Genomic DNA, 288,358 nt, shown 5'->3' on the forward strand with positions numbered 1-288,358 from the left:
GAACTTGTCTGTCGGCCTTGCATTAAAGAACATAATTGGTTAAAGAAAACTGTGATAAATAAAAAAGTATACCAATTTCATTTAAGGACCAAAGGATTGACAGCCATCCCATATACAGTGGGGAAAAAAGTATTTAGTCAGCCACCAATTGTGCAAGTTCTCCCACTTAAAAAGATGAGAGATGCCTGTAATTCTCATCATAGGTACACGTCAACTATGACAGACAAAATGAGGAAAAAAAATCCAGAAAATCACATTGTAGGATTTTTAATTTATTTATTTGCAAATTATGGTGGAAAATAAGTATTTGGTCAATAACAAAAGTTTCTCAATACTTTGTTATATACCCTTTGTTGGCAATGACACAGGTCAAACGTTTTCTGTAAGTCTTCACAAGGTTTTCACACACTGTTGCTGGTATTTTGGCCCATTCCTCCATGCAGATCTCCTCTAGAGCAGTGATGTTTTGGGGCTGTCGCTGGGCAACACAGACTTTCAACTCCCCTCCAAAGATTTTCTATGGGGTTGAGATCTGGAGACAGGCTAGGCCACTCCAGGACCTTGAAATGCTTCTTACGAAGCCACTCCTTCGTTGCCCGGGCGGTGTGTTTGGGATCATTGTCATGCTGAAAGACCCAGCCACGTTTCATCTTCAATGCCCTTGCTGATGGAAGGAGGTTTTCACTCAAAATCTCACGATACATGGCCCCATTCATTCTTTCCTTTACACGGATCAGTCGTCCTGGTCCCTTTGCAGAAAAACAACCCCAAAGCATGATGTTTCCACCCCCATGCTTCACAGTAGGTATGGTGTTCTTTGGATGCAACTCAGCATTCTTTGTCCTCCAAACACGACAAGTTGAGTTTTTACAAAAAAGTTATATTTTGGTTTCATCTGACCATATGACATTCTCCCAATCCTCTTCTGGATCATCCAAAGGCACTCTAGCAAACTTCAGACGGGCCTGGACATGTACTGGCTTAAGCAGGGGGACTGCAGGATTTGAGTCCCTGGCGGCGTAGTGTGTTACTGATGGTAGGCTTTGTTACTTTGGTCCCAGCTCTCTGCAGGTCATTCACTAGGTCCCCCATGTGGTTCTGGGATTTTTGCTCACCGTTCTTGTGATCATTTTGACCCCACGGGGTGAGCTCTTGCGTGGAGCCCCAGATCGAGGGAGATTATCAGTGGTCTTGTATGTCTTCCATTTCCTAATAATTGCTCCCACAGTTGATTTCTTCAAACCAAGCTGCTTACCTATTGCAGATTCAGTCTTCCCAGCCTGGTGCAGGTCTACAATTTTGTTTCTGGTGTCCTTTGACAGCTCTTTGGTCTTGGCCATAGTGGAGTTTGGAGTGTGACTGTTTGAGGTTGTGGACAGGTGTCTTTTATACGGATAACAAGTTCAAACAGGTGCCATTAATACAGGTAACGAGTGGAGGACAGAGGAGCCTCTTAAAGAAGAAGTTACAGGTCTGTGAGAGCCAGAAATCTTGCTTGTTTGTAGGTGACCAAATACTTATTTTCCACCATAATTTGCAAATAAATTCATAAAAAATCCTACAATGTGATTTTCTGGAAAAAAAAATCTCAATTTGTCTGTCATAGTTGACGTGTACCTATGATGAAAATTACAGGCCTCTCTCATCTTTTTAAGTGGGAGAACTTGCACAATTGGTGGCTGACTAAATACTTTTTTTCCCCACTGTAGATTGCAAAATAGTTGGGAAGAGATTTTTGACGTACCGATCCCATGGCATAGTGTTTATGAACTGATACGCAAAATGACACCGGATTCAAAACTTAGAATCTTTCAATTTAAATTATTATATACAATTCTTGCTACCAATATAATGTTATTTATATGGGGAATACAATCTTCCCAGCACTGCAGATTTTGCTGCGAAGAGACAGAATCATTAGATCATTTTGTTTTGGTACTGTCCATTTGCAGCTTGTTTTTGGACACAGGTCCAGGAATGGCTAAAGGATTGCAATATTTACCTGGAGCTAACCTTGCAGATAGCATTACTGGGTGATCTGAAAAGTCATAGTCAATCGATCAATAATACAATAATACTTTTAGCAAAAATGTTTATTTTCAATTTACAATCTGTAGAAACAATGAGAATAGAAAGGTTCAGAACTTTTGTAAAACATCACAGTACAGTTGAAAAATATATGGCAAATAGAAATCCTATATGGATGGTGTTAAGCGATAGATGGGAGGTGTTGAATGGAGTTGAAGGATGGGACTAATAACAACTAACAACAACTAATAACAAGATAACTAATAATGTAAAGCATACTGTGTCCATAATAAGTATATAGGTTGTAGGTTGGGAGCTTTTGTGAAAGAGCACAGTTAGAAAGATATGGCATATAGAAGCAAACCAGATACACATCATGAAAATGATCGGAGAGGTTGAGAGTAGAAGAAGTTCAGCAGAAAAAACAAACAAAATATAATTATTGTAAAATTGACTGTGTCCATAAAATGTATATAGTAAGTATAAGCTGGAAGTAGAGGCCTAAGCATTGTTGTTCACTAGTATACTCCAATTAGGGAAAGGGTGGTGGGGTTGGAAAGTAATAAAGGGGAATATATATATTTTTTAAGAATATGTATGTGTATGTATGTATATGTAGGTATGTATGTATGTATGTATGTATGTATATATATATGTAAATGAATAGACATGAACTGCAGGTGTGACAGGTTAAAGGACATATTCATAGCCTGTTATACACTAAAAAGTATTAGTAAGTTCATGGTATGTAAGGATCTTAAAATATCTAAGGTTAAAAAGATTATGCATCCAGTACTAGTTCATAGAGATTGATAAAATGCATAAATGTGTTTAAAATCCGTCAAGAGTCAAAGGGTTAATATTGTAAGAGGAATGTGTAAATGTTATATTGACTACTTTATTTTGTGGTGCCTAATTTAAGGGTAAAAGTGTTCATCTGTGATCTACTAAATGCTCTTAATCTATGAGCCTGAGATCGATTGCTCTGGTCTCCACCCAACTTCCTGGGGAATCGCGGTCTTTTTCTCATTACACTAAATTTGTCAGTGAGGAAACATAACTGCGTCACGTTCGTGATTATTTCTTCCCTTTTTCAGGGGTGTAACATTTTGGAGGCTCCGCTGAGATTGCTGCTCAGATGTCCGGCTTCCACATCCTGGTCGCTGAATTCCGAGCCAGCTAAATCCCTACATAACAACCCAGGCAGGCTGCAGTGAGGAAAGTGTTGCTGTTCGAGGGAGCTGGAAGTTGGGGGTTAAGTACGTGTCAACTGAGGCCGTTGAGAGACCATCAGAGACAGTAAGGACCATCTAATTCAGAGTCAACTCCTGCACAGTAAAGGTTCCTCCTGTCCTGTCAACATGACAACCGCCTTGGAAGAACTACAGGAAGAGGTAGTAGGAGAATTGCACACCCTGACTAAAGACAAGTTACTAGACGTATGTGATTTCCTTGACATATCAGGCGAACAGAGAAGAGATGTTCAAGACAAATCCCGCATATCACTGATGACTCACATTATGATGTTCCTTGAAAGAGAGGAAGTTGCAGAGTTAGAAGATGGCGGCATGTCGGAATTATTGTTACTTAAAGACAAAATGACAGAGATGATCAGTGGCATAGATAGCAAGACAGGGCAAACTGACCATGATATTGAAACAGCCAGAACACATCACAGAATAGAGGGACTGAGAACTGTAACCCCACAACAAGGGGTGGGAACTGAGCAGAGTACTGCAGACCAAGCCAGTGATTCTCTGCGCCAGCCCCAACCCCCTGCCCATCTTCAGAGGAGCATGCAGCTCTCACCCAGTGCACAGCCCGGCTCATACTGGCGCAAAGAGTTAAAAATGTCTGGTCAGATAGGTGAACCGGGCCAGAAAGATAAACTGACTTTTTCCAGCCTTGCCCATCAGATTGAGAATGGACTTAACAGAGGCTATCCTGAGGTAGAAATAGTAGACGCAGTAATCAGGGCTATTTCTCCAGGCTCACAGCTACGCAGCTACTTGGAAGGTAAACCCCAGCTAACTCTTCCCACACTTAGATGCATCCTGCGTTCCCACTTCCAAGAGAAGAGTGCAACAGAGCTTTACAAACAGCTAGCTTCAGAAGCACAGCATAGCAAGGAGACCCCTCAAAGCTTCCTGATGCGCGTCTTAGATTTGAGGCAGAAAGTACTATTTGCGTCCCAGGAGTCAGAATCAGGGCTTAAGTATGACCCTGCCCTAGTCCAGCGCATGTGTTTACACACAGTCCTTACAGGTCTCCAGAGTGACAGTATCAGGATAGACATGCAGCCTCTCCTGCTTGATAGCGAAACATCAGATGAGGTTTTGCTATAGAAGCTTAACATTGCTTGTGCTAATGAGTTAGAAAGACGAAACAAAAAGCGTTTTAATGCCCCACAGCCTGCTACAACTGTAAGTGTAGTCCAGTTAGAAGATACGCCATCTGCAAAGTGTCCTGTGAAGGAAGCCAAAGCTAAGATACCCGCAGAACTGTTAACAGAGTTAGCTGAACTTAAGACAGGTGTAGCTTCCCTAAAAGGTCTCAGTGCAGAGATTGCTCAGATTAAGGAGACATTACAGCAGCCTATGTTTCAGTCATCGCCTTATGCCCATGCCCCACTTCCAGTTAGGAGGCCAGATAGGGAACCCCAGCCACCTGTTTCCCAGCAGCAGTATTACAGCAACTACAGTCAGCCCCATGCACCTGACCCTGCGCAGTATCAATATGCACCTAACCTGTATACCAACCGCTCTGCTCAAGCTCCAAGGAGGTGTTTTGTCTGCCAGCAGGCCAGAACAGATGCACGCTGCACACACTGCTTCCGATGTGGGAGTGGAGAACATTTTCAAGCTGGATGTAAAATCCGGGGAGTCAGACCATCCAAAGAGGCCCCTTTAAACGGGGAAGGGTTACCGCTGAGGGACAAGTGTTAACCGTAGCTACCAAAAAGTCCCAGAAATGTGCAAATTGTGCCAGAGAAGATTCATTTGAGAACCTGAAACAATGTTCATCATGTAAAGAGACACTGTACTGTTCCAAAGGATGTCAAAACCAACATTGGACTAAACATAAGGAAAAATGCACTCACCTGAAAATGGACTCTACCTGTGAAAAGCTTTCCTGTACAGAAGAAAATGCCCACTCTTTACCATCCCTAGCTCAAGGTTGCCACCCCCACAAGGTCACCTCGCTAGTCGGTAGACAGTGCCTTGTTGAGTGTCACCTGAATCGCCACCACCTCCAAGCTCTATGGGACACAGGCTCTCAGGTATCGGTCATTGATGAACGATGGAAAGCGGAATCTCTCCCAAACGCAAGGCTGAGGGATGTTTCAGAAATTCTGGACTCACCTGATGATCTAAGATTGACGGCAGCAAATGGGACTGAAATGCCGTACCTGGGATGGATTGAAACAACTTTTCGGCTAGCCTCTGAAACTGACCAAACGAAGGAACTGATCATCCCAGTGCTGGTAATGAAAGGCTGTCACCTATCTCATCCCATCATAGGTTTCAATGTTATTGAGCACATCCTGACAATGACCGAAAAGACTAAACGGTACAGTACAGTGAAAAAAGCTTTCCCAAGCCTCAAAAGAAATAAGGTGAGGGCTTTTATACAGGCTGTTAGCGCAGAACAGACAGATGAATACGCAGTGAAGACCAAGAAAGAGAAGGTTGCTGTACCAAAACACAGTAGCATTCAGATTGAGTGCCGGGTAGCTTCCCAGCCTTTCAAAGATGACATGACAATGCTTTTCCAGCCAGACCTGAACCCGCAGTGGCCAGATGAACTTGAGTTCTTTGACACACTAGTCAGAGTTAAGAAAGGTGTTTTTCCAGTTGTCATGCTTGATGTCTCTAACCCCACTGACCACGACATTGCCCTGCTAGGACGCACCATAATCGGTACAGTACAAACCATTATGACTGTGTTACCTGCCCAAGTCTTTGAAAAAGCTGTCACCCCAGCCACAGTGAATCACACTAGTGTTCAAACTCCATGTACTGCTACTGAACAGTGGGATCCACCAGTAGGTTTAAGTCACCTAACCGAAGAACAGAGAGAGGTTGTTAGGAAAATGCTTAGAGAAGAGTGTCACTCCTTCTCCAGATCAGACAATGACATTGGCTGCATTGAACGATTGAAAATGACTATTTCTCTAAAGGACTCTGAACCAGTCAAGCGCACATACATGTCAGTGCCCAGGCCACTGTATCAGGAGATGAAGGGTTACCTTCATGACCTCATAGCCCAGGGTTGGGTTAGGAAGTCAAACTCTTCATATTCTTCACCTGTCGTGTGCGTTAGGAAGAAGGACGGGACCCTCCGGTTGTGTATAGATTACAGAGACCTGAACAGAAAGACACATCCCGACCGCCAGCCCATCCCTCGGGTCCAGGACATCATGGACAGTTTAGGTGGTAATTCCTGGTTCTCCCTTTTAGATCAGGGAAAAGCATATCACCAAGGGTTCATCTCTGAAGAAAGCAGATCACTGACAGCATTTGTGACCCCATGGGGACTATATGAGTGGATACGTATGCCATTCGGCCTCATGAACGCTCCTGCAGCTTTTCAGCGTTGTATGGAGGAATGTTTGGAAGGGCTCCGGGGACAACATCTGCATTCCTTATCTGGACGACACGCTAGTTTTCAGTAAAACTTTCGACAGCCATGTGAATGATGTGCAAAAGGTTTTGCAGCGTCTCAGAGAGTATGGCATCAAACTCAAGCCAAGTAAGTGTGATCTCTTTAAACCCCAGGTCCGTTATTTGGGCAGAATAGTGTCTGCAGACGGCAGCAAAGTTGACCCAGACGATTTTTAAGCAGTAAGAGCATTGAAAGAGATCAGACCACAGACTGTGGGCCAGCTCAGAAAAATGCTTGGTTTACTCACTTACTACAGACAGTACATCAAAGACTTTTCTAGGAGGGCCAGCTGTCTGTATGACCTCCTGAAAGCAGATTCAGAGAAATTACCTGACCACCCACGGAAAGCAAAAACAAAGAAAGTAAGTCATGTGGTGCCCTCAAACAAGCCAATCCTGTGGACTGACCAGCATCAACAGGCACTTGAACAGCTGATTGAGTGTCTGCTTCACCCACCAGTCTTAGGTTTCCCTGACTTCACTCAGCCATTTGTTGTACACACTGATGCGTCACACCAAGGCTTGGGAGCAGTTCTTTATCAAGAGCAAGATGGGAAGCTTAGGGTCATTGCTTATGGCTCTCGAACCTTAACAGCAGCTGAGAAGAACTATCACTACCACTCTGGCAAGCTAGAATTTCTAGCTCTAAAATGGGCAATCACTGATAAGTTCCATGATTATTTGTACTATGCTCCGACCTTCACTGTATACAGTGATAACAACCCGCTGAGCTACATTCTGTCTACTGCAAAACTGAATGCAACCACTTCCAGGTGGGTTGCAGAATTGGCTGATTTCCACTTTACAATAAAGTACAGGCCAGGCAGAGAGAACGGTGATGCAGATGCTTTGTCAAGGATGCCACTGGATGTAGAGTCACTGATGAGAGAATGTTCTGAGGAGCTTCCACCAGACACCATTGCCGCCACTATACAAGCAGTAGAGGTACAGAAAGAGCCTTTTGTGCCTTGGTCAATTTCAGCTGCATCTATGTCAGTATCAGCTGAAGGTGAGACAACTACAGCAACAATCAGCTCGATCCCAAAAGAGGGGGATAAGAGAGGCACAAGAGTCTGATCCGGTCATCCGTCCTGTGCTCGATTTCAAGCTGTCTGGTTCCAAACCGCCAGTTAAAGAGCAAAAGGAATTCAGTCCAAAGACAAAATGCCTATTCAGAGAATGGGACAAATTGACAATCGACAGTGATGGTATTCTTTACAGAATCACTACAGCCCGCAAGCAGTTAGTTCTACCAGAGCAGTACAAAGGTAAAGTGATGGAAGAGTTGCACAATAACATGGGACACCAAGGTACTGACCGCACTGTATCACTAGTACGTGACCGCTTCTTCTGGCCTTATATGCAATCTGACATTGAGCACTATGTGACTAAAACTTGTAGCTGTGTCAAGCAGAAAAAGCCAGGCCATGAAACAAGAGCTCCTCTGACAAACATTGTGACAACACAGCCATTTGAACTGGTATGTATAGATTTCCTCCATCTCGACAGATGCAAAGGGGGATATGAGTACATCCTCGTGATTGTTGATCATTTTACACGTTACACTCAAGCCTACGCCACCACATCAAAGTCAGGAAAAACTGCTGCAAATCTCATCTTCAATGACTTTGCCCTGAAGTTTGGGTTCCCCTCCCGCATCCACCATGACCAAGGGGGAGAATTCGAAAATCAGTTGTTCCATCAGTTAAAGAAACTCAGTGGCATGGCGGGGTCCAGAACAACACCCTACCACCCGATGGGGAACGGTCAAGTGGAACGAATGAACAGAACATTGTTGCAAATGCTAAAGACACTAACTGAGACACAAAAGTCAAACTGGAAGGAGTCTCTAAACAAACTGGTTTATGCCTATAACTGCACCCGTTGCGAAGTGACTGGCTATTCACCATTTTATCTTCTGTTTGGGAGATCACCCAGGCTTCCAGTTGATATGTTCTTTGGATTGTGCACAGAGGCAGGTTCCAGTAACCAGCGAGACTACGTGGAGAACTGGAAACGAGGAATGGAAGAAGCATACGCCATTGCAAATGAAAATGCTCAGAAAGCTGCTGAAAGAAGTAAAAAGTACTATGACACTAAAGTTAGGAGTTCAGTGCTACAGCCTGGCGAGCGAGTTCTGATTAAAAACCTGACACCAAGAGGAGGACCAGGCAAACTCCGTAACTATTGGGAAGATCAAATTCACACAGTAGTGAGACAAATGGGTTCAGACCTGCCGATTTATGAGTTGAGACCAGAAAAGGGTAGGGGACGCTCCCGGGTCCTGCACAGAAACCTGCTCATGTCCTGTGACCACTTACCTTTTGAGAGACAACCAGAAATGACTAAAGATTACAAAAGTAAGAAAAAGAGACATCAGCCTGGATCACAGCCTCTAGATTCTGATGAAGACAGCGGGGATGAATATGACCTTCATCATGAGCCGCTACAGGTCCCCACATTTCCTACAGTACCTGAGAGGTATGCTGAACCAGCGAGAGAGTCGGAAAACAGGCCCCCACCAGTGAAACAAACAGTTGCGGTGCCAGTTCCTGATACGCTACCAGCACAGCCTCTTGTTGAAAATCAGCTGGAGGAGAAAACAACAGTTAAAGAACTGCCTGCTGAGGAGATGAACTTGCCTGCTGAAAATGTGCTGGATGATCGTCCACTAAGTGCCTTTCCTTCATTAACTGCTGCTGCTGAACCTGAGGAACCAGCTTACCAGCTGCCACAAAGAGAGAGACACCCTCCAAGACGTATCACCTATGATCAGCTTGGTATCCCTTCCTGCTACAGTATACAGCCACAGCCACAGTTGTTCCCTGTCTACCCTGCACCAGGACTGGTTCCATGGCTGCCATCACTACAGGGATATTACCTTCAGCCACCCTACATGTATGGACTTCAGCAAACTTGAGGCCACAGACAGAGTTGACATGTTTGACCATGGACTACTGACTGATTTCACAGACTTTCACAAGACAATTAGCAGACTATGCATATAGATCATTAAAACTGATGGACTGTTGACAATAGTATGAGAAAAGACTGCTTATGGACTGTTTATACAGCTGGTCAACAGATATGGACTGTGAATATAACTTCTTGGTTCTATTTGAACTGTGAACTTTGACCTCTGCTCAAGGACTATCTTACAGAAGAGGATTTTCTACGTCCAGTGCTTATAGACTGTTTAAGAAGACAATGTTGGTAATGTTGGGACAACATTTATTTTGTCGGGGAGAGTGTGACAGGTTAAAGGACATATTCATAGCCTGTTATACACTAAAAAGTATTAGTAAGTTCATGGTATGTAAGGATCTTAAAATATCTAAGGTTAAAAATATTATGCATCCAGTACTAGTTCATAGAGATTGATAAAATGCATAAATGTGTTTAAAATCCGTCAAGAGTCAAAGGGTTAATATTGTAAGAGGAATGTGTAAATGTTATATTGACTACTTTATTTTGTGGTGCCTAATTTAAGGGTAAAAGTGTTCATCTGTGATCTACTAAATGCTCTTAATCTATGAGCCTGAGATCGATTGCTCTGGTCTCCACCCAACTTCCTGGGGGAATCGCGGTCTTTTTCTCATTACACTAAATTTGTCAGTGAGGAAACATAACTGCGTCACGTTCGTGATTATTTCTTCCCTTTTTCAGGGGTGTAACACAGGCAGCATACACAAACAGACAAGCAGTAGTAATGGGCACCCAACCCAACTTGACCTCCACACAGCTTCACATTCAATCCTGCAACAGTGGCAGAGCCCAACGTTTTGTCCCAAATGGCACCCTATTCCCTATATAGTGTACTCCTTTTGACCAGGGCCCTGGTCAAAAGTAGTGCAGACTATAGTAGCTAGGGTGCAATTTGAGACACAGCCCAGGAGTTCCACATCACAGCTGCTTCAGCCTGTGATGTGGACAACAGACTATCTCCCTCCTTGGGCTTCTCTCTCTCTCTCTCTCTCTCTCTCTCTCTCTCTCTCTCTCTCTCTCTCTCTCTCTCTCTCTCCCCCTCTCTCTCTCTCTCTCTCTCTCTCTCTCTCTCTCTCTCTCTCTCTCTCTCTCTCTCTCTCTCTCTCTCTCTCTCTCTCTCTCTCTCTCTCTCTCTCTCTCTCTCTCTCTCTCTCTCTCTCTCTCTCTCTCTCTCTCTCTCTCTCTCTCTCTCTCTCTCTCTCTCTCTCTCTCTCTCTCTCTCTCTCTCTCTCTCTCTCTCTCTCTCTCTCTCTCTCTCTCTCTCTCTCTCTCTCTCTCTCTCTCTCTCTCTCTCTCTCTCTCTCTCTCACACTCTCTCTCTCCAAAACTTGAGGTCAGTCAAGCAGCACTAGCTCCAACACACATAGCTAACAAATGGACTTGCATGAATATTTAAGAAGCCATCTGTGTTCTCCTCCTGCTGTGGTCTAACTCTGCTCGCGTCCCGCTGCCCATCTACAGTGACAGTAGGTTTAACACTACACACCCACAAACAACGCTAACACTGCTCCCGCAGAGACACTACGCTAGCACAGAGATAGGGTTGCTAAATTCCTGTAATTTCCCTACATTTTCCACGTTTTTTAGAAATCCAGTTTGGAAAAGTCGTGGAATCAGGAGGCAATAAGCAGGAAATCCAGTGTCCTCCAACCAGGATTTCTGGAAAAACTGGACATTTTGAGAGTTACTGGAATTTTGTAACCTTACACAGAGAGGAAGGCTGAGTGGAGAAGTGAAGAAGTGGAGACAGAGGGATGCATCAGAAAGGAAGGAGCAGCTCTCAGCAAAGTGTGAATAAATACAGCCCTACTGAAGTCCTACACACTGTGAATAAATACAGCCCTACTGAAGTCCTACACACTGTGAATAAATACAGCCCTACTGAAATCCTACACACTATGAATAAATACAGCCCTACTGAAGTCCTACACACTGTGAATAAATACAGCCCTACTGAAATCCTACACACTGTGAATAAATACAGCCCTACTGAAGTCCTACACACTGTGAATAAATACAGCCCTACTGAAATCCTACACACTGTGAATAAATACAGCCCTACTGAAATCCTACACACTGTGAATAAATACAGCCCTACTGAAATCCTACACACTATGAATAAATACAGCCCTACTGAAGTCCTACACACTGTGAATAAATACAGCCCTACTGAAATCCTACACACTGTGAATAAATACAGCCCTACTGAAGTCCTACACACTGTGAATAAATACAGCCCTACTGAAATCCTACACACTGTGAATAAATACAGCCCTACTGAAGTCCTACACACTGTGAATAAATACAGCCCTACTGAAATCCTACACACTGTGAATAAATACAGCCCTACTGAAATCCTACACACTGTGAATAAATACAGCCCTACTGAAATCCTACACACTGTGAATAAATACAGCCATGCTGAAATCCTACAAAGTGTGCATAAATACAACATCGCACACGATAAGCACATATACTGTACTGTACAGATGATTTCAAACATATTGGATATTATTGTACTAGATTTTATTTTTTTTACACCAAAAAAACAGTCTATTTGAATGAGTATGGATGGACCTAGTGTACAGTTCAGTGTTGTACTGTACTGACAGGCCTATCGCAACTTGAGGATACAGCACTGAGTGTCCCACATGTTTAGCTGTGAAATGCACATTGTTGAAGGACCGAGTCAATAAATTATACTGTAATTATACTGTAATACTGCTGGTAAGCTATTACTGATGAGGGCACCCACCAGGTTGGAGGTACCAGTAATGAACAGGGGTGATGGATGGAGAATAGAGGTAGGAACAAACACTCTGCTCCCTGCTTTCCCCTTTACATACCACACCTGGATTAAAATACTATTTGAAATCTTTCAAATACTTTTAGCATTTGCTTTAGACTGCCTTGAGTGACAGATGGGCAGGGTTTGCAGTTTTGCAACTATTCTATTGGTTTCATTGCACTAGGCAAGCTCTTTCAAGCAAAGCTCAAGTATTTTAAATGATTTCCAATAGAGTTTTAACTCAGGTCTGTTATACTGTAGTAGTGTCCAACATGAACAGAGCAAACATCCCTTCACTGCAATCTGGGGGACTGAGGCTACAGTATATGGGGGGAACATGAGAAACTCCCATAGCACCCTATGCAGCCTAATCTCTCATATGGGCCATTATAAAAGAAGGATAGCTTTATTTACAGCAACTCGTATAATAAAATAATTTAATACATATAAAGTGGTGTGTGTGTATGTTGGAGGGTAGGGTACAGTAGCAGCAATGACATGCCTCTGCTCTGCGACTCCCTCTCCCTGCCTGCCATGTTCACGCTGGAGATTGAATTAATCAGACCCTACTCAGCTTCACAGCAGGATAATAAGCACACTGTGTCATTGAAAACTCCAAAACAGACTTCCCTATGAAATGAAAACAGTATTGGAAAGAGGACAGTGATGGAAAGCGGGGCTGAATCCACATAGGCTGTGTATTTTACACAGACACAGTCCATGAAACACTTTCATGCTAAGCTCTTTGCTTCATATATCTTTGCTTCGTAAATTATCTTTACCTACAGGCAATCATGATTGCATTGCAGAGGAAAACTAGAAATAAGAGCAGAATTATTTGTCGATACTACTGGTTGTTTATTAATGCAGCATAATAGAAGTCAATGAGGTGAGGCGGAGGGACGCTGCAGTTAGGTTTAACAGGGCCAGGTGAGGTAGAGGGACGATGCAGTTATAACCTCACCAGGTCCCTGAGGTAGAGGGACGATGCAGTTATAACCTCACCAGGTCCCTGAGGCAGAGGGAAGCTGAAGTTATAACCTCACCAGGTCCCTGAGGTAGAGGGAAGCTGAAGTTATAACCTCACCAGGTCCCTGAGGTAGAGGGAAGCTGAAGTTATAACCTCACCAGGTCCCTGAGGTAGAGGGAAGCTGAAGTTATAACCTCACCAGGTCCCTGAGGTAGAGGGAAGCTGAAGTTATAACCTCACCAGGTCCCTGAGGTAGAGGGAAGCTGAAGTTATAACCTCACCAGGTCCCTGAGGTAGAGGGAAGCTGAAGTTATAACCTCACCAGGTCCCCGAGGTAGAGGGAAGCTGAAGTTATAACCTCACCAGGTCCCTGAGGAAGAGGGAAGCTGAAGTTATAACCTCACCAGGTCCCTGAGGTAGAGGGAAGCTGAAGTTATAACCTCACCAGGTCCCTGAGGTAGAGGGAAGCTGAAGTTATAACCTCACCAGGTCCCTGAGGTAGAGGGAAGCTGAAGTTTTAACCTCACCAGGTCCCTGAGGTAGAGGGAAGATGAAGTTATAACCTCACCAGGTCCCTGAGGCTGTAACAACTGTTGGTCTTATTGAAGTAGCATGTCTCTCTCTCAAACACATACCGAACACACTGACAAATGCACACATACAAGCACACACTTACGCACACATATACACTACCAGTCAAAAGTTTGGACACACCTACTCATTCAAGGGTTTTTCTTTATTTATACTATTTTTTACATTGTAGAATAATAGTGAAGACATCAAAACTATGAAATAACACATATGGAATCATGAAGTAACCAAAAAAGTGTTAAACAAATCAAAATATATTATTTATTTGAGATTCTTCAAATAGCCACCCTTTGCCTTGATGACAGCTTTGCACACTCTTGGCATTCTCTCAACCAACTTCACCTGGATTGCTTTTCCAACAGTCTTGAAGGAGTTCCCACATATGCTGAGCACTTGTTGGCTGTCATTGTCCTGTTGAAAAACAAATGATAGTCCCACTGAGCCCAAACCAGATGGGATTTGTTTAACACTTTTTTGGTTACTACACGATTCCGTATATGTTATTTCATAGTTTTGATGTCTTCACTATTATTCTACAATGTAGAAAATAGTAAAAATAAAGAAAAACCCTTGAATGAGTAGGTGTGTCCAAACTTTTGACTGGTGCTGTACACACACACTTAAACATACTTGGCTGCACAAAATCTTGTCTAACCTTGAATCCCTTCTCTGCCCACTATGGTAATTACACATATTTTCACATTGCATAGCTGTCGTTTGATCTACACATTGAAGCAGGGTTACATTATTGCTCATTACTGTTCCGACCTTGCTCAAGGATACAGCAAGATACCCATAATTCACCAGCAGGGATGTTATGAGAATCAATTTAAATATGACCTTGGAGAGCCAACTGACAATACAAACATTCAGCTGATGGATTGGCCGCCAATGAGATGACAGACCTGGTGAGATAGTTAGTTGCTCTTTAATGATCATGGGGAGATATTGGATGGTGAGCAGGTGCAGGACAGGAAGAGGAGGAGTGCTGGAAAAGGAGAGAGAGGGCTGGAGGAGAAGCGGTATGGAGAAGGAGGTGCAGGATGATGAGGAGGAGAAGAAAGGGATGGAGGAGGATGGAGCAGGAGGAAAGGAAGAGGAGGATGAGGAAAAGGGATGGAAGAGAGCGAAGGAGGAGAGATAAGTAGGGAAAAAGACATGCGCGTTGGAGCAACGAAGGAGAGTCAGTAGACAGATGGAGAGGAGAGAGAGGAGAGATGAACAGATGCAGCGGAGGAGATAGAGAGGGAGGGATGAGAGGAGGTAGAGAGGGCGCATCAGTATCATTAGGTGGCGTTTGGCAGCATTGGTTGTGTTGCGTTGGAGGGTCAGACAGTGAGTAGGCTGCAGATCATGTGTAGGCAGTTAATTTGATTGCTGGAATGGCTAATTGGATCAACCTTCTGTCACGCTGAAGAGTCACTGAGCCATCAATGTCAACACTCAGACAACTACTCCCAAATCAACCTCACTACTTGGGATGCAGACATCTGTAGACTTACACTACCGGTCAAAAGTTTTAGAACACCTACTCATTCAAGTTTTATTTTATTTTACTATTTTCTACATTGTAGAATAATAGTGAATACATTAAAACTATGAAATAACACATATGGAATCATGTAGTAACCAAAAAAGTGCTAAACAAATCAAAATATATTATATACAGTGGGGGAAAAAGTATTTAGTCAGCCACCAATTGTGCAAGTTCTCCCACTTAAAAAGATGAGAGAGGCCTGTAATTTTCGTCATAGGTACACGTTAACTATGACAGACAAATGAGGAAAAAAAATCCAGAAAAACACATTGTAGGATTTTTTATGAATTTATTTGCAAATTATGGTGGAAAGTAAGTATTTGGTCACCTACAAACAAGCAAGATTTCTGGCTCTCACAGACCTGTAACTTCTTCTTTAAGAGGCTCCTCTGTCCTCCACTCGTTACCTGTATTAATGGCACCTGTTTGAACTTGTTATCAGTATAAAAGACACCTGTCCACAACCTCAAACAGTCACACTCCAAACTCCACTATGGCCAAGACCAAAGAGCTGTCAAATGACACCAGAAACAAAATTGTAGACCTGCACCAGGCTGGGAAGACTGAATCTGCAATAGGTAAGCAGCTTGGTTTGAAGAAATCAACTGTGGGAGCAATTATTAGGAAATGGAAGACATACAAGACCACTGATAATCTCCCTCGATCTGGGGCTCCACGCAAGATCTCACCCCGTGGGGTCAAAATGATCACAAGAACGGTGAGCAAAAATCCCAGAACCACACGGGGGGACCTAGTGAATGACCTGCAGAGAGCTGGGACCAAAGTAACAAAGCCTACCATCAGTAACACACTACGCCTCCAGGGACTCAAATCCTGCAGTGCGAGACGTGTCCCCCTGCTTAAGCCAGTACATGTCCAGGCCCATCTGAAGTTTGCTAGAGTGCATTTGGATGATCCAGAATAGGATTGGGAGAATGTCATATGGTCAGATGAAACCAAAATATAACTTTTTTGTAAAAACTCAACTCGTCGTGTTTGGAGGACAAAGAATGCTGAGTTGCATCCAAAGAACACCATACCTACTGTGAAGCATGGGGGTGGAAACATCATGCTTTGGGGCTGTTTTTCTGCAAAGGGACCAGGACGACTGATCCGTGTAAAGGAAAGAATGAATGGGGCCATGTATCGTGAGATTTTGAGTGAAAACCTCCTTCCATCAGCAAGGGCATTGAAGATGAAACGTGGCTGGGTCTTTCAGCATGACAATGATCCCAAACACACCGCCCGGGCAATGAAGGAGTGGCTTCGTAAGAAGCATTTCAAGGTCCTGGAGTGGCCTAGCCAGTCTCCAGATCTCAACCCCATAGAAAATCTTTGGAGGGAGTTGAAAGTCTGTGTTGCCCAACGACAGCCCCAAAACATCACTGCTCTAGAGGAGATCTGCATGGAGGAATGGGCCAAAATACCAGCAACAGTGTGTGAAAACCTTGTGAAGACTTACAGAAAACGTTTGATCTGTGTCATTGCCAACAAAGGGTATATAACAAAGTATTGAGAAACTTTTGTTATTGACCAAATACTTATTTTCCACCATAATTTGCAAATAAATTCATTAAAATGTCATAGTTGACGTGTACCTATGATGAAAATTACAGGCCTCTCTCATATTTTTAAGTGGGAGAACTTGCACAAATGGTGGCTGACTAAATACTTTTTTTCCCCACTGTATTTGAGATTCTTCAAATAGCCACCCTTTGCCTTGATGACAGCTTTGCACACTCTTGGCTTTCCCTCAACCAGTATCACCTGGAATGCTTTTCCAACAGTCTTGAAGGAGTTCCCACATATTCTGAGCACTTGTTGGCTGCTTTTCCTTCACTGCGGTCCGACTCAACCCAAACCATCTCAATTTGGTTGAGGTCGGGGGATTGTGGAGGCCAGGTCATCTGATGCAGCACTCCATCACTCTCCTTCTTGGTAAAATAGCCCTTACACTGCTTGGAGTTGTGTTGGGTCATTGTCCTGTTTAAAAACAAATGATAGTCCCACTAAGCCCAAACCAGATGGGATGGCGTATCGCTGCAGAATGCTGTGGTAGCCATGCTGGATAAGTGCGCCTTGAATTCTAAATAAATCACAGACAGTGTCACCAGCAAAGCACCCCCACACCATAACACCTCCTCCTCCATGTGGTGGGAAATGCACATGTGGAGATCATCCGTTCACCCACACCGCATCTCACAAAGGCACAGCGGTTGGAACCAATCTCCAATGTGGACTCCAGACCAAAGGACATATTTCCACCAGTCTAATGTCAATTGCTCGTGTTTCTTGGCCCAAGCAAGTCTCTTCTTCTTATTGGTGTCCTTTAGTAGGGGTTTCTTTGCAGCAATTCGACCATGAAGGCCTGATTCACACAGTCTCCTCTGAACAGTTGATGTTGAGATGTGTCTGTTACTTGAACTCTGTGAAGCATTATTTGGGCTGCAATTTCTGAGGCTGGTAACTCTAATGAACTTATTCTCTGCAGCAGAGATAACTCTGGGTCTTCCATTCCTGTGGCAGTCCTCATGAGAGCCAGTTTCATCATAGCGCTTGATGTTTTTTGCGACTGCACTTGAGGAAACTTTCAAAGTTCTTGAAATGTTCCGTATTGACTGACCTTCATGTCTTAAAGTAATGATGGACTGTCGTTTCTCGTTGCTTATTTGAGCTGTTCTTGCCATAATATGGACTTGGTCTTTTACCAAATAGGGCTATCTTCTGTATACACCCCCTACCTTGTCACAACACAACTGATTGGCTCAAACGCATTAAGAAGGAAAGAAATTCCACAAATTAACTTTTAAGAAGGCACACCTGTTAATTGAAATGCATTCCAGGTGACTATCTCGTGAAGCTGGTTGAGAGAATGCCAAGAGTGTGCAAAGCTGTCATCAAGTCAAAGGTTGGCTATTTGAAGAATCTCAAATATACAATATATTTTGATTTTACACTTTTTTGGTTACTACATGATTCCATGTGTGTTATTTCATAGTTTTGATGTCTTCACTATTATTCTACAATGTAAAAATAAATAAAAACCCTTGAATGAGTAGCTGTGTTCAAACTTTTGACTGGTACTGTATATCCCATATCTGTTCAAAATTGAAAGCTCTCTCTGTCACAACTCTTGCTCGCAGACACAAATGGGCTCTGGCATAAGAAGGCACACCTGTTAATTGAAATGCATTCCAGGTGACTACCTCATTAAGCTGGTTGAGCGAATGCCAAGAGTGTGCAAAGCTGTCATCAAGGCAAAGGGATCTCAAATAGAAAATATATTTTTCTTTGTTTAACACTTTTTTGGTTACTACATGATTCCATATGTGTTAATTCATAGTTTTGATGTAGTTAGAATGTAGAAAATATAAAAAATAAACAAAAATCGTTGAATGAGTAGGTGTTCTAAAACTTGTGACTGGTAGTGTATATTGAATTCTAACAGAATAATAATTAATTTCTATGAGACATTGAAGAGAGGTCTGTCTCATATGTGTTTAAATGCACATTTAAAGTCATAAAGTCTCACAGTCTTCTGCAACGACAGAGGCGAAAGGCAAACAAAAGTCATTCAGGTAAAATGTACAATAACCACAAAATGATTGTTATCATCATCACCTTTCAATTCAAATTCAAGTGAGCCATGAAGTGAGAGAGAGAAAGGGAGTCCAAAAGTTCAACCTTTGAATAACTGAGACGCAGTTGTGATTACATTATGATTATTACACATTCTCCATTTTTCAATTACAGCATATGAGGCGGCAGGAATGACACAGGCTACCATTTATTTTTCTCCACAAAACATAAACCTTGAGAGTGACAGGGAAGTGTGGAAACGTGGAAAGTACGTAGGAGGTGGAAAAGAGAGAGAATATCAGTGATTTGTGGAAGAAGGACACACTGCAAATCAGTGTGAGGGGGAGAAGGTGAGAAAGAAGGAGAGAGGAGGAGAAGAACATGATGTTGGCTTTTTGAACTCCATCAAAACCCACTGCAATGAATGTAGAAACAAACTAGCCACTTATGTTGAGATTTCTAAATGTCATGGACAGCGTCTCAAATGTCACCCTATTCCTTATATAGTGCACTAATTTTGACCAGAGCCCATAAAGTACTGCAATATGCAAGGAACAGGGCGCAACTTCTGACGCATCCATGTAGAAATGTGAAGAAAAAACGACTGCAGGGTGCAATGAGGAGGAAGAGGATCCCTTCTGGTGTACAGCGCAGATGGTCTAGAATATGTACTATACTAATCGATATGAGCACGAGTGTTCAGTCATGTGTTGACCATACGGTCCAGTGGGTATATCACATCCTCTCCCCATTATTAAGCACCAAGCACCTTGAGAGCACCACTGTGACATGTGCCATCATAGGGCCGAATCTCTCTAACTAGAATCACACACAAACATACCCACTGGGCCGCCATCACAGGGCAGAACGATCCCTCTAACTATACAATAACAGAATTGATCAAACCAACCTTTCCAAACCATTCATTACTCAAGCTGGGAGATACACTACATAACCAAAAGTATGTGGACACCTGATTGTCAAACAGCTCTTTCCAAAATCATGGGCATTAATATGGAGTTGGTCCCCCCTTTAATGCTATAACAGTCTCCTCTTCTGGGAACGCTTTCCACTAGATGTTGGAACATTGCTCTAGGGACTTGCTTCCATTCAGCCACAAGAGCATTAGTGAGGTCGGGCACTGATGTTGAGTGATTAGGCCTGTCTCGCAGTCAGCGTTCCAGTTCATCCTAAAGGTGTTAGATGGAGTTGAGGTCAGGGCTCTGGGAAGGCCAGTCAAGTTCTTCCACACCGATCTGAACAAACCATTTCTGTATGGACCTCGCTTTGTGCACAGGGGGGCATTGTCATGCTGAAACAGGAAAGGCCCTTCCCCAAACTGTTGCCACAAAGTTGAAAGCACAGAATCATCTAGAATGTAATTGTATGCTGTAGCATTAAGATTTCCCTTCACTGGAACTATGGGTCTTTGCCCGAACCATGAAAAACAGCCTCCACCGAACTTTACAGTCGGCACTATGCATTTGGGCAGGTAGCGTTCTACTGGCATCCGCCAAACCCAGATTAGTCTGTCGGACTGCTAGATGCTGAAGCATGATTCATCACTGCAGATAACGTGTTTCCACTGCTCCAGAGTCCAAGGGTGGTGAGCTTTACACCAATCCAGCCAATGCTTGGCAGGATAATAAGCACACTGTGTCATGGAAAACTCCAAAACAGACTTCCCTATGAAATGAAAACAGTATTGGAAAGAGGACAGTGATGGAAAGCGGGGCTGAATCCACATAGGCTGTGTATTTTACACAGACACAGTCCATGAAACACTTTCATGCTAAGCTCTTTGCTTCATATATCTTTGCTTCATAAATTATCTTTACCTACAGGCAATCATGATTGCATTGCAGAGGACAACTAGAAATAAGAGCAGAATTATTTGTCGATACTACTGGTTGTTTATTAATGCAGCATAATAGAAGTCAATGAGGTGAGGCGGAGGGACGCTGCAGTTAGGTTTAACAGGGCCAGGTGAGGTAGAGGGACGATGCAGTTATAACCTCACCAAGTCCCTGAGGTAGAGGGACGATGCAGTTATAACCTCACCAGGTCCCTGAGGCAGAGGGAAGCTGAAGTTATAACCTCACCAGGTCCCTGAGGTAGAGGGACGATGCAGTTATAACCTCACCAGGTCCCTGAGGTAGAGGGACGATGCAGTTATAACCTCACCAGGTCCCTGAGGCAGAGGGAAGCTGAAGTTATAACCTCACCAGGTCCCTGAGGTAGAGGGAAGCTGAAGTTATAACCTCACCAGGTCCCTGAGGTAGAGGGAAGCTGAAGTTATAACCTCACCAGGTCCCTGAGGTAGAGGGAAGCTGAAGTTATAACCTCACCAGGTCCCCGAGGTAGAGGGAAGCTGAAGTTATAACCTCACCAGGTCCCTGAGGAAGAGGGAAGCTGAAGTTATAACCTCACCCAGGTCCCTGAGGTAGAGGGAAGCTGAAGTTATAACCTCACCAGGTCCCCTGAGGTAGAGGGAAGCTGAAGTTATAACCTCACCAGGTCCCTGAGGTAGAGGGAAGCTGAAGTTTTAACCTCACCAGGTCCCTGAGGTAGAGGGAAGCTGAAGTTATAACCTCACCAGGTCCCTGAGGCTGTAACAACTGTTGGTCTTATTGAAGTAGCATGTCTCTCTCTCAAACACATACCGAACACACTGACAAATGCACACATACAAGCACACACTTACGCACACATATACACTACCAGTCAAAAGTTTGGACACACCTACTCATTCAAGGGTTTTTCTTTATTTATACTATTTTTTACATTGTAGAATAATAGTGAAGACATCAAAACTATGAAATAACACATATGGAATCATGTAGTAACCAAAAAAGTGTTAAACAAATCAAAATATATTATTTATTTGAGATTCTTCAAATAGCCACCCTTTGCCTTGATGACAGCTTTGCACACTCTTGGCATTCTCTCAACCAACTTCACCTGGATTGCTTTTCCAACAGTCTTGAAGGAGTTCCCACATATGCTGAGCACTTGTTGGCTGTCATTGTCCTGTTTAAAAACAAATGATAGTCCCACTGAGCACAAACCAAATGGGATTTGTTTAACACTTTTTTGGTTACTACACGATTCCGTATATGTTATTTCATAGTTTTGATGTCTTCACTATTATTCTACAATGTAGAAAATAGTAAAAATAAAGAAAAACCCTTGAATGAGTAGGTGTGTCCAAACTTTTGACTGGTGCTGTACACACACACTTAAACATACTTGGCTGCACAAAATCTTGTCTAACCTTGAATCCCTTCTCTGCCCACTATGGTAATTACACATATTTTCACATTGCATAGCTGTCGTTTGATCTACACATTGAAGCAGGGTTACATTATTGCTCATTACTGTTCCGACCTTGCTCAAGGATACAGCAAGATACCCATAATTCACCAGCAGGGATGTTATGAGAATCAATTTAAATATGACCTTGGAGAGCCAACTGACAATACAAACATTCAGCTGATGGATTGGCCGCCAATGAGATGACAGACCTGGTGAGATAGTTAGTTGCTCTTTAATGATCATGGGGAGATATTGGATGGTGAGCAGGTGCAGGACAGGAAGAGGAGGAGTGCTGGAAAAGGAGAGGAGGGCTGGAGGAGAAGCGGTATGGAGAAGGAGGTGCAGGATGATGAGGAGGAGAAGAAAGGGATGGAGGAGGATGGAGCAGGAGGAAAGGAAGAGGAGGATGAGGAAAAGGGATGGAAGAGAGCGAAGGAGGAGAGATAAGTAGGGAAAAAGACATGCGCGTTGGAGCAACGAAGGAGAGTCAGTAGACAGATGGAGAGGAGAGAGAGGAGAGATGGACAGATGCAGCGGAGGAGATAGAGAGAGGGAGGGATGAGAGGAGGTAGAGAGGGCGCATCAGTATCATTAGGTGGCGTTTGGCAGCATTGGTTGTGTTGCGTTGGAGGGTCAGACAGTGAGTAGGCTGCAGATCATGTGTAGGCAGTTAATTTGATTGCTGGAATGGCTAATTGGATCAACCTTCTGTCACGCTGAAGAGTCACTGAGCCATCAATGTCAACACTCAGACAACTACTCCCAAATCAACCTCACTACTTGGGATGCAGACATCTGTAGACTTACACTACCGGTCAAAAGTTTTAGAACACCTACTCATTCAAGTTTTATTTTATTTTACTGTTTTCTACATTGTAGAATAATAGTGAAGACATTAAAACTATGAAATAACACATATGGAATCATGTAGTAACCAAAAAAGTGCTAAACAAATCAAAATATATTATATACAGTGGGGGAAAAAGTATTTAGTCAGCCACCAATTGTGCAAGTTCTCCCACTTAAAAAGATGAGAGAGGCCTGTCATTTTCATCATAGGTACACGTCAACTATGACAGAAAAATTGAGGAAAAAAAGCCAGAAAATCACATTGTAGGATTTTTTATGAATTGTTTTTGCAAATTATGGTGGAAAGTAAGTATTTGGTCACCTACAAACAAGCAAGATTTCTGGCTCTCACAAACCTGTAACTTCTTCTTTAAGAGGCTCCTCTGTCCTCCACTCGTTACCTGTATTAATGGCACCTGTTTGAACTTGTTATCAGTAAAAATTGTAGACCTGCACCAGGCTGGGAAGACTGAATCTGCAATAGGTAAGCAGCTTGGTTTGAAGAAATCAACTGTGGGAGCAATTATTAGGAAATGGAAGACATACAAGACCACTGATAATCTCCCTCGATCTGGGGCTCCACGCAAGATCTCACCCCGTGGGGTCAAAATGATCACAAGAACGGTGAGCAAAAATCCAAGAACCACACGGGGGGACCTAGTGAATGACCTGCAGAGAGCTGGGACCAAAGTAACAAAGCCTACCATCAGTAACACACTACGCCTCCAGGGACTCAAATCCTGCAGTGCCAGACGTGTCCCCCTGCTTAAGCCAGTACATGTCCAGGCCCATCTGAAGTTTGCTAGAGTGCATTTGGATGATCCAGAATAGGATTGGGAGAATGTCATATGGTCAGATGAAACCAAAATAGAACTTTTTTGTAAAAACTCAACTCGTCGTGTTTGGAGGACAAAGAATGCTGAGTTGCATCCAAATAACACCATACCTACTGTGAAGCATGGGGGTGGAAACATCATGCTTTGGGGCTGTTTTTCTGCAAAGGGACCAGGACGACTGATCCGTGTAAAGGAAAGAATGAATGGGGCCATGTATCGTGAGATTTTGAGTGAAAACCTCCTTCCATCAGTAAGGGCATTGAAGATGAAACGTGGCTGGGTCTTTCAGCATGACAATGATCCCAAACACACCGCCCGGCAACGAAGGAGTGGCTTCGTAAGAAGCATTTCAAGGTCCTGGAGTGGCCTAGCCAGTCTCCAGATCTCAACCCCATAGAAAATCTTTGGAGGAAGTTGAAAGTCTGTGTTGCCCAGCGACAGCCCCAAAACATCACTGCTCTAGAGGAGATCTGCATGGAGGAATGGGACAAAATACCAGCAACAGTGTGTGAAAACCTTGTGAAGACTTACAGAAAACGTTTGACCTGTGTCATTGCCAACAAAGGGTATATAACAAAGTATTGAGAAACTTTTGTTATTGACCAAATACTTATTTTCCACCATAATTTGCAAATAAATTCATTAAAATGTCATAGTTGACGTGTACCTATGATGAAAATTACAGGCCTCTCTCATATTTTTAAGTGGGAGAACTTGCACAAATGGTGGCTGACTAAATACTTTTTTCCCCTACTGTATTTGAGATTCTTCAAATAGCCACCCTTTGCCTTGATGACAGCTTTGCACACTCTTGGCATTCCCTCAACCAGTATCACCTGGAATGCTTTTCCAACAGTCTTGAAGGAGTTCCCACATATTCTGAGCACTTGTTGGCTGCTTTTCCTTCACTGCGGTCCGACTCAACCCAAACCATCTCAATTTGGTTGAGGTCGGGGGATTGTGGAGGCCAGGTCATCTGATGCAGCACTCCATCACTCTCCTTCTTGGTAAAATAGCCCTTACACTGCTTGGAGTTGTGTTGGGTCATTGTCCTGTTTAAAAATAAATGATAGTCCCACTAAGCCCAAACCAGATGGGATGGCGTATCGCTGCAGAATGCTGCGGTAGCCATGCTGGATAAGTGCACCTTGAATTCTAAATAAATCACAGACAGTGTCACCAGCAAAGCACCCCCACACCATAACACCTCCTCCTCCATGTGGTGGGAAATGCACATGTGGAGATCATCCGTTCACCCACACCGCATCTCACAAAGGCACAGCGGTTGGAACCAATCTCCAATGTGGACTCCAGAACAAAGGACATATTTCCACCAGTCTAATGTCCATTGCTCGTGTTTCTTGGCCCAAGCAAGTCTCTTCTTCTTATTGGTGTCCTTTAGTAGGGGTTTCTTTGCAGCAATTCGACCATGAAGGCCTGATTCACACAGTCTCCTCTGAACAGTTGATGTTGAGATGTGTCTGTTACTTGAACTCTGTGAAGCATTATTTGGGCTGCAATTTCTGAGGCTGGTAACTCTAATGAACTTATGCTCTGCAGCAGAGATAACTCTGGGTCTTCCATTCCTGTGGCGGTCCTCATGAGAGCCAGTTTCATCATAGCGCTTGATGTTTTTTGCGACTGCACTTGAGGAAACTTTCAAAGTTCTTGAAATGTTCCGTATTGACTGACCTTCATGTCTTAAAGTAATGATGGACTGTCGTTTCTCGTTGCTTATTTGAGCTGTTCTTGCCATAATATGGACTTGGTCTTTTACCAAATAGGGCTATCTTCTGTATACACCCCCTACCTTGTCACAATACAACTGATTGGCTCAAATGCATTAAGAAGGAAAGAAATTCCACAAATTAACTTTTAAGAAGGCACACCTGTTAATTGAAATGCATTCCAGGTGACTACCTCGTGAAGCTGGTTGAGAGAATGCCAAGAGTGTGCATAGCTGTCATCAAGTCAAAGGTTGGCTATTTGAAGAATCTCAAATATACAATATATTTTGATTTTACACTTTTTTGGTTACTACATCATTCCATGTGTGTTATTTCATAGTTTTGATGTCTTCACTTTATTCTACAATGTAAAAATAAATAAAAACCCTTGAATGAGTAGCTGTGTTCAAACTTTTGACTGGTACTGTATATCCCATATCTGTTCAAAATTGAAAGCTCTCTCTGTCACAACTCTTGCTCGCAGACACAAATGGGCTCTGGCATAAGAAGGCACACCTGTTAATTGAAATGCATTCCAGGTGACTACCTCATTAAGCTGGTTGAGCGAATGCCAAGAGTGTGCAAAGCTGTCATCAAGGCAAAGGGATCTCAAATAGAAAATATATTTTTCTTTGTTTAACACTTTTTGGGTTACTACATGATTCCATGTGTGTTAATTCATAGTTTTGATGTAGTTAGAATGTAGAAAATATAAAAAAAATAAACAAAAACCGTTGAATGAGTAGGTGTTCTAAAACTTGTGACTGGTAGTGTATATTGAATTCTAACAGAATAATAATTAATTTCTATGAGACATTGAAGAGAGGTCTGTCTCATATGTGTTTAAATGCACATTTAAAGTCATAAAGTCTCACAGTCTTCTGCAACGACAGAGGCGAAAGGCAAACAAAAGTCATTCAGGTAAAATGTACAATAACCACAAAATGATTGTTATCATCATCACCTTTCAATTCAAATTCAAGTGAGCCATGAAGTGAGAGAGAGAAAGGGAGTCCAAAAGTTCAACCTTTGAATAACTGAGACGCAGTTGTGATTACATTATGATTATTACACATTCTCCATTTTTCAATTACAGCATATGAGGCGGCAGGAATGACACAGGCTACCATTTATTTTTCTACACAAAACATAAACCTTGAGAGTGACAGGGAAGTGTGGAAACGTGGAAAGTACGTAGGAGGTGGAAAAGAGAGAGAATGTCAGCGATTTGTGGAAGAAGGACACACTGCAAGTCAGTGTGAGGGGGAGAAGGTGAGAAAGAAGGAGAGAGGAGGAGAAGAACATGATGTTGGCTTTTTGAACTCCATCAAAACCCACTGCAATGAATGTAGAAACAAACTAGCCACTTATGTTGAGATTTCTAAATGTCATGGACAGCGTCTCAAATGTCACCCTATTCCTTATATAGTGCACTACTTTTGACCAGAGCCCATAAAGTACTGCAATATGTAAGGAACAGGGCGCAACTTCTGACGCATCCATGTAGAAATGTGAAGAAAAAACGACTGCAGGGTGCAATGAGGAGGAAGAGGATCCCTTCTGGTGTACAGCGCAGATGGTCTAGAATATGTACTATACTAATCGATATGAGCACGAGTGTTCAGTCATGTGTTGACCATACGGTCCAGTGGGTATATCACATCCTCTCCCCATTATTAAGCACCAAGCACCTTGAGAGCACCACTGTGACATGTGCCATCACAGGGCCGAATCTCTCTAACCAGAATCACACACAAACATATCCACTGGGCCGCCATCACAGGGCAGAACGATCCCTCTAACTATACAATAACAGAATTTATCAAACCAACCTTTCCAAACCATTCATCACTCAAGCTGGGAGATACACTACATAACCAAAAGTATGTGGACACCTGATTGTCAAACAGCTCTTTCCAAAATCATTGGCATTAATATGGAGTTGGTCCCTCCTTTAATGCTATAACAGTCTCCTCTTCTGGGAAGGCTTTCCACTAGATGTTGGAACATTGCTGCAGGGACTTGCTTCCATTCAGCCACAAGAGCATTAGTGAGGTCGGGCACTGATGTTGAGTGATTAGGCCTGTCTCGCAGTCAGCGTTCCAGTTCATCCTAAAGGTTGTGACGTCACGAGAGGCTACACAGCTTTCAGCGGGATTGCTCAAGTAGTGCAAGGAGACAAGGTTCAAACAAAACAAGGATTTTATTATAGGTCTTGGGAAATTAACGAAAATATAACAAAATTCTGTTCTCTTGTGGCTCTTTAAGGGTTAACAGTTCAGGGATGTCTCTTCCACATCCAAAATCATAATTCTCACTCGCTCAGATAACTTTTCCCCAGCCTTACTGTAGTCCACGTTGCAGCTAGTGGCCAACCCAGCAAAAAGTCCTTCCAAATGTCTCTCACGTATTTCCACAGGTGCATGTATCCAAAGGTGAGTATGTCCCAAAGGTAAGTATCTCCAAATCCTTATATTCCTCATGGAAGTGGACGTGCAGCACTCTTGTCCTCCAGAGAGCCCAGGTTGGAGACTGTGTCTCTTCCCTTCCCAAACCTTCAGCTCATCAGCTCCTCATTTGTTTCAGCTGCGTGGGAAGATTGGCCATAGAGGGGTGGAGTTCCCGACCATACCAGCAGATGGAGCCATAGCTGTCTGGGTTTGCAGCCACCTCAGGGGGATGTAACGTCCCTCCAGGACACAGCCTCTCGTGACATCACAAGGTGTTAGATGGAGTTGAGGTCAGGGCTCTGGGAAGGCCAGTCAAGTTCTTCCACACCGATCTCGACAAACCATTTCTGTATGGACCTCGCTTTGTGCACAGGGGGGCATTGTCATGCTGAAACAGGAAAGGCCCTTCCCCAAACTGTTGCCACAAAGTTGAAAGCACAGAATCATCTAGAATGTAATTGTATGCTGTAGCATTAAGATTTCCCTTCACTGGAACTATGGGTCCTTGCCCGAACCATGAAAAACAGCCTCCACCGAACTTTACAGTCGGCACTATGCATTTGGGCAGGTAGCGTTCTACTGGCATCCGCCAAACCCAGATTAGTCTGTCGGACTGCTAGATGCTGAAGCATGATTCATCACTGCAGATAACGTGTTTCCACTGCTCCAGAGTCCAAGGGTTGTGAGCTTTACACCAATCCAGCCAATGCTTGGCATTGCACATGGTGATCTTAGGCATGTGTGCGGCTGCTCGGCCATGGAAACCCATTTCATGAAGCTCTCGACGAACAGTTCTCGTGCTGACGTTGCTTCCAGAGGCAGTTTGGAACTCGGTAGTGAGTGTTGCAACTGATGACAGACGATTTTTACATGCTACACACTTCAGCACTCGGCGATCCCGTTCTGTGAGCTTGTGTGGCCTACCACTTCGCGGCTGAGCCGTTGTCGCTCCTAGACATTTCCACTTCACAATAACAGCACTTATAGTTGACCAGGGCAGCTTTAGCAGGGCAGAAATGTGATGAACTGACTTGTTGGAAAGGTGGCATCCTATGACGATGCCACGTTGAAAGTCACTGAGCTCTTCAGTAAGGACATTCTACTGCCAATGTTTGTCTATGGAGATTGCATGTCTGTGTTCTCGATTTTATACACCTGTCAGCAACGGGTGTGGCTGAAATAGCCGAATTTACTAATTTGAAGGGGTGTCCACATACTTTTGTATATACAGTGCATTCGGAAAGTATTCAGACTCGTTGACTTTTCCACATTTTGTTACTTTACAGTCTTTTTTTCCCTCATCAATCTACACATAATACCCCATAATGACAAAGCAACAACACGTTTTTAGAAAAAAATCTAAATGATAAAAATGAATTTAAAAAACCCGGAAATATCACATTTACATAAGTATTCAGACCCTTTACTCAGTACTTTGTTGAAGCACCTTTAGCAGCGATTACAGCCTCGAATCTTCTTGGGTATGACGCTACAAGCTTGGCACACCTGTATTTGGGGAGTTTTTCCCATTCTTCTCTGCAGATTCTCTCAAGCTCTGTCAGGTTGGATGGGGAGCGTCGCCGCACAACTATTTTCAGGCCTCTCTAGAGATGTTCGATCGGGTTCATGTCCGGGCTCTGGCTGGGCCACTCAAGGACATTCAGAGACTTGTCCCGAAGCCACTCCTGCGTTGTCATGGCTGTGTGCTTAGGGTCTTTGTCCTGTTGGAAGGTGAACCTTCGCCTAAGTCTGAGGTCCTGAGCGCTCCGGAGCAGGTTTTCATCAAGGATCTGTACATTGCTCCGTTCATCTTTCCCTCGATCCTGACTAGTCTCCCAGTCCCTGTTACTGAAAATCATCTCCACAGCATGATGTTGCCACCACCATGCTTCACCGTAGGGGTGGTGCCAGGTTTCCTCCAGACATGACGCTTGGCATTCAGGCCAAAGAGTTCAATCTTGGTTTCATCAGCCCAGAGAATCTTGTTTCTCATGGTCTGAGAGTCCTTTAGGTGCCACAGAGGAACTGGAGCTCTGTCAGAGTGACCATCGGGTTCTTGGTCACCTCCCTGACCAAGGCCCTTCTCCCCCGATTGCTCAGTTTGGCTGGGCAGCCAGCTCTAGGAAGAGGCTACCCGGACTATTTGCATTGTCCCCCCACCCCACCCCCTCTTTTACGCTGCTGCTACTCTCTGTTTATTATCTATGCATAGTCACTTTAACGCTACCCACATGTACACATTACCTCAATTGCCTCGACTAACCTGTGCCCTCGCACATTGACTCTGTACTGGTACCCCCTGTATATAGCCTCTCTACTGTTATTTTATTTTACTGCTGCTCTTTTATTATAATTTTTTACTTATCTATTTCTTTACTTAACACTTATTTTTCTTAACATTTCATTGTTGGTTAAGGGCTTGTAAGTAAGCATTTCACTGTAAGGTCTACACCGGTTGTATTCGTCGCATGTGGCAAATAAAATTTGCCAATCCTGTCTCGGAGCTCTACAGACAATTCCTTCGACCTCATGGCCTGGTTTTTGCTCTGACATGCATTGTCAACTGTGGGACCTTATATAGACAGGTGTGTGCCTTTCCAAATCATGTCCAATCAATTGAATTTACCACAGGTGGACTCCAATCAAGTTGTAGAAACATCTCAAGGATGATCAATGGAAACAGGATGCACCTGAGCTCAATTTCGAATCTCATATCAAAGGGTCTGAATATCAAAGGGTCTGAAAATAAGGTATTTCTGTTTTTTATTTGTAATATAAATTTGCAAACATTTCTACAAACCTGTTTTTGCATTGTCATTATGGGGTATTGTGTGTAGATTGATGAGGAACATTTTTATTTAATCAATTTTAGAACAAGGCTGTAACGTAACAAAATGTGGAAAAGGGAAGCGGTCTGAATAATTTCCGAATGCACTGTATAGTGTATTTCAAAACCCATTCTGTTACATACTAGTCTCTCGTGAAAGATGTGAGATTTGGTACTGGGTTGCTGAGATTAATGACATGGCAATCCCATATGGACCTTTTCTCTGAATTTAGCACACATATTAGACGTGTTAGCCTAGGTGTTCCATCATAATTAGCTGGTCTGTTGTGCGGTAGTAAGCACATTGCTCACATATTTTACATGGCTGGTAGGGGTGTGAAGCTTGGTACCTTGGTAGTGTGGTCATGTGGGTCTTCTCGTGCATCGAGCAAGAGCTGTTTTTAGAAGCTTCACTGGTGCCTGACGCACATCAGAGGCACACTAGCATCCTACCCTCCCACTGAGCAAACAGCAGCAGGCAGAATAGCTGCACAACGGGACTCAGGATGCCTCCCAATTGGCACCCTATTCCCAACATAGCGCACTACTTTTGACCAGAAGCAGTGCACTATATAGGGACTAGGGTGCCATTCGGGGAGCACCCTCAGTAGGTGCTATTCTTACCTGCAGGTCCCTCTATCATCACTCCCTATTACTGGACCAATCAGACCAGCTTCCTCACTGTCAACAGGAGGCCTCTGCCAAGTCTGGGGTCCCAAGTGGCACCCTATTCCCTAGTGCACTAGTGTTGGCCAGGGACCTTAGTATGTGGTGCACTAGGGAATAGGTTGCCATTTCAGATCCAGCCTGTCTGGATCTAATTATAGTTAGACCCATCAGCACCTGACAAAATAGCATAGCTGCCATAGCATTCCAGCTGTACTGTACAAGCTCAGTGTAAACACTGAAAAGCTTTAGCTCCATAACTTAAAAATCTGCCATTCATATTCAGGTAATTAGTGTGTGAGGGATTGAATTCTAAATTTGGACACTTAATTTAAGAATGAATCTCTATGAATATATGTATTTATTTGATTGATGTGCAAAATGCTAGATCAAAATGGATAAGCGACCCCTTTGGTCATTACTAGTTACCACAGCCACAAAGTCAAAAGGCCTCCCCAAAAAAGTACATTTTTGTGAACATTTCTGTGAAACTGTGTACATAAACTCAAGATGTGTCAATTTGTTTATCTACATACCATTTTAAAAACAATGCAGATATTGGAGTAAACCTAGTTTCGGTTAAGACAAGTAACTAAGAGTAAGGGCAAACATCATGATAAGCTTGCATGCTGAGTTTGAATAATAATATATAATATAATATGCCATTTAGCAGACGCTTTTATCCAAAGCGACTTACAGTCATGCGTGCATACATTTTTGTGTATGGGTGGTCCCGGGGATCGAACCCACTACCTTGGCGTTACAAGCGCCGTGCTCTACCAGCTGAGCTACAGAGGACCACATAAGACATCCGATTAACACGTTGGATTTATAACGGTTGGTTTTACTATATTTAATAAACCACCAAATCATTGACGGATCAATAGATAAAACAAATGAATGTCTCTCATCTGCCCCTGCAAGCCGGTAGGCATTCGTGTCATCGCATTCCCTCATCTGATTGGTCGTTTCCCACGAACCGTAAACCGGCATACGCGTCATCACATTCCCTCATCTGATTGGTCAAGAAGGCGGGCTCTTCTGCCGTTGTGGCAGTGGTAACCAGTGACGACCACTGCGGTTGCTTCCTATTCCCCAAGTCAAATCCAATCATATATATTTTAGATTGATGTTGTCCTTGAACTCCTTAGAGAATCTTGAAACCACTGTGCTCAGAACTGGTGAGTTGACCAAAAGCAAAACATAAGATTAAGTGTAGAAGGTATGCACTTCAAAAATAGAGTCTTAAAAGGTCCCTGAACTCTGTCAAATGAAAACGTAATGGCAGCTGAAAGAGGTTGCTGTCCTAAAGTCCCTGACTTGTTTCAGTAGTTCTAAAGCACAGCGACTTTCTTGAAGGGTGTCCTTGCCATTTCCTCCCTGGATGTCACTAAGAATCATTATGAGCAGCTTCGAAACATAAAACTGCCCTTAAGTAGGACATAAAAACTTAAGCTGACTCAATCATAACTGAAATGTGTAATTGTTTTTCATGTTTAAATAACCAATAAGATCGAAAATAAAATCTCATTTAGTTCACCCAAAAAACGTCAAACTTCCAACTTTGCCAATTTACACACTAATTAACCAAACACATGAATTATTCAATTAACAGCAGACATAATTCATAAAATAATATATAAACCTCTCCCACATCTTTATTACATTATGCAAAATAGGCAATCTGGGATTTCTGGGATAAAACAAATAAAAAAAGTAGTTGTTTTTTAACAAAACATAGTTTGATTGTTTGATCTTGACATCTTCACTCATCAAAAACACACTAGAGAGAGTTAAATAATGATTAATCAGAAGTCAATCAAGGTCCTCTGCCAATTGTCTAATATTCCACCTGTCAATCAACCAACCTGTGCACCCGGGTGAACTGTCAGTCCCTTGTCTCAGCAGTGTCTAGCCCATTACTATGTAAATCCTCTTCATTATCATAGATTCCCTCTTCCCCACTGTCTCCTTCTGACTCAAAACAACAACAGACTTCTACACTTTCTGCAATGGCTCTATATTAAAATGTAAAGAGACTGTAAAAGAGAAGCCCTACATTGCTGTGGGAAACACTATTTTCACGCCACTTTGATACCGCAGTTACTTTTCCTAGCAGGTTAGGAGAACTTATGCAGCAGGTTAGGAGAATTAACGTAGCAGGTTAGGAGACTGAGGTTAAGGTTAGGAAAATGCTCTCCTGACCTGCAATGAAAATAACTATGTATCGAAGTGGTGTGAAAAGAGTGTTTCATACATTGCTGTCTTTACACTATCCAATATCCATAGTAAACGGTATTACTCTTCTTTTCAAATACACTATATATAAAAAAGTATGTGGACAACCCCTTCAAATTAGTGGATTCGGCTATTTCAGCCACACCCATTGCTGACAGGTATATAAAATCAAGCACACCGCCATGCAATCTCCATAGACAAACAGTGGCAGTAGAATGGCCTTACTAACGAGCTCAGTGACTTTCAACGTGGCATCATCATAGGATGCCACCTTTCCAACAAGTCAGTTTGTCACATTTGTAAGTGCTGTTATTGTGAAGTGGAAATGTCTAGGAGCAACAACGGCTCAGCTGCGAAGTGGTAGGCCACACAAGCTCACAGAACGGGACCGCCGAGTGCTGAAGCGCGTAGCGCATAAAAATCATCTGTCCTCGGTTGCAACACTCACTACTGAGTTCCCTAACTGCCTCTGGAAGCAACGTCAGCACGAGAACTGTTCGTCGGGAGCTTCATGAAATGGGTTTCCATGGCCGAGCAGACGCACACAAGCCTAAGATCACCATGTGCAATGCCAAGCGTCGGCTGGATTGGTGTAAAGCTCACCACCCTTGGACTCTGGAGCAGTGGAAACACGTTATCTGCAGTGATGAATCATGCTTCAGCATCTAGCAGTCCGACGGACTAATCTGGGTTTGGCGGATGCCAGGAGAACGCTACCTGCCCAAATGCATAGTGCCAACTGTAAAGTTTGGTGGAGGAAGAATAATGGTCTGGGGCTGTATTTCATGGTTCGGGCTAGGCCCCTTAGTTCCAGTGAAGGGAAATCTTAATGCTACAGCATAAAATTACATTCTAGACCATTCTGTGCTTCCAACTTTGTGGCAACAGTTTGGGGAAGGCCCTTTCCTGTTTCAGCATGACAATGCCCCCTGTGCACAAAGTGAGGTCCATACAGAAATGGTTTGTCGAGATCGGTGTGGAAGAACTTGACTGGCCTGCACAGAGCCCTGACCTCAACCCCATCGAACACCTTTGGGATGAATTGGAACACAGACTGCGAGCCAGGCCTAATCGCCCAACATCAGTGCCCGACCTCACTAATGCTCTTGCGGCTGAATGGAAGCAAGTCCCCGCAGCAATGTTCCAACATCTAGTGGAAAGCCTTCCCAGAAGAGTGGAGGCTTTTATAGCAGCAAAGGGGGTACCAACTCCATATTAATGCCCATGATTCGAAGAGCAGGTGTCCACATACCTTTGGTCATGTAGTGTATCTAATGTTTTACTCATTTTGTGGTGGGGTCACCACTTTGTTTTAGTTTGAATCCCAGATTGCCCCTGTAAATTAATTGCCTCTCACTTTGTCAGCCCATACTGTATATCAGCTAGGTCAGGGGAACTCCAGCACGAAACCTATAGGAGAATGAGAGAGAGAGGGACAGAACACATAACCAGATCTGGCTACCAGGCTGTAGAAAGTACAGGCATCCATAAAGAAAATTAAATGTAGCTCCTCAATCATTCTCGCTTTTATCCAACAAAATGCCACCTGAAGTCATCTCTCTGTGTGTGTGTGTGTGTGTGTGTGTGTGTGTGTGTGTCACTGTCAGGGTGGCACGCTCGGCTGTCTCTCACTCTAACCTGCTGTCAGTGGGTTTCTCTCCTCGTCAACGAGGCTTAATTACTGTACTGTCCCCTAACCGTCTGGGGATAGGGCCCGAATCCAGGTGGATATCATTATCATTACCCATAGACAGTGACGCACACACATAGTCCTACTGTATCCTCCTCCAAATCGCTTGCCTGACTACCCAGACTCCTTGCTGTGGCCAAACGCTACACAACGCAATGAGTCTGGATCCGCAATGAGTCTGGATCTGAGTACCCCCCCCGACCCTTCACTGAATGCGGACACATACGGGGCCATCTGATTGGTCCAGAAACCGATGGGTTGGGCCAGAGCCAGAACACACATGGTAAAGAGGCAGTTTGAACATTTGTCATTGGCTTTGATACTCTGATTGGTTAGAGACGATCCAATCACTGATGACTTTGTTTTGTACAACGCCCCTCGTCACCACAAACAATTTCAATGATGGCAGTCACAGAGTAAAGTATGTAGTGAATGACAGAGCAGCGGAATAATTTAGTGTGAGTCGTCAGGCTACCAAATCGCACAGAAGACTTTCCCACTAAGCATTTACTGATGGCGACTTCTTTTGTATGTCTTTTTTGGGGGTATTTTTTGGGTGCAGTCTGGACCAGCCTTGATTTCAACGTCCAAGTACGTAGATTTTTGGTCCGGTCCGGCCGTCTATGTTTGGTTCAGATTTTGTCCGGTCTGGACCGGCTTTGATTTGGCCCAAACATAGACATCTATAATTGGTTCAGATTTGGTCCGGACCGGACCAAATCTGAACCAATCATAGACATCTATGTTTTACAAGTTTGGACAACACAGTACAGTAGAGCACAGAAGAGTACAGTACATTACAGTATAGTACACAGTACAGTAAAGAAAAGTAGAATATAGTACAGTTCAGTAGAGTACAGTACAATACAGTAGAGTAGAGTACATTACAGTAGAGTAGAGTACAGTATAGTGTACTGTATTGTACACTACTTTACTCTAATATACTCTACTGAACTAAACTGTACTGTATTAAACGATACTGTAATGCACTCAATTAAACTGTACTGTACTCTACTATACTCAAGTGAATTAAACTCTACTGTCCTGTACCATACTGAGCACTACTGTGTTCTACTGTACAAAACTGTGATGTTCAAACTTGTGAAACATAGCCTAGATGCCTATGACTCGTTCAGATTTGGATCTGGTCCGCACCAATCAAATGTGTAATGTTTAGGGGCGATGCTCATTAGAATAATACCCAATATGCTTCACAAGTGTTTGTTTTTTTACATTTACATTTTGGTCATTCAGCAGACTATCTTATCCAGAGCGACTAACAGTCAGTGCATTCCAAAATGTTTTAACCGTTACTGAGAATGTTATTGTAGTTGAAGTGGTTTGTTGGTTTATTCTGTAGGTTGGACTTCTTTGAATGTCATCGCTGCCAGTTTTAAATCTTCTGAAAAAGCTAACATAAGTGCATGTGACAAATGGGAAGCAATAACAAATATGCTGTTGCAATCTTCAGTTGGCTCCTCTTTCCTATATTAAGAGGCTATTATTGTGACATACTGCTTACTTAATTGAGAATGTATGTGGAGTTGAAATTTGGCCATAAAATCAATTACCGAAAAATACATATTTTCAACATCTGTAAATTACATATTTTCAATGTCCGGAAAATATGTGTTTTTGACATCCGGAAAATACATATTTTCACCTTTCATTCAGCACCTAAAATACACCTGACGTCAACTTCTATATGTATTTTCAACATAATTTTGCTTACTGGGTTACCAACTAGAGTAGGGAGAAGACTGTCTCATACCTGAGAAAGCCAACCCTGAGGAATTACGTTTTACTGCGGGAATGCGTCCCAAATGGCACCCTATTTCCTATGTAGTGCACAACTTTTGACCAGGGCCCAAAGAGCACTGCTCAAAAGAAGTGCACTATAGCAAATAAGGTACCCTTTGAGACTCAGCCTGCATGATTCATACAGTATCTGACACATTTTGGCAACTTTATGTGTGACACGGTATTAGTCAGTTCAGAGAAGTGAGAGAATCTGTAATGCTGCACACTGAGTCAGGTCTCCAGTGTTCATCTCATCTTTCAGACAAGCATTTTGAAGAAGAAACACATAGATCAGCATTCATTACATCTATGATTTGATGAGCCTTAGCCTTGAAACATGTCAAGGTCATTCTCCTGACATGACTGTAGGAAGGAGAGAGAGCGAGAGAGAGCGAGAGCGAGAGCGAGAGCGAGAGCGAGAGAGAGAGAGAGAGAGAGAGAGAGAGAGAGAGAGAGAGAGAGAGAGAGAGAGAGAGAGAGAGAGAGAGAGAGAGAGAGAGAGAGAGAGAGAGAGAGAGAGAGAGAGAGAGAGAGAGAGAGAGAGAGAGAGAGAGAGAGAGAGAGAGAGAGAGAGAGAGAGAGAGAGAGAGAGAGAGAGAGAGAGAGAGAGAGAGAGAGAGAGAGAGAGAGGGGCTATATTAATGTTGATAAATTGATAATGTAGGAGATAACAAGAAGATTACTTTAGTCGGGACATTTCTTGCAAACTCAGATACTACTGTATTTATAACTGGCCAATTTGATGTGTACCATACAATATACTGCATCATACAATAAAATCACAGCAATACTATTTTTAAAGACAGAAATCATGGCAAAGATAAACTATGTCAGTACTGTATACCGTATGTAAAATGGTAGGCGTAAGAATGTTTTAAACTGTACCTATATAGGAATATTTGGGAATTAAATATTCCCATATACTGTAGTTAGCTTAAAACATTCTCACACCTACCTCAAACTCCTGATGTTAAAGTTTAAACACTGAGATAAACACTAATGCTCAGGCACTATTTAAAAAGGAAAGAAAAATATGTAGAACCCTTCTCGCCTTCCAAAGAATAATCAAATAACCCTTTCTTCCAAAAACAGCTCTTAGTTGTAAAACGTGTAGTGTGGTAGAGGTTTAAAAGGCTTCTGAAGAATGTAATATCCACTTTAAAATGTCAGACTTAATTTTCCCTCACGAAACATTTAGCAACCCCTACAAACATTTATATTTATATAATAATTCACATTTCCTGTTCCTGCAGGATTACTTTCCTGCGGTAGCAAACTGACTGAAATTAAGATCCTTTATCTGTAGGATGAAAAGGGTTCTAGGTAGAACACTTTGCCTTTCAAAGAACCTTCGTCTTTCAAAAAAAATGAAAAAGGGTTATTCAGATGAAAACAGTTCTTGGTAGAACCCTATCCCTCTGCAAATAACCCTGTTGGAACCCATTTGATCTAAGAATATGTAGGGAATAGGTTGGCAGTTTAAGACACACACAGGATGTTTTCTGAGCACACTTGGCTCATTGATTTGGTTGTGTAGCCTGACTGACTGAGCAACGTGCCAGCGTCGTCACCACATGCTAATTACTCAGGGAGCCAATGTGTGCTGCATGTATCGCATGTGAGCCGTAGGGGCTTTCGGACTGGAGCTGCCTGCCGCTGGGCTGTGACCCACTTACCTGCCTCGCTGCCTGAGGGACCTGCTTTGTTTTCCCCTTCAAAATGGATGATATCGGAAGCTGGGATCTGGAGGAGAAGGAGGAGGAGGAGGAGGAGGAGGGCGGGGTGGGGGGGATAGAGGAGGAGGAGGAAGGGGGTGGAAGAGGAGGAGGAAGATGGGGGAAGAGGAGGAGAAGGAGGGGGAGGAAGAGGAGGAGAAGGAAAAGGATGGGGGGAGGAGGAGAAGGAGGAGGAGGAGGAGGGCGAGGTGGGGGGGAAGGAGAAGGAGGAGAGTTCTGTGCTGAGGATTTTCAAATCAGATAAAGTATGATTTGAAAATGGGAGGAAGACGGGGCACCAAAACAGATTAAATCAATACTGCCCTTAGGGTTTTAGCCATATTGCTAGCTGTCGCTATCGCTCTCTACATTTTTATTTTCAACTTTCTCTACCAGGTGGCTCTGCATGGGCTTTATAGTCTTTATGATCTAGTGTGGTTTATTTCTTCCAAAGGCTGATAAATACACTACATGACCAAAGGTATGTGGACACCTGCTCGTCAAACATCTCATTCCAAAATCATGGGCATTAATATGGAGTTGGTCCCCCCTTTTCTGCTATAACTGCCGCCACTCTTCTGGGAAGGCTTTCCACTAGATGTTGGAACATTGCTGCGGGGACTTCCTTCCATTCAGCCACAAGAGCATTAGTGAGGTCAGGCACTGATGTTGGGCGATTAGGCCTGGCTCGCAGTTGGAGTTCCAATTCATCCCAAAGTTGTTCAATGGGGTTGAGGTCAGGGCTCTGTGCAGGCCAGTCAAGTTCTTCCACACCAATCTCGACAAACCATTTCTGTATGGACCTCGCTTTGTGCACGGGGGCATTGTCATGCTGAAACAGGAAAGGGCCTTCCCCAAACTGTTGCCACAAAGTTGGAAGCACAGAATCGTCTAGAATGTCATTGTATGCTGTAGTGTTAAGATTTCCTTTCACTGGAACTAAGGGGCCTAGCCCGAACCATGAAAAACAGCCCCAGACAATTATTTATTCCTCCTCCACCAAACTGTACAGTTGGCACAGATGGTGAAGCGTGATTCATCACTCCATAGAAAGCTCCAGAGTCCAATGGCGGCAAGCTTAACACCACTCCAGCCGACGCTTGGCATTGCGCATGGTGATCTTAGGCATGTGTGCGGCTGCTCGGCCATTTCATGAAGCTCCTGACGAACAGTTATTGTGCTGACGTTGCTTCCAGAGGCAGTTTGGAACTCAGTAGTGAGTGTTGCAACCAAGGACAGACGATTTTTACGCGCATCAGCACTCGGCGGTCCCGTTCTGTGAGCTTGTGTGGCCTACCACTTCACGGCTAAGCTGTTGTTGCTCCTAGACTTTTCCACTTCACAATAACAACACTTACAGTTGACCGGGGAAGCTCTAGCAGGGCAAAAATATGACGAACTGACTTGTTGGAAAGGTGGCATGCTATGACGGTGCCACGTTGAAAGTCACTGAGCTCTTCAGTAAGGCCATTCTACTGCCAATGTTTGTCTATGGAGATTGCATGGCTGTGTGCTCAATTTTATACACCTGTCAGCAATGGGTGTGGTTGAAATAGCCAAATCCAATTTGAAGGGGTGGCCACATACTTTTCTATATATAGTGTATCTCTGTTAAGATGCATCCCAATTGGCACCCTATTCACTATAGAGTGCACTACTTTTGAACAGTTTGGTTAGTTCCAGTTGTAGACACAGCAGCTCCCTAGTCTCTGTGTCACCTGCCTCAGCCTGTATGTCTCATATTGATCTGCTCCTTGTATGACCCAGTTACACATCCGTATTATATTACTGTATATTGATAACTTTTTCTCAGTCACATGACAATTAATGTGTCCATCTGTCTGTATGTATATTCCTGAGGGGGAAATCCTTCTCTCTCTCTCTCATTTCCATATCCCCCTGTCTGTCTTACACGCTCAACACTTCCAAATGTTATGCACAATGCCACCACCTAATGGTTAATGAGAGAGGTGCAGTATCACAATCCAGCTCAGTGGGTCTCCACTCTCCATGGTTTGAGTATGTCCCAGATTATGTATTTTATGAATTGTCAAGGTATGCAGAGGATGGCAAAAAAAACAAATTAGTTGTTTGTTAGACCTTACTCTAAGCTCCCTGATTTTTGACCCTGACCAAATCCTTAAAGTGGAACTGACAGCGTTTTAACTACTTTGCAGACATTAAATAAACAGACAATCATAATATACACTGCTCAATAAAATAAAGGGAACACTTAAACAACACAATGTAACTCCAAGTCAATCACACTTCTGTGAAATCAAACTGTCCACTTAGGAAGCAACACTGATTGACAATACATTTCGCATGCTGTTGTGCAAATGGAATAGACAACAGGTGGAAATTATAGGCAATTAGCAAGACACCCCCAATAAAGGACTGGTTTTGCAGGTGGTGACCACAGACCACTTCTCATTTCCTATGCTTCCTGGCTGATGTTTTGGTCACTTTTGAATGCTGGCGGTGCTTTCACTCTAGTGGTAGCATGAGACGGAGTCTACAACCCACACAAGTGGCTCAGGTAGTGCAGCTCATCCAGGATGGCACATCAATGCGAGCTGTGGCAAGAAGGTTTGCTGTGTCTGTCAGCGTAGTGTCCAGAGCATGGAGGCGCTACCAGGAGACAGGCCAGTACATCAGGAGACATGGAGGAGGCCGTAGGAGGGCAACAACCCAGCAGCAGGACTGCTACCTCCGCCTTTGTGCAAGGAGGAGCAGGAGGAGCACTGCCAGAGCCCTGCAAAATGACCTCCAGCAGGCCACAAATGTGCATGTGTCTGCTCAAACGGTCAGAAACAGACTCCATGAGGGTGGTATTAGGGCCCGACGTCCACAGGTGGGGGTTGTGCTTACAGCCCAACACCGTGCAGGACGTTTGGCATTTGCCAGAGAACACCAAGATTGGCAAATTCGCCACTGGTGCCCTGTGCTCTTCACAGATGAAAGCAGGTTCACACTGAGCACATGTGACAGACGTGACAGAGTCTGGAGACGCCGTGGAGAACGTTCTGCTGCTTGCAACATCCTCCAGCATGACCGGTTTGGCGGTGGGTCAGTCATGGTGTGGGGTGGCATTTCTTTGGGGGGCCGCACAGCCCTCCATGTGCTCGCCAGAGGTAGCCTGACTGCCATTAGGTACCGAGATGAGATCCTCAGACCCCTTGTGAGACCATATGCTGGTGCGGTTGGCCCTGGGTTCCTCCTAATGCAAGACAATGCTAGACCTCATGTGGCTGGAGTGTGTCAGCAGTTCCTGCAAGAGGAAGGCATTGATGCTATGGACTGGCCCGCCCGTTCCCCAGACCTGAATCCAATTGAGCACATCTGGGACATCATGTCTCGCTCCATCCACCAACGCCACGTTGCACCACAGACTGTCCAGGAGTTGGCGGATGCTTTAGTCCAGGTCTGGGAGGAGATCCCTCAGGAGACCATCCGCCACCTCATCAGGAGCATGCCCAGGCGTTGTAGGGAGGTCATACAGGCACGTGGAGGCCACACACACTACTGAGCCTCATTTTGACTTGTTTTAAGGACATTACATCAAAGTTGGATCAGCCTGTAGTGTGATTTTCCACTTTAATTTTGAGGGTGACTCCAAATCCAGACCTCCATGGGTTGATAAATTTGATTTCCATTGATCATTTTTGTGTGATTTTGTTGTCAGCACATTCAACTATGTAAAGAAAAAAGTATTTAATAAGATTATTTCATTCATTCAGATCTAGGATGTGTTATTTTAGTGTTCCCTTTATTTCTTTGAGCAGTGTATGTAAAAAATATCAAACTCCCAGTATATACTTCAAAACCAAGTTTATAAGAGGTTTTAAAAATAGGTTATATTTGACTCAAAATTCCATGACGTAGAGTAAGGCATTGTTGGCAGAATAGATGGATGCAGTTCAATGCATGATTAATATAATTCACCAATACATTTATTGGTAGTCCAAAATAATCTTGCTATCAGGTTGTAAATCACAGCTGGCATGGTACATTATTTGCTGCCTCCACCCATTTGGGATGCACTGTTTCAGTTTCAATGACTTTGAACAAAAAATAACGACTGTAACTAAGGCTGGGAATGTCAATACAATTAAACTAGCAAGGGCAATGATCACAAGTCAGTCATAACATGGCTAATATGCTAGCGCACATGTGTCAGACACAAGGCCCGCGGGCTGAATAGGACACACAAGCGAGTATAAATGAGTCAACAGTTGAGTCATCTACTTTATGAAATTACAGCCTGATGCGCTAGCATCGGTTAATTCAATTGTGCTGCTTTCGTGTGTCCCGTTGACAGCGCGCAGCGGAGGGAAAGTGTACGGACACATGCCACAGTCTTGCTAGGCTACTAAAATGTTGCAGTCTGGCTTCGGTTTTTAAAGCTTGACAATTAATAACCAAAATACTAAAACTGTAAAAAAAAAACACCATGCAAAAGAGAAACATGAAGGCCTATTACAGCAACATTTGAGCAGTAGCTTAGGCTGATTACTTAACTACAATACATTTTGAGTGCGCCATACAGCAATGCTGCATTCATCCGCACCGGTGATCCAAGCAGTGCAAAACATTTTTTAAACATGTTTTAAGTTTAAGGGTGGGTTGCACCAACATGGATGAACTCTTAAACTGGGTTAAATCAAGCTTTATCTATTAATCTTGTTGCACCAAATTTTAAACCTAGGTTTTAAATTAATCCTAGTTAAATTAAATCATTCCTCTAATCTAAGTTTAGTTTTCACTTTAAATCAAGATTAATTTTAAACCTGTTGCTCATTAAAAAAAATAAAAAAAATAAAAATTTAGATTGGAGATTCATTCTAAACTGCCACTTGAGGTGGTTTAACTGATAAAATGGCAGCATATCTACTGTGGAGAGACCAAAACGACAGAGTTCCTCAGAGAATAATTAGAGACAGGTTAAATTCTGTTGAATTGTATGATAATGATGAGTTTAAGGCAATACCACTTCTCAAGGACTCTGTAATGCAACTGTAAAGAAAGGTTGAACCAACCATTAAGCATGGGAGTGATAGGAACGTGGCTGTACCCCCAGTACTTCAGCTCTTGGTGACCCTATGGTTCTACGCAACTGGATGTTTCCAGATGGTGGATGGGGACCTTTTTGGACTCCACAAGTCAACCGTCTGCAGGATTGTAGTCAGAGTGTCCAGTGCTATCGCCAGTCTGAAGAATCAGTACATAAGGTTCAAGCCTAAAGAGGAAACAGCATCTGGATTTTACAGGAGAGCTAGATTCCCATGTGTACTAGGGGCAATAGACTGCACACACATTCCTATCCTCAACCCTGGTGGTGAGAATGGATAATCAGAAAGGTTACTGCTCCATCAACGTGCAGGCTGCCTGTGATGACAAAGGTCAGCTCACCAGCATCGTAGCTAGATGGCCAGGATCCACCCATGACAGCAGAATCTGACAATAGTCTGTGTGCAATGCTGGAAGGGGGGGGGGGCATATGAAGGCCACCTACTAGGTGACAATGGATATGCCTGTCGTGGGTACCTTATGACTCCTCTTTTAAACCCCCAGACACCTGAAGAGAGAGAATACAACACCTCTCATATCCTGGCAAGAGGTCTCATAGAGAGAGTTTTTGGAGTGTGGAAAAAAAGATTCCCATGCCTAAAGGAGGGGCTCCGCACGAAGATGGACAATACACTGACAATCATTATTGCAGTGGCAGTTCTGTATAACTTTGGCAAGAGACAAGGAGACGAGCTACCTGAGGAGGCTGAGGAGGTCCTACCTGAGGAGAATGCAGAAGATGGCCAGGTGCAACATGCTGCCAATGCAAATGGGAATGCTGTGAGGAGAACCTTGATTGAGAACCATTTTGCAGCCTAAGGTGTATATAATGTAACATTAGTAACATGTAAAACGCAATTATATATTTTGATCGACACAAACAATTCCAATTTTGGCTATCTGTATTCAAATGTATTATTTAGACTTTGTTATTCTCAATACCATACAGGGTGGAACTAGAAGCACCAGAACTCAAGAGTGGGGACAAGACTGGAGGAAACCAAATTGCTTGGGAAATCATTGTTGCTTATATAAAGAATTGCTTAAATAAATAAAAAGATCAACATTCTTTACACAGTGGGCATTTGTTTCCCTGAAGTAGTAGCAAGAGCTCTTTCTGTAAATTCAGGACCTCAATCTGCAGTAGATTTTTCTCTCTCCAGCTCCAAAACATCCATATGAGCTTGGTTCATGTCAGTTCTGGGGCGTTTGCTTGGCCTGTCTGGTGTTTTTGCTGCTGGTGCAAGATCCAGTCACTGCTGTTTCTCCATGGTACAGGGTGTCAGCTCAACTAAAGGAAAGGAAAGACAGAAAATTAACTCATTATTAGTAGGCTATTTACGTACAACAATTGAATTGGGGCTTATGATATGCCCAGCCTTGGTACGAATGATGATGTTATGCAACATGCTGTAATGGGCCTGATAATGGTAACATTGTAGTGAAGTAGCATTTACGTTAGTTTTAACGTGCATTATAGTCATTGATATTTACCAGTTATTTATGCTTACTAAATATTGGTGGGTCGAGTTGTCCGTCGTCATCATAGGGGTTAAGGAGAGGGGCAAACTGCTGGGGAATCATCTCGCATATCTTCTGGGAGAGAGGATCAGTTCCCTTGAACGGAGGCCCCCCTCCGGTCTGAAATTGCCCCCGCCTCTCCTCTGCCGCATCCTTTTTGGCTTTTACATTTTTCCAGCACGCCTTCATCCGATTTGGGTCCCTCTTCTCTTTAATCCGTGTTGATCAATTAAATCTGTCGCATAAAATGGTCCAGGTGTCTTCCTTCTATTTGACAGTCGTGTTGTCTGTCTTTTTATCCTCCAGTACCTTACTAATTTCCTCCATCAGCTCCTACAAGAGGTTATTTTCATAAGCAGAGAAATTTGAACTTTTTGACATGCCATGATCAGGTGGCTAGCGGACAAATAATAAATGGCTAAATAACATTAAGTAATGACAATAAATTATATTTTATGCTAGCTAGCTTGGTTTATAAACTAGCTAACTACAGTAGCTAACGTTAGCTAACAAATTAATTTTCTGTCTAGTACTGATAAATAACAGATTTTATTTCAAATCAGCCAACCCATGAGAACCTTTCACGATGGAGTTGCAGTAGTTCTAACATTGCATTGTTATTATTTTATCAAGGCACAGCAACTTTGTGGCCTCATTTGTCAAGTAGGCTAGCTACTTCGTTTCAACTCACGAAATACCTCATATATTGGTGTAACATGTCACTAATCATAGTTTAAAACCGTTAATCATAGATTTACTGATCCAGATTTAAAATTAAGTGGTGCAACACATCTCTGCTTAATTATAAACCTAGATTTACAAAACCTAGATTAGCTCTAATCCTAGATCATTTAAACCATGTTGGTGCAACCCACCCTAAATGTTACAGCAACCTATAGCCATGTTTTTGTTATTTGGAGTTGTTAAATACTTTTTGATTAGGGTCGCAGCATATTATGTACATCTGCAAGCATAGCAGCAAAGGCTGGACAAATATTATTTATCTCTTTTGTTTTAATATGTTAAAATGCTATACACAGCATCCTATAAATGGACATTATAAAAGGTGCATATTTATTTTGAATAAAACAAATGGCCAGTTTGCTTCAGAGTTGCACGTTTTTTTGTAAAAACAAATAGGCTATGTCTGGCTTGCAAATTCGTAGTGTTTTTTTCAATATGGTCCGTCCGCTGATTGAGTTTGACACCCCTGGGCTAGCGTATATATCTATGTAGCTAGCTATTTATTTCGCAAGCTAAAAACACAGAGCCTAATGTTATCTAGCTAGCTAGTTGCTGGGAGGATGTCATGTCATTGGAGGAGGGGGTGAGTGACCGACTCCACTCATATCGTGTTTTGATGGCTACAGCTAGAGATGCAGGTGTCATTTGGTTAGCTAGCAAGAAATGTGAATCACTTTGCTAGCTAGCTAGCTATGCTGAACTTAAACGACTGTTATGCACAATTAGCATATCTCTTAGTTGTCAATCAAATGTATTTGGCATCGATCAAATGGGCGGGCAGGCAGGCATGTTCCTATTCAGTTGTCAAAACGTGGGTTGGGACAAGCATGCATTGGCAGGCAAGATGCAGAAGGACGAGCAAGCTACTATTCCCCATCGTTTCAGTGCAATTTTGATGGCCAACTAGTTTAAAAAGTTTGAGAGGGTTCATCTAATGTTCCCTCGTTAGATTTTAGCTTATCTCGCTCTGGCTAGCATTAGTTGTTGTTGATGTGCATAGGCAACTGAGGGAGAGATAGCCTACCTTTTCATGGTTGTTTGATCAATAGGACTGTGAAGTTCCCAAATGTAAGAGGACTCCTGTGGTACTTACAAATTTGCAGAAATCCATTCAGGTGTATTTAGTGGCTTTTGGCGAATGCGTTCTAATGATCTAATGTCACGCTGTTGCTACTGCCTGTAAACACACAGTCCAGTTTAAAGTGTATGATGGCAGGCCCATGTGGCAAATGGCTTATTTGCATATAGGCCTACTGTAGCTCTGATTGGCTATGGCACACTGGTCTGCACAGACTCCGGTCCTGGACAAGACAGATGTTTTTATTAGGTTTTATTTACTGCAGTGTCTATTAATTGTCCAAATACAGTGGGGGAAAAAAGTATTTAGTCAGCCACCAATTGTGCAAGTTCTCCCACTTAAAAAGATGAGAGGCCTGTAATTTTCATCATAGGTACACGTCAACTATGACAGACAAAATGAGGAAAGAAAATCCAGAAAATCACATTGTAGGATTTTTAATGAATTTATTTGCAAATTATGGTGGAAAATAAGTATTTGGTCAATAACAAAAGTTTCTCAATACTTTGTTATATACCCTTTGTTGGCAATGACACAGGTCAAACGTTTTCTGTAAGTCTTCACAAGGTTTTCACACACTGTTGCTGGTATTTTGGCCCATTCCTCCATGCAGATCTCCTCTAGAGCAGTGCCCGGGCGGTGTTTTTGGGATCATTGTCATGCTGAAAGACCCAGCCACGTTTCATCTTCAATGCCCTTGCTGATGGAAGGAGGTTTTCACTCAAAATCTCACGATACATGGCCCCATTCATTCTTTCCTTTACACGGATCAGTCGTCCTGGTCCCTTTGCAGAAAAACAGCCCCAAAGCATGATGTTTCCACCCCCATGCTTCACAGTAGGTATGGTGTTCTTTGGATGCAACTCAGCATTCTTTGTCCTCCAAACACGACGAGTTGAGTTTTTACCAAAAAGTTATATTTTGGTTTCATCTGACCATATGACATTCTCCCAATCCTCTTCTGGATCATCCAAATGCACTCTAGCAAACTTCAGACGGGCCTGGACATGTACTGGCTTAAGCAGGGGGACACGTCTGGCACTGCAGGATTTGAGTCCCTGGCGGCGTAGTGTGTTACTGATGGTAGGCTTTGTTACTTTGGTCCCAGCTCTCTGCAGGTCATTCACTAGGTCCCCCCGTGTGGTTCTGGGATTTTTGCTCACCGTTCTTGTGATCATTTTGACCCCACGGGGTGAGATCTTGCGTGGAGCCCCAGATCGAGGGAGATTATCAGTGGTCTTGTATGTCTTCCATTTCCTAATAATTGCTCCCACAGTTGATTTCTTCAAACCAAGCTGCTTACCTATTGCAGATTCAGTCTTCCCAGCCTGGTGCAGGTCTACAATTTTGTTTCTGGTGTTATTTGACAGCTCTTTGGTCTTGGCCATAGTGGAGTTTGGAGTGTGACTGTTTGAGGTTGTGGACAGGTGTCTTTTATACTGATAACAAGTTCAAACAGGTGCTATTAATACAGGTAACGAGTGGAGGACAGAGGAGCCTCTTAAAGAAGAAGTTACAGGTCTGTGAGAGCCAGAAATCTTGCTTGTTTGTAGGTGACCAAATACTTATTTTCCACCATAATTTGCAAATAAATTCATAAAAAATCCTACAATGTGATTTTCTGGATTTTTTTTCTCAATTTGTCTGTCATAGTTGACGTGTACCTATGATGAAAATTACAGGCCTCTCTCATCTTTTTAAGTGGGAGAACTTGCACAATTGGTGGCTGACTAAATACTATTTTTCCCCACTGTAGATGGCCGCTTTCCCACTCTATATTGCTATAGAATTTTCATAAATGCCTTACTATACGTCATTCCCAAATATTCTATAAATTTATGAAAATGACCATATCTAAGTGCTCGCTTGTCAAAAATGTGAACAGATTTTAATAGGATTTCATGTTGCTAAAATGCTGTCAGTTCCACTTTAATCATAGCAGTAACAAACTCAGGTATAAAGTAGACAACAAAGAAAGTAAAATCATACTATGAGCCTGTTTATTATTTCCTCAGGCTTACTCCCTGTAGGATGTAGAGGGCCACAGCTGTCTGGTCCTTCTCTCTGGAGCTTGTCTCTAGATTTTCTTGGTGCACCTCTGGGCTTTCTTCTTGGGCTGGTGCACCTCGATCAGCTGGATGCTGCGACGCTTGATATCCTTGCGGGACAGGGAGCAGTCCTTCTCCTGACTGCGGAACTGGAATGTGTCTGAGCGGGAGGAAAGGAGCAGAAAGGAGCAGTGAGGAGCAGGTGCAACAGGAGGTGTTACACACAACAATCAAACACCATTAGCCAAGCACTCAACAGCCATTATGGAAATGTAAGGAATGGCTTCCTGTTGTTAATAAGATGTTGTTTACAATATACAGAAAAACCATGCATAACCATATACCCAAGAAAAAGCATACCTTCTGAGGTACTGTCATACACAGGGCTGCTGGCCCTCTTGTAGTTCCTTGGCTCCATCATGGTGCTCTGCTCCAGAAAGCTCCACACCTGAGGGGAGAGCGGTGAGATCAGAAGGGAAAGAGGTGAGACAAGAAGAAGTGAAAACTCAAACTTTGAGAGGAGAGTTGAGAGATTCAGGCTCAGAGAAAAGAGGTAGACAGAGATGAGAGCTAAGGAAAGAAAGTAAACCAGAGTTTCACCTTCTCATGGTCAGCTGTATTTTCCTCAGTCTTCTCTGAAGCTGTGGTCTGCAGTGTGGGCAGACGGGCATCGATTTCCCTCAGCTTCTCTATGGCATCCAGACCTCCCAACTCCCTGGGAGAGTCCTACAACAAGACAGAGACATTTCGATTAGAATCCTTTCTATTCCTGAATAACATCACCAAGGGCTAGCATGTATAATGAGAACAGTAGTGGTCCAAGAACACAGCCTTGAGGAACACCGAAACAACATTTTCTGGCTGATAGGTGACCAAGAAAGGGCCAGATGAGACTGAACTGTCCATCTATATAAAGAAAGGGATAAAATGGCTACCTTCACTTGTACGCAGCTCATCCTGAAGAACAGGTTGTTGACACCCTTCTCCACCCTGTGCAGCACTGATTGGGCCTTTCCAAGCTTGTCCTCCCAATGGCTGCAACGCTCCTCTTCCTGCTCAAGCTCCGCCTGCATTTCCTCCTTCAGCCGCTCAAACCTTAAGACAGAGGGTGAATCTCAATTGTATTTCCTCTCTCGTCGTCTTCACAAGTTCTGAGGCCCGAGATCTGAAGTACCTTCAGATCTTTTCTCCTTTTTTCTATGGATGACACAGGAGTACTACTTTTCTGTGTAGCTCTACTGTACCTGTCAGAGCCGGGCCCAGCGCTGAACTTGAGCTGGGCGTACTGGAGCTCCAGGGCAGCCAGGGTCTCCATGCTCTGCCTGACCAGCTCCTCACACTGGGTCATCTGGGTTTGCAGCTGCTCCCTGATGGCCTTCTGAGAGACCAGCCGTGTTTCCAGCTCCTACACAGTGGACAGACAGACAGGTGAAGAGGTGGACATATACTCAGCTCAAAGAGACTACCAGCACCTGACTGCCATGTTGACAATATGCCCGACTCAAGTTCGGCAGCTGACGAAGACCCAGTTTGGGGGCGAAACGTTGTCCTGTTAAACACTTTTGAAGCATTATACCAGTGTGTGGATTAATGTTTTGTTCAGAGACTATCAAGCCAAGTACCAGGCTTGGTGTTTGTTTTACTACCTTTGCTTTTTTCTGCAATGCCAAGTTTTCTAATACAGTGGGGAAAAAAAGTATTTAGTCAGCCACCAATTGTGCAAGTTCTCCCACTTAAAAAGATGAGAGAGGCCTGTAATTTTCATCATAGGTACACGTCAACTATGACAGACAAAATCAGAAAAGAAAATCCAGAAAATAACAATGTGGGATTTTTTATGAATTTATTTGCAAATTATGGTGGAAAATAAGTATTTGGTCAATAACAAAAGTTTCTCAATACTTTGTTATATACACTTTGTTGGCAATGACACAGGTCAAACGTTTTCTGTAAGTCTTCACAAGGTTTTCACACACTGTTGCTGGTATTTTGGCCCATTCCTCCATGCAGATCTCCTCTGGAGCAGTGATGTTTTGGGGCTGTCGCTGGGCAACACGGACTTTCAACTCCCTCCAAAGATTTTCTATGGGGTTGAGATCTGGAGACTGGCTAGGCCACTCCAGGACCTTGAAATGCTTCTTACGAAGCCACTCCTTCATTGCCCGGGTGGTGTGTTTGGGATCATTGTCATGCTGAAAGACCCAGCCACGTTTCATCTTCAATGCCCTTGCTGATGGAAGGAGGTTTTCACTCAAAATCTCACGATACATGGCCCCATTCATTCTTTCCTTTACACGGATCAGTCGTCCTGGTCCCTTTGCAGAAAAACAGCCCCAAAGCATGATGTTTCCACCCCAATGCTTCACAGTAGGTATGGTGTTCTTTGGATGCAACTCAGCATTCTTTGTCCTCCAAACACGACGAGTTGAGTTTTTACCAAAAAGTTCTATTTTGGTTTCATCTGACCATATGACATTCTCCCAATCCTCTTCTGGATCATCCAAATGCACTCTAGCAAACTTCAGACGGGCCTGGACATGTACTGGCTTAAGCAGGGGGGACACATCTGGCACTGCAGGATTTGAGTCCCTGGCGGCGTAGTGTGTTACTGATGGTAGGCTTTGTTACTTTGGTCCCAGCTCTCTGCAGGTCATTCACTAGGTCCCCCCGTGTGGTTCTGGGATTTTTGCTCACCGTTCTTGTGATCATTTTGACCCCACGGGGTGAGATCTTGCGTGGAGCCCCAGATCGAGGGAGATTATCAGTGGTCTTGTATGTCTTACATTTCCTAATAATTGCTCCCACAGTTGATTTCTTCAAACCAAGCTGCTTACCTATTGCATATTCAGTCTTCCCAGCCTGGTGCAGGTCTACAATTTTGTTTCTGGTGTCCTTTGACAGCTCTTTGGTCTTGGCCATAGTGGAGTTTGGAGTGTGACTGTTTGAGGTTGTGGACAGGTGTCTTTTATACTGATAACAAGTTCAAACAGGTGCCATTAATACAGGTAACGAGTGGAGGACAGAGGAGCCTCTTAAAGAAGAAGTTACAGGTCTGTGAGAGCCAGAAATCTTGCTTGTTTGTAGGTGACCAAATACTTATTTTCCACCATAATTTGCAAATAAATTCATTAAAAATCCTACAATGTGATTTTCTGGAATTTTTTTTCTCAATTTGTCTGTCATAGTTGACGTGTACCTATGATGAAAATTACAGGCCTCTCATATTTTTAAGTGGGAGAACTTGCACAATTGGTGGCTGACTAAATACTTTTTTTCCCCACTGTATGTTCAATGTAATCAGAGCTACCACACCCCAGTGTGGTTAGATAGTACTACAATCTGTGGTGGCTGGTGGCACTTTAAATGTGGAGGAAGGCTCATAGTAATAACTGGAACGGAATAAATGTATTGGTCTCCTTTACAGAAAAACCACATGGTTTCACATGTGGAAAATCACACAATTTCACATGAAATTTCACATTTGAAGTCATGTGTTTTTGGAACGATTAAAATCAAATGTATTTATAATGTCCTTTTTGCATCAGCAGATGTCACACAGTGCTTATACAGAACCCAGCCTAAAACCCCAAAGAGTAAGCAATGCAGATGTAGAAGCATTATACCAGTGTGTGGATTACATTTTTGTTCAGAGACTATCAGGCCAGGTACCAGGCTTGGGGTTTGTTTTAGTACCTTTGCTTTTTTTGTAACATGTGATCACGTTTTCATGTGTAGTTTCATGCTATCACATGTTGCTTTACATGTTGTCATGTTATCACATTAACTTCACATAAGATCACATGTGATCACATGAAAACGTGTATGTGAAATTCATGTGGTTTTCACATAAGGGCTCAAACACATCAAACACCTGGTTTCCATGTGTTTAATACCATTCCATTCACTCCATTCCATTAATTTTTATGAGCCGTCCGTCCCTCACTAGGCTCCTCTGACTGCAATATAACTAAACAAAATGAAACAACTACATCAATGTGTCACTGGAAATAAAAAAGTGCTGTTTGCAACAGTGGCTTACATAAAAATGGAAGATTAATAATAGGCAATGTGTTGCTTATTAGACAGTGCATATAATAGGGCTAAATGATCCACGTGGGCCACCATACCTGCAGATCAGTGCAGCTGAGAGCTTCTCTCAGAGCATTGATATTCTCCACCAGTTTGACTATGGACTTGGGAGTAGTGGAGACTGGGGCGGTCTGCTGGGCTGCAGGAGGAGAACACAACATAGACACACATCATTTCATCTCCATGCTGAAAATTGGGGGGAAAAAAGTTGAGCACACAAAAACCAGCAGTATGTACGTATATTGCCTTTTCTCATGCAAATTATGTATGATTCAGAATATTATTGCCTTCAAGCCAGAGTACTATTTGGACATGGGTGATCTGATGCTTAGTATTCACTGTATTTATTTGAATACATAAGTGTCTGTGGTTTAAGATCCTCTGACATAGTACCTCTGATATGAGCTGTATCTTCAGCCAGTCCCTCTCTGATAGTCCCTATTCGACCCTACAAAACAACAACGCTCATTGACTGCAATATACATTTAAGTGTCCTTCTTGACCAGAGATGGGCAAGTTTTGTAAGCCTGCAGATCAATTCCTAAAAACATTTTAATTTAAATTGTTTTACTCAGTCGAAGTCTCAACTTACTGTTGAGAGTTAGAATAGTAGAATACACACGTTGCAATTTAGAAAATTGGTTGTGCATCAGAAGTTTTTCTCGTTATGCCAGTCACTGACAGTCACTCAAGTAGCCCATGTCAGCAAAAAAAATTTTGTTTGGTAAGTTAGTCTAGCGGCCAGTAGTAACCATGGTCAAATTACCGACCGGGGGCCTCCATTGATTTTGTTAGCCACTCACTCAGAAATTATAATAAAAACTGAAACTTTTTCTCTGCGCCACATGGCAAAATGTTACTAAGGGCCGGCTCTGACAGCATGAGTGGGTATGGATGTGGGTACGCAGACACGTGAGTCACTGTGGCCCCTCATGAGATTTATTGTGGCCCCATCAAAGTTGCCCATTCCTGCTCTTGACTAATGTGTTCTTTCACTTTCAATCTACCCTTTCAGTCGCTCTTTCTTTTTTTAGCTCTCTGTTCCCCACAGGTCCATCCCTCTCTCAATTCAACTTCCATTTCAATTTAAGGGCTTTATTGGCATGGGAAACATATGTTAACATTGCCAAAGCAAGTGAAGTAGATAGTAAACAAAAGTGAAATAAAAAAGAAATATTAACAGTAAACACTACACTCAGAAGTTCCAAAAGAATAAAGACATTTCAAATGTCATATTATGTATATATACAGTGTTGTAACAATGTGCAAATAGTTAAAGTACAAATGGGAAAATAAATCAACATAAATATGGGTTGTAATTGATTTACAATGGTGTTTGTTCTTCACTGGTTGCCTTTTTCTTGTGGCAACAGCTCACAAATCTTGCTGCTGTGATGGCACATTGTGGTATTTCACCCAGTAGATATGGGAGTTTATCAGAATTGGGTTTGTTTTCAAATTCTTTGTGGATCTGTGTAATCTGAGGGAAATATGTGTCTCTAATATGGTCATACATTTGGCAGGAGGTTAGGAAGTGCAGCTCAGTATCCACCTCATTTTGTGGGCAGTGTGCACATAGCCTGTCTTCTCTTGAGAGCCAGGTCTGCCTACGGCGTCCTTTCTCAATAGCAAGGCTATGCTCATTGAGTCTGTACATAGTCAACGCTTTCCTTAGGTTTGGGTAAGTCACAGTGGTCAGGTATTCTGCCACTGTGTACTCTCTGTTTAGGGCCAAATAGCATTCTAGTTTGCTTTGTTTTTTTGTTAATTCTTTCCAATGTGTCAAGTAATTCTCTTTTTGTTTTCTCATGATTTGGTTGGGTCTACATGTCCTGGGGCTCTGTGGGGTCTGTTTGTGTTTGTGAACAGAGCCCCAGGACCAGCTTGCTTAGGGGACTCTTCTCCAAGTTCATCTCTCTGTAGGTGATGGCTTTGTTATGGAAGGGCAATGGGTTCTATAACACATTTTTAGCCAGATCCTAATTGGTATGTCAAATTTTATGTTCCTTTTGATGGCATAGAAGGCCCTTCTTGCCTTGTCTCTCAGATCGTTCACAGCTTTGTGGAAGTTACCTGTGGCGCTGATGTTTAGGCCGAGGTATGTATAGTTTTTTGTGTGCTATAGGGCAACGGTGTCTAGATGGAATTTGTATTTGTGGTCCTGGCAACTGGACCTTTTTTGGAACACCATTATTTTTGTCTTACTGAGATTTACTCTCAGGGCCCAGGTTTGACAGAATATGTGCAGAAGATCTAGGTGCTGCTGTAGGCCCTCCTTGGTTGGTGACAGAAGCACCAGATCATCAGCAAACAGTAGACATTTTCTCTCTCTCCCTCCCTCTCGTTCTCTCTGTTCTCCACAGATCCATCCCTCCCTCCCTCCCTGGGCTCCCGAGTGGCACAGCGGTCTAAGGCACTGCATTTCAGTGCTATAGGCATCACTACAGACCCTGGTTCGATTCCAGGCTGTATGGAGTCCCATAGGGCGGCGCATAATTGGCCCAGCGTCGTCCGGGTTTGACCGGGGTAGGCTGTCATTGTAAATAAGAATTTGTTCTTAACTGACTTGCCTAGTTAAATAAAGGTAAAATAAAAATTAAAATAAATCCCTCTTTCTCTCTCTTCCCCACAGGTCCATCCCTCCGTCTCCCTTTTTCTCTCTCACTCACTGCTCTTTCAACTTCTGATCTCTCTGTTCCCCACAGTTCCATCCCTCTCCCTCTCTCTCGCTCTCTATTCCCCACAGGTCCATCCCTCTCTTTCTCCCTCTCTCGCACCCTCTCTTTCTCTCTGTTCCCCACAGGCCCATCCCTCTCTCTCTCCCTATTTCTCCCTCTCCCTCTCTATTCTCCACAGGTCCAGCCCCCTCCCTCCCTCCCTCAACTTCTGATCTCTCTGTTCCCCACAGTTCCATCCCTCTCCCTCTCTCTCTCCCTCTGTCTCTTTCTCGCTCTCTGTTCCCCACAGGTCCATCCCTCTCACTCTCTTACCCTCTCTTTCTCTCTGTTCCCCACAGGTCCATCCCTCTCTCTCTCTTACCCTCTTTCTCTCTGTTCCACACAGGTCCACCCCCCCCCTCTCTCTCTCTCTCTCTCTTACCCTCTCTTTCTCTCTGTTCCCCACAAGCCCATCCCTCTCTCTCTCCCTATTTCTCCCTCTCCCTCTCTATTCCCCACAAGCCCATCCCTCTCTCTCTCCCTATTTCTTCCTCTCCCTCTCTATTCCCCACAGGTCCAGCCCCCTCCCTCCCTCCCTCCCTCCCTCCCTCCCTCCCTCCCTCCCTCCCTCCCTCCCTCCCTCCCTCCCTCCGTCTCTTTCTCTCTCACCTGCTCTTTCAACTTCTGAGCTCCTTTGCTGCTTCGCCGCTCTCCCTCCCTCTCTCTCTCCAGCCGACCCTCCACCTCCTTCTCTTTCTCTCCCCTCCTTTCACTCAACTCCTTCTCCATCATCCTGCGTTCCACCATTAGTTGCCTCTCCATCTGAACCAGCTGACTCGTGGTGAAAGACATACAGACATCCTACTATTGTAGTGGGAAAAGACATACAGACATCCTACTATTGTAGTGGGAAAAGACATACAGACATCCTACTATTGTAGTGGGAAAAGACATACAGACATCCTTCTATTGTAGTGGGAAAAGACATACAGACATCCTACTATTGTAGTCGGAAAAGACATACAGACATCCTTCTATTGTAGTGGGAAAAGACATACAGACATCCTTCTATTGTAGTGGGAAAAGACATACAGACATCCTTCTATTGTAGTGGGAAAAGACATACAGACATCCTTCTATTGTAGTGGGAAAAGACATACAGACATCTTTCTATTGTAGTGGGAAAAGACATACAGACATCCTTCTATTGTAGTGGGAAAAGACATACAGACATCCTTCTATTGTAGTGGGAAAAGACATACAGACATCCTTTTATTGTAGTGGGAAAAGACATACAGACATCCTTTTATTGTAGTGGGAAAAGACACACACATTATGGCTGGTATTCAGACGAGCCTGACCTTTTTTCACTTCTTTTTTACCAATCATACTAAGATATGTATCCAAGGTAATGTTATGTAATACCATTGATAGCACTTACAAGTAAAAATCCCACAATAGGCAAGCGGTGGCTAAAAGTTACTGGTCCACCCGATTTGCCTTACCTTAGTGCAGTCCACAGCAGCCACTGCGGTATGAGACATGTGGGCCACCTTTCCTAGCTCTGTCTGCCCGCCGACCACTGAGTTCTGCAGCTGATCCAGAGCCATTGGCATCACACGCACCTCCTGAACCAGGAACAAACAACCCAACCCCAGGTTACATTGGAGCTAGATTGGTCTGCGTCCCGAATGGCACCTATTCCCTACATTTATTTAGAGAGTTAGGCCAACTTTTAGAATTTAGAATATTGTTCTAATTCTAGACATTAATTTGTAGCGTTGTTTAAATATTCCCTATGTAATGTTAATGGGGAGCTAACATGGCTGCCATAGAACATTGAAGTGTCATGTAAATGCATCATAATCCAAAAACCGCATTGGCCCAACAATCTAAATAGATGGCTCTGTAGTGCACTACTTTCGACCAGGGCCCATAGGCCTTTTGTCAAGAGCAGTGCCCTGTATAGGGAATAGTGTGCCATTTGAGCCACGTTGCCAGTACTACCTAGTCACACTGGTCTGTTGATCGAGATTACACTGACTGGAGTATATCTCCCAAGGGAGACTTGAATTCAATGTTGACAATTTAATTTAATTCAATGTCCACAAAGAAAGGCTGATATCTGTGAATGTGATAGTGTTACTGACCCGATGTAGGTGGTCGCAGACTCGCAGGTAGGTTTTTTGGATCCTCTCAGCCTCTGTGATTTTGATGGTCATCTTTTCTAGACTGTTCTCCAGCTCTCTCACACGCTGCCAAGGAAGACAGAAATGTCAACAATAAAAAACACATCAAGCCAATGACTGAGCAGCGTAAATGCTTGGATCCTAGACATCCTAGACTTGGGTCTCTTAACAAGACATGGTCACTCAATGTCAACTTGGACAAGGCCATTCACACACCAACTCCACAGCGCCTCTCCTTTTTCTAAAGATGTCATTAAATTGTACTGTATATAAGAATATGAATATGTACAGTGAGGGAAAAAAGTATTTGATCCCCTGCTGATTTTGTACGTTTGCCCACTGACAAAGAAATGATCAGTCTATATGCTAGGTTTATTTGAACAGTGAGAGACAGAATAACAACAAAAAAATCCAGAAAAACGCATGTCAAAAATGTTATAAATTGATTTGCATTTTAATGAGGGAAATAAGTATTTGACCCCCTCTCAATCAGAAAGATTTCTGGCTCCCATGTGTCTTTTATACAGGTAACGAGCTGAGATTAGGAGCACACTCTTAAAGGGAGTGCTCCTAATCTCAGCTTGTTACCTGTATAAAAGACACCTGTCCACAGAATAAATCAATCAATCAGATTCCAAACTCTCCACCATGGCCAAGCCCAAAGAGTTCTCCAAGGATGTCAGGGATAAGATTGTAGACCTACACAAGGCTGGAATGGGCTACAAGACCATCGCCAAGCAGCTTGGTGAGAAGGTGACAACAGTTGGTGCGATTATTCGCAAATGGAAGAAACACAAAAGAACTGTCAATCTCCCTCGGCCTGGGGCTCCATGCAAGATCTCACCACGTGGAGTTGCAATGATCATGATAACGTTGAGGAATCAGCCCAGAACTACATCTTGCAAATGATCTCAAGGCAGCTGGGACCATAGTCACCAAGAAAACAATTGGTAACACACTTTGCCGTGAAGGACTGAAATCCTGCAGCGCCCACAAGGTCCCCCTGCTCAAGAAAGCACATATACAGGCCCATCTGAAGTTTGCCAATGAACATTTGAATGATTCAGAGGAGAACTGGGTGAAAGTGTTGTGGTCAGATGAGACCAAAATCGAGCTCTTTGGCATCATCTCAACTCGCCGTGTTTGGAGGAGGAGGAATGCTGCCTATGACCCCAAGAACACCATCCCCACCGTCAAACATGGAGGTGGAAACATTATGCTTTGGGGGTGTTTTTCTGCTAAGGGGACAGGACAACTTCACCGCATCAAAGGGACGATGGACGGGGCCATGTACCGACAAATCTTGGGTGAGAACCTCCTTCCCTCAGCCAGGGCATTGAAAATGGGTCGTGGATGGGTATTCCAGCATGAAAATGACCCAAAACACATGGCCAAGGCAACAAAGGAGTGGCTCAAGAAGCACATTAAGGTCCTGGAGTGGCCTAGCCAGTCTCTAGACCTTAATCCCATAGAAAATCTGTGGAGGGAGCTGGAGGTTTGAGTTGCCAAACGTCAGCCTCGAAACCTTAATGAGTTGGAGAAGATCTGCAAAGAGGAGTGGAACAAAATCCCTCCTGAGATGTGTGCAAACCTGGTGGCCAACTACAAGAAACATCTGACCTCTGTGATTGCCAACAAGGGTTTTGCCACCAAGTACTAAGTCATGTTTTGCAGAGGGGTCAAATACTTATTTCCCTCATTAAAATGCAAATCAATTTATAACATTTTTGACATGCGTTTTTCTGGATTTTTTTGTTGTTATTCTGTCTCTCACTGTTCAAATAAACCTAGCATATAGACTGATCATTTCTTTGTCAGTGGGCAAACGTACAAAATCAGCAGGGGATCAAATACTTCTTTCACTCACTGTATATATACAGTGGGGAAAAAAAGTATTTAGTCAGCCACCAATTGTGCATGTTCTCCCACTTAAAAAGATGAGAGAGGCCTGTAATTTTCATCATAGGTACATGTCAACTATGACAGACAAATTGAGAAAAAAAATTCCAGAACATCACATTGTAGGATTTTTAATGAATTTATTTGCAAATTATGGTGGAAAATAAGTATTTGGTCACCTACAAACAAGCAAGATTTCTGGCTCTCACAGACCTGTAACTTCTTCTTTAAGAGGCTCCTCTGTCCTCCACTCGTTACCTGTATTAATGGCACCTGTTTGAACTTGTTATCAGTATAAAAGACACCTGTCCACAACCTCAAACAGTCACACTGCAAACTCCACTATGGCCAAGACCAAAGAGCTGTCAAAGGACACCAGAAACAAAATTGTAGACCTGCACCAGGCTGGGAAGACTGAATCTGCAATAGGTAAGCAGCTTGGTTTGAAGAAATCAACTGTGGGAGCAATTATTAGGAAATGGAAGACATACAAGACCACTGATAATCTCCCTCGATCTGGGGCTCCACGCAAGATCTCACCCCGTGGGGTCAAAATGATCACAAGAACGGTGAGCAAAAATCCCAGAACCACACGGGGGGACCTAGTGAATGACCTGCAGAGAGCTGGGACCAAAGTAACAAAGCCTACCATCAGTAACACACTACGCCGCCAGGGAATCAAATCCTGCAGTGCCAGACGTGTCCCCCTGCTTAAGCCAGTACATGTCCAGGCCTGTCTGAAGTTTGCTAGAGTGCATTTGGATGATCCAGAAGAGGATTGGGGAGAATGTCATATGGTCAGATGAAACCAAAATAGAACTTTTTTGGTAAAAACTCAACTCGTCGTGTTTGGAGGACAAAGAATGCTGAGTTGCATCCAAAGAACACCATACCTACTGTGAAGCATGGGGGTGGAAACATCATGCTTTGGGGCTGTTTTTCTGCAAAGGGACCAGGACGACTGATCCGTGTAAAGGAAAGAATGAATGGGGCCATGTATCGTGAGATTTTGAGTGAAAACCTCCTTCCATCAGCAAGGGCATTGAAGATGAAACGTGGCTGGGTCTTTCAGCATGACAATGATCCCAAACACACCGCCCGGGCAACGAAGGAGTGGCTTCGTAAGAAGCATTTCAAGGTCCTGGAGTGGCCTAGCCAGTCTCCAGATCTCAACCCCATAGAAAATATTTGGAGGGGAGTTGAAAGTCCGTGTTGCCCAGCGACAGCCCCAAAACATCACTGCTCTAGAGGAGATCTGCATGGAGGAATGGGCCAAAATACCAGCAACAGTGTGTGAAAACCTTGTGAAGACTTACAGAAAACGTTTGACATGTGTCATTGCCAACAAAGGGTATATAACAAAGTATTGAGAAACTTTTGTTATTGACCAAATACTTATTTTCCACCATAATTTGCAAATAAATTCATAAAAAATCCTACAATGTGATTTTCTGGATTTTTTTTCCTCATTTTGTCTGTCATAGTTGACGTGTACCTATGATGAAAATTACAGGCCTCTCTCATCTTTTTAAGTGGGAGAACTTGCACAATTGGTGGCTGACTAAATACTTTTTTTCCCCACTGTATGAATAGTGTGTAAATACTATTTTTGTTGTCTCTTGGTGTCTTTCCTATATATAACTGTTATTTGAATTTTATTTTTTGTTGTCTATTACTGTTCTGTACTTTGTCATGTATTTGTATGTTTTATGTGGACCCCAGGAAGAGTAACTACTGCATGTGCAGTAGCTAATGGGGATCCTAATAAACTAAACTGAGCAGTAAGAACTGTGTGAGTGGTGCCGTCCATGGTGCTACACCTTGACACTTGCTTTCTTCTAAGTTTTTGGGGACAGTTGAGTCTGTCAAATGACACCCTTTCTTCTCCTATATAGTGTCACCTGGTCGTAGTGCTGCTCGCCTCCGTCCGGTATGGAGTCCAGCTCCAGGGCTTTCATGGCCTGCTCCATCTCTAGCAGCTGAGACCCCTTGGCCCTCACGGCACACTGCAACCCGTTGTGCTGCTCTATCAGAGTACACAGCCTATGCTTCTCCCGCACCACAATGCTCTACACACACACACACACCAACACAGAGAGATATGCAGGCATATTATGTACAAGCCGGCATATACAACTGGGCTCTTCTAAAAATGTGATGCCTTCTTACAAAGCTAATATTTAAGTGTTAAGTAAAAAAAAATTAAGCAAATAACTAAAGAGCAACAGTAAAATAAAATAACAGTAGGGAGGCTATATACAGGGGGGTACCGGTGCAGAGTCAATGTGCAGGGGCACCGGCTAGTCGAGGTAATTGAGGTAATATGTACATGTGGGTAGAGTTATTGTGACTATGCATAAATACTAAACAGAGTAGCAGCAGCGTAAAAGAGGGGGGTGGGGGGGCAGTGCAAATAGTCCGGGTAGCAATGATTAGCTGTTCAGGAGTCTTATGGCTTGGGGGTAGAAGCTGTTGAGAAGCCTTTTGGACCTAGATTTGGTGCACCAGTACCGCTTGCCGTGCAGTAGCAGAGAGAACAGTCTATGACTAGGGTGGCTGGAGTCTTTGACAATTTTGAGGGCCTTCCTCTGACACCGCCTGGTATAGAGGTCCTAGATGGCAGGAAACTTGGCTCCAGTGATGTACTGGGCCGTACGCACTACCCTCTGTAGTGCCTTGCGGTCGGAGGCCGAGCATTTGCCATACAAGTCAGGAGGCAGAACTTTTTGAGGATCTGAGGACCCATGCCAAATCTTTTCAGTCTCCTGAGGGGGAATAGGCTTTGTCGTGCCCTCTTCACGACTGCCTGAGCTCAAGTTACACTGAACAAAAATATAAAAACGCAACATGCAACAACATTTTACTGAGTTACAGTTCATATAAGGAAATCAGTCAATATAAATAAATTCATTAGGCCCTAATCTATGGATTTCACATCTGGGAATACAGATATGCATCTGTTGGTCACAGATACCTTTAAAAAAAGTAGGGACGTGGATCAGAAAACCAGTCAGTATCTGGTGTGACCACCTTTTGCCTCATACAGCGCGATACATCTACTTCGCATAGAGTTGATCAGGCTGTTGATTGTGGCCTGTGGAATGTTATCCCACTCCTCTTTAATGGCTGTGCGAAGTTGCTGGATATTGGCGGAAACTGGAACACGCTGTTGTACATGTGTGGTGAGTATGCAGTATGGAATAACTGGAACATTTTCAGTTCCTGGAAATGTGTACAGAGCCTTGCGACATGGGGCCGTGCATTATCATGCTGAAACATGAGGTGATGGTGGCAACAGCTCTGGTGGACATTCCTGCGATCAGCATGCCAATTGCATACTCCCTCAAAACTTGAGACATCTGTGGCTTTGTGTTGTGTGACAAAACTGCACATTTTAGAGTGGCCTTTTATTGTCCCCAGCACAAGGTGCATCTGTGTTATTATAATGCTGTTTAATCAGCTTCTTGATATGCCACACCTGTCAGGTGGATGGATTATATTTGCAAAGGAGAAATGCTCACTAACAGGGATGTAATCACATTTTTGGGCACTTTCTTTTGTTGCTTTTTGTGCGTATGGAACATTTCTGGGATCCTTTATTTCAGCTCATGAAACATGGGTTCAACACTTTACATGTTGCATTTATATTTTTGTTCAGTTTATGTACCTCCATTGATAGTCCAGGCTTGGGCAGTGACCTGCTCAGGGTCCTTCCAAATCGTGGGGCTTTTTGATAATTCTCTAAAATCTCCTTGGCAGCACTGTACTCTGCCTGGGTCTGCCGCTCTGAACATCATATACAGGGAACAGAAGTCAATGTGAGAGGGGTGATAAATAAAAGAATTGCAATCTATAGAGCATTTCATTGGCAATGGAGTACATTTAATGTAGCCTATCATATATTTTGCAATAAAAGTATTTGAATAACAATAATTTATTCAACTTTTATAGCGCTATTCATTACATAAAGAATCTCAAAGCACTTTAAAGCAACACAAAAAAGACAAGCAATTTAGAAAACAACAAAATTCATGAGATGGAAGGTCATAACAGGATAGCCCAAAGGCCGGCAGATGGTGATATTGAGTCGTTTCCATCTTGCCGTCCAAACGCATTGATTGCAGCAGGCAAAAAACTCATACACTGTATCACCCGTGGACCGGTTCGTACCTAAAACATTCTCCATTCAGGCTGCAAAGGCGTTGACTTCCTCTTTAACTCGATTTAATGGTGAGAAGGCGGAAATAAATTGGGAAATATGTGTACTTTCTTTATGAAACAATTTTTTTCCACCACCATGCTAAAGTGGCTAATGCCTAGGAATGCTTGTCCCAGATGTTGAGTATTGCGTTCAGCCAATCAAGTTGCAGCAGTCTGTTGTTTACCCTTGGCTGAACGCAGGGTGCAAGTCATCAGGAAGTAGCATTAGCCACTAGGATGGTCATGGAAAATGGTGTTTCATAAAGAAAGTATGCCTATTTTCCCGCCTTTAAATATAGTTAAGGAGGAAATCGATGCCTTTGCAGCGTGAATGGAGAATGTTTTTTGGTATGAACCAGTCCACGGGGATACAATTGTATTGCCGGCTGCATATATAATGAGTTTGGGCAGTACAATGAAACCATCAATAACGTTACCAGATCGATATCGCCTTCTGCCGGCCTTTGGGCGAATGAGACGGTCGGAAAGTTCATGGCTTGAGTGGTCATGAAACATCGGAAGGAGGTGGTCAAAGGGACGAAGAAGCCAGTGGGAGGAGAGAATGGAGGCGTCTGTAGAAACGATGGTTGAGAAGCTGTCCACGTTTGGTGAATTAGGATAGATAAACAACGATTATTCAATATAGCTAAGTTAATAGATTTGAACGAAGATAAACGAAACGGAGAGGAAATCCGGTGGAAGTGGTTGAGCAACACTGGGCTGTGACTGGAGCAGAGAGGGATGGAAAAGTAGGGGGGTTAGGAGTTGAGGAGGACAGGATGGAGTGTAGTGGTGGAGTGGAAAAAGGTGGCAGTATAGTAAGAGTAAAGGTTAAGAAGAAGAGGAAGCCTGGGGAAACTTTACAGGTCTTGTCAGAGGAGAGTGAGTGGAGTTAAAGGTGTTGATGAAATGTAAGGATCAAGGTGGAGTCACGGCGGTGAGTCCGATCGCGTTGGCTAGGGATTTGGAGAGTAAAGTAGGAGAGGTTGTGTCTGCTAAAGTTCTTTGTGATGGAAGTTTGGTGGTGGTGTGTTTCAATGTTAAACAGTATGAGAAGGCGCTCAAACTCAAGCAGGTATGTAAACGTGGGGTTGATAGTAGCATGCCGGATCAAATTGGACAGAAGTGGGTGAAGGGAGTTCTTACAGGACTTCCAGAAATTGTTAACATGCAAGAAATAAAAGGACCACTTGAAGGGAGGCTCTCTTATTGATGCAAAGCGCCTCCAGATGACACGAGATGGGAAGAAGGTGGAAAGCTTGTCAGTGCTACTAAACTTTGAGGATCTGGTATTGCCAGGAAAAGTTAAGATAGGGTATATGAGTTACTATGTGCGAGCATATGTACCAAAACCATTGCGTTGCTATAACTGTCAAAGATTTGGGCATGTGGCGGCGGTGTGTAAAGACAAAAGGAGATGTGCGAAGTGTGGGGGAGAACATGCATATGGGGAATGTGTAGATGGGGTCCAGTTAAAGTGCTGTAACTGTGGTGGAGCAATAGTGTAGCGTATGGGGGTTATTCAGAGATGAAAAGACAGGTGGAAGTGCAGCAGGTGAGCAGTGAGCATAACATCTCGTATGCAGAAGCAGAGAAGGTAGTTAGTTCACACAGAAACAATCGGGGCACCTAGAAGAGCAGGTATTCCAGGGCAGATTGGGATGCAGGTTGGGCGTGATGGAGGGAGCAGAATGGGGGAGAACACAAGACTGGTAGGAGACATGAGGAAGGTTGTTACATTTGTTACAGCAGCAATCAATTTCACAGAAAAATTACAATGGAGGACTAAGAAGATAAAGATCATAGTGGAGTAGGCAGCGAGGTATTTTGGGATCACAGGACTGACATGGGAAATGTACAGGATGACCTCAATAAGATTGAGAATCAGTCCAGCCAGGAATTATGTATTGGTTAATTTGCATTATGGTGTTAATCCTTCAATGGAATGCCAGAAGTTTGATGGCTAATGGGCAAGAGTTCAAACAGGTTCTTGAGGAGTTACCAGCCAAACCTGATGTGATATGTCTCCAGGAGACATGGCTAAAACCTAATCTACATTTTGTATTACAAGGTTATGTTGCAGTCCATAATAGAGATTGGGTGGCAGGGGGAGGAGGAGGGTGTGCTACCTTTATAAAGCGGGGGATCCCATATACAGTTGAAGTCAGAAGTTTACATACACCTTAGCCAAATTTAAACCCAGTTTTTCACAATTCTTGACAATTAATCCTAGTAAAAATTCCCTGTTTAGGTCAGTTAGGATCACCACTTTATTTTAAGAATGTGAAATGTCAGAATAATAGTAGAGAGAATGATTTATTTCAGCTTTTATTTCTTTCATCACATTCCCAGTGGGTCAGAAGTATACACTCAATTAGTATTTGGTAGCATTGCCTTTAAATTGTTTAACTTGGGTCAAACGTTTCGGGAAGCCTTCCACAAGCTTCCCACAATAAATTAGGTGAATTTTGGCCAATTCCTCCTGACAGAGCTGGTGTAACTGAGTCAGGTTTGTAGGCCTCCTTGCTCGCACACGCTTTTTCAGTTCTGCCTACAAATCTTCTATAGGATTGAGGTCAGGGCTTTGTGATGGCCACTCCAATACCTTGACTTTGTTGTCCTTAAGCCATTTTGCCAAGTATGCTTGGGGTCATTGTCCATTTGGAAGACCCATTTGCGACCAAGCTTTAACTTCCTGACTGATGTCTTGAGATGTTGCTTCAATATATCCACTAAATGTTCCTTCCTCATGATGCCATCTATTTTGTGAAGTGCACCAGTCCCTCCTGCAGCAAAGCACCCCCACAGCATGATGCTGCCACCCCCGTGCTTCACGGTTGGGATGTTGTTCTTTGGCTTGCAACACCCCCTTTTTCCTCCAAACATAACAATGGTCATTATGGCCAAACAGTTCTATTTTTGTTTCATCAGACCAGAGGACATTTCTCCAAAAAGTACGATCTTTGTACCCATGTGCAGTTGCAAACCATAGTCTGGCTTTTTTATGGCGGTTTTAGAGTAGTGGATTCTTCTTTGCTGAGCAGCCTTTCAGGTTATGTCGATATAGGACTTGTTTTACTGTGGATATAGATACTTTTGTTCCTGTTTCCTCCAGCATCTTCACAAGGTCCTTTGCTGTTGTTCTGATTTCTTTTGATTTTCCCATGATGTCAAGCAAAGAGGCACTGAATTTGAAGGTAGGCCTTGAAATACATCCACAGGTACACCTCCAATTGACTCAAATGATGTCAATTAGCCTATCAGAAGATTCTAAAGCCATGACATGATTTTCTGGAATTTTCCAAGCTGTTTAAAGGCACAGTCAACTTAGTGTATGTAAACTTCTGACCCACTGGAATTGTGATACAGTGAATTATAAGTTAAATAATCTGTCTGTAAACAATTGTTGGAAAAATGACTTTGTGTCATGCACAAAGTATATGTCCTAACCGACTTGCCAAAACTATAGATTGTTAACAAGAAATTTCTGGAGTGGTTGAAAAACGAGTTTTAATGACTCCAACCTAAGTGTATGTAAACTTCCGACTTCAACTGTTGGTGTGTGGGAGAGGAAGTGGAACAGGAGTATGTAGTGGTAGAGGTGTGGTTGGGAGGGGGAGAAATAGTAATAGTGAACTTTTACAACCTGTGTAAGAGACTGGAGTTGCTGGCCCTTGGGAATGTAGAAGGTAGAGACGGGTAATGTGGTGTGGGGATTTGAATGCTCATAGTACGCTCTGGGGAAGGTTACGGACTGATGTAAATGGACAAGTGTTGGAGGAACTACTGGATGAGAAAGGGCTTGTGAGTCTTAATGACGGCCGGGGAACCAGGATTGACCCAGTAACTGGAAATGAATCTGCTAGCAGGCAGATGTACTTGGGAGGTTTTGGAGGAATCTACAGTGGGTAGTGATCACTATCCTATCGTGTGTACTGTAGGATTGAGGGAGGAAGAATCAGTAGGAAATGGATTGAGGAGATGGATAATTGGGAAAGCGGAGAGGGGTCAGTTTCAGGAGTTGAGTGAAGAGGAGCTGTCTCAGGTAGATCTTAATTTAGATATAGAAACAGTCAAAGATGGAATAAGAGCAGCAATAGTAAGGGCTGCAAGCCAGGTGATTCCTATGGGGACAGGGGGGAGAAGGAGCAAGGCAGGTGATTCCTATGGGGACAGGGGGAGAAGGAGCAAGGCAGGTGATTCCTATGGGGACAGGGGGGAGAAGGAGCAAGGCAGGTGATTCCTATGGGGACAGGGGGAGAAGGAGCAAGGCAGGTGATTCCTATGGGGACAGGGGGGAGAAGGAGCAAGGCAGGTGATTCCTATGGGGACAGGGGGGAGAAGGAGTAAGGCAGGTGATTCCTATGGGGACAGGGGGGAGAAGGAGCAAGGCAGGTGATTCCTATGGGGACAGGGGGGAGAAGGAGCAAGGCAGGTGATTCCTATGGGGACAGGGGGAGAAGGAGCAAGGCAGGTGATTCCTATGGGGACAGGGGGGAGAAGGAGCAAGGCAGGTGATTCCTATGGGGACAGGGGGGAGAAGGAGCAAGGCAGGTGATTCCTATGGGGACAGGGGGGAGAAGGAGCAAGGCAGGTGATTCCTATGGGGACAGGAGGGAGAAGGAGCAAGGCAGGTGATTCCTATGGGGACAGGGGGAGAAGGAGCAAGGCAGGTGATTCCTATGGGGACAGGGGGGAGAAGGAGCATGGCAGGTGATTCCTATGGGGACAGGGGGAGAAGGAGCAAGGCAGGTGATTCCTATGGGGACAGGGGGGAGAAGGAGCAAGGCAGGTGATTCCTATGGGGACAGGGGGGAGAAGGAGCAAGGCAGGTGATTCCTGTGGGGACAGGGAGGAGAAGGAGCAAGGCAGGTGATTCCTATGGGGACAGGGGGGAGAAGGAGCAAGGCAGGTGATTCCTATGGGGACAGGGGGGATAAAGAGGAAGGCAGGTGATTCCTATGGGGACAGGGGGGAGAAAGAGGAAGGCAGGTGATTCCTATGGGGACAGGGGGGAGAAAGAGCAAGGCAGGTGATTCCTATAGGGACAGGGGGGAGAAAGAGCAAGGCAGGTGATTCCTATGGGGACAGGGGGGAGAAAGAGGAACACAGTCCCCTGGTGGAGTGAAGAGTGTAGAGAAGCAGTGAAGAGTAAGAACAGTGCTTTCAGAATGTTAAAAAGGTCCCATAATTACCAGCACCTGATTCAGTATAAACAAGCACAAGCAGTAGTAAGGAGGATCATTAGGACAGCTAAGAGGGAGTATTGGCGCCGGTTCTGTGGAAACATAGGCAGGACCACTCCTGTAGGAGAGGTATAGGGGATGATTAAGAGGATGAGTGGGGTCAGAAGAGATTGGGATCTCCCTGTGCTGAAAAGTGGGGAGACTGTTGCAGTGAGAGATATGGAGAAGGCAGAGATGTTAGCCCAGACATTTGTGAAGGTGCACAGCTCAAATAATCTGACAGAAAACAGGCAGTGTGGGAGAGAGAGGGTCAGAGGAAAATATCTGGGGGTCCTGGATCAGAGAGAGATGGTGGGGGATACACTGAATGGCCCTTTTACGTTGGCTGAGATGAAGAGAGCATTAGCTAAAGCTGGGGTAACATCTCCTGGGAAGGATGAGATAGGTTACATCATGATGGCTCATCTCAGTGACACTGCAATGGGGAAAGTATTGGGCCTTTACAATAAGGTGTGGCAGGAAGGGAAACAGGCAGTAATGGTGCCAATACGGAAACCTGGGAAAGACCCTACTAGTCCTTCAAGCTATAGGCCGATAGCGTTGACATCTCACGTATGTAAACTTATGGAAAGGATGATAACGGAAAGGCTGACTTACTTTCTGGAGAGTAGAGGACTAATGTCACCAGATCAAAGTGGGTTCAGGAAAGGCATCGGAACGATGGATCCTATACTGTGCCTTGAGTCAGTCATACAGAAGGCACAGGCAAATAAGGAGGTGGTGGTAGCTGTTTTCTTTGATGTAGAGAAGGTTTATGATATGATGTGGAAGGAAGGCCTACTTATCAAGCTGGATAACATGGGGGTTGGAGGAAGGGTTTTTAACTGGATAAAGGATTTTCTTTTTGGGCGATCAATACAAGTGAGGGTGGGGAGCTCTATGTCAGAAAGCTATGAGGTGGATAATGGTACCCCCCAGGGAAGTGTCATTAGTCCTTTGTTGTTCTCCATTATGATTGACAATGTATTCTCTCAGGTGAGACCTGATATTGGAAGGTCATTGTTTGCGGATGATGGAGCGCTGTGGAAGAGCGGGATAAATATTACCCATACAGCCAGAAGAGTTCAAGAAGCGATTAGTGAAGTAGACTGTGTTTTTTCTTGAAGTAAGGTTGGGGAGGAAATATGCTTGAAGTTGTATGGAAGGAATCTGGAGAGGGTGGGAGGGTTTCGGTTCCTGGGGGTCTGGAATGACACTCGAATGACGTGGGCGGAGCATATTAACAGAGTAGTTGTCAAAGGAAAGGAAATATTGAATGTGATGCGTTGCTTGTCAGGAATGGAGTGGGGGACAGATAGAATGGCGTTGAAAATGATATATATAGCGCTGTTAAGGTCATCAATGCATTATGGAAGTATAGCATATGGATCAGCAGCTCAGACAGCTTTAAAAAAGCTAGATGTTATCCAGGCCCAAGCCCTAAGAATATGTTGCGGAGCACTCAGGACCTCCCTGGTGGCAGCGATGCAGGTAGAGTTGGGAGAGATGCCATTAAAGTTAAGAAGACAACAGCTAGCCATGACATACAAGGTCATAAGGTTACACATCCTACAGAAAAGGTGCTCCTAGAGCGCTGGGAACATGAACACAATCTGAATACAAGCATTGGGTGGATAGGCAGTTGCATGGCGAGATAGGTGGGGTTGTTTGGGAGGGAGTTTAGCCCCTCTGTGGTTCTTCCTGCTATGCCACCTTGGTTTCTCCCTCAACCAGTGATAGATCTAGGGTTGCTTGAGAGGGTAAGAGATGTTGAGGAAGGAGTAGATTCAGTTGTAAGTGAACATTTAAGAACACAATACTATGCTTTCTTGAATATATTCACAAATGGATCTAAGGACCCTAAAACAGGGAGGACAGGAGCAGCTTTTAGTGTTCCTGAGTTTAAGGTGGCAGTAATGAAAAGAGTAATGAAAAGAGCAATGGATCATTTATCTGTTTGCACAATGGAGTTGTTGGCCATACTATTGGCTGCAGAGTGGGTGGAGGAGGTGTGGCCAGACAGGGTAGTCATCTGATCTGACTCCTGTGCAGTTCTGAAGAGATAAAATTAATGTGTGTCAGAGCAGACAGGATGTATTGTATGAGGTTTTGCAGTGTTTGTATAGGGTGAAACAGATGGGGGTATTTGTGATGTTCCTCTGGGTACCAGCTCATGTGGGAGTAGAGGGGAATGAGGAAGTGTATATTATTGTCAAGCAGGCTCTTAAACATCCTAATGTTGAGATATAATTGTAAATCAGTAAAGCAGAAGCCACGGGATTAATAAGAACAGTGGTTAAAAATAAGTGGCAAGAGTTGTGGAACAGGAAGAGTTAGGGAAGACACCTGTATAAGATCCAGGAAAAGGTGGGGGCAGGGAGGTCCTCAGGCCGAGAGAGAAGGGAGGAAAGTGTAGTCACAAGGCTGAGACTGGGACACACAAGGCTAAATAGTACATTGAAAGTGGTGGGGAAACATCAGACTGGGAGGTGTGATCATTGTCAGGAGGAGATGGAGACAGTGGAACATGTTCTATTTCAGTGCCAGAAATATGTGAGAAAACGTGAGCGATTATTATTAGATTTGAGGAGTAATGGGGTTGAAGAGCCAGGATTAAGTGAACTGCTGGGGAAATCTTCAGGGATGTAGTATTTAACTATGTATTTCGTTTCCTTAGGGAGACGAGTATATTGGGTAGGATTTAGACCTTCACTGTCTCTGGTCCACACACTCCAGTCCAGTTGGTGGCGGTAATGCACCTTAAAGTTGGTGCCAACCGCCATATAAAATCCACAGAAGAAGAAGAAGTCGAAGAAGATGGTCTCTGGAGCAAGTCCAGTGACAGGCAGGCATCAATGTGCCTCGCCGTCTGTTCGGCTTCTCCATATAGTAGGACTCGGATGGTTTGAACTCAGCAACTGCAGTTCATGGACTCCGTGGTAGGTGTAGCAAGCTAGGCTTCACTACTACCAAAATGAAGCACCCATTTGGGTGAAGCTACGTCAGAAAGCACACCACATGTCAATAATAATTCAAGAGTAGCCTTGTAATTTAGTCCTCGTCACAGTGAACAAATCAGCCATCTTGCTTTCGGGTTTCTCTCCATCCTAAACCTCCTGACACATGGCTGGCATTCAAATCAAAGCAATTACATGAGCTAGCTAGCCAAACAAATAGCTTGCCAACTTCAGTTTTGAAACTCCGTGGTGGAATCGGATATTAATTAGCTATATATGTACATTTTTAAAACAATGTTTGCAGGGGAAGAAATGCCCAAAATTAATTAGTTCTACAAATATTTACAAAATGTACAGGAGCTCTTTGCCAAGGTGACCTCACTGCCCCATGGCAAACACGGAATCAATCAATAATTTTGTCAAGGTGTAACTGATAGCCAGCCATTCGATATATCTATATACAGTGGTTTAGAACTTCACCTAGTTATCTTTTGAATGTGGAATGTTTACACTAAACGTACATGTATTATCCATCAGAAATAGGCCTACCGGTGGACAAATATATTTTACCTAATTGTTGTATGCGGAATCGCTGTTCTTGCAGAGTCAGCAACCTTGGCTGCTCTGTATCCGCTGACTGCATACTGCCCTGTCTTTTGCTGTAGGACATTTGTGTTATCGCCGCTTTTCAATATGTTTCTGCCACGCGTAGAACAATGGCATGTAGTGATCTATACAATTCTATTGAGACGTCATAAAACACATACGTTTTTGATAACAGGCACGTGAGGTAGCCACTCTAGGTGCGTTCGTAAATTCACTGTGACTATCTACTCCGATTTCAGAGCACTCTCGTCTGAGTGTGCCAGGGCGCAGAATAACTGATGAATTAACGAAAGCGCAGTAAACGAGGGCAAAAAAAAAAACTTTATGAAATTGTTGCCAGCAGCACACTTACAGTCGCTCTAGATAACAGCCTAACCAGCTCTGCTAGGGCGAGTAAAATGGTCAGAGTGAGGTGTTCTCTCTTTTTTGTGTCTGGAAGTAGCTAGCCAACTTTTAGCCAGTTAGTTTGGGTGCGTCACTGCCACTGTGAGGTCAGAACGTTCTGATCAACCTGCCAGAGCGTCCAGTGTGTGCTCTGAACGCTCCGATAGAGAAACGCTCTGAATCTATGAACAGACAATCTGACAACGCTCTGAATTTACAAATAACTCAGATCGCACTCTGACACACTGGAGGCAATTTACTAAAGTACACTACTTCTTATTGATTTGGGTCAGCCCAATTTCTAATTTGGGTCTCGAGCTGAAAAGGTTTAAGAACCCCTGGGCTAAGGTAATGTAAACAGTCACTCTAGTTTAGATCTCTGGATGGAGTTGAGTTTACGAAGCTATGTAAACTGTAGCCTATCTTCTAATGATATGCTATTATTGATCAGCATAAATCAGTGCAATTTATTATTATAAACTGGGTGGTTTGAGCCCTGAATGCTGATTGGCTGAAAGCCAGGTATGACAAAAAACATATTTTTACTGTTCTCATAGTAACCAGTTTAAAATGCAATAAGGCACCTCGGGGGTTAGTGGTATATGGTCAATATACCATGGCTAATGGCGGTATCCAGGCACTCCGCGTTGCGTCTTACATAAGAACAGCCATTAGCCGTGGTATATTGGCCATATACCACACCTCCTTGGGCCTTATTGCTTAATTATAAACCGGGTGGTTTGAGCACTGAATGCTGATTGGCTGAAAGCTGTGGTATATAATAATATATTACATTTCTATAGCGCTTTTCATAGACTCTCAAAGCCCTTCAAGAGCAAAAAACAAACAAACAAAGGTCAACCGATAGAGGCAAGTCTTTGAAAGTTGCATCCTCCGAAGATGGAGAGGGTCAGTTCATGGCTTGAGCGAAGGGAGCTGGACAGATGATGGTAGATGATGGTGATGGAATCTGCTGATGATTTTGTAGAGGGCGCAGTGGTCTAAGGCACTGCATCGCATCGCAGTGCTAGCTGTGCCACTAGAGATCCTGGTTCGAGTCCAGGCTCTGTCGCAGCCGGCCGCGACCGGGAGACCCATGGGCGGCGCACAATTGGTCCAGCGTCGTCCAAGGTAGGGGAGGGTTTGGCCGGCAGGGATGTGGGTTCGTTTCCTACGGGGGGCCAGTATGGAAAAACTAAATACGTATGCATTCACTAACTGTAAGTCGCTCTGGATAAGAGCGTCTGCTAAATGACTTAAATGTAAGTCTGGGAACCAGCCTGACTCTTATAGCCACTAGACTTCTCCTCTTCCACTCTGTGTAGCACCCACTTTGATGATGCCTCAGCAGCTCTGGGCGCCAGAAAGCTCACCACACAATGTTCAGAATAGTATCCAGTCATCCTCTCTACGAGCCCTCTGCCTCAGCACTGCTGGATTCCTCTATCTCCCATGCCTCTCACGCCTCAGGCGACTCCTCAAATGATGTTCTCAAAAGATCAGGAATTGGCAGCTAGGTGAAACTAAAAAGATGGTACTGTGTACAAATGAATTTTTCAAACAAAAACATTAGCCAGCTAGCAAGCCAAGCCAAAAAGTATATCAGACCGTATACAACGGGTATGACAAAAAAAATGTGTACTGTTTTAATTACGTTGGTAACCAGTTTATAATAGCAATAAGGCACCTCTGGGGTTTGTGTTATATGACCAATATAACACAGCTAATGGCTGTTGTGTCGTGCCTAAGAACAGCCTTTAGTCATGGTACAGTATATTGGCCATATACCACACCCTGTTGTGCATTTTTGCTTAATTATAACATCTCACACATTAGCTAGGCCTTCACACATCATTACTAAATACTGACAACTTACCCCCTACGGTCGATGTCTGCGCCAGTGGAAATCAAATTAGCATAATAAAAACATCCCCATAAAAATCTGTCAGTTAAGCTAAAGTTTTTTATATTTATATTTTTTACATTGGATGCGTCTCAATCCACCGCATCCGCCTATGTCGCATTTCCACATCTGCGGTGAAAGGTGACAGAGCTAAAGCGTGTTTGTCAGACCATGAGACATCCCGAAAATCAGTCTTCTCACAAAATCGTCTGGAGCGTCCGAACAGTTTGGCCTATGAAACTACTACTATGACCCCTCTATGGAAAGATGGGACTCTCACGAACAAGATGGTGTTCTCCATTTTGCTCTACGGCCCTCCCCAGCCGGTCTGCCAACTTCTGTCTGTAGCGTTCGAAAGGCTTGGGCTACACACTAATATGACCCCTCTGTGGAAAGGTGAGCCTCCCACGAACACATACGTCGGTTGTTTAGCTCTAGGACGGCCTCACAAGACTTGTCTGAAGGTCCCTCAGTACCAGTTGAAAAAAATGAATGGAAGTACAGTATATATGAAGACTGTTTAGTGCCAAAAATAATGGCTTAAATACTAATATATATACAGTACCAGTCAAAAGTTTGGACACACCTACTCATTCAAGGGTTTTACTTTATTTTTACTATTTTCTACATTGTAGAATAATAGTGAAGACATCAAAACTATGAAATAACACATATGGAATCATGTAGTAACCAAAAAAGTGTTAAACAAATCAAAATATATTTTATATTTGAGAAGGAAGGAGCTCCTTCAAGACTGTTGGAAAAGCATTCCAGGTGAAGCTGGTTGAGAGAATGCCAAGAGTGTACAAAGCTGTCATCAAGGCAAAGGGTGGCTATTTGAAGAATCTCAAATATAAAATATATTTTGATTTGTTTAACCCTTTTTTGGTTACTACATGATTCCATATGTGTTATTTCATAGTTTTGATGTCTTCACTATTATTCTACAATGTAGAAAATAGTAAAAATAAAGAAAAACCCTTGAATGAGGTGTGTCCAAACTTTTGACTGGTACTGTACATACTGTGTCGGCTGTGTCTGCAGTCTCCTCCCCCTCTGTGTGTTCCGCTCCACTGTTGGGATTAGACATGTCAAAGTCGGAGAGAGCATGCTCTCCGGCCTCCTCGTCATAATCCGTCTGGTAATCATCATAGTCCGTCTGGTAATCATCTGATAACCCTGAGGGAGGAAGAGCGAAAAACACAGGAATTAGAAAGGTACAGTAGGTGTGTGTGTGTGTGTGTGTCCCTCACCTTCCACCAGGACTGGTTTGACAGGCTCAATTCGAGAGACAATCTCTGCCAGGTCAGTGAAGGAGGCATTGGAACATGTGCCCACCTGAGGGACACACAGACAGAGGATCACACTAGACAGTCAACAATAGCCTGGTCTCAAATCTGTTTTTGCCATCTTGCCAACCCCTTATCACAGCAAGGGGTTTCAGCTACCTATTTCCTGGGTTTGAGGGATGCAAAATCCACTTGCCACTTAAATCTCGCTGGATTGATTGCTTTCATTTTACTCCTGCAACTCTTTTATACTCTTGCTTGTGCCTGTCTTTTTTCCCTATTAATGTTACGACCACGGAAATGTTTGCAATGATCTGTCAAACACACCCCGGTAATAGCTGAAATAGCCTCAATGGAATACATTGTATTTCCATTTAATCTATAAGAACGCTAAAGCATTGTCAGGGATTTAACGCACCATCTCGACACTTACATCACAAGAAAGGGAAGAAAAATAACTTCATTTTAATGGGTGTTAATTTTTTGTGGAATTGAAACAAGTAATCCTTTAATACAGTTGAAATGTTTACAAATTAGATGGCTGAATTGAAAGCAACTTCCCGAAAATGAACACTTGGATTATAGTGATATTATGTCTGATCTCGCAAACAATGTAAAGTATGTTTAGATAGGTGAAATCTAGAGCCAAGCATGTTGATTTTTAATCCAAAGGTATCCTACTATTGACACTTGTTAAATTATGCAAGAGACCGTGACAACAACAGTAATTAATGAGGCAGTCTAGACAGTACAGGTGAGTGCAGATAGGGTAGACATAGCAAATGTTTGGTGGTTGCAGCCCTGTTCCACCCCTTTATGTTAATGTGTTCATATGTGCAAAATCATCCTGTGTATTTATGCAAATGAGGTACATATAATTTTCTTTATTTTAACACACAATATCAAAAAAATTACCTGGTACAATTTATATATTAGTGCATTCTAAGAAAAAAAGTGAAATTAGAAAAATGTTATACCTGAATTTCCACCAAAATCCCTGAATTCATTATTTGTCCGTGCCAGTAAAATGTTTTATGTGCTAGAAATGAGTTCATATCTGATGGAATATAAACATTCAAAAAGTTTGGAGTATCTTCATCCATTGTCCAACTGTTGCATTTATTAGAATTGTTTTCAAAATCTTTTAACAATTTTGATGACGTTGCTACTGTAAATTAGGAAACTGCCACACTCCAGTTCCTAACAGGTTCCTAACAGCGAGTGGACGCAATCAGTCAGAAATTACAGTACATTTTTACATTTACATTTTAGTCATTTAGCAGACGCTCTTATCCAGAGCGACTTACAGTTAGTGAGTGCATACATTATTATTATTTTTCATACCCCCGTGGGAATCGAACCCACAACCCTGGCATGCTCTACCAACTGAGCTACATCCCTGCCGGCCATTCCCTCCCCTACCCTAGAAGACGCTGGGCCAATTGTGCGCCGCGCCATGGGTCTCCCGGTCATGGCCGGCTACGACAGAGCCTGGATTCGAACCAGGATCTCTAGTGGTACAGCTAGCACTGCGATGCAGTGCCTTAGACCACTGCGCCACTCGGGAGGTTAAAACCATAAAGTGCCTTGCAAAAGTATTCATCCCCCTTGGTGTTTTTCCTATTTTGTTGCATTACAACCTGGAATTTCATGTAATAATAATAATAATAAGCCATTTAGCAGACGCTTTTATCCAAAGCGACTTACAGTCATGTGTACATACATTTTTACGTATGGGTGGTCCCGGGGATCGAACCCACTACCCTGGCGTTACAAGCGCCATGCTCTACCAATTGAGCTACAGAGGACCACATTAGATTGGATATTTACTCAAGGGTACAGTGGGTCAGCAGTATAGGACACCAACTCAGAAACCTGCTTTATGCTAATGAGAGCTTGAGAGAACACAAACTTATTTACAGAGGATGAAGTTCAGAAAGGGACCTGGTCTCCTGCTGTATGAACCCCATGTAATGGACATACACAAAATATTCCAAATTGGTGAAGTGAAATGAAATAAATAACTTTATTTTGATGGGTGTTCATTTTTTGTGGAATTGAAACAAGTAATAATTTAATACAGTTGAAATGTTTACAAATTAGATGGCTGAAATGAAAGCAACTTCCGAAAATGAACATGAAAATAAATAACGGAAAAGTGATGCATGCATATGTATTCACCCCCTTTGCTATGATGCCCCTAAATAAGATCTGGTGCAACCAATAACCTTCAGAAGTCACATAATTAGTTAAATAAAGTCCACTTGTGTGCAATCCAAGTGTCACATGATCTGTCACATGATCTCAGTATATATATACACCTGTTCTGAAAGGCCCAGGAGTCTGAAACACCACTAAGCAAAAGGCACCATGAAGACCAAGGAACTCTCCAAACAGGTCAGGGACAAAGTTGTGGAGATGTACAGATCAGGGTTGGGTTATAAAAAAATATCAGAAACTTTGAACATCCCACGGAGCACCATTAAATCCATTATAAAAAAAATTGAAAGAATATGGCACCACAACAAACCTGCCAAGAGAGAGCCGCCCACCAAAACTCACGGACCAGGCAAGGAGGGCATTAATCAGAGAGGCAACAAAGAGACCAAATATAACCCTGAAGGAGCTGCAAAGCTCCACAGCGGAGATTGGAGTATCTGTCCATAGGACCACTTTAAGCCGTACACTCCACAGAGCTGGGCTTTACGGAAGAGTGGCCAGAAAAAAAGCCATTGCTTAAAGAAAAAAATAAGCAAACACATTTGGTGTTCGCCAAAAGGCATGTGGGAGACTCCCCAAACATATGGAAGAATGTACTCGGTCAGATGAGACTAAAATTGATCTTTTTGGCCATCAAGGAAAACGCTATGTCTGGCGCAAACCCAACACCTCTCATCACCCCGAGAACACCATCGGCAGGGACTGGGGAACTGGTCAGAATTGAAGGAATGATGGGAATGTGGTTCACCTTACAGCAGGACAATGACCCTAAGCATACTGCTAAAGCAACACTTGAGTGGTTTAAGGGGAAACATTTAAATGTCTTGGAATGGCCTAGTCAAAGCCCAGACCTCAATGCAATTGAGAATCTGTGGTATGACTTAAAGATTGCTGTACACCAGCGGAATCCATCCAACGTGAAGGAGCTGGAGCAGTTTTGCCTTGAAGAATGGGCAAAATCCAAGTGGCTAGATGTGCCAAGCTTATAGAGACATACCCCAAGAGACTTGCAGCTGTAATTGCTGCAAAAGGTGGCTCTACAAAGTATTGACTTTGGGGGGTGAATAGTTATGCACGCTCAAGTTTTCAGTTTTTTTGTCTTATTTCTTGTTTGTTTCACAAGAAAAAACATTGTGCATCTTCAAAGTGGTAGGCATGTTGTGTAAATAAAATTATACAAACCCCCCAAAAATCAATTTTAATTCCAGGTTGTAAGGCAACACAATAGGAAAAATGCCAAGGGGGTGAATACTTTCGCAAGCCACAGTATCAAAACACAACATGAACCAGAAACACAACATGAACCAGAGGTGCGCAAGGTTTATTTTTATTTTAATGTATTTTTATTTTATTTCACCTTTATTTAACCAGGTAAGCCAGTTGAGAACAAGTTCTCATTTACAACTGAGACCTGGCCAAGATAAAGCAAAGCAGTGCGATAAAAACAACAACAAAGAGTTACATATGGGGTAAAACAAAACAAAGTCAAAAATACACCAGAAAATATATATACAGTGTGTTCAAATGTAGCAAGTTATGGAGGTAAGGCAATAAATAGGCCATAGTGCAAAATAATTACAATTAGTATTAACACTGGAATGATAGATGTGCAAGAGATGATGTGCAAATAGAGATACTGGGGTGCAAATGAGCAAAATAAATAACAATATGGGGATGAGGTAGTTGTGTGGGCTAATTTCAGATGGGCTGTGTACAGGTGCAGTGATCGGTAAGGTGCTCTGACAACTGATGCTTAAAGTTAGTGAGGGAGATAAGAGTATCCAGCTTCAGAGATTTTTTCAATTCGTTCCAGTCATTGGCAGCAGAGAACTGGAAGGAATGGCGGCCAAAGGAGGTGTTGGCTTTGGGGATGACCAGTGAGATATACCTGCTGGAGCGCATACTACGGGTGGGTGTTGCTATGGTGACCAATGAGCTAAGATAAGGCGGGGATTTGCCTAGCAGTGATTTATAAATGGCCTGGAGCCAGTGGGTTTGGCGACGAATATGTAGTGAGGACCAGCCAACAAGAGCATACAGGTCACAGTGGTGGGTAGTATATGGGGCTTTGGGGACAAAACGGATGGCACTGTGATAGACTACATCCAATTTGCTGAGAAGAGTGGTTTTGGAGGCTATTTTGTAAATGACATCGCCAAAGTCAAGGATCGGTAGGATAGTCAGTTTTACGAGGGCATGTTTGGCAGCATGAGTGAAGGAGGCTTTGTTGCGAAATAGGAAGCCGATTCTAGATTTAACTTTGGATTGGAGATGCTTAATGTGAGTCTGGAGGAGAGTTTACAGTCTAACCAGACACCTAGGTATTTGTAGTTGTCCACATACTCTAGATCAGACCCGTCGAGAGTAGTGATTCTAGTCGGGTGGGCGGGTGCCAGCAGCGTTCGATTGAAGAGCATGCATTTAGTTTTACTAGTGTTTAAGAGCAGTTGGAGGCTACTGAAGGAGTGTTGTATGGCATTGAAGCTCGTTTGGAGGTTTGTTAACACAGTGTCCAATGAAGGGCCAGATGTATACCAAATGGTGTCGTCTGCGTAGAGGTGGATCTGAGAGTCACCAGCAGCAAGAGCGACATCATTGATATACACAGAGAATAGAGTCGGCCCGAGACTTGAACCCTGTGGCACACCCATAGAGACTGCCAGAGGTCCAGACAACAGGCCCTCCGATTTGACACATTGAACTCTACCTGAGAAGTAGTTGGTGAACCAGGCGAGGCAGTCATTTGAGAAACTAAGGCTATTTAGTCTGCCATTAAGAATGCGGTGATTGACAGAGTCAAAAGCCTTGGCCAGGTCGATGAAGACAGCTGCACAGTACTGTCTTTTATCGATCGCGGTTATTATATCGTTTAGGACCTTGAGCGTGGCTGAGGTACACCCATGACCAGCTCGGAAACCAGATTGCATAGCGGAGAAGGTACGGTGGGATTCTAAATGGTCGGTGATCTGTTTGTTAACTTGGCTTTCAAATACTTTCGAAAGGCAGGGCAGGATGATATAGGTCTGTAACAGTTTGGATCTAGAGTGTCACCCCCTTTGAAGAGGGGGATGACCGCGGCAGCTTTCCAATCTCTGGGGATCTCAGACGATACGAAAGAGAGGTTGAACAGGCTGGTGATAGGGGTTGCGACAATTTCGGTTGCTAATTTTAGAAAGAAAGGGTCCAGATTGTCTAGCCCAGCTGATTTGTAGGAGTCCAAATTTTGCAGCTCTTTCAGAACATCAGCTATCTGAATTTGGGTGAAGGAGAAGTGGGTGGGGGGGGCATGGGCAAGTTGCAGTGGAGAGTGCACAGCTGGTGGCCGGGGTAGGGGTAGCCAGGTGGAAAGCATGGCCAGCCGTAGCAAAATGCCGTTGAAATTTTCGATTATCATAGATTTATCGGTAGTGACAGTGTTTCCTAGCCTCAGTGCAGTGGGCAGCTGGGAGGAGGTGCTCTTATTCTCCATGGACTTTACAGTGTCCCAAAACTTTTTGGAGTTAGTGCTACAGGATGCACATTTCTGTTTGAAAAAGTTAGCCTTTGCTTTCCTAACTGATTGTGTATATTGGTTCCTGACTTCCCTGAAAAGTTGCATATCGCGGGGGCTGTTCGATGCTAATGCCGTACGCCACAGGATGTTTTTGTGCTGGTCAAGGGCAGTCAAGTCTGGTGTGAACCAGGGGCTATATCAGTTCTTAGTTCTGAATTTTTTGAATGGGGCATGCTTATTTAAGATGGAGAGGAAAGCACTTTTAAAGAAAGTGCTTTCTTTACATTATTATTTATTATTTCTGACATTACGACATCATTTCTACCTGTCAAGTACTGTCTGTTTGATGATGTCACTGGTCAATAGTAAACTGGGACCTAAAGGACCAACAGAAATAAAAATTGTACATACTGAATGTTGTCCCACAATGGGAAAGCCGATCAATATCTGCTGTTTGAGTCAATGGGAGTGGTGGAGCTGGAGGAGTACTAGCATGGTACGTACCGATGGCACTGAGTGCATGCTGCATCTCCAGTGTGAAGGCTGTTAGAGGCACCTCCAATGACACAGGCAGGATAGTCACAGTGGACAGGTTATTGGTGGGTTTGTGTAGGAACAGGCCACTAGCTACAGTGAGGGAAAATAGTATTTGATCCCCTGCTGATTTTTTACGTTTGACAACTGACAAAGACATGATCAGTCTATAATTTTAATAGTACGTTTATTTGAACAGTGTGAGACAGAAGTACAACAAAAAAATCCAGAAAAACGCATGTCAAAAATGTTATAAATTGATTTGCATTTTCATGAGGGAAATAAGTATTTGACCCCTCTGCAAAACATGACTTAGTACTTGGTGGCAAAACCCTTGTTGGCAATCACAGAGGTCAGACGTTTCTTGTAGTTGGCCACCAGGTTTGCACACATCTCAGGAGGGATTTTGTTCCACTCCTCTTTGCAGATCTTCTCCAAGTCATTAAGGTTTCGAGGCTGACGTTTGGCAACTCTTACCTTCAGCTCCCTCCACAGATTTTCTTTGGGATTAAGGTCTGGATTCTGGCTAGGCCACTCCAGGACCTTAATGTGCTTCTTCTTGAGCCACTCCTTTGTTGCCTTGGCCGTGTGTTTTGGGTCATTGTCATGCTGGAATACCCATCCATGACCCTTTTTCAATGCCCTGGCTGAGGGAAGGAGGTTCTCACCCAAGATTTGATGGTACATGGTCCCGTCCACTGTCCCTTTGATGCGGTGAAGTTGTCCTGGCCCTTAGCATAAAAACACCCCCAAAGCATAATGTTTCCACCTCCATGTTTGACGGTGGGGATGGTGTTCTTGGGGTCATAGGCAGCATTCCTCCTCCTCCAAACACAGCGAGTTGAGTTGATGCCAAAGAGCTCGATTTTGGTCTCATCTGACCACAACACTTTCACCCAGTTCTCCTCTGAATCATTCAGATGTTCATGGCAAACTTCAAACGGCCATGTATATGTGCTTTCTTGAGCAGGGGGACCTTGCGGGCGCTGCAGGATTTCAGTCCTTCACGGTGTAGTGTGTTACCAATTGTTTTCTTCAAATCAAATCAAATCAAATTTTATTGGTCACATGCGCCGAATACAACAGGTGCAGACATTACAGTGAAATGCTTACTTACAGCCCTTAACCAACAGTGCATTTATTTTAAACAAAAAAGTAAGAATAAAACAACAACAAAAAAAGTGTTGAGAAAAAAAGAGCAGAAGTAAAATAAAGTGACAGTAGGGAGGCTATATATACAGTAAAATAAAGTGACAGTAGGGAGGCTATATATACAGGGGGGTACCGTTGCAGAGTCAATGTGCGGGGGCACCGGCTAGTTGAGGTAGTTGAGGTAATATGTACATGTGGGTAGAGTTAAAGTGACTATGCATAAATACTTACTTAACAGAGTAGCAGCAGCGTAAAAAGGATGGGGTGGGGGGCAGTGCAAATAGTCCGGGTAGCCATGATTAGCTGTTCAGGAGTCTTATGGCTTGGGGGTAGAAGCTGTTGAGAAGTCTTTTGGACCTAGACTTGGCACTCCGGTACCGCTTGCCGTGCGGTAGCAGAGAAAACAGTCTATGACTAGGGTGGCTGGAGTCTTTGACAATTTTGAGGGCCTTCCTCTGACACCGCCTGGTATAGAGGTCCTGGATGGCAGGGAGCTTTGCCCCAGTGATGTACTGGGCCGTACGCACTACTCTCTGTAGTGCCTTGCGGTCAGAGGCCAAGCAGTTGCCATACCAGGCGGTGATGCAACCAGTCAGGATGCTCTCGATGGTGCAGCTGTAGAATTTTTTGAGGATCTGAGGACCCATGCCAAATCTTTTTAGTCTCCTGAGGGGGAATAGGCTTTGTCGTGCCCTCTTCACGACTGTCTTGGTGTGTTTGGACCATGATAGTTCGTTGGTGATGTGGACACCAAGGAACTTGAAGCTCTCAACCTGTTCCACTACAGCCCCGTCGATGAGAATGGGGGGCGTGATCAGTCCTCTTTTTTTTCCTGTAGTCCACAATCATCTCCTTTGTCTTGGTCACGTTGAGGGAGAGGTTGTTGTCCTGGCACCACACGGCCAGATCTCTGACCTCCTCCCTATAGGCTGTCTCATCGTTGTCGGTGATCAGGCCTACCACTGTTGTGTCGTCGGCAAACTTAATGATGGTGTTGGAGTCGTGCCTGGCCATGCAGTCATGGGTGAACAGAGAGTACAGGAGGGGACTGAGCACGCACCCCTGAGGGGCCCCCGTGTTGAGGATCAGTGTGGCAGATGTGTTGTTACCTACCCTTACCACCTGGGGGCGGCCCATCAGGAAGTCCAGGATCCAGTTGCAGAGGGAGGTGTTTAGTCCCAGGATCCTTAGCTTAGTGATGAGCTTAGAGGGCCCTATGGTGTTGAATGCTGAGCTGTAGTCAATGAATAGCATTCTCACGTAGGTGTTCCTCTTGTCCAGGTGGGAAAGGGCAGTGTGGAGTGCGATAGAGATTGCATCATCTGTGGATCTGTTGGGGCGGTATGCAAATTGGAGTGGGTCTAGGGTTTCTGGGATTATGCTGTTGATGTGAGCCATGACCAGTCTTTCAAAGCACTTCATGGCTACAGACGTCAGTGCTACGGGTCGGTAGTCATTTAGGCAGGTTATCTTAGAGTTCTTGGGCACGGGGACTATGGTGGTCTGCTTGAAACATGTTGGTATTACAGACTCAGTCAGGGAGAGGTTGAAAATGTCAGTGAAGACACTTGCCAGTTGGTCAGCACATGCTCGGAGTACACGTCCTGGTAATCCGTCTGGCCCTGCGGCCTTGTGAATGTTGACCTGCTTAAAAGTCTTACTCACATCGGCTACGGAGAGCGTGATCACATAGTCGTCCGGAACAGCTGGTGCTCTCATGCATGCTTCTGTGTTGCTTGCCTCGAAGCGAGCATAGAAGTGTTTAGCTCGTCTGGTAGGCTTGTGTCACTGGGCAGCTCGCGGCTGTGCTTCCCTTTGTAGTCTGTAATAGTTTTCAAGCCCTGCCACATCCGACGAGCGTCAGAGCCAGTGTAGTATGATTCAATCTTAGACCTGTATTGACTCTTTGCCTGTTTGATGGTTCGTCGGAGGTCATAGCGGGATTTCTTATAAGCGTCCGGGTTAGAGTCCCGTTCCTTGAAAGCGGCAGCTCTACCCTTTAGCTCAGTGCGGATGTTTCCTGTAATCCATGGCTTCTGGTTGGGGTATGTACGTCACGGTCACTGTGGGGACGACATCATCGATGCACTTATTGATGAAGCCAGTGACTGATGTGGTGTACTCCTCAATGCTGTCTGAAGAATCCCGGAACATGTTCCAGTCTGTGCTAGCAAAACAGTCCTGTAGCTTAGCATCTGCGTCATCTGACCACTTTTTTATTAACCGAATCACTTGTGCTTCCTGCTTCAGTTTTTGCTTATAAGCAGGAATCAGGAGGATAGAGTTATGGTCAGATTTGCCAAATGGAGGGCGAGGGAGAGCTTTGTATGCGTCTCTGTGTGTGGAGTAAAGGTGGTCTAGAGTTTTTTTTCCTCTGGTTGCACATTTAACATGCTGGTAGAAATTAGGTAGAACGGATTTAAGTTTCCCTGCATTAAAGTCCCCGGCTACTAGGAGCGCTGCATCTGGATGAGCGTTTTCCTGTTGATTAATGGCCTTGTACAACTCATTCAGTGCAATCTTAATGCCAGCATTGGTTTGTGGTGGTAAATAGACAGCTATGAAAAATATAGATGAAAACTCTCTTGGTAAATAGTGTGGTCTACAGCTTATCATAAGATACTCTACCTCAGGCGAGCAAAACCTCGAGACTTCCTTAGTATTTGATTTTGTGCACCAGCTGTTGTTTACAAATATACACAGACCGCCGCCCCTTGTCTTACCGGAGTCTGCCGTTCTGTCCTGTCGATGTAGCGTATAGCCTGCTAGCTGAATGTTATCATTGTTGTCGTTCAGCCACGACTCCGTGAAACATAAGATATTACAGTTTTTAATGTCCCGTTGGTAGGATAACCGTAATCTTAAATCGTCAATTTTATTCTCAAAAGATTGAACGTTGGCTAATAGGATTGATGGGAGAGGCAGTTTACTCGCTCGCCGTCGGATCCTTACAAGGCACCCGGATCTGCGTCCACGATATCTCCGTCTCTTCCTCACGCGAATGACGGGGATCTGGGCCTTGTAGGGTGTCTGTAGGATATCCTTCGCGAACGCCTCGTTGAAGAAAAATTATTCGTCCAATGCGAGGTGAGTAATCGCTGTCCTGATATCCAGAAGCTCTCTTTGGTTATAAGAGACGATGGCAGAAACATTATGTACAAAATAAATTACAAATAACGCGGAAAAACACACATAATAGTACAATTGGTTAGAGGGCTGTAAAACGGCAGCCATCTTCTCCGGCGCTGTCTATCACATATGGTGATAGACAGCGGTGACTATGGTCCCAGCTGCCTTGAGATCATTGACAAGATCCTCCCATGTAGTTCTGGGCTGATTCCGCACTGTTCTCATGATCATTGCAACTCCACGAGGTGAGATCTTGCATGGAGCCCCAGGCCGAGGGAGATTGACAGGTCTTTTGTGTTTCTTCCATTTATAACCGCGATTGATAATAGATAGTACTGTGCAGCCGTCTTCATCGACCTGGCCAAGGCTTTCGACTCTGTCAACCACCGCATTCTTATTGGCAGACTAAATAGCCTTGGTTTCTCAAATGACTGCCTCGCCTGGTTCACCAACTACTTCTCAGATTGAGTTCAGTGTGTCAAATCGGAGGGCCTGTTGTCTGGACCTATGGCAGTCTCTATGGGGGTGCCACAGGGTTCAATTCTTGGGCCGACACTTTTCTCCGTGTATATCAATGATGTCGCTCTTGCTGCTGGTGACTCTCAGATCCACCTCTACGCAGATGACACCATTTTGTATACATCTGGCCCTTCATTGGACACTGTGTTAACAAACCTCCAAACGAGCTTCAATGCCATACAACACTCCTTCAGTAGCCTCCAACTGCTCTTAAACACTAGTAAAACTAAATGCATGCTTTTCAATCGAACGCTGCTGGCACCCGCCCACCCGACTAGAATCACCACTCTCGACGGGTCTGACCTAGAGTATGTGGACAACTACAAATACCTAGGTGTCTGGTTAGACTGTAAACTCTCCTTCCAGACTCACATTAAGAATCTCCAATCCAAAGTTAAATCTAGAATCGGCTTCCTATTTCGCAACAAAGCCTCCTTCACTCATGCTGCCAAACATGCCCTCGTAAAACTGACTATCCTACCGATCCTTGACTTCGGCGATGTCATTTACAAAATAGCCTCCAACACTCTACTCAGCAAATTGGATGTAGTCTATCACAGTGCCATCCGTTTTGTCTCCAAAGCCCCATACACTACCCACCACTGTGACCTGTACGCTCTTGTTGGCTGGTCCTCACTACATGTTCGTCATCAAACCCACTGGCTCCAGGCCATCTATAAATCACTGCTAGGCAAATCCCCGCCTTATCTTAGCTCATTGGTCACCATAGCAGCACCCGCCCGTAGTCTGCGCTCCAGCAGGTATATCTCACTGGTCATTCCCAAAGCCAACACCTCCCTTGGCCGCCATTCCTTCCAGTTCTCTGCTGCCAATGACTGGAACGAATTGCAAAAATCTCTGAAGCTGGAGACTCTTATCTCCCTCACTAACTTTAAGCAACAGTTGTCAGAGCACCTTACCGATCACTGCACCTGTACACAGCCCATCTGAAATTAGCCCACCCAACTACCTCATCCCTATATTGTTATTTATTTTGCTATTTTGCACCCCAGTATCTCTATTTGCACATAATCTCTTGCACATCTAGCATTCCAGTGTTAATACTAATTGTAATTATTTTGCACTATAGCCTATTTATTGCCTTACCTCCATAACTTGCTACATTTGCACACACTGTATATATATTTTCTGTTGTATTTTTGACTTTATGTTTTTTTTTTACCCCATATGTAACTCTGTGTTGTTGTTGTTTTTATCGCACTGCTTTGCTTTATCTTGGCCAGGTCGCAGTTGTAAATGAGAACTTGTTCTCAACTGGCTTACCTGGTTAAATAAAGGTGAAATAAAATAAAAAAATAAAATTTGCAAATAATCGCACCAACTGTTGTCACCTTCTCACCAAGCTGCTTGTCGATGGTCTTGTAGCCCATTCCAGCCTTGTGTAGGTCTACAATCTTGTCCCTGACATCCTTGGAGAGCTCTTTGGTCTTGGCCATGGTGGAGAGTTTGGAATCTGATTGATTGATTGCTTCTGTGGACAGGTGTCTTTTATACAGATAACAAACTGAGATTAGGAGCACTCCCTTTAAGAGTGGGCTCCTAATCTCAGCTCGTTACCTGTAGAAAAGACACCTGGGAGCCAGAAATCTTTCTGATTAAGAGGGGGTCAAATACTTATTTCCCTCATTAAAATGCAAATCAATTTATAAAGAAAAATGTGTTTTTCTGGATTTTTGTTGTTATTCTGTCTCTCACTGTTCAAATAAACCTACCATTAAAATTATAGACTGATCATTTCTTTGTCAGTGGGCAAACGTACAAAATCAGCAGGGGATCAAATACTTTTTTCCCTCACTGTACATACAGGGAAAGGAACACAGCGGCATGGGTGAGACATCATGGGTGTTTGACACAGACAAAATACAAGAATAAACACACACACACACACTCCCCATGGCACACACACATTTTTAATGTACACTAACCTGCTGCATATTCCCCAGGATCTTCTGTCCCAGCAGATGGATGAGTCTGGTCACAACCTGTGGATACCTCCTCCTGATGGAGCTGAGGGCCCCCTCAGGCAGCGTGGCTAGCTCAGAGTCCCTGATGGCGTGCACTGTAGTGGCTCGGTTCATATGGGTCAGGGCCTCCACCTGAGGACCCCACAAGTTCAATGAACAACAGTTAATAAAGGGTTTCTATCTCTTGAATGTAGAGTTAAATTAGTCTTGTCCCAGATGCTATGACAATGGTTGACAAGGATTTGACATGATAGCACAAAAAGACCTGGGACCAAGCTAGAGTTAAATACATAAACCATAAAGAATATGGGATTCTAGAACACTCACCAGCCCAATGAGGTCACTGCGACCATACACCCCAGTCAACGCCTTCTTCCCATCATCCTTTGCGATGACAGAACGCAGGCGGCCACTGAGGACAATGAAGGTACTGTCTGACTTGTCTCCCTGCCTAGGAACAGGTGGGTATAGAGGTGAGACAGAGGAACAGTTAGAGGACATGAGACTATTCAGCATACAGACACAGCCAATTTCTTTGTCATGTTGCTTTGATGCCAATGTCCATTCTAGTGTTCTATACAGACGTAGGATCTTAGTTTGATCACCATGTTGCAGAAGAACATGTGGTGAGTTTGAGGTTTGAAAAGGCTTATGGAGTTTGTAATTCCATTTTGAAATTTCAGACGTGATTTTCCCTTAAGAAAAATGTATCACCCCCTAAAAAAATGTCCATGAATTATAATCCACATAATAATCCACATTTCCTGTTGCTGCAGGATTATTTTCCTGCTGTAGCAAACTGGCTCAAATTAAGATCCTACATCTGTATGTACTTCTATGCTATTCAGCAGGCACCTGTAGACAGCGCGGCCGGCTTCCAGAGCCATCCAGTCCAGAGCAAAGTCTATCTGCCTGACGAATGATGACACTCTTCACCACGGTGTGAGACATGTTCAGCACCACCCTGGGCTCCTCGCGCATGATCCTACATAGACACACATTCACATGTTCAGATAGCAACTACTGTGCACAAAAACATGCACACCAACAGGGGGGACTCTGGGACAAAGATGAGAATTACAGTGACAACATTGCCATCAGACATTGACAGAGAGTGTCTGTGTGTGTCTGTGCACAGGGGACACATACTCATAGAAGGCAGCTTTAGATATAGACACTGAAGATGAGGGGTCACCGGTCAGCACGGCCAGATGACCCACCATCTCCCCCGGGAGGGTGAGAAACAGCAGGGTGTCCTCCTCACGGTCGATTGTCCTCTGGTACACATGGAGCACCCCCGAGATCACAAACTGCACTCACATCCTGCCAAAGGGAACAGAGACACAGATGTACATCATGTCAATGGGTGCGTCCTAAATGGCTCCCTATTCCCTATGGGCCCTGGTCAAAATCAGTGCACTATATAAGGAATAGGGTGCCACTTCAAACGCATAAATGAACCACTTATAATATGCAGAGACAAACGGATGACTTTGACCGTTTCTGCCAGTGCTGCTGAGAGAGAAGAAGCAGATGTTGTAGTGAGCTGAGCTCTAGCCTCAGGGCTATGTACCACCACCAGCATGCAGACAGACAGGCTGACCTGGTCGCTCTGGCTGTTCACCACACAGCCAGCTTTGACCTGACGAAGTCACTCTGCCCTCCAGCAGACTGATGTCCTGACAGAGAGAGACAGAGAAGAGAGGGTCAGAATATACACACTGGCTCTATGGCAGGAATGTCCAAACTCTCTGGAGGGATGCAGTGTGTCCCGGCTTCTGTTCCAGCCCAGCTATCAGGTGTTAGTGCTGGACTGGAACAAAAGCCTGCACATTGTGTGTCTCTCCGGGGCCAGAATTAGAGATTCCTGCTTCTAGTGTATACTGAGACCCAGAGGGAGCCATGCAATACCTGCAGTTGAATGAGGCGCTGCAGGTCCTTCTTGGCAGCCTGGAAGATGGTGTTGACCTTTCTGTGGTGGACGTGACCTGACTGACTTTCTCCAGCCTCTTGGTAGTGGTACACAGCAGAGGGAGTGTGTACCATAGTCACACTCTTCTTCAGAATATATGAGAGAGAGAGAGAGAGAGAGAGAGAGAGAGAGAGAGAGAGAGAGAGAGAGAGAGAGAGAGAGAGAGAGAGAGAGAGAGAGAGAGAGAGAGAGAGAGAGAGAGAGAGAGAGAGAGAGAGAGAGAGAGAGAGAGAGAGAGAGAGAGAGAGAGAGAGAGAGAGAGAGAGAGAGAGAGAGAGAGAGTCTGTAGCTCAATTGGTAGAGCATGGCGCTTGTAACGCCAGGGTAGTGGGTTCGATCCCCGGGACCACCCATACGTAAAAATGTATGCACACATGACTGTAAGTCGCTTTGGATAAAAGCGTCTGCTAAATGGCATTTATTATTATTATTATCTTCCAATTGGGAGTAGTTTTTTGGGGGAAAGTTACCTGAATTATGGAACCCTTTGCAATACCAAAGCATAAAATATCATTCAATGCCATGATGCTGACATTGACCAGTGAGATGACCATCCCATAATAACTGACCTGTGTTGCAGGGCCCCTTCTCATGGTCAGCCTCTTCAGACCGGGAATGCTGTCTGTGTAGACCCCTGTTAGGGTTGGTTTCACCTATCACACTGTGCACTGCCACCAAGGGGACTGCCTGGCTCTCCTGAAACACAACACACACAGAGAACCATGAGGTTTATGCATCCCCTTCAAAGATTAAATACCCAGTCATTAATCTCGGTTAACCCACAACTAAAGTCTCATGTAATTGGTCAGCTGCTGGATTAAGTTCTGGGTCCATAAGTGTTAAGAGAAGAGATGAAGAGATGCTAGAACTAGTAGTGGAACCAGAACGAGGAGCTCCACCCTCTCTCTTTACAAGTTACAGGCAAGTCTATGGGCTGAATGTCCCCTCCCCTTCCGAGAATTTGAAAGATGCTAAAACCTGCAAAATCATGATTTGTCCAAATAACCAGACGAAAAACCCAAGCACCGAAACTATTGCTGCTCGTTAGCTATCGGTAGCCATAGTATAAATACAGTATCTGTGTCTGTCAGATCTACGGTACGATTTATGCTTACGTAGTCTGCCCACAAGATTACCCAGTCATGGATCATCTTTCATTATTGAGGTCTCTGTGTGTGTGTGTGTGTGTGTGTGTGTATGTATGTATGTGTGTGGTGTGTGTGTCTCATACCGCATTGAACAGCTCGGTGGTGAGGCCTAGGTAGTTGTGAAGGGCTAGGAAGGTCACTCTGTGCAGGCGCACCATGATGATCTAGAAAGGACAACAAAAAGTAACAACGGTAGAGCAGTACAGCCAGGCTGTGTCCCTGAAAATGTTGTATCTTGCGGTTAACAGAATAATGTTTCAATTGCATACAAACCAGTCAGGGGTGTAATCTCCAGTATTAAAGCCCTGTGTAGCTCAGTTGGTAGAGCATGGCGCTTGGAACGCCAGGGTTGTGGGTTCGATTCCCACGGGGGGCCAATATGAAAAAAAAGGTATGCACTCACTAACTGTAAGTTGCTCTGGATAAGAGCGTCTGCTAAATGACTAAAATGTAAAAATTTGAGAGATATTATATAATGGCTGATTTCCCGGTGTACAGACCACATCCCAAATGGCACTGAATCAGATGGGCCCTGGTAAAAGTAGTGCACTATATAGGGAATAGGGCACTATTTGGGATGCATCCTAGGACAGTCTGTCATTAATAGTAACAGTACCTGGATAATGCGGACCAGAGTCTCTGGGTATTTCTCAAACACACACTGGAAGGCAGCAGCTGGAAGACGCAGTATGGTAGAAGGGGTTGCAGCTCTGGCAGATCCAGTCTTGTAGGGGGCTGAGTGACCCTAAGATGCATTGGGTGGTAGAGGACGACAGGAATTCATTCTATCTTAGTTCAGTGGTGGCTGGTGTCACTTTACATCAGAGGACGGGCTCATTGTAATGGCTGGAATGGAATAAATTGAGTGGTATCAAAAGCATCAAGCACATGGTTGTCCATTCCAGCCATTACTATGAGTCGTTCGCCCCTCACCAGCCTCCTGTGTCTTAGGTACTTATCAGAGTGGAGCGGATACATAAACATGCGCTAGCTGAATCAGAGAGTAAATGACAGAGTGGAAAGCGAAACAAAAGTACAGTGATGACATCCAGGATACTGAGCAGACTGTGGACACTGTCTCCTGGCAACACCTCCTTCACAACCACATCTGTCCCATCCTATAACAACAAAATACATCTAATTTGCATTTGACTGTCATATTTTACATACATAATACATGTAGTTGTAAATGCATCGTAATGGCGGAGATCCCTTCACCTCATGATCTTGGGATGAAACGTTTGTCAAAGATGGAATACAATTTCCTTTCTATCACTGCAAATACCTTCCTAATGTTCCTATTCATTATGAGGTGAAATAACATTGGCTCCAGTACCAGATAGATATAGCATGTGGGGACCTTACACTCATGTATGCTGAGCTCCAGACGGCCATCTTGCACCACGTAGATGCTGTCGTCGATGTCCCCAGGACGGAAGAGTGGCTCCATCTCATGGAGCTGCACAAACACCATGTGACGACACAGCTCCAGGAACAGAGGCTTCTCAAAGTGGCCCAGGACCCTGGTGAGATGGATTACACAGGGGTTATCACTCATAGGCTTTGCTAACACAACTGTTGGTAATGCAACACTTTACAACATGACAACCCATCATTTACTCAGTCTAGGTGAGGGATACTCAAATCTGGACCTTGAATCCAGGTACACTTCTGGGTTTTGTTTTTACCTGGTAGTTAAATGAACTCACCAGGTGCCCCGGGTCTAAACCACTCCCCCAGACTTTTTTGGTTGTTTGTTGTTATTTAACACGTTTTTTTTTAAACCTTTATCCAGGCAGTCAATTGAGAACAAATTCTTATTTACAACGATGGCCTGGACTAAAGAGCAAAAATGATCAGTGTAACTGGACTCGAGGTTCAGATTTGAGTATCCCTGGCTGTAGTCACAGAGAGAAGTGCCACAGTGTGACTGTCTGCTGCACTTTGTAACCAGACACCCTCTGGCCACTGCACTTGCATACTTGAATAGACTCACCCACAAACAAGGAGGCTACACTACACACCACTGTAAACAGATTGTTCGTGACAGGCATAACAATGCTTTAAAGTAAAGTAAAATAAGGCCTGTATAAGACCTGAGTATATCAAATATCAAATTTGCCTGATCTAGCCTAGTTCATCAAACACTCAGCAGGTACATTTCAGGATTGTTTTCAAGATCTGGACTTTTTGCCTAGCTGTGCCTTGATTAACAAACTGACAAAACAGACAATTCACACAGGCATACCACTCTACTGACGTTTCCCTTGCCTTAATGTGTCTATGGAAGAAATATGGAAGAATACGACTATATTTCCAATCAATTACGTTTAATCCCAGATATTAAATTGGTGCTCATAAATCCTGCAGTGGACGGCTATATGGCCACTTGTGTCACAAGTGCCACAGAGCTCAATAGACTGACAGACAAACAGACGAAGTCCGGCTATGCGGTTTTGTAGCCATGCAGTCAAATAAACTCAAAGGATTTGCACTACACTGGTTAAATGAAAATATGATCACTTACTGGCTCGTATTACCAAACGTTCCACTTTACTCTCCACTGTCAACGTTTTGTACACATGTATTTTCAATCCAATTCACTGCCAGTATCTGGAATTTCAATTGGCTACCACTGACTGAATCAAACCAATAAGAAAACGTTTTATTCTGACGTCGGGGTCTTCAAGTGCGCTCTATCTTCCGGTGGGCACTGTTCAAGGTGAGTGTATAGAATTTCCACATTATCGCTAAAGTGACATTAATCGAAGTCATGTAGCTAGTGCCTGTCGTGGTTTTTACTCAAATGTTAATCAAGCTAGCTTGCTACTTCAACAATGAATGTCCGTACAGCTGTTTAGAAACCGAGAGTGTGTTGATGACCCATGTGTTTTGCTAGCTACGGTAGCTAGCTAACTAACGCGTGCTATCAAAATACATGGGACAAAAACCATCTAACTAACGTTAGTTATAACAGCTAGCAACGAAACTATGCATAGAGGACAATGTTCAGACGTTTTTTCAATTATTAGCCATTTCTTCAGGAAGAATCACAACATCGAACATGTGGTAATTAGTGTCTTGTCTAACGTTAACGGTACAAGCATGATAACATATCGACCGTTAATTACTAATAGCTAGCTAAAAATAGTTAGCGAGAAAGCCAAGCAGTAACGTTAGTAGGTAAACAATTGACTCATTTGCACACAGGGTAGTAAACTGAAGTAAAGCATATACCAATTGATTTCTCATTCTTCATCTTAGTCTCATTTACTCAATTTAAACTAACGTGAAAGAACTGATACAAATAAAGGTAGCAAGGTTCACCACAGTGAGGCAATAACGGCAGTGAGCTATTGTTTCCATAGTAGGCTTAAACTAACATTATCAGTTGTAATCTCACCCATTTCATTGACTCCATACAGATTTGCCGTCCAGCTCGAGACCAAAACTCTTCGATGCGATGGGTGTATTGAGTGCTCTTCGAAGGGGCCTTGTGAGAGGAGCAGATCGAATGGCTGAATTCACCAGCAAGCGTGGCTCAAGGACTCACTACAAAGGCAGAGGGGCACAGCCAACAGGAGTACTGACCTCCAGCAGAAAATTTGTTCCAGTACAGGCAATGATCCCTCAGTTTGTGGTGCCAGACTTGGAGGGATTCAAACTCAAGCCCTACGTGTCGTACCGCACCCCGGCTGGAACAGAGCCCGCTGTCACCCCTGAGGGTCTGTTCTCTGAAACTGTGGCCCCACAGATCCAGAAAGACTTTGAGGAAGGCTGCTTTGATAAGGAACAGCTGGAGAAATACGGGTTTGAACCCACACAGGAAGGAAAGTTATTCAAACTCTACCCCAAGAACTTTATACGATAAGTAGGCCACCCAATCTGATCCATCTGGAAGTCTCTTAGCTTTAAGGATAATTTTGTTTGTGTTGGGAGGTCAAGACGTTGTTTTACTGGACCCTGGTGTATTGTGAATGTGCTTGCTGAAAGTACTAGTATTTGCTCTTCTAATTAAAACATGTATATTATGTTTTACGCTTCTTTAAAAAAAAATCTTACATCAATATGCATGTTGGCTACAGGTTATTAGAATGTAGTCTAGGTTTGCACTGAGCAAAATCATTATGGTCAATTCTTCATAGTACAGAAATGCATGATTTTTATCCAACTAAGCTTAATGTCCACCAAGTCTCACATACACAAAAGAGAAACCTGGGGATCCAAATACAGTATTTGTATTGTAAAATCTATATATACTGAACAAAAATATCAACGCAACATGTAAAGTGGCCTGTGTTTCATGAGCTGAAATACATTTTCCATACACACAAAAAGCTTATTTCTCTCAAATTTTGTGCACAAAATGTTTGCATCCCTGTTAGTGAGCATTTCTCATTTGCTAAGATAATCTGTCCACCTGACAGGCATGGCATATCAAGAAGCTGATTAAACAGCATGATCATTACACAGGTGCACCTTGTGCTTGGGACAAAAGGCCACTAAAATGTGCAGTTTTGTCACACCACACAATGCCACAGATGTCTCAAGTTTTGAGGGAGTGTGCAATTGGCATGCTGCAGGAATGTCCAACAGAGCTGTTGCCAGAGAATTGAATGTTAATTTCTCTACCATTTGTCAGTACATCCAACCGGCCTCACAACTGTAACCACAACAGCCCAGGACCTCCACATCCGGCTTCTTCACCAGCGGGATCGTCTGGGGAGGGTGGTGCTGAGGAGTATTTCTGTTTGTAATAAAGGCTGTTTGTGGGGAAAAACTCATTCTGATTGGCTGGGTCTGGCACCCCAGTGGCTGTGCCCCTGCCCAGTCATGAAATCCATAGATTAGGGATTTATTTATTTCAATAGACTGATTTCCTTCTATGAACTGTAACTCAGTAAAATCTTTGAAATTGTTACATGTTGCGTTTATATTTTTGTTCAGTAATATATACATGAAAGTGCTCTCGAAGATTTGACAAGAAAAAGTTCTGAAAAAATGATTTAAATTGGTGCTGGTTGTTCTGTGTTTTGTTTGAACATTCAAATAAGTCCTCAAGGGTAAAATATCATATGAATTCTTCTCTCTCTGCCTCCTGATTTCATGGGCTTGACCAATGAGACAAAAGTCTCAAAAACTTCTACTTTGCTGGTGTTCCTGCCTGGCAACCCTTTCCCATTGCTCCTCTCTCTCCCTCCTGGGCCTTCACAGTGCAGGCGACCTCCTGTGGGGTCCAGTCCCAGTGCCACACATGCAGCATGTGGTCATCAGACACTGCAAGGTTGGGACAGGGAGATGGGCCTGCTACAGAGCTAGCAGGTATGTAACGTGACGTCCTGCATCATCATGTCGAAGCTGGCAGTGGGAGATTAATAATGAATCCTCAGGTGTCTTCCTGTATGTCTCTCTGTATGGAATTGTCTAGGCTCTGTGGTCTCCAGGTGAAGGCTCATCCAGGGACAGGCAGGACCAGTCGGCCCTGTAGGCCAGGGAGTTGTGGAGGATGTAGGAGGCTAAGACGGAACACACTCCTCTGCTCCCCTCTAGAGGAAGGAGTGAAAAATACAGGTTTGACACTGTCAAAACATTAACTGCTCTTACAATTAGTACTTTACAAAAACGTTTTGTTGAAATGCCCCTTTAAAAATCAATCAGAGAGAGTTGTGGTAAAGGGGTAAGTTTTCATATGCGCATCATGTCCCTGTCTAGCCCCAGCTCCCACGCTTTGCTCGAAGGTGAGGTGAAAGTACCTACCATACTCTGCTGTTGAGATCTCTGTGTGGTTCAGTACAGGGTGACAAAATGCCACAATATTGACTGTTATCCCTGCTTTAAATGGGTTCACAAGAAAATATCCCAATAATCTAAATATGTGTGAATCAACTGTCAAATGATGTAATCTGTGTGGGAATTTGGGGAGAGTATGTGTAAGTTTGCATATATTTGACTCTGAAAAGATTATTCCCAGATGTTCCTTTTTTTATCGCTTTGGTACTATTTTCACAAGTATGTGGTGAATTTTCAAAACTCCAAACTGGCAACACTTGTAACGAAGCCAGTCTTTCATTCAAAATCTTTCATTGTGCAATAATTTTGTTTGTAGACATCTTTCACAACACAACCATTGATCCAAAATATGTGTACTGTGAAATATAATTAGTATATTGGTTTAATCACCAAAACACAACATAATGATATCTTCTCAGTTTAGTTATATTTCATACAATAGCAAAACATTTAAGATACATGTTTCAAAATTGATCTTTGAATGTAGTATGCTACAGTAATTTAAATTACTGTACATTACACTGTTTTCACATTAGGCAATACAGTTGCACTACCCATTAAAATTGACTGAACATCACATTTCCATAATTTCTATCCCATGTGTGATCAAAGATGTGATCATTGAAGACATCGTTCAGAATGTAATCAAATTAAAGAAACAGTGTTTAGCTGGGTGATTTGAAAAGGCATAATCAATTGATCAATAATAAAATAATACTCAGCAAAAATGTTTCTTTAATTTACAATCTGTAGAAACTGAGAATAGAAAGGTTCAAAACGTGTGTAAAACATCACAGCACAGTTGAAAAATATATGGCAATTAGAAATCAGAACTGGATGGTGTTCAGCGATAGATGGGAGGGGTTGAGGGTAGCTAAAGGGTTAAAAAAACATGAAAAATATACTGTGAAATGTAAATTATGTAGGATGTATCAGCTGAAAGTAGAAGTCTAAGGACTGTTGTCCATTAGTTTACTCCAATTAGGAGTGGGGTTATAAAGAAGGAAAATATATTTAATAAATTAAAAGATATACACTACTGTTCAAAAGTTTGGGGTCACTTAGAAGCGTCCTTGTTTTCGAAAGAAAATCTTCTTTTTTTTTGGTCCATTATAATAACATCACATTTATCAGAAATACAGTGTATACATTGTTAATGTTGTAAATGGCTATTGTAGCTGGAAATGGCTGATTTTTAATGGAATATCTACATAGGCGTACAGAGGCCCATAATCAGCAACCATCAGTCCTGTGTTCCAATGGCACGTTGTGTTTGCTAATCCAAGTTTATCATTTTAAAAGGCTAATTGATCATTAGAAAACCCTTTTGCAATAATGTTAGCACAGCTGAAAACTGTTGTGCTGATTAAGAAGCAATAACACTGGCCTTCTTGAGACTAGTTGAGTATATGGAGCATCAGCAATTGTGGGTTCGATTACAGAAACAAAATGGTCAGAAACAAATATATTTCTTCTGAAACTCGTCAGTCTATTCTTGTTCTAAGAAATGAAGGCTATTCCATGCGAGAAATTGCCAAGAAACTGAAGATCTCGTACTACGCTGTGTACTACTCCCAGAACAGCGCAAACTGGCTCTAACCAGAATAAAAAGAGGAGTGGGTGGCCAAAATGACAATGACCCAAAACACACGGCCAAGGCAACAAAGGAGTGGCTCAAGTATAAGCACATTAAGGTCCTGGAGTGGCCTAGCCAGTCTCCAGACCTCAATCCCATAGAAAATATGTGGAGGGAGCTGAAGGTTCGAGTTGCCAAACATCAGCCTCGAAACCTTAATGACTTACATTTACGTGACGCTCTTATCCAGAGCGATTTACAGAAGCAATTAGGGTTAAGTGCCTTGTTCAAGGGCACATTGACAGATTTTTCACCTAGTCGGCTCGGGGATTAGAACCAGCAACCTTTCAGTTACTGGCACAACGCTCTTAACCACTAAGCTACCTGCCGCCCCAGCGTACTTGGAGAAGATCTGCAAAGAGGAGTGGGACAAAATCCCTCCTGAGACGTGTGCAATCCTGGTGGCCAACTACAAGAAATGTCTGACCTCTGTGATTGCCAACAAGGGTTTTGCTCCTAAGTCATGTTTTGCAGAGGGGTCAAATACTTATTTCCCTCATTAAAATGCAATCAATTTATAACATTTTTGACATGCGTTTTTCTGGATTTTTTTGTTGTTATTCTGTTTCTCACTGTTCAAATAAACCTACCATTAAAATTATATACTGATCATGTCTTTGTCAGTGGTCAAACGTACAAAATCAGCAGGGGATCAAATACTTTTTTCCCTCACTGTACGTGACCAATAAACTTTGATTTGATTTGTTGCATACAGTACATCTCTGATCTTGTTAATGTCCGATTTTTATAAAACTTATTGTGAAGTAAAATCATAAGTCATCAACTTAGTAGTACATTCGAGTATAGAACATACTTTTTGTTTCTACTTTACAGACGTACTGTACATTTTCATTACAGTTTTTTTCAATCACTTTGGCAAATTTTTCAGATGTACAGTATTACAAATAAAACTGTAAGCTGATAACACTTGTACTGCCCCCTATCTTATGTTCAGAACTTTTAAGTGTGCATTCATTGGGGTTTCACACATCTTTCACCCCTGAGTCATTTATGCAAAATTAAAGTTTTCTGTGACATACCATGAGCACATTTTGATTAGTCACCAGTACATCAGAAAATGATATGCTCATCATTTAGTCATTTTAACTACCATTAAATACTATAGCAAAAAATACAAGATACACATTTCAAAACTGTTCTTTTTGAAGTGCTGAATAGAAAGAATAGTTGATGGTAAATATAATTTTCTATATAGCATTTGACGATAACTTGACATGCACAATGGCAGGTTATGAGCATGTTGAGAAATATGTCAGTCTTTCAGTTTCATTATCCTTATACAGTACATACATAAGATAAATAATCAGAAATAGGGGTATTGTAAAGCAGTTGACTACTGTAAAAACTTAGCAAGGTGTTGTATGCCATTTTTGGCCCATGCAACATTGTACAAGATCACCTTTTCTATGTGACTTATCAACTGATACAGTATCACCTGTCTCACTACTTGAAATTCATCAGCTAATCATCGGATAATGAATGGAATATATTGTTATACGCAACCCAGGTATTTCAGCATTGGCTTGTACGCTACCGTATATTTTAATCGCTATGGTACTATTTTCACAAATATGTGGTGAATTTTCAAAGCTCTTAGTACAGAACTCCAAACTGGCAACACTTATAACGAAGCCATTTTTACATTCAAAATCTTTAATTGTGCATTCATTTTGTTTGTAGACATCTTTCAACACACAACCATTGATCCAAAATACAAGTTGACTGTAAAATATAATGAGTACACTGGTTTAATCACCAAAATATCCTGCTGCTCTGTATCATTCCATTTCTCCAAACGTCAAATTTAGATTAGGGTGCATTGGGTGTCCATTCCAGTGTTGCCGAGGTGGTGCACTCAGACCGGTTGCTCAGTAGCCCATTCAAATCAGAGCGCCGGAGGGGAGCAACGGGAGGAGACGTGACAGTACCCCCCCCCCCCCTGAACGCGCGGCTCCAGCCGCTGGATGTCGCCGGCCAGGAGAACGACCCCGAGGCCGGTCAGGGCGGTGACGGTGGAAGTCCCGAATTAGGTTGAGGTCCAGAACGTCCCCAGCCGGAACCCAGCTCCTCTCCTCATGACCATACCCCTCCCAGTCCACTAGGTAATGGAGCCGTCCCCCACGGAACCTGGAGTCCAGCAGGTCCCTCACCGCATACATTACATTACATTACATTTGTCATTTAGCAGACGCTCTTATCCAGAGCGACTTACAGGAGCATACGCCGGACTCCCGTCAATGTCCAGGGGCGGAGGAGGCGTACCCCGGGGAATGGCATCCACCAGAGGACCAGGAACCACTGGCATGAGGAGAGACACATGAAAAGTGGGTGAGACACGGTAGTGAGGGGGAAGGAGCAGCCGGTATGATACCTCATTTATCTGCCGGAGGACCTTAAACGGCCCCACAAACCGGGGGCTCAGTTTCTTGCAGGCCAGGTGGAGAGGGAGGTTATTTGTGGACAGCCAGACACGATCCCCAGGCTGGAATACAGGGGCCTCATTGCGGTGGCGGTCAGCTTTTTCCTTCTGCCGACGAATAGCTCTCTGGAGATGGACATGGGAGGCATCCCAGACCTGTCCGGCCCTGTGGAACCACTCGTCAACAGTGGCCGCATCGGTCTGGCTGGGTGTCCAAGGGGCCAGGACCGGCTGGTACCCCAGGACACACTGGAAGGGAGTGAGCCCCATGGAGGAGTGAACAAGGGAGTTCTGGGCATATTCTGCCCAGGGAAGAAACCTCGCACACTCACCCTGCCGGTCCTGACAGTGGCAACGAAGAAACATTCCCAGCTCCTGGTTCATGCGCTCCACCTGCCCATTCGACTGAGGCCTATACCCGGAAGTGAGGCTGGCCGTGGCCCCGATCTTTTCCAGGAAAGCCTTCCACACTCGGGAGGTGAATTGGGGGCCACGGTCCGAGATGATGTCCTCCGGAAGTCCATAATGCCGGAAGACCTGTTGGAACAGGACCTCAGCGACCTGGAGAGCAGAAGGAAGACCAGTTAGTGGGAAAAAACGGCATGATTTGGAGAACAGATCTACGACCACCATGACTGTGGTGAAGCCGTCAGAACGTGGAAGGTCGGTGACAAAGTCTATGGACAGGTGTGACCAAGGTCGCTGAGGCACTGGGAGAGGAACTAGTTTTCCTGCCGGGGCGTTCCGAGGTGTCCTCGTTTGGGCACATATGGAACAGGTATTGACATAGCGGGACACATCAGAAGCCAAGGTGGGCCACCAGTACTTTTGTGCTAGAGAATGCAAGGTGCGCGTAATACCGGAGTGCCCTGCCGTAAGGGTGGTGTGTGCACAGATCAGCAGGCAGACACTGGTAGGTAGATACATGCGCCCCGGAGGGGCGTTGGCAGCCGCCGGGTCCTCCTGAGCCGCCAGGCGGATGTCTTCGTCCGCATCCCAAACGACAGGGGCAACGATGAGAGACGAGGGCAGGATAGGGCCCCCCAGATCCTTCCTTTCTCCGGTATGGTGCATCCTGGAGAGTGCGTCAGATTTCACATTCTGGGATCCCGGGTGGTAGGACAGAATGAATTGAAATCGAGTAAGGAATTGGGCCCACCTGGCTTGACGAGAGTTCATCCGTTTCACTGCCCGTATGTGCTCCAAATTCCGGTGGTCAGTAAGAATCCGGAATGGATGGACTGCGCCCTCCAGCCATTGTCTCCATTCCTCCAGAGTGAGGACCACCGCCAACAGCTCCCTGTCTCCAACTCCATAGTTCCTCTCTGCGGGGGTAAGCTTTTTAGAGAAAAAGGCACAGGGATACATTTTCTCTGGCTTACCATGCTGCTGGGAGAGGACCGCACCCACGCCCTCCTCCGATGCGTCCACCTCCAGGATGAAAGGACGAGAGGGAGCTGGGTGTTTTAGGATGGGCGCTGTGGTGAACCTCTCCTTCAGCCTCTTGAAGGCATCGTCAGCCTCAGGGTTCCAGGTCAGCTTCTGAGGCCCACCCTTAAGGAGAGAGGTGAGCGGGGCGGCTATGGAGCTGAATTACCTGATGAAACGCCGGTAGAAATTGGCGAAGCCCAGGAAGCTCTGTAGGCCCTTGATGGTGGTGGGAACTGGCCATGACCTGACGGCGTCCGTCTTCACTCCTTCCATGAACACCCCCCGAGGACTGATCCTGTATCCCAGGAAGGAGATGGCCTGTTGGTGGAATTCGCATTTCTCCCCCTTCACCAACAGGCTGTGTTCCCGGAGGCAGAGTAGGATCGCTCGGACGTCCCTGATGTGCTCCTCGAACGTAGCCGAGTAGATCAGGATATCGTCGATGTACACCACCACCTGTCTTCTCAGCATGTCCCGGAACACGTCATTGATGAAGGACTGGAACACAGATGGTGCATTGGCGAGGCCGTAGGACATAACGCAGTATGCATAGTGGCCTGAGGTAGTGCTGAATGCAGTGTTCCACTCGTCTCCTTCCCGGATTCAGATCAGGTTGTTGGCACTCCTCAGGTCCAACTTGGTAAAGTACCGGGCCCCTCGTAGCTGCTCGATGGCCGACGGAACCAGATGGAGGGGGTACCGGTGCTTGGTGGTGACTGTAGTCAATGCATGGTCTCAGTCCTCCATCTTTTTTGGCCACGAAGAAGAAGCTGGCGGAGGCAGGAGAGGTAGAGCGTCTGATGAACACCTGTGTCAGGGTCTCCGCCACATACTTCTCCATGGCCTCTGTCTCCGCCATGGAAAGGGGGTAAATGCGACTCTTCGGGGGGTGTTGTCCTTCCAGCAGGTCAATGGCGCAGTCCCAAGGCCTGTGAGGAGGGAGACACGTAGCCTTAGATGAAGAGAAGACATCGGAGAGACCTGCGTACTCACGTGGAATGTTGGGCTGGAGGGCGGACTCCGGACTCTCCACTGATATGGAACTACAAACCACCGGCAGGCAGGTCTTCCGGCATGAGGTAGACCAGGCTGTGATCCTCTTGGTGATCCAAGTGATGGTGGGGTTGTGTAGTCTGAGCCAGGGCGATCCCAAGACGATCCGGTGAAGGGGTGACGTGACGATGTGGAATGACAGCTCCTCGTGGTACACCGAATGGTGATGGTGATGGGGAGAGTGACGTGCATAATGGTGCCTGACCCAAGGGGATGATTGTCCAATGAGGTGACGCGTGTAGCGGAGATGGCAGTGGTACGGTGGGCAACCCCCATTCAGAAACCAGCTCCCTATCTGTAAGGTTCCCCGCTGAGCCAGAATCTATCATTGGAAGATAAGGAATAACCAGTAACCGTTATGGGAACTAAAAACAATGGTTTTGTGATAGGAGATGACGTCACACTCACGGAGCGGCGACGGAGTCATACCGCCTACATAGGGAGCCGCCAGGAGATCTGTGTGCCGCGGTGGTGTAGGGGGTGCTGCACACCTCCATGGGTGAGGACTCGGAATCAGGGCGGCTTCCATAGCTTAGATGGGGTGAGCGTCGAAGCTCCGGGAGGTGTTGGGAACGCCGTCTCTCTTGCAACATTTCGTCAAGATGGATGGACGTGGTGATAAGGGTATCAAGGTCCATCTCATCGTCCCGACATGCGAGTTCAGTCTTAATGTCCTCCTGTAAGCCTCTCCTGAAGGCCGTGCGCTGAGCACGCTCATTCCAGCCCGGAAGACACCGCCACCATGCGAAAGCTCAGAGCGTACTCGGACGCGGGCCCCTCTCCCTGTTGTAGATGGAGGAGACGCTCACCCCCGTCCTTTCCCTCCGTGGGATGATCAAACACCGCCTTGAACCGAGTGAGGAAGGTGGGGTAGGGTAGTGCCACTGCCTCCTCTCCTTCCCAGACTGGACTGGCTCAGTAGACCGGCGAATCAGAGCGCCGGAGGGGAGCAACGGGAGGAGACGTGACAAAGGGTTAAATTTAGGCACTCATTACGAATGGTTATGGTAAGGGTTAAGGTTTGGGATAGGGTTAAAACATTAAGTTTAGGCAATCATTTTGATTGGTTAAGATAAGGATGGAGGTTTGGGATAGGCTTCAAACAAAAACAAACAGTGTTCACGGCTGGGATCAAACACGCAATCGTCTGACCCAGAGTCATGTAATTACATCCATTCAGCAGCCCTGTCCACAACACCTTAGCAAAACCGAAGCTTACTTTATGGTAATAGAGCTCACTTTTGCCCCTAGTGTCCGGTTTTGAAGGTATTTCCTGACATCTTCAGGAAATGGATAGACGTCCAATTTCGACATTAATCTTGAACGAACTCCCTGTCCTGAAGAAATCCAGCATATTTTCAAACACTACAAAAGTAAGTCGTCTTGATTTAGCAAGGAGGCAGCTGTGAGGAAATGCATGAGAGCCTTTCTACATTAACTCATTAATCATTCTGAATTTGATAGAGAGATGTAGATACTACATTTGACATGTTCTACACTTTTGTCCTAAACTAAAATGGAAGCTGTAGCTTGATTTGATTGGATTAAGTTTGGTGTGTGTGCTTTTTGTGTAGCCTTCAGTGTGTGTGTGTTTGTGTGTGTGTGTGTGTTTGTTTGTGTGGTTTTGTTTGTGTAGCCTTCAGTGTGTGTGTGTGTGTATGTGTGTGTGCTTGTGTGTGTGTGTGTGTGTGGGTGGAGGAGGGGCTATGGATTGGCTATTCCCCCTGTCATTCCCCAGTGTGTATGTCTGGCTGAGGAGCTGTAGTGTGGTCAAAGCAGACTCACTCAGACAGAGTTTGTTGTGGCAGGCAGACAGGCAGTTCTAAAGGGCCAGTGAGTGTGCAATGGATTTCATGGAGATGTTCTTTGTCTCTCTCGGCACTGCAGTCATTGTCTTTTATGGAGTGAAAATGGTCCACTTCGCCAAGATGTTTTATCCCAGAGTTTGGTTCCCGCAGCCAGAGTCCTTCTTTACATCCATGGGAGAGTGGGCAGGTGAGCTCTGAGTGTGTGTTTATGTGTGTGTTGACATGTTTAACTATACGGTGTGTGTGTGTGTGTGTGTGTGTGTCCACTGAATATTGCCATCGAGTCTAAAATAAGTTATTGTATAAGTAAGTAATTAGGAAGAATCATCTATAAATGATGTCTCATGAAGTGGTTAAACAATTATATGAAAAAGTTCTACTTGAATGCATTTCACTGTAACACCTTCTGGCATCAAACCTCAGACTAGCTGCCTCTAAGGTATTACACTGGATGTAATGAAGTGTGGCAACTTGTGGTCACAGTGTGATCTCACTGTGCAAATTATACTGAAGGACAAAGAGTTCCATCTGGACCCAGATTAAACCCATTAATTTTTTCCCCCAGATCTTTAAATATAATAATAATATAATATAATAATATAATAATAATAATAATATAATATAATAATAATATAATAATATATATAATAATAATATAATAATATAAATATAATTAAATGTCTGGGTGCCTGGGAACACTCTGTAAGGTCACTCACAGCCTAGTGGATCACTCACAGCCTATATCCATTTTTGGACTTATATTATAAATTAATAATATGCACCCCCCAAAAAATTAAATAAATAAAGGGACAACAATTATTGATAAAAGATACAAATAGGAAAATAGATAAAAAATAAATAAATAGATATGCACCCATTGATTCTTGAAGAATATAACTTATAAATGCCTCATGAGCATAGTTCAACTGTGGTAGCCCATCAGAACCCAAAACACTCACTTTTTTACTCCAATGTTTGTAAACAAAGTAAATGTAAACAAACACTATAGCCTCAAAACATGGTTAAAACTAAAATGTTAACATCATGGATGGTCAGTCCTTGCATCCATACCTCTGTCTATGAATTTGAGAGTGGTTACATTTACATTTTACGTCATTTAGCAGACGCTCTTATCCAGAGCGACTTACAGTTAGTGAGTACATACATTATATTTTTTATATACTGGCCCCACGTGGGAATCGAACCCACAACCCTGACGTTGCAAACGCCATGCTCTACCAACTGAGCTACATCCCTGCCGGCCATTCCCTCCCCTACCCTGGACCAATTGTGCGCCGCCCCATGGGTCTCCCGGTCACGGCCGGCTATGACAGAGCCTGGATTCGAACCAGGATCTCTAGTGGCACAGCTAGCACTGCAATGCAGTGCCTTAGACCACTGTGCCACTCGGGGAACCCCATTTCTTCAGCCCCATCACTCAGCTCTTTAAAGAATAGAGGGGGGTTTTGGTGAGTGAATGAAAGTTGTTCATGCCACAACTATCAATGTCATGACACAGCTATCAATGCCATTTTAATGTCACGTTGATGTCATGTTGACACATTGTATTATCTGGTGTGGGTGACACGGTCATCTGGGAATACTATTGGACTGGCTGACATCATAGATAGCCCAGGAAAAGAAAGCATGATATCTGCACACTGTTTCGATGCTTCACTAAATGAAGTGCATACAGTGTATGGGTATTCTGCTTTCTTTTCAAAAAGGAATTTTATAGACCCCATAGCCCTCAAACTCAACTCTGGAACTCAGGGACTGATTTAGAACTGAGTTATATAGTCAGACTTACATAGTCACTTTCCGTGCCTTCAGAAAGTATTCACACCCCTTTGCTTTTTCGACATTTTGTTGTGTTACAAAGTGGGATTAAAATGGATTTAATTGTAATTTCTTGTCAACAATCTACACAAAATACTCTGTAATGTCAAAGTGGAAGAAAAATTAAAACATTTGTAAAAGAAAATATGCAAAATAAAACACTAATATATCTTGATTAGATAAGTATTCAAACCCCTGAGTCAATACATGTTAGAATAACATTTGGCAGACATTTCAGCTGTGAGTCTTTCTGGGTAAGTCTCTAAGAGCTTTGCACACCTGGATTGTACAATATTTTCACATTATTATTTAAAAATTCTTCAAGCTCTGTCAAGTTGGTTGTTGATCATTGCTAGACAGCCATTTTCAAGTCTTGCCATATATTTAAAGCCGATTTTAGTCAAAAATGTAACTAGGCCACTCAGGAACATTCAATGTTGTCTTGGTAAGCAACTCCATTGCATATTTGGCCTGAATTTGTCCCCCAGTGTCTGTTGGAAAGCAGATTGAACCAGGTTTTCGTCTAGGATTTTGCCTGTGCTTAGCTCTATTCCGTTTATTTTTATCCCAAAAAACTCCCCTAGTCCTTGCCGATGACAAGCATACCCATAACATGATGCAGCCACCACCATGCTTGAAAATATGAAGAGTGGTATTCAGTCCCGTGTAGCTCAGTTGGTAGAGCATGGTGTTTACAATGCCAGGGTTGTGGGTTAGATTCCCACGGGGGCCAGTATGAAAATGTATGCACTCACCCAAACATTTTTTAAAAGTTGCTCTGGATAAGAGCGTCTGCTAAATGACTAAAATGTACTCAGTGATGTGTTGTGTTGGATTTGCCCCAAACATAACGCTTTTTATCCAGGACATAAAGTTAATTTCTTTTTCACATTTTTCACAGTATTACTTTAGTGCTTTGTTGCAAACAGGGTGCATGTTTTGGAATATGTGTATTCTGTCCAGGATTCCTTATTATCACTCTGTCAATTAGGTTAGTATCGTGGATTAACTACAATGTTGTTGATCCATCCTCAGTTTTCTCCTATCACAGCCATTCAACTCTGTAACTGTTTTAAAGTCACCATTGGCCTCATGGTGAAATCCCTGAGTGGTTTTCTTCCTCTCCGGCAACTGAGTTAGGAAGGACCCTGTATCTTTGTAGTGACTGGCTGTATTGATACACCATCCAAAGTGTAATTAATAACTTCACCATGCTCAAAGGGATATTCAATGTCCGTTATTTTATTTCTATCCATCTACCAATAGGTGCCGTTCTTTGTGAGGCATTGGAAAACCTCCCTGGTCTTTGTGGTTGAATTTGTGTTTGAAATTCACTACTCGAATGAGGGACCTTGCAGATAATTGTATGTGTGGGGTACATAGATGAGATAGTCATTCAAAAATCATGTTAAACACTATTATTGCACACATAGTGAGTCCATGCAACTTATTATGTGACTTGTTTACAGCAAATGTTTACTACTGTACTTATATAGACTTGTCATAACAAGACATTTCAACTTTTCATTTGTAATTAATTTCGAAAAACATAATTCCACTTTGACATCATAGGTATTGTGTGTAGGCCAGTGATCTCAATTGAATCCATACATTTAAAAAAATATATTTAATCTATTTTAATTTCAGGCTGTAACACAACAAAATGTGGAAGGGATGTGAATATACAGTGGGGAAAAAAAGTATTTAGTCAGCCACCAATTGTGCAAGTTCTCCCACTTAAAAAGATGAGAGAGGCCTGTAATTTTCATCCTAGGTACCCGTCAACTATGACAGACAAAATGAGAATTTTTTTTCCAGAAAATCACATTGTAGGATTTTTTATGAATTTATTTGCAAATTATGGTGGAAAATAAGTATTTGGTCAATAACAAAAGTTTCTCAATACTTTGTTATATACCCTTTGTTGGCAATGACACAGGTCAAACGTTTTCTGTAAGTCTTCACAAGGTTTTCACACACTGTTGCTGGTATTTTGGCCCATTCCTGCATGCAGATCTCCTCTAGAGCAGTGATGTTTTGAGGCTGTCGCTGGGCAACACAGACTTTCAACTCCCTCCAAAGATTTTCTATGGGGTTGAGATCTGGAGACTGGCTAGGCCACTCCAGGACCTTGAAATGCTTCTTACGAAGCCACTCCTTCGTTGCCCGGGCGGTGTGTTTGGGATCATTGTCATGCTGAAAGACCCAGCCACGTTTCATCTCCAATGCCCTTGCTGATGGAAGGAGGTTTTCACTCAAAATCTCACGATACATGGCCCCATTCATTCTTTCCTTTACACGGATCAGTCGTCCTGGTCCCTTTGCAGAAAAACAGCCCCAAAGCATGATGTTTCCACCCTCATGCTTCACAGTAGGTATGGTGTTCTTTGGATGCAACTCAGCATTCTTTGTCCTCCAAACACGACGAGTTGAGTTTTTACCAAAAGTTCTATTTTGGTTTCATCTGACCATATGACATTCTCCCAATCCTCTTCTGGATCATCCAAATGCACTCTTGCAAACTTCAGACGGGCCTGGACATGTACTGGCTTAAGCAGGGGGACACGTCTTGCACTGCAGGATTTGAGTCCCTGGCGGCGTAGTGTGTTACTGATGGTAGGCTTTGTTACTTTGGTCCCAGCTCTCTGCAGGTCATTCACTAGGTCCCCCCGTGTGGTTCTGGGATTTTTGCTCACCGTTCTTGTGATCATTTTGACCCTACGGGGTGAGATCTTGCGTGGAGCCCCAGATCGAGGGAGATTATCAGTGGTCTTTTATGTCTTCCATTTTCTAATAATTGCTCCCACAGTTGATTTCTTCAAACCAAGCTGCTTACCTATTGCAGATTCAGTCTTCCCAGGCTCGTGCAGGTCTACAATTTTGTTTCTGGTGTCCTTTGACAGCTCTTTGGTCTTGGCCATAGTGGAGTTTGGAGTGTGACTGTTTGAGATTGTGGACAGGTGTCTTTTATACTGATAACAAGTTCAAACAGGTGCCATTAATACAGGTAACGAGTGGAGGACAGAGGAGCCTCTTAAAGAAGAAGTTACAGGTCTGTGAGAGCCAGAAATCTTGCTTGTTTGTAGGTGACCAAATACTTATTTTCCACCATAATTTGCAAATAAATTCATAAAAAATCCTACAATGTGATTTTCTGGATTTTTTTTCTCAATTTGTCTGTCATAGTTGACGTGTACCTATGATGAAAATTACAGGCCTCTCTCATCTTTTTAAGTGGGAGAACTTGCACAATTGTTGGCTGACTAAATACTTTTTTCCCCACTGTATATAGTCAGACTTATATAGTCAGACTTATCAGGTCTGACTAGATGGTCGGCCCTCTATGGGAGTGGTTGAAAGTCTCTGAGTCAGTTTCCTAACAGATCATCTCCTGACTGACTTAATATTATAAACTGGGTGGTTCAAGCCCCGAATGCTGATTGGCTGACAGCCGTGGTATAACAGACCGTATAACATGGGTATGACAAAACATTTATTTTTACTGCTCTAATTACGTTGGTAACCAGTTTATAATAGCTATAAGGCACCTCGGGGGTTTGCGTCGTGCCTAAGAACAGCCCTTAGCCGTGGTATATTGGCCATATACCACACCCCCCTTGGGCCTTATTGCTTAATTATACCACACGGTATGGGACACTGAGGGCTACACAAACAACACAGACACACAGACACACACAGACACAAACTGAAACACACAGACACACACAGACACAAACTGAAACATACAGACACACACAGACACAAACTGAAACACACAGACACACAGACACAAACTGAAACACACAGACACACACCAACTAGTCTTGTGTTCCTGAGGGAGCAGTCAACTGTTGTTACTGGGTCCTCTTCTCCTCTTTTGAGCATGTTCTGCCTCCCACAGTGCTATAAACTGTGGTGTTCTCTTTCCCCCATAAAGGACCAACAATACCTAGCCTGACCACCTCCTTTTTCCCAAGCTCTGCTTCTATTCCATTCCAATCCAGCACAGGGGAAAAAAAGCAATTAGAACAGTATGTTCCGGAGGGTATTATCCCCTTCCTCCCCCCTTAACTTGGAGGAGTCTCTCCAGCTAATTGGAAATCAAATGAACATAAGTTTGTTTCTCTTTCTCTGTTTCCTTTCACTATCAAGCCTTTTTGAGTGTTCGTGACATGTTTGGTTGGAGTTTGTGCATGTGTGTGTATGTGTGTGTTTGTGTAGCCTTCAATGTCCCATACTGTGTCATTTCTAATTCTTCCTCTGTGGGAGGTTTCTGGTGCGTCAAGATGTGCTTTGCGTTTGTTCTTACTTCATCTCTCTGCCCTGAAGCGATGCAGGAGAAGACAGGAGTCAAGAGGAGGAAAACAGACTGTCCGGACATTGTACATTCAGAGGAGACTGGATACACTCAGCTAGCTACTGAGGGAGAAAGATACGCTGGCTAGCTTGGACAGCCCTAAGACCACTCAGTTCCAGCCAAACACCACAGTGTTAAGATGCTGCTGCCTTTGTTATATTAAGGTCACTAACCAACGCTCCCTTAACACCCTTCCCTTCCCCTCAGAGTGGAACATTCCAGGGCTTCTGTGGTAGAGTTTGGTTTGAATGTTCTCGAAGGCTGGAGTTGTTATTCAGAACTTTCATGTTCACTATCACTGTGTTTTTGTGTGTGTGTGTGTGTGTGTGTGTGTGTGTGTGTGTGTGTGTGTTTCCAAGCATATACAATTAGTCATTTGCATTAGTAAAACACAAACAACAACAAGATTATTAAAAAAATTTAAAATATTCTGGCCTGTTGGTTTACTGAGGCATGGTGAAGGCGAATATCTTTCGTGGTCCTCTGTAGCTCAATTGGTAGAGCATGCCGCTTGTAACGCCAGGGTAGTGGGTTCGATCCCCGGGACCACCCATACATAAAAATGTATGCACACATGACTGTAAGTCGCTTTGGATAAAAGTGTCTGCTAAATGGCATATTATTATTATTATTATATCCACATTTTGTGTTTTTGTTCGCTCTCTAAGCCAAGCACTGCCTCATGGTCAGAAAGTATGGATGAGTTTGTTACTGGGACCACAGAGAAATAGACACTGGACTGCAAATACCGCAGAAATATTGAAAACACTCCAAATTAATTATACAGTTTATGAAAATAATGTATCTCTTTTCCTAGCATGACACTGCTAGCATGACACTGTATAAAATAAATAGTCCAAATCTTAAATTATAGTGTTTTGCTTAGTCACCCAATAAAATTCACCCTGAATTCTATTTGGAGAGAGTTCTTGTCACGGTTTCGGCCGAGGCGGCCCCTCCTCCTTGTTCGGGCAGGCTTCGGCGGTCGTCGTCTCCGGAGTACTAGCTGCCACCATTCGATGTTTCATGTTTGACTGTCGTGTGGTAGTTTTGGTCCGCTGTATTTTGTTCTCTCTTTATTTCGTTTGATTTAGAGAGTCCTGCACTTTGTGCACACTTACTTTGTTCAGTTTAGTGTGCGTGTATTTCGCCTGTGGCCTGTGGCCGTTGTTGGCGTGTTTCTACGGACTTCACTAAAGACCTTTGGATTTATATTCTGTGTCCTGCGTGTGATTCCACATCCCACTACACTCCACTCGTGACAGAATTACACACCATCTCATGGAATCAGCAGGAGCACCCACACCCACCGACATCATGGAGGAGCGCTTTCGTGGTCAAGAAGATCGGATCAACCAAATCGGGCACGCCCTGGACCGGGTGATGAACATTCTCCATCGATGGGAGATCAGCGATGTACCCACACCTCCACCTACCGCACCATCACCATCGGTCAGCCCGCCCGTCCAACAACCGGAACCCAGTGGGATTCGGCTCTCACTCCCGAGGGCGTACGACGGCACCGCTGCCGGGTGTCAGGGGTTCCTGTTACAAGTGGAACTCTACCTTGCCACCGTACACCCGGCGCCCTCGGGACACGAGAGCGTTTCCGCCCTCATCTCCTGTCTCACCGGCAAGGCGTTGGAGTGGGCCAACGCCGAATGGAGGAGAATAGACGCCGCCACTATCACCTATGCGGAGTTCTCCCGCCGCTTCCGTGCGGTCTTCGACCATCCACCGGAGGGAAGGCGGCGGGGAGCGTCTATTCTACCTCCGGCAGGGGATGAGGAGCGCTCAAGAGTTTGCGCTGGAGTTCGGACTCTAGCGGCAGATGCAGGGTGGAATGAGCGGGCCCTCATAGACCACTTTCGTTGCAGCCTCCGGGAGGACGTCCGCAGAGAGTTGGCGTGCAGGGATACTACACTCTCATTTGACCAGTTGGTGGACATGGCCATTCGGCTGGACACCCTGCTCGCTACCCGCGGACGTCCCCAGGTGGGGGTCGCCCATTCCACCCTCCAGCGCCTCCGAGCCGAGCCCGATGGAGCTCGGAGGTGCTGGCGCTAGAGGGGGAAGAAGAAGGAGCCCGAGGGGGGCTGTCCCCTGCACCAACTGTGGCCGTGGAGGGCACACCGCGGCTAGGTGCTGGGGAGGGTCCCCTGGTGGGGGAGACGGCAGGTCACACATTGGGGAGTCCTCCCAGGTGAGTAGGCGCCCCACTTACCCAGAGCTTTCTGTCGTACACATAACTATACCTGTTTGTTTTCCACAGGTTGCACCTCGTTCCCAGCATAAGGCGCTAGTAGATTCAGGCGCAGCTGGGAATTTTGTAGATCGTAAATTCTGTGTTGAGTTAGGGATTCCCCCTCCTTCCGGTTGATAATCCTTTCCCTGTACATGCCCTAGATAGTCGTCCGTTAGGGATCTGGGTTGATTAGGGAGGTCACTGCGCCACTTAGGATGAAGACGCAGGGGGGTCATGAGGAGACGATTCAACTCTATCTGATCGACTCTCCTGCGTATCCGGTGGTGCTGGGGCTTCCCTGGTTGATTACCCATGATCCTACGATTTCGTGGCGAGAGAAGGCTCTTAAAGGGTGGTCTGCTCAGTGTGAGGGGCTATGTCTGGGTGTTTCCGTAGGGGCGACCTCGGTGGAGAGTCCGAACCAGATGCCAGCACTGCACATTCCACCTGAGTATGAGGATTTGGCACTCGTGTTTAGCAAGGCAAGAGCGGCACGGTTGCCGCCTCATAGACAGGGGGATTGTGCGATAGACCTCCAGGCAGGAGCTGCGCTCCCCGCGGAGCCATGTGTATCCTTTGTCACAGGAGGAGAAGAGGGCAATGGAGACGTACATTGCCGAGTCTCTGAGACAGGGATACATACGGCCCTCCACTTCTCCCGCGTCCTCGAGCTTCTTTTTGTGAAGAAAAAGGATGGAGGTTTGCGTCCGTGTATTGATTACCGCGGTCTCAATCAGGTGACTGTGAAATATAGTTATCCACTCCCGCTGATTGCGACCATGACGGAGTCCTTACACGGGGCACGGTTCTTCACAAAATTGGACCTCAGGAGCGCATATAACTTGGTGCGCATTAGAGAGGGCGATGAGTGGAAGACAGCATTTAGTACTACCTCCGGTCATTACGAGTATCTCGTCATGCCATACGGGTTAATGAATGCTCCATCAGTCTTCCAATCTTTTGTAGATGAGATTTTCCGGGACATGCAGGCGCAGGGAGTGGTGGTGTACATAGACGATATTCTGGTGTACAGTTCTACTCGGGCCGAGCATGTAGCCCTGGTGCGCAGGGTATTGAGGAGATTGTTGGAGCATGACCTGTATGTCAAAGCCGAGAAATGTCTGTTCTTTCAGGAGTCAGTCTCCTTTTTTGGGTTATCAGTTGTCTGCGTCAGGGGGTGAGAATGGAGGTTGACCGTTTGTCTGCCGTGCGTAATTGGCAAACCCCAACTACGGTTAAAGAGGTGCAGCAGTTCTTGGGTTTTGCGAATTACTACCGAAGGTTTATCCGGGGTTTTGGACAGGTGGCAGCTCCCATAACGTCCCTTCTGAAGGGGGGTCCTGTGCGCTTGCGATGGTCAGCTGAGGCGGACAGGGCTTTTGGGAGACTGAAGGACCTGTTTACATCGGCCCCCAGTGCTGGCGCACCCGGATCCCACTTTACCATTCCAAGTAGAGGTAGACGCGTCTGAAGCCGGTATCGGGGCTGTTCTTTCACAACGGTCCGGCACACCACCTAAACTCCGCCCCTGTGCTTTTTATTCTAAGAAGCTCAGTCCGGCGGAGCGGAATTATGACGTAGGGGACAGGGAGCTGTTAGCCGTAGTACAGGCCCTAAAGTTGTGGAGGCATTGGCTTGAGGGGGCTCAACACCCTTTTCTCATTCTGACTGACCACCGTAACCTGGAATACATTCGGGCAGCTAGGAGACTGAATCCTCGCCAGGCTCGATGGACTATGTTTCTCGCCCGGTTTGTGTTTAAGATCACTTACATCCCTGGGTCCCAGAACGGGAAGGCAGATGCCCTGTCTCGGCGGTATGACACAGAGGAGAGGTGCGTGGAACCCACTCCCATACTACCTGAGTCTTGTCTGGTTCCACCGGTGGTATGGGAGGTCGATGCGGAGATCGAGCGGGCATTACGCACCGACCCTAGCCCTCCACAGTGTCCGGTGGGTCGGACGTACGTCCCGCTCGAGGTCCGGGATCGGCTTATTTATTGGGCTCACACGTCACCCTCCTCTGGACATCCAGGTATTGGCCGGACAGTGCACTGCCTTAGTACAAAGTACTGGTGGCCAACGTTAGCCAGGGATGTGAGGATTTATGTCTCCTCCTGCTCAGTGTGTGCCCAGTGTAAGGCGCCCAGACACTTGCCCAGGGGTAAATTACAACCCCTGCCCGTTCCACAACGACCCTGGTCTCACCTCTCGGTGGATTTTGTTACCGACCTTCCCCTCCTCACAGGGGAATACCACCATCCTGGTCGATTTGTGGATCGGTTCTCGAAGGCCTGTCATCTCCTTCCCATGCCGGGTCTTCCTACTGCCCTACAGACCGCTGAGGCTCTATTTACTCACGTCTTCCGGCATTACGGGGTACCCGAGGATATAGTGTCTGATCGAGGCCCCCAGTTTACCTCCAGAGTCTGGAGAGCGTTTATGGAACGGTTGGGGGTTTCGGTGAGCCTTACCTCGGGTTACCACCCGGAGAGTAATGGGCAGGTCGAACGTGTCAACCAGGATGTGGGTAGGTTTCTGAGGTCATATTGTCAGGGCCGGCCGGAGGAGTGGGCGAGATATGTGCCCTGGGCCGAGATGGCACAGAACTCTCTCCGCCACTCCTCCACTAAACTAACCCCTTTCCAGTGTGTGTTAGGGTACCAGCCGGTTCTGGCACCTTGGCATGAGAGCCAGATCGAGGCCCCTGCTGTGGATGAGTGGGTGCGGCGCTCGGAGGAGACGTGGAACGCTGCACACGTCCATCTGCAGCGAGCCATCCGTCGACAGAAGACGAGCGCCGACCTCCACCGCAGTGAGGGGCCAGTGTACGCACCTGGAGATCGAGTCTGGCTCTCAACCAGAAACCTGCCCCTCCGCCTGCCCTGCCGGAAGCTGGGTCGGCGGTTTGTGGGGCCTTTTAAAGTCCTGAGGAGATTGAACGAGGTGTGTTACAGGTTACAACTGCCCATTGATTACAAAAATATTAACCCCTCGTTCCATGTGTCTCTCCTCAGGCCGGTGGTAGCTGGTCCACTCCAGGACTTTGAGATAGAAGAGACTCCTCCGCCCCGTTGGACATCGAGGGGGCTCCGGCGTACACTGTTCGGGCCATCCTAGATTCGAGACGCCGGATGGGGGGTCTCCAATATCTCGTAGAGTGGGAGGGGTACGGCCCGGAGGAGCGGTGCTGGGTGCCGAGGAGGGACATCCTGGACCCGTCCCTTCTGACCGAATTCCATCCTGGTCATCCTACGCGCCCTGCTCCGTGTCCTCCTGGTCGTCCCCGAGGCCGGGGGTGGCGCACGGCTGGAGCCGCCGCGTCAAGGGGGGTACTGTTACGGTTTCGGCCGGGCGGCCCCTCCTCCTTGTTCGGGCAGGCTTCGGCGGTCGTCGTCTCGGAGTACTAGCTGCCACCGTTCGATGTTTCATGTTTGACTGTCGTGTGGTAGTTTTGGTCCGCTGTATTTTGTTCTCTCTTTATTTCGTTTGATTTAGAGAGTCCTGCACTTTGTGCACACTTACTTTGTTCAGTTTAGTGTGCGTGTATTTCGCCTGTGGCCTGTGGCCGTTGTTGGCGTGTTTCTACGGACTTCACTAAAGACCTTTGGATTTATATTCTGTGTCCTGCGTGTGATTCCACATCCCACTACACTCCACTCGTGACAGTTCTTCTTAAGTGATAATGCCCCAGAAGCCTGTGTTTGGAGGATATATTGGCACGGGTGTTGTTAGGCCCGAGACTAAGTCGAATAATGATTGACATATTTTCATTAGAAACGTTATTTTGATGAATTTATTCATACTATTTCATCCTTCCGCAATATATAGTCCCGACACAAATCTAGGGTTGCTACCTGTCACAGGTTTCGGCCCGAGGCTGCTCCTCCTCCTTGTTCGGGCAGGCTTCGGCGGTCGTCGTCCCCAGTACTAGCTGCCACCGTTGTATGTTTTCGATGTTTGTTTGGTTTTGTCTTATTGGTACACCTGTTTCTGTTTTGTGCTTATTATGTGTCCTATACGTTTTCGTTGTTTGAGTCTTGTGTTGTGTGTAATTGTTCACCGGTCAGAGGTGCAGTGTTTGTTTCCTCCATTGGATAGGAGAGAGTTTCCGCACTTGTTGTGCGCGCTATTTTGGCGAGTAGAGTTTTACGCGTTGTGTGCATAATTTTCGATGTTTGCCTTCCGGGCTCTTGTTGAAGCCCGTTTGTTTTTTTGTGTATTTACTAAAGCCTGTTGGACGAAGCCTCTGTTTCCTGCGCCTGATTCCTGCACCACATCCACATTTCACACTGACACTACCCAAGCTGGCTGGTAGTTCGTTCTATCGGTTTGGTTGCCAGAGACGCGACCCAGTCGTTCGTTCTAAATGTTCCATTGCCATACTGGCTGGCAACGTTCTTATCCCTTGCTTGCTAGCTAGCCAACTACGGCTAACTTATAGTCACTTCAAACAGTGCAGCCAGAATAACAACAAAGTAGCTGCACTTGTATTTGTTTAAGCTCTTTTCTAGTTACATTTATTTGGATACATCCATAACAATGAGCTAATGAGGCACTATTTCGCCTGGCATAGGAAATGTGCTCACTCGTCAGGACACTGTTGTTCAGTGGCACAACGCTCTTAACCACTAAGCTACCTGCCGCCCCCAGCGTACTTGGAGAAGATCTGCAAAGAGGAGTGGGACAAAATCCCTCCTGAGACGTGTGCAATCCTGGTGGCCAACTACAAGAAATGTCTGACCTCTGTGATTGCCAACAAGGGTTTTGCTCCTAAGTCATGTTTTGCAGAGGGGTCAAATACTTATTTCCCTCATTAAAATGCAATCAATTTATAACATTTTTTGACATCCGGCGCTCTGATTTGAATGGGCTACTGAGCAACCGGTCTGAGTGCACCACCTCGGCAACACTGGAATGGACACCCAATGCACCCTAATCTAAATTTGACGTTTGGAGAAATGGAATGATACAGAGCAGCAGGATATTTTGGTGATTAAACCAGTGTACTCATTATATTTTACAGTCAACTTGTATTTTGGATCAATGGTTGTGTGTTGAAAGATGTCTACAAACAAAATGAATGCACAATTAAAGAGTGAGGACCACCGCCAACAGCTCCCTGTCTCCAACTCCATAGTTCCTCTCTGCGGGGGTAAGCTTTTTAGAGAAAAAGGCACAGGGATACATTTTCTCTGGCTTACCATGCTGCTGGGAGAGGACCGCACCCACGCCCTCCTCCGATGCGTCCACCTCCAGGATGAAAGGACGAGAGGGAGCTGGGTGTTTTAGGATGGGCGCTGTGGTGAACCTCTCCTTCAGCCTCTTGAAGGCATCGTCAGCCTCAGGGTTCCAGGTCAGCTTCTGAGGCCCACCCCTTAAGGAGAGAGGTGAGCGGGGCGGCTATGGAGCTGAATTACCTGATGAAACGCCGGTAGAAATTGGCGAAGCCCAGGAAGCTCTGTAGGCCCTTGATGGTGGTGGGAACTGGCCATGACCTGACGGCGTCCGTCTTCACTCCTTCCATGAACACCCCCCGAGGACTGATCCTGTATCCCAGGAAGGAGATGGCCTGTTGGTGGAATTCGCATTTCTCCCCCTTCACCAACAGGCTGTGTTCCCGGAGGCAGAGTAGGATCGCTCGGACGTCCCTGATGTGCTCCTCGAACGTAGCCGAGTAGATCAGGATATCGTCGATGTACACCACCACCTGTCTTCTCAGCATGTCCCGGAACACGTCATTGATGAAGGACTGGAACACAGATGGTGCATTGGCGAGGCCGTAGGACATAACGCAGTATGCATAGTGGCCTGAGGTAGTGCTGAATGCAGTGTTCCACTCGTCTCCTTCCCGGATTCAGATCAGGTTGTTGGCACTCCTCAGGTCCAACTTGGTAAAGTACCGGGCCCCTCGTAGCTGCTCGATGGCCGACGGAACCAGATGGAGGGGGTACCGGTGCTTGGTGGTGACTGTAGTCAATGCATGGTCTCAGTCCTCCATCTTTTTTGGCCACGAAGAAGAAGCTGGCGGAGGCAGGAGAGGTAGAGCGTCTGATGAACACCTGTGTCAGGGTCTCCGCCACATACTTCTCCATGGCCTCTGTCTCCCGCCATGGAAAGGGGGGTAAATGCGACTCTTCGGGGGTGTTGTCCTTCCAGCAGGTCAATGGCGCAGTCCCAAGGCCTGTGAGGAGGGAGACACGTAGCCTTAGATGAAGAGAAGACATCGGAGAGACCTGCATACTCACGTGGAATGTTGGGCTGGAGGGCGGACTCCGGACTCTCCACTGATATGGAACTACAAACCACCGGCAGGCAGGTCTTCCGGCATGAGGTAGACCAGGCTGTGATCCTCTTGGTGATCCAAGTGATGGTGGGGTTGTGTAGTCTGAGCCAGGGCGATCCCAAGACGATCCGGTGAAGGGGTGACGTGACGATGTGGAATGACAGCTCCTCGTGGTACACCGAATGGTGATGGTGATGGGGAGAGTGACGTGCATAATGGTGCCTGACCCAAGGGGATGATTGTCCAATGAGGTGACGTGTAGCGGAGATGGCAGTGGTACGGTGGGCAACCCCCATTCAGAAACCAGCTCCCTATCTGTAAGGTTCCCCGCTGAGCCAGAATCTATCATTGGAAGATAAGGAATAACCAGTAACCGTTATGGGAACTAAAAACAATGGTTTTGTGATAGGAGATGACGTCACACTCACGGAGCGGCGACGGGAGTCATACCGCCTACATAGGGAGCCGCCAGGAGATCTGTGTGCCGCGGTGGTGTAGGGGGTGCTGCACACCTCCATGGGTGAGGACTCGGAATCAGGGCGGCTTCCATAGCTTAGATGGGGTGAGCGTCGAAGCTCCGGGAGGTGTTGGGAACGCCGTCTCTCTTGCAACATTTCGTCAAGATGGATGGACGTGGTGATAAGGGTATCAAGGTCCATCTCATCGTCCCGACATGCGAGTTCAGTCTTAATGTCCTCCTGTAAGCCTCTCCTGAAGGCCGTGCGCTGAGCACGCTCATTCCAGCCCGGAAGACACCGCCACCATGCGAAAGCTCAGAGCGTACTCGGACGCGGGCCCCTCTCCCTGTTGTAGATGGAGGAGACGCTCACCCCCCGTCCTTTCCCTCCGTGGGATGATCAAACACCGCCTTGAACCGAGTGAGGAAGGTGGGGTAGGGTAGTGCCACTGCCTCCTCTCCTTCCCAGACTGGACTGGCTCAGTAGACCGGCGAATCAGAGCGCCGGAGGGGAGCAACGGGAGGAGACGTGACAAAGGGTTAAATTTAGGCACTCATTACGAATGGTTATGGTAAGGGTTAAGGTTTGGGATAGGGTTAAAACATTAAGTTTAGGCAATCATTTTGATTGGTTAAGATAAGGATGGAGGTTTGGGATAGGCTTCAAACAAAAACAAACAGTGTTCACGGCTGGGATCAAACACGCAATCGTCTGACCCAGAGTCATGTAATTACATCCATTCAGCAGCCCTGTCCACAACACCTTAGCAAAACCCGAAGCTTACTTTATGGTAATAGAGCTCACTTTTGCCCCTAGTGTCCGGTTTTGAAGGTATTTCCTGACATCTTCAGGAAATGGATAGACGTCCAATTTCGACATTAATCTTGAACGAACTCCCTGTCCTGAAGAAATCCAGCATATTTTCAAACACTACAAAAGTAAGTCGTCTTGATTTAGCAAGGAGGCAGCTGTGAGGAAATGCATGAGAGCCTTTCTACATTAACTCATTAATCATTCTGAATTTGATAGAGAGATGTAGATACTACATTTGACATGTTCTACACTTTTGTCCTAAACTAAAATGGAAGCTGTAGCTTGATTTGATTGGATTAAGTTTGGTGTGTGTGCTTTTTGTGTAGCCTTCAGTGTGTGTGTGTTTGTGTGTGTGTGTGTGTTTGTTTGTGTGGTTTTGTTTGTGTAGCCTTCAGTGTGTGTGTGTGTGTATGTGTGTGTGCTTGTGTGTGTGTGTGTGTGTGGGTGGAGGAGGGGCTATGGATTGGCTATTCCCCCTGTCATTCCCCAGTGTGTATGTCTGGCTGAGGAGCTGTAGTGTGGTCAAAGCAGACTCACTCAGACAGAGTTTGTTGTGGCAGGCAGACAGGCAGTTCTAAAGGGCCAGTGAGTGTGCAATGGATTTCATGGAGATGTTCTTTGTCTCTCTCGGCACTGCAGTCATTGTCTTTTATGGAGTGAAAATGGTCCACTTCGCCAAGATGTTTTATCCCAGAGTTTGGTTCCCGCAGCCAGAGTCCTTCTTTACATCCATGGGAGAGTGGGCAGGTGAGCTCTGAGTGTGTGTTTATGTGTGTGTTGACATGTTTAACTATACGGTGTGTGTGTGTGTGTGTGTGTGTGTCCACTGAATATTGCCATCGGAGTCTAAAATAAGTTATTGTATAAGTAAGTAATTAGGAAGAATCATCTATAAATGATGTCTCATGAAGTGGTTAAACAATTATATGAAAAAGTTCTACTTGAATGCATTTCACTGTAACACCTTCTGGCATCAAACCTCAGACTAGCTGCCTCTAAGGTATTACACTGGATGTAATGAAGTGTGGCAACTTGTGGTCACAGTGTGATCTCACTGTGCAAATTATACTGAAGGACAAAGAGTTCCATCTGGACCCAGATTAAACCCATTAATTTTTTCCCCCAGATCTTTAAATATAATAATAATATAATATAATAATATAATAATAATAATAATATAATATAATAATAATATAATAATATATATAATAATAATATAATAATATAAATATAATTAAATGTCTGGGTGCCTGGGGAACACTCTGTAAGGTCACTCACAGCCTAGTGGATCACTCACAGCCTATATCCATTTTTGGACTTATATTATAAATTAATAATATGCACCCCCCAAAAATTAAATAAATAAAGGGACAACAATTATTGATAAAAGATACAAATAGGAAAATAGATAAAAAATAAATAAATAGATATGCACCCATTGATTCTTGAAGAATATAACTTATAAATGCCTCATGAGCATAGTTCAACTGTGGTAGCCCATCAGAACCCAAAACACTCACTTTTTTACTCCAATGTTTGTAAACAAAGTAAATGTAAACAAACACTATAGCCTCAAAACATGGTTAAAACTAAAATGTTAACATCATGGATGGTCAGTCCTTGCATCCATACCTCTGTCTATGAATTTGAGAGTGGTTACATTTACATTTTACGTCATTTAGCAGACGCTCTTATCCAGAGCGACTTACAGTTAGTGAGTACATACATTATATTTTTTTATATACTGGCCCCACGTGGGAATCGAACCCACAACCCTGACGTTGCAAACGCCATGCTCTACCAACTGAGCTACATCCCTGCCGGCCATTCCCTCCCCTACCCTGGACCAATTGTGCGCCGCCCCATGGGTCTCCCGGTCACGGCCGGCTATGACAGAGCCTGGATTCGAACCAGGATCTCTAGTGGCACAGCTAGCACTGCAATGCAGTGCCTTAGACCACTGTGCCACTCGGGAACCCCATTTCTTCAGCCCCATCACTCAGCTCTTTAAAGAATAGAGGGGGGTTTTGGTGAGTGAATGAAAGTTGTTCATGCCACAACTATCAATGTCATGACACAGCTATCAATGCCATTTTAATGTCACGTTGATGTCATGTTGACACATTGTATTATCTGGTGTGGGTGACACGGTCATCTGGGAATACTATTGGACTGGCTGACATCATAGATAGCCCAGGAAAAGAAAGCATGATATCTGCACACTGTTTCGATGCTTCACTAAATGAAGTGCATACAGTGTATGGGTATTCTGCTTTCTTTTCAAAAGGAATTTTATAGACCCCATAGCCCTCAAACTCAACTCTGGAACTCAGGGACTGATTTAGAACTGAGTTATATAGTCAGACTTACATAGTCACTTTCCGTGCCTTCAGAAAGTATTCACACCCCCTTTGCTTTTTCGACATTTTGTTGTGTTACAAAGTGGGATTAAAATGGATTTAATTGTAATTTCTTGTCAACAATCTACACAAAATACTCTGTAATGTCAAAGTGGAAGAAAAATTAAAACATTTGTAAAAGAAAATATGCAAAATAAAACACTAATATATCTTGATTAGATAAGTATTCAAACCCCTGAGTCAATACATGTTAGAATAACATTTGGCAGACATTTCAGCTGTGAGTCTTTCTGGGTAAGTCTCTAAGAGCTTTGCACACCTGGATTGTACAATATTTTCACATTATTATTTAAAAAATTCTTCAAGCTCTGTCAAGTTGGTTGTTGATCATTGCTAGACAGCCATTTTCAAGTCTTGCCATATATTTAAAGCCGATTTTAGTCAAAAATGTAACTAGGCCACTCAGGAACATTCAATGTTGTCTTGGTAAGCAACTCCATTGCATATTTGGCCTGAATTTGTCCCCCAGTGTCTGTTGGAAAGCAGATTGAACCAGGTTTTCGTCTAGGATTTTGCCTGTGCTTAGCTCTATTCCGTTTATTTTTATCCCAAAAAACTCCCTAGTCCTTGCCGATGACAAGCATACCCATAACATGATGCAGCCACCACCATGCTTGAAAATATGAAGAGTGGTATTCAGTCCCGTGTAGCTCAGTTGGTAGAGCATGGTGTTTACAATGCCAGGGTTGTGGGTTAGATTCCCACGGGGGGCCAGTATGAAAATGTATGCACTCACCCAAACATTTTTTAAAAGTTGCTCTGGATAAGAGCGTCTGCTAAATGACTAAAATGTACTCAGTGATGTGTTGTGTTGGATTTGCCCCAAACATAACGCTTTTTATCCAGGACATAAAGTTAATTTCTTTTTCACATTTTTCACAGTATTACTTTAGTGCTTTGTTGCAAACAGGGTGCATGTTTTGGAATATGTGTATTCTGTCCAGGATTCCTTATTATCACTCTGTCAATTAGGTTAGTATCGTGGATTAACTACAATGTTGTTGATCCATCCTCAGTTTTCTCCTATCACAGCCATTCAACTCTGTAACTGTTTTAAAGTCACCATTGGCCTCATGGTGAAATCCCTGAGTGGTTTTCTTCCTCTCCGGCAACTGAGTTAGGAAGGACCCCTGTATCTTTGTAGTGACTGGCTGTATTGATACACCATCCAAAGTGTAATTAATAACTTCACCATGCTCAAAGGGATATTCAATGTCCGTTATTTTATTTCTATCCATCTACCAATAGGTGCCGTTCTTTGTGAGGCATTGGAAAACCTCCCTGGTCTTTGTGGTTGAATTTGTGTTTGAAATTCACTACTCGAATGAGGGACCTTGCAGATAATTGTATGTGTGGGGTACATAGATGAGATAGTCATTCAAAAATCATGTTAAACACTATTATTGCACACATAGTGAGTCCATGCAACTTATTATGTGACTTGTTTACAGCAAATGTTTACTACTGTACTTATATAGACTTGTCATAACAAGACATTTCAACTTTTCATTTGTAATTAATTTCGAAAAACATAATTCCACTTTGACATCATAGGTATTGTGTGTAGGCCAGTGATCTCAATTGAATCCATACATTTAAAAAAATATATTTAATCTATTTTAATTTCAGGCTGTAACACAACAAAATGTGGAAGGGATGTGAATATACAGTGGGGAAAAAAGTATTTAGTCAGCCACCAATTGTGCAAGTTCTCCCACTTAAAAAGATGAGAGAGGCCTGTAATTTTCATCCTAGGTACCCGTCAACTATGACAGACAAAATGAGAATTTTTTTTCCAGAAAATCACATTGTAGGATTTTTTATGAATTTATTTGCAAATTATGGTGGAAAATAAGTATTTGGTCAATAACAAAAGTTTCTCAATACTTTGTTATATACCCTTTGTTGGCAATGACACAGGTCAAACGTTTTCTGTAAGTCTTCACAAGGTTTTCACACACTGTTGCTGGTATTTTGGCCCATTCCTGCATGCAGATCTCCTCTAGAGCAGTGATGTTTTGAGGCTGTCGCTGGGCAACACAGACTTTCAACTCCCTCCAAAGATTTTCTATGGGGTTGAGATCTGGAGACTGGCTAGGCCACTCCAGGACCTTGAAATGCTTCTTACGAAGCCACTCCTTCGTTGCCCGGGCGGTGTGTTTGGGATCATTGTCATGCTGAAAGACCCAGCCACGTTTCATCTCCAATGCCCTTGCTGATGGAAGGAGGTTTTCACTCAAAATCTCACGATACATGGCCCCATTCATTCTTTCCTTTACACGGATCAGTCGTCCTGGTCCCTTTGCAGAAAAACAGCCCCAAAGCATGATGTTTCCACCCTCATGCTTCACAGTAGGTATGGTGTTCTTTGGATGCAACTCAGCATTCTTTGTCCTCCAAACACGACGAGTTGAGTTTTTACCAAAAAGTTCTATTTTGGTTTCATCTGACCATATGACATTCTCCCAATCCTCTTCTGGATCATCCAAATGCACTCTTGCAAACTTCAGACGGGCCTGGACATGTACTGGCTTAAGCAGGGGGACACGTCTTGCACTGCAGGATTTGAGTCCCTGGCGGCGTAGTGTGTTACTGATGGTAGGCTTTGTTACTTTGGTCCCAGCTCTCTGCAGGTCATTCACTAGGTCCCCCCGTGTGGTTCTGGGATTTTTGCTCACCGTTCTTGTGATCATTTTGACCCTACGGGGTGAGATCTTGCGTGGAGCCCCAGATCGAGGGAGATTATCAGTGGTCTTTTATGTCTTCCATTTTCTAATAATTGCTCCCACAGTTGATTTCTTCAAACCAAGCTGCTTACCTATTGCAGATTCAGTCTTCCCAGGCTCGTGCAGGTCTACAATTTTGTTTCTGGTGTCCTTTGACAGCTCTTTGGTCTTGGCCATAGTGGAGTTTGGAGTGTGACTGTTTGAGATTGTGGACAGGTGTCTTTTATACTGATAACAAGTTCAAACAGGTGCCATTAATACAGGTAACGAGTGGAGGACAGAGGAGCCTCTTAAAGAAGAAGTTACAGGTCTGTGAGAGCCAGAAATCTTGCTTGTTTGTAGGTGACCAAATACTTATTTTCCACCATAATTTGCAAATAAATTCATAAAAATCCTACAATGTGATTTTCTGGATTTTTTTTCTCAATTTGTCTGTCATAGTTGACGTGTACCTATGATGAAAATTACAGGCCTCTCTCATCTTTTTAAGTGGGAGAACTTGCACAATTGTTGGCTGACTAAATACTTTTTTCCCCCACTGTATATAGTCAGACTTATATAGTCAGACTTATCAGGTCTGACTAGATGGTCGGCCCTCTATGGGAGTGGTTGAAAGTCTCTGAGTCAGTTTCCTAACAGATCATCTCCTGACTGACTTAATATTATAAACTGGGTGGTTCAAGCCCCGAATGCTGATTGGCTGACAGCCGTGGTATAACAGACCGTATAACATGGGTATGACAAAACATTTATTTTTACTGCTCTAATTACGTTGGTAACCAGTTTATAATAGCTATAAGGCACCTCGGGGGTTTGCGTCGTGCCTAAGAACAGCCCTTAGCCGTGGTATATTGGCCATATACCACACCCCCTTGGGCCTTATTGCTTAATTATACCACACGGTATGGGACACTGAGGGCTACACAAACAACACAGACACACAGACACACACAGACACAAACTGAAACACACAGACACACACAGACACAAACTGAAACATACAGACACACACAGACACAAACTGAAACACACAGACACACAGACACAAACTGAAACACACAGACACACACCAACTAGTCTTGTGTTCCTGAGGGAGCAGTCAACTGTTGTTACTGGGTCCTCTTCTCCTCTTTTGAGCATGTTCTGCCTCCCACAGTGCTATAAACTGTGGTGTTCTCTTTCCCCATAAAGGACCAACAATACCTAGCCTGACCACCTCCTTTTTCCCAAGCTCTGCTTCTATTCCATTCCAATCCAGCACAGGGGAAAAAAAGCAATTAGAACAGTATGTTCCGGAGGGTATTATCCCCTTCCTCCCCCTTAACTTGGAGGAGTCTCTCCAGCTAATTGGAAATCAAATGAACATAAGTTTGTTTCTCTTTCTCTGTTTCCTTTCACTATCAAGCCTTTTTGAGTGTTCGTGACATGTTTGGTTGGAGTTTGTGCATGTGTGTGTGTATGTGTGTGTTTGTGTAGCCTTCAATGTCCCATACTGTGTCATTTCTAATTCTTCCTCTGTGGGAGGTTTCTGGTGCGTCAAGATGTGCTTTGCGTTTGTTCTTACTTCATCTCTCTGCCCTGAAGCGATGCAGGAGAAGACAGGAGTCAAGAGGAGGAAAACAGACTGTCCGGACATTGTACATTCAGAGGAGACTGGATACACTCAGCTAGCTACTGAGGGAGAAAGATACGCTGGCTAGCTTGGACAGCCCTAAGACCACTCAGTTCCAGCCAAACACCACAGTGTTAAGATGCTGCTGCCTTTGTTATATTAAGGTCACTAACCAACGCTCCCTTAACACCCTTCCCTTCCCCTCAGAGTGGAACATTCCAGGGCTTCTGTGGTAGAGTTTGGTTTGAATGTTCTCGAAGGCTGGAGTTGTTATTCAGAACTTTCATGTTCACTATCACTGTGTTTTTGTGTGTGTGTGTGTGTGTGTGTGTGTGTGTGTGTGTGTGTGTGTTTCCAAGCATATACAATTAGTCATTTGCATTAGTAAAACACAAACAACAACAAGATTATTAAAAAAATTTAAAATATTCTGGCCTGTTGGTTTACTGAGGCATGGTGAAGGCGAATATCTTTCGTGGTCCTCTGTAGCTCAATTGGTAGAGCATGCCGCTTGTAACGCCAGGGTAGTGGGTTCGATCCCGGGACCACCCATACATAAAAATGTATGCACACATGACTGTAAGTCGCTTTGGATAAAAGTGTCTGCTAAATGGCATATTATTATTATTATTATATCCACATTTTGTGTTTTTGTTCGCTCTCTAAGCCAAGCACTGCCTCATGGTCAGAAAGTATGGATGAGTTTGTTACTGGGACCACAGAGAAATAGACACTGGACTGCAAATACCGCAGAAATATTGAAAACACTCCAAATTAATTATACAGTTTATGAAAATAATGTATCTCTTTTCCTAGCATGACACTGCTAGCATGACACTGTATAAAATAAATAGTCCAAATCTTAAATTATAGTGTTTTGCTTAGTCACCCAATAAAATTCACCCTGAATTCTATTTGGAGAGAGTTCTTGTCACGGTTTCGGCCGAGGCGGCCCCTCCTCCTTGTTCGGGCAGGCTTCGGCGGTCGTCGTCTCCGGAGTACTAGCTGCCACCATTCGATGTTTCATGTTTGACTGTCGTGTGGTAGTTTTGGTCCGCTGTATTTTGTTCTCTCTTTATTTCGTTTGATTTAGAGAGTCCTGCACTTTGTGCACACTTACTTTGTTCAGTTTAGTGTGCGTGTATTTCGCCTGTGGCCTGTGGCCGTTGTTGGCGTGTTTCTACGGACTTCACTAAAGACCTTTGGATTTATATTCTGTGTCCTGCGTGTGATTCCACATCCCACTACACTCCACTCGTGACAGAATTACACACCATCTCATGGAATCAGCAGGAGCACCCACACCCACCGACATCATGGAGGAGCGCTTTCGTGGTCAAGAAGATCGGATCAACCAAATCGGGCACGCCCTGGACCGGGTGATGAACATTCTCCATCGATGGGAGATCAGCGATGTACCCACACCTCCACCTACCGCACCATCACCATCGGTCAGCCCGCCCCGTCCAACAACCGGAACCCAGTGGGATTCGGCTCTCACTCCCGAGGGCGTAACGACGGCACCGCTGCCGGGTGTCAGGGGTTCCTGTTACAAGTGGAACTCTACCTTGCCACCGTACACCCGGCGCCCTCGGGACACGAGAGCGTTTCCGCCCTCATCTCCTGTCTCACCGGCAAGGCGTTGGAGTGGGCCAACGCCGAATGGAGGAGAATAGACGCCGCCACTATCACCTATGCGGAGTTCTCCCGCCGCTTCCGTGCGGTCTTCGACCATCCACCGGAGGGGAAGGCGGCGGGGGAGCGTCTATTCTACCTCCGGCAGGGGGATGAGGAGCGCTCAAGAGTTTGCGCTGGAGTTCCGGACTCTAGCGGCAGATGCAGGGTGGAATGAGCGGGCCCTCATAGACCACTTTCGTTGCAGCCTCCGGGAGGACGTCCGCAGAGAGTTGGCGTGCAGGGATACTACACTCTCATTTGACCAGTTGGTGGACATGGCCATTCGGCTGGACACCCTGCTCGCTACCCGCGGGACGTCCCAGGTGGGGGTCGCCCATTCCACCCTCCAGCGCCTCCGAGCCGAGCCCGATGGAGCTCGGAGGTGCTGGCGCTAGAGGGGGAAGAAGAAGGAGCCCGAGGGGGGCTGTCCCCTGCACCAACTGTGGCCGTGGAGGGCACACCGCGGCTAGGTGCTGGGGAGGGTCCCCTGGTGGGGGAGACGGCAGGTCACACATTGGGGAGTCCTCCCAGGTGAGTAGGCGCCCCACTTACCCAGAGCTTTCTGTCGTACACATAACTATACCTGTTTGTTTTCCACAGGTTGCACCTCGTTCCCAGCATAAGGCGCTAGTAGATTCAGGCGCAGCTGGGAATTTTGTAGATCGTAAATTCTGTGTTGAGTTAGGGGATTCCCCTCCTTCCGGTTGATAATCCTTTCCCTGTACATGCCCTAGATAGTCGTCCGTTAGGATCTGGGTTGATTAGGGGAGGTCACTGCGCCACTTAGGATGAAGACGCAGGGGGTCATGAGGAGACGATTCAACTCTATCTGATCGACTCTCCTGCGTATCCGGTGGTGCTGGGGCTTCCCTGGTTGATTACCCATGATCCTACGATTTCGTGGCGAGAGAAGGCTCTTAAAGGGTGGTCTGCTCAGTGTGAGGGGCTATGTCTGGGTGTTTCCGTAGGGGCGACCTCGGTGGAGAGTCCGAACCAGATGCCAGCACTGCACATTCCACCTGAGTATGAGGATTTGGCACTCGTGTTTAGCAAGGCAAGAGCGGCACGGTTGCCGCCCTCATAGACAGGGGGATTGTGCGATAGACCTCCAGGCAGGAGCTGCGCTCCCCGCGGAGCCATGTGTATCCTTTGTCACAGGAGGAGAAGAGGGCAATGGAGACGTACATTGCCGAGTCTCTGAGACAGGGATACATACGGCCCTCCACTTCTCCCGCGTCCTCGAGCTTCTTTTTGTGAAGAAAAAGGATGGAGGTTTGCGTCCGTGTATTGATTACCGCGGTCTCAATCAGGTGACTGTGAAATATAGTTATCCACTCCCGCTGATTGCGACCATGACGGAGTCCTTACACGGGGCACGGTTCTTCACAAAATTGGACCTCAGGAGCGCATATAACTTGGTGCGCATTAGAGAGGGCGATGAGTGGAAGACAGCATTTAGTACTACCTCCGGTCATTACGAGTATCTCGTCATGCCATACGGGTTAATGAATGCTCCATCAGTCTTCCAATCTTTTGTAGATGAGATTTTCCGGGACATGCAGGCGCAGGGAGTGGTGGTGTACATAGACGATATTCTGGTGTACAGTTCTACTCGGGCCGAGCATGTAGCCCTGGTGCGCAGGGTATTGAGGAGATTGTTGGAGCATGACCTGTATGTCAAAGCCGAGAAATGTCTGTTCTTTCAGGAGTCAGTCTCCTTTTTGGGTTATCAGTTGTCTGCGTCAGGGGTGAGAATGGAGGTTGACCGTTTGTCTGCCGTGCGTAATTGGCAAACCCCAACTACGGTTAAAGAGGTGCAGCAGTTCTTGGGTTTTGCGAATTACTACCGAAGGTTTATCCGGGATTTTTGGACAGGTGGCAGCTCCCATAACGTCCCTTCTGAAGGGGGGTCCTGTGCGCTTGCGATGGTCAGCTGAGGCGGACAGGGCTTTTGGGAGACTGAAGGACCTGTTTACATCGGCCCCAGTGCTGGCGCACCCGGATCCCACTTTACCATTCCAAGTAGAGGTAGACGCGTCTGAAGCCGGTATCGGGGCTGTTCTTTCTACAACGGTCCGGCACACCACCTAAACTCCGCCCCTGTGCTTTTTATTCTAAGAAGCTCAGTCCGGCGGAGCGGAATTATGACGTAGGGGACAGGGAGCTGTTAGCCGTAGTACAGGCCCTAAAGTTGTGGAGGCATTGGCTTGAGGGGGCTCAACACCCTTTTCTCATTCTGACTGACCACCGTAACCTGGAATACATTCGGGCAGCTAGGAGACTGAATCCTCGCCAGGCTCGATGGACTATGTTTCTCGCCCGGTTTGTGTTTAAGATCACTTACATCCCTGGGTCCCAGAACGGGAAGGCAGATGCCCTGTCTCGGCGGTATGACACAGAGGAGAGGTGCGTGGAACCCACTCCCATACTACCTGAGTCTTGTCTGGTTCCACCGGTGGTATGGGAGGTCGATGCGGAGATCGAGCGGGCATTACGCACCGACCCTAGCCCTCCACAGTGTCCGGTGGGTCGGACGTACGTCCCTCGAGGTCCGGGATCGGCTTATTTATTGGGCTCACACGTCACCCTCCTCTGGACATCCAGGTATTGGCCGGACAGTGCACTGCCTTAGTACAAAGTACTGGTGGCCAACGTTAGCCAGGGATGTGAGGATTTATGTCTCCTCCTGCTCAGTGTGTGCCCAGTGTAAGGCGCCCAGACACTTGCCCAGGGGTAAATTACAACCCCTGCCCGTTCCACAACGACCCTGGTCTCACCTCTCGGTGGATTTTGTTACCGACCTTCCCTCCTCACAGGGGAATACCACCATCCTGGTCGTTGTGGATCGGTTCTCGAAGGCCTGTCATCTCCTTCCCATGCCGGGTCTTCCTACTGCCCTACAGACCGCTGAGGCTCTATTTACTCACGTCTTCCGGGCATTACGGGGTACCCGAGGATATAGTGTCTGATCGAGGCCCCCAGTTTACCTCCAGAGTCTGGAGAGCGTTTATGGAACGGTTGGGGGTTTCGGTGAGCCTTACCTCGGGTTACCACCCGGAGAGTAATGGGCAGGTCGAACGTGTCAACCAGGATGTGGGTAGGTTTCTGAGGTCATATTGTCAGGGCCGGCCGGAGGAGTGGGCGAGATATGTGCCCTGGGCCGAGATGGCACAGAACTCTCTCCGCCACTCCTCCACTAAACTAACCCCTTTCCAGTGTGTGTTAGGGTACCAGCCGGTTCTGGCACCTTGGCATGAGAGCCAGATCGAGGCCCCTGCTGTGGATGAGTGGGTGCGGCGCTCGGAGGAGACGTGGAACGCTGCACACGTCCATCTGCAGCGAGCCATCCGTCGACAGAAGACGAGCGCCGACCTCCACCGCAGTGAGGGGCCAGTGTACGCACCTGGAGATCGAGTCTGGCTCTCAACCAGAAACCTGCCCCTCCGCCTGCCCTGCCGGAAGCTGGGTCGGCGGTTTGTGGGGCCTTTTAAAGTCCTGAGGAGATTGAACGAGGTGTGTTACAGGTTACAACTGCCCATTGATTACAAAAATATTAACCCCTCGTTCCATGTGTCTCTCCTCAGGCCGGTGGTAGCTGGTCCACTCCAGGACTTTGAGATAGAAGAGACTCCTCCGCCCCCGTTGGACATCGAGGGGGCTCCGGCGTACACTGTTCGGGCCATCCTAGATTCGAGACGCCGGATGGGGGGTCTCCAATATCTCGTGGAGTGGGAGGGGTACGGCCCGGAGGAGCGGTGCTGGGTGCCGAGGAGGGACATCCTGGACCCGTCCCTTCTGACCGAATTCCATCCTGGTCATCCTACGCGCCCTGCTCCGTGTCCTCCTGGTCGTCCCCGAGGCCGGGGGTGGCGCACGGCTGGAGCCGCGCGTCAAGGGGGGGGTACTGTTACGGTTTCGGCCGAGGCGGCCCCTCCTCCTTGTTCGGGCAGGCTTCGGCGGTCGTCGTCTCCGGAGTACTAGCTGCCACCGTTCGATGTTTCATGTTTGACTGTCGTGTGGTAGTTTTGGTCCGCTGTATTTTGTTCTCTCTTTATTTCGTTTGATTTAGAGAGTCCTGCACTTTGTGCACACTTACTTTGTTCAGTTTAGTGTGCGTGTATTTCGCCTGTGGCCTGTGGCCGTTGTTGGCGTGTTTCTACGGACTTCACTAAAGACCTTTGGATTTATATTCTGTGTCCTGCGTGTGATTCCACATCCCACTACACTCCACTCGTGACAGTTCTTCTTAAGTGATAATGCCCCAGAAGCCTGTGTTTGGAGGATATATTGGCACGGGTGTTGTTAGGCCCGAGACTAAGTCGAATAATGATTGACATATTTTCATTAGAAACGTTATTTTGATGAATTTATTCATACTATTTCATCCTTCCGCAATATATAGTCCCGACACAAATCTAGGGTTGCTACCTGTCACAGGTTTCGGCCGAGGCTGCTCCTCCTCCTTGTTCGGGCAGGCTTCGGCGGTCGTCGTCCCCCGAGTACTAGCTGCCACCGTTGTATGTTTTCGATGTTTGTTTGGTTTTGTCTTATTGGTACACCTGTTTCTGTTTTGTGCTTATTATGTGTCCTATACGTTTTCGTTGTTTGAGTCTTGTGTTGTGTGTAATTGTTCACCGGTCAGAGGTGCAGTGTTTGTTTCCTCCATTGGATAGGAGAGAGTTTCCGCACTTGTTGTGCGCGCTATTTTGGCGAGTAGAGTTTTACGCGTTGTGTGCATAATTTTCGTGTTTTGCCTTCCGGGCTCTTGTTGAAGCCCGTTTGTTTTTTTGTGTATTTACTAAAGCCTGTTGGACGAAGCCTCTGTTTCCTGCGCCTGATTCCTGCACCACATCCACATTTCACACTGACACTACCCAAGCTGGCTGGTAGTTCGTTCTATCGGTTTGGTTGCCAGAGACGCGACCCAGTCGTTCGTTCTAAATGTTCCATTGCCATACTGGCTGGCAACGTTCTTATCCCTTGCTTGCTAGCTAGCCAACTACGGCTAACTTATAGTCACTTCAAACAGTGCAGCCAGAATAACAACAAAGTAGCTGCACTTGTATTTGTTTAAGCTCTTTTCTAGTTACATTTATTTGGATACATCCATAACAATGAGCTAATGAGGCACTATTTCGCCTGGCATAGGAAATGTGCTCACTCGTCAGGACACTGTTGTTCAGTGGCACAACGCTCTTAACCACTAAGCTACCTGCCGCCCCAGCGTACTTGGAGAAGATCTGCAAAGAGGAGTGGGACAAAATCCCTCCTGAGACGTGTGCAATCCTGGTGGCCAACTACAAGAAATGTCTGACCTCTGTGATTGCCAACAAGGGTTTTGCTCCTAAGTCATGTTTTGCAGAGGGGTCAAATACTTATTTCCCTCATTAAAATGCAATCAATTTATAACATTTTTGACATCCGGCGCTCTGATTTGAATGGGCTACTGAGCAACCGGTCTGAGTGCACCACCTCGGCAACACTGGAATGGACACCCAATGCACCCTAATCTAAATTTGACGTTTGGAGAAATGGAATGATACAGAGCAGCAGGATATTTTGGTGATTAAACCAGTGTACTCATTATATTTTACAGTCAACTTGTATTTTGGATCAATGGTTGTGTGTTGAAAGATGTCTACAAACAAAATGAATGCACAATTAAAGAGTGAGGACCACCGCCAACAGCTCCCTGTCTCCAACTCCATAGTTCCTCTCTGCGGGGGTAAGCTTTTTAGAGAAAAAGGCACAGGGATACATTTTCTCTGGCTTACCATGCTGCTGGGAGAGGACCGCACCCACGCCCTCCTCCGATGCGTCCACCTCCAGGATGAAAGGACGAGAGGGAGCTGGGTGTTTTAGGATGGGCGCTGTGGTGAACCTCTCCTTCAGCCTCTTGAAGGCATCGTCAGCCTCAGGGTTCCAGGTCAGCTTCTGAGGCCCACCCTTAAGGAGAGAGGTGAGCGGGGCGGCTATGGAGCTGAATTACCTGATGAAACGCCGGTAGAAATTGGCGAAGCCCAGGAAGCTCTGTAGGCCCTTGATGGTGGTGGGAACTGGCCATGACCTGACGGCGTCCGTCTTCACTCCTTCCATGAACACCCCCCGAGGACTGATCCTGTATCCCAGGAAGGAGATGGCCTGTTGGTGGAATTCGCATTTCTCCCCCTTCACCAACAGGCTGTGTTCCCGGAGGCAGAGTAGGATCGCTCGGACGTCCCTGATGTGCTCCTCGAACGTAGCCGAGTAGATCAGGATATCGTCGATGTACACCACCACCTGTCTTCTCAGCATGTCCCGGAACACGTCATTGATGAAGGACTGGAACACAGATGGTGCATTGGCGAGGCCGTAGGACATAACGCAGTATGCATAGTGGCCTGAGGTAGTGCTGAATGCAGTGTTCCACTCGTCTCCTTCCCGGATTCAGATCAGGTTGTTGGCACTCCTCAGGTCCAACTTGGTAAAGTACCGGGCCCCTCGTAGCTGCTCGATGGCCGACGGAACCAGATGGAGGGGGTACCGGTGCTTGGTGGTGACTGTAGTCAATGCATGGTCTCAGTCCTCCATCTTTTTGGCCACGAAGAAGAAGCTGGCGGAGGCAGGAGAGGTAGAGCGTCTGATGAACACCTGTGTCAGGGTCTCCGCCACATACTTCTCCATGGCCTCTGTCTCCGCCATGGAAAGGGGGTAAATGCGACTCTTCGGGGGGTGTTGTCCTTCCAGCAGGTCAATGGCGCAGTCCCAAGGCCTGTGAGGAGGGAGACACGTAGCCTTAGATGAAGAGAAGACATCGGAGAGACCTGCGTACTCACGTGGAATGTTGGGCTGGAGGGCGGACTCCGGACTCTCCACTGATATGGAACTACAAACCACCGGCAGGCAGGTCTTCCGGCATGAGGTAGACCAGGCTGTGATCCTCTTGGTGATCCAAGTGATGGTGGGGTTGTGTAGTCTGAGCCAGGGCGATCCCAAGACGATCCGGTGAAGGGGTGACGTGACGATGTGGAATGACAGCTCCTCGTGGTACACCGAATGGTGATGGTGATGGGGAGAGTGACGTGCATAATGGTGCCTGACCCAAGGGGATGATTGTCCAATGAGGTGACGTGTAGCGGAGATGGCAGTGGTACGGTGGGCAACCCCCATTCAGAAACCAGCTCCCTATCTGTAAGGTTCCCCGCTGAGCCAGAATCTATCATTGGAAGATAAGGAATAACCAGTAACCGTTATGGGAACTAAAAACAATGGTTTTGTGATAGGAGATGACGTCACACTCACGGAGCGGCGACGGGAGTCATACCGCCTACATAGGGAGCCGCCAGGAGATCTGTGTGCCGCGGTGGTGTAGGGGGTGCTGCACACCTCCATGGGTGAGGACTCGGAATCAGGGCGGCTTCCATAGCTTAGATGGGGTGAGCGTCGAAGCTCCGGGAGGTGTTGGGAACGCCGTCTCTCTTGCAACATTTCGTCAAGATGGATGGACGTGGTGATAAGGGTATCAAGGTCCATCTCATCGTCCCGACATGCGAGTTCAGTCTTAATGTCCTCCTGTAAGCCTCTCCTGAAGGCCGTGCGCTGAGCACGCTCATTCCAGCCCGGAAGACACCGCCACCATGCGAAAGCTCAGAGCGTACTCGGACGCGGGCCCCTCTCCCTGTTGTAGATGGAGGAGACGCTCACCCCCGTCCTTTCCCTCCGTGGGATGATCAAACACCGCCTTGAACCGAGTGAGGAAGGTGGGGTAGGGTAGTGCCACTGCCTCCTCTCCTTCCCAGACTGGACTGGCTCAGTAGACCGGCGAATCAGAGCGCCGGAGGGGAGCAACGGGAGGAGACGTGACAAAGGGTTAAATTTAGGCACTCATTACGAATGGTTATGGTAAGGGTTAAGGTTTGGGATAGGGTTAAAACATTAAGTTTAGGCAATCATTTTGATTGGTTAAGATAAGGATGGAGGTTTGGGATAGGCTTCAAACAAAAACAAACAGTGTTCACGGCTGGGATCAAACACGCAATCGTCTGACCCAGAGTCATGTAATTACATCCATTCAGCAGCCCTGTCCACAACACCTTAGCAAAACCGAAGCTTACTTTATGGTAATAGAGCTCACTTTTGCCCCTAGTGTCCGGTTTTGAAGGTATTTCCCTGACATCTTCAGGAAATGGATAGACGTCCAATTTCGACATTAATCTTGAACGAACTCCCTGTCCTGAAGAAATCCAGCATATTTTCAAACACTACAAAAGTAAGTCGTCTTGATTTAGCAAGGAGGCAGCTGTGAGGAAATGCATGAGAGCCTTTCTACATTAACTCATTAATCATTCTGAATTTGATAGAGAGATGTAGATACTACATTTGACATGTTCTACACTTTTGTCCTAAACTAAAATGGAAGCTGTAGCTTGATTTGATTGGATTAAGTTTGGTGTGTGTGCTTTTTGTGTAGCCTTCAGTGTGTGTGTGTTTGTGTGTGTGTGTGTGTTTGTTTGTGTGGTTTTGTTTGTGTAGCCTTCAGTGTGTGTGTGTGTGTATGTGTGTGTGCTTGTGTGTGTGTGTGTGTGTGGGTGGAGGAGGGGCTATGGATTGGCTATTCCCCCTGTCATTCCCCAGTGTGTATGTCTGGCTGAGGAGCTGTAGTGTGGTCAAAGCAGACTCACTCAGACAGAGTTTGTTGTGGCAGGCAGACAGGCAGTTCTAAAGGGCCAGTGAGTGTGCAATGGATTTCATGGAGATGTTCTTTGTCTCTCTCGGCACTGCAGTCATTGTCTTTTATGGAGTGAAAATGGTCCACTTCGCCAAGATGTTTTATCCCAGAGTTTGGTTCCCGCAGCCAGAGTCCTTCTTTACATCCATGGGAGAGTGGGCAGGTGAGCTCTGAGTGTGTGTTTATGTGTGTGTTGACATGTTTAACTATACGGTGTGTGTGTGTGTGTGTGTGTGTGTCCACTGAATATTGCCATCGGAGTCTAAAATAAGTTATTGTATAAGTAAGTAATTAGGAAGAATCATCTATAAATGATGTCTCATGAAGTGGTTAAACAATTATATGAAAAAGTTCTACTTGAATGCATTTCACTGTAACACCTTCTGGCATCAAACCTCAGACTAGCTGCCTCTAAGGTATTACACTGGATGTAATGAAGTGTGGCAACTTGTGGTCACAGTGTGATCTCACTGTGCAAATTATACTGAAGGACAAAGAGTTCCATCTGGACCCAGATTAAACCCATTAATTTTTTCCCCCAGATCTTTAAATATAATAATAATATAATATAATAATATAATAATAATAATAATATAATATAATAATAATATAATAATATATATAATAATAATATAATAATATAAATATAATTAAATGTCTGGGTGCCTGGGGAACACTCTGTAAGGTCACTCACAGCCTAGTGGATCACTCACAGCCTATATCCATTTTTGGACTTATATTATAAATTAATAATATGCACCCCCCAAAAATTAAATAAATAAAGGGACAACAATTATTGATAAAAGATACAAATAGGAAAATAGATAAAAAATAAATAAATAGATATGCACCCATTGATTCTTGAAGAATATAACTTATAAATGCCTCATGAGCATAGTTCAACTGTGGTAGCCCATCAGAACCCAAAACACTCACTTTTTTTACTCCAATGTTTGTAAACAAAGTAAATGTAAACAAACACTATAGCCTCAAAACATGGTTAAAACTAAAATGTTAACATCATGGATGGTCAGTCCTTGCATCCATACCTCTGTCTATGAATTTGAGAGTGGTTACATTTACATTTTACGTCATTTAGCAGACGCTCTTATCCAGAGCGACTTACAGTTAGTGAGTACATACATTATATTTTTTATATACTGGCCCCACGTGGGAATCGAACCCACAACCCTGACGTTGCAAACGCCATGCTCTACCAACTGAGCTACATCCCTGCCGGCCATTCCCTCCCCTACCCTGGACCAATTGTGCGCCGCCCCATGGGTCTCCCGGTCACGGCCGGCTATGACAGAGCCTGGATTCGAACCAGGATCTCTAGTGGCACAGCTAGCACTGCAATGCAGTGCCTTAGACCACTGTGCCACTCGGGAACCCCATTTCTTCAGCCCCATCACTCAGCTCTTTAAAGAATAGAGGGGGGTTTTGGTGAGTGAATGAAAGTTGTTCATGCCACAACTATCAATGTCATGACACAGCTATCAATGCCATTTTAATGTCACGTTGATGTCATGTTGACACATTGTATTATCTGGTGTGGGTGACACGGTCATCTGGGAATACTATTGGACTGGCTGACATCATAGATAGCCCAGGAAAAGAAAGCATGATATCTGCACACTGTTTCGATGCTTCACTAAATGAAGTGCATACAGTGTATGGGTATTCTGCTTTCTTTTCAAAAGGAATTTTATAGACCCCATAGCCCTCAAACTCAACTCTGGAACTCAGGGACTGATTTAGAACTGAGTTATATAGTCAGACTTACATAGTCACTTTCCGTGCCTTCAGAAAGTATTCACACCCCTTTGCTTTTTCGACATTTTGTTGTGTTACAAAGTGGGATTAAAATGGATTTAATTGTAATTTCTTGTCAACAATCTACACAAAATACTCTGTAATGTCAAAGTGGAAGAAAAATTAAAACATTTGTAAAAGAAAATATGCAAAATAAAACACTAATATATCTTGATTAGATAAGTATTCAAACCCCTGAGTCAATACATGTTAGAATAACATTTGGCAGACATTTCAGCTGTGAGTCTTTCTGGGTAAGTCTCTAAGAGCTTTGCACACCTGGATTGTACAATATTTTCACATTATTATTTAAAAAATTCTTCAAGCTCTGTCAAGTTGGTTGTTGATCATTGCTAGACAGCCATTTTCAAGTCTTGCCATATATTTAAAGCCGATTTTAGTCAAAAATGTAACTAGGCCACTCAGGAACATTCAATGTTGTCTTGGTAAGCAACTCCATTGCATATTTGGCCTGAATTTGTCCCCCAGTGTCTGTTGGAAAGCAGATTGAACCAGGTTTTCGTCTAGGATTTTGCCTGTGCTTAGCTCTATTCCGTTTATTTTTATCCCAAAAAACTCCCTAGTCCTTGCCGATGACAAGCATACCCATAACATGATGCAGCCACCACCATGCTTGAAAATATGAAGAGTGGTATTCAGTCCCGTGTAGCTCAGTTGGTAGAGCATGGTGTTTACAATGCCAGGGTTGTGGGTTAGATTCCCACGGGGGCCAGTATGAAAATGTATGCACTCACCCAAACATTTTTTAAAAGTTGCTCTGGATAAGAGCGTCTGCTAAATGACTAAAATGTACTCAGTGATGTGTTGTGTTGGATTTGCCCCAAACATAACGCTTTTTATCCAGGACATAAAGTTAATTTCTTTTTCACATTTTTCACAGTATTACTTTAGTGCTTTGTTGCAAACAGGGTGCATGTTTTGGAATATGTGTATTCTGTCCAGGATTCCTTATTATCACTCTGTCAATTAGGTTAGTATCGTGGATTAACTACAATGTTGTTGATCCATCCTCAGTTTTCTCCTATCACAGCCATTCAACTCTGTAACTGTTTTAAAGTCACCATTGGCCTCATGGTGAAATCCCTGAGTGGTTTTCTTCCTCTCCGGCAACTGAGTTAGGAAGGACCCCTGTATCTTTGTAGTGACTGGCTGTATTGATACACCATCCAAAGTGTAATTAATAACTTCACCATGCTCAAAGGGATATTCAATGTCCGTTATTTTATTTCTATCCATCTACCAATAGGTGCCGTTCTTTGTGAGGCATTGGAAAACCTCCCTGGTCTTTGTGGTTGAATTTGTGTTTGAAATTCACTACTCGAATGAGGGACCTTGCAGATAATTGTATGTGTGGGGGTACATAGATGAGATAGTCATTCAAAAATCATGTTAAACACTATTATTGCACACATAGTGAGTCCATGCAACTTATTATGTGACTTGTTTACAGCAAATGTTTACTACTGTACTTATATAGACTTGTCATAACAAGACATTTCAACTTTTCATTTGTAATTAATTTCGAAAAACATAATTCCACTTTGACATCATAGGTATTGTGTGTAGGCCAGTGATCTCAATTGAATCCATACATTTAAAAAAATATATTTAATCTATTTTAATTTCAGGCTGTAACACAACAAAATGTGGAAGGGATGTGAATATACAGTGGGGAAAAAAAGTATTTAGTCAGCCACCAATTGTGCAAGTTCTCCCACTTAAAAAGATGAGAGAGGCCTGTAATTTTCATCCTAGGTACCCGTCAACTATGACAGACAAAATGAGAATTTTTTTCCAGAAAATCACATTGTAGGATTTTTTATGAATTTATTTGCAAATTATGGTGGAAAATAAGTATTTGGTCAATAACAAAAGTTTCTCAATACTTTGTTATATACCCTTTGTTGGCAATGACACAGGTCAAACGTTTTCTGTAAGTCTTCACAAGGTTTTCACACACTGTTGCTGGTATTTTGGCCCATTCCTGCATGCAGATCTCCTCTAGAGCAGTGATGTTTTGAGGCTGTCGCTGGGCAACACAGACTTTCAACTCCCTCCAAAGATTTTCTATGGGGTTGAGATCTGGAGACTGGCTAGGCCACTCCAGGACCTTGAAATGCTTCTTACGAAGCCACTCCTTCGTTGCCCGGGCGGTGTGTTTGGGATCATTGTCATGCTGAAAGACCCAGCCACGTTTCATCTCCAATGCCCTTGCTGATGGAAGGAGGTTTTCACTCAAAATCTCACGATACATGGCCCCATTCATTCTTTCCTTTACACGGATCAGTCGTCCTGGTCCCTTTGCAGAAAAACAGCCCCAAAGCATGATGTTTCCACCCTCATGCTTCACAGTAGGTATGGTGTTCTTTGGATGCAACTCAGCATTCTTTGTCCTCCAAACACGACGAGTTGAGTTTTTACCAAAAAGTTCTATTTTGGTTTCATCTGACCATATGACATTCTCCCAATCCTCTTCTGGATCATCCAAATGCACTCTTGCAAACTTCAGACGGGCCTGGACATGTACTGGCTTAAGCAGGGGGACACGTCTTGCACTGCAGGATTTGAGTCCCTGGCGGCGTAGTGTGTTACTGATGGTAGGCTTTGTTACTTTGGTCCCAGCTCTCTGCAGGTCATTCACTAGGTCCCCCCGTGTGGTTCTGGGATTTTTGCTCACCGTTCTTGTGATCATTTTGACCCTACGGGGTGAGATCTTGCGTGGAGCCCCAGATCGAGGGAGATTATCAGTGGTCTTTTATGTCTTCCATTTTCTAATAATTGCTCCCACAGTTGATTTCTTCAAACCAAGCTGCTTACCTATTGCAGATTCAGTCTTCCCAGGCTCGTGCAGGTCTACAATTTTGTTTCTGGTGTCCTTTGACAGCTCTTTGGTCTTGGCCATAGTGGAGTTTGGAGTGTGACTGTTTGAGATTGTGGACAGGTGTCTTTTATACTGATAACAAGTTCAAACAGGTGCCATTAATACAGGTAACGAGTGGAGGACAGAGGAGCCTCTTAAAGAAGAAGTTACAGGTCTGTGAGAGCCAGAAATCTTGCTTGTTTGTAGGTGACCAAATACTTATTTTCCACCATAATTTGCAAATAAATTCATAAAAAATCCTACAATGTGATTTTCTGGATTTTTTTCTCAATTTGTCTGTCATAGTTGACGTGTACCTATGATGAAAATTACAGGCCTCTCTCATCTTTTTAAGTGGGAGAACTTGCACAATTGTTGGCTGACTAAATACTTTTTTCCCCCACTGTATATAGTCAGACTTATATAGTCAGACTTATCAGGTCTGACTAGATGGTCGGCCCTCTATGGGAGTGGTTGAAAGTCTCTGAGTCAGTTTCCTAACAGATCATCTCCTGACTGACTTAATATTATAAACTGGGTGGTTCAAGCCCCGAATGCTGATTGGCTGACAGCCGTGGTATAACAGACCGTATAACATGGGTATGACAAAACATTTATTTTTACTGCTCTAATTACGTTGGTAACCAGTTTATAATAGCTATAAGGCACCTCGGGGGTTTGCGTCGTGCCTAAGAACAGCCCTTAGCCGTGGTATATTGGCCATATACCACACCCCCTTGGGCCTTATTGCTTAATTATACCACACGGTATGGGACACTGAGGGCTACACAAACAACACAGACACACAGACACACACAGACACAAACTGAAACACACAGACACACACAGACACAAACTGAAACATACAGACACACACAGACACAAACTGAAACACACAGACACACAGACACAAACTGAAACACACAGACACACACCAACTAGTCTTGTGTTCCTGAGGGAGCAGTCAACTGTTGTTACTGGGTCCTCTTCTCCTCTTTTGAGCATGTTCTGCCTCCCACAGTGCTATAAACTGTGGTGTTCTCTTTCCCCCATAAAGGACCAACAATACCTAGCCTGACCACCTCCTTTTTCCCAAGCTCTGCTTCTATTCCATTCCAATCCAGCACAGGGGAAAAAAAGCAATTAGAACAGTATGTTCCGGAGGGTATTATCCCCTTCCTCCCCCTTAACTTGGAGGAGTCTCTCCAGCTAATTGGAAATCAAATGAACATAAGTTTGTTTCTCTTTCTCTGTTTCCTTTCACTATCAAGCCTTTTTGAGTGTTCGTGACATGTTTGGTTGGAGTTTGTGCATGTGTGTGTATGTGTGTGTTTGTGTAGCCTTCAATGTCCCATACTGTGTCATTTCTAATTCTTCCTCTGTGGGAGGTTTCTGGTGCGTCAAGATGTGCTTTGCGTTTGTTCTTACTTCATCTCTCTGCCCTGAAGCGATGCAGGAGAAGACAGGAGTCAAGAGGAGGAAAACAGACTGTCCGGACATTGTACATTCAGAGGAGACTGGATACACTCAGCTAGCTACTGAGGGAGAAAGATACGCTGGCTAGCTTGGACAGCCCTAAGACCACTCAGTTCCAGCCAAACACCACAGTGTTAAGATGCTGCTGCCTTTGTTATATTAAGGTCACTAACCAACGCTCCCTTAACACCCTTCCCTTCCCCTCAGAGTGGAACATTCCAGGGCTTCTGTGGTAGAGTTTGGTTTGAATGTTCTCGAAGGCTGGAGTTGTTATTCAGAACTTTCATGTTCACTATCACTGTGTTTTTGTGTGTGTGTGTGTGTGTGTGTGTGTGTGTGTGTGTGTGTGTGTGTGTTTCCAAGCATATACAATTAGTCATTTGCATTAGTAAAACACAAACAACAACAAGATTATTAAAAAAATTTAAAATATTCTGGCCTGTTGGTTTACTGAGGCATGGTGAAGGCGAATATCTTTCGTGGTCCTCTGTAGCTCAATTGGTAGAGCATGCCGCTTGTAACGCCAGGGTAGTGGGTTCGATCCCGGGACCACCCATACATAAAAATGTATGCACACATGACTGTAAGTCGCTTTGGATAAAAGTGTCTGCTAAATGGCATATTATTATTATTATTATATCCACATTTTGTGTTTTTGTTCGCTCTCTAAGCCAAGCACTGCCTCATGGTCAGAAAGTATGGATGAGTTTGTTACTGGGACCACAGAGAAATAGACACTGGACTGCAAATACCGCAGAAATATTGAAAACACTCCAAATTAATTATACAGTTTATGAAAATAATGTATCTCTTTTCCTAGCATGACACTGCTAGCATGACACTGTATAAAATAAATAGTCCAAATCTTAAATTATAGTGTTTTGCTTAGTCACCCAATAAAATTCACCCTGAATTCTATTTGGAGAGAGTTCTTGTCACGGTTTCGGCCGAGGCGGCCCCTCCTCCTTGTTCGGGCAGGCTTCGGCGGTCGTCGTCTCCGGAGTACTAGCTGCCACCATTCGATGTTTCATGTTTGACTGTCGTGTGGTAGTTTTGGTCCGCTGTATTTTGTTCTCTCTTTATTTCGTTTGATTTAGAGAGTCCTGCACTTTGTGCACACTTACTTTGTTCAGTTTAGTGTGCGTGTATTTCGCCTGTGGCCTGTGGCCGTTGTTGGCGTGTTTCTACGGACTTCACTAAAGACCTTTGGATTTATATTCTGTGTCCTGCGTGTGATTCCACATCCCACTACACTCCACTCGTGACAGAATTACACACCATCTCATGGAATCAGCAGGAGCACCCACACCCACCGACATCATGGAGGAGCGCTTTCGTGGTCAAGAAGATCGGATCAACCAAATCGGGCACGCCCTGGACCGGGTGATGAACATTCTCCATCGATGGGAGATCAGCGATGTACCCACACCTCCACCTACCGCACCATCACCATCGGTCAGCCCGCCCGTCCAACAACCGGAACCCAGTGGGATTCGGCTCTCACTCCCGAGGGCGTACGACGGCACCGCTGCCGGGTGTCAGGGGTTCCTGTTACAAGTGGAACTCTACCTTGCCACCGTACACCCGGCGCCCTCGGGACACGAGAGCGTTTCCGCCCTCATCTCCTGTCTCACCGGCAAGGCGTTGGAGTGGGCCAACGCCGAATGGAGGAGAATAGACGCCGCCACTATCACCTATGCGGAGTTCTCCCGCCGCTTCCGTGCGGTCTTCGACCATCCACCGGAGGGGAAGGCGGCGGGGGAGCGTCTATTCTACCTCCGGCAGGGGATGAGGAGCGCTCAAGAGTTTGCGCTGGAGTTCCGGACTCTAGCGGCAGATGCAGGGTGGAATGAGCGGGCCCTCATAGACCACTTTCGTTGCAGCCTCCGGGAGGACGTCCGCAGAGAGTTGGCGTGCAGGGATACTACACTCTCATTTGACCAGTTGGTGGACATGGCCATTCGGCTGGACACCCTGCTCGCTACCCGCGGACGTCCCAGGTGGGGGTCGCCCATTCCACCCTCCAGCGCCTCCGAGCCGAGCCCGATGGAGCTCGGAGGTGCTGGCGCTAGAGGGGGAAGAAGAAGGAGCCCGAGGGGGGCTGTCCCCTGCACCAACTGTGGCCGTGGAGGGCACACCGCGGCTAGGTGCTGGGGAGGGTCCCCTGGTGGGGGAGACGGCAGGTCACACATTGGGGAGTCCTCCCAGGTGAGTAGGCGCCCCACTTACCCAGAGCTTTCTGTCGTACACATAACTATACCTGTTTGTTTTCCACAGGTTGCACCTCGTTCCCAGCATAAGGCGCTAGTAGATTCAGGCGCAGCTGGGAATTTTGTAGATCGTAAATTCTGTGTTGAGTTAGGGATTCCCCTCCTTCCGGTTGATAATCCTTTCCCTGTACATGCCCTAGATAGTCGTCCGTTAGGATCTGGGTTGATTAGGGAGGTCACTGCGCCACTTAGGATGAAGACGCAGGGGGTCATGAGGAGACGATTCAACTCTATCTGATCGACTCTCCTGCGTATCCGGTGGTGCTGGGGCTTCCCTGGTTGATTACCCATGATCCTACGATTTCGTGGCGAGAGAAGGCTCTTAAAGGGTGGTCTGCTCAGTGTGAGGGGCTATGTCTGGGTGTTTCCGTAGGGGCGACCTCGGTGGAGAGTCCGAACCAGATGCCAGCACTGCACATTCCACCTGAGTATGAGGATTTGGCACTCGTGTTTAGCAAGGCAAGAGCGGCACGGTTGCCGCCTCATAGACAGGGGGATTGTGCGATAGACCTCCAGGCAGGAGCTGCGCTCCCGCGGAGCCATGTGTATCCTTTGTCACAGGAGGAGAAGAGGGCAATGGAGACGTACATTGCCGAGTCTCTGAGACAGGGATACATACGGCCCTCCACTTCTCCCGCGTCCTCGAGCTTCTTTTTTGTGAAGAAAAAGGATGGAGGTTTGCGTCCGTGTATTGATTACCGCGGTCTCAATCAGGTGACTGTGAAATATAGTTATCCACTCCCGCTGATTGCGACCATGACGGAGTCCTTACACGGGGCACGGTTCTTCACAAAATTGGACCTCAGGAGCGCATATAACTTGGTGCGCATTAGAGAGGGCGATGAGTGGAAGACAGCATTTAGTACTACCTCCGGTCATTACGAGTATCTCGTCATGCCATACGGGTTAATGAATGCTCCATCAGTCTTCCAATCTTTTGTAGATGAGATTTTCCGGGACATGCAGGCGCAGGGAGTGGTGGTGTACATAGACGATATTCTGGTGTACAGTTCTACTCGGGCCGAGCATGTAGCCCTGGTGCGCAGGGTATTGAGGAGATTGTTGGAGCATGACCTGTATGTCAAAGCCGAGAAATGTCTGTTCTTTCAGGAGTCAGTCTCCTTTTTGGGTTATCAGTTGTCTGCGTCAGGGGTGAGAATGGAGGTTGACCGTTTGTCTGCCGTGCGTAATTGGCAAACCCCAACTACGGTTAAAGAGGTGCAGCAGTTCTTGGGTTTTGCGAATTACTACCGAAGGTTTATCCGGGGTTTTGGACAGGTGGCAGCTCCCATAACGTCCCTTCTGAAGGGGGGTCCTGTGCGCTTGCGATGGTCAGCTGAGGCGGACAGGGCTTTTGGGAGACTGAAGGACCTGTTTACATCGGCCCCAGTGCTGGCGCACCCGGATCCCACTTTACCATTCCAAGTAGAGGTAGACGCGTCTGAAGCCGGTATCGGGGCTGTTCTTTCACAACGGTCCGGCACACCACCTAAACTCCGCCCCTGTGCTTTTTATTCTAAGAAGCTCAGTCCGGCGGAGCGGAATTATGACGTAGGGGACAGGGAGCTGTTAGCCGTAGTACAGGCCCTAAAGTTGTGGAGGCATTGGCTTGAGGGGGCTCAACACCCTTTTCTCATTCTGACTGACCACCGTAACCTGGAATACATTCGGGCAGCTAGGAGACTGAATCCTCGCCAGGCTCGATGGACTATGTTTCTCGCCCGGTTTGTGTTTAAGATCACTTACATCCCTGGGTCCCAGAACGGGAAGGCAGATGCCCTGTCTCGGCGGTATGACACAGAGGAGAGGTGCGTGGAACCCACTCCCATACTACCTGAGTCTTGTCTGGTTCCACCGGTGGTATGGGAGGTCGATGCGGAGATCGAGCGGGCATTACGCACCGACCCTAGCCCTCCACAGTGTCCGGTGGGTCGGACGTACGTCCCGCTCGAGGTCCGGGGATCGGCTTATTTATTGGGCTCACACGTCACCCTCCTCTGGACATCCAGGTATTGGCCGGACAGTGCACTGCCTTAGTACAAAGTACTGGTGGCCAACGTTAGCCAGGGATGTGAGGATTTATGTCTCCTCCTGCTCAGTGTGTGCCCAGTGTAAGGCGCCCAGACACTTGCCCAGGGGTAAATTACAACCCCTGCCCGTTCCACAACGACCCTGGTCTCACCTCTCGGTGGATTTTGTTACCGACCTTCCCTCCTCACAGGGGAATACCACCATCCTGGTCGTTGTGGATCGGTTCTCGAAGGCCTGTCATCTCCTTCCCATGCCGGGTCTTCCTACTGCCCTACAGACCGCTGAGGCTCTATTTACTCACGTCTTCCGGCATTACGGGGTACCCGAGGATATAGTGTCTGATCGAGGCCCCCAGTTTACCTCCAGAGTCTGGAGAGCGTTTATGGAACGGTTGGGGGTTTCGGTGAGCCTTACCTCGGGTTACCACCCGGAGAGTAATGGGCAGGTCGAACGTGTCAACCAGGATGTGGGTAGGTTTCTGAGGTCATATTGTCAGGGCCGGCCGGAGGAGTGGGCGAGATATGTGCCCTGGGCCGAGATGGCACAGAACTCTCTCCGCCACTCCTCCACTAAACTAACCCCTTTCCAGTGTGTGTTAGGGTACCAGCCGGTTCTGGCACCTTGGCATGAGAGCCAGATCGAGGCCCCTGCTGTGGATGAGTGGGTGCGGCGCTCGGAGGAGACGTGGAACGCTGCACACGTCCATCTGCAGCGAGCCATCCGTCGACAGAAGACGAGCGCCGACCTCCACCGCAGTGAGGGGCCAGTGTACGCACCTGGAGATCGAGTCTGGCTCTCAACCAGAAACCTGCCCCTCCGCCTGCCCTGCCGGAAGCTGGGTCGGCGGTTTGTGGGGCCTTTTAAAGTCCTGAGGAGATTGAACGAGGTGTGTTACAGGTTACAACTGCCCATTGATTACAAAAATATTAACCCCTCGTTCCATGTGTCTCTCCTCAGGCCGGTGGTAGCTGGTCCACTCCAGGACTTTGAGATAGAAGAGACTCCTCCGCCCCCCGTTGGACATCGAGGGGGCTCCGGCGTACACTGTTCGGGCCATCCTAGATTCGAGACGCCGGATGGGGGGTCTCCAATATCTCGTGGAGTGGGAGGGGTACGGCCCGGAGGAGCGGTGCTGGGTGCCGAGGAGGGACATCCTGGACCCGTCCCTTCTGACCGAATTCCATCCTGGTCATCCTACGCGCCCTGCTCCGTGTCCTCCTGGTCGTCCCCGAGGCCGGGGGTGGCGCACGGCTGGAGCCGCGCGTCAAGGGGGGGGGGTACTGTTACGGTTTCGGCCGAGGCGGCCCCTCCTCCTTGTTCGGGCAGGCTTCGGCGGTCGTCGTCTCCGGAGTACTAGCTGCCACCGTTCGATGTTTCATGTTTGACTGTCGTGTGGTAGTTTTGGTCCGCTGTATTTTGTTCTCTCTTTATTTCGTTTGATTTAGAGAGTCCTGCACTTTGTGCACACTTACTTTGTTCAGTTTAGTGTGCGTGTATTTCGCCTGTGGCCTGTGGCCGTTGTTGGCGTGTTTCTACGGACTTCACTAAAGACCTTTGGATTTATATTCTGTGTCCTGCGTGTGATTCCACATCCCACTACACTCCACTCGTGACAGTTCTTCTTAAGTGATAATGCCCCAGAAGCCTGTGTTTGGAGGATATATTGGCACGGGTGTTGTTAGGCCCGAGACTAAGTCGAATAATGATTGACATATTTTCATTAGAAACGTTATTTTGATGAATTTATTCATACTATTTCATCCTTCCGCAATATATAGTCCCGACACAAATCTAGGGTTGCTACCTGTCACAGGTTTCGGCCGAGGCTGCTCCTCCTCCTTGTTCGGGCAGGCTTCGGCGGTCGTCGCTCCCCGAGTACTAGCTGCCACCGTTGTATGTTTTCGATGTTTGTTTGGTTTTGTCTTATTGGTACACCTGTTTCTGTTTTGTGCTTATTATGTGTCCTATACGTTTTCGTTGTTTGAGTCTTGTGTTGTGTGTAATTGTTCACCGGTCAGAGGTGCAGTGTTTGTTTCCTCCATTGGATAGGAGAGAGTTTCCGCACTTGTTGTGCGCGCTATTTTGGCGAGTAGAGTTTTACGCGTTGTGTGCATAATTTTCGTGTTTTGCCTTCCGGGCTCTTGTTGAAGCCCGTTTGTTTTTTTGTGTATTTACTAAAGCCTGTTGGACGAAGCCTCTGTTTCCTGCGCCTGATTCCTGCACCACATCCACATTTCACACTGACACTACCCAAGCTGGCTGGTAGTTCGTTCTATCGGTTTGGTTGCCAGAGACGCGACCCAGTCGTTCGTTCTAAATGTTCCATTGCCATACTGGCTGGCAACGTTCTTATCCCTTGCTTGCTAGCTAGCCAACTACGGCTAACTTATAGTCACTTCAAACAGTGCAGCCAGAATAACAACAAAGTAGCTGCACTTGTATTTGTTTAAGCTCTTTTCTAGTTACATTTATTTGGATACATCCATAACAATGAGCTAATGAGGCACTATTTCGCCTGGCATAGGAAATGTGCTCACTCGTCAGGACACTGTTGTTCAGAGGAGCTAGCCAACAACACAGTTAACACAATCACTTCAGACTGAAGCTGGAAAGACTGCAAACTATTTGCACTTCATTTCGTTTCACCTTTTGTCAATTAACATTTCTTTGTATATATCCCAAAAATTATGCCAGCTGATTCATGATTTCAACTGGCTGAGAAACTCTGCCTCCCTCTCTGTCTCGTCCCAACTCCCGACACGTTCATTACTATGGGACAGCTGGATATCTAATTTAAATATTGAAACAATGTTGCAAATGTCAGCGAGACAGACAGCAATGTTTATACAAATATCCACTGTTGAAAACTAAATGTTAGTCTAAAAGAAATGTGAGATAATGTCTAGATGCTTTTTATAGCGGAGATCAAGTTAATAAATTGCCTGGCTGGGCTGATGAGACAGTGGACTGCGCAGTCAGATGGAACAGAGTAAATAGGCATTTTAACATCATAGATTTAGCCTGTGGTAACTTGTGGAATAGACACCGGCTGGAATGCGATTTTAACCAATCAGCATTCAGGATTAGACCCCACCCATTGTATAAAGTCAAACATCTGCTCTAAAACACACAGTTAATAATAATATAAATAATAATAATAATTATTGAATGAGTACATGCTGCATGTATGTGTTAATGTGTGTGCGTGCGTGTGCATGTGTGTATACGTGTGTGTGCGTGAGTTTGTGTGTGTGTGTGTGTGAACAGAAACCAGACTCATCAGGACAAAGGTCAAATTAAACACACAGACTGATCTCCTGTTGGTTCTCTGTCCTTGCGGTTCTTTTATCAGAACTGAGGAACACGCTGTATGTATATGAGTACACTGTGTCAGGACAAGATAGCACATGCAAACAAACACAGAAGAAAATTCCTATTTTGATTGTCTGCAGGAGAGGAGAGGGAAGAGGAAAGGGAAGTTCCAAGTGGAGCAGGTCCACCCATGCTGTGGTGAATGAAGCCTCTAGTGGTGGGAAATATTACTGTCTGGTTACTTCTATCAGCGATGTGGAAAGAGATTTTCCAGTGACATCCTATCCCATCTTCCTCTGTTGCAGTGGTCACTGGTGGGTCAGACGGGATAGGGAGGGCATACGCCTTTGAAGTAAGTTCCCATTACTGTTTCTGAATGTGCCTGTGACATCCAACCTGTCCATCACTAAGTCCTGTGGTTCAAATCCTACCTGTCTGTCCATCACTAACTCCTGTGGTTCAATCCCTCCTGTCTGTCTATCACCAACTCCTGTGGTTCAATCCCACCTGTGCAGCTGGCAGGACGTGGGCTGAACGTGGTGATCCTGAGCAAAACCAAGGACAAACTGGACCGGGTGGCACTGGAGATAGGTGGGAGGAGCTAACGTCCTTCTTCTTCTTCTGGGATGATCAACATTTTCATTGGGGACTGTTTAGATGTTAGGTCAATGGGATCAATGACATGTATCTCTTTATCTTCATTCATTCTGTGACATTGCTCTTTCACAGCTGAAACCACGGGTCAGAAAGTGAAAGTGATCGTAGCCGACTTCACTGAGGATGACATGTACGAGTGCATTGAGGAGAAGCTGAAAGGCTTATATATTGGTGTATTAGGTACGTGGTTTTCAGATTTTTGTGTGTGCGGAAAGTCGTGTTATTCAGTCGTATTTATTGGAAATGTTAAAAATTAGATTATAAACGGGGTGGTTTGAGCCCTGAATGCTGATTGGCTGACAGTTGTGGTATATCAGACCGTATACCACGGATATGACCCCAATTTTTTTTTACTCTTCTAATTACGTTGGTATCCAGTTTTTAATAGCAATAAGGCACCTCGGGGGTCTGTGGTATATGGCCAATATACCATGGCTAATGGCAGGTACTCCGCATTGCGTTGCACGTAAGAACAGCCCTTAGCTGTGGTACATTGGCCATATACCACACCTCCTCAGGACTTATTGCTTAAGTATAGTATTGTAAATAAAACAAGGAGAAATAATCATTTCCAAAAATGGTCTAAATAATGTCAATGAAAGTTAACCTCATCTTATCCAATCCACACAGTGAATAACGTGGGGATTCTACCCAGTTATATTCCCTGCAAGTTCCTGCAGACTGAAGACCTGGAACAGGTGAGGTAGCTTAGTGGTTAAGAGCGTTGTGCCAGTAACCGAAAGGCCGCTGGTTCTAATCCCCAAGCTGACTAGGTGAAAAATCTGTCGATGCGCCCTTGAGCAAGGCACTTAACCCTAATTGTTCCTGTAAATTGCTCTGGATAAGAGTGTCTGCTAAAATGTGAGAGGAGACAGACACTATTGGTTACCTATTGGCCTGTCCTCATACCTCACCTGTGCCTCACACTCACCTCTCTCCCATCACCATTATCCAAAACTCTGTGTAACGTCATAATATGGTTGATATTACCTGGTGGTAGACGGAAGACAAGGAAAGGGAAACACACTTCACTATTGTATTTTTTTTCCTTCCAGAGAATTACGAAAATGATCAACTGCAATGTGAAAGCTTTGGTCAAGGTAGGTGGACCTACTGATATTGAATACCGTCAGTGGTGTTTATGCTTAAAGGGATACTTCAGGATTTTGGCAATGAGGCCCTTTATCTACTTCCCCAGAGTCAGATGAACTTTTGGATACCATTTTTATGTATCTGTGTCCAGTATGAAGGAAGTTATAGGTAGTTTTGCGAGCCAATGCTAAGTAGCGTTAGCGCAATGAGTGGATGTCTATGGGTATCCCTTTAAGTGTCTTCTTGTTTTTAACTGACATGTCTTTATACTTTATCCCACAGATGTGCCAAATAGTCCTGCCAGGGATGGAGATGAGGTGTTTTTGGAGATAGGTTTACCTCAATCTAATATTGAGACTTCGTATTGTCAATTCATCAAAGTTCAGTTTATTTATACTGAAACTGAAATTGGTCAAATCTAAAAGTCTGTTAATTGCTTGATAAACATAAGTTGATAAATGTTAGGTGGAGAACCTGGGTAGTCCTGACCAGAGCCATGTATTTGGATTTATATTCTACAGTAAATGGCTCTGGTCCTGACTGTCCCTTATGCCCTTACAGAGGGAAGGGAGTGATCGTGAACATCTCCTCTGGTTTGGCCAGTGTTCCTTCACCCATATACACCATGTACTGCGCATCAAAGGCTAGTACAGACCTGCTATCTCTTTCACTAGTACATACCTGCTATCTCTTTCACTAGTACAGACCTGCTGTCTCTTTCACTTTGAAATTGCTTCACTTAGCTTCATCTAAGTACAGCATGATCAGCCAGTTGTAAAAAAAATGCTTCTGGAATTAGTCGTTTGTGTAACAAATAATCTAAGTGATTTCAACGTTTCTATGTGGCTGTCTTTGTCCAGGTGTTTGTGGAGAGGTTCTCTCAAGGTCTGCAGGCTGAATATAAAGCTAAAGGAATCATGATACAGGTGCAGTGATACATCTAAGCATCAGTGTGCATGGATCTATTTTACATTCATGTGAAAGGGGGAAGAGCGCTCAAATTATCCGTACGTGTACTGACTGTGTACTGTATTCAATGGTTTGTACTGGGGATCTGCTATCAGCGCTGTGGTCAATTCTATAGAAATTCAGTCAGTTTAGCAGGTGAATTGAAATTCTAGCTAAATCAATAATAGTACTGAAGGGAAATAAATGGCACTTTTCAATTCTTCAACTGGAAGTTGAATTCACTTCCCCACTTGACTGAATTGAAATGGAACTGACCTCTGACCTTGTCTACTCTATTTGTCTGCTTTACTCTATTCCTCTTTCCTGTGTCTCTGTGTCACAGGCAGTGGCTCCATTTGGGGTGTCCACCCCCATGACGGGCTACCAGAAGCCCAACATGGTGACCCTGACAGCGGAGGACTTTGTCAGGACGTCCCTGGAGTACCTCCTAGCCGGGGACAAGACCTACGGCAGCATCTGTCATACAGTACTGGTAAAACACATGAGAACATTTACAGAAAGTAGAAGTATTTACAGTGAATAGTCAGAGCCATCACTGAAACCAGGTCTGTGTGTGTGTGTGTGTGTGTGTTTGTGTGTTTGTGTGTGTGTGTGTGTGTGTGTGTGTGCGTGCGTGCATGTGCGCGTGCATGTACATGTGCGTGTTGTCTCTATAGGGTTGGATGGTAAAGACCGTTCCCCAGCAGATCCTCCATAGTGAGAGCATGCAGGACAGTCTACTGGAGTATGTGAAGAAAAGAGTGGAGAAATAGGTGATAGATCACCTGCAACACATGCACTATTTTATCATCATATACAGTGCCTTCAGAAAGTATTCACACCCCTTGACTTTTTCCACATTTTGTTGTCTTACGGCCTAAAATTGATTAAATTGAGATTTTGTGTCACTGGCCTAAACACAATACCCCATAATGTCAAAGTGGAATTATGTTTTTAGACATTTTTACAAATTAATTAAAAATGTAAACTGAAATGCTTGAGTCAACCCCTTTGTTATGGCAAGCCTAAATACGTTCAGGAGTAAAAATGTGCTTAACAAGTCACATAATAAGTTGCATGGACTCACTCTGTGTGCAATAATAGTGTTTAACATTATTTTTGAATACCAATACCATATTTACAATGTGCAGGGATGCTGGAGTGATGGAGGTAGATATGTATAAGGGTAAGGTGACTAGGCAATAGGATATACGATAAACAGAGCAGCAGCAGCCTGTACATGAGTGGGTGTGCGTGTGTGTAGAGTCAGTATAAATGTATGCGCACATTGATGTGTGAGTGAGCAGATGATGGAGTGAGAGTGTAGGGCCCTGTGAGTGTTCAAATACAAATAAAAGGTCAATAAAGATACGAGGCTAACGTGTAGCTATTTTGTTATTAGATTTTCCAGGTCTTCCAACTACACCACCTGATATAGATGTCCTGGATGGCAGGTAGCTCGGCCCCAGTGATGTACTGGGCTGTCTGCACCACCCTCTGTAGCGCCATGCGATCGAAGGCGTTGCTATTGCCATACCAGGCAGTGATGCAACCAGTCAAAATGCTCTCAATGGTACAGCTGTATAACTTTTTGAGGATTTGAGGGCCAAACTTTCCTCCTGAGGGGGAAGAGGCACTGTGTACGGACCATTTTCAGTCTTTAGTGATTTGGACACCGAGGAACTTGAAACTCTCGACCTGCTCCACTGCAGCCCCCCCCGTTTCCTGTAGTCCACGATCAGCTCCTTGGTCTTACTGACGTTGAGGGAGAGGTTGTAGTTCTGGCACCTCACTGCCAGGTCACTGACCTCCTCCCTGTAGGCTGAATCATCATCGCCTTTGATCAGGCCTACCACCGTTGTGTCGTCAGCAAACTTGATGATGGTGTTGGAGTCGTGCGTGGCCACGCAGACGTGGGTGAACAGGGAGTACAGGAGGGGACTAAGCACACACCCCTGTGGGGCCCCTGTGTTGAGGGTCAGCGTGGCGGAGGTGATGTTGCCTACCCTCACCACCTGGGGCCTGCCCGTTCGGAAGTCCAGGATCCAGTTGCAGAGGGAGGTGTTCAGACCCAGAATCTTAAGCTTGGTGCCGAGCTTGGAGGGGACAATGTTGTTGAACGCTGAGCTGTAGTCAATGAACAGCATTCTCACATAGGTATTCCTCTTATCTAGGTGGGTGAGGGCAGTGTGGAGAGCAATTGAGATTGTGTCATCTATGGATCTGTTGGGGCAGTATGTAAATTGGAGTGGGTCTAGGGCTTTGGGGGATGGTGGAGTTAATGTACCATAACCAGCCTCTCAAAGCACTTCATGATTACAGAAGTGAGTGCTACAGGGTGGTAGACATTGTGGCATGATGCCTTAGAGTTCTTGGGGACAGGAATGATGATGGTCATCTTAAAACATGTGGGGATTACAGACTGAGACAAGGAGAGGTCGAAAATTACAGTGAATATGCCTGCCAGCTGTTCTGCACATGCTCTGAGAACACACTCTGGAATACCGTTGGAGACCGCAGTCTTGTTGGTGTTGACCTGATTAAAGACCCTTCTCATGTCGCCCTCGGAGAGCGAGATCACCCAATCCTCTGGGTCAGTGACGGCCCTCACACCCGGCTCGATCTTGTTGTTGTGAAAGGAGAGGGAAGAGGAAAGGGAAGTTCCAAGTTCGTCTGGTAGAGAGGCATCGTTGGGCAGGTCATGGCTGGGTCTTCCTTTGTAATCTGTAATGGACTGTAGCCCCTGCCACATGCAGTGGGTGTCAGAGCCTATGTAATAGGATTCCACCTTATTCCTATACTGTCCTTTTGCTTGTTTGAGGGCTTTGCAGAGGTCATAGCAGGACTTATTGTACTTACTCCTGTCCTCGGCCGTAGCCTTAGGGTTGTCTATGATAGCTCTGTGTGTGGTAGCCCTGTCCTTTAGTTTAGCGCTAACATCTGTGTTAATCCAGGGCTTTTGATTGGGGAAGCAGCGAACCCTCACCGTGAGGACAACGTCGCTGATACATTTTCTAATGAACCCGGTGACAGAGGTGGTTAACTCGTTAATGTTATCGGCGGAGTCTCAAAACATATTCCAATCAGTGCTAGCAAAGCAGTCCAGTAGTATAATCTCTGGTTCTGGTGACCATTTCTCAATGGAGCGACTCACAGGTACTTCCTGTTTGAGTTTCTGCTTGTTAAGAGGATTTTGCCAAATGTCGGATGAGGGAGGGCCTTGTATGCTTGCTTGTGGGTAGAATAACAGGGGTCTAGGACTTTATCGCCCCTAGTGGCGTTGGAGACGCGTTGACGGAAGTTGGGCATCACGTGTCTTAGTGACACAGAATTAAAGTCGCCGGCAACCAGAAAGGCAGCCTCTGGATGTAGGTTTTCTTGCTTGTTAATCCTCTTAAGGATCAGACCCTTTTATTAAATTTTCGCCTAAAATGACATACCCAAATCTAACTGGCTGTAGCTCAGGACATGAGGCAAGGATATGCATATTCTTGAAACCATTTGAAAGGAAACACTTTGAAGTTTGTGGAAATGTGAAATTAATGTAGGAGAATATAACACATTAGATCTGGTTAGGGGTGTAACGATTCGTTTTAACAACGATTCGATTTGTATCACGATTCGTGGTTGTCGATACGATTCAAGGACGTTATTGGTTCATTTAGAACGATACGATCCGAAACGATTCAGTGACTTGAAATCGATTCAGTAACCTTTTAGCCAAAAATTCAACCAGTGTGACTGAAATAAATACCTGGATACTGGACAGTGCAGGTGAAGTTTCCTAGATTCCTGTTTCTTGTAAGGACCGCAATGGTGGCTTGATAATTTCTCGCTCGTCGGCTTCTCCTCTGTCGTCCGCCATGCTATGTTTTGTTGTCTTTGCGCCTTTGCGCTGCTGCTGGCGCGGGGCGATGACGTCACGGATAGGCAGACTGAATCGAGTAATGTTTAAAGCCTTTATCATTAAAAGTGCTAAGAAAAAACATCCATATAAAGTCTGACGTGCTTAAATCCAATGGGTTATTTCCTAGTATCGATACAATCGATTTATTACATTTTAAAATGATGTTAGATTGATATATGTTGTCCAAAAGGCCAACTCGCCGAGCACAGATCGATGTAGTTGGATCATAGGAATATAAATCGATACATCGATGTAGTAGATGGATCGTTACACCCCTAGATCTGGTAAAAGATAATACAAACAAAAAAACATTCATATTATTATAATTTTTTGGTTCCATCATCTTTGAAATGCAAGAGAAAGGCCACAATATAATATTGCAGTTTAGGGGCAATTGAGATTTTGGCCACTAGATGGCAGCAGTGTGTGTGCATAGTTTCAGATTGATCCAGTGAAGCGTTGCAATACTGGACTATTTTGTATGAAGTCTGCCCAAATGTGCCGAATTGGTCAATTGATACATTTTCAAGTACATAACTGTAGAGTACATACAAAAATGATATGGTAATACAAAATGTAAGTTTACACACTCCCAGGAATGTCATACATGATGGATCATTAGCTTATACACTAACTAGATGGCCGGGCAGTGGACAGTGCAGTTAGATTAACAATAATGTAAGCTTTCTGCCCATATAAGACATGTCTATGTCCTGTAAAGTTTGCTGTTACTTACAACGGTCATGCTAATCACATTAGCGCACGTTAGCTCAACCGTCCCATATACGGGACACCGATCCCGTAGAGGTTAAGAGGTTATAGCCTTGCACAGTTCGTTAAGTGCCAGCGTGTTATTTTTCTTGTCCTGAGGTGGAATGTATACAACAGTCACGATAACAACTGAAAACTTCCTCGGGAGGTGGAAGGGTCGGCATTTGACCATCAGGTATTCCAAGACGGGTGAACAGTGGGTCGACACTTCTACTGTGCTGGAGTTAGCACACCAGTTGGTGTTGATGTAGAAGCAAACCCCTCCCCACCTCAATTTCCCGACTCCACTGTCCTGTCCACCCGGTGAATGGAGAATCCATCAAGTTGGATAGCCATGGGGGATATCTTGTCCGAGAGCCATGTTTCAGAAAAGCAAAGAATATTGCAGTTTCGAGTTCATCCATCTTATTATCGAGTGACTGGCCAGTAGAATGGAGGGAAAGGCATTTCCTCTTGGGTAGCTCAAAAATTGGGTCGGAATTACAGAGCCCAGGTCAGATGAGTCGAAGTTGAAGCCGGAATTGGGGTAAGTAATTAACGATCCGATGTTCAAAAGTTACTGTCGGTTGTAAGAAATAATAGCGGATACATTTATTGAAATTAAAGTAAAAAATAAACAACAAAATAATCACAAAATAGCAAAGTTGGGTCGGAGCTTGCAAAACAGCAGCCGTAAAGTACGGCGCCATCTTAGAGAGCAAGTGTGATGTCATTGTAGAAAAGAATGTACATAAATGTTAAGTTGTCCATTATCTTTGTTTATGTATTTTTTTGTATTGTAAGCAAAATCTAATCAAATCTTACAAAAAAAAGTAATTGTTAAAGACCGGGGAGTTTTTCAGGATAAAAAAAAAAGGAAATGGAATGGAGCTAAGCACAGGCAACATCCTAGAGGAAAACCTGGTTCAGTCTGCTTTCCACCAGACACTGGGAGATGAATTCACCTTTCAGCAGGACAATAACCTAAAACACAAGGCCAAATCTACACTGGAGTTGCCTACCAAGAAGACAGTGAATGTTCCTGAGTGGCAGAGTTACAGTTTTGACTTAAATCTGCTTGACAATCTATGGCAAGATGTGAAAATGGTTGTCTAGTAATGATCAGCAACCAATTTATGTTGTGTAGATGGGGTGAATTTATTTTATTTTAATCAATTTTAATTTTGTAATACAACAAAATGTGGAATAAGTAAAGGGGTATGAATACTTTCTGAAGGCGCTGTATGTATGGTTTGCATGTCATTAAAGATTATATTATATATTTTAAATAACTTCTTGCACATTCATTTTCTAAAACAAGCGGAAGTGTTTTCACTCTGTTAATTGGAGTTGTTTGTGACAAAACCCAGGAAATATATAACAGTCTGAGAACATTTCAGCAGAAATAGTGATAAGTTTAATATCTGACAAACAACCATGGGCTTCTAGATTCTGTCTATATGTCTGTATAGCATCGCTACGGGTGACGATAAGCTGCTTTATGTATCTAATAAAAGGTCAACTGATATCATATAATATACCATTGTTCATGAGATTATATTTTCCCCCAGCACAGTGAGTCATTTCATGGAGGGACATCTCATGATAATGGATGGTTCCACTGATTGACATGTCCAGATGATTTGTTGACTGTCCTCAGGCAGCCAGCAGTCTGATATCATATCATTATTTTGTTTGTGCCAGGGGAGTAGAAGACATTTTCTTGTTTGCTTAGGCTACTGAGCAACATGTAAAATGGCCCTTCTTAGATATTTGACTCCTGTTACGGTAACCAGCTATTTATCCCAGCTATGTGGCTCAGTTGGTAGAGCATGACGCTAGCAACGCCAGGATTGTGTTTGATTCCAGGAGCCACCCATATAAAAAAATTTGTGCACATAATTCGATTTTAATAAAAGCATCTGTGAAACTGCATATATTTGTAAATTATTTTTTTGTCCTTCTCTGACATTCAACAAGATATCCATATAAAATAATACTATATTATACAATGGTCTAAATATTGTAGTATTACTATATTTATGTAATGTACAGCACCAGTCAAAAGTTTGGACACACCTACTCATTCAAGGGTTTTTCTTTATTTCTACTATTTTCTACATTCTAGAATAATAGTGAAGACATCAAAACTATGAAATAACACATTTGGAATCATGGAGTAACCAAAAAAGTACTAAACAAATCATATATAATGTATTTTATATTTGAGATTCAAATAGCCACCCTTTGCCTTGATGACAGCTTTGCACACTCTTGATATTCTCTCAACCAGCTTCATGAGGTAGTCACCTGGAATGCATTTCAATTAACAGGTGTGCCTTCATAAAAGTTAATTTGTGGAATTTATTTCCTTCTTAATGCGTTTGAGCCAATCAGTTGGGTTGTGACAAGGTAGGGGGGGTATACAGAAGATAGCCCTATTTGGTAAAAGACCAAGTTCATATTATGTCAAGAACAGCTCAAATAAGCAAAGAGAAACGACAGTCCATCATTACTTTAAGACATGAAGGTCAGTCAATACGGAACATTTCAATAACTTTTAAAGTTTCTTCAAGTGCAGCCGCAAAAACCATCAAGCGCTATGATGAAACTGGCTCTCATGAGGACCGCCACAGGAATGGAAGACCCAGAGTCTGCTACAGAGGATAAGTTCAATAGAGTTACCAGCCTCAGAAATTGCAGCCCAAATAAATGCTTCACAGAGTTCAAGTAACAGACACATCTCAACATCAACTGTTCAGAGGGGAATGTGTGAATCAGGCTTTCATGGTCGAATTGCTGCAAAGAAACCACTACTAAAGGACACCAATAAGAAGAAGAGACCTGCTTGGGCCAAGAAACACGAGCAATGAACATTAGACCGGTGGAAATTTGTCCTTTGGTCTGGAGTCCAAATTTGAGGTTTTTGGGTCCAACCGCCCTGTCTTTGTGAGACGCGGTGTGGGTGAACGGATGATCTCTGCATGTGTGGTTCCCACCGTAAAGCATGGAGGAGGAGGTGTTATGGTGTGGGGATGCTTTGCTGGTGACACTGTCTGTCATTTATTAAGAATTCAATGCATATTTACCACAGCATTCTGCAGCGAAACGCCATCCCATCTGGTTTGGGCTTAGTGGGACTATCATTTGTTTTTCAACAGGACAATGACCCAACACACCTCCAGGATGTGTAAGGGCTATTTTACCAAGAAGGAGAGTGATGGAGTGCTGCATCAGATGACCTGGCCTCCACAATCCCCCGACCTCAACCCGATTGAGATGGTTTGGGATGAGTCGGACGGCAGAGTGAAGGAAAAGCAGCCAACAAGTGCTCAGCATATGTGGGAACTCCTTCAAGACTGTTGGAAAAGCATTCCAGGTGAAGCTGGTTGAGAAAATGCCAAGAGTGTGCGAAGCTGTCATCAAGGTAAAGGGTGGCTATTTGAAGAATCTCAAATATAAAATATTGTAATATAAATTATTTGTTCAACACTTTTTTGGTTACTAGATGATTCCGTATGTGTTATTTAATAGTTTTGATGTCTTCACCATAATTCTACAATGTAGAAAAAAGTAAAAATAAAGAAAAACCCTTGAATGAGTAGGTGTGTCCAAACTTTTGACTGGTACTGTAATATTCACTGTAGTGTTCTTGCGGAAGTATACTGTAGTATTCGCTGTAGTGTTTTTGCGGACATCACTGTAGTATACTGTAGTATTTACTGTAGTGTTTTATTATCTTTGACATAGACGTCGGGGCTTTCTCCTACTGAACAAGAAACCTACTGCACATGATACTAAAAGTGCCAATCGTCCATAACCTGTCATCAATTAGGACTCAGGTCTGAACGGATAGGTACAGCGCTTCTTCTCTTTTTTATAACTTTAAGAGAACACTATATATTCTGTATACTTGGCATGTAGGTTTCTCACTCATGGGTGGCACATATTGGGATATGTGGGTGGGGAATGGGTGGAGTATATGCACATTAAATACTGTGGTATTACTATAGTTAAAAAGTAGTGTTTTTGCGGACCTTACTGTACTATTTACTACAGTGTGTTTTTGCAGATAATATTGTAGTATTTACTATGGGATTCTACAGTATACTACCAAATTTTATAGTAAGCACTACACGATCGAGGGATGCAACAGAGTGTAGTATAGTATTCTACAGAATACTACAGTTTACTTACATCATTTAGCAGACGCTCTTATTCAGAGCGACTTACAGTTAGTGAATAATTTTTTTTTTAAATACTGGCCCCCCGTGGGAATCGAACCCACAACCCTGGCGTTGCAAACGCCATGCTCTATCAACTGAGCTACATCCCTGCCGGCCATTCCCTCCCCTACCCTGGACGACGCTGGGCCAATTGTGCGCCGCCCATGAGCCTCCCGGTCGCGACAGAGCCTGGATTCGAACCAGGATCTCTAGTGGCACAGTTAGCACTGCGATGCAGTGCCTTAGACCACTGCGCCACTCAGGAATTCTATAGTAAGTACTATAGTATTCTATAGTAAACTAGTATTTTTCTATGTGGGCGCAATCCACAGTTTTGCATAAATATAAGATTATCCGAAATCCCATGGGAGCACCTATCCTCTGACATTAGTAAATGCTGGAGAAAAATGTAAATCTAAAAAACTTGGCACTGCTATCCAATGAGGAGATGGTGTGTGTGTGTGTGCACATGTAGAGAAAATAGGAGCTTGTCCTTCACGGTGTGTAGAGGCCTACAGAACCAACTAGTTGCAAATGTCAAATTTTGAAGTGTTTAATCATCATCGCCCAAAGTCCTCAGAGAAGGATGGACGTCGAATACTTACTTGTATCACGTGTGACCTGGCTGTACAGGACACTCCTCATAAATCTCATTGAGGAACAGAGTGAGGATATATAGCCATATCTCTGCACACACACACACATACACACGCACACACACACACACACATACACACACACAGTGTGTCTGTAACTCTCATCAGTGTAGTCTTCTCCAGCGTGCGAGACAGACAGGGAGCGCAACGCAACACGGTGGTGATTGAATGACCAGACAGCCAGTCTGTCTGTCTACACTCTACAGTATATCACTATATGCTTTTAACCCTCATATATAAGCCTCAACTGTGGGCTGATGTGAACAACACCAAACCAACAAGGCAACTTATAAGAATCAGAAGCACTTATATATCTTTCCATGGAAAGAGAGGGAGGAGGTCAGATTGACCTAGACCAAAGTCTTCACTCGTTCTGCATATTATTGTTGGAGTCTGTTCAAGACCGAGAGAGGGAGCGATTGAGTGAGAGAAGAGGAGGGTAAACAAATAGTCTGTCACACTCATTATCAACACACAGCTCCCGAGTGGCGGAGCAGTCTAAGGCTAGAAGCGTCACTACAGACCCTGGTTCAATACCAGGCTGTGTCACAATCCGGACGTGATTGGGAGTCCCATAGGGCGGCACACATTTGGCCCAGCGTCGTCTGGGTTTGGCCTGGGTAGGCCGTCATTGTAAATAAGTATTTGTTTATAACTGACTTGCCTGGTTAAATAAAGGTTAAATACATTTTCAAAAGACACAGGGGTGACAGACTGGCAGACAGACACACATACACTCGCAAAAGAAGGCAGGCAAGGACACACACACACACCAACATTGTTCAGCATGTCGTGTGCGTCACAATGATAAACAAGTGTAATGGGAGCATACAATGTTGGATGACATTTATTCAAAGAATGTAACTTGTATTGTTTTCGGTCTGTGTCACCATCTAGTGGCAGTTTATCGTCATCACAAGCAGAAACACAGGAAGTTATGAGTACGTTACATTTTATTATCAATGGTTAAATTGAGCCAGAGCTACCCAAAGCCTGGCTCCTGCACCTTGGGTCCAAAGAGGAGTACGATAGAAAGTAGGATAAAAGTGCTAAAATGGTAATACATTGTACAGCCGTAACCCTAAAGCTAGCCATAGCCCTAACCCGAACCTTACCCAGATAACAAAATGTATCTGGGCTGGACCTGGCCTGCATTGGCCACCTTCTTCTGGCCCAAATTTGGTTTGGAATTACAGTCCTGAAGTGGCCCAGATGTGGCTGCCGTGAGTCAGCCAGAGATGACCAACTGTGTAACCACATGTCAGCCAGCAATTCAACAATAGTTCCCTAAATCAAGCCAGAACTAGGACGTCTGCCATTAGAAAGCCTCATTTGGGCCAGCAGATTCCCTGAGCCACCTTCATTGGGCCAGAGCTTTCCCTGAATTAAGTGACCTGTTCACACATGAGACATTTTACAGCAATAAAGAAGACAAAGTAGGACTGTAACATTAAAAAATAATAATAATCACAAAGCAAAAGACATCACTGATGAAAACAATAGAAGTGCTCAACACTCAAGACACACACACACACACGTTATGTTCTTCTATCCTCGTGGGGACCTACAATTGATTGGGGGAGAGAGTGATAAAGGGGAGGGAAAGACACCATCGACAAAACAACATTTCTGTTTACCTACATTTTTTTATTTCTTCAAGTGAAACTGTATTTTTTTTGTGTGTGAAACAAATCGCAATAATCTGTGCTGTATTAGTCTATAAACAATCAACGCTCTCTCAACGCCAGAAAAAGGCTGTTTAACCTTATCTGGATAGCGGTTTTGTTTGACTAAGGGCTTGATTCAATCAGATCCGCTTTAGTCGACATCCGCATGTTTGGTATTTTGGTATTTTCTTAGGATCCCTATTAGCTGTTGCAAAAGCAGCAGCTACTCTTCCTGGGGTCCACACAAAACATGAAACATTACATAATACAGAACATTAATAGACAAGAACAGCTCAAGGACAGAACTACATAAACACATTTTTAAGGCACATGTAGCCTACATATCAATACAGTCGTGGTCAAAAGTTTTGAGAATTACACAAATACTAATTTTCACAAAGTCTGCTGCCTCAGTTTTGATGATGGCAATTTGCATATACTCCAGAATGTCATGAAGAGTGATCAAATTAATTGCAATTAATTGCAAAGTCCCTCTTTGCCATGAAAATGAACTTAATTCCAAAAAAACATTTCCACTGCATTTCAGCCCTGCCACAAAAGGGCCAGCTGCCATCATGTCAGTGATTCTCTCGTTAACACAGGTGAGAGTGTTGACGAGGACATGGCTGGTGATCACTCTGTCATGCTGATTGAGTTAGAATAACAGACTGGAAGCTTTAAAAGGAGGGTGGTGCTTGAAATCATTGTTCTTCCTCTGTTAACCATGGTTGCCTGCAAGGAAACAGGTGCCGTCATCATTGCTTTGCACAAAAAGGGCTTCACAGGCAAGGATATTGCTGCTAGTAAGATTGCACCTAAATCAACCATTTATCGGATCATCAAGAACTTCAAGGAGAGAGATTCAATTGTTGTGAAGAAGGCGTCAGGGCGCCCAAGAAAGTCCAGTAAGCGCCAGGACCGTCTCCTAAAGTTGATTCAGCTGCGGGATCGGGGCACCACCAGTGCAGAGCTTGCTCAGGAATGGCAGCAGGCAGGTGTGAGTGCATCTGCACACACAGTGAGGCGAAGACTTTTGGAGGATGGCCTGGTGTCAAGAAGGGCAGCAAAGAAGCCACTTCTCTCATGGAAAAACATCAGGGACAGACTGATATTCTGCATTGGTACAGGGATTGGACTGCTGAGGACTAGGGTAAAGTAATTTTCTCTGATGAATCCCCTTTCCGATTGTTTGGGCCATCCGGAAAACACCTTGTCCGGAGAAGACAAGGTGAGTGCTACCATCAGTCCTGTGTCATGCCAACAGTAAAGCATCCTGAGACCATTCATGTGTGGGGTTGCTTCTCAGCCAAGGGAGTGGGCTCAATCACAATTTTGCCTAAGAACACAGCCATGAATAAAGAATGGTACCAACACATCCTCCGAGAGCAACTTCTCCCAACCATCCAAGAACAGTTTGGTGACGACCAATGCCTTTTCCAGCATGATGGAGCACCTTGCCATATGGCAAAAGTGATAACTAAGTGGCTCGGGGAGCAAAACATCGACATTTTGGGTCCATGGCCAGGAAATTCCCCAGACCTTAATCCCATTGAGAACTTGTGGTCGATCCTCAAGAGGCGGGTGGACAAACAAAACCCCACAAATTCTGACAAACTCCAAGCATTGATTATGCAAGAATGGGCTGCCATCAGTCAGGATGCGTCCCAGAAGTTAATTGACAGCATGCCAGGGCGGATTGCAGAGATCTTGAAAAAGAAGGGTCAACACTGCAAATATTGACTCTTTGCATAAACTTAATGTAATTGTCAATAAAAGCCTTTGACACTTATGGAATGCTTGTAATTATACTTCAGTATACCATAGTAACATCTGACAAAAATATCTCATATCACTGAAGCAGCGAACCAATACAACTGTACATACACACAAACTATCTAGGTCAAATAGGGGAGAGGCGTTGTGCCGTGAGGTGTTGCTTTATCTGTTTTTTGAAATCAGGTTTCCTGATTATTTGAGCAATATGAGATGGAACGGAGTTCCATGCAATAATGGCTCTATATAAAACTCTACGCTTTCTTGAATTTGTTCTGGATTTGTGGACTGTGAAAAGACCCCTGGTGGCATGTCTGGTGGGGTAATTGTGTGTGTCAGAGCTGTGTGTAAGTTGACTATGCAAACAATTTTGGATTTTCAACACATTAATGTTTCTTATAAAAAGAAGAAGTGATGCAGTCAGTCTCTCCTTAACTCTTAGCCAATAGAGACTGGCATGCATAGCATTTATATCAGCCCTCTGATTACAATGAAAAGCAAGACGTGCCGTTCTGTTTTGGGCGAGCTGCAGCTTAACTAGGTCTATCCTTGCAGCACTGGACCACACGACAATAATCAAGATTAGACAAAACTAGAGCATGCAGAACTAGCTTTTTGGAGTGTGCTGTCAAAAAAGCAGAGCATCTCTTTATTACAGACAGACCTCTCCCCATCTTTACAGCCATTTAATCTAAATGTCTTGACCATGATCGTTTACAATCTAAGGTAACGCCAATTATTTTAGTCTCCTCAACTTGTGCAAAAGCCACACCATTCATTACCAGATTCAGCTGAAGTCTAGAACTTAGGGAATGATTTGTACCAAATACAATGCTTTTAGTTTTAGAGATGTTCAGGACCAGTTTATTAGTGGCCACCCATTCCAAAACAGACTGCAACTCTTTGTTAAGGGTTTCGGTGACTTCATTAGCTGTGGTTGCTGATGTGTATATGGTTGGTCAAACACAATTTTTTCCAACAGTTTGCTAAGAGCTGGCAGCAAGCTTATAGGTCTACTGTTATACAGTTGTTCAATTCCTCATCAATCCATGGAGCCTTAACAGTTCTAACAGTCAGTTTCCTAACAGGTGCATGATTATCAATAATTGGAAGAAGAAATATAATAAATTCATCAAATGCAGCATCTGGATGCTCCTTATTAATCACATCCGACCTTTGGCTTTCCTGGATATTGCCACTATATTGTGATCACTGCATCTAATGGGTACGAAGTTCTACAGTATTAGTAAAAATGTGATCGATACATGTGGATGATCGTGTTCCTGTAGTGTTTGTAAACACCCCGGTAGGTTGATTAATAACCTGAACCAGATTACAGGCACTGGTTACATTAAGAAGCTTCCTCTTGAGCGGACAGCTTGATGACAACCAGTCAATATTCAGGTCCCCAAAAAAGTAGACCTCTCTGTTTACATCACATACACTATTAAGCATTTCACACATATTATTTAGATATTGACTGTTCGCACGCATTTCACACATATTATTTAGACACTTACTGTTCGCACTTGGTGGCATATAGCAACACCCCAAAAGAAAAGGCTTTAGATGTGGCAAGTGAACCTGCAACCACAACACTTCAATAACACTTGACATAAGATCTTCTCTAAGCATTACAGGGATATGGCTCTGAATATATATACAGCAACACCTCCCCCAGAAGTATTTCTGTCTCTTCTATAGATGTTATATTATTGTATTGCTACTGCTGTATCATCAAATTAATTATCTAAGTGAGTCTCAGAAATGGATAATATATGAATGTTATCTGATGTTAGCAAGTTATTGATTTCATGAACCTTATTTCTAAGGCTACATATATTAATATGGGCTATTTTCAGCCCTTTCCTGGGTAGTTTATCAGAGATAGACATAATACTGGAAAGAGCAAACAAAGCAAGGTAAAAAATATATATTCAGCAGTCCATTAATCAATTGGTGTGTGTGTGTGCTGCAGGGTTGAAGCTACGAACCCATAGGCTTGGGTCTCTCACCCCTTCCAGGCTTCTGGGAGGGAGGGTGGACAATGAGCCTGTCATAACAGATGTAATCAATGTCCCCACCCGCTCTGGCAACTTTCATGGCTGGGATAAGTTCTTTCCTCTTCTGCGCACAGCTTCAGGATAGTCCTCGTTGAGAAAGATATACGTTCCTCTCAGGTTCTTGGCTCTTTCCAGAACAGCTACGTTGTCCTTGAACCTCAGGAACTTGACCACTATCCGCCTGGGCCTGTCACCTGGGCCGGTGGTGGGTTTTCCAGTCCTGTGGGCGCACCCCACCTCAATCTTCCTGTGGTCCATCTTCAATTTCTCAGAGATCATTTCCCTCACTTTGTCCGCAGACTCCGTCCAGGTCTCATGTGGAGATTCTGCAATTCCATCCACAACCATGTTGTTACGCCTTGACTGTCCCTCGAGATTTATCCGTCATTGTTATCATGGATTCACAGACAGAACTGATGTCCTCTCTCAATGACTTACATAGCTCCTCAGACCCGTCCTTGGTTGGCAGGATCACTGGACAGAGACTAGCAATCCCAGCAACTGATGCCAACTGTGTCATGGGATCCAAACTAAAAAGTTAGCTAGCTACAAAGAACATACACTTTCAAAACAACAAACTTTTCAAAACAACAAATCCGAGCTCTTCCTCGTTCCACGTTCAACAGGAAGTTGATGGCACACTCACAAACACCCTCTCATAGCGGTTGTTTTGGCGGTGGAGGAGGTGGAACTGCGGTATAGCTGTCAAATCCACAAGCGGCTCCAGGCATTATACCTAAAGCGGACATTGCCATTGGCTGCAGGGAGTCCCATTAAGAGAAATCCCATGCAGCCTTTGTTTACAAGTTCAAACACTGGAATGTGAGATGTAATCTACACCTCGATTAGGCTGATAGAAGTCCTCATTATTTTGTTTAATGATTTTAAATTTGAGCATCATTATTTCTCTATAGCCTACACATTCTTGTTTTGAACTTCGAACACGAGTGGGATGGCTGAGGCTTTGTGACAATGATCACAAGAGCAGCTGCTCATCGATTTGACAGCTCCAACACAGTTACACCTCCGAAACCGCCAAAACATCAGCAATGCAGGTGTCGGCTATCACCAGTTAATGCTTGATCTGATTGAATCTAGGCCTAAGGCTTTATAATCTAGCTAGTTTACACTGACCCAAAAAACATTCTCTATCTGTAAGCAGCACTATTTATGTATTTTGTCCACCCCTTCGCTCAGAATTGCTGGAAACACTCAACCGGAGGGAAATTCTAGACCTCAAGCAGTTTTAACTGTATCCAGACCGCTCACGCCCTGTATACTGAACTGTGCTCCTGGCTCCAGTTTGAGCACAGGCCTATTCCTACTGTAAACTAAATCATGAAACATACTGTATATTTATTTGAGTTAAGACCGTCAAAGACAAGCCACTGAATAGCCACTGAACAACTCATAACCTTCAACTGAACCCACTGGGCAGTGGTCAATAACAAGTATTGCAAAAAATACACTCTGAGCCATCCAACCAGCTCCAATACTACTACTACTACTACTACTACTACTACTACTACTACTACTACTACTACTACTACTACTACTACTACTACTACTACTACTACTACATAAGAGTATTATAGCTGCGCGCACGTGAAGAAACACACAAACAGATGACTGATAACACAGTACAAAATCCCCCCCTGAGCCCCGACCGCAAACAAAATGCTGTTAGTCCCTTACAGGTATCAATGAAAATACATTGTCCTTCCTTTCCTTTCTTTGCCTTCTTTCCTTCCGATCCTCAGCAAGACGAAGCCATCTTTTGATGTTTTTCTCTACTTCTTGGTCTGTTGCGTTTGATGCGAGCCAGTTTCTCTCACCGCACCTTAAAGTGAAAATGTTGTATTCATGAAAGACACTGGCCTGTAAATTGTAGAAAATAAACGTACAGTTCACTTCAGACCTAAATAGTGAATTTGTGAACACACAGAACGCAGAAAAGGGACTTCTGTTAGTTGCAATCGATCAAACCATCAAATATGCATGCTAATAAGTCATTGACTTACATTTTATAATAGCCTAGTAGCTGCTGAAAAATTAATAAGAATTGTTTGCAGGACTTCCACCATCAGAAACACAACCACTCGCTCAGTTGTGGACTAAAGCAAAACATCTTAGCCGCCATACAAATCTGCATATTGGTTATGTCTCAGCTAATTATACCCTAGCACATTACTTTTGAAGCATGATTCTAATGGCTGACTAGGTCAGGAGATGGAATTGCAAATGTAGATTGAGCCATTAACCCTGGAACTCATCTCACCATAAAAGCTCTGTTTTATTTTACCTTTATTTAACTAGGCAAGTCAGTTAAGAACAAATTATTATTTACAGTGACGGCCTACACCGGCCAAACCCGGAGTCCCTATGGGACTCCCAATCACGAGCTGGCCCTCAGCTCCCCATCTAGATTCTCCATTCCTTGAACGCTGCCCACTGGAAAAATACCATCAAGTAGGTCTTCCTGCATCACCCTCCTGCCGCTGTGGTCTTGAGTTGTTTGAAAAATTATTCTAAGCTGTTCTAGGATCATTTCCTGCTTTGTCATCAGATTTAGGAGCAGAGCTGAAAAACATAAAAAACATTAAGGTTCTTACTGTCTTTTAAACATTCATAGAGCCAACACTTCCATTGATCTAGTATGAATCTGTAAATGGACAGCTCACACGAATTTGGAAATTCCACCTTATTTTTTGTTTGTCATGTTCATAGTTGTATTCTAGAGTACTCCAGAGAACGCCTTTCCACTGCTCAGAGTCCAATGACGGCGAACTTCACAGTGTTGCAACAGAGGACAGACAATTATTACGCGCAACGCGCTTCAGCTCTCGTCGGTCCCATTCTGTGAGCTTGTGTGGCCTACCACTTCGTGTCTGAGCGCGTTGCGCACTTACAGTTGACCGGGGCAGCTCTAGCAGGTCAGAAATGTAATCTGCTTTACAGAAACGTGGCTCAAGTATTGATGTGAACATTGATGGATACACTGTTATTAGAGCAGATCGAGACAAAACAACATCACATAAATCAATAGGCGTGGGGCTATGTATCTTGTAGATAATACTTGGGCCACGCAGTGTAACGTGATTGAACAAGTTGCACCAGAGACTATGAGATTCTCATTGTATCATTCAGGCCATTCTATCTATCACACGAGTTTGGACAGATTACCATTATTCTGGTCTATATGCCTGGACCTAACAATAAGGATGCTGCTGACAGGATTACAGACTGTTTCAATGCTGCGCTTCACGATCAACTGACCAGCCTGTATTTGTGCTTGGGGATTTTAATACACTCTCCCTCTCCGCGCACTTCCCCAATCTGCAACAGTATGTCACCTGTCCAACTCGCTCAACTCGAATCCTGGACAAGTGTATTGGCAACGTAGAGGACGCATACAAGGCAGTGTGCAGAACACCCATCGGGAAATCGGACCATAATGTTATCCATCTCCTATCGAGATACAGGCAGCAGGTGAAACGCAAAAAACCTGTAGAGAAATCCATTCAGGTATGGACAGAGGAGAGTAGGGAGGAGCTCAAGGATTGCTTTGACGTCACAGACTGGGAGGTGTTCTTTGACTCGTGCAGGGATCCCCACGAGTTGACAGACAGCATCACATCATACATCCAGTTCTGTGAGGATACTGTCATTAACACAAAAACTGTCAGAGTATTTCCCAACAACAAGCCATGGGTGTCTAAGGACTTGAAAATGTGCCTCAACGAAAGGAAGTTTGCGTTCCTGAAAGGAGATACTGATGCTGTAAAGGAGAAAGAAAATGAATTCAGGTCAAAAATGTGAAAAGCAAGAAAGGACTACAAGGATAAAGTGGAGCAGAGGTTCTGTACAGCCAATCCAAGACAATAATGGGAGGGGCTTAATGCAATGATGGGAATAGAAAGAAAAAGAGAGAACAATAAAATGGCCGAATGTTCATCCTTTGTAAATGACCTTAACAGTTGTTATGGAAGATTTGACACCGTCAATTTTAAAGACGAATGTAAACAAATACGTGAGAGCATCCCCAAATCCTCTCCTGTCCAGATTACAGAGAACGAGGTGGCCTCATGCTTGTCACATATTAAGCCACACAAAGAACCGGGCCCAGACGGACTACAGGGCAAATTACTGAAGGTCTGCGCCGACCAGCCCAAGGGAGTCTTCACACAACTGTTTCAACTTCTGCTGATCACCTGCACAGTGCCAAACTCCTGGAAGGTGTCGACCATTGTACCGGTGCCTAAGAACTCAGGGGCCAAATCACCAAATGACTTTCGACCTGTGGCCTTCACGCCCCTTCTGGCCAAATGTATGGAAAGGGTTGTTAGTAAGCACCTTACTCTGTCCATAGCAGATGCCATGTCAGATAGTGACAGATATTTTAAGAATGGTGCCGGTCAAGTGTCCTCCACATCACTGTGGAAAAGACAAAGGAGCTGATCATCAATGGCAACAACTTGCCAATGTCCCAACCACTCTCTCTGAACAACCAACCAGTGGAGGTGGTTGAGTGTTCAAATACCTATGGATACAAATTGATAACATGCTGAGTTTTACAGAGAATGCAGACTGTTTTTTTTTTAAAGCAAGCCAACGCCTGTTTTTAATCAGGAAATGTAAGTTGACAGCCTGCAACCAAATAGCTACTTACCACTCTACTAGCTACACGTGTCGCACGACTGTACTGTACTGGTTGATGTGCTAGCCCCGGGGTCTCCTCTCGAAACAGCTGGGGTCTTGTAGTTTATTGGTTGTTGTTTATGACACAATAACATGACTAGTGCGTTTGAACCGAGGTAAAATTAGTTTTGTATTGAATATTCGGTTTTAGAGCCAAATATATTGATAAAAGTAACCTTGTCCGAGAGTGATTTACATGGTTATCAAAACGTCATGCCAGGGTAAACCTACCGAAACACAGCCCTTATTTGAAGTGTTTCTAAAATCCCCTACGTGAAAAATGAATGGTGGAAAGAAATGTGGAACCATTTCCCTGTTTGACCGCTAGGTTTTATGGGTTTTATGACACCTCCACTGTGGGGTTGTATTGCTAATAACCAATCCACAACCGCCCAACTATGTGATGAAGTGAAAACCGAGGCCCACACCCTAGCCTAACCCACTAATATAGAAAATGTGCTATAGGCAGAGACAGTGTAACGATATTTTGTATTTCTTTTTTTGGCTGATTTAGATATGTTTCTGCTTATAATTTCTGACATTTTGGTAGGCTATTTGTTAGTCAACTTGTCTATAATTAGACAGGCCTACATGCAGCTTCTCTTCTGTCATATGTTGCCCTAGAAGACTAAATAAACTCTTGCTCACCAGAATGATGTCATAAATCGATAGAATGAATGCTTCAATCTAGTTGACATCAGTAAAGTTCTCTGTTATCTCTGCATCTTTCGCGGAGCAAAGACGTTTAGGGACCGGGGAGAAAATCCCATAACAAAAAAAACGGAAAGGTTTTCTGTGCAAAATTTCCAAATTACATCAGTTTGACCAGTTGTAAGGAAATAGAAAGCTGTGAAAATGACCTAACATGTTTCTGATAAGATTTCAGTTTGGCTTGGATGCATATTTTATGTGGTTGAAATACTATCAGCTTTTATGATGTTGATTAAAATAGCACCCCTACAGAAGGAATCTAACTGCACATTAATTTGCATTCTCTCAAGATGCTGAAATAAATAAATCATATTTCTCCAAACCTGTTCCTGAGTAAACATTTTGCCTACATTTGGTGTATAATTTTACAGCAAGAAGTGCTTAATTCTTCAGGAGTTAATATTAAGGCTATGTGAGAGGTTATAGACCTACAGTCAGTGTCCAGATTTCAGTTTCCATTTAAAAGTGCACTATGCAGAAATCGCTCCACATTTACTGGTTGCTAAAATTATAATAGTGGCCTAATTTCAGTTTATGTGACAAAACAAGCAGAAATTATGTAGATAATCATTGTACCATCTACAGTTGAAGTCAGAAGTTTACATATACCTTAGCCAAATACATTTAAACTCAGTTTTTCACAACTCCTGACATTTAATCTTAGTAAATATTCCCTGTCTTAGGTCAGTTAGGATCACCAATTTATTTTAAGAATGTGTAATGTCAGAATAATAGTAGAGAGAATGATTTATTTCAGCTTTTATTTCTTTCATCACATTCCCAGTGGGTCAGAAGTTTACATACTGTCACGATCGTTGAGAGACGGGTCAGACCAAGGTGCAGCGTGGAATGCGTACATATTTATTAACAAAGATAAACACTTGACAAAACAACCAAAGCAACGTAACGTGAAGTCCTATGGGCTATACACACAACAAGCCTAACAGGAACACACACAAGATCCCACAACTAAGGTCGGCAACCAGGCTGCCTAAATATGATCCCCAATCAGAGACAACGAGCGACAGCTGCCTCTGATTGGGAATCACACGCAGCCAAACATAGAAATGCAAACTAGATCTACAACCTAGAAAAACAATAACATAGAATTCAACAGAAACTCACACCCTGACCCAACCAACAAGAGTTCTCTCGATCAGGGCGTGACAGTACCCCCCCCAAAGGTGCGTACTCCGGCCGCACCAACCTGACTCATTAGGGGAGGGTCCGGGTGGGCATTCAGCCTCGGAGGCGGCTCTGGCTCTGGGTGTGACGACCTCTCCCTCTCTGCCTCCCTGTTGCACCCCTGGTCTGGTCTGGACATCTGCGCGATGCTTCCGCTCTCCTTCCTCCCACGATGCACCAAGCCCTGTCTGGACCCTGGTGTGGGAGACCCCAACCCTGGAGAGGGGCTGACGTCAGGGCCTGGAGTGGAGCCGCTGACCGGAGCTGAACTGGACCCCGGTGGAGCGGACTGCTCTGGCTCTGGAGTGGAGCAACTGACTGGAGCTGAACTGGACCCCGGTGGAGCGGACTAACCTGGTTCCGGAGTGGAGCCACTGACCGGAGCTGAACTGGGCATCGGTGGAGCGGACTGCTCGCTCTGGCTCCGGAGTGGAGCCGCTGACCGGAGCTGGTCTGGGCACCGGTGGAGCGGACTGCTCTGGCTCCGGAGTGGAACCGCTGACCGGAGCTGGACTGGGCACACGCACCACTGGTCTGGTGCGAGGAGCAGGTACGGGCCGTACTGGACTGGATACACGCACCACTGGTTTGGTGCGGGGAGCATGTACGGGCCGTACTGGACTGGATACACGCACCACTGGTTTGGTGCGGGAAGCAGGTATTGGGGCGTACCGGGCTGGCGACACGCACCACTGGTTTGGTGCGAGGAACTGGCACAGGCCGCACCGGGCTGTGGAGGCGCACTGGAGGTCTGGAGCGTAGAGCTGGCACAAACCGTCCTGGATGGATTCCCACTTCCGCACGGTACGTGCGTGGCGTTAGCAAAGGACGCACTGGGCTGTGAACGCGCACTGGAGACACAGTACGTAGAACCAGCGCAGGATATGCTGGACCGAGGAGGCGTACTGGAGACCAGTAGCGTTGAGCCGGCACAACCCGTCCTGACTGGATGCCCATTTTCGCACGGCACGTGCGTGGCGCTAGCACAGGACGCACTGCACTGTGCAGGCGCACTGGCGACACAGTGCGTATTTATGCATAACACGGAGCCTGCACGGTCACACGCTTCATAGCGTGAATACGGGGAGTTGGCTCTGCTCTGAGCCCTGGCTCCGCCAACGACCCTGTGTGCCCTCCCCAAAAAATTTCTTGGGGCTGCTTCTCGGGCTTTCTTCGTGACTGAGTCATTTTATCGGCTACATTCTCCTTCATTGCCTCCCGGTAACGGATCGCCTCCTCCTCAGTAATTTTCCCCCAACCGAGGACATCAACCAAGGTTACCTTCCGTTGAGTCCCAGGCGTTTGCTCCTTCTGGGCACGCTGCTTGGTCCTTGTTTGGTGGTTATCTTCTGTCACGATCGTTGAGAGACGGGTCAGACCAAGGTGCAGCGTGGTATGCGTACATATTTATTAATGAAGATAAACACTTGACAAAACAACCAAAGCAACGTAACGTGAAATCCTATGGGCTATACACACAACAAGCCAAACACGAGTCATAAACAAGATCCCACAACTAAGGTCGGCAACCAGGCTACTTAAGTATGATCCCCAATAAGAGACAAAGAGCGACAGCTGCCTCATATTGGGAATCACACCCGGCCAAACATCGAAATGCAAACTAGATCTACAACCTAGAAATACAATAACATAGAATTCAACAGAAACTCACACCCTGACCCAACCAACAAAAGTTATCTCGATCAGGGCGTGACACATATACTCAATTAGTATTTGGTAGCATTGCCTTTAAATTGTTTAACTTGGGTCAAACATTTCAGGTAGCCATCCACAATCTTCCCATAATAAGTTGGGTGAATTTTGGCCCATTCCTCCTGACAGAGCTGGTGTAACTGAGTCAGGTTTGTAGGCCTCCTTGCTCGCACACGCTTTTTCAGTTCTGCCCACAAATCTTCTATAGGATTAAGGTCAGGGCTTTGTGATGGCCACTCCAATACCTTGACTTTGTTGTCCTTAAGCCATTTTGCCACAACTTTGGAAGTATGCTTGGGGTCATTGTCCATTTGGAAGACCAATTTGCGACCAAGCTTTAACTTCCTGACTGATGTCTTGAGATGTTGCTTCAATATATCGACATAACTTTTCTTCCTCATGATGCCAACTATTTTGTGAAGTGCACCAGTCCCTCTTGCAGCAAAGCACCCCCACAGCATGATGCTGCCACCCCCGTGATTCACGGTTGGGATGGTGTTCTTCGGCTTGCAAGCGACCCCCTTTTTCTTCCAAACATAACGATGGTCATTATGGCCAAACAGTTCTATTTTTGTTTCATCAGACCAGAGGACATTTCTCAAAAAAGTACGATCTTTGTCCCCATGTGCAGTTGCAAACTGTAGTCTGGCTTTTTTATGGCAGTTTTGGAGCAGTGGCTTCTTCCTTGCTGAGCGGCCTTTCAGGTTATGTCGATATAGGACTTGTTTTACTGTGGATATAGATACTTTTGTACCTGTTTCCTCTAGCATCTTCACAAGGTCCTTTGCTGTTGTTCTGGGATTGATTTGCACTTTTCGCACCAAAGTACGTTCATCTCTAGGAGACAGAATGCGTCTCCTTCCTGAGCAGTATGACAGCTGCGTGGTCCCATGGTGTTTATACTTGCATACTATTGTTTGTACAGATGAACATGGTACCTTCAGGTGTTTGGAAATTGCTCCCAAGGATGAACCAGACTTGTGGAGGTCTACAATTGTTTTCTGAGGTCTTGGCTGATTTCTTTTGATTTTCCCATGATGTCAAGCAAAGAGGCACTGAGTTTGAAGGTAGGCCTTGAAATACATCCACAGGTACACCTCCAATTGACTCAAATGATGTCAATTAGCCTATCAGAAGCTTCTAAAGCCATGACATCATTTTATGGAATTTTCCAAGCTGTTAAAAAGGCACAGTCAACTTAGTGTATGTAAACTTCTGACCCACTGGAATTGTGATACAGTGAATTATAAGTCAACTAATCTGTCTGTAATCAATTCTTGGAAAAATGACTTGTGTCATGCACAAAGTAGATGTCCTAACCTACTTGCCAAAACTATAGTTTGTTAACAAGAAATTTGTGGAGTGGTTGAATAACGAGTTTTAATGACTCCAACCTGAGTGTATGTAAACTTCCGACTTCAACTGTAAATCGCTGTGAATATATATTGAGGATTTGTCCGATCAGTCACTTGCATGAACACAGAAATTGGTTATTAGAACAGCACATGAATAGAACATAGAAATGTATACAATAGAAAAGCACCAACATTAATATGTCCATCCTCTTATCACTTGTGTGATAATAATTATTACATTTTTATGTAAGCATTTAGATTTTAGCTTCTATATCAAAATATTCTATACTCCTATTAAAGTAAGGGAAATCAACAACAACAACAAAAAACAGACACTTCATGCTGGGTTGTACAATCCAATTAATATGGTAATACTATGACCATAATAAAGGTTATACTTCTATTAATGGAAATGAGTATCAAAAATACACACACATACACAAGGGATCTGTTCATTCAGAGGTGAATAAATCTCTCAATGTTAACCATTGTTTCCATATCTCTTACCACAATCGGGTTGTATTGACCTATGTTTTTCACTAACTGTCCCTGGGACATCAATTTAGTCAATATATAAAACTCTTGTTAAACGAAAACAACCTTCAATCATTACTCATTGTCCGTGTCTACAGCGGGAAATGGGAGCTCATCCAGAGTTGGCAGCTCATTAGTTTCACCATCCTCTGGAGGAGCAGAAAACACAATAGCTGCTGAAATCTTATCAGCCAGAGAGGCACAGATCGCTTTACAGCATGTTAATAACATTTCACAGGGAAGAGAGAGAGAACACGTTGTAACAGTTTCACACCAACCTTGCTAAGAATGAGATTGGGGCAAGGTTAGCCCAAGCTACAATCTAGTGGCTTTCCTCACATTTTAGGGACATAGCTCTCTCTCTCTAGAAGCTTTGCCTTTCCAAATCATAATTATAACTATTGATAAATTATCCAACCCAAATTTCGAATGACAGTAACGTTGGTTCTATCACTTTCATTTAAGACCCTCATCTTAGCACACACCAATACTTGCAGAATGTACATTTACATTGACATACAATATATTCATATTAGTTTTCTAGCATTAACTTTCTCATCACTTGTGGTAATGACAGATTGGTATCAATGCATTCTTAGTCTAAATTACTATACATTTTACAGTGTGCAGAAATCCACAATCAACCTGATAACCCCAAATAAACAATTTTGGATAAGCCTAAATCAATCCCGGGCATGGTTGACCACCCCCCTCCATCCCGGCACATTTTCCTACCAGTACACCAGCAGCATGAGAGAAGCTTGGATGGGATCTCTCTCCATGCTCCCTCCATGTGGACTCCTGTCGCACTCCTGAGAGAAAAAGGCATGAGAGAAAAGGTAGTTGATAACTTCGACTGGATGCTGTGTACAGGTTGCTAGCTCTGTCTCAGGTCTCACGGTAGAAGTGGTGAAAGACCATTCTGAACGCCATTTCCGCCATTCTTCAGCTGGTTAGATGGGGTGTTGAGGTTCACACTGTTCTTGGTCAAATTATCCCTTCCATGCATCTAGATACCATCTGTGGTCACCTTCGCCATAACCTCGAGAGAGGACAGACCAGAACAACAGTTTAGTTTAGGGCATTTCTGATTCAGGAAATCCAGATTTCTAAGACAATTGTCAAAGAAATTACACAGTTGAAACAATTTTTCTGTTTAAAATTGGATTATACACCCTTATCATCTCGGCGATCTCACTGCAAAGTTACAGGTCAGGGAGTTAGAGGGCTAATCCTTAAGGAGAAATCCAGACCATCCAGCAGACCCAATCTGGTGAGATTTGTTATTGAAGCAAGACAAAACAAACAAACAAACAAACAACACAACAACAGCAATGCTAATTCATATTAAACTAGAGGTGGGAAAACTTCAATCCATTTGTAGTAACTGTCAACCATTACATTTACATTTACATTTACGTCATTTAGCAGACGCTCTTATCCAGAGCGACTTACAAATTGGTGCATTCACCCTATAGCCAGTGGGATAACCACTTTACAATTTATTTTTATTTTTATTTTTTTATTTTTTGGGGGGGGGGTGGGGGTAGAAGGATTACTTTATCCTATCCCAGGTATTCCTTAAAGAGGTGGGGTTTCAAATGTCTCCGGAAGGTGGTGAGTGACTCCGCTGTCCTGGCGTCATGAGGGAGCTTGTTCCACCATTGGGGTGCCAGAGCAGCGAACAGTTTTGACTGGGCTGAGCGGGAACTATGCTTCCGCAGAGGAAGGGAGCCAGCAGGCCAGAGGTGGATGAACGCAATGCCCTCGTTTGGGTGTAGGGACTGATCAGAGCCTGAAGGTACGGAGGTGCCGTTCCCCTCACAGCTCCATAGGCAAGCACCATGGTCTTGTAACAGATGCGAGCTTCAACTGGAAGCCAGTGGAGTGTGCGGAGGAGGGGGTGACGTGAGAGAACTTGGGAAGGTTGAACACCAGACGGGCTGCGGCATTCTGGATGAGTTGTAGGGGTTTAATGGCACAGGCAGGGAGCCCAGCCAACAGCGAGTTGCAGTAATCCAGACGGGAGATGACAAGTGCCTGGATTAGGACCTGTGCCGCTTCCTGTGTAAGGCAGGGTCGTATCTCTCGAATGTTGTAGACCATGAACCTGCAGGATCGGGTCACCGCCTTGATGTTAGCGCAGAACGACAGGGTGTTGTCCAGGGTCACGCCAAGGCTCTTCGCACTCTGGGAGGAGGACACAACGGAGTTGTCAACCGTGATGGCGAGATCATGGAACGGGCAGTCCTTCCCCGGGAGGAAGAGCAGCTCCGTCTTGCCAGGGTTCAGCTTGAGGTGGTGATCCGTCATCCATACTGATATGTCTGCCAGACATGCAGAGATGCGATTCGCCACCTGGTTATCAGAAGGGGGAAAGGAGAAGATTAGTTGTGTATCGTCAGCGTAGCAATGATAGGAGAGGCCATGTGAGGATATGACAGAGCCAAGTGACTTGGTGTATAGGGAGAAAAGGAGAGGGCCTAGAACTGAGCCCTGGGGGACACCAGTGGTGAGAGCACGTGGTGCGGAGACAACTTCTCGCCACGCCACTTGGTAGGAGCGACCGGTCAGGTAGGACGCAATACAGGAGTGAGCCGCGCCAGAGATGCCCAGCTCGGAGAGGGTGGAGAGGAGGATCTGATGGTTCACAGTATCAAAGGCAGCAGACAGGTCTAGAAGGACAAGAGCAGAGGAGAGAGAGTTAGCTTTAGCAGTGCGGAGAGCCTCCGTGACACAGAGAAGAGCAGTCTCAGTTGAATGACCAGTCCTGAAACCTGACTGGTTTGGATCAAGAAGGTCATTCTGAGAGAGATAGCAAGAGAGTTGGCTAAAGACGGCACGCTCAATAGTTTTGGAAGTAAAAGAAAGAAGGGATACTGGTCTGTAGTTGTTGACATCAGTGGGATCGAGTGTTGGTTTTTTGAGAAGGGGTGCACCTCTCGCTCTCTTGAAGACGGAAGGGACATAGCCAGCGGTCAAGGATGAGTTGATCAGCGAGGTGAGGTAGGGGAGAAGGTCACCGGAGATGGTCTGGAGAAGAGAGGAGGGGATGGGGTCAAGCGGGCAGGTTGTTGGGCGGCCTGCAGTCACAAGTCGCAAGATTTTATCTGGAGAGAGAGGGGAGAAAGAAGTCAAAGCATAGGGTAGGGCAGTGTGAGCAGGACCAGCAGTGTCATTAGACTTAACAAACGAGGATCGGATGTCGTCAACCTTCTTTTCAAAGTGGTTGACGAAGTCATCCACAGAGAGGGAGGAGGGGGGGAGGATTCAGCAGTGAGGAGAATGTGGCAAAGAGCTTCCTAGGGTTAGAGGCAGATGCTTGGAATTTAGAGTGGTAGAAAGTGGCCTTAGCAGCAGAAACAGATGAAGAAAATGTAGAGAGGAGGGAGTGAAAAGATGCCAGGTCGGCAGGGAGTTTAGTTTTCTTCCATTTCCGCTCAGCTGCCCGGAGCTCTGTTCTGTGAGCTCGCAATGAGTCATCAAGCCACGGAGCTGGAGGGGAGGACCGAGCCGGCTGGGAGGATAGGGGACACAGGGAGTCAAAGGATGCAGAAAGGGAGGAGAGGAGGCTTGAGGAGGCAGAATCAGGAGATTGGAGGGAGAAGGATTGAGCAGAGGGAAGAGATGATAGGATGGAAGAGGAGAGAGTAGTGGGAGAGAGAGAGCGAAGGTTGCGGCGGCGCATTACCATCTGTGTAGGGGCATTACCAACATGTGTATTACCAACATATCTTTCTTCTTTTAAAGGCAGGCATGTGACCAAAATCAATTTGCTTATTTACCAAAGGGCCCCAGGGGACTGGTAATTCCCCCTTTGGACACATGACTCACATCGTGATTCATGCATCCAAAAAAACACTAACACTGTCTGTAAAATCAAAAATAAATAAATTAGAATAACAAATCAAATTAGAACTCCATAAGGAAATGATTGTATCCCATAAGATAATGGTAAAATATACTAGAGGCAGAGGCAGCGCTCTCTCTCTCTGTCCTTCTCGTATTCCGAATCACACATGGGCTATTGATAAATTATTAACTTATTCTATTAATTAGTGTTTACATAGCCCATTTAAATCTCACCTAATGTCTCCAGTCTTTCTAGTGAGGGTGATCAGGCCTCACCAGAAAGTCAGAACAGGGGTCAGAGGTCAGTCAGCCCTATTAAGTGAGTGTTTGTTTTCCTGTACCTCAGACATTATTTAAAGATATTTGAAACATGTCAAACATTTTGTGTATCAGGTTTACATTGGGATTTTCAGTATATTTCTTCTAATCAAGAGAATTTACATGTGTACACCCAACACTCTGACAATAGAAACTTCAAAACATTTCATTTGTGTACAGCTTCCTTTCTAACCTGTGAAAAACCCACTTAAACCAAAATAAAAGACCCCACACAATAAATCAGTATTAACACCACTAACAAATATTCATAACAGGTAAAAACAAACAAAAATGGCCAGGCCTTACTTAATTTGGAAGCTCCCTTAACAACCGGATCCGGGTACCTTTGTACTAACTGTTCTCCCAAGGCACCTACCTCAGAAAGCATTTAAAAGGGAGAGATACAGAATAATTGATAAACATGTCAAAATAAACTTGGTAGCGGACATTCCATCAGTCCTGGAAGAAAGAAAATAAACATAATCAAGTTTACTGCATCTTGGGCAGGAAGTCTTAATAATCCCATGTGTAGAGTGCCTTGCAATAGTATTCATCCCCCTTGGCGTTTTTCCTATTTTGTTGCATTACAACCTGTAATTTAAATGGATTTTTATTTGGGTTTCATGTAATGGACGTACACAAAATAGTCCAAATTGGTGAAGTGAAATGAAAAAAATAACTTGTTTCACCACCAAGCGAGAGGCACCATGAAGACCAAGGAGCTTTCCAAAGAGGTCAGGGACAAAGTTGTGGAGAAGTACAGATCAGGGTTGGGTTATAAAAAAATATCAGAAACTTTGAGCATCCCACGGAGCACCATTAAATCCATTATAAAAAAATTGAAAGAATATTTCACCACAACAAACCTGCCAAGAGAGGGCCACCCACCAAACTCACGGACCAGGCAAGGAGGGCATTAATCAGAGAGGCAACAAAGAGACCAACGATAACCCTGAAGGAGCTGCAAAGCTCCACAGTGGAGATTGGAGTATCTGTCCATAGGACCACTTTAAGCCGTACACTCCACAGAGCTGGGCTTTATGGAAGAGTGGCCAGAAAAATGCCATTGCATAAAGAAAAAAATAAGCAAACACGTTTGGTGTTCGCCAAAAGGCATGTGGGAGACTCCCCTAACATATGGAAGTAGGTACTCTGGTCAGATGAGACTATGACCCTAAGCATACTGCTAAAGCAACAATCAAGTGGTTTAAGGGGAAACATTTAAATGTCTTGGAATGGCCTAGTCAAGGCCCAGACCTCAATCCAATTGAGAATCTGTGGTATGACTTAAAGATTGCTGTACACCAGCGGAACCCATCCAACTTGAAGGAGCTGGATCAGTTTTACCTTGAAGAATGGGCAAAAATCTCAGTTGCTAGATGTGCCAAGCTTATAGAGACATACCCCAAGAGACTTGCAGCTGGAATTGCTGCAAAAGGTGGTTCTACAAAGTATTGACTTTGAGGGGGTGAATAGTTATCCACGCTCAAGTTTTCTTTTTGGGGGTCTTATTTCTTGTTTGTTTCACAATAAAAAAGATGTTGCATCTTCAAAGTGGTAGGCATGTTGTGTAAATCAAATGATACAACCCCCCCCCAATTAACCATTTGAATTCCAGGTTGTAAGGCAACTGAATAGGAAAAATGCAAAGGGGGTGAATACTTTCACTGTATACAGAATTATACTTCAGACACATTTATACACATCAGATGATACGGTGTACCTTAAAGCTGAATTAGGCACCTTCTAAAGTAAACAATCCCAGTCCTATAGAATTGAGAAATAAATGGTCAAAAACGTGTCTTTTTCAATTATTCACCTCTGTCCCAAATTTCCCACAGTCTCTCTTACAGCCTTTTTGAGTTCAGTGTGTACTGGTGGCTATCTATTTGTTCCACAGGAAGCTTATCTCTTAGCCCACAGACCAGATGGCTTAAACACGAGAGCAGTGGACCAGGCCTTGAAGAGTGAGCGGCCTCTAATTTAAGTTGCAATGCTCAATCCCTCTGTCTTACTTCTTGAAATTACTAAGATATTGCATTATTGGATTGCTATCTGAAAGCCAATTACCATTCACTTTGTTACTTTCACTAGTCTCCATAACCTGTTCCCTTCAACTAGGACACCCTTTTCAATAGGAATACCTCAATCACTACTGCTTAAACACACGGATCACTCTCAAACAACATTCTGCTTTTCCCCCTATTGTAAGGTTTTAAAGAAAACAAAACAAACATGATAACGTTCTCCATATTGGAAGGCATTGTTTTCATTTTAGTATACCGTTAAAAGTTGCTCCATATTTTTATTACCAATCTCTGTTGGATATTCACTTTCTGCTTCAATATTTATTTAATGTCTATTATTTTAAGATTCATATGTAATGCTTTGGAAGGATCAATATGAATTAACTGGATTGGCACTGTCTCAGTCCCCAGTAGATGTCGCACTCCGTCAATAATATACCTGGCACCTGAGACAGCAGGGAAACAGATGCAGTCTCCATTTTGCCTACTCATGAATTGGTTTAGAACATCATCATTTGGGATATCAATTAAAATGGAGCAATGGAGCACAATAAATTGTAGCCTTTTAAGTTTAGTTAACAGAAAACCATGTTCAACATTCATTAGTTCTATTTAACAGGGTATGTTTTTTAAAAATGTTAAAAAATAATAATAAATCCAACCCCACCACCCCTTCCCCAATTGGAGTAAACAAGTGAACAACAACGCTTGGGCCTCTACTTCCAGCCCATACATACTATATACATTTTATGGACACAAATTCTAAAATAATTTTATTTTGTTTGTTTTTACTCCTGAACTTCCGATCATTTTCATGATGTCCATCTGGTTTGCTTCTATATGCCATATTTTTCTAACTGTGCTCTTTCACAAAAGCTCTCCACCTACAGTATAACCTTTATACTTATTATGGACACAGTATGCTTTACAATCGTTATCTTGTTGTTATTAGTTGTTGTTATTAGTCCCATCCTTCAGCTCCATTCAACACCTCCCATCCATCCCTTAACACCATCCATAATGGATTTCTATTTGCCATATATTTTTCAACTGTACTGTAATGTTTTACAAAAGTTCTGAACCTTTCTATTTTCATTGTTTCTACAGATCGTAAATTGAAAATAAACATTTTTGCTAAAAGTATTATTATATTATTGATCGATTGACTAAGACTTTTCAGATCACCCAGTAGTGCTATCTGCAGGGTTAGCTCCAGGTAAATATTGCAACCCTTTAGCCATTCCTGGACCTGTGACCAAAAACAAGCTACAAATGGACAGTACCAAAACAAATGATCTGTACAATATTACAGTGGCTTGCGAAAGTATTCACCCCCTTAGCATTTTTCCTATTTCGTTGCCTTACAACCTGGAATTAAAATGGATTTTTTGGGGGGTTGTATCAATTGATTTACACAACATGCCTACCACTTTGAAGATGCAACATATTTTTTCTTGTGAAACAAACAAGAAATAAGACAAAAAAAAACAGAAAACTTGAGCGTGCATAACTGTTCACCCCCTCAAAGTCAATACTTTGTAGAGCCACCTTTTGCAGCAATTCCAGCTGCAAGTCTTTTGGGGTATGTCTCTATAAGCTTGGCACATCTAGCAACTGGGATTTTTGCCTTTTCTTCAAGGCAAAACTGATCCAGCTCCTTCAAGTTGGATGGGTTCCGTTGGTGTACATCAATCTTTAAGTCATACCACAGATTCTCAATTGGATTGAGGTCTGGGCCTTGACTAGGCCATTCCAATACATTTAAATGTTTCCCCTTAAACCACCTGAGTGTTGCTTTAGCAGTATGCTTAGGGTCATTGTCCTGCTGGAAGGTGAACCTCCGTCCCATTCTCAAATCTCTGGAAGACTGAAACAGGTTTTCCTCAAGAATTTCCCTGTATTTAGCACCATCCAACAATCCTTCAATTCTGACCAGTTTCCCAGTCCCTGCCGATGAAAAACATCCCCACAGCATGATGCTGCCACCACCATTGGATGTTGTTTTTGGGGTGATGAGAGGTGTTGGGTTTGTGCCAGACGTAACGTTTTCCTTGATGGCCAAAATGCTCAATTTTAGTCTCATCTGACCAGAGTACCTTCTTCCATATGTTTGGGGAGTCTCCCACATGCTTATTTTTTTCTTTATGCAATGGCTTTTTTCTGGCCACTCTTCCATAAAGCCCAGCTCTGTGGAGTGTACGGCTTAAAGTGGTCCTATGGACAGATACTCCAATCTCCACTTCGGAGCTTTGCAGCTCCTTCAGGGTTATCTATGGTCTCTTTGTTGCCTCTCTGATTAATGCCCTCCTTGCCTGGTCCGTGTGTTTTGGTGGGCGGCCCTCTCTTGGCAGGTTTGTTGTGGTGCCATGTTCTTTCAATTTTTTTATAATGGATTTAATGGTGCTCCGTGGGATGCTCAAAGTTTCTGATATTTTTTTATAACCCAACCCTGATCTGTACTTCTCCACAACTTTGTACCTGACCTGTTTGGAAAGCTCCTTGGTCTTCATGGTGCCTCTTGCTTGGTGGTGCCCCTTGCTTAGTGGTGTTGCAGACTCTGGGGACTTTCAAAACAGGTGTATATATACTGAGATCATGTAACAGATCATGTGATACTTAGATTGCACACAAGTGGACTTTATTTAACTAATTATGTGACTTCTGAAGGTAATTGGTTGCACAAGATCTTATTTAGGGGCTTCATAGCAAAGGGGATGAATACATATGCACGCATCACTTTTCCGTTATTTATTTTTTTGAATTTCTTAACGTTTTTTGAATTATATGAGAAATAAATATTCCATTTTATTTGGAACAGCAAGCCAGACAAAATTAAACGGGCCTATTTATATAATGAATATGAATTCGGAGGACAGAAATGATTAAATATTAAAGCATTAGACCTATCACTAAAAGCTTCAGTCATACAGAAGTTATACTTAAATCCAAACTGGTTCTCTAGCAAATTAGTAAGATTGTCTCACCCAATGTTCAAGAATGGCCTTTTTCCCTTTATTCAGATTACAACCACTCACTTTCAGTTATTTGAAAAGGAAATCATCTCCCAGATATCACTATTTCTAAAACCTCCAGAAACGACAGAACAAATAATGCAACAAATATTGTGGTTAAACTCAAATATACTAATTGACAAAAAAAACTTGTTTTTAACCCTCCCGTTGTCCTAGGGTCAAAATGACCCGCCACTGTGTTGAATCAACTTTATTTAATTTTAATTTTTTGGGGATCATTTGTGAGAAGGAGGCAGTGAGACTTTAAAGAAAGTATCACTGCCTCCTTCTCACAAATAATCCAAAAAATATAAAAATTAAATAAAGTTGGTTCAACACAGTGGCGGGTCATTTTGACCCTAGGACAACGGGAGGGTTAAAGGTATAATCTTTGTAAATGATATTATCGGTAGGACTGGTGGAGTTATGTCGCACATGCAGCTAACAAAAACATATGGAAATGTCTGCTCAACCCAAAATTACAACCAAATAATTGCAGCATTACCGCAAAAATAGAAAAAGGAAAGTGGAAGGGGGAAAAAGTAAGGAACTATTCTGTCGACCTTGCATTAAAGAATATAATTGGTTAAAGAAAATTGTGATAAATAAAAAAGTATACCAGTTTCATTTAAGGACCAAAGGATTGACAGCCGGCCCATATAGATTGCAAAATATTTGGGAAGAGATTTTTGACGTACCGATTCCATGGCATAGTGTTTATGAATTGATACGCAAAACGACACCGGATTCAAAACTTGGAATCTTTCAATTTAAATTATTATATAAAATTCTTGCTACCAATAGAATGTTATTTATTTATATGGGGGATACAATCTTCCCAACTCTGCAGATTTTGCTGCGATGAGACAGAATCATTAGATCATTTGTTTTGGTACTGTCCATTTGTAGCTTGATTTTGGACACAGGTCCAGGAATGGCTAAAGGATTGCAATATTTACCTGGAGCTAACCCTGCAGATAGCACTACTGGGTGCCTATGGAGCAGTGAGGGGAACGGCACCTCTGTACCTTCAGGCTCTGATCAGTCCCTACACCCAAACGAGGGCATTGCGTTCATCCACCTCTGGCCTGCTGGCTCCTCTTCCTCTGCGGAAGCATAGCTCCCGCTCAGCCCAGTCAAAACTGTTCGCTGCTCTGGCACCCCAATGGTGGAACAAGCTCCCTCACGACGCCAGGACAGCGGAGTCACTCACCACCTTCCGGAGACATTTGAAACCCCACCTCTTTAAGGAATACCTGGGATAGGATAAAGTAATCCTTCTAACCCCCCCCAAATTGTAAAGTGGTTATCCCACTGGCTATAGGGTGAACGCACCAATTTGTGAGTCGCTCTGGCTAAGAGCGTCTGCTAAATGACGTTAATGTGCCCTTGAGCAAGGCACTTAACCCTAATTGCTCCTGTAAGTCGCTCTGGATAAGAGCGTCTGCTAAATGACTAAAATGTAAAATGTAAATGTAATCTGAAAAGTCATAGTCAATCGATCAATAATATAATAATACTTTTAGCAAAAATGTTTATTTTCAATTTACGATCTGTATAAACAATGAAAATAGAAAGGTTCAGAACTTTTGTAAACATCACAGTACAGTTGAAAAATATATGGCAAATAGAAATCCAATATGGATGGTGTTAAGAGATGGATGGGAGGTATTGAATAGAGTTGAAGGATGGGACTAATAACAAATAACAACAAATAATAACAAAGATAGCTAATAATGTAAGCCTACTGTGTCCATAATAAGTATATAGGTTTTATGTTGGGAGCTTTTGTGAAAGAGCACAGTTAGAAAGATATGGCATATAGAAGCAAACCGGATGGACATCATGAAAATGATCGAAGAGGTTGAGAGTAGAAGAAGTTCAGGAGCAAAAAATTAAAAACTAAAATAAATAAATAAATAAATATATATATATATATATATATATATATATATATATATATATATATATATATATATATATATATATATATATATATATATTTTTATATATACAGTGGGGAGAACAAGTATTTGATACACTGCCGATTTTGCAGGTTTTCCTACTTACAAAGCATGTAGAGGTCTGTAATTTTTATCATAGGTACACTTCAACTGTGAGAGACGGAATCTAAAACAAAAATCCAGAAAATCACATTGTATGATTTTTAAAGTAATTCATTTGCATTTTATTGCATGACATAAGTATTTGATCACCTACCAACCAGTAAGAATTCCGGCTCTCACAGACCTGTTAGTTTTTCTTTAAGAAGCCCTCCTGTTCTCCACTCATTACCTGTATTAACTGCACCTGTTTGAACTCGTTACCTGTATAAAAGACACCTGTCCACACACTCAATCAAACAGACTCCAACCTCTCCACAATGGCCAAGACCAGAGAGCTGTGTAAGGACATCAGGGATAAAATTGTAGACCTGCACAAGGCTGGGATGGGCTACAGGACAATAGGCAAGCAGCTTGGTGAGAAGGCAACAACTGTTGGCGCAATTATTAGAAAATAGAAGAAGTTCAAGATGACGGTCAATCACCCTCGGTCTGGGGCTCCATGCAAGATCTCACCTCGTGGGGCATCAATGATCATGAGGAAGGTGAGGGATCAGCCCAGAACTACACGGCAGGACCTGGTCAATGACCTGAAGAGAGCTGGGGCCACAGTCTCAAAGAAAACCATTAGTAACACATTACGCCGTCATGGATTAAAATCCTGCAGCGCACGCAAGGTCCCCCTGCTCAAGCCAGCGCATGTTCAGGCCCGTCTGAATTTTGCCAATGACCATCTGGATGATCCAGAGGAGGAATGGGAGAAGGTCATGTGGTCTGATGAGACAAAAATAGAGCTTTTTGGTCTAAACTCCACTCGCCGTGTTTGAAGGAAGAAGAAGGATGAGTACAACCCCAAGAACACCATCCCAACCGTGAAGCATGGAGAGGCAACATCATTCTTTAGGGGTGCTTTTCTGCAAAGGGGACAGGACTACTGCACCGTATTATGGGGAGGATGGATGGGGCCATGTATCGCGAGATCTTGGCCAACAACCTCTTTCCCTCAGTAAGAGCATTGAAGATGGGTCGTGGCTGGGTCTTCCAGCATGACAACGACTTGAAACACACAGCCAGGGCACCTAACGAGTGGCTCCGTAAGAAGCATCTCAAGGTCCTGGAGTGGCCTAGCCAGTCTCCAGACCTGAACCCAATATAACATCTTTGGAGGGAGCTGAAAGTCCGTATTGCCCAGCGACAGCTCCGAAACGTGAAGGATCTTGAGAAGGTCTGTATGGAGGAGTTGGCCACAATCCCTGCTGCAGTGTGTGCAAACCTGGACAAGACCTACAGGAAACGTATGATCTCTGTAATTGCAAACAAAGGTTTCTGTACCAAATATTAAGTTCTGCTTTTCTGATGTATCGAATACTTATGTCATGCAATAAAATGCAAATTAATTCCAATGTGATTTTCTGGATTTTATTTTTAGATTCCGTCTCTCACAGTTAAAGTGTACCTATGATAAAAATTACAGACCTCTACATGCTTTGTAAGTAGGAAAACCTGCAAAATCGGCAGTGTATCAAATACTTGTTCTCCCCACTGTATATATATACATACACATACACATACATACACACACACACACACACACACACACACACACACACATACTCATACATATCCTTTAAAAATATATATATATATATTCCTTTATTACTTTCCAACCCCGCCACCCTTTCCCCACTTGGAGTAAACTTGTGAACAACAACGCCTAGGCCTCTACTTCCAGCCCATACCCACTATCTACATTTTATGGACACAGTCAATTTTACAGTAATTACATTTGGTTTGTTCTTTCTCCTGAACTTCTTCTACTCTCAACCTCTCCAATCATTTTCATGATGTCCATCCGGTTTGCTTCTATATGCCATATCTTTCTAACTGTGCTCCTTCACAAAAGCTCCCAACCTACAACCCATACACTTATTATGGACACAGCGTGCCTACATTATTAGTTATCTTGTTATTGTTTGTTATTAGTTGTTATTAGTCCCATCCTTCAATTCCATTCAACTCCTCCCATCTATCTTTTAACACCATCCATATAGGATTTCTGTTTGCCATATATCTTTCAACTGTACTGTGATGTCTTACAAAAGTTCTGAACCTTTCTATTCTCATTGTTTCTACAGATTGTGAATTGAAAATAAACATTTTTAATAATAATATTATTATGTTATTGATCGATTGACTATGACTTTTCAGATCACCCAGTAGTGCTATCTGCAGGGTTAGCTCCAGGTAAATATTGCAATCCTTTAGCCATTCCTGGACCTGTGTCCAAAAACAAGCTACAAATAGACAGTACCAAAACAAATGATCTAATGATTATGTCTCTTCGCAGCAAAATCTGCAGAGCTGGGAAGATTGTGTCCCCCATATAAATAACATTATATTGATAGCAAGATTTTTATATAATAATTTAAATTGAAAGATTCAAAGTTTTGAATCCGGTGTCGTTTTGCGTATAAGTTCATAAACACTATGCCATGGGATCAGTACGTCAAAAATCTCTTCCCAACTATTTTACAATCTATATGGGACGGCTGTCAATCCTTTGGTCCTTGAATGAAACTGATATACCTTTTTATTTATCACAGTTTTCCTTAACCAATTATGTTCTTTAATGCAAGGCCGACAGACAAGTTCCTTACTTTCTCCTCCTTCCACTTTCCTCTTCCATTTTTGCGGTAAGGCTGCAATTATTTGGTTGTAATTTTGGGTAGAGCAGACATTTCCATATGTTTTTGTTAGCTGCATGTGCGACATAACTCCACCAGTCCTACCGATAATATCATTTAAAAAGATTATACCTTTTTTAAACATTTTGTCAAAAAAACAAGTTTTTTTTGTTAATTAGTATATTTGAGTTTAACCACAATATTTGTTGCATTATTTGTTCTGTCGTTTCTGGAGGATTCAATTGAAATTACAACCAACTTTCTATGGCTTGTTTTAGAAATAGTGATATCTGGGAGATGATTTCCTTTTCAAATAACTGAAAGTGAGTGGTTGTAATCTGAATAAAGGGAAAAAGGCCATTCTTGAACATTGGTTGAGACAATCTTACTAATTTGCTAGATAACCAGTTTGGATTTAAGTATAACTTTTGTATGACTGAAGCTTTTAGTGATAGGTCTAATGCTTTAATATTTAATCATTTCTGTCCTCCGAATTCATATTCATTATATAAATAAGCCCGTTTAATTTTGTCTGGCTTGCCATCCAAATAAAATGGAATCTTTTTTTCTCATATAATTAAAAAAACTGTTCGCTAGGCGTAGGCAAGACCATAAGCAAATAGGTCAACTGGGATAATACTAAAGAGTTTAATCAGGGTGATTTTTCCACAAATTGACAGGTATTTACCTTTCCATGTTAGCAAGATCTTATCTATTTTTGCTAACTTTCTATTATAATTTATTGAAGTGAGATCATTTATTTCCTTTGGGATATGTATTCCAAGTATATCCACATCACCATCAGACCATTCAATTGGTAAACTACATGGCAATGTAAAAATTGTATTTTTTATTGATCCAATACGTAATATAGTACATTTGTCATAATTTGGTTGTAATCCAGAGAGGTTAGAAAATTTATCTAGATCCTCTATGAGGCTGTGGAGTGATTCTAGTTGTGGATTTAAAAGAAAACATGAATCATCAGCGTACAATGACACCTTTGTTTTTAAGCCCTGGATTTCTAATCCCCTGATATTATTGTTGGATCTGATTTTAATAGCTAACATCTCGATGGCCACAATAAATAGATATGCCAATAGTGGACACCTTGTTTCACTCCTCTTGACAGTTTAACACTTTCTGAGAAATAGCCATTATTTACTATTTTACACCTAGGGTTACTATACATGATTTTGACCCATTTTATAAGAGATTCACCAAAATTGAAACCCCAGTCGTACTTTATCAAATGCCTTTTCGAAGTCTGCTATGAATAGCAGGCCTGGTTTCTCAGATTTTCCATAATGTTCTATTGTTTCCAAAACTTGCCTTATATTATCTCCAATGTATCTTCCTTGTAAAAAACCTGTCTGATTAGAATGAATAATATCTGACAATACCTTTTTAATTCTATGCGCTATACATTTTGCTAGAATTTTTGCATCACAACACTGAAGTGTAAGGGGCCTCCAATTTTTTTAATGGACTGGATCTTTATATTTTCCACTTGTATCCTGTTTCAGTAATAATGAGATCAGACCTTCTTCTTGAGTGTCAGATAATCTACCATTTACATAGGAGTGCTTAAAACATGCTAATAGCGGTCCTCTTAGTATATCAAAAAAGGTATGCCATCCAACCCTGGAGTTTTCCCAGACTTAAAGTCTTTAATTGCATCCAGAAGTTCCTCCTCTGTAATTTCACCTAGACATGAGTCTTTCTGTTTGGCTGTTAATTTTACATTATCAATAGAAAGAAAATCTCTACAATTAGCTTCAGTTAGAGGAGATGGAGGCGACTGAAACGAAAACATATGCTTAAAGTACCTTGTTTCCTCCTTCAAAATATAATTTGGTGAATCATGGGTTACTCGGTCAATTGTAACCAATTTCATTAAATTATTTTTGGTAGCATTCCTATGTTGAAGATTAAAAAAGAATTTGGTGCATTTTTCCCCATATTCCATCCAGTTTGCTTTATTTTGATAATATATTACACTTGATCTTTCTTGAATAAGTTTCTCCATTTCTTTTTGTTTTTCCTCTAATTTATTCTGAGCCTCTATGTTACAGTTTTTATTGCCATCTATCTGTTCTGTTAGACTTTCTATTTCCTTTGTTAGTATAAACTATTTTGACCTAAATTGCTTTTGTTTTCGAGATGAGTACTGAATTGCATGGCCTCTAAAGGCACATTTAAAGGTGTCCCATACAATAAGGGGATTTGCTGTACCTATGTTATGTTGGAAAAAGTCAGTTATAAATTCCTTTGTCCTAGTTAAAAATAAATTATCATCCAATAGGCTTTTATTAAATTGCCAATATCCTCGCCCACATGGAAATTCAGTAAGAGTATGAATGTATATGCCAATTATATGATGGTCCGACCACATTCTGTCCCCTATCAACACTTTTTAAACCTTTGGTGCCAACGAGAATGAGATAAGAAAGAAGTCAAGACGACTAGCTTGATTGAGACTCTGCCATGTATATCTCACAAGATCAGGATATTTAAGCCTCCATATACAGTGGGGGAAAAAAAGTATTTAGTCAGCCACCAATTGTGCAAGTTCTCCCACTTAAAAAGATGAGAGAGGCCTGTAATTTTCATCATAGGTACACGTCAACTATGACAGACAAAATGAGATTTTTTTTCTCCAGAAAATCACATTGTAGGATTTTTAATGAATTTATTTGCAAATTATGGTGGAAAATAAGTATTTGGTCAATAACAAAAGTTTCTCAATACTTTGTTATATACCCTTTGTTGGCAATGACACAGGTCAAACGTTTTCTGTAAGTCTTCACAAGGTTTTAACACACTGTTGCTGGTATTTTGGCCCATTCCTCCATGCAGATCTCCTCTAGAGCAGTGATGTTTTGGGGCTGTCGCTGGGCAACACAGACTTTCAACTCCCTCCAAAGATTTTCTATGGGGTTGAGATCTGGAGACTGGCTAGGCCACTCCAGGACCTTGAAATGCTTCTTACGAAGCCACTCCTTCGTTGCCCAGGCGGTGTGTTTGGGATCATTGTCATGCTGAAAGACCCAGCCACGTTTCATCTTCAATGCCCTTGCTGGTGGAAGGAGGTTTTCACTCAAAATCTTACTATACATGGCCCATTCATTCTTTCCTTTACACGGATCAGTCGTCCTGGTCCCTTTGCAGAAAAACAGCCCCAAAGCATGATGTTTCCACCCCCATGCTTCACAGTAGGTATGGTGTTCTTTGGATGCAACTCAGCATTCTTTGTCCTCCAAACATTACGAGTTGAGTTTTTACCAAAAAGTTCTATTTTGGTTTCATCTGACCATATGACATTCTCCCAATCCTCTTCTGGATCATCCAAATGCACTCTAGCAAACTTCAGACGGGCCTGGACATGTACTGGCTTAAGCAGGGGGACACGTCTGGCACTGCAGGATTTGAGTCCCTGGCGGCGTAGTGTGTTACTGATGGTAGGCTTTGTTACTTTGGTCCCAGCTCTCTGCAGGTCATTCACTAGGTCCCCCCGTGTGGTTCTGGGATTTTTGCTCACCATTCTTGTGATCATTTTGACCCCACGGGGTGAGATCTTGCGTGGAGCCCCAGATTGAGGGAGATTATCAGTGGTCTTGTATGTCTTCCATTTCCTAATAATTGCTCCCACAGTTGATTTCTTCAAACCAAGCTGCTTACCTATTGCAGATTCAGTCTTCCCAGCCTGGTGCAGGTCTACCATTTTGTTTCTGGTGTCCTTTGACAGCTCTTTGGTATTGGCCATAGTGGAGTTTGGAGTGTGACTGTTTGAGGTTGTGGACAGGTGTCTTTTATACTGATAACAAGTTCAAACAGGTGCCATTAATACAGGTAACGAGTGGAGGACAGAGGAGCCTCTTAAAGAAGAAGTTACAGGTCTGTGAGAGCCAGAAATCTTGCTTGTTTGTAGGTGACCAAATACTTATCCCCAATACTTTCCACCATAATTTGCAAATAAATTCATTAAAAATCCTACAATGTGATTTTCTGGATTTTTTTATCTCAATTTGTCTGTCATAGTTGACGTGTACCTATGATGAAAATTACAGGCCTCTCTCATCTTTTTAAGTGGGAGAATTTGCACAATTGGTGGCTGACTAAATACTTTTTTTCCCCACTGTGTATATATATATATATATATATATACAGTATATATATATATATATATATATATATATATATATATATATATATATATATATATATATATATATATATATATATATATATATATATGCTATTTAAAAATGTATATCCATTCAAATATCTTGCAAATCTTATTTTCCATCATTATCGATTAATATGCGTAACAATGTCGGCAATTCATGCATAGGATTTTAACCTAGAACCCGGATTGCCATTGTATTACATTACATTTTTGACAAGCAATTATTATTTTAGCAAACAATTATTGTGGTTCATCCTATATTCTCCCTAACATCCTTACCCCCTTGCAACAGATTTGGGATAAACATACACGCACATACTCTAACACACTCAACCCCTTTAAGATCAGATGCTCAACGGTTGTTACATCCCAGAGCCCAACTCAAGAAAGGACCTGATTTACGAATGCATATACAGTTACAGCTGTTTGAGAAAGCATGCAAGATTGAGCAAAAATGGACAACAATGTGAGATTTGATTAATCTATTTAATCTATGTCAAGTCCTAGGTGATGGAGATCAGATCCACAGGATATGGGGTTTATTTCAAAATGTATTACCAGGGTATAGGAAATCTTCTAAGCGTTTGTAGTTTTATTGGTTAGGGGTAAGTCAAGTCCCGTATAATGGTTTAACGTTATCATACCTCAAATGATCCATAAAGGCACCACTCTGAACATTTCTCAGAAAATTTCTACGTGTAGGTGTGCAAGTTGTATATTATTATTATTTTTCTATTGTTACTTCATCAGATCATCATAATAACCCATTATACTCAATATTATGTTACTTTATCTCTAGTAACCCATTATACATGTGTGTTACATCACAAATTCCTCCTTTAGACTAGTGTTTTATTCATACAGGGGTTTAGATAGTTACACTAGTTGTTCTATTTAATAGCATATTCTGGAATATTACTTTCTCCTTTCATATATCCACATACATCTCCAATTTTCTCTACACAATAACGTTATACCATCAAACTCCACTGATGAGTCATGTTATCCTCATGTATTCTAAAGTCATGTTAAACTCAGAGACATGTTATCCTCGTTACTAATGAGACATGTAATATCTAGTAACCCATTATACTAAACATGTTATCCTCATTACTAATCGAAACATGTTATCCTCTGAGAAATGGTACTTATGAGATTTCTGAGACATGTTATCTTCTACCTGTAGATCCATTGGGCGTTGGTGGACAGAACCCTTGATAACATTACAGATTGAAAAACTCAGCTCACAGAACTGGTTGGGTATTCATTCACCTCTTTCACACGTGAGCTAGTCCCCTGACAGCTCTCATTCACTCAATAATGTATAGCTACATTTCATTCTCTTATTATCCAAATTTCAATCAGCTTATTATCCATATTTAAATATTTTTATCCAAATTTCAATCAGCTTAATATCCACATTTCAATCAATCTTCTTATCCAATCAGCTTAATATCCAAATTTCAATCAATCTTATTATCAAATTTCAATCAGCTTTCACATTGACATTCACTTAGCACTATTCTCAAACACACTCGGTAATCTTCTAATTACCCCACGTGCATCTTCAATGATTATCTTGTCCCTACTTGCTATACATATAAATAACACCCCGTATTCAAAAATAACTCGTGTTATTTTGTAGTGGCTGCAGACCACAAAGAAATGTATTCTAAATGCCTACAGACAGCTGTCAGCGAAGCTTTCCATGGTACCGTTATGCCCTCACTCTAATCTTCTCCTAAAACTAGTGAGTAGTCTCCTCTCTATAAGACTGTGGGTACCTTTTTTATGCATTACTCGCCTTGATTTTATTTTTGATCATTTATTTCGATTTTTTATACAGATTCATTTAAATGGACTTAATGAAATCAGTTGCCGTCCCTCAATTGTTCGCGAATGATGTGTCTCCTCCTGGGCAGCTCACAGTAAGGGTCTGTTCTGGGCAGATCTCGTCGTCTTTTGGTCAGACGGGAAAATCCCTCACGCTTCCTAAAATGCGCCACCGGTTTTCCTTGCAGACCCCCACTGGAAAGCTCCGCAGGCAGAATCAATCATCCTGTTCATTGACGCCAAATTGTTGTGGAAATTCACAGGGACACTCAAAGTCAATCTTAAATGAATCATTGTTTATTGTCAGCGTGCTGGAGAGGTTCCAACAAACTTAATGCACCATAGTGAACGTCTGTCAGAAGCTCTGCTGGGGCAGTCCCAGCAGTTGTCTTATATACGGCTATACACAGTCGAGTTATATTTGCATGATTTAGCATAATTAATTCATCATTACCGTTTTGTTCATTCATGTGGCCGACCAATACTGGTTCATAACATGTGACATAACATGTGACAGACCAATACCTCACAAGGCTTCTTCTCTCTAAGCTGAGACCTTGAAATTTAGATATCTTTTGTTCTCAAAACAAGGTCTGGGCGTACTGCCAAATTGCAGATACTGATAAGTGGGGATTTGTCCGATCAGTCACTTGCATGAACACAGAAATTGGTTATTAGAACAGTACATGAATAGAACATTGAAATTGATAGAATAGAAAAGCACCAGCATTAAATTTCCCATCACACAACGCTTTTAGTTTTAGAAATATTTAGGACTAACTTATTCCTTGCCACCCATTCTGAAATTTAACTGCAGCTCTTTGTTAAGTGTTGCAGTCATTTTAGTTGCTTTAGTAGCTGACGTGTATAGTGTTGAGTCATCCGCATACATAGACACACTGGCTTTATTCAAAGCCAGTGGCATGTCGATAGTAAAGATTGAAAAAAAGTAAGGGCCTAGACAGCTGCCCTGGGGAATTCCTGATTGTACCTGGATTATGTTGGAGAGGCTTCCATTAAAGAACACCCTTTGTGTTCTGTTAGACAGGTAACTCTACCAAGGGTTGGTAACAGGCTGATTGGTCGGCTATTTGAGCCAGTAAAGGGGGCTTTACTATTCTTAGGTAGCGGAATGACTTTTGCTTACCTCCAGGCCTGAGGGCACACACTTTCTAGTAGGCTTAAATTGAAGATATGGCAAATAGGAGTGGCAATATCATCTGCTATTATCCTCAGTAATTTTCCATCCAAAATGTCAGAACCCGGGGCTTGTCATTGTTGATAGACAACAATAATATTTTCACCTCTTCCACCCTCACTTTACGGAATTCTAAATTAAAATTATTGTCTTTCATAATTTTCACTAGGACACACCATAGCAAAAACATAGTAAAACGTTTCACAACGGAAAACGAAAACAATCGTTTCTTCTTGGACAAGATCAGGTAGTCCCTCCCGGTTTGCGTTCCGTTTCGTTCCAAGTGAATACGACGCAGCACCCAGGTTGGATGACAGAGTGCTATGGCCACTAGAGCCACTAGAGGGCACTCAATATACACCTTTCACTGCAGTTCCAATGGCGCCATTAGTCCAGATTAATCTCTGGTTAGAAAGCAGTAGGCACCACACACAGTAGAGAACACCACAATAGTCTGTCTGGTGAAACACAGGGAATTTCCAGTGACAAATCTTTTTGATATAGACTAGTAGTTACTCAGGGTTCTGTATGTTCTCCTTCCAACCCACAGTTTTGTATTTACTGATGGGACTTTACACACCTGAGGTACTGGGTAATTCAATGGTGGGACCTTGAACACGTTAAATACCACCTTTCAATGTTCTATTTCAAAGCCTTTTCATGGATCAAGTGATGAGTCAATTGAACCCCTGTCACGTTGGCACAAGTTCAGCTTTTAAAACTGTATGTTTGATGGGGAGAGAGCGAGAATGAGAGTGAGACAGAGAGAGAAGGAAAGAGAGAGAGAGAGAGAGAGAGAGAGAGAAGAGAGAGAGAGAGGAGGGAGAGAGAGAGAGAGAGAGAGAGAGAGGAGGATGAAGAGGAGGAGGATGAAGATTAACACACCCAGGGGCACCTCTACCTATGCGCAGATTACGCGCTGCGCATAGTGCCCCATGTGCGCTAGGGGGCCCGGTTTTTAGGAACTCAGTAGGGAACTCAGCTTAATGTTGAGAGTTAGAATAATAGAATACATAAGGTGCAATTTCAAAATGTGGGATGCATCAGCAGTTTTTCTCTTGTTATGTCAGTCACTGACAGTCACTCAATTAGCCCATGTCAGCTAACATTTCTTTGATTGTTAGGTAAGGTAGTCTAGCCAGCTATCTAAACCTTGTAGTAATCATCATCAAATTACTGACTGGGCACACAGAGCATGTGCTCAGGGGCCCTAACCTCCAGGGGGCCCCCATTGATTTTGTTAGACACTCTCTGTCAGAAATCATATGAACATGGCATTAGTCATGGCAAAATGTGCAGAATTGCAGGAAATGTGCTTCAAACCTGCAAAGGTTTCTCTCCACCCACTGGCAAAAGGAGTACAATTGCATGAAATTAGTTTTAAAATGGAAACAGTTTTGTTTTGCCCGCAAGGTGGGGGGGTCCCCCAACCAAATCTCAAAAGGCTATGAACAGATGTTCAAGTCAAGTTTATTCATCACATGTACAGGATACACATGGTGTACAAGTACAATGAAATACTGACTTGCAGGTTCCTTCTCAATAATGCGACAACAAAAAAATAGAAGCTCAATGGAATGAAAATACAAATGCATGAAGGCACTCAACAAATGTATAGTACAATATTTACATGTGTGTTGGGGAGGAGGATATGGAGAGCAAAGTGTTCAAATTGAGCTGTATGTTTAGCAATAATAAATAGAAGTCTAGTAGCAACAGTCGTGATGCATGTGTAGTGTGAATGTGTGTGTGTGTGTGTGTGTGTGTGTGTGTGTTTGTGTGTGAGAATGAGTGAGTGCATGTGTGCTAAGGTGCGGAGACTCAATCTCAGTTCAAGTGTTCAGCAGTCTGGCTTGTGGGTAAAAACTGTCTCTGCGCATGGTGGTCTGAGACCCGATGCTCCGATACCGTCTGCCCAGCGGTAAGAGAGTGAAAAGTCTGTGGCTGGGGTGTGTGGGGTCCTTGATGATGTTACGCAGAGGAACTTAAAATGGCTGACTCTCTCCACTGCAGTCCCGTCGATGTGGATTGGGGCATGTCCTCCTCTCTGTTAGCCTCACAAAGCCACCTGATCCCCCAGGCTTACATTATCGATATCCGTGCAGCATTTCATGTAAGCTTGTGGGATCAGATGGCTTTGTGAGGCTACCTTTCTGCTTCCTGAAGTCAACAATCAATTCCTTTGTTTTGCTGATGTTGAGGGAGAGGTTACTGTCCTGGCACCACAATGCCAGTTCTCTGACCTCTGTGTAGGCTAACTCATTGTTGTTAGTGATCAGGCCTACAAATGTGGTATCATCAGCACACTTGATGATGGAGTTGGTGTCGTGTTTGGCCACGCAGTCGTGGGTGAACAGGGAGTACAGCAGGGGGCTGAGCACAAATTCCTGGGGGGCACACGTGTTGAGTCAGCGTGGGGTAGGTGTTGCCAATCCTCACAACCTGTGGTCTACCCATCACAAAGTCCAGGATCCAGCTGCAGAGAGTGGTGTCCAGAAAAATGGGCAGACTTGGTCAAGAGGAGAGGGTTCATTTTTAGGAGGCCTTGTTACTGGTAAAAAATTAAGTAATCCAACAGACAATGCCAGTGTCAATACTTTCCCAAAAAATTATCCATCTCTCTGTCACGATCGTTGAACGGAGTAGACCAAGGCGCAGCGTTGAAGACAAACATACTTTATTATCAAATAGATAATACACGAACAAAACAATAAATGAACAACGTGACGTCCTAGGTTAAACAACCAACACGGAACAAACCAAACGGAACAAGATCCCACAACACCTGTGGGAACACAGCCTGTCTAAATATGGCTCCCAATCAGAGACAACCAGCAACAGCTGACACGCGTTGCCTCTGATTGGGAACCACTCTGGCCAACATAGAAATACAATACTAGACAGTGAACATAGGACAAAACCACATAGAATCTACACACCCTGGCTCAACATATAGAGTCCCCAGAGCCAGGGTGTGACACTCTCCCTCCTTCCTCACAGTCCTCACACATTGATCTGGATTGTTTGGAGAAAGCCACATAGAAACCTTAGCTCTCACCTATCCAGTATTGTCCATTCAGTGATGAACACAAGGAGGGGAGGAAGGAAGGGTATGAAAAAACTAAATCTAGTGGTCCTGTGTGGGTGGGCGAGAGGACAGAACAGACGCCTAGCTGTCTTTGAAGACTGAGTGCTTGTTTTTTCAGTAAACAGAGAGGAAAGGGTCCGATGAGCGTCCAAAACAAGCATACAGCCACCACAGCCCACCCAACACGCATGGTTATGGACCAGGCCGGACCACCTCAACACACAGGTTGGAGCAGGCCCAGAATAGTCCTCAGAGCTGAACTAGGACAACCTGGACGTGAACCATGACAAGATATCTGGCGTTTTTCAATATAGCTTTCATATGTCCGATTTTTCCATCAGAGCAATGTGCTGAGCTTGTCAGTATGACACACCACAATAAATATTGGAACATTTACATTCTCTGACATATTTCTGTGACATAATTACCACCATATCCCTCAACTTTTTTTGCTTTTGTGAAGATCAAGAAGGATTTTCATCGCGTTTCAAGGCGTAATTATTTCCCTCCGACGTAATACCACCCATTCTCCCTGTCCTTCAATGCAGGTCTTTGAAACTCAAGAGTATAAATTCCTACCTTTCATCTCCTCCTAAAAGCATGCTGTCAAGGATAAGGTGCACTTTCAGCAAGCAGGAGGGGAGAGGGTAAGGCAGAGAGATGGAGAGAGAGGGAGAAATGGAGAGAGAGAAAGAGGGGGAGAGAGAAAGAGAGGCAGAGAGAGGACCCAAAATTACAGAGATGGATGTTGAGAAAGAAAGAGAGAGCGAGTGAGTGTGCACGCAAGAGAGATCGGAGGTCACTCCACTCCACTCACATATGGTGGGGCTTTGCTTGTGTAGTCCCACTTCAAGGCAAGGGCCCTGCAAACATAAACAGAGAAGAGGCTACAGCTGGGGGGAGAGGAGAGGGGCCGGGGTCGGTGAGCCACTTGCTTACCGATCCCCCCGTTCACTAAACAATGGATCAGATGACGCAGGCCCCTTTGGCACCACTACACAGACACGGCCCAGAAATGCCTTTCTTCTCAACATTCATGTCTCCCTACTCTCAATATTTACTCTACTGAAACGCACAATTTTCCATTGCTTTTGTCCCATTTGAAAGGAGAGACCTCCCTCGCTCTCTATCTCACCTTCTACAGTTTGACATGAGGGCGTTCAGAGAGGACATGCATCTCATTATGGAATATCCAGAGGAACATGAGGCACTGACTTTCTATTATAAATCATACTCTACTATAGAAGCAGACATGATTTCAGTCATCCTGTCTAGGTGTGGAGAATGAGCAGGTCTGAGCACACTTAGGTCGTCTCACCAGTGGATCATTAACATTCAGACAGTGGGCTTGCACTCTAGCCGTGTTTAGGAACCAGAGACTAAACTGGAGAATTATTCCTTCCTGTGGGTTTGTGTGTGTGTGTGTGTGTGTGTGTATCCAGTCTACCTCTTTTATGATGTGGCGCCGGAGAAGATGGTTGCCGTTTTACAGCCCTCTAACCAACTGTACTATTATGTGTGTTTTTTCGCGTTATTTGTAATTTATTCTGTATAATGTTTCTGCCACCGTCTCTTATGACCAAAAAGAGCTTCTGGGTATCAGGACAGGGATTGCTAACCTTGTATTGGACGAATATGTTTTCTTCAACGAGTTGGACAAGAATGATATTCTACAGACACCCGACAAGGCTCAAATCCCCGTCATTCACATGAGAAAGAGAAGGAGATATCGTGGACGTAGGTCAGGGTGCTTTGTAAGGATCCAACGGCGAGCGAGTAAACTGCCTCTTCCATCAATCCTATTAGCCAATTTTCAATCATTTGAAAATAAATTGGACAACCTAAGATGAAGGTTATTTTACCAACAGGTTAAAAACGGTAGTATCTTATGTTTCACAGAGTCATGGCTGAACGACGACATGGATAACATATAGCTGGTGGGATATACGCTACATCGGCAGGATAGAATGGCTGACTCCGGTAAGACAAGGGGTGGCGGTCTGTGTATATTTGTGAACAACAGCTGGTGCATCAAATCTAATACTAAGGAAGTCTCTAGGTTTTGCTCGCCTGAGGTAGAGTATCTCATGATAAGCTGTAGACCACACTATTTACCAAGAGAGTTTTCATCTATATTTTTCTTAGCTGTCTATTTGCCACCACAAACCGATGCTGGCACTAAGATTGCACTCAATGAGCTGTATAAGGCCATAAGTAAACAGGAAAACGCTCATCCAGAGGCAGCGCTCCTAGTGGCCGGGGACTTTAATGCTTAAATCCATTCTACCTAATTTCTACCAGCATATTAAATGTGCAACCAGAAGAAAAAAACTCTAGACCACCTTTACTCCACTCACAAAGATGCATACAAAACTCTCCCTCGCCCTCCATTTGGCAAATCTGACCATAACTCTATCCTCCTGATTCCTGCTTATAAGCAAAAACTAAAGCAGGAAGCAACAGTGATTCGGTTAATAAGGAAGTGGTCAGATGACGCAGATGCTAAGCTACAGGACTGTTTTGCTAGCACAGACTGGAATATGTTCCGGGATTCTTCCGATAGCATTGAGGAGTACACCACATCAGTCACTGGCTTCATCAATAAGTGCATTGATGACATCGTCCCCACAGTGACCGTACGTACATACCCCAACCAGAAGCCATGGATTACAGGCAACATCCGCACTGAACTAAAGGATAGAGCTGCCGCTTTCAAGGAGCGGGACTCTAACCCGGACGCTTATAAAAAATCCCACTATGCCCTCCGACGAACCATCAAACAGGCAAAGAGTCAATACAGGACTAAGATTAAATCGTACTACACCGGCTCCGACGCTCGTCGGATGTGGCAGGGCTTGAACACTATTACAGACTACAAAGGGAAGCACAGCCGCGAGCTGCCCAGTGACACAAGCCTACCAGACAAGCTAAATCACTTCTATGCTCGCTTCGAGGCAAGCAACACTGAAGCATGCATGAGAGCATCAGCTGTTCCGGATGACTATGTGATCACGCTCTCCGTAGCCGATGTGAGTTTTTAAGCAGGTCAACATTCACAAGGCTGCAGGGCCAGATGGATTACCAGGACGTGTACTCTAAGCATGCGCTGACCAACTGGCAAGTGTCTTCACTGACATTTTCAACATGTCCCTGACTGAGTCTGTAATACCAACATGTTTCAAGCAGACCACCATAGTCCCTGTGCCCAAGAACACTAAGATAACCTGCCTAAATTACTACCGACCCGTAGCACTCACGTCTGTAGCCATGAAGTGCTTTGAAAGGCTGGTCATGACTCACATCAACACCATTATTCCAGAAACCCTAGACCCACTCCCATTTGCATACCGCCCCAACAGATCCACAGATGATGCAATCTCTATTGCACTCCACACTGCCCTTTCCCACCTGGACAAGAGGAACACCTACGTGAGAATGCTATTCATTGACTACAGCTCAGCGTTCAACACCATAATGCCCTCAAAGCTCATCACTAAGCTAAGGATCCTGGGACTAAACACCTCCCTCTGCAACTGGATCCTGACGGGCCACCCTCAGGTGGTAAGGGTAGGTAACAACATATCTGCCACGCTGATCCTCAACACGGGGGCCCCTCAGGGGTGCGTGCTCAGTCCCCTCCTGTACTCCCTGTTCACCCATGACTGCATGGCCAGGCACGACTCCAACACCATCATTAAGTTCGCCGACGACACAACAGTGGTAGGCCTGATCACCGACAACGATGAGACAGCCTATAGGGAGGAGGTCAGAGACCTGGCCGTGTGGTGCCAAGATAACAACCTCTCCATCAATGTGATCAAGACAAAGGAGATGATTGTGGACTACAGGAAAAAAAAGAGGACTGAGCACGCCCCCATTCTCATCGACGGGGCTGTAGTGGAACAGGTTGAGAGCTTCAAGTTCCTTGGTGTCCACATCACCAACAAATTATCATGGTCCAAACACAGCAAGATAGTTGTGAAGAGAGCACGACAAAGCCTATTCCCCATCAGGAGACTGAAAAGATTTGGCATGGGTCCTCAGATCCTCAAAAAGTTCTAAAGCTGCACCATTGAGAGCATTCTGTCTGGTTGCATCACCGCCTGGTATGGCAACTGCTCAGCCTCCAACCGCAAGGCACTACAGAGGGTAGTGCGTACGGCCCAGTACATCACTGGGGCCAAGCTACCTGCCATTCAGGACCTCTATACCAGAGGAAGGCCCTAAAAATGGTCAAAGACTCCAGCCACCCTAGTCATAGACTGTTTTCTCTGCTACCGCACGGCAAGTGGTACCGGAGCGCCAAGTCTAGGTCCAAAGGCTTCTTAACAGCTTCTACCCCCAAGCCATAAGACTCCTGAACAGCTAATCATGGCTACCCAGACTATTTGCATTGCACCCCCACCCCACACCCACCCCCTCTTTTGCGCTGCTGCTACTCTGTTTATTATCTATGCATAGTAATTTTAACTCTACCCACATGTACATATTACCTCAATTACCACGACTAACCGGTGCCCCGGCACATTGACTCTGTACCGGTACCCCCTGTATATAGCCTCCCTACTGTTATCTTATTTTACTGCTGCTCTTTATTTTTTACTTATCTATTTTTTACTTAACAATTTTCTTTTCTTAAAAACTGCATAGTTGGTTAAGGGCTTTTAAGTAAGCATTTCACTGTAAGGTTGTATTCAGCACATGTGGCAAATACAATGTGATGTGATTTGATTTGAACAACAAGAGAGGAAGGGCCCAGGAGCTAGTGAATTAGACTCAATTACAGCTAATGGATCGCCTAGGAAACCAAGACAGGAATGGTTGACCAATGGTGTGTAATGTTCTAATGAAATGAGAGGGGGGAATGTTTTTCATTCAGAGACCTCCTTGGAGAGTTACCGTAACAACTGTGGGTTATTCCCCCGCTCGATGGAGTTCTTTGCTTGCTGAGTCTCCTAAATATGCCCATGGGCCTTAATGAGACTTAGATACTCTCACTATATGGACTCTCATGTACTGTATGCCCATGAATACCAGTGTACTGCACAAAGCACTGAACATATTACTAAACATAGTGCATACACAGTAACACTAAGGTATAGTATACCCAGTTACTTAATAATACTTTGTGCATGCATGTTTTGTGTGCTCTGATGAATAACACAACCACATAAGGAATGTTTCAGCAGTTTAGGAGGAGAGAGAGAGCATATTAGGAGGAGAGAGAGAGCATATTAGGAGGAGAGAGAGAGAGAATATTAGGAGGAGAGAGAGAGCATATTAGGAGGAGAGAGAGAGCATATTAGGAGGAGAGAGAGAGAGCATATTAGGAGGAGAGAGCATATTAGGAGGAGAGAGAGCATATTAGGAGGAAAGAGCATATTAGGAGGAGAGAGAGCATATTAGGAGGAGAGAGAGAGAGCATATTAGGAGGAGAGAGAGAGCATATTAGGAGGAGAGAGAGAGCATATTAGGAGGAGCGAGAGAGCATATTAGGAGGAGAGAGAGCATATTAGGAGGAGAGAGAGAGAGAGCATATTAGGAGGAGAGAGCATATTAGGAGGAGAGAGAGCATATTAGGAGGAGCAAGTGAGCATATTAGGAGGAGCAAGAGAGCATATTAGGAGGAGAGAGAGAGCATATTAGGAGGAGCGAGAGAACATATTAGGAGGAGAAAGAGAGCATATTAGGAGGAGAGAGAGAGAGAGCATATCTGGAGGAGAGAGAGAGAGAGCATATTAGGAGGAGAGAGAGAGAGAGCATATTAGGAGGAAAGAGAGAGCATATTTGGAGGAGAGAGAGCATATTAGGAGGAGAGAGAGCATATGGAGAAGACAAAGAAGGGAAAAGGTAAGATGGTAAATATTATGGCAAAGAGAGATATGGAGATGAGAGAGGAAGGGAGGCATCATAAGAAATAGGGAAAAGTGAAAGAGGGTGCGAGGGGATAATGTAAAATAATTCAAATCGTTGAAAGAAGACAACCTATATGAGAATGGACGGATGGACAGAGAGACGAGGAATGGATGGCCGAAGTCAAACGCAGGACACAGAGCTTACTGGAAACGTACTTTACTCGAAAGTAACCAGAGTATCAACAACCTCCAAAACAGGGAGGAAAATAACTTGCACAATAAACTACTGCCGATGACAAAAACAATCACACACAACACACAATGAAAGACAGAGGGTTATATAGGGAATACAATGCAACATAATATGAAACAGGTGTACACAATCAAGACCAAACAAGTCAAACACAGAAACATAGATCGGTAGCAGCCAGTACTCTGGGGACGACGAACGCCGAAGCCTTCCCGAGCAAGGTGGAGGGGCAGCCTCGGCTGAATCCGTGACATAGAGGTTCTGGAGATGAACAGAGTACACTACTACTCAACACTTTTAGGAAGATCATGATTTAGGAAGATCAAGATTTTTGAGTGTGTAGAAACCTCAGAGCTACAGGTTCCCACGTCTCCAGAAGCCATTCTTTCAGTAATCAAACCAAACGCTCTGTCGGTCTGTCTGACAGTCACTCCCTGACTTCTGCAAATAAACCCAGCCACGGAGAACCAGCAGGCCCGTCTGTCTGTCCGTGCATCAGTCAGACAGACAGACAGACGGATAGACAGACAGACAGACATTTTAGTTATTGTGACAGGGAATCCAAAAAGTCCTGACACACAGAGATTAATGGGAGAGTTAGAAAAGCGAGCAGTCCATTTTTGGCCAAAAGTGGGCCAACAGTGTTGCCCTAAATATGGAACGAAATTATGTAAAAGAGAGTGAAATGATGGTAGACACAAGAGGACCCATAATCCAGTGAACACAACAAGTATTTGACTCTTGTACTTGTGTCTTTCAGTCCTCAGTGCCTTTTGCTAAATATGTTTAACTGTTTTAATTTATTGACAACTATCCACAGAGGACAAAACATCACTCACTCTGGATGTATGTCTCACATCACTGATGATCTGGAATCCATTTAGACACGACAACATTGGGAATCACTGGTGCATGATTAACTGTATAGGTGTTACATTATTGAGAGTCATTTGGACATTTCTAAAACCTTAAGCCTGACTGTCATTGCACCTGAACCAGACTGGCAAAGAGGGGAGGGAGGTGGATAAGAATCTGTTCATCGTGGAGTGGGTGTGAGGGTGAGAGAGAGAGAGAGAGAGAGAGAGAGAGAGAGAGAGAGAGAGAGAGAGAGAGAGAGAGAGAGAGAGCGATAAAGAGCTTTTTATTCTCCTCAGTCTCTGATTTCAACAGGTGTGGCAGATGTGTGGCATGTCTGTGACACACATTGGGCACCTTCTAACACCCAGAAGGTCTTAACATGCACACACACATAGCTTGGCAGGGGAGCCGAGTGTTCTGTTGAGGCACGTATTCGTCTCATTGTTAATTGATAGCTATCAGCTTTCTCATTTCAGATAAACAAAACACAAACCTACACAAAGCTGCTCTTTTAGGGGCCATGCTTACCTCAGCTGTGTGGCTCTCTCTCACTCAACACACACACACACACACACACACACACACACACACACACACACACACACACACACACACACACACACACACACACACATACAGATAAAGAGACTGTGTGAGAGAGAGAAATAGAGAGAGAGATAGAGCAATGAAATATAGTGGTGCTGTGTGGGTGGGCGAGAGGACAGAACCAAAAGCCTAGCTTTTCTAGACACGTTTTATGAGAATGTTGCAAGAACATTCCTGTGTCCAGTTTTCTGAGGGTTTAACAATATTCCATCACTGTCCCACCAAACATACATAGAACATGGTTGCCATGTTCTCAGAATATAAGACATGAATGGTCTAGACACGTTTCATGAGAACGTTGCAAGAACATTCCTGTGTCCAGTTTTCTGAGGGTTTAACAATATTCCATCACTGTCCCACCAAACATACATAGAACATGGTTGCCATGTTCTCCGAATATAAGACATGAATGGTCTAGACACGTTTCATGAGAACGTTGCAAGAACATTACTGTGTACAGTTTTCTGAGGGTGAGGAGAATATTCCATCACCGTCCCACCAAACATACATAGAACATGGTTGCCATTTTCTCAGAATGTAAGATATGTTCTAGACATATTTCATGGGAACGTTGCAAGAACATATCTGTATATCAGTTGTCAGGATGTCGCCTGATGGTCCCAAAGAAACATTCTCCCCCAAAAAAATTCATTATACATCAAGCCTTGTTACTGTTGCCAAGCCCATCAAGGCCCTCATTGGTGAACCACTGATCCATTTACAGCTCTTTTTGTCTGTTGTCAAGGTTAGAGATACTCACACAGTGCTTTTAACATACAATCAGTGGTGTAAAGTACTTAAGTAAAAATACTTTAAAGCACTACTTAAGTACTTTTTTTTAGGTATCTGTACTTTACTTGACTATTTATATTTTGGACTACTTTTACTTTTCCTGAAGAAAATAATGTACTTTTTACTCCATACATTTTCCCTGACACCCAAAAGTACTCGTTACATTTTCAATGCTTAGCAGGACAGGAAAATGGTCAAATTCACACACTTATCAAGAGAACATCCCTGTTCATCGCTTCTGCCTCTGATCTGGAGGACTCACTCAACACAAATGCTTCGTTTGTAAATGATGTCTGCGTGTTGTAGTGTGCCCCTGTCTATCCGTAAATTTGAAAAACAAGAAAATTGTGCTGTCCGATTTGCTTATTATAGCAATTTGAAATTATTTATACTTTTAGTTTTGATACTTAAGTATATTTTTGCAATTACATTTACTTTTGATAGTTAAATATATTTAAAACCAAATACTTTTGGGTGACTTTTCTGGGTGACTTTCACTTTTACTTGAGTAATTTTCTATGAAGGTATCTTTACTTTTACTCAGGTATGAAAATTGGGTCCTTTTTTCACCACTGGATACAATGTTTTCAACGTACAGTTTTGACATACATGATTACGTTGTGCATGTTAATTTATAGAGTATGTCCTCACTTGGGATTTGAACTCTTGGTTCACAGCATTCAGATCTTCCTGCTACGCCACAATGTCTGTGACAGTTAGAAGTTATTTTGACCATTCTCTCATCATTGATTTGATTTACATACTTAATAAATGTAAGGGCTTTCTGTATAGTTGTCTAATGTTGATGGGTGAGAGAAAAAAATAATATTGAATCCATTTTGAATTCAGGCTGTAACACAACAAAATGTGGAATAAGTCAAGGGGTGAAGGCACTGTATACCATGTAGAACAAACATGTGTCTCTGATAAGGAATCACATCAGGTCTCGTCTTTGCATTTCTATCTGTAACATTCCTAATTTGTTGCTGAAACATGTCCCAGGTGGTAGTGTTTCTTCTGATATGCAGTGCATTTGGAAAGTATTCAGACCTCTTGACTTTTTCCACATGTTGTTACGTTACAGCCTTATTCTAAAATGTATGAAATTGTTTATTCCCCTCGTCAATCTCCACACAATACCCCATAATGACAAAGCAAAACAGTTTAATTCTCTGCAGATCCTCTCAAGCTCTGTCAGGTTGGATGGGGAGCGTCGCTGCACAGCTATTTTCACGTCTCTCCAGAGATGTTAGATCGGGTTCAAGTCCAGGCTCTGAATGGGCCACTAAAGGACATTCAGAGACTTGTCCCGAAGCCACTCCTGCATTGTCTTGGCTGTGTGCTTAGGGTCGTTGTCCTGTTGGAAGGTGAACCGTCGCCCCAGTCTGAGGTCCTGAGCGCTCTGGAGCAGGTTTTCATCAAGGATCTCTCTGTACTTTGCTCCGTTCATCTTTCCCTCGATCCTGACTAGTCTCCTAGTCCCTGCCGCTGAAAAACATTTAGCATTTGGCAGTGCTTGGTAATGCAAAGATGCTTGTAACAATAAATAATACATACATACATGTCGTGAGTCATGATGTCATGAATATAAAAGAAACATACATTGTAGCTTTTAGAGCATGGAAGTTATGTGAGGGCCTTTATGAGTGCGACCACCTACAGCGATGCTAATTTTATGGTTTTTGCCAACCAGATGACTCTTCCGTAGTGTGTCTGTGTGTGTTACTGCACCCTGGTGTATTGTGTATGGCTGTTAAAGTCTGAATGGCCCCAGTACATACCCAGCCTTATAAAAGGACAGTTGTGTTCAGTCTTAGCTGGGAACTGTCACAGTAGATAGAGGCCAAACTACTGGGTAAATAAATACTACAGAACAGATAGCCTTCAGTGTGGTCTGATCCTGCCATTATAGAGGGATAATTATGTCCATCTGTTGGACACTGGATCAGAGAGAGAGAGCGAGAGAGAGGGGGCTGGTGAAGGAGAGACAGGAAGACCCACATGTGAGGTATCCTCTCTTTCATGTGGGAATGGAGGGGAGAGGGCCGCCTGGGAAAGGAGAGGGAGTGAGGGATGAGAAAGACAAGTGGCCCTGTCACGGGTCCCTGAGAAAGGCATTTACTCACGCTCTCTCTCTTCCTCTCCTTCTCTTACTCTGTGTGTGTGCAGGCCGTCATTACTCCCATCTCCACTCGGCCCTTCCGCTGAGAGGAATACACACACGAAAACACTGTCACGTCCCTGCACTGGCCTATACGATACACCCTGAAGAGAGGTCACACCATGGAAATAGATTGAACAGAACGGGCGTCCCCGTTCAGGTCAATTATGACATTATGTTACATTGCTATGTCATTCTATGTAAGTACATATCATATTTGTATGGATATTGCAGCATGCCTGTCAATAGCCTGTAGGTCATTGGCAGGGTTCCAGGTTGAGTCAAACAGCATCATAACATTGGCCCCCACAATGTTCAGGCCCAGACCCCCTGCCCTGGGGGAGATACAGACAGGCGAACCTACAGTGGGTGTTCCATTCATTTCATACACAAACAGTTCTGCGTCCTAAATGACACCCTATTCCCTATATAGTGCAATACTTTTGACCAGGGCCGTGCACTATGTAGGGAATAGGGTGCCATTTGGGACGCAAGTATCCACACAATCATATTGCATTGCTCTGTTAAGCAGAGCTATGAGGTGCAGTGGGAGTGGGACTGACATGGTGGAGACCAGGCAGAGGTTGATGTCAGGGCAGCTGTAGAACTCTTTAATGATCTTCAGCCTCTCTCTGGACTTGGTGCTGCCGTCCAGTCTTCTGTACTCCAGGCCCTCGGCTACACAGGACTCCAGGCCGTTGGCCATACAGGACTCCAGCCCCTCGGCCATACAGGACTCCAGGCCCTCGGCCATACAGAACTCCAACCCCTTGGCCATACAGAACTCCGGGCCCTCGGCCAAACAGCACACCAGGCCCTCTGCCACACAGGACTCCAGGCCGTTGGCCATACAGGACTCCAGCCCCTTGACCATACAGGACTCCAGGCCGTTGGCCATACAGGACTCCAGCCCCTCGGCCATACAGGACTCCAGGCCCTCGGCCATACAGAACTCCAACCCCTTGGCCATACAGAACTCCGGGCCCTCGGCCAAACAGCACACCAGGCCCTCTGCCACACAGGACTCCAGGCCGTTGGCCATACAGGACTCCAGCCCCTTGACCATACAGGACTCCAGCCCCTCGGCCATACAGAACTCCAGCCCCTTGGCCATACAGGACTCCAGGCCCTCGGCCATACAGGACTCCAGGCCCTCTGCCACACAGGACTCCAGCCCTTTGACCATACAGGACTCCAGGCCGTTGGCCATACAGGACTCCAGGCCCTCGGCCATACAGGACTCCAGGCCGTTGGCCATACAGGACTCCAGGCCCTCGGCCATACAGGACTCCAGGCCGTTGGCCATACAGGACTCCAGGCCCACGGCCATACAGAACTCCAGGCCGTTGGCCATACAGGACTCCAGGCCCTCGGCCATACAGGACTCCAGGCCGTTGGCCATACAGGACTCCAGGCCCTCGGCCATACAGAACTCCAGGCCGTTGGCCATACAGGACTCCAGGCCCTCGGCCATACAGGACTCCAGGCCCTCGGCCATACAGGACTCCAGGCCGTTGGCCATACAGGACTCCAGGCCCTCGGCCATACAGAACTCCAGCACGTCCAGCAGCTAGAGGGTTAACACAACACATTGAGAACACCTCCTTTTGGCGATGTGTTATCACAAGTATATGCTTAAAGGGTCCTTTGTAGCTCAGTTGGTAGAGAATGGTGCTTGCAACGCCAGAATAGTGGGTTAGATTCCTGGGACCACCCATACGTAAAATGTATGCATGCATGACTGTAAGTCGCTTTGGATATATTGTATTATAAAGGAATAGTTTCCTCATTGTGTAAGCAATCTATGGACAACGTAAGTAAGACAGCAATCTATGCTTTGGTTTTCTTTGAACCAGAGCTCTCCAACTGTGACACCATCTAAAGCCTAGTGCATGACCTCACCACTAGCTACCACAGCCATTTTCCTACTGACACACTAATACCCACAGATCCTCCAACTCTTAAACATCTACATTACACACACACACACACAGGAGGCTGCTGAGGGGAGGACGGCTCATAATAATGGCCGGAACGGAGCAAATGGAATGGCATCAAACACATGGAAACCATAAGTTTGATGTATTTGATACCATTCCACTATTTTCGCTCCAGCCATTACAACGAGCCCATTCTCCCCAATTAAGGTGCCACCAACCTCCTGTGACACACACACACACAACCAAACAGTTACGTAGCTACACACAGAATTTCAACTGATTTAACCAATCACATCTGTCACGAGTTGCTAAGCCAGAACCCAGAAGCAGACCAGGACAAGGTAAGTTGAAACGAAGGTGAGTGTTTATTACAAATTCAAGAGTGATGCTGAATAATCCAGGGAACAGAGCGGGCGGCGTTGATTAGTTGTTGGGGGTGCAGTGGTTGATCCCATCCTGGGTCGGCAGCCGCCGACCACCAGGCAGAGGTTGGATGAAGGTTCCGGACGGGTGACTGCAGATGGAACAAAACGGGGGTAAGTAAGCAACCAACCAACAAGGTGCAAAAACAACAAAACTAACGCTAGGCTCAAAGACTGATACTCTGGTAAACCTACTGTTCATGGCTAACGATCCGGCAGGGACTGGATGTTAGGCCAGAGCCTAAGAAGGGTGATGATCAGGACCAGGTGTGCAGATTGCTGATGGGATGCAGGTGCGGAAATCAAGAGAGCTCCCCGGGAGCGTTCCCGAACCCTCGGGAAACTGGAGATCACGAACAGAAAAACTAGTCACCAGACAGGACCCGACTCAGACTGCCGGGATCGTTACAGTACCCCCTCCGACGAACGCCACCGGGCGGACTCCCGGAGCGCCAGGATGGAGGCGGTAGAAGTCACTGATGAGGTCAGCATCTAGGACCTGTCGCCGCGGAATCCAACTCCTCTCTTCAGGACCATACCCCTCCCAGTCCACGAGATACTGGAAACCCCCGGCCCCGCCGTCTGGAATCCATGATGCGACGCACCGTGTAGGCAGGACCACCTCCGATCATCCGAGGAGGAGGAGGAGGAGGCGGAGGAGGCAACAGAGGACTGAGGAAGACAGGCTTGAGGCAGGAGACATGAAAGGTGGGATGGACTCTGAGCGTCCTCGGTAGTTTGAGTCGAACTGCCACTGGATTGATCACCTTCTCCACCACAAACGGACCAATGAACTTCGGTAACAACTTCCTAGACTCAGTCCGTAACGGAAGATCCCGTGTGGCCAACCAAACCCTATCTCCGATGGTATAGGTGGGAGCGGGGATCCGGCGACGATTCGCCTGGAGCTGATACCGGTCCGAAACTCTAAGGAGTGCCTTTCTGGCCCGATGCCAGGTCCGGTGGCAACGACGAATATGGACCTGAACAGAAGGCACTGAGAGCTCCTTCTCCTGAGAAGGGAACAAGGGAGGTTGGTAGCCATACAGGCACTGGAAGGGAGACATCCCAGTGGCAGATGTAGGAAGAGTATTGTGGGCATACTCAACCCAAGGCAACTGAGAGACCCAGGAGGTGGGGTTGGAAGAGGCCAGGCAGCGTAGCGTGGATTCCATCTTCTGGTTGGCTCTCTCCGCCTGACCATTAGATTGGGGGTGAAAACCAGATGTGAGACTGACTGTAGCTCCAATGGCCAAACAGAAGGACTTCCAGACAGCAGAGGTAAACTGAGGGCCACGGTCGGAAACGATATCACTGGGCAACCCGTGGACCCTGAAAACCTCCCTAACCAGGATCTCGGACGTCTCCGAGGCAGAGGAAGCTTGGCAATTGGCACAAAGTGGGCGAACTTGCTGAATCTGTCCACGATAGTCAGAACGACCGTGTTCCCCTCAGAAGCGGGCAACCCAGTGACAAAGTCCAGGGCCAGATGCGACCATGGTCGCGGGGAATAGGAAGGGGTGAAGTAGTCCAGAGCCGGGCCGATTGGTACTCTTATTCTGCGCACACACTGGACAGGCAGCAACATAACCCCGAGTATCCTCGGCCATGGCAGGCCACCAAAAACGTCTGCGAAGAAACGCCATTGTCCGAGCCACGCCAGGGTGACAAGCCATCTTGCTGGCGTGGGACCATTTGAGGACAGCAGGACGAACCGACTCAGGCACAAACAACCGACCGGGTGGACCGTTACCGGGACCGGGCTGAGTCCGAAGGGCCGCCAGCACCTCCTCCTCAATCTTCCACATAACTGCTCCCACGACGCAGTTCCGGGGGAGAATTGTCTCGGTCTTGGACCCACTCTCCTCCGTCTTGGAGAACATCCGGGACAAGGCGTCCGCCTTGCCGTTCTTAGATCCAGGTCGGAACGTCAGGGAAAACTTGAATCGTCCGAAAAACAACGCCCACCTGGCCTGACGGGAGTTGAGACGTTTAGCCGATTGCACGTAAGCAAGATTCTTGTGGTCAGTCCAGACAATAAACGGTTGCTCCGCCCCTCCAACCAGTGGCGCCACTCCTCCAAGGCAAGTTTCACCGCGAGAAGCTCCCGGTTACCCACATCGTAATTCCTCTCCGCAGGCGAAAGGCGACGAGAGTAGTAGGCGCAGGGATGGAGTTTACTGTCCGTGGAGCATCGCTGCGACAGGATGGCGCCAACTCCCACATCAGACGCGTCCCACTTCAACGACGAACTGACGGGCCGTGTCGGTTGAGAGAGAATCGGTGCGTTGGTGAATCGCCTCTTCAAATCCAGAAACGCTCGATCCGCCTCCGGATTCCACTTGAAGGTCCTGATACTGGAAGTCAAGGCAGTTAACGGAGCGGCCACACGGCTGTAATCCCGGATGAATCTGCGGTAGAAATTCGCAAACCCCAAAAATCTCTGGAGCTGCAATCTCGTACCGGGCTGGGCCCATTCCAGAACCGCTCTAACCTTCTCCTGGTCCATCCTAATCTCTCCCCTGGAGATGATGTACCCGAGAAAGGATGTCGTGTGGGCGTGAAACTCGCACTTCTCGGCCTTCACGAACAGGCGATTCTCCAACAATCGCTGCAGAACCTGCCGGACATGCTGGACGTGGTCGGAAGGTTCCTTCGAGAAGATCAGAATGTCATCCAGGTAAACAAACACAAAGAGACCGATCATATCTCTCAGGACGTCGTTCACCATACTCTGGAATACCGCTGGAGCATTGGTCAGTCCAAACGGCATCACCTGATACTCGAAGTGACCCATCGGTGTATTGAAACCCGTCAACCACTCGTCCCCCTCTCTGATCCGGACCATGTGATACGCATTGCGTAGGTCTAGCTTGGTGAACACCGTAGCACCCTGTAAGGAGTCGAAGGCAGAACTCATCAAGGGCAGGGGATACTTGTTCTTGACCGTGATGTCATTCAACCCCCGATAATCAATACACGGTCGAAGAGAGCCATCCTTCTTACCCACAAAGAAGAATCCTGCCCCCAGGGGTGATGACGAGGGACGAACGAGACCAGCAGCTAGGGACTCCTTGATGTAGGTCTCCAAAGCCTCACGTTCAGGTCGGGAGATACTGTATAACCTTCCCTTGGGGTAGACAGCTCCAGGGAACAGGTTGATGGCACAATCATATGGTCGGTGGGGAGGGAGTGACAGAGCCTTCTGCTTACTGAAAACTTCCCCCAAATCGTGATATGTCTCGGGAACCAGGGACAAATCTGGGGGTTTAGCCTCAATCACCTGACTGGGAACCGAATGGGGGCAGGCAGTCTTGAGACAGTTAGCATGACAATCAAGGCTCCAACTCGTTACCTTGCCCGTCACCCAATCGAACGTGGGATTGTGTTCCTTCAGCCAGGGGTATCCAAGGACCAGAGGAACATGGGAAGACGGCAGAATGAAGAATGAAATCATCTCAGAATGATTCCCCGACAACCGCATCTTAACCGGTTCAGTCCTCATCGTGATACGTGCCAGACTACTGCCGTTCAGAGTGGTCGCTTCAATGGCTTCCGGCAATTGCTCCTTGGAAAGCCCCAGCTGTTCCACCAACTCGGCATCAAGAAAGCTTCCATCGGCACCTGAATCGATAAAAGCGTTAATCGCTAAGCTCTGATTCCTGTTCACAAGGGTAGCCGGGAAACGGGGTCTGACAGAGGTACTGAGAGGTTGAAACTGGCTCGCTAAAAGTCCTCCCAACTTTAGCGAGCCGGGCAGTTTGACGACCGCCGGGAACAAGTGGAGATGTAATGTCCCGAGCTACCACAGTAGAGGCAGCAGTTGGTCTTACGTCTATGTTGACGCTCCTCCTTGGTTAACCCGTGCCGCCCCACTTGCATGGGTTCAGAATCGGGAGAGAGGACCTCTCCACTAATCCTTTGTGGTGGAGACTGATCGACGTGTTCTGGTCCACCACCCGACCCGACTGGGAACTGAGAAGCTGATCGATTGGACGGACCCCATTGCTTCTCCCTCCTTCGCTCTCGGACTCGATTATCCACCCGAATAGACAAGGCTACCAAGCTGTCCAGGTCACTAGGCTCCGGATAGGAGATCAACTCATCCTTGAGCTGCTCCGACAGACCCTGGTAAAAGGCCGCTTGCAGAGACTCCTCGTTCCACCCACTCTCCACAGCCAACGTCTTGAACTCGATCACGAAGTCGGCCACGCTGCGAGTTCCTTGGTGAAGCGAAAACAGGCGCCTAGCTGCGTCCCTCCCTCGGACGGAATGGTCGAAGAGCTTCCTCATCTCGGCCGTGAACCCCTGGTATGAAGCCATGCAGGGGTCTTGTCGTTCCCAAACGGCTGAAGCCCACTCCAGCGCTCGACCACGCAGCAACGCAATCACAAAGGCTATCCTAGCCTTGTCTGTGGCATAAGAGTAGGGCTGTAGATCGAACACTAATCCACACTGCATAAGGAAGGAACGGCATCTTCCCAGCTCCCCCTCATATCTATCCGGCGTCGGAACCTTGGGCTCACGGAAGGACACAGCTCCAGAAGCGGCAGGCGAGATGGGTGAAACCGGTAGTGGATCCTCCACCGGAAACTTGCGTTGGTTCTGGACCTCCGTCAGACCGGTAGAAAGGTTCCGAACTGACAACGCGATCTCCTGTAGTACCGTGCTATGATGGCCCAACATCTTCTCCTGATGGGTAATGGCATGGCGAACAGAGTCCAGGTCCGCTGGGTTCATTACTGGCCGGATCGTTCTGTCACGAGTTGCTAAGCCAGAACCCAGAAGCAGACCAGGACAAGGTAAGTTGAAACGAAGGTGAGTGTTTATTACAAATTCAAGAGTGATGCTGAATAATCCAGGGAACAGAGCGGGCGGCGTTGATTAGTTGTTGGGGGTGCAGTGGTTGATCCCATCCTGGGTCGGCAGCCGCCGACCACCAGGCAGAGGTTGGATGAAGGTTCCGGACGGGTGACTGCAGATGGAACAAAACGGGGTAAGTAAGCAACCAACCAACAAGGTGCAAAAACAACAAAACTAACGCTAGGCTCAAAGACTGATACTCTGGTAAACCTACTGTTCATGGCTAACGATCCGGCAGGGACTGGATGTTAGGCCAGAGCCTAAGAAGGGTGATGATCAGGACCAGGTGTGCAGATTGCTGATGGGATGCAGGTGCGGAAATCAAGAGAGCTCCCCGGAGCGTTCCCGAACCCTCGGGAAACTGGAGATCACGAACAGAAAAACTAGTCACCAGACAGGACCCGACTCAGACTGCCGGGATCGTTACAACATCATGTTTGTTTGTTGTATTCCCATTGTGATTGGTCCCTGAGCCCATAGGAGGCCATATTGAAATGTATAAAAAGCTCATTCTTTCTTCGGTCTGTAAAACCCTGGTCAATGCAAACCAAGGGCTGAGATGTGTTGGTTTACTGTTAACATTAATGAAGCTCATATCAACTTCCACTGTCCTCCAAGAGTTGCTGAATTTGCTCTTCACTTCAGTGTAATTTATGCATACCGCTGTGACAGCAATCTATTCAATGAATGTAGCCTATCACAGATGTAAAAGCATAAAATATTGTATATCATATAATATATACAAATATAATAAATATATATAATATATATACACTACAAGTCAAAAGATTGGACACACCTACTCATTCAAGGGTTTTTCTTTATTTTTACTCTTTTTTACATTGTAGAATAATAGTGAAGACATCAGAACTATGAAATAACACACATGGAATCATGTAGTAACAAATATTTTTGTAAACAAATGAAAATATATTTAATGTTTGTGATTCTTCAAATAGCCACCATTTGCCTTGATAACAGCTTTGCACACTCTTGGCATTTTCTCAACCAGCTTCACCTGAATGCTTTTCCAACGGTCTTGAAGGAGTTCCCACATATGCTTAGCACTTGATGGCTGCTTTTCCTTCAGTCTGCCGTCCAACTCATCCCAAACCATCTCAATTGGGTTGAGGTCGGGGGATTGTGGAGGCCAGGTCATCTGATGCAGCACTCCATCACTCTCCTTCTTGGTAAAATAGCCCTTACACAGCCTGAAGGTGTGTAAGGGCCAAGAATGGCACCGGACCACTACTCAGAGAGAGAGAGAGAGAGAGAGAGAGAGAGAGAGAGAGAGAGAGAGAGAGAGAGAGAGAGAGAGAGAGAGAGAGAGAGAGAGAGAGAGAGAGAGGCAATGTTTTGGGTGGTTGGGTGTGCAGGCTTTCTGTCTATTGGGTAGTGTGTGTGAGTAGGTTCTCTGTGTAGTAGTAGTTGTGTGTGTGTGTGTGTGTGTGTGTGTGTGTGTGTGTGTGTGTGTGTGTGTGTGAGAGAGAGAGAGCGAGAGAGAGAGAGCATGAACAGAGAGATGTAGGCCTAGTGTACAGTGTTCACTGCAGTGTTGCTACAACCTTGTAATTTGGATATATACTGAACAAAAATATAAATGCAACATGTAAAGTGTTGGACCCATGTTTCATGAGCTGAAATAAACGATCCCAGAAATCTTCCATACGCAGAAGTTTCTCTCAAGTTGGACACAAATGTGTTTACATCCCTGTTAGTGAGCATTTCTCCTTTGCCAAGATAATCTATCCACCTGACAGGTGTGACATATCAAGAAGCTGATTAAACAGCAAGATCATTCCACAGGTGCCCCTTTTGCTGGGGACAATAAAAGGCCACTCTAAAATCTGCAGTTTTGTCACACAACACAATGCCACAGAAGTCTCAAGTTTTGAGGGAGCATGCAATTGGCATGCTGACTGCAGGAATGTCCACCAGAGCTGTTGCTAGAGAATTGAATATTCAACGTCATGTTCAACGTCGTTTTAGATCATTTTGTTGTACGTCTAACCGGCCTCACAACCGCACACCACGTGTAACCATGCCAGCCCAGGACCTCCACATCTGGCTTCTTCACCTGCGGGATCTTCTGAGACCAGCCACCTTGACAGCTGATGAAACTGAGGAGTATTTCTGTCTGTAATAAAGCCCTTTTGTGGGGAAAAGTCATTCTAGCTCCCAAGTGGGTGGGCCTATGCCCTCCCAGGCCCTCCCATGGCTGCGCCCCTGCCCAATTCATTAGGGACTAATTCATTTATTTCAATTGACTGATTTCCTTATATGAACTGTAACTCCGTAAGATCGTTTAAATTGCTGCATGTTGCGTTCATATTTTTGTTCAGTATTCATAAAAAAGGAAACAAATAACAGTACTACAAATGAACAAAAGTGAGAACTTTGCCTTGGTAACCAAAAACACAGCCCATTTTTCTCCCATCAGTCACTCAGTAACACCATCAGAGTGATCTGTGTCCAGGCCAGCCGTCATGTATTATCGTAAAAGAGGCCAGGGAACTGCCTTGCGCAGTTCAGCAAGAGAACAAGTGTGTGTGAGATCTAGCGCAGTATGTAAACCTTTTGACATCAGTATTTGGGCTTTCTTTATGGGAACATCTGCGGCGGCTGCCCTATTAATTCCCAGTGTTGAGAAAACAGGAACAAAAAGTTACATTTTTGTATGGCAGTGTACCATGGCGGACAGGCCTGGCCTAATTTGGGGTGCTGCACTGCGCTGCTTCTTTTAGAGAAAGTTAAGTCGCGGATAGAGGATACTAGACACTGTTACACAGTGTTTCAAGGCTGATCTGCATAGCAACAGATTAGACTACACTACAATACGTTGAATTGAATTAAATTCAATGGAATGGAATGGATAGCAATACATTTTGAAGGTACAATGTAGCTGTTTTTATCTCAATATCAAATAATTGTGATTGTTTTCAATTAAATTTGACAAAAATAAACAAAAATAGCTTCTTGGCTAAATGCAATTTCTCAAGCAAGAATTTTGCTAGGAATGTCTGGGAGTGCTCTGAGAGATGGGCCTAATTATTCCAACCTCATAGTGTGGAAATATATAAAACTGAGTGTACAAAACATTAGGAACAATATTGAGTTGCAGCCCCTTTTGCCATCAGAACAGCCTCAATTCATTGGGGCATGGACTCTACAAGGTGTCGAAAACATTCCACAGGGATGCTGGCCCATTTTGACTCCAATGCTTCCCACACAGGAAATTGTTGTGTGTGAAAAACCCAGCAGCATTGCAGTTCTTGACACACTCAAACTGGTGCGCCTGGCACCTACTACCGTACCCCGTTCAAAGGCACTTAAAACTTTTGTCTTGCCAATCACCCTCTGAATTGTACACATACACAATCCATATCTCAATTGTCTCAAGGCTTAAAAACCCTTCTTTAACCTGTCTCCTCCCCTTCATCTACACTGATTTAAAGTGGATTTAACAGTTGACATCAATAAGGGATCATAGCTTTCACCTGAATTCACCTAGTCAGTCTGTCATGTAAAGAGCAGGTGTTCCTAATGTTTTGTACACTCTGTTTATATATAACACAAGAAAATCACATTTTTGACTGCACTACCCCTTTAACAGATTTAATTACAATAGTTGTTTTTTTATCGCTTTGGTGCTATTTTCATAAATATGTGGTGAATTTTCAAAACTCTTTGTACAAAACTCCAAACTGGTAACACTTGTAACACAGCAAGTCTCATATAATTTTTATTTTTATTGTGCATTGATTTTATTTGAAGACATCTTTCACCACACAACCATTGATCCAAAATATATGTGTACTGTGAAATTGATAGAATCACCAAAACAGAACACAATTATATCTTATCAATTTAGTTATTTTAACAACCAGTTAATCCAATGGCAACAAATGCAACATACATGTTCCAAAATTGCCTTTTGAATGTAATATGCTGCAGTACTGTAAATATCAGTACATTACACTGTTCTCACATTAGGCAATACACTTGCACTACCCATTAAAATTGACTGAACATCACATTTCCATCATTTCAATCCCATGTGTGATCAAAGGTGTGGTCATTGAAGAAATCTTTCAAAATAATTGATGCAAAAAATAAATGTATTGTTCAGATATAATTACAACACTGTAATTATAATGTAATGCACTGAGGTGTACTGTAATCAAATGAAATAAATTAAAGAAACATCAGCACTTTGGGAAAAACCTTTTGGCGAATCTAAGCCTGACATTGGTCTGGATTAATATCATTGCATGGCTCATCCATGCCTGAAGGAGGGTGGTCCTCTCATGGGGATGGCAATCATACATCTTCCACCTGTACTGTAATCGTGTATTGCATTTTACAGTATTGTAGTGGTCCTGTAAGTGGCTCAGTTCATAAGAGCATGGTACTAACAACACCAGAGTTGTGGGTTCGATTCCCACTGGGGTCAAATATGAAAACGTGTGGACTCACTGTTGTCACTTTGGATAGAAGTATCTGCCACGTAAATGGTGTATATTATGTTATTACAGCACTGTTGTGGAAAATGCATCAAAAAGATCCCAGCAACTTAATTTTGGATAAGTGGTTAGTGTATAGGGCTGGATCCGGCCCGCGAGCCCATTCAATCTAGCCCATGGGAGTATTCTTTTTTTTGGGGGGGGGTGTATTTTGGGTTAAAAAACATTCCAGGCCAGAAAGTATGGCCAGAAAGTATGTAGAAATTATAATGTTCTCAAAATCTGTAGTAGACATACCAGTTTAAAATATATACGTTTACCAAAACAGTTAAGCGATTATCAATTAAGAGCAGTCGGTTTGAGTAATAGTCCAATGTATTTTAACAAATGAGAAGACAATCATATCAAAAGGAAAGTGAGCATTGAATTGTGAAAGGCAATTACTTTATATGAACATGTGTTGCAATGTGAAACATGTATTTCTAGATGAAACACCGTTTAAGTTTGGTGAAAAAGTGACTATGATTTTTTGTGTTGTATTTAGTCAATTGAAAATGTGCTTAGAGTTTTGAAACAACTGCCTTTTTGATGATCTGTTACAGTTTTGTACTAAGAGTTGTGAAAATGTACCACATTCTTGTGAAAACTGCACAAAAGCGATAAAAAAAACTCTATTGATCCCAAAAAGGAAATTGAAACATCACAGGCTTACAATAACACACATTACAAACATACACTGAGTGTACAAAACATTATGAACACCTTCTCTTTCCATGACTGACCAGGTGAATCCAGGTGAAAGCTATGATCCCTTATTGATGTCACTTGTTAAATCAGAGGGTGAATGGACAACACAAAATATTTAAGTTCCTTTGAATGGGGTACGTTAATAGGTGTCATGCACACCGGCTTGTGTCAAGAACTGCAACGCTACTGGGTTTTTCATGCTCAACAGTTTCCCGTGTGTATCAAGAATGGTCCACCACCCAAAGGACATCCAGCCAACTTGACACAACTGTGGGAAGCACTGGAGTCAACATTGGCCAGCATCCCTGTGGAACGCTTTCGACATCTTGTAGTGTCCATGCCCTGACGAATTGAGGCTGTTCTGAGGGAAAATGGGACAATTCAATATTAGGAAGGTGTTCTTAATGTTTCGTATACTCAGTGTATAAAGGGCAGCTATGCCTTAGAACTACAATCTGACTGACAGTTTCTACAGTGTTAGCTTATATCAAAAATGTTTACAAGACTGCTCTGCCTCGCAACAGATAGACAACCGTTTTTCTCTCTGGGTAATCAGACCAGAACCCAAGGAGAGAAATGTTTTCTTCATTTTTCCCAAACTGTTGTTTTAACTGTATTTTCTCTCACCCACCCACTCTCTGGCTTCTGGTGTGTTTATAAAGTAACTTTGTATGTCTGTCTCTCTCATGATTTCATTTCCTTGACATTTCTGACTCTGTCTACGTAAGGAGATTTTCAAATAGAATGTACTGCCAGTCTGAAGAGAGAGATTCATTATATATACAGTTGAAGTCGGAAGTTTACATACACATAGGTTGGAGTCATTAAAACTAGTTTTTCAACAACTCCACAAATTTCTTATTAACAAACTATCGTTTTGGCAAGTCGGTTAGGACATCTACTTTGTGCATGACACAAGTAATTTTTCCAACAATTGTTTACAAACAGTTTATTTCACTTATAATTCACTGTATCACAATTCCAGTGGGTCAGAAGTTTACATACAATAAGTTGACTGTGCCTTTAAACAGCTTGGACAATTCCAGAAAATGGCTTTAGAAGCTTCTGACAGGCTAATTGACATCATTTGAGTCAATTGGAAGTGTACCTGTGGACGTATTTCAAAGCCTACCTTCAAACTCAGTGCCTCTTTGCTTGACATCATGGGAAAATAAAAAAATAAATCAGCCAAGACCTCAGAAAAAAAATTGTAGACCTACACAAATCTGGTTCATCCTTGGGAGCAATTTCCAAATGCCTGAAGGTACCACGTTCATCTGTACAAACAATAGTACGCAAGTATAAACACCATGGGACCACGCAGCCGTCATACTGCTCAGGAAGGAGACGCGTTCTGTCTCCTAGAGATGAACGTACTTTGGTGCGAAAAGTGCAAATCAATCCCAGAACAACAGCAAAGGACCTTGTGAAGATGCTGGAGGAAACAGGTACAAAAGTATCTATATCCACAGTAAAACGAGTCTTATATCAACATAACCTGAAAGGCCGCTCAGCAAGGAAGAAGCCACTGCTCCAAAACCACCATAAAAAAGCCAGACTACGGTTTGCAACTGCACATGGGGACAAAGGTCGTACTTTTTGGAGAAATGTCCTCTGGTCTGATGAATCCAAAATAGAACTGTTTGGCCATAATGACCATCATTTGTTTGGAGGAAAAAGGGGGTTCCTTGCAAGCCAAAGAACACCATCCCAACCGTGAAGCACGGGGGTGGCAGCATCATGCTGTAGGGGTGCTTTGCTGCAGGAGGGACTGGTGCACCTCACAAAAGAGATGGCATCATGAGGAAGGGAAATTATGTGGATATATTGAAGCAACATCTCAAGACATCAGTCAGGAAGTTAAAGCTTGGTCACAAATAGGCCTTCCAAATGGACAATGACCCCAAGCATACTTCCAAAGTTGTGGCAAAATGGCTTAAGGACAACAAAGTCAAGGTATTGGAGTGGCCATCACAAAGCCCTGACATCAATCCTATAGAAAATATGTGGGCAGAACTGAAAAAGAGTGTGTGAGCAAGGAGGCCTATAAACCTGACACAGTTACACCAGCTCTGTCAGGAGGAATGGGCCAAAATTCACCCAACTTATTGTGGGAAGCTTGTAGAAGGCTACCCAAAACGTTTGACCCAAGTTAACCAATTTAAAGTCAATGCTACCAAATACTAATTGAGTGTATATAAACTTCTGACCCACTGAGAATGTGATGAAAGAAATAAAAGCTGAAATAAATCAATCTCTCTACTATTCTTCTAAAATTTCACATTCTTAAAATAAAGTGGTTATCCTAACTGACCTAAGACAGGGAATTTTTACTAGGATTAAATGTCAGGAATTGTGAAAAACAGAGTTTAAATGTATTTGGCTAAGGTGTATGTAAACTTCCGACTTTAACTGTACACTATCAGTCAAATGTTTGGACACACCTACTCATTCAAGGGTTTTTCTTTATTTTTTACATTGTAGAATAATAATGAAGGCATCAAAACTTTGAAATAACACATATGGAATCATGTAGTAACCAAAAAAGTCTTAAACATATCTAAATATATTTTATATTTGACATTCTTCAAATAGCCACTCTTTGCCTTGATGACAGCTTTGCACACTCTTGGCATTCTCTCAAACAGCTTCATGAGGTAGTCACCTGGAATGCATTTCAATTAACAGGTGTGCCTTGTTAATTTGTGGAATGTATTTCCTTCTTAATATATTTGAGCCAATCGGTTGTGTTATGACAAGGTAGGGTTGGTATACAGAAGATATTGTCACGATCGTTTAAAGATTTGTGGAACCAAGGCGCAGCGTGATAAGCATACATTTTATTTAGTACTTAACACTACACAAAACAACAAACAAACGATACGTGAAGTCCTAGGTTACACAAAACAAACCTTAACGGAACAAGATCCCACACGACTAGTGCCAAACAATCTGCCTAAGTATGGTCCCCAATCAGAGACAACGAGATACAGCTGCCTCTAATTGGGAACCACCCTGGCCAACATAGATCTAAACGATCTAGAACATGAACATAGAAAATATAACACCGAAACTACACACCCTGGCTCAACATTTCAGAGTCCCCAGAGCCAGGGCGTGACAGATATTCCTATTTGGTAAAAGACCAAGTCCATATTATGGCAAGAACATCTCAAATAAGCAAAGAGAAACTACAGTCCATCATTACTTTAAGACATGAAGGTCAGTCAATCCGGAAAATGTCAAGAACTTTTTAAGTTTCTTCAAGTGCAGTGGCAAAAACCATCAAGCGGTATGATAAAACTAGCTCTCATGAGGACCGCCACAGGAAAAGGAAGACCCAAAGTTACCTATGCTGCAGAGGATAAGTTCATTAGAGTTACCAGCCTAAGAAATCGGCAATTAACTGCACCTCAAATTGCAGCCCAAATAAATGGTTCACAGAGTTCAAGTAACAGACACATCTCAACATCAACTGTTCAGAGGAGACTGCATGAAGAGGCCTTCATGGTCGAGTTGCTGCAAAGAAACCACTACTAAAGGACTCCAATAATAAGAAGAGACTTGCTTGGGCAAAGAAACCTAGCCATTGACACCCAGGGGCTTTGCTGGTGACACACATTGACACCACAGCATTCTGCAGCGATACTCCTTCCCATCTGGTTTGCGCTTAGTGGGACTATCATTTGTTTTTCATCAGGACAATGTCCAAAAACACACCTCCAGGCTGTGTAAGGGCTATTTGACCAGGAAGGAGAGTGATGGAGTGCTGCATCAGTTGACCTGGCCTCCACAATCACCCGACCTCAACCCAAATGAGATGGTTTGGGATGAGTTGGATCGCAGAGTGAAGGAAAAGCAGCCAACAAGCGCTCAGCATATGTGGGAACTCCTTCAAGACACATTCCAGGTGACTACCTCATGAAGCTGGTTGAGAGAATGCCAAGAGTGTGCAAAGGTATCATCAAGGCAAAGGGTGGCTACTTTGAAGAATCTAAAATCTAAAATTATTTGTGTTTAAAACTTTTTGGGTTTCTACATGATTCCATATGTGTTATTTCATAATTTGATGTCTTCACTATTATTCTACAATGTAGAAAATAGTAAAAAGAAAGAAAAACCCTTGAATCAGTAGGTGTGTCCACATTTTTGACAGGTACTGTATATATATATTCTCTCAACCAGCAGCCAACAAGTGCTCAGCATATGTGGGAACTACTTCAAGACTGTATATATATATATATATATATATATATATATATATATATATATATATATATATATATATATATATATATATATATATATATATATATATATATATATATATATATATATATATATATATATATACAGTGGGGAGAACAAGTATTTGATACACTGCCGATTTTGCAGGTTTTCCTACTTACAAAGCATGTAGAGGTCTGTCATTTTTATCATAGGTACACTTCAACTGTGAGAGACGGAATCTAAAACAAAAATCCAGAAAATCACATTGTATGATTTTTAAGTAATAAATGTGCATTTTATTGCATGACATAAGTATTTAATACATCAGAAAAGCAAAACTTAATATTTGGTACAGAAACCTTTGTTTGCAATTACAGAGATCATACATTTCCTGTAGGTCTTGACCAGGTTTGCACACACTGCAGCAGGGATTTTGGCCCACTCCTCCATACAGACCTTCTCCAGATCCTTCAGGTTTCGGGGCTGTCGCTGGGCAATACGGACTTTCAGCTCCCTCCAAAGATTTTCTATTGGGTTCAGGTCTGGAGACTGGCTAGGCCACTCAAGGACCTTGAGATGCTTCTTACGGAGCCACTCCTTAGTTGCCCTGGCTGTGTGTTTCGGGTCGTTGTCATGCTGGAAGACCCAGCCATGACCCATCTTCAATGCTCTTACTGAGGGAAGGAGGTTGTTGGCCAAGATCTCGCGATACATGGCCCCATCCATCCTCCCCTCAATACGGTGCAGTCGTCCTGTCCCCTTTGCAGAAAAGCATCCCCAAAGAATGATGTTTCCACCTCCATGCTTCACGGTTGTGATGGTGTTCTTGGGGTTGTACTCATCCTTCTTCTTCCTCCAAACACGGCAGTGGAGTTTAGACCAAAAAGCTCTATTTTTGTGTCATCAGACCACATGACCTTCTCCCATTCCTCCTCTGGATCATCCAGATGGTCATTGGCAAACTTCAGACGGGCCTGGACATGCGCTGGCTTGAGCAGGGGGACCTTGCGTGTGCTGCAGGATTTTAATCCATGACGCCGTAGTGTGTTACTAATGGTTTTCTTTGAGACTCTGGTCCCAGCTCTCTTCAGGTCATTGACCAGGTCCTGCCGTGTAGTTCTGGGCTGATCCCTCACCTTCCTCATGATCATTGATGCCCCACGAGGTGAGATCTTGCATGGAGCCCCAGGCCGAGGGTGATTGACCGTCATCTTGAACTTCTTCCATTTTCTAATAATTGCGCCAACAGTTGTTGCCCTTCTCACCAAGCTTCTTGCCTATTGTCCTGTAGCCCATCCCAGCCTTGTGCAGGTCTACAATTTTATCCCTGATGTCCTTACACAGCTCTCTGGTCTTGGCCATTGTGGAGAGGTTGGAGTCTGTTTGATTGAGTGTGTGGACAGGTGTCTTTTATACAGGTAATGAGTTCAAACAGGTGCAGTTAATACAGGTAATGAGTGGAGAACAGGAGGGCTTCTTAAAGAAAAATTAACAGGTCTGTGAGAGCCGGAATTCTTACTGGTTGGTAGGTGATCAAATACTTATGTCATGCAATAAAATGCAAATTAATTACTTAAAAATCATACAATGTGATTTTCTGGATTTTTTGTTTTAGATTCCGTCTCTCACAGTTGAAGTGTACCTATGATAAAAATGACAGACCTCTACATGCTTTGTAAGTAGGAAAACCTGCAAAATCGGCAGTGTATCAAATACTTGTTCTCCCCACTGTATATATATATATATATATATATATATATATATATATATATATATATATATATATATAAGTCTTGAAGGAGTTCCCACATATGCTGAGCACTTGTTGGCTGCTTTTCCTTCACTCTGCAGTCCGACTCATCCCAAGCGATCTCAATTTGGTTGAGGTCGGGGGATTGTGGAGGCCAGGACATCTGATGCAGCACTCCATCACTCTCCTTCTTGCTAAAATAGCAATTACACAGCCTGGAGGTGAGTTGGGTCATTGTCCCATTGAAAAACAAATTATAGTCCCACTAAGCTCAAACCAGATGGGATGTCATATCACTGCAGAATGCTGTGGTAGCCATGCTGGTTAAGCGTGCCTTGAATTCTAAATAAATCACAGACAGTGTCACCAGCAAGGCACACCCACACCATAACACCTCCTCATGCATGCTTTACGGTGGGAAACACACATGCGGAGATCATCACACAGCGGTTGTAACCAAAAATCTCCAATTTGGACTCCAGACCAAAGGACACATTTCCACCGGTCTAATGTCCATTGCTCGTGTTTCTTGGCTCAAGCAGGTCTCTTCTTCTTATTGGTGTCCTTTAGTAGTAGTTTCTTTGCATTAATTCAACCATGAATGCCTGATTCACACAGTCCCCTCTGAACAGTTGATGTTGAGATGTGTCTGTGACTTGAACTCTGTGAAGCATTTAGTTGGGCTGCAATTTCTGAGGCTGGTAACTCTAATGAACTTCTCCTCTGCAGCAGAGGTAACTCTGGGTATTCCATTCCTGTGGCGGTCCTCATGAGAGCCAGTTTCATAATAGTGCTTGATTGTTTTTGCGACTGCACTTTAAGAAACGTTCAAAGGTCTTGAAATGTTCCGTATTGACTGACCTTCATGTCGTAAAGTAATGATGGACTGTCGTTTCTCTTTGCTTATTTGAGCTGTTCTTGCCATAATACGGACTTGGTCTTTTACCAAATAGGGCTATCTTCTGTAAGTTTCTCAAATGTTAAAATCTTTCAATTTTTTTAATCTTCCCTGTCATGTTGTCCGGTGCCAATTTTTCCTATAGGAAACTCTGAAATGGCATATTTTAGAATATTCACATGAAAGTCTGTTGCCAATTGGATGGAAACCTAGCTATAGACACCCAAAAGAAGTGCATTAGTCCAGTGTCACTTTGATTATGCACATCATGGTTCACCAGCAGCCCCAAACATCTAAATAAATAAGCTACCTGCCAAACAAGCTGTTAAGAATTGTACTTAATCTCCCCCCTCATACTCATCTGGAGGTTGATTATTTAATCTCTACCTATGTAATGTGTCTGAATCTCTGTAATGTGTCTGTATCTCTGTAATGTGTCTGTATCTATGTAATGTGTCTGTATCTATGTAATTGTATATGTATTTATGTAAAAAAAATAGGGACCACAATGGAAATAAGTCCCCGACTTTATTGTGCAATCCCGGTCAGTTTTAAACGTTTTTTTTTTACTGATAAATTGTATCAATCAATCAGTAAATCAATAAAATCCAAACTGTGCAGCAGCGAATTGATTAATGGAAAGAGACATCTGTTACAAAACACCAAAAAATTTAATGACATTCTGAGATTTTCAAGCCTTCAGTACTGGGATGTATTTTATGTTTGTCGAGATTGACATACTGTAGTCTATTTATTGTGGGGTTGAAAACGCAATTCATGACATTGAAGTGCCTGAAGTCGGTATGCTTTTTTTATTGGTTGTGTGGTGCATTGGCACAGAAACCTGTTAGTGGAAAATGTGTTACATATATTATATATAATTATAAATATAGAAAATCAGATTTCCCCCTAGCTGATCATTGTCTGCGACCGGCTCTGATCGTGAAGTAATGAAACAGGCAGGGAGAGTGAGCTCGTCTGTGGTGGTCGGTGAACCCTCAACCTTCTGGCCCGTAGCCCTGCGTGGCATCAACAATGCAACAAAAGCACGCTGAAGTGGCAAAGTTGATATCCATGTTTATAAAGACAGGGTCGCTACAGTTATTGTTATTTTTGGTCGTAAACATTATTTTGAGTTAATTCTATGAGGGGGAGGGTATTCTATAAATTTTACAGAACAAGGGGAGGGTCATGTGAAAATATTTGTAATGTTGGGGAGGGGGGTGCATTTCTTATGACACCTTGAGTTGGACCACACCCCTACGTTTAAGGGTTTAATAACAACAGGACTGCAGTCAACATCATGTTGGGAGCGGACATTATCCGGGTGCCTGTTGTAGGTTATAATCAGATGCAGGAGAGTCTAAGACCTCAATGGGGATTTGTACTTCTCAGGGGTTTAGGAAATGCTCCATCTGTGTTCCTCCCATGAGTCACTGAGCCCAACATGGGCCAAAACCAATTACAGCCATGCCAAAAATGACAGTTTCAGCTTCATAACCGTTGATTGCAGAATTGAAAAATGAGGATGAAATTTGATGTTTTTTCTTTCCCCTCTACTATTCCCCGCTTCATTAGATTTGTAAGTAATTCATGGTGTGAGAATGTGTCTGCTTGTTGAATGCTGGTTTACACACAGTTGGATTCACATGACCTCATGGACAGTATGTGTATCTATCCATCCTCCTGCTGCTCTTCCATCTTTCCACCCTGCAATCATGTCTAATATAAACAAGTTACATTTGAATCAAGCCGCTTGAATCATAACAGTCCTCACCACTCTCTCTCTCTCTCTCTCTCTCTCTCTCTCTCTCTCTCTCTGTCTCTCTCCATCTTTCTGTATCTCTCTCTCTCTACATCTCCTCTTCTTTCATCACCTTACATAGCTGCAGTAGCACTAACATCATATTGTAATTGTATGAAAGCAGCAGTAGATGTTTAACAACTGAACCATAATAACGTGTGAAATAGATGTCATGGATCTGGGATGGCATATCCTGTAGAAAGTAGAGAGCTGATGGTTGGTTGGCTGGTGTAGCATTGTGTGATACAACATGTGTGAGACAACTTCCTCTTATGATATTGTATTTGATGTTTAACTGATATCACAGAAATGTGAATGAATGACTTTGCAAGCTATTTCACATCTTAATTAACTGGGCAAGTACAGACCCAGAGAAACCCACAAGCTGCAACAGGGCTTGAGGGGTTCAGATTGGGACTAATTCATACAAATAACCCACAGACATTCCCTCTTCTTAATACCCTAAATAATCCAGGGTTCGTTTCAACCACACTCTATTCACCTTAATTAGGAGATTGATAGTCACTCAATGGCAACTATAATCTTGTCTTGAATATCTTTATATTCAATATAAACTAATCCAATGATTGCTACTGTAGATAGCTTCTATTCAGTGAAGCTGGAGAAAAATAGGGGGCTGCCATGATTCTTAATTAAGTTGGGCAATACTTGAATTGATTCCAAGCTGCTTGAACCCAATCCAGTTTCTCTCACTCACTCTATCTCGCACTCTCTCTCGCTTTCTCTCTCTATCTTTCGGAGGCAGTAAATTATACAAACAACCATGCCCACTTGAAAAGAACACTCAGAACATCTTCTAGTAAACACTCTCCAAAAGTCACAGAGCTCTAAGTGTTTCATAGGTTGTAGGCCTTATCCTCAACATCCACATCCTCACTACAATCATCCTCCTCCTCGTCGTAACCGTGTTGAAGAATCAGATTGGGGTCTAGACAGCCATAGACGTAATGACACAAATGATTCTGCTCAGGGAGTTGAGTTTCGACATTGGAGCCGAAGATGACCCGAATTGGATGGTCTATCGATTTTGTCCTGCAGTGATATGGAAAACTTTGAAAAAACTAATCTACTACCAACCCTCCACTCATTACACTGCCAATGTATCTACTACCAACCCTCCACTCATTACACTGCCAATGTATCTACTACCAACCCTCCACTCATTACACTGCCAATGAATCTACTACCAACCCTCCACTCATTAGACTGCCAATGTATCTACTACCAACCCTCCACTCATTACACTGCCAATGTATCTACTACCAACCCTCCACTCATTACACTACAAACATATCTACTACCAACCCTCCACTCATTACACTGCCAATGTATCTACTACCAACCCTCCTCTCATTACACTGCAAACATATCTACTACCAACCCTCTTCTCATTACACTGCCAACGTATCTACTACCAACCCTCCACTCATTAAACTGCCAACGTATCTACTACCAACCCTCCACTCATTCCGCTGCCAACGTATCTACTACCAACCCTCCACTCATTACACTGCCAACGTATCTACTACCAACCGTCCACTCATTCCGCTGCCAATGTATCTACTACCAACCCTCCACTCATTACACTGCCAATGTATCTACTACCAACCCTCCTCTCATTACCATGCCAACATATCTACTACTAGCGATCCACTCATTACGCTGCCAACGTATCTACTACCAACGCTCCACTCATTCCGCTGCCAACGTATCTACTACCAACCCTCCTCTCATTATACTGCCAATGTATGTACTACCAACCCTCCACTCATTACACTGCCAATGTATCTGCTACCAACCCTCCCTCATTACACTGCCAATGTATCTGCTACCAACTCTCCTCTCATTACACTGCTAATGTATCTACTACCAACCCTCCACTCATTACACTGCCAATGTATCTACTACCAACCCTCCTCTCATTACACTGCCAATGTATCTACTACCAACCCTTCTCTCATTATACTGCCAATGCATCTACTACGAGACCCTCCACTCATTACACTGCCAATGTATCTCACGACCAACCCTCCACTCATTACCATGCCAACGTATCTACTACCAACCCTCCACTCATTACGCTGCCAACGTATCTACTACCAACCCTCCACTCATTACACTGCCAATGTATCTACTACCAACCCTCCACTCTTTATACTGCCAATGTATCTACTACCAACCCCTCCTCTCATTATACTGCTAATGTATCTACTACCAACCCTCCACTCATTACCATGCTAACGTATCTACTACCAACCATCCACTCATTACGCTGCCAACGTATTTGCTACTAACGCTCCACTCATTCCGCTGCCAAAGTATCTACTACCAACCCTCCTCTCATTATACTGCTAATGTATGTACTACCAACCCTCCACTCATTACACTGCCAATGTATCTACTACCAACCCTCCCCTCATTACACTGCCAATGTATCTGCTACCAACCCTCCTCTCATTACACTGCCAATGTATCTACTACCAACCCTCCACTCATTACACTGCCAATGTATCTACTACCAACCCTCCACTCATTACCATGCCAACGTATCTACTACCAACCATCCACTCATTACGCTGCCAACGTATCTACTACCAACGCTCCACTCATTCCGCTGCCAAAGTATCTACTACCAACCCTCCTCTCATTATACTGCCAATGTATGTACTACCAACCCTCCACTCATTACACTGCCAATGTATCTACTACCAACCCTCCCCTCATTACACTGCCAATGTATCTGCTACCAACCCTCCTCTCATTACACTGCCAATGTATCTACTACCAACCCTCCACTCATTACACTGCCAATGTATCTACTACCAACCCTCCTCTCATTACACTGCCAATGTATCTACTACCAACCCTCCTCTCATTATACTGCCAATGCATCTACTACGAACCCTCCACTCATTACACTGCCAATGTATCTACTACTAACCCTCCACTCATTACCATGCCAACGTATCTACTACCAACCCTCCACTCATTACACTGCAACGTATCTACTACCAACCCTCCACTCATTCAGCTGCTAACGTATCTACTACCAACCCTCCACTCATTACACTGCCAATGTATCTACTACCAACCCTCCACTCTTTATACTGCCAATGTATCTACTACCAACCCTCCTCTCATTATACTGCCAATGTATCTACAACCAACCTCCACTCATTACCCATGCCAACGTATCTACTACCAACCCTCCTCTCATTACCATGCCAACGTATCTACTACCAACCCTCCACTCATTACGCTGCCAACGTATCTACTACCAACCCTCCACTCATTCCACTGCCAATGTATCTACGACCAACCCTCCACTCTTTATACTGCCAATGTATCTACTACCAACCCTCCTCTCATTATACTGCCAATGTATCTACTACCAACCCTCCACTCATTACCATGCCAACGTATCTACTACCAACCATCCACTCATTACGCTGCCAACGTATCTACTACCAACGCTCCACTCATTCCGCTGCCAACGTATCTACTACCAACCCTCCTCTCATTATACTGCCAATGTATGTACTACCAACCCTCCACTCATTACACTGCCAATGTATCTACTACCAACCCTCCCCTCATTACACTGCCAATGTATCTGCTACCAACCCTCCTCTCATTACACTGCCAATGTATCTACTACCAACCCTCCACTCATTACACTGCCAATGTATCTACTACCAACCCTCCTCTCATTACACTGCCAATGTATCTACTACCAACCCTCCTCTCATTATACTGCCAATGTATCTACTACGAACCCTCCACTCATTAAACTGCCAATGTATCTACGACCAACCCTCCACTCATTACCATGCCAACGTATCTACTACCAACCCTCCACTCATTACGCTGCCAACGTATCTACTACCAACCCTCCACTCATTCCGCTGCCAACGTATCTACTACCAACCCTCCACTCATTACACTGCCAATGTATCTACTACCAACCCTCCACTCTTTATACTGCCAATGTATCTACTACCAACCCTCCTCTCATTATACTGCCAATGTATCTACTACCAACCCTCCACTCATTACCATGCCAACGTATCTACTACCAACCCTCCTCTCATTACCATGCCAACGTATCTACTACCAACCCTCCACTCATTACGCTGCCAACGTATCTACTACCAACCCTCCACTCATTCCGCTGCCAACGTATCTACTACCAACCCTCCACTCATTACACTGCCAATGTATCTACTACCAACCCTCCACTCTTTATACTGCCAATGTATCTACTACCAACCCTCCTCTCATTATACTGCCAATGTATCTACTACCAACCCTCCACTATTTATACTGCCAATGTATCTACTACCAACACTCCACTCATTACACTGCCAATGTATCTACTACCAACCCTCCTCTCATTACCATGCCAAAGTATCTACTACCAACCCTCCACTAATTACACTGCCAATGTATCTACTACCAATGCTCCTCTCATTACCATGCCAATGTATCTACTACCAACCCTCCACTCATTACACTGCCAATGTATCTACTACCAACCCTCCACTCATTACACTGCCAATGTATCTACTACCAACCCTCCACTCATTACACTGCCAATGTATCTACTACCAACCCTCCACTCATTACACTGCAAACATATCTACTACCAACCCTCCACTCATTAAACTGCCAATGTATTAACTACCAACCCTTCTCTCAATACCATGCAAATGTATCTACTACCAACCCTCCACTCATTACACTGCCAATGTATCTACTACCAACCCTCCACTCATTACATTGCCAACGTATCTACTACCAACCCTCCACTCAATACGCTGCCAACGTATCTACTACCAACCCTCCACTCATTACACTACAAACATATCTACTACCAACCCTCCACTCATTACACTGCCAATGTATCTACTACCAACCCTCCTCTCATTACACTGCAAACATATCTACTACCAACCCTCTTCTCATTACACTGCCAACGTATCTACTACCAACCCTCCACTCATTAAACTGCCAACGTATCTACTACCAACCCTCCACTCATTCCGCTGCCAACGTATCTACTACCAACCCTCCACTCATTACACTGCCAACGTATCTACTACCAACCGTCCACTCATTCCGCTGCCAATGTATCTACTACCAACCCTCCACTCATTACACTGCCAATGTATCTACTACCAACCCTCCTCTCATTACCATGCCAACATATCTACTACCAACGATCCACTCATTACGCTGCCAACGTATCTACTACCAACGCTCCACTCATTCCGCTGCCAACGTATCTACTACCAACCCTCCTCTCATTATACTGCCAATGTATGTACTACCAACCCTCCACTCATTACACTGCCAATGTATCTACTACCAACCCTCCCCTCATTACACTGCCAATGTATCTGCTACCAACTCTCCTCTCATTACACTGCCAATGTATCTACTACCAACCCTCCACTCATTACACTGCCAATGTATCTACTACCAACCCTCCTCTCATTACACTGCCAATGTATCTACTACCAACCCTTCTCTCATTATACTGCCAATGCATCTACTACGAACCCTCCACTCATTACACTGCCAATGTATCTACGACCAACCCTCCACTCATTACCATGCCAACGTATCTACTACCAACCCTCCACTCATTACGCTGCCAACGTATCTACTACCAACCCTCCACTCATTACACTGCCAATGTATCTACTACCAACCCTCCACTCTTTATACTGCCAATGTATCTACTACCAACCCTCCTCTCATTATACTGCCAATGTATCTACTACCAACCCTCCACTCATTACCATGCCAACGTATCTACTACCAACCATCCACTCATTACGCTGCCAACGTATCTACTACCAACGCTCCACTCATTCCGCTGCCAAAGTATCTACTACCAACCCTCCTCTCATTATACTGCCAATGTATGTACTACCAACCCTCCACTCATTACACTGCCAATGTATCTACTACCAACCCTCCCCTCATTACACTGCCAATGTATCTGCTACCAACCCTCCTCTCATTACACTGCCAATGTATCTACTACCAACCCTCCACTCATTACACTGCCAATGTATCTACTACCAACCCTCCACTCATTACCATGCCAACGTATCTACTACCAACCATCCACTCATTACGCTGCTAACGTATCTACTACTAACGCTCCACTCATTCCCGCTGCCAACGTATCTACTACCAACCCTCCTCTCATTATACTGCCAATGTATGTACTACCAACCCTCCACTCATTACACTGCCAATGTATCTACTACCAACCCTCCCCTCATTACACTGCCAATGTATCTGCTACCAACCCTCCTCTCATTACACTGCCAATGTATCTACTACCAACCCTCCACTCATTACACTGCCAATGTATCTACTACCAACCCTCCTCTCATTACACTGCCAATGTATCTACTACCAACCCTCCTCTCATTATACTGCCAATGCATCTACTACGAACCCTCCACTCATTACACTGCCAATGTATCTACGACCAACCCTCCACTCATTACCATGCCAACGTATCTACTACCAACCCTCCACTCATTACGCTGCCAACGTATCTACTACCAACCCTCCACTCATTCCGCTGCCAACGTATCTACTACCAACCCTCCACTCATTACACTGCCAATGTATCTACTACCAACCCTCCACTCTTTATACTGCCAATGTATCTACTACCAACCCTCCTCTCATTATACTGCCAATGTATCTACAACCAACCCTCCACTCATTACCATGCCAACGTATCTACTACCAACCCTCCTCTCATTACCATGCCAACGTATCTACTACCAACCCTCCACTCATTACGCTGCCAACGTATCTACTACCAACCCTCCACTCATTCCACTGCCAATGTATCTACGACCAACCCTCCACTCTTTATACTGCCAATGTATCTACTACCAACCCTCCTCTCATTATACTGCCAATGTATCTACTACCAACCCTCCACTCATTACCATGCCAACGTATCTACTACCAACCATCCACTCATTACGCTGCCAACGTATCTGCTACTAACGCTCCACTCATTCCGGCTGCTAACGTATCTACTACCAACCCTCCTCTCATTATACTGCCAATGTATGTACTACCAACCCTCCACTCATTACACTGCCAATGTATCTACTACCAACCCTCCTCATTACACTGCCAATGTATCTGCTACCAACCCTCCTCTCATTACACTGCCAATGTATCTACTACCAACCCTCCACTCATTACACTGCCAATGTATCTACTACCAACCCTCCTCTCATTACACTGCCAATGTATCTACTACCAACCCCTCCTCTCATTATACTGCCAATGCATCTACTACGAACCCTCCACTCATTAAGCTGCCAATGTATCTCGCGACTAACCCTCCACTCATTACCATGCCAACGTATCTACTACCAACCCTCCACTCATTACGCTGCCAACGTATTCTACTACCAACCCTCCACTCATTCCGCTGCCAACGTATTGCTACTACCAACCCTCCACTCATTACACTGCCAATGTATCTACTACCAACCCTCCACTCTTTATACTGCCAATGTATCTACTACCAACCGTCCCTCTCATTATACTGCCAATGTATCTACTACCAACCCTCCACTCATTACCATGCCAACGTATCTACTACTAACCCTCCTCTCATTACCATGCTAACGTATCTACTACCAACCTCCACTCATTACGCTGCCAACGTATCTACTACCAACCCTCCACTCATTCCACTGCCAACGTATTCTACTACCAACCCTCCACTCATTACACTGCCAATGTATCTACTACCAACCCTCCACTCTTTATACTGCCAATGTATCTACTACCAACCTCCTCTCATTATACTGCCAATGTATCTACTACCAACCCTCCACTATTTATACTGCCAATGTATCTACTACCAACACTCCACTCATTACACTGCCAATGTATCTACTACCAACCCTCCTCTCATTACCATGCCAAAGTATCTACTACCAACCCTCCACTAATTACACTGCCAATGTATCTACTACCAATGCTCCTCTCATTACCATGCCAATGTATCTACTACCAACCCTCCACTCATTACACTGCCAATGTATCTACTACCAACCCTCCACTCATTACACTGCCAATGTATCTACTACCAACCCTCCACTCATTACACTGCCAATGTATCTACTACCAACCCTCCACTCATTACACTGCAAACATATCTACTACCAACCCTCCACTCATTAAACTGCCAATGTATTAACTACCAACCCTTCTCTCAATACCATGCAAATGTATCTACTACCAACCCTCCACTCATTACACTGCCAATGTATCTACTACCAACCCTCCACTCATTACACTGCCAACGTATCTACTACCAACCCTCCACTCAATACGCTGCCAACGTATCTACTACCAACCCTCCACTCATTACACTGATAATGTATCTACTACCAACCCTCCCCTCATTACACTGCCAATGTATCTGCTACCAACCCTCCACTCATTACGCTGCCAATGTATCTACTACCAACCCTCCACTCATTACGCTTCCAACGTATCTACTACCAACCCTCCACTCATTACACTGCCAATGTATCTACTACCAACCCTCCACTCATTACACTGCCAATGTATCTACTACCAACCCTCCACTCATTACAATGCCAATGTATCTACTACCAACCCTCTTCTCATTATACTGCCAATGTATCTACTACCAACCCTCCACTCATTACACTGCCAATGTATCTACTACCAACCCTCCACTCATTATACTGCCAATGTATCTACTACCAACCCTCCTCTCATTATACTGCCAATGTATCTACTACCAACCCTCCACTCATTACACTGCCAATGTATCTACTACCAACCCTCCTCTCATTACACTGCCAATGTATCTACTACCAACCCCCCTCTCATTATACTGCCAATGTATCTACTATGAACCCTCCACTCATTACACTGCCAATGTATCTACTACCAACCCTCCTCTCATTACACTGCCAATGTATGTACTACCAACCCTCCACTCATTACACTGCCAATGTATCTATTACCAACCCCTCACTCATTATACTGTCAATGTGTCTACTACCAACCCTCCACTCATTACACTGCCAATGTATCTACGACCAACCCTCCACTCATTACCATTCCAAAGTATCTACTACCAACCCTCCACTCATTACCATGCCAATATATCTACTACCAACCCTCCACTCATTACACTGCCAATGTATCTACTACCAACCCTCCACTCATTACACTGCCAATGTATCTACTATCAACCCCCCACTCATTACACTGCCAATGTATCTACTACCAACCCTCCTCTCATTACCATGCCAATGTATCTACTACCAACCCTCCACTCATTACACTGCCGATGTATCTACTACCAACCCTCCACTCATTACACTGCCAATGTATCTGCTATCAACCCCCCACTCATTACACTGCCAATGTATCTACTACCAACCCTCCACTCATTACACTGCCAATGTATCTACTACCAACCCTCCTCTCATTACCATGCCAAAGTATCTACTACCAACCCTCCACTAATTCCACTGCCAATGTATCTACTACCAATCCTCCTCTCATTACCATGCCAATGTATCTACTACCAACACTCCACTCATTACACTGCCAATGTATCTACTACCAACCCTCCACTCATTACACTGCCAATGTATCTACTACCAACCCTCCACTTATTACACTGCCATTGTATCTACTACCAACCCTCCACTCATTACACTGCAAACATATCTACTACCAACCCTCCACTCATTAAACTGCCAATGTATTAACTACCAACCCTTCTCTCAATACCATGCAAATGTATCTACTACCAAACCTCCACTCATTACACTGCCAATGTATCTACTACCAACCCTCCACTCATTACGCTGCCAACGTATCTACTACCAACCCTCCACTCATTCCGCTGCCAACGTATCTACTACCAACCCTCCTCTCATTACACTGCCAATGTATCTACTACCAACCCTCCTCTCATTATACTGCCAATGCATCTACTACGAACCCTCCACTCATTACACTGCCAATGTATCTACTACCAACCCTCCACTCATTACCATGCCAACGTATCTACTACCAACCTCCACTTTCATTACTGCTAACGTATCTACTACCAACCCTCCACTCATTCCGCTGCCAACGTATCTACTACCAACCCTCCACTCATTACACTGCCAATGTATCTGCTACTAACCCTCCACTCTTTATACTGCTAATGTATCTACTACCAACCCTCCTCTCATTATACTGCCAATGTATCTACTACCAACCCTCCACTCATTACCATGCCAACGTATTCTACTACCAACCCCTCTCATTACCATGCCAACGTATCTACTACCAACCCCTCCACTCATTACGCTGCCAACGTATCTACTACCAACCCTTCACTCATTCCGCTGCTAACGTATCTACTACCAACCCTCCACTCATTACACTGCTAATGTATCTGCTACCAACCCTCCACTCTTTATACTGCCAATGTATCTACTACCAACCCTCCTCTCATTATACTGCCAATGTATCTACTACCAACCCTCCACTCTTTATACTGCCAATGTATCTACTACCAACCCTCCACTCATTACACTGCCAATGTATCTACTACCAACCCTCCTCTCATTACCATGCCAAAGTATCTACTACCAACCCTCCACTCATTACACTGCCAATGTATCTACTACCAACCCTCCACTCATTACACTGCCAATGTATCTACTACCAACCCTCCACTCATTACACTGCCAATGTATCTACTACCAACCCTCCACTCATTACACTGCAAACATATCTACTACCAACCCTCCACTCATTAAACTGCCAATGTATTAACTACCAACCCTTCTCTCAATACCATGCAAATGTATCTACTACCAACCCTCCACTCATTACACTGCCAATGTATCTACTACCAACCCTCCACTCATTACATTGCCAACGTATCTACTACCAACCCTCCACTCATTACGCTGCCAACGTATCTACTACCAACCCTCCACTCATTACGCTGCCAATGTATCTACTACCAACCCTCCACTTATTACGCTTCCAACGTATCTACTACCAACCCTCCACTCATTACACTGCCAATGTATCTACTACCAACCCTCCACTCATTACACTGCCAATGTATCTACTACCAACCCTCCACTCATTACAATGCCAATGTATCTACTACAAACCCTCTTCTTATTATACTGCCAATGTATCTACTACCAACCCTCCACTCATTACACTGCCAATGTATCTACTACCAACCCCCCTCTCATTATACTGCCAATGTATCTGCTATGAACCCTCCACTCATTACACTGCCAATGTATCTACTACCAACCCTCCACTCATTACACGCCAATGTATGTACTACCAACCCTCCACTCATTACACTGCTAATGTATCTGTACCAACCCCTCACTCATTATACTGTCAATGTGTCTACTACCAACCCTCCACTCATTACACTGCCAATGTATCTACGACCAACCCTCCACTCATTACCATTCCAAAGTATCTACTACCAACCCTCCACTTTCATTACACATGCCAATATATCTACTACCAACCCTCCACTCATTACACTGCCAATGTATCTACTACCAACCCTCCACTCATTACACTGCCAATGTATCTACTATCAACCCCCCACTCATTACACTGCCAATGTATCTACTACCAACCCTCCTCTCATTACCCTGCCAATGTATCTACTACCAACCCTCCACTCATTACACTGCCGATGTATCTACTACCAACCCTCCACTCATTACACTGCCAATGTATCTACTACCAACCCCCACTCATTACACTGCCAATGTATCTACTACCAACCCTCCACTCATTACACTGCCAATGTATCTACTACCAACCCTCCTCTCATTACCATGCCAAAGTATCTACTACCAACCCTCCACTAATTACACTGCCAATGTATCTACTACCAATCCTCCTCTCATTACCATGCCAATGTATCTACTACCAACCCTCCACTCATTACACTGCCAATGTATCTACTACCAACCCTCCACTCATTACACTGCCAATGTATCTACTACCAACCCTCCACTTATTACACTGCCATTGTATCTACTACCAACCCTCCACTCATTACACTGCAAACATATCTACTACCAACCCTCCACTCATTAAACTGCCAATGTATTAACTACCAACCCTTCTCTCAATACCATGCAAATGTATCTACTACCAAACCTCCCCTCATTACACTGCCAATGTATCTGCTACCAACCCTCCACTCATTACGCTGCCAATGTATCTACTACCAACCCTCCACTCATTACGCTTCCAACGTATCTACTACCAACCCTCCACTCATTACACTGCCAATGTATCTACTACCAACCCTCCACTCATTACACTGCCAATGTATCTACTACCAACCCTCCACTCATTACAATGCCAATGTATCTACTACCAACCCTCTTCTCATTATACTGGCAATGTATCTACTACCAACCCTCCACTCATTACACTGCCAATGTATCTACTACCAACCCTCCACTCATTATACTGCCAATGTATCTACTACCAACCCTCCACTCATTATACTGCCAATGTATCTACTACCAACCCTCCTCTCATTACACTGCCAATGTATCTACTACCAACCCTCCTCTCATTATACTGCCAATGTATCTACTACGAACCCTCCACTCATTACACTGCCAATGTATCTACTACCAACCCTCCTCTCATTACACTGCCAATGTATGTACTACCAACCCTCCACTCATTACACTGCCAATGTATCTATTACCAACCCCCCACTCATTATACTGTCAATGTGTCTACTACCAACCCTCCACTCATTACACTGCCAATGTATCTACGACCAACCCTCCACTCATTACCATTCCAAAGTATCTACTACCAACCCTCCACTCATTACCATGCCAATATATCTACTACCAACCCTCCACTCATTACACTGCCAATGTATCTACTACCAACCCTCCACTCATTACACTGCCAATGTATCTACTATCAACCCCCCACTCATTACACTGCCAATGTATCTACTACCAACCCTCCTCTCATTACCATGCCAATGTATCTACTACCAACCCTCCACTCATTACACTGCCAATGTATCTACTACCAACCCTCCACTCATTACACTGCCAATGTATCTGCTATCAACCCCCCACTCATTACACTGCCAATGTATCTACTACCAACCCTCCACTCATTACACTGCCAATGTATCTACTACCAACCCTCCTCTCATTACCATGCCAAAGTATCTACTACCAACCCTCCACTAATTACACTGCCAATGTATCTACTACCAATCCTCCTCTCATTACCATGCCAATGTATCTACTACCAACCCTCCACTCATTACACTGATAATGTATCTACTACCAACCCTCCCCTCATTACACTGCCAATGTATCTACTACCAACCCTCCACTTATTACACTGCCATTGTATCTACTACCAACCCTCCACTCATTACACTGCAAACATATCTACTACCAACCCTCCACTCATTAAACTGCTAATGTATTTACCACCAACCCTTCTCTCATTACCATGCAATGTATCTACTACCAACCCTCCACTCATTACACTGCCAATGTATCTACTACCAACCCTCCACTCATTACGCTGCCAACGTATCTACTACCAACCCTCCACTCATTACGCTGCCAACGTATCTACTACCAACCCTCCACTCATTACACTGCCAATGTATCTACTACCAACCCTCCACTCATTACACTGCCAATGTATCTACTACGAACCCTCCACTCATTACACTGCTAATGTATTTACTACCAACCTCCACTCATTACACTGCCAATGTATCTATTACCAACCCCTCACTCATTATACTGTCAATGTGTCTACTACCAACCCTCCACTCATTACACTGCCAATGTATCTACTACCAACCCTCCTCTCATTACCATGCCAAAGTATCTACTACCAACCCTCCACTAATTACACTGCCAATGTATCTACTACCAACCCTCCTCTCATTACCATGCCAATGTATCTACTACCAACCCTCCACTCATTACACTGCCAATGTATCTACTACCAACCCTCCACTCATTACACTGCCAATGTATCTACTACCAACCCTCCACTCATTACACTGCCAATGTATCTACTACCAACCCTCCACTCATTACACTGCTAACGTATCTACTACCAACCCTCCACTCATTAAACTGCCAATGTATTTACTACTAACCCTTCCTCAATACCACTGCAAATGTATCTACTACCAACCCTCCACTCATTACACTGCTAATGTATCTACTACTAACCCTCCACTCATTACGCTGCCAACGTATCTACTACCAACCCTCCACTCATTACGCTGCCAACGTATCTACTACCAACCCTCCACTCATTACACTGCCAATGTATCTACACTAACCTCCCTCATTATACTGCTAATGTATCTACTACCAACCCTCCACTCATTACACTGCTAATGTATTTACTACCAACCCTCCACTCATTACACTGCTAACGTATCTACTACCAACCCTCCACTCATTACGCTGCCAATGTATCTGCTACCAACCCCCCACTCATTACACTGCCAACGTATTTGCTACCAACCTCCACTCATTACACTGCTAATGTATCTACTACCAACCCCTCCTCATTACACTGCCAATGTATCTACTACCAACCCTCCACTCATTACACTGCCAATGTATCTACTACTAACCCTCCACTCATTACTACTGCCAATGTATCTACTACCAACCCTCCACTCATTACACTGCTAACGTATCTACTACCAACCCTCCACTCATTACACTGCCAACGTATCTACTACCAACCCTCCACTCATTACACTGCTAATGTATCTACTACCAACCCTCCACTCATTATACTGCTAATGTATCTACTACCAACCCTCCTCTCATTATACTGCCAATGTATCTACTACCAACCCTCCACTCATTACACTGCCAATGTATCTACTACCAACCCTCCTCTCATTACACTGCCAACGTATCTACTACCAACCCTCCACTCATTACACTGCCAATGTATCTACTACCAACCCTCCACTCATTACACTGCCAATGTATCTACTACCAACCCTCCACTCATTACACTGCCAATGTATCTACTACCAACCCTCCACTTTTATACTGCCAATGTATCTACTACCAACCCTCCACTCATTATACTGCTAATGTATCTACTACTAACCCTCCACTATTATACTGCTAATGTATCTACTACTAACCTCCACTCATTACACTGCCAATGTATCTACTACCAACCCTCCTCTCATTACACATGCCAATGTATCTACTACCAACCTCCACTCATTACACTGCCAATGTATTTACTACCAACCCTCCACTCATTACACTGCCAATGTATCTACTACCAACCCTCCACTCATTACACTGCCAATGTATCTACTACCAACCCTCCACTCATTACACTGCCAATGTATCTACTACCAACCCTCCACTCATTACACTGCAAACGTATCTACTACCAACCCTCCACTCATTAAACTGCCAATGTATTAACTACCAACCCTTCTCTCAATACCATGCAAATGTATCTACACCAACCCTCCACTCATTACACTGCTAATGTATCTACTACTAACCCTCCACCATTACATTGCCAACGTATCTACTACCAACCCTCCACTCATTACGCTGCAACGTATCTACTACCAACCCTCCACTCATTACACTGCTAATGTATCTGCTACCAACCCTCCACTCATTACACTGCTAATGTATCTACACTAACCCTCCACTCATTACACTGCAAAGGTATCTACTACCAACCCTCCACTCATTACACTGCCAATGTATTTACTACCAACCCTCCACTCATTACACTGCAATGTATCTACTACCAACCCTCCACTCATTACACTGCCAATGTATCTACTACCAACCCTCCACTCATTACACTGCAAACGTATCTACTACCAACCCTCCACTCATTACACTGCCGATGTATTTACTACCAACCCTCCTCTCATTACACTGCCAATGTATCTACTACCAACCCTCCACTCATTACACTGCTAATGTATCTACTACCAACCCTCCACTCATTACACTGCTAATGTATCTACTACCAACCCTCCACTCATTACACTGCCAATGTATCTACTACCAACCCTCCACTCATTACACTGCCAATGTATGTACTACCAACCCTCCTCTCATTACACTGCCAATGTATCTACTACCAACCCTCCACTCATTACACTGCCAATGTATCTACTACCAACCCTCCACTCATTACACTGCCAATGTATCTACTACCAACCCTCCTCTCATTATACTGCCAATGTATCTACTACCAACCCTCCACTCATTACACTGCCAATGTATCTACTACCAACCCTCCACTCATTACACTGCCAATGTATCTACTACCAACCCTCCTCTCATTATACTGCCAATGTATCTACTACGAACCCTCCACTCATTACACTGCCAATGTATCTACTACCAACCCTCCTCTCATTACACTGCCAATGTATGTACTACCAACCCTCCACTCATTACACTGCCAATGTATCTACTACCAACCCCTCACTCATTATACTGTCAATGTGTCTACTACCAACCCTCCACTCATTACACTGCCAATGTATCTACGACCAATCCTCCTCTCATTACCATGCCAATGTATCTACTACCAACCCTCCACTCATTACACTGCCAATGTATCTACTACCAACCCTCCACTCATTACACTGCCAATGTATCTACTACCAACCCTCCACTCATTACACTGCTAATGTATCTACTACCAACCCTCCACTTATTACACTGCCAATGTATCTACTACCAACCCTCCACTTATTACACTGCCAATGTATCTACTACCAACCCTCCACTTATTACCCTTAATGTATTTACTACCAACCCTCCACTCATTACACTGCCAATGTATCTACTACCAACCCTCCACTCATTACACTGCTAATGTATCTACTACCAACCTCTCCACTCATTACACTGCTAATGTATCTACTACCAACCCCCCCCACTCATTACACTGCTAATGTATTTACGACCAACCCTCCTCTCATTACCATGCTAATGTATCTACTACCAACCCTCCACTCATTACACTGCCAATGTATCTACTACCAACCCTCCACTCATTACACTGCCAATGTATTTACTACTCAACCCCTCCCACTCATTACACTGCCAATGTATCTACTACCAACCCTCCACTCATTACACTGCTAATGTATCTACTACCAACCCTCCTCTCATTACCATGCCAAAGTATCTACTACCAACCCTCCACTAATTACACTGCTAATGTATCTACTACTAACCCCTCCTCTCATTACTATGCCAATGTATCTACTACTAACCCTCCACTCATTACGCTGCCAATGTATCTACTACCAACCTCCACTCATTACACTGCCAATGTATCTACTACCAACCCTCCACTTATTACACTGCCAATGTATCTACTACCAACCCTCCACTCATTACACTGCAAACGTATACTACCAACCCTCCACTTATTACACTGCCAATGTATTTACTACCAACCTTCTCATTACTATGCAAATGTATCTACTACCAACCCTCCACTTATTACACTGCCAATGTATCTACTACTAACCCTCCACTTATTACATTGCTAACGTATCTACTACCAACCCTTCCACTCATTACGCTGCTAACGTATCTACTACCAACCCTCCACTTATTACACTGCTAATGTATTTACTACCAACCCTCCCTCTATTACACTGCCAATGTATCTACTACAACCCTCCACTCATTACACTGCAAATGTATCACTACCAACCCTCCACTCATTACACTGCCAATGTATCTACTACCAACCCTCCTCTCAATACCATGCAAATGTATCTACTACCAACCCTCCACTCATTATACTGCCAATGTATCTACTACCAACCCTCCACTCATTACACTGCCAACGTATCTACTACCAACCCTCCACTCATTACCCTAACGATGTATCTACTACCAACCCTCCTGTCATTATACTGCCAATGTATCTACTACCAACCCTCCTCTCATTACACTGCCAATGTATGTACTACCAACCCTCCACTCATTACACTGCCAATGTATCTATTACCAACCCTCCACTATTACACTGCCAATGTATCTACTACCAACCCTCCACTCATTACCATGCCAAATGTATCTACTACCAACCCTCCACTCATTACACTGCTAATGTATTTCCTACCAACCCTCCACTAATTACACTGCCAATGTATCTACTACCAACCCTCCACTCATTACACTGCAAACATATCTACTACCAACCCTCCACTCATTACACTGCCAATGTATCTACTACCAACCCTCCTCTCATTACCATGCCAATGTATCTACTACCAACCCTCCACTCATTACACTGCCAATGTATCTACTACCAACCCTCCACTCATTACACTGCCAATGTATCTACTACCAACCCTCCACTCATTACACTGCCAATGTATCTACTACCAACCCTCCACTCATTACACTGCCAATGTATCTACTACCAACCCTCCACTCATTACACTGCCAATGTATCTACTACCAACCCTCCACTCATTACACTGCCAATGTATCTACTACCAACCCTCCCCTCATTACACTGCCAATGTATCTACTACCAACCCTCCACTCATTACACTGCCAATGTATCTACTACCAACCCTCCACTCATTACCATGACAATGTAACTACTACCAACCCTCCACTCATTACACTGCTAACGTATTTACTACCAACCTCCACTCATTACCACTGCCAACGTATCTACTACCAACCCTCCACTCATTACACTGCTAATGTATCTACTACCAACCCCTCCACTCATTACACTGCTAATGTATCTACTACCAACCCTCCACTCATTACACTGCCAATGTATCTACTACCAACCCCCCACTCATTATACTGCTAATGTATCTACTACCAACCCTCCACTCATTACACTGCCAATGTATCTACTACCAACCCTCCACTCATTACACTGCCAATGTATTTACTACCAACCCTCCACTCATTACACTGCTAATGTATTTACTACCAACCCTCCACTCATTACACTGCCAATGTATCTACTACCAACCCTCCACTATTACACTGCCAATGTATCTACTACCAACCCTCCACTCATTACACTGCCAATGTATCTACTACGAACCCTCCACTCATTACACTGCTAATGTATCTACTACCAACCCTCCACTCATTACACTGCTAATGTATCTACTACCAACCCTCCACTCATTACACTGCTAATGTATTTCACTACCAACCCTCCACTCATTACACTGCCAATGTATCTACACCAACCTCCACTCATTACACTGCCAATGTATTTACGACCAACCCTCCACTCATTACACTTCCAAAGTATCTACTACTAACCCTCCACTCATTACCATGCTAATGTATTTCACTACCAACCCTCCACTCATTACACTGCTAATGTATCTACTACCAACCCTCCACTCATTACACTGCCAATGTATCTACTACCAACCCCCCACTCATTACACTGCCAATGTATCTACGACCAACCCTCCTCTCATTACCATGCCAATGTATCTACTACCAACCCTCCACTCATTACACTGCCGATGTATCTACTACCAACCCTCCACTCATTACACTGCCAATGTATCTACTTTCAACCCCCCACTCATTACACTGCCAATGTATCTACTACCAACCCTCCACTCATTACACTGCCAATGTATCTACTACCAACCCTCCTCTCATTACCATGCCAAAGTATCTACTACCAACCCTCCACTAATTACACTGCCAATGTATCTACTACCAATCCCTCCTCTCATTACCATGCCAATGTATCTACTACCAACCCTCCACTCATTACACTGCCAATGTATCTACTACCAACCCTCCACTCATTACACTGCCAATGTATCTACTACCAACCCTCCACTTATTACACTGCCAATGTATCTACTACCAACCCTCCACTCATTACACTGCAAACATATCTACTACCAACCCTCCACTCATTAAACTGCCAATGTATTAACTACCAACCCTTCTCTCAATACCATGCAAATGTATCTACTACCAAACCTCCACTCATTACACTGCCAATGTATCTACTACCAACCCTCCACTCATTACATTGCCAACGTATCTACTACCAACCCTCCACTCAATACGCTGCCAACGTATCTACTACCAACCCTCCACTCATTACACTGATAATGTATCTACTACCAACCCTCCCCTCATTACACTGCCAATGTATCTGCTACCAACCCTCCACTCATTACACTGCCAATGTATCTACTACCAACCCTCCACTCATTACACTGCCAATGTATCTACTACCAACCCTCCACTCATTACACTGCAAAGATATCTACTACCAACCCTCCACTCATTACACTGCCAATGTATCTACTACCAACCCTCCTCTCAATACACTGCAAATGTATCTACTACCAACCTCCACTCATTATACTGCCAATGTATCTACTACCAACCCTCCACTCATTACACTGCTAACGTATCTACTACCAACCCTTCACTTATTACTGCTAACGTGTATCTACTACCAACCCTCCTCTCATTACACTGCTAATGTATGTACTACCAACCCTCCACTCATTACACTGCTAATGTATCTACTACCAACCCCTCCACGCATTATACTGCCAATGTGTCTGCACCAACCCTCCACTCATTACACTGCCAATGTATCTACGACCAACCCTCCACTCATTACTATTCCAAAGTATCTACTACCAACCCTCCACTCATTACCACTGCTAATGTATCTACTACCAACCCTCCACTCATTACACTGCCAATGTATTTACTACTAACCCTCCACTCATTACACTGCCAATGTATCTACTATCAACCCCCCACTCATTACACTGCCAATGTATCTACTACCAACCCTCCTCTCATTACCATGCCAATGTATCTACTACCAACCCTCCACTCATTACACTGCCGATGTATCTACTACCAACCCTCCACTCATTACACTGCCAATGTATCTACTATCAACCCCCCACTCATTACACTGCCAATGTATCTACTACCAACCCTCCACTCATTACACTGCCAATGTATCTACTACCAACCCTCCACTCATTACACTGCCAATGTATCTACTACCAACCCTCCACTCATTACACTGCCAATGTATCTACTACCAACCCTCCACTCATTACACTGCCAATGTATCTGCTACCAACCCTCCACTCATTACACTGCCAATGTATCTACACTAACCCTCCACTCATTACACTGCCAATGTATCTACTACCAACCCTCCACTCATTACACTGCAAACGTATCTACTACCAACCCTCCACTCATTACGCTGCCAACGTATCTACTACCAACCCTCCACTCATTACACTGCCAATGTATCTACTACCAACCCTCCACTCATTACACTGCTAATGTATCTACACCAACCCTCCACTCATTACACTGCTAATGTATCTACTACCAACCCTCCACTCATTAACTGCCAATGTATCTACTACCAACCCTCCACTCATTACACTGCTAATGAATCTACTACCAACCCTCCACTCATTACGCTGCCAATGTACTACTACCAACCCTCCACTCATTACACTGCTAATGTATCTACTACCAACCCTCCACTCATTACACTGCCAATGTATCTACTACCAACCCTCCACTCATTACACTGCCAATGTATCTACTACCAACCCTCCCTCATTACACTGCCAATGTATCTACACCAACCCTCCACTCATTACACTGCCAATGTATCTACTACCAACCCTCCACTCATTACACTGCCAACGTATCTACTACCAACCCTCCACTCATTCCGCTGCCAATGTATCTACTACCAACCCTCCACTCATTACACTGCCAATGTATCTACTACCAACCCTCCTCTCATTACACTGCCAATGTATCTACTACTAACCCTCCACTCATTACACTGCCGATGTATCTACTACCAACCCTCCACTCATTACACTGCCAATGTATCTACTACCAACCCCTCCACTCATTACACTGCTAATGTATCTACTACCAACCCTCCACTCATTATACTGCCAACGTATCTACTACCAACCTCCACTCATTACACTGCCAATGTATCTACTACCAACCCTCCACTCATTACACTGCCAATGTATCTACTACCAACCCTCCACTAATTACACTGCCAATGTATCTACTACCAACCCTCCACTCATTATACTGCCAATGTATCTACTACCAACCCTCCACTCATTACACTGCCAATGTATCTACTACCAACCCTCCACTCATTACACTGCCAATGTATCTACTACCAACCCTCCACTCATTACAATGCCAATGTATCTACTACCAACCCTCCACTCATTACACTGCCAATGTATCTACTACCAACCCTCCACTCATTACACTGCCAATGTATTTACGACTAACCCTCCACTCATTACCACTGCAAATGTATCTACTACCAACCCTCCACTCATTACCCTGCCAACGTATCTACTACCAACCCTCCACTCATTACACTGCCAATGTATCTACTACCAACCCTCCACTCATTACACTGCCAATGTATCTACTACCAACCCTCCACTCATTACACTGCCAATGTATCTACTACCAACCCTCCACTCATTACTGCCAATGTATTTACTACCAACCCTCCACTCATTACACTGCCGATGTATCTACTACCAACCCTCCACTCATTACACTGCCAATGTATCTACTACCAACCCTCCACTCATTACACTGCTAATGTATCTACTACCAACCCTCCACTCATTACATGCCAATGTATCTACTACCAACCCTCCACTCATTACTATGCCAAATGTATCTACTACCAACCCTCCACTAATTACACTGCTAATGTATCTACTACCAATCCCTCCTCTCATTACACTGCCAATGTATCTACTACCAACCCTCCACTCATTACACTGCCAATGTATCTACTACCAACCCTCCACTCATTACACTGCCAATGTATCTACTACCAACCCTCCACTCATTACACTGCCAATGTATCTACTACCAACCCTCCACTCATTACACTGCAAACGTATCTACTACCAACCCTCCACTCATTACACTGCCAATGTATTTACTACTAACCCCTTCTCATTACCATGCCAAAGTATCTACTACCAACCCTCCACTCATTACACTGCCAATGTATCTACTACCAACCCTCCACTCATTACACTGCCAACGTATCTACTACCAACCCTCCACTCATTACACTGCCAATGTATCTACACCAACCCTCCCTCATTACACTGCCAATGTATCTACACCAACCCTCCACTCATTACACTGCTAACGATATCTACTACCAACCTCCACTTATTATACTGCCAATGTATCTACTACCAACCTCCTCCATTACACTGCCAATGTATCTACTACCAACCCTCCACTCATTACACTGCTAACGTATCTACTACCAACCCTCCTTCATTACACTGCTAACGTATTTCTACTACTAACCCTCCACTCATTACGCTGCCAACGTATCTACTACCAACCCTCCACTCATTATCCGCCAACGTATTTACTACCAACCCTCCCTCATTACACTGCTAATGTATTTACTACCAACCCTCCACTCATTATACTGCCAATGTATCTACTACCAACCCTCCTCTCATTATACTGCTAATGTATTTCACTACCAACCCTCCACTTATTATACTGCCAATGTATCTACTACCAACACTCCACTCATTACACTGCCAATGTATCTACTACCAACCCTCCTCTCATTACCATGCCAAAGTATCTACTACCAACCCTCCACTAATTACACTGCCAATGTATCTACTACCAATGCTCCTCTCATTACCATGACAATGTATCTACTACCAACCCTCCACTCATTACACTGCCAATGTATCTACTACCAACCCTCCACTCATTACACTGCCAATGTATCTACTACCAACCCTCCACTCATTACACTGCCAATGTATCTACTACCAACCCTCCACTCATTACACTGCAAACATATCTACTACCAACCCTCCACTCATTAAACTTCCAATGTATTAACTACCAACCCTTCTCTCAATACCATGCAAATGTATCTACTACCAACCCTCCACTCATTACACTGCCAATGTATCTACTACCAACCCTCCACTTATTACATTGCCAACGTATCTACTACCAACCCTCCACTAATACGCGCCAACGTATCTACTACCAACCCTCCACTCATTACACTGATAATGTATCTACACCAACCTCCCTCATTACACTGCTAATGTACTGCTACCAAACCCTCCACTATTACGCTGCAATTATCTCCACTAACCCTCCACTCATTACGCTCTAACGTATCTACTACCAACCTCCACTCATTACACTGCCAATGTATCTACTACCAACCTTCCACTCATTACACTGCCAATGTATCTACTACCAACCCTCCACTCATTACAATGCCAATGTATCTACTACCAACCCTCTTCTCATTATACTGCCAATGTATCTACTACCAACCCTCCACTCATTACACTGCCAATGTATCTACTACCAACCCTCCACTCATTATACTGCCAATGTATCTACTACCAACCCTCCTCTCATTATACTGCCAATGTATCTACTACCAACCCTCCACTCATTACACTGCCAATGTATCTACTACCAACCCTCCTCTCATTACACTGCCAATGTATCTACTACCAACCCCCCTCTCATTATACTGCCAATGTATCTACTACGAACCCTCCACTCATTACACTGCCAATGTATCTACTACCAACCCTCCTCTCATTACACTGCCAATGTATGTACTACCAACCCTCCACTCATTACACTGCCAATGTATCTATTACCAACCCCTCACTCATTATACTGTCAATGTGTCTACTACCAACCCTCCACTCATTACACTGCCAATGTATCTACGACCAACCCTCCACTCATTACCATTCCAAAGTATCTACTACCAACCCTCCACTCATTACCATGCCAATGTATCTACTACCAACCCTCCACTCATTACACTGCCAATGTATCTACTACCAACCCTCCACTCATTACACTGCCAATGTATCTACTACCAACCCTCCACTCATTACACTGCCAATGTATCTACTACCAACCCTCCTCTCATTACCATGCCAATGTATCTACTACCAACCCTCCACTCATTACACTGCCGATGTATCTACTACCAACCCTCCACTCATTACACTGCCAATGTATCTACTACCAACCCTCCACTCATTACACTGCCAATGTATCTACTACCAACCCTCCACTCATTACACTGCCAATGTATCTACTACCAACCCTCCTCTCATTACCATGCCAAAGTATTTACACCAACCCTCCACTCATTACACTGCTAATGTATTTACTACCAACCCTCCTCTCATTACCATGCCAACGTATCTACTACCAACCCTCCACTCATTACACTGCTAATGTATCTACTACCAACCCTCCACTCATTATACTGCCAATGTATCTACTACCAACCCTCCACTTATTACACTGCCAATGTATCTACGACCAACCCTCCACTCATTACACTGCAAACGTATTTACTACCAACCCTCCACTCATTACACGCTAATGTATTAACTACTAACCCTCCTCATTACTATGCAAATGTATCTACTACCAAACCCTCCACTCATTACACTGCCAATGTATCTACTACCAACCCTCCACTATTACACTGCTAACGTATCTACTACTAACCCTCCACTCAATACGTGCCAACGTATCTACTACCAACCCTCCACTCATTACACTGATAATGTATCTACTACCAACCCTCCCCTCATTACACTGCTAATGTATCTGCTACCAACCCTCCACTCATTACACTGCAAAGATATCTACAACCAACGCTCCACTCATTACACTGCCAATGTATCTACTACCAACCCTCCAGTCATTACACTGCAAAGATATCTACTACCAACCCTCCACTCATTACACTGCCAATGTATTCACTACTAACCCCCCCTCTCAATACCATGCAAATGTATCTACTACCAACCCTCCACTCATTATACTGCCAATGTATCTACTACCAACCCTCTGCTCATTACACTGCCAACGTATCTACTACCAACCCTCCACTCATTACCCTAACGATGTATCTACTACCAACCCTCCTGTCATTATACTGCCAATGTATGTACTACCAACCCTCCACTCATTACACTGCCAATGTATCTATTACCAACCCCTCACTCATTATACTGTCAATGTATCTACTACCAACCCTCCACTCATTACACTGCCAATGTATCTACGACTAACCTCCACTCATTACTATTCCAAGTATCTACTACCAACCCTCCACTATTACTATGCTAATGTATCTACTACCAACCCTCCACTCATTACACTGCCAATGTATCTACTACCAACCCTCCACTCATTACACTGCTAATGTATCTACTACCAACCCCCACTCATTACACTGCTAATGTATCTACTACTAACCCTCCTCTCATTACTATGCTAATGTATTTACTACCAACCCTCCACTTCATTACACTGCCGATGTATCTACTACCAACCCTCCACTCATTACACTGCTAATGTATTTACGAACAACTCCCCCACTTCATTACACTGCTAATGTATCTACTACCAACCCTCCACTATTACACTGCCAATGTATCTACTACCAACCCTCCACTCATTACACTGCTAATGTATCTACTACCAACCCTCCACTCATTACACTGCCAATGTATCTGCTACCAACCTCTCCTCATTACACTGCTAATGTATCTACTAACAACCCTCCACTCATTACACTGCTAATGTATTTACTACCAACCCTCCACTCATTACCATGACAATGTAATCTACTACTAACTCCTCCACTCATTACACTGCTAACGTATTCCTACCAACCTCCACTCATTACACTACCAACGTGTCTACTACCAACCCTCCACTTATTACACTGCTAATGTATCTACACCAACCCTCCACTCATTACACTGCCAATGTATTTACTACCAACCCTCCACTATTACACTGCCAATGTATCTACTACCAACCCTCCACTATTACACTGCTAATGTATCTACTACCAAACCCCTCCACTCATTACACTGCCAATGAATCTACTACCAACCCTCCACTCATTACACTGCTAATGTATTTACTACCAACCCTCCACTTATTACAATGCTAATGTATTTACTACTAACCCTCCACTTATTATACTGTCAATGTGTCTACTACTAACCCTCTACTCATTACACTGCTAATGTATTTACGACTAACCCTCCACTCATTACTACTCTAAAGTATCTACTACCAACCTCCACTTATTACTATGCCAATGTATCTACCAACCTCCACATTATATGCCAACGTATCTACTACCAACCTCCACTCATTACACTGCTAATGTATCTACTACCAACCCTCCACTATTACACTGCTAATGTATCTACTACCAACCTCCCACTCATTACACGCCAATGTATTTACTACCAACCTCCTCTCATTACTACTGCCAATGTATCTACTACCAACCCTCCACTCATTACACTGCCGATGTATCTACTACCAACCCTCCACTCATTACACTGCCAATGTATCTACTACCAACCCTCCACTCATTACACTGCCAATGTATCTACTACCAACCCTCCACTCATTACCCTACCAACGTGTCTACTACCAACCCTCCACTCATTACACTGCCAATGTATCTACTACCAACCCTCCACTCATTACACTGCCAATGTATCTACTACCAACCCTCCACTAATTACACGCCAATGTATCTACTACCAACCCTCCACTCATTATACTGCTAATGTATTTACTACCAAACCCTCCACTCATTACACTGCTAATGTATCTACTACCAACCTCACTAATTACACGCTAATGTATCTACTACTAACCCTCCACTTATTACAATGCTAATGTATTTATTACCAACCCTCACTCATTATACTGTCAATATGTCTCCACCAACCCTCCACTCATTACACTGCCAATGTATTCACGACTAACCCTCCACTCATTACTATTCCAAAGTATTTCCTACCAACCCTCCACTTATTACCATGCTAATATATCTACTACCAACCCTCCACTCATTACACTGCCAATGTATCTACTACCAACCCTCCACTTATTACACTGCCAATGTATTTACTACCAACCCCCCACTTATTACACTGCTAATGTATCTACTACCAACCCTCCTCTCATTACCTGCTAATGTATCTACTACCAACCCTCTACTCATTACACTGCCGATGTATTTACTACCAACCCTCCACTCATTACACTGCCAATGTATCTACTACCAACCCCCACTCATTACACTGCCAATGTATTTACTACCAACCCTCCACTTCATTACACTGCTAATGTATCTACTACCAACCCTCCTCTCATTACCATGCCAAAGTATCTCCTACCAACCTCCACAATTACACTGCTAATGTATCTACTACCAACCCCTCCTCTCATTACCATGCCAATGTATCTACTACCAACCCTCCACTCATTACACTGCTAATGTATTTACTACCAACCCTCCACTCATTACACTGCTAATGTATCTACTACCAACCCTCCACTTATTACACTGCTAATGTATCTACTACCAACCCTCCACTCATTACACTGCAAACGTATCTACTACCAACCTCCACTCATTAAACTGCTAATGTATTAACCACCAACCCCCTCCTTCAATACACGTGCAAATGTATCTACACCAAACCCTCCACTCATTACCTGCTAATGTATCTCCTACTAACCCTCCACTTATTACATTGCCAACGTATCTACTACCAACCCTCCACTCAATACGCTGCCAACGTATCTACTACCAACCCTCCACTCATTACACTGATAATGTATCTACTACCAACCCTCCCCTCATTACACTGCCAATGTATCTGCTACCAACCCTCCACTCATTACACTGCAAAGATATCTACAACCAACCCTCCACTCATTACACTGCCAATGTATCTACTACCAACCCTCCAGTCATTACACTGCAAAGATATCTACTACCAACCCTCCACTCATTACACTGCCAATGTATCTACTACCAACCCTCCTCTCAATACCATGCAAATGTATCTACTACCAACCCTCCACTCATTATACTGCCAATGTATCTACTACCAACCCTCTGCTCATTACACTGCCAACGTATCTACTACCAACCCTCCACTCATTACCCTAACGATGTATTTCACTACCAACCTTCCTGTCATTATACTGCCAATGTATGTACTACAACCCCTCCACTCATTACACTGCTAATGTATCTACACCAACCTCACTCATTATACTGCCAATGTATCTACTACCAACCCTCTACTTATTACACTGCCAATGTATTTCCACTACTAACCCTCCACTCATTACCATTCCAAAGTATCTACTACCAACCCTCCACTTCATTACCATGCTAATGTATCTACTACCAACCCTCCACTTCATTACACTGCCAATGTATCTACTACTAACCCTCCACTTATTATACTGCTAATGTATTTACTACCAACTCCCCCACTCATTACACTGCTAATGTATCTACTACTAACCTTCTCTCATTACTATGCTAATGTATCTACTACCAACCCTCCACTCATTACACTGCCGATGTATCTACTACCAACCCTCCACTCATTACACTGCTAATGTATCTACTACCAACTCCCCCACTCATTATATTGCTAATGTATCTCCACCAACCCTCCACTCATACACTGCTAATGTATCTACTACCAACCCTCCACTCATTACACTGCCAATGTATCTACTACCAACCTCCACTCATTACACTGCCAATATATTCCACACTAACCTCTCTCATTACACTGCCAATGTATCTGCTACCAACCCTCCACTCATTACACTGCCAATGTATCTAATACCAACCCTCCACTCATTACCATGACAATGTAACTACTACCAACCCTCCACTCATTACACTGCCAACGTATCTACTACCAACCCTCCACTCATTACCCTACCAACGTGTCTACTACCAACCCTCCACTCATTACACTGCCAATGTATCTACTACCAACCCTCCACTCATTACACTGCCAATGTATCTACTACCAACCCTCCACTAATTACACTGCCAATGTATCTACTACCAACCCTCCACTCATTATACTGCCAATGTATCTACTACCAAACCTCCACTCATTACACTGCCAATGAATCTACTACCAACCCTCCACTCATTACACTGCCAATGTATCTACTACCAACCCTCCACTCATTACACTGCCAACGTATCTACTACCAACCCTCCACTCATTACACTGCCAATGTATCTACTACCAACCCTCCACTCATTACACTGCCAATGTATCACTACCAACCTCCACCAACCATTACACAACCTCATTAACTGCCAATTTATCTACTACCAATTCTCCAATCATTACACTGCCAATGTATCTACTACCAACCCTCCACTCATTACACTGCAAACATATCTACTACCAACCCTCCACTCATTACCATGCCAATTTATCTACTACCAACCCTCCACTCATTACACTGCCAACGTATCTACTACCAACCCTCCACTCATTACGCTACCAACGTGTCTACTACCAACCCTCCACTCATTACACTGCCAATGTATCTACTACCAACCCTCCACTCATTACACTGCTAATGTATTTACACTAACCTCCACTCATTACACTGCCAATGTATCATACCAACTCTCTCATTACACTGCTAATGTATCTACTACCAACCCTCCACTCATTATACTGCTAATGTATTTACTACCAACCTTCTTCTCATTATACGCTAATGTATCTACTACCAACCCTCCGCTCATTACACTGCCAATTTATCTACTACCAACCCTCCACTCATTAGACTGCCAATGTATCTACTACCAACCTCCTTCTATTATACTGCCAATGTATCTACTACCAACCCTCCACTTATTATACAGCCAATGTATCTACTACCAACCTCCTCTCATTACACTGCTAATGTATCTACTACCAACCTCCTCTCATTATACTGCTAATGTATTTACACCAACCCTCCACTAATTACACTGCCAATGTATGTACTACCAACCCTCCTCTCATTTCTCTGCCAATGTATCTACTACCAACCCTCCACTCATTACACTGCCAATGTATCTATTACCAACCCCTCACTCATTATACTGTCAATGTGTCTACTACCAACCCTCCACTCATTACACTGCCAATGTATCTACGACCAACCCTCCACTCATTACCATGCCAAAGTATCTACTACCAACCCTCCACTAATTACACTGCCAATTTATCTACTACCAACCCTCCTCTCATTACCATGCCAATATATCTACTACCAACCCTCCACTCATTACACTGCCAATGTATCTACTACCAACCCTCCACTCATTACACTGCCAATGTATCTACTATCAACCCCCCACTCATTACACTGCCAATGTATCTACACCAACCTTCCTCTCATTACCATGCTAATGTATCTACTACCAACCCTTCCCCCTCATTATACTGCTAATGTATCTGCTCCCAACCCTCCACGCATTATACTGCTAATGTATCTACTACCAACCCTCCACTCATTACACTGCAAATGTATCTACTACTAACCCTCCTCATTACACTGCTAATGTATCTGCACCAACCCTCCACTATTACACTGCCAACGCTTCACTACCAACCCTCCACTTAATACACTGCTAACGTATTTACTACCAACCTCCCTCATTACGCTACCAACGTGTCCCCTACCAACACTCCACCCATTACACTGCCAATGTATCTACTACCAACCTCCACTCATTACACTGCTAATGTATTTACTACCAACCCTCCACTCATTACACTGCCAATGAATCTACTACCATCCCTCCACTCATTACACTGCCAATGTATCTACTACCAACCCTCCTCTCATTACACTGCCAATGTATCTACTACCAACCCTCCACTCATTACACTACCAATGTATGTACTACCAACCCTCCACTCATTACAATTACAATGTATCTACTACCAACCCTCCTCTCATTACCATGCCAATGTATCTACTACCAACCCTCCACTCATTACACTGCCAATGTATCTACTACCAACCCTCCACACATTACACTGCCAATGTATCTACTACCAACCCTCCACTCATTACAATGCCAATGTATCTACTACCAACCCTCCACTCATTACACTGCTAATGTATCTACTACCAACACTTTCTTTATATTGCTAATGTATCTACTACCAACCCTCCACTCATTACACGCTAATGTATCTACTACCAACCCTCCTCTCATTACACTGCCAAATATCTACTACCAACCCTCCACTAATTACACGGCTAATGTATTTACTACCAACCCTCCTCTCATTACACTGCCAATGTATCTACTACCAACCCTCCACTCATTACACTGCCAATGTATCTACTACCAACCCTCACTAATTACACTGCCAATGTATCTACTACCAACCCTCCTCTCATTACACTGCCAATGTATTACTACCAACCCTCCACTCATTACACTGCCAACGTATCTACTACCAACCCTCCACTCATTAAACTGTAATGTGTCTACTACCAACCCTCCACTCATTACACTGCTAATGTATCTCCACGACCAACCCTCCACTTATTACTATGCCAAAGTATCTACTACCAACCCTCCACTAATTACACTGCTAATTTATCTACTACCAACCCTCCTCTCATTACCATGCTAATATATCTACTACCAACCCTCCACTCATTACACTGCTAATGTATCTACTACCAACCCTCCACTCATTACACTGCTAATGTATCTACTATCAACTCCCCCACTCATTACACTGCTAATGTATTTACTACCAACCCTTCTCTCATTACCATGCCAATGTATCTACTACCAACCCTCTCTCATTACACTGCTAATGTATCTGCTACCAACCCTCCACGCATTATACTGCCAATGTATCTACTACCAACCCCTCCACTCATTACACTGCAAATGTATCACACCAACCTCCCTCATTACACTGCTAATGTATTTGCTACCAACCCTCCACTATTACACTGCTAACGCTTTCACTACCAACCCTCCACTTAATACACTGCCAACGTATTTCACTACCAACTCCTCCCTCATTACGCTACCAACGTGTTCCACTACTAACACTCCACTCATTACACTGCTAATGTATCTACACCAACTCACTCATTACACTGCTAATGTATCTACTACCAACCCTCCACTCATTACACTGCTAATGAATCTACTACTATCCTCTCCACTCATTACACTGCCAATGTATCTCACTACCAACCTCCTCTCATTACACTGCCAATGTACTACTACCAACCTTCCACTCATTACACACCAATGTATGTACTACCAACCCTCCACTCATTACAATGACAATGTATCTACTACTAACCCTCCTCTCATTACCATGCTAATGTATCTACTACCAACCCTCCACTTCATTACACTGCCAATGTATCTACTACCAACCCTCCACACATTACACTGCTAATGTATCTACTACCAACCCTCCACTTCATTACAATGCTAATGTATCTACTACCAACCCTCCACTCATTACACTGCTAATGTATTTACTACCAACACTCTCTTTTATATTGCTAATGTATCTACTACCAACACCTCCACTCATTACACTGCTAATGTATTTACTAACCAACCTCCTCTCATTATACTGCTAATGTATCTACTACTAACCTCTACTTATTATACTGCCAATGTATCTACTACTAACCTTCCTTTCATTACGCTGCAAACGTATCTACTACTAACCCTCCTCCATTACTATGCTAATGTATATACTACCAACCTCCTCTTATTACTATGCTAACGTATCTACTACTAACCCCCCACTCATTACGCTGCAAACGTATTTACTACTAACCCTCCACTCATTACACTGCTAATGTATCTACTACTAACCCTCTTCTCATTACACTGCTAATCGTATCTACTACCAACCCTCCACTCATTACACTGCTAATGTATTTACTACCAACCTCCTCCATTACACTGCCAATGTATCTACTACCAACCTCCACTTATTACGCTGCTAATGTATCTACTACCAACCCTCCACTTATTACACTGCTAATTGTAACTTTCAACCCTCTACTCATTACACGCTAATGTATCTACACCAACTCCTCCACTATTACACTGCTAACGTATCTACTACTAACCCCCTCTCATTACTATGCCAATGTATCTACTACTAACCTTCCTCATTACTATGCCAACGTATTTACTACCAACCCCACTCATTACGCTGCAAAACGTATTTACTACTAACCTCTCCCTTCATTACACTGCTAATGTATTTACTACAACCCTCCCTCTATTACACTGCTAATGTATTTACTACTAACCTCCTCTCATTACACTGCTAATGTATCTACTACCAACCTCCACTCATTACACTGCTAATGTATCTACTACCAACCCTCTACTCCTTATACTGCTAATGTATCTACTACCAACCCTCCGCTCATTACACTGCTAATGTATCTACTACCAACCCTCCACTCATTACACTGCCAACGTACTACTACCAACCTCCACTCATTATACTGCCAATGTGTCTACTACCAACCCTCCACTCATTACACTGCCAATGTATCTACTACCAACCCTCCTCTCATTACACTGCCAATGTATCTACTACCAACCCTCCTCTCATTATACTGCCAATGTATCTACTACGAACCCTCCACTAATTACACTGCCAATGTATGTACTACCAACCCTCCTCTCATTTCTCTGCCAATGTATCTACTACCAACCCTCCACTCATTACACTGCCAATGTATCTATTACCAACCCCTCACTCATTATACTGCCAATGTATCTACTACCAACCCTCCACTCATTACACTGCAAATGTATCTACTACCAACCCTCCTCATTACACTGCAATGTATTTGCTACCAACCTCCACTTCATTACACTGCTAACGTATCTACTACCAACCCTCCACTTAATACACTGCCAACGTATTACTACCAACCTCCTCATTACGCTACCAACGTGTCTACTACCAACACTCCACTATTACACTGCCAATGTATTTGCACCAACCTCCACTCATTACACTGCTAATGTATTTACTACCAACTCCTCCACTTCATTACACTGCTAATGAATCCACTACCATCCTCTCCACTTCATTACACTGCTAATGTATTTACTACTAACCCTCCTCTCATTACACTGCTAATGTATCTACTACCAACCCTCCACTCATTACACTGCCAATGTATGTCCTACTAACCCTCCACTCATTACAATTACATGTATTTACTACCAACCTCCTCTCATTACCATGCTAATGTATCTACTACTAACCCTCCACTTCATTACACTGCTAATGTATTTCTACTACCAACCCCCACTATTACACTGCCAATGTATCTAGCTACTAACTCCTCCACTCCATTACAATGCCAATGTATCTACTACCAACCCCTCATCATTACACTGCTAATGTATCTCCTACCAACACTTCTACTTTTATACTGCTAATGTATCTACTACCAACCCTCCACTCATTACACGGCTAATGTATTTACACCAACCTCTTCTCATTATACTGCCAATGTATTTACCACCAACCCTCCACTTATTACACTGTCAATGTATTTCCACTACCAACCTCCTACTACGCTGTAAACGATTTACTACTAACCCTTCTCTCATTATGCCATGTATATACTACCAACCCTCTCATTACACTGCCAACGTATCTACTACCAACCCTCCACTATTACGCTGCAAAACGAATCTACTACCAACCTCCTCTCTATTAACTGCTAATGTATCTACTACCAACCTCCTCTCATTACATGCTAACGTATCTACTACCAACCCTCCACTCATTACACTGCTAATGTATCTACTACCAACCCTCTCTCATTACACTGCCAATGTATCTACTACCAACCCTCCACTCATTACGCTGCTAATGTATCTACTACCAACCCTCCACTTCATTACACTGCCAATGTACACTCAACCCTCCCTCATTACACTGCTAACGTATCTACTACCAACCCTCCACTCATTACACTGCAAACGTATCTACTACCAACCCTCCACTCATTACACGCCAATGTATCTACTACCAACCCCCACTCATTACCATGCTAACGTATTTACTACCAACCCTCCACTATTACGCTACAACGTATTTCCTACCAACCTCTCCTCTCATTACCATGCCAATGTATCTCCTACTAACCCCCCTCTCTCATTACACTGCTAATGTATTTCCTACCAACCCTCCTCTCATTACACTGCTAATGTATCTACTACCAACCCTCCACCCATTATACTGCTAATGTATCTACTACCAACCCTCTTCTTCCTTATACTGCTATGTATTACACCAACCCGTCATTACACTGCTAATGTATCCACTACCAACCCTCCACTCATTATCTGCTAATGTATCTACTACCAACCCTCCTCTCATTATACTGCCAATGTGTCTACTACCAACCCTCCACTCATTACACTGCCAATGTATCTACTACCAACCTCCTCTCATTACACTGCCAATGTATCTACTACCAACCCTTTCTCATTATACTGCTAATGTATCTACACGAACCCCTCCACTAATTACACTGCTAATGTATCTACTACTAACCCTCCTCTCATTTCTCTGCCAATGTATCTACTACCAACCCTCCACTCATTACACTGCTAATGTATTATTACCAACCCTCCACTTATTATACTGTCAATGTGTCTACTACCAACCCTCCACTCATTACACTGCCAATGTATCTACGACCAACCCTCCACTCATTACCATGCCAAAGTATCTACTACCAACCCTCCACTAATTACACTGCCAATGTATCTACTACCAACCCTCCACTCATTACCCTGCTAATGTATCTACACCAACCCTCCACTCATTACACTGCCAATGTATCTACACCAACCCCCCACTCATTACACTGCCAATGTATCTACTACCAACCCTCCTCTCATTACCATGCCAATGTATCTACTACCAACCTTCCACTCATTACCCTGCCAATGTATCTACTACCAAACCTCCACTCATTACACTGCCAATTGTACACTTTCAACCCTCCTCTCATTACACTGCCAATGTATCTACTACCAACCCTCCACTCATTACACTGCAAACGTATCTACTACCAACCCTCCTCTCATTACCATGCCAATGTATCTACTACCAACCCTCCTCTCATTACTATGCTAACGTATCCACTACCAACCCTCCACTCACTACACTGCTAATGTATCTACTACCAACCCTCCTCTCATTACACATGCTAATATATCTACTACTAACTCTCCACTCATTACACTGCTAATGTATCTACTACCAACCCTCCACTTCATTACACTGCCAATGTATCTACTACCAACCCTCCTCTCATTACATGCCAATGTATCTACTACCAACCTTCCACTCATTACCCTGCCAATGTATCTACTACCAAACCCTCCACTCATTACACTACCAATGTATCTACTATCAACCCCCACTCATTACACTGCTAATGTATCTACTACCAACCCTCCACTCATTACACTGCAAATATATTTACTACCAACCCTGCACTCTATTACACTGCCAATGTATCTACTACTAACCCTCCACTCATTAGCATGCTAACGTATTTACTACCAACCCTCCACTCATTACACTGCAAATGGATTTACTACCAACCTCTTCTCATTACGCTGCCAACGTATCTACTACCAACACCTTCCTATTACACTGCCAACATATTTACTACCAACCTCTCCACTCATTACACTGCAAATGTATCTACTACCAACCCCCCTCATTACACTGCCAATGTATCTGCCACCAACCCTCCACTCATTACACTGCTAACGATTTACTACCAACCTCCACTTAATACACTGCCAACGTATTTACGACCAACCCTCCTTATTACGCTTACCAACGTGTCTACTACTAACACTCCACTTATTACACTGCTAATGTATTTACTACCAACCCCCACCATTACCTGCCAATGTATCTACTACGTAACCCTCCACTAATTACACTGCCAATGTATGTACTACCAACCCTCCTCTCATTTCTCTGCCAATTATCTACTACCAACCCTCCACTCATTACACTGCTAATGTATCTCACCAACCCTCACTCATTATAATGTCAATGTGTCTACTACCAACCCTCCACTCATTACACTGCAAAGTATTACGACCAACCCTCTACTCATTACCATGCCAAAGTATCTACTACCAACTCTCCACTAATTACACTGCTAATGTATCTACTACCAACCTCCTTCATTACCATGCCAATATATATACTACCAACCCTCCACTCATTACACTGCCAATGTATCTACTACCAACCCTCCACTCATTACACTGCTAATGTATCTACTACCAACTCTCCCACTCATTACACTGCTAATGTATCTACTACTAACCCTTCCTCTCATTACCATGCTAATATATCTACTACCAACCCCCACTCATTACACTGCCAATGTATCACTACCAACACTCCACTCATTACACTGCCAATGTATCTACTACCAACCCTCCACTAATTACACTGCTAATGTATCTACACCAACCCTCCACTCATTACACTGCCAATGAATCTACTACTATCCCTCCACTCATTACACTGCCATTGTATCTACTACCAACCCTCCTCTCATTACACTGCCAATGTATCTACTACTAACCCTCCACTCATTACACTGCAAATGTATCTACTACCAACCTCTTCATTACGGCTAACGTATCTACTACCAACACTCTTTCATTACACTGCTAACATATCTACTACCAACCCTCCACTCATTACACTGCAAATGTATTTACACCAACCTTCCCTCATTACACTGCCAATGTATCTACCAACCCTCCACTCATTACACTTCCAACGTATCTACTACCAACCCCCACAATACACTGCTAACGTATCTACTACCAACCTCCTCATTACGCTACCAATGTGTCTACTACCAACACTCCACTCATTACACTGCTAATGTATCTACTACCAACCCCACTCATTACACTGCTAATGTATCTACTACGAACCCTCCACTAATTAAACTGCTAATGTATGTACTACCAACCCTCCCTCATTTCTCTGCCAATGTATTACTACCAACCTCCACTAGTTTTACACTGCTAATGTATCTATTACTAACCCTCACTCATTATAATGTCAATGTGTCTACTACCAACCCTCCACTCATTACACAACCAAAGTATTTACTGACCAACACTCCACATTACCATGCTAAAGTATTTACTACTAACCTCCACTACTTACACTGCTAATGTATCTCACTACTAACCTTCCCTCTATTACTATGCTAATATATCTACTACTAACCCCCCACTTCATTACACTGCTAATGTATCTACGACCAACCCCCTCATTACACTGCTAATGTATCTGCTACTAACCTCACTATTACACTTCTAACGTATCTACTACCAACCCTCCACTTAATACACTGCCAACGTATCTACTACCAACCCTCCCCTCATTACGCTACCAACGTGTCTACTACCAACACTCCACTCATTACACTGCCAATGTATCTACTACCAACCCTCCACTCATTACACTGCCAATGTATCTACTACGAACCCTCCACTAATTAAACTGCCAATGTATGTACTACCAACCCTCCTCTCATTTCTCTGCCAATGTATCTACTACCAACCCTCCACTAGTTTTACACTGCCAATGTATCTATTACCAACCCCTCACTCATTATAATGTCAATGTGTCTACTACCAACCCTCCACTCATTACACAACCAAAGTATCTACTGACCAATACTTCACTTATTACCATGCTAAAGTATCTACTACTAACCCCTCCACTATTACACTGCTAATGTATTTACTACCAACCTTCTCTCATTACTATGCCAATATATTTACACCAACCCTCCACTCATTACACTGCTAATGTATCTACTACCAACCCTCCACTCATTACACTGCTAATGTATCTACTATCAACTCCCCCACTCATTACATTGCTAATGGATCTACTACTAACCCTTCCTCTCTATTACCAGCTAATATATTTACTACCAACTCCTCCACTTATTATACTGCTAATGTATCTGCTACCAACACTCACTCATTACACTGCCAATGTATCTACTACCAACCCTCCACTCACTACACTGCTAATGTATCTACACTAACCTCCACTCATTACACTGCTAATGAATCTACTACTATCCTCTCCACTCATTACACTGCCAATGTATTTACTACCAACCCTTCTATTACACTGCTAATGTATCTACTACCAACCCTCCACTCGTTACACTACTAATGTATCTACTACCAACCCTCCACTCATTACAATTCCAATGTATCTTCCACCAACCCTCCTTTTCATTACCATGCCAATGTATCTACTACCAACCCTCACTCATTACACTGCCAATGTATCTACACCAACCCCACACATTACCTGCCAATGTATCTACTACCAACCCTCCACTAATTATACGGCTAATGTATTTACTAACAACACCCCTTCTATTATACTGCTAATGTATTTCCTACCAACCTCCACTTTTACACTGCTAATGTATTTCCTACCAACCTCCACTTATTATACTGTTAATGTATTTCACTACTAACCCTTCTCACTACGCTGTAAACGATTTCACTACTAACTCCTTCTATTAGCCATGCTAATGTATCCACTACCAACCTTCCTTCATTACACATGCTAACGTATTTCCTACTAACCCTCCACTCATTACGCTTGAAAACGTATCTACTACTAACCTCCTCTCTATTACTATGCTAATGTATTTCCACGTACTAACCTCCTCTCATTACCATGCCAACGTATCTACTACCAACCCTTCACTAATTACACTGCCAATGTATCTTCTACCAACCCTCCTCTCATTACACTGCCAATGTATCTACTACCAACCCTCCACTTATTACGCTGCCAATGTATACACTTTCAACCCTCCTCTCATTACACTGCCAATGTATTTACTACCAACCCTCCACTCTTTACACTGCCAATTATCTACTACCAACCCTCCACTCATTAAATTACCAATGTATCTACACCAACCCTCCACTAATACACTGCCAATGTACTACTACCAACCCTCCACTCATTACACTGCAAACGTATCTACTACTAACCCTCCTCTCATTACCATGCTAATGTATTTACTACCAACCTCCTCTCATTACCATGCTAATGTATTTACTACCAACCCTCCACTCATTACGCTGAAAACGTATTTACTACCAACCCTCCTCTCATTACCATGCCAATGTATCTACTACTAACCCTCCTCTCATTACACTGCCAATGTATCTTCTACCAACCCTCCTCTCATTACACTGCCAATGTATCTACTACCAACCCTCCACTCATTACACTGCCAATGTATCTGCTACCAACACTCCACTCATTACACTGCCAATGTATCTACTACCAACCCTCCACTAATTACACTGCCAATGTATCTACTATCCAACCCTCCACTCATTACACTGCCAATGAATCTACTACCATCCCTCCACTCATTACACTGCCATTGTATCTACTACCAACCCTCCTCTCATTACACTGCTAATGTATTACTACCAACCCTCCACTCATTACACTACCAATGTATCTACTACCAACCCTCCACTCATTACAATTCCAATGTATCTTCTACCAACCCTCCTTTCATTACCATGCCAATGTATCTACTACCAACCCTCCACTCATTACACTGCCAATGTATCTACTACCAACCCTCCACACATTACACTGCCAATGTATCTACTACCAACCCTCCACTAATTACACGGCCAATGTATCTACTAACAACACCCCTCTCATTATACTGCCAATGTATCTACTACCAACCCTCCACTCCTTACACTGCCAATGTATCTACTACCAACCCTCCACTTATTATACTGTCAATGTATTTACACCAACCTCCCTCTACTACGCTTAAACGTATTTCGCTACCAACCTTCTTCATTACCATGCTAATGTACTACTACCAACCTCTCTCATTACCATGCTAACGATCTACTACCAACCCTCCACTCATTACGCGAAAACGTATCTACTACCAACCCTCCTCTCATTACTATGCTAATGTATTTACTACTAACCCTCTTCTCATTACCATGCTAACGTATTTACTACCAACCCTTCACTCATTACACTGCCAATGTATCTTCTACCAACCCTCCTCTCATTACACTGCCAATGTATCTACTACCAACCCTCCACTTATTACGCTGCCAATGTATACACTTTCAACCCTCCTCTCATTACACTGCCAATGTATCTACTACCAACCTCCACTTTTTACACTGCCAATTTATCTACTACCAACTCCACTCATTAAATTACCAATGTATTACTACCAACCCTCCACTTCAATACACTGCCAATGTATCTACTACCAACCTCCACTATTACACTGCAAACGTATCTACTACTAACCCTCTCTCATTACTATGCTAATGTATCTACTACCAACCCTCCTCTCATTACCATGCTAATGTATTTACTACCAACCCTCCACTCATTACGCTGAAAACGTATTTACTACCAACCCTCCTCTCATTACTATGCTAATGTATTTCCACTACTAACCCTCCTCTCATTACACTGCCAATGTATTTCTACCAACCTTCCTCTCATTACACTGCCAATGTATCTACTACCAACCCTCCACTTATTATACTGCCAATGTATCTACTACCAACCCTCTTCTCATTATACGCTATGTATCTACTACCAACCCTCCACTCATTACACTGCTAATGTATCTACTACCAACCTTCCACTCATTATACTGCTAATGTATTACTACCAACCCTCCTCTCATTATACTGCCAATGTGTTCCCACTACCAACCCTCCACTCATTACACTGCCAATGTATTACACCAACCCTCCTCTCATTACACTGCCAATGTATCTACTACCAACTCCTCCTCTCATTATACGCTAATGTATTTCACTACGAACCCTCCACTCATTACACTGCTAATGTATCTACTACTAACCCTCCACTCATTACCATGCCAACGTATCTACTACCAACCCTCCACTCAGTACACTGCAAATGTATCTACTACAAACCCTCCACTCATTACACTGCAAATATATTTACTACCAACCCTCCACTCATTACACTGCCAATGTATCTACTACTAACCCTCCACTTCATTACCATGCCAACGTATTTACTACCAACCTCCACTTCATTACACTGCTAATGTATCGCTACCAACCCTCCACTTATTACACTGCTAACGTATCTACTACCAACCCTCCACTTAATACACTGCTAACGTATTTACTACTAACCTTCCTCTATTACGCTACCAACGTGTTTACTACTAACACTACTCATTACACTGCCAATGTATCTACGACCAACCCTCCACTCATTACACTGCCAATGTATCTACTATCAACACTCCACTCATTATACTGCTAATGTATGTACTACCAACCTCCTCTCATTTCTCTGCTAATGTATTACTACCAACCCTCCACTCATTACACTGCTAATGTATCTACTACTAACCCTCACTCATTATAATGTCAATGTGTCTACTACCAACCCTCCACTCATTACACTGCTAAAGTATCTACGACTAACCCTCCACTCATTACCATGCTAAAGTATTTCACTACTAACCCTCCACTAATTACATTGCCAACGTATTTCCTACTAACCTCCTCTCATTACCATGCCAATATATCTACTACCAACCCTCCACTCATTACACTGCCAATGTATCTACTACCAACCCTCCACTCATTACACTGCCAATGTATCTACTATCAACCCCCCACTCATTACATTGCCAATGTATCTACTACCAACCCTCCTCTCATTACCATGCCAATATATCTACTACCAACCCTCCACTCATTACACTGCCAATGTATCTGCTACCAACACTCCACTCATTACACTGCCAATGTATCTACTACCAACCCTCCACTAATTACACTGCCAATGTATCTACTACCAACCCTCCACTCATTACACTGCCAATGAATCTACTACCATCCCTCCACTCATTACACTGCCATTGTATCTACTACCAACCCTCCTCTCATTACACTGCCAATGTATCTACTACCAACCCTCCACTCATTACACTACCAATGTATCTACTACCAACCCTCCACTCATTACAATTCCAATGTATCTTCTACCAACCCTCCTTTCATTACTATGCCAATGTATTACTACCAACCCCCACTCATTACACTGCTAATGTATACTACAACCCTCCACACATTACACTGCCAATGTATTTACTACCAACCCCTCCACTAATTACACGGCTAATGTATCTGCTAACAACACTTCTCTCATTATACTGCTAATGTATCTACTACCAACCTCCTCCACTTACACTGCAATGTATCTACTACCAACCCTCTACTTATTATACTGTCAATGTATCTACTACCAACCCTCTTTCACTACGCTGTAAACGTATCTACTACTAACCCTCTTCATTACTATGCTAATGTATCTACTACCAACCTTCCTTCTTATTACCATGCTAACGTATTTACTACTAACCCACTCATTACGCTTGAAAACGTATTTACTACTAACCCTCCTCTCATTACCATGCCAATGTATCTACTACTAACCCTCCTCTCATTACCATGCCAACGTATCTACTACCAACCCTTCACTAATTACACTGCCAATGTATCTTCTACCAACCCTCCTCTCATTACACTGCCAATGTATCTACTACCAACCCTCCACTTATTACGCTGCCAATGTATACACTTTCAACCCTCCTCTCATTACACTGCCAATGTATCACTACCAACCCTCCACTTTTTACACTGCTAATTTATTTACTACTAACCCTCCACTCATTAAATTACAATGTATCTACTACCAACCCTCCACTTCAATACACTGCTAATGTATTTACTACCAACCCTCCACTCATTACACTGTAAACGTATTTACTACTAACCCTCCTTCATTACCATGCTAATGTATCTACTACTAACCCTCCTTCTATTACCATCTAATGTATTTACTACCAACCTCACTATACGCGAAAACGATCTACTACTAACCCTCCTTTCATTACCATGCTAATGTATCTACTACTAACCCTCCTCTCATTACACTGCTAATGTATTTCTACCAACCCTCCTCTCATTACACTGCTAATGTATCTACTACCAACCCTCCACTCATTACACTGCTAATGTATCTGCTACCAACACTCCACTCATTACACTGCCAATGTATCTACTACTAACCTCCACTAATTACACTGCCAATGTATCTACGATCCAACCCTCCACTCATTACACTGCCAATGAATCTACTACTATCCCTCCACTCATTACACTGCTATTGTATCTACTACCAACCCTCCTCTCATTACACTGCTAATGTATCTACTACCAACCCTCCACTCATTACACTACCAATGTATCTACTACCAACCCTCCACTCATTACAATTCCAATGTATTTTCTACTAACCCTCTTTTCATTACCATGCTAATGTATTTACTACCAACCCTCCACTCATTACACTGCCAATGTATCTACTACCAACCCTCCACACATTACACTGCCAATGTATTTCCTACCAACCTCCACTCACTACACGGCTAATGTATTTACTAACAACACCCCTCTATTATACGCTAATGTATCTACTACCAACCCTCCACTTTTACACTGCTAATGTATCTACTACCAACTCCTCCACTTATTATACTGTCAATGTATCTACTACTAACCTTCCTTTACTACGCTGTAAACGTATTTACTACCAACCTCCTCTATTACCATGCTAATGTATTTACTACTAACCCTCCTTCATTACTATGCTAACGTATCTACTACCAACTCCTCCACTTCATTACGCTTGAAAACGAATCTACTACTAACTCCTCCTCTCATTACCATGCCAATGTATCTACTACTAACCCTCCTCTCATTACCATGCCAACGTATCTACTACCAACCCTTCACTCATTACACTGCCAATGTATCTTCTACCAACCCTCCTCTCATTACACTGCCAATGTATCTACTACCAACCCTCCACTTATTACGCTGCCAATGTATACACTTTCAACCCTCCTCTCATTACACTGCTAATGTACTACTACCAACCCTCCACTCTTTACACTGCCAATTTATCTACTACCAACCCTCCACTCATTAAATTACAATGTATCTACTACCAACCCTCCACTCAATACACTGCTAATGTATTTACTACCAACCCTCCACTCATTACACTGCAACGTATCTACTACTAACCTTCTTCTCATTACTATGCTAATGTATTTACTACTAACCCTTCCTTCTATTACCATGCTAATGTATTTACTACCAACCTCCACTCATTACGCTGAAAACGTATCTACTACCAACCCTCCTCTCATTACCATGCTAATGTATCTACTACTAACCTTCTCTCATTACACTGCCAATGTATCTTCTACCAACCCTCCTCTCATTACACTGCCAATGTATCTACTACCAACCCTCCACTCATTATACTGCCAATGTATCTACTACCAACCCTCTTCTCATTATACTGCTATGTATCTACTACCAACCCTCCACTCATTACACTGCCAATGTATCTACTACCAACCCTCCACTCATTATACTGCCAATGTATCTACTACCAACCCTCCTCTCATTATACTGCCAATGTGTCTACTACCAACCCTCCACTCATTACACTGCCAATGTATCTACTACCAACCCTCCTCTCATTACACTGCCAATGTATCTACTACCAACCCTCCTCTCATTATACTGCCAATGTATCTACTACGAACCCTCCACTCATTACACTGCCAATGTATCTACTACTAACCCTCCACTCATTACCATGCCGACGTATCTACTACCAACCCTCCACTCATTACACTGCAAATGTATCTACTACAAACCCTCCACTCATTACACTGCAAATATATTTACTACCAACCCTCCACTCATTACACTGCCAATGTATCTACTACTAACCCTCCACTCATTACCATGCCAACGTATCTACTACCAACCCTCCACTCATTACACTGCCAATGTATCTGCACCAACCCTCCACTCATTACACTGCTAACGATCTACTACTAACCCTCCACTTAATACACTGCTAACGTATTTACTACCAACCCTCCCTCATTACGCTACTAACGTGTCTGCTACTAACACTCCACTCATTACACTGCCAATGTATCTACTACCAACCCTCCACTCATTACACTGCCAATGTATCTACTTCGAACACTCCACTAATTACACTGCCAATGTATGTACTACCAACCCTCCTCTCATTTCTCTGCGAATGTATCTACTACCAACCCTCCACTCATTACACTGCCAATGTATCTATTACCAACCCCTCACTCATTATAATGTCAATGTGTCTACTACCAACCCTCCACTCATTACACTGCCAAAGTATTCCACGTACCAACCCTCCACTTCATTACCATGCCAAAGTATCTACTACCAACCCTCCACTACATTACACTGCTAATGTATCTACTACTAACCCTCCTCTCATTACTATGCTAATATATCTACTACTAACCCTCCACTCATTACACTGCTAATGTATCTACTACCAACCCTCCACTCATTACACTGCTAATGTATCTACATCAACTCCCCACTCATTACATTGCTAATGTATTTACTACCAGCCCTCCTCTCATTACCATGCTAATATATCTACTACCAACCCTCCACTCATTACACTGCTAATGTATCTGCTACTAACACTCCACTCATTACACTGCTAATGTATCTACTACTAACCCCTCCACTAATTACACTGCTAATGTATCTACTACCAACCCTCCACTCATTACACTGCTAATGAATCTACTACCATCCCTCCACTATTACACTGCTATTGTATCTACTACCAACCCTCCTCTCATTACACTGCTAATGTATCTACTACCAACCCTCCACTTCATTACACTACTAATGTATCTACTACCAACCCTCCACTCATTATAATCCAATGTATCTACTACCAACCCTCCTCTTCATTACCATGCTAATGTATTCTACTACCAACCCTCCACTCATTACACTGCTAATGTATCTACTACCAACCCTCCACACATTACACTGCTAATGTATCTACTACCAACACTCCACTAATTACACGGCTAATGTATTTACTAACAACACCTCTCTATTATACTGCTAATGTATCTACTACCAACCCTCTACTTCTACACTGCTAATGTATTTACTACCAACCTCCACTTATTATACTGTCAATGTATCTACTACTAACCCCCTTTCACTACGCTGTAAACGTATCTACTACTAACCTTCCTCTCATTACTATGCTAATGTATTTCTACTACTAACCTCCTTCATTACTATGCTAACGTATTTACTACCAACCCTCCACTATTACGCTTGAAAACGTATCTCACTACTAACCTTCCTCCATTAACATGCTAATGTATCTACACTAACCTTCCTTCATTACCATGCCAACGTATCTACTACTAACCTTTTCACTCATTACACTGCCAATGTATCTTCTACCAACCCTCCTCTCATTACACTGCCAATGTATCTACTACCAACCCTCCACTTATTACGCTGCCAATGTATACACTTTCAACCCTCCTCTCATTACACTGCCAATGTATCTACTACCAACCCTCCACTTTTACACTGCCAATTTATCTACTACCAACCCTCCACTCATTAAACTACAATGTATCTACTACCAACCCTCCACTCAATACACTGCTAATGTATCTACACCAACCCTCCACTCATTACACTGTAAACGTATCACTACTAACCTTCCTCTCATTACCATGCTAATGTATCTACTACCAACCTTCCTTCATTACATTGCTAATGTATCTACTACCAACCCTCCACTTATTACGCTGGAAACGTATTCACTACTAACCCTCTCTCATTACTATGCCAATGTATCTACTACTAACCCTCCTCTCATTACACTGCCAATGTATCTTCTACCAACCCTCCTCTCATTACACTGCCAATGTATCTACTACCAACCCTCCACTCATTATACTGCCAATGTATCTACTACCAACCTCTTCTCATTATACCGCTATGTATCTACTACCAACCCTCCACTCATTACACTGCCAATGTATCTACTACCAACCCTCCACTCATTATACTGCTAATGTATCTACTACCAACCTCCTTCTCATTATACTGCTAATGTATCTACTACTAACCCTCCACTCATTACTATGCTAACGTATTTACTACTAACCCTCCACTTCATTACACTGCTAATGTATCTAGCACCAACCCTCCACTCATTACACTGCCAACGTATTCACTACCAACCCTCCACTTAATACACTGCTAACGTATTTACTACCAACCCTCCCCTCATTACGCTACCAACGTGTCTACTACCAACACTCCACTCATTACACTGCCAATGTATCTACTACCAACCCTCCACTCATTACACTGCCAATGTATCTACTTCGAACCCTCCACTAATTACACTGCCAATGTATGTACTACCAACCCTCCTCTCATTTCTCTGCCAATGTATCTACTACCAACCCTCCACTCATTACACTGCCAATGTATCTATTACCAACCCCTCACTCATTATAATGTCAATGTGTCTACTACCAACCCTCCACTCATTACACTGCCAAAGTATCTACGACCAACCCTCCACTCATTACCATGCCAAAGTATCTACTACCAACCCTCCACTACATTACACTGCTAATGTATTTCCACTACTAACCCCCCTTTTATTACTATGCTAATATATCTACTACCAACCCTCCACTCATTACACTGCTAATGTATTTACTACCAACCCTCCACTCATTACACTGCTAATGTATTTACGACCAACCTCCCACTCATTACATTGCTAATGTATCTACTACTAACCTCCTCTATTACTATGCTAATATATCTACACCAACCCTCCACTCATTACACTGCCAATGTATCTGCTACAACA

General features: G+C 44.0%; 2 protein-coding genes, 3 long non-coding RNA genes, 1 other non-coding gene and 1 pseudogene across 9 annotated transcripts; 6 read left to right on the top strand and 1 right to left on the bottom strand.

Annotated features, from left to right (window-relative positions):
* The first annotated feature begins 31,027 nt into the window (after positions 1–31,027).
* On the top strand, positions 31,028–45,369 carry LOC121557517. Its single transcript, XR_005998343.1, has 3 exons — positions 31,028–31,069; positions 44,830–45,145; positions 45,275–45,369. It is a non-coding gene; the product is annotated as an uncharacterized LOC121557517 (long non-coding RNA).
* Positions 45,370–49,646: 4,277 nt separating this feature from the next.
* LOC121557522 lies at positions 49,647–96,747 on the bottom strand (annotated as a pseudogene).
* trnap-ugg lies at positions 93,569–93,642 on the top strand. Its single transcript has one exon. It is a non-coding gene; the product is annotated as a tRNA-Pro (tRNA).
* On the top strand, positions 95,884–97,297 carry LOC121557521 (39S ribosomal protein L41, mitochondrial). Of its 2 annotated transcripts, none has more exons than XM_041871122.2 (2): positions 95,884–95,988; positions 96,692–97,297. In XM_041871122.2, the coding sequence occupies exon 2, from the start codon at positions 96,730–96,732 to the stop codon at positions 97,135–97,137; it is 408 nt and encodes a 135-aa protein (XP_041727056.1). In that variant the 5' UTR covers positions 95,884–95,988; positions 96,692–96,729; the 3' UTR covers positions 97,138–97,297. The 2 variants fall into 2 exon arrangements, with proteins under 2 accessions (XP_041727056.1, XP_041727057.1); XM_041871123.2 differs by lacking the exon at positions 95,884–95,988 and adding an exon at positions 96,036–96,335.
* An 844-nt stretch (positions 97,298–98,141) lies between these two features.
* LOC121557519 (testosterone 17-beta-dehydrogenase 3) lies at positions 98,142–157,926 on the top strand. Of its 3 annotated transcripts, none has more exons than XM_041871120.1 (12): positions 98,142–98,588; positions 98,657–98,837; positions 154,654–154,700; positions 154,864–154,939; positions 155,078–155,185; positions 155,636–155,703; positions 156,061–156,105; positions 156,380–156,414; positions 156,659–156,740; positions 156,958–157,023; positions 157,389–157,538; positions 157,723–157,926. In XM_041871120.1, exons 2-12 carry the CDS (start codon positions 98,669–98,671, stop codon positions 157,816–157,818), a joined length of 942 nt encoding a protein of 313 aa, XP_041727054.1. In that variant the 5' UTR covers positions 98,142–98,588; positions 98,657–98,668; the 3' UTR covers positions 157,819–157,926. The 3 variants fall into 3 exon arrangements, with proteins under 3 accessions (XP_041727054.1, XP_041727053.1, XP_041727055.1); XM_041871119.1 differs by having other exon boundaries at positions 98,695–98,837; XM_041871121.1 differs by lacking the exons at positions 98,142–98,588; positions 98,657–98,837 and adding an exon at positions 140,489–140,726.
* Positions 107,322–114,031, top strand: LOC123493069. The gene is made up of 2 exons (XR_006661962.1): positions 107,322–107,611; positions 113,593–114,031. It is a non-coding gene; the product is annotated as an uncharacterized LOC123493069 (long non-coding RNA).
* On the top strand, positions 123,879–130,590 carry LOC123493070. The gene is made up of 2 exons (XR_006661963.1): positions 123,879–124,168; positions 130,152–130,590. It is a non-coding gene; the product is annotated as an uncharacterized LOC123493070 (long non-coding RNA).
* Positions 157,927–288,358: the final 130,432 nt, after the last annotated feature.

The sequence above is a fragment of the Coregonus clupeaformis genome, chromosome 18 (genome assembly GCF_020615455.1).
Source record: "Coregonus clupeaformis isolate EN_2021a chromosome 18, ASM2061545v1, whole genome shotgun sequence".
NCBI lineage: Eukaryota > Metazoa > Chordata > Actinopteri > Salmoniformes > Salmonidae > Coregonus > Coregonus clupeaformis.

What these genes read in the sequence shown, in the direction of transcription:
- LOC121557519 (XM_041871119.1), top strand. Translation starts at nt 98,386, where the DNA reads ATGAGACAAAAGTCTCAAAAACTTCTACTTTGCTGGTGTTCCTGCCTG. An exon ending in GGAGGGCATACGCCTTTGAA is followed by an intron (nt 154,701 to 154,863) that starts GTAAGTTCCCAT and finishes CCACCTGTGCAG; the next exon opens with CTGGCAGGACGTGGGCTGAA. An exon ending in GCATCTGTCATACAGTACTG is followed by an intron (nt 157,539 to 157,722) that starts GTAAAACACATG and finishes TTGTCTCTATAG; the next exon opens with GGTTGGATGGTAAAGACCGT.
- LOC121557521 (XM_041871122.2), top strand. Translation starts at nt 96,730, where the DNA reads ATGGGTGTATTGAGTGCTCTTCGAAGGGGCCTTGTGAGAGGAGCAGAT.